The sequence below is a fragment of the Caloenas nicobarica genome, chromosome 1, assembly GCF_036013445.1.
Source record: "Caloenas nicobarica isolate bCalNic1 chromosome 1, bCalNic1.hap1, whole genome shotgun sequence".
NCBI classification, from domain to species: domain Eukaryota; kingdom Metazoa; phylum Chordata; class Aves; order Columbiformes; family Columbidae; genus Caloenas; species Caloenas nicobarica.
Genome location: NC_088245.1, coordinates 211,735,493 through 212,023,850, shown reverse-complemented (window position 1 = coordinate 212,023,850; position 288,358 = coordinate 211,735,493). Strand labels below are relative to the sequence as shown.

Sequence of the window (288,358 nt, the reverse complement as noted above, 5' to 3'; positions counted from 1 at the left end):
GGAGGCAGGAGTAAACGTGTCTCAGCTGATGGGTGACAAGCTCTGAAGCCATCTGCACACAACAAGAAATGTTTGCCTGAGTGAGGGCCCCTGGGCTCTCACACAGCAAGGAAATTAAGTGCATATTGTCGAAGGGCCACAAACTTTTTAAAGAAGTGTTTACTCTTATATTTTGGTTAATATTTTATCACGCTAAGCACGACTGTACAATAACAACTTGCCCAGAGGCACTTCGTAGGCTGCAGGTAGTTTCACAACAAGCTACCACCACCAAATTTAAAGAATTGCATTTTCATCACCAGAAATTACACGTAAAGCTCAAAAGACACCACCTGGTCACCTCCTCTGTCCAATGTCACAGCATAAGAAAGTCACAGGACTGGTCGTAAAATCCAGCTTTGCATTTCTCTGCAAATATTTCAAATTACTCTGGAAATCTTTCACACTTTTTAAACATTTCAATACCAAAGTTGGAAAGGAAGCAACGGCTTTGGCTCCCTTCACGTTCAGAACACTTTTTTAATTAAAATCCAGCTGGTCTCAGGGTACATTATGGTCTTTCTTTTTTTTTTCTTTTTTTTTTAAATTTTGTGTGTGTGTGTGTTAAATGCAACTTACAAGCTTTGAGCAGCTGTAGGGAATTTTTTTTTCGGTTCTCTCTTTCCCTTCCACCTGGTGTCACGTGCTGGAGGATAAGTCCTGAGAGATGCTATACTGCGAGACCAGGATTCACAAAGAAAACGCAGAAGTGAAGAGGAGGTGACACACACCATGGGCTGGACCTCCAGCTAACCAAAGTCTGCATTATCCAACGCAAAGTTGGTCTTGTGCCGGTCCCCAGGTTCATATCAGCTGAGTGCTGAGCCCTAAATTAAATTACCCTCTTTCCTAGAAGTGAAAATTCCTCTGTTTCACTGCTAATTATGGCTATGCCTACAAATAACGTGGAAGTATTAGGACAATAACAGGAGACTAAAACCGAGGACAAATCCTGTTTTCAGCTGCGAACCGAGCCGCTCTCCCAAGAGTGGCCCATCAAAACTCCCAAGGTGACGTGCAGCGACGGGGCAAACTATGGACCAGGGAGTTGTTTCCAGCCTTCCCAACCAGGTCCTGATTATTTACAGCTGTTCCCAGATGTTACACTTCCACGGGCTATTTGTTCCCGAGTCGACCTCCCCATTTCACACGCTCAGCGAGCTCAGGGGAAGAAAGAGAGAGGCTCCTTTCTCCCTTTTTACTATGGAAACAGCCCTTTATCCCAAGAATTGCAAATGTTTGGCCGCCGTTCCCCTCCCACCGCCACCCCGGCTCGAGCTCACATCTCATCCCACCTCCCGATTTTCCCCTCAACAGGTCCCGACCAACCCATCCTGCACAGACCCTGAGAGCGAAGCCGGACTGCTGAGCATCTTCTCCCTCCCCAAACAGCCATCAGAAACCCCTCCCCTGCTCACAAATTACCCCTTTCGCTCCCCTTTTTGTTATCGGTTCTCCCCATTTTCCAGCTCTTCAGGCTTTGTTTCTCACTGCAACCCAGGCGCGAGTCAGGTCGATCACCCGCTGTCGCATCCCAACCAACACATTGAAAAGTCCAAAGTAAAGAAAGGAAAAGTTAAAGAAAAAAGGAAAAGTCAAAGAAAAAAAGGGAAAATCAAATAAATTCCCCTCTCTCCCCCCAGTTCTAACTTTTAGGGCAGGCAGGAAAGAGCAGGCAGGGAAGTATTTGAGCAGGCAGGAGAATCTTTAAGAGTTAGGAGAGAGAAGAGGTAACTCACCTCGCTGGGATGCACATGGAGGGGTTATTTTTTGCTTTCTGCCGCACCTGGGTTGCTGTGTCCTTTGCTTGTGACACTCCGGGACCTGAATGGTGACACCGCTGTGTGACACCCAGCATTAGAGAGGCTGCTGGAGCCGTCCCTCCCACGGTAGGAGGGGCCACACAAGGGCTTAATAAATTCAGTCCCCAAGGCTGGAAAAATTAAAACCTCATCATGGGACGCGGGCAGCTGTTCACCGCATGGCTCTGGGAGACGTCGGGGACTTGCGGGAGAACCTGGGTTTGATTCATCCCTCACGCATCCCAAACAGGAGAGGCTGGAATTCACATCCCGCCTTGGCAGAATTAGGTGTCCGAAGGATGGGGTCTGAAGAAATATCCCAAAGGAGATTTGGGCAAAATGTGTCATCGCTGACCCTCAGAATTAAAATTTCTGAACCTCCTCCAGGGAAATGTTTCCCATGGCTGCAAGCCCTGGGCAGGAATCTGCTGCACCAGATTTCTGAGCAACCCTGGATTCAAAACCTGCTTATTTTACTTACTTTTTTTGCACAGTTTTGAGCTTTAATATCTAAATCCTATTAGAGCCATAACTTCCTTTGGAGGGGGAGAGGGGACAGGTCAGCAACACAAAAGCAGTTTGTGCGGTTGTATTTTGTAACCTCCCATGTGCCCTGGACTTTCAGACAGGCATCCGTAAAGTTCCTCAGGCAAGGAAGCTGCAAAACCTCCTGCAGCTTCTCCTGCTCCTAAAAATCTCTTTGCTGCATGAGAGGCAAAAGAAACATCCCCTCCAGCCCCGGAGGCCTCTCAGAAACACCACCGGTGCAGTTTTGTCATCCCCGTTATCTCTTACATTGGGATTTTTCTTGTTGGATGAAAAGATGGATCAGAGGATCCTTCAAAAGCAAAATCAGCAAACTGCCCCCACAAGCGGGGAGGGGAAGAACAAGGCAGCAATGGTGGCCCAGCAGCTTTTGGGCAGCTAACGTTACAAAGAGAAACTTTTAATTAGAAGATAAGCTACAGAGATGACAGCCTGGTTCACTCTGAAACCTAATGATGAGCAGAAGATATATAAGAGCTCCACTTTAAAAGCAGTTTTGCTAATCCTTACTGAGCACTAGGTCCTCAAATGCCATCATCTAGCTCCCTTTGGAACTGGAATATTAAATAAATGAGGGAACCACAAGGTATGAAAGTAGAAGCAGCTGTTTTTATTGCTGATCATGCTAATGCTCACCTGGAGTAAAGAGGCATGGGATCATGTGTGAACCTCTAGAAATATTACTTACTTTATGTTCTGATTCCTGAAAAACTGTTAAATAGGGCAGGAAAGGGTGAGATTAAAAAGGCTGATGGCACTGGAGCAGCAAAAGCAACTTTTCCAGGTGCCTTGTTTTAGTCTGAGTTGATCCACTGGATCTTTCTCCTTATGTATTTGTGGCTGTGTTGAGCCCAGCTTCACCATGGGGCCACGCCAAGGTCCTGAAGGTCCATGCCCAGGGGACATACGGCATAGGGGTGGCCCAGCAGCTTGGAGGAGTAGAGGAGAGCCCCAAGAGCCCAAGAGGTTTGTTCTGCCTTTGAAGCCAACAGCAAGGTCAGAGCTGCCCAAAATACCTTCTGAAAGGGTTTCACCATCATCCTTTGCCCGGGCTGCCTTTCTTCCAGTTCCTGCATCCTTATGGATGTTAAGTGGTATGTGGGGGATCAGGGGACAAGGTTGAGCAAAATCATCAACGCAAAAAAAGCTCCAACAGTGGAGGGAAGAGCTCTGAAAAAATGAAAATGTAATTTAGAACACAAATATAGCCTGATCTCCTAAGAAGTGAAGAAAACACCAGATATCTCTGTTCTCTGCCCTGAAACAATGCCATGTTTTTGCTTTCTTGTAGGTGCAGAGATTCAAAGCCTTTAGTTCTGTGCTTTGCCCTGCAAACACCTGGCAAAGGACTTACCAGCCGGGCAGAGGCTGCTCTGGCTTCAGTATCTTCAGCTCAGAGTTCACCAGCTTATCTCAGCTGCAAAACCCTCGCCCCGGTGTCCCAGCTGGTGTCTCAGCCCCACCGGCATCTGGCAATGACAACAAGCGAGGATCTGCTGGATCTCTGCCACCGGCAAGCCCAGCCTTGGAGTTTATGAGCCCATAAAGAAAATGCCTGCAAGGGGCTGGTGCCGCAGAAATGCACCCCGAGGATATCGGCAAAGCAGGGCAGCCTTGAACCCCGAGGAGTTTTGCCTCTGTTTGTGTCAGGAGAAGATAAAACCAGGGGGAAAATGGAACAAACAGGGAGTGGGGACAGTCTGCCTGCCCAGCTGCCAGCCACGACGTGGAGTATTTTGTTGGGAAATACATACGTTCAGGTCCTCCCACCCTGTGTCCTGCCCCGTTTGAGACATTTGTCCTCTCGCACTGCCTCGGCAGCATGAAGGGGCTGGTTTGTGTCCCCCTCCCCGGGCTGTGCTTGCGTGTCGTTCCCCCCACTGCACGGTTGCACAACAACCTGCTGCAGAGCCTTGAGAGCAGGTGACTCGCGCAGGTAACGACGTCCCCACAAGATTAATTACAGAAACGGCACCATTTATGTTTCCAGGAATGATAAGGGGAGTGAAGGGGGAAGGAGGAGTGACCCGAATTGATCCAAAGTTCAGCCCTGGCTCTACCAGGGGATGGTATCGTGTGGCCAAGGGCAAGTAGCGTCTGCCTCTTGCACCGAGCAAAATCCCACCAAAAAGCAGATGCGTCAGTCAGTGGAGGCCCAGAGAATGGACTAGGGGGAGAGAGGGACCTTGGGTGGCTCCAAGCCCCATCATAAGAGAGCAGAGATGCCTCTAGACCTGCAACGTGTGGCATGTCCAAGTATAAAGGCCAGACATGAGGAAGAAATTTTTTACAATGAGGGTGGTGAGAGCCTGTCCCAGATTGGCCAGAGACGTGGTGGATGAACCATCCCTGGAGACATCCCAGGCCAGGCTGGACGGGGCTCTGAGCAACCTGAGCTGGTGCAGATGTCCCTGCTCATGGCAGGGGGGGCACTGGGGGAGCTTTGAAGGTCCCTTCCAACCCAAACTATTCTGCGATTCTATTATTCTATGATTAAGATGCTGACAAGCAGCTTCATGCTGAGCCCCAGGGGATGAGGCTGCAGGGGGGTCTCTCTCCCCTTCTCCCAGCCTGAATCCTTTGACACACGGCTCTGAAACATCAAAAGTCAGGGAGAGCATCAGCCCTGTGAAGCATTGGTGCAGGAGAACTCAGGGTAAAGCAGAGGTACCATGCAAATGGGGAGCAGCAGCTTTTGCAGGATGCTGGCAAGACTCCAGGGAAGCCAGAACCTGACCCTGCTCCTGCATCCTGGGATATCTCCTTCACCACCATTTCTCAGGCTTCTTGGCTTGATCAGAGTTATTTTTAAGCCTGCTTGCTCCTGTTAAATGCGCTGTCCCTTCCCGAGTGACAGCAGCGGCTGTGAATTATGGTTCGAAGCCCATCAAGACGTGCCAAAGACCTGGCGGCTTCTTCCAGAGTGCGTGAACCATCAGGTGCAAAACTTGCCCGAAGTGTCGGAATTTAAACCCAAAAAAATCAACTTCAGGCAGCCAAAATTGCTGGGCAGCTACTGCTGAGTCCTGGGGCTCAGAGTGGGGCTCTGAGCATCATTTCTGAACGAGCCGCATCCCTCGGGCAGGCAGCGAGGAAGGACCAGACGGGTTCACCGTGCAGCCCGACCATGGGGGCCATTCCTCCTAACATAATTACAAGCCGCATTGTGTGGGTGGAGGGCGGCCGGGGGAGCTTTCACATCACCCTTCAAAGCGTCCGGCAGTGACAAACCTCTCGCAGCCGTTGCTGCAGCAACTCCGTGCCTGGTCTCCCACGGTGGGGCTGGCCGCTTGCTGGCACCACGGACCGGCTGATACAGCGTTGTGAAAAGATGAGGAGAGGCGGTCCTCACCCTTCTTCTTCCTTATTTTACAGCGGTTCTTTATGAAACGGCTCAGTTTTGTTATTTCTGGGCAGACATCAGGGGGTTACAATGCACCCAGGAGGTTGCAACTTGAGTTACCCCAAAGGGCCAGGGGGGTAAAGGAGAAAAGCATATGCAAGGACTGGTGAGGAAGAAGAGGGTCCAATAAACCATCCCGTGGCCAAATGTTTCTGCACTCAAGTAATATCCTGTGGCAAAGGGTGTGGGGGACTGTGATGGGTGTCAGGAGTGAAGCACATTGGCATTTTGTTCTGTGAGCACAGATGCTCTGTGCTGCCTCCTCTTGCCTCACCCTCCTCTTTGGTGGGTGAATCTGTAGGACCACATCAGCCCCTTCCCTGATGGTCGCCCCCAGTGGTGGGGACACTCTGCTGCTGCTCAGCGGGGATGTCACAGCAATGCGCCCTCCTACCCCAGGGTTATAAACCGCATGGGTGTCCTTCAGGAAACCATGCAACATAGAATCATAGAGTCATTTTGGTTGGAAGAGACACTCAAGATCATTGAGTCCAACCATAATCTAACTCTAGCACTAACCCATGTCCCTAAGAACCTTGTCTAAATGCCTTTTAAACCCCTCCAGGGATGGTGACTCCACCACTGCCCTGGGCAGCCTATTCCAATGTCTGACAACCCTTTCCAGGAATAATTTTTTCCCAATATCCAATCTAAACCTCCCCAAGTGCAACTTGAGGCCGTTTCCTCTCATCTTGTCACTTGTTCCTTGGGAACAGAGCCCAACCCCCCCTGGCTCCAAGCTCCTTTCAGGCAGTTCAGAGATCAGAAGGTCTCCCCTCAGCTCCTGTTCTCCAGGCTGAACCACCCAAGTGCTTCAGCTGCTCCTTATCAGACCTGTGCTCCAGACCCCTCTGCCACGTGTCACCCTCAGAGCATGTGATGCTCTTGAGCCACAGCAAGTTTTGTGGAGACTCAGAGCTGATGCTCCATTTTGGGTAAGCAAAAGTGTTTCCCACCACTAGGTCTCTGAAAGCTGTGATGAGTTCCATGTCACTCAGCCTTGGCTGCGATGCTTGTGCTGCAGCTTTAGAGCCTCTTGGGTGACACTTATCGTCAGAGACCTCACTGGGTGCTTCTCACGCTTTGCATGGGTGGGTGGCCCAGGCAAGTAGAGCCAAGTTGTCCAGAAAGAGCCATTGATGAGACGTCCCTTCCCCAGCACACCAATGCAGGTGGTGACATTGCCTAAAGCTCTCACACCCACCTGGGAGCACCCAGCCCACCTGGGCACACCCTGCCCACCCTCCCCAGTGCAAGGGAAAAGCAGAGATGGATGGTGGCCAGTGTGGGGACACCGTTGTCTCTCTCTGCTCCAGCATCACCGCTGACCTGATTTTGTGCTGGTCCTCCCTGGGCCGGGACCTGCCTGCTGGTTTCTTCATGGTGGCAAAGGAGATGGGACAACTTACAGCATCACAGGGTTGGGCTCTTCCCAAAGCCTGGCGTACTGGGAGGTGCCTACAAAACACAAAGGCCTTGGGTGAGAGGTGGAGTTAGAGCCTGACGTGTTTAGGAAATGCAAGGAATAGAAGAAAGTGGCGGATGCCTCCCACCCAGGGGACCATGACCCATGCAACTTGGGGAATGAAAAGGAGGAGTGGGGCTGGGGGAGCAGTTTGTTCCCAGCTCACAGCCCTCCTGCGCCAGTCCAGCCCTCAGGAGCATTATCTGAGCATTTTAACTCATCACTGGTGAGGAACCAGCCAGCTTTTACCTGCCCGCTGCTCTTCATCGTGTGATCCAGGAGCACCTGAGTCCTGGACATCATTAAACCACACACGCGACCAGCAGGACCTGACTGCCAGCAGAGCCACCAGCCTGGGATTTAAGCAGGTTATTGGGGTTTGGGGCAGAAGATGTGGGACGAAGGACAGGTCATGGTACACTGCACCCATGGCTGCATCCAAGGGGGATGAACCTCCACTCAGTAGTTCCTCACAGTCTTTTTCAACCCCACCAGCCATCATAGCACAGTGGTGACTTGTCCCTCACTAGGCTTAACCAGCACATCATAGAAGCATAGAATCAAGAATCACAGAATCATTTTGATTGAAAAGACCCTCAAGATCATCGAGTCCAACTGTTAACTCAACTCTGGCACTAAACCATGTCCCTAAGAACCTCATCTATGTGTCTTTTAAACCCCTCCAGGGATGGTGACTCCACCACTGCCCTGGGCAGCCTGTTCCAGTGCTTGGTAACACTTTCCAGGAAGAAATTTTTCCCCCTATCCAATCTAAACCTCCCCAGCATGGACCTGGCCAACCAGAACGTCCCAAAAGACCTGGGGGAAACATGGAGGTGTCTGCAAACACCCACCCTGGCGATGTACTCAGAGAACCCAGCGTCGGGGACCTATGCTGCAATGGGAGCAGTGGGCCTGTCCTCGATGGTTCAGACGTAACCATCGGCCTGGGAAGGACACGTTTCCTTTAGGAGGCTGCTGCAATGCATAAGGGTAAATAATAACTTAAAAATGAGAAGGGAGCAAAGCTGGAGATGGGGTGATCGCAGGGGAATGGACATCCCAGGACACCAAGCCCATGTTACGACCATCTCCTTAAATGTGCTGGTGCATGACGGCTGCCTTCAGCATGCAGCCTTCACAAGAAACATGGAAACCTTTTTATTTTTTTTTTTTTACGTTGCTTATGGAAACTGAGCAACATCGAAGGAAACGAATCCCCAGTGCAGCAGCCAGGAGAGGGCATTACAGCCCCAGGGATGGGGAAGGACCCACCAGGAAAGCCCAGCCAGCTCCCTGCTCACCGTGCTCAAACTGCAGATCCTCCAAACAGATGAGCGCAGGAACCAAAACTTGGAGGTCTTCTGGGTGCTGCTAAAAATCAGGGACCCAGAAAAGGCATCATCTACATGGGGTGCTGCAGTTTTCCCTGAGAGGTGTGATAAGGAACATTTCTCTGTTGTATCTACCCGCGCCTTGCTTCTCCCGATGCTAATTCCTCAATTTTGATCCCAAATAAACTAATATCCTGCAGTTACACGTAAAATAACTGTTTGCACTAGGATTTAGCTGCTGGTTTGCTGTGTCTGGCTCAGACCTGAAGCTGGGTGTTCCCCAAAGCTTCTCCTCACATTTCGTCCCCTGGTCCACCTCCATAGATCAGCTGGTCTAACACAAGGCATCACCCCTCCCTGAAAACCTTACCCCAGAGTCACTCAGGAGCTGACAGGACACAGCACTAAATTTAGGAATGAAGTAAAACTTTAAAGATCTTGGAGAGGTGCAATAATTGCACCTGTAGCCTCAGGACACCCCTCTGAGATCATCACATGGGGGTCTCCCTCCTGTGCAGATGGAAGAAAATGAGGCATTGGGAATGGAGAAGTGGGGCTGGGTTATATTTTGCAGCCAGGACATCTTAGAAGCTAGGAACAAGAAGGTTGGAAAAGACCCTCAAGATTGTCAAGTCCAACTGTTAACCCAACCCTGGCACTACCCCATGTCCCTGAGAACCTCATCTCTGCATCTGTTCAACCCCTCCAGGGACGGTGACTCCACCACTGCCCTGGGCAGCCTGTTCCAGCGCCCGAGAGCCCTTGCCGGGAAGATTTCCTAATATCTAATCTAATCGCCCACAATCCCAGCCAGTTGGGCTGCACTGCTCCTCTTGCTCAAATGACAGGGCCCTCATCTTCACCAAAAAAAAAAAAAAAAAAAAAAAAAATAGAGCAGAGAAACAGGTCTCTCCTCTGGCTTTTGCCAAAAAAGAGCTGTTGGAAAGCAGTTTTCAGCTAAAGCACCTGTTCTGGGCAGAAGGGATTTTAAAAAGTAACACGCAAACACCTTACACGAGCTGATTGTATTAAGTCCCCATTCAAGGTGTTCTTTTTTTTCCAGTGCCCTCTCTAAAATCTGGCTCAGCACCCAGCTGACTCAGGAGAGCTTCTCACTGCTCCTCACCCCACGTTCCCCAGAATCTGACCTCAGAAAAGTCCTCTCAGCACTGGGTTGGGTTTCTCAGACTTCAGAGTAAAACATCCAGCTCGGATGTTTTACGGAGAGGAGATGAACTGCAGAAGGAGGGTTGTGGTGGCACAAGTGCCCTCCACAAATCGCGATGTTCCTGCTCCCTGCTGCAATGAGGCACTCGTGCGAACAAGGATGTAGGATGATAAACTCCTGCTCTCACCATTGGCCTCATCTTCCCGACCCCGCAAGAAAAAGCGATGCTGGGGGAGGTGGTTGTAGGTACCTATCCCAAATCCTCCCCCGATTTTCTCCTCCGCACAAGGAGCTTCAGACACAAGCTCTACCTGGAGACAAAACAAGTAACCAGAAAGCAAATATTTCCCTCAATGGCCACCCGCTCCTCAAGCTGTGCTCTAGATCCTGCTTCCAGACCGATGTTTCTCGGAGCATTAACTACATCCAAACAAGTTAAAATAAGCAGTAAAACTCACACTTGCAACAGCTTTTAGCTTAATCTTATAAGATCTGATTAATCTAACAAAGGTCAGAGAAACCCAACTCCTCCTTTAAGCACTCTCAACTCTTTTCTGCTGTCACTGCAAGGGTCACGGAAACAGCAAGCGAAGGAGAATCAGGTAATTCGTTCAGGTTTTATTTGAGATTTGAGTTTTGTTTTTAAACTGGCTGGGCTGCCCTCGCACATTAAACAAACCCGGCACTACAGTAGAGTTATGCCAAGGCAGTATAAAGAGAAACACATTATCCAGCTGCTTTTAAAATGGCAACAGCCCCTGTATTTCCAGGTGGGACAGGACACAAAGACATTTGCTGGCAGGTGAAAGCCACAGTCAGAAGTGAGTAGGTGCAGAGCAAAAAGTCTTTATAAAGATGAGACCAAAGCCCGGTGGCTGCTGATACAATCCCAAAGCAGAGCTGATGGTGAAAAGATGCTGTACTGATGCTGCAAGGCAAGAGGGAACGAGCTGTGTGTCATCCACAGAAGCCTGTGTTAAATTTTCTCTTGCCGTTTCACACACCATGAAATCTGGCCCCTCTCTTCGGTTGCTTGGCACATCGAGGCCATCTCCTCCTCTCTAGCTCCCACCTTGCCTTCCCAGCTGAATTTTGTCAATTTTTCGCAAACCTCCTGGATTGGCTCCAGCTCTCTTAGCACAGGCTGTGACTCAAAGCCACGTTGCTGCTCCATGCTCCACTTCGAGCACCAATTCCTTTCCACTCTCTTCTGTCAGACACGTTGCTGCCTCAAGACGCAGCTGGCTGCTGCGGCACTCCCTGAATTTCCTCAGCAATTGTGTCATTCAAGTTCTAGCCTTTGCTTCTTCCTATCCCTCGGACCAGCTCCTTCTTCTCCTGTAGCTCTTCCCACTGCAGACATTTATTTTCGTAGCGAATTTCTGTCCAGCTCCTGTCTGTATTGCTGTTTCGTTATTGTTGGCAATTCTCAGTCAAAAATTGGGAGCTGCTTCTCCGAGATCTCATCTTTGACATTGTGAGCTGTCATTAGCAACAAACAACGAGATCCTAGAGCATTAATTATCCATACGCTTGATCCACTTGGGCTTATGACTCCAAAATACATCCACGAGCCCTCTATTACCATTGAAATAAGATGCCATTAAAAAGTCTCGTTATTTTATGGTGGGAAGATCAATGGAGAATCAGACTTCACCTTTAAGAGCTTCGACATTGAAGGTGGTGTCATCCGCTCTACAAATGGACTATGGATTCTTAATAAAGAGTGGGGTTCAAACAAATATTATTCTTGGACTTCGGTCTGGACCAATTTTGCTGTCAGCCAAGGAACCAAGTAGCTACTTACAGGCCACCACAGTCCACTCTTGCACGGTAATTTGCTGCAAACATGTCCTATTTACACCAATGTGCGGCATTTTGAGCGCCAGATGGATTAGGACACAAACAGAGATGCTGGCTAAGAAGCGACAGCCTTTTACACACCTCGCTTTTCTGACCAGGCAACATTTTTGGCACTTTCTCAAAACCAGGCCCCTGTAAAAAGGGGCATCAAGTTGGAAAAAAAACCCACGCTGCGGCAACCTCGGTTTCTTTGCAAAACAGTGGCTTTTGTGTCGATGTGGTGTTTACCCCTCGAGCCGCTTCTCAAGCCCTAACCAGACCGTTAAAGTCAAGTCGGTGTCTCCATGGAAACCTCATTTCTCAAGGAGCCTCCTTGCTGGAGAAAACCATGCACCCTCTTTGTTTAAATGGGGAACATGACTTGGTCGGAGCGTAAGGTCTGCGTAGAGAAGATCCCGTAATGACTCATCACCCAGATTTATGTCCTTCAAAACCAGATCCATTAAAAAAAAGACATTTTAAGGATAGCTAAAGGTGTGCTATTTCTGCTGCAATGAAACCAGCAAGTTCTGCTGTCCCCTCCGTCCTTGCCTTGGCTCTTCCCTCTCAGCATCACAATCCACCTTCTCCAAGGCACATGGGGTCTGTGTACCCATCTCACACAAACTCTTGGTCCCAGAGAACCCCAAATTAATTGTTTGCTGAAAGAAAAACTGGAGCTAAAGTAATACAAACCAACAGCAGTTCTTGAAATGTCTCGTGGAAGCTACTAGTAGCTTCTTAAATAAGACAGTTTTCCACCGTTTGGGAAAGATGAGTTTTAGCTTCTCCCTCCACCAAACCCTTCATAAGCCGTAGCATGTTCTATCATTTCTGGTATAGGATTGCTTGAGGTGCCTCAACAAGGAAGCTTATTTTCTGAAAGGATACTCAAACAGTTGAATATTTCATGTTCTAATATCGAAGAGGGATTTTAATATTAACAGGGAAATAAATAATTAAGCGCTGTGACTAAAAATGGTTTTGACTCAGGCGCATCAGTTCATACAGTATGTTAAAAAAAAAAAAGCCACCTAAGAAGTTCTCCAGTTGGAGTCGTTTTCAAATCACAGCAGAGTCAAGATGTTTGCAGAAAGATAAGCCCCAGAGGTGAATTTTTAAGTCGGAGTCACTATTTAAGAGATTTGTTTAGACAATAAGGTGCTGTAAATGGCTACATGAAAGCAAACACAGGTGCTGCTGCTGGGCGATGCCCAGATGAAGAGAGAATGGAGGAAAGAATGTATCTCAGAACACAAATGTTTAAGATTTTCTGAGAACTTAATGACATGACGTTCCCATTAACTTGATACTGGGTCCAGGCACACTGTTGCGGTGTAGAGGAGGGATAAAGTCATTAACGTAAATTCCTTTCCATTATGCAATAGAGAATCCAGGAGAGTGACTTAAACACATACAAATAACCTTTTCAACCTCCTTTGGAGAAATTTAGCAGAAACCTTGCCACAGGAAAATAAGCTCACATGTGCCCACAGGTAGGGCATTTCTGCATTAAAGTTCTCATCTCAATGGGATGCCGAGGATGGAGTGGGGAAGGGAATTAAAGAGAAATCGGAGCCCTTAAACACGTTTGTGCATTGGATTTAATCCTGTGCTATCAAAAGAAGTCAATTGACAAATCTGTAAGACCAGAGCCAAGTAAGATTTTAGATCAAGTGAGATCTAGTCTAGGACGGGAGGAAACGGCCTCAAGTTGCGCCAGGGGAGGTTCAGATTGGATATGAGGAACAATTTCTTTCCGGAAAGGGCTGTCGGGCATTGGAACAGGCTGCCCAGGGCAGTGGTGGAGTCACCATCCCTGGAGGGGTTGGACAGACACAGAGATGAGGTTCTCAGGGACACGGTTTAGTGCCAGGGGTGGGTTAACGGTTGGACTCGGTGATCTTAAGGGTCTCTTCCAATCAAAACGATTCTGTGATTCTAGTCCCTAATTCCTTTTTTCCCCACATACACCATCTTGAGTCTTCCAGAGGAAATATAAACAAACTCCTCATTAAAGAGAATTATTCCCTATGTCTACACAAGCTCTGAGCAGAGGAGCTCATCAATAGATCACACCCCCTTCCAGGCTGGCAGCTTTGCTGTTTTGCCCAAGGAATTAATCCTTGGATACAAGCTTTGCAAGGGGAAACTCAATATCAGAGGGAGATGAAATATATACACACAAACAGAGAAATGCTGCAAGTTTTGGCAATGGACCACAGCCTTGTGTCAAACAGTGACCACCCTGGAGCACGAAGGAGGGGAGAAGACACCACAGAAGCAGAAGCCCTCACAAACTCCATCTACACCCGGTAAAACTAGCCTAAGAGCTGTCATGTATTGTGGCGAGAATAGGAAAAATATATTTGAATTAAACCCCAGGCGGAGGAAGGAAAAGGCTGAGGCAGCAGCAGGAATGAGTTTCTGTGCAACACAAGTGCTTAGGAGAGGCAAGAGGTTCTTGCAGAATCGGTTTGAACCCACCCCATAAAAGACCAAAGCAGCACAGAGAAAGCAGCTCCCCCAGCTATAATACAGATTTCTATGGATTTTCTCTATGTGTAAAGTTACTCCCTTGAGAGCCACTTGTTTTCCCAAAGGACTACAGAAGGTGGAGTAAGAGCCAAGGTTATACTACTTCATCCAGAACATTCAAGCACCTGGTGATGATATAAAAAATAATCCCACCCAACAGATTTGTCTGGTGACACTGAATTCTCCAATCCTTCCTCAGCCTCAAGTTAAGAAACACAGCAGTCATTTTATTAAAAATCAGTATACAGTTGAACATAAGCCCAGTGTTTACAACCAATCCCTCTAGTAGTTCCAGGTTTCCCATTGTTTTACAGACTATTAGCAACCAAAGGAATCAGTAGCATAAAGAAACGACTATCATTTAAAAAAATTAACGTCCCCGCATCTCCAAGAAAGCAGCATCCATGATCAGTTTGTTTTCCATTGGACTTGCTCTAAGAAACAAGAGTTTTCAACATATTTTTGCAGGCAAATCTTATCTTTATAACAGTAATTGCTCTGTTTGCTTTATCATACAGGGCAAGGGTCTCTAAGAAGCCTCACAGCACTGATAAAATAACCCTAAAAGAGCGCTCTGTCAATTTTTCCTGCGATTCACCTTCTAGAACATCAGAAGTATTTGAGATTTCACTAGTTGAGTTGAAACTAAAGGGAGAGGGGTTCCCCCAATTCACACGATTTGGCAAAAAGATCATCCACGAATTAAGTTCCCCAGCGGCTGCAGGAATCACACAGGGGCCTTCTCCACGCTCCCTCGAAGCGTCCAGCAATGCTTTAGGATTCACGCTCTCGTTCTCCTCTCGGTTGTTCCAGCTGTTCACATTTCTGCTGCCTGCTTCTTTCCCTCCTCGAGTCATCCAAAGCACAGAGCAGCCTCGTGGTGTAGCAGCAGCGTGGCAGAAGCAGGAAAAGTCCAGCCAGCAAAGGATTTAATTTGTTAAGATAACCACGGTCTAAGGCTCCACATTATTTTTAAAAATAAACGCGGTAAGAAATACGAAAACAAACTGGCTTTGCTACGTGTAGGTCAGGTTCAGATGTTCTCAGAGAGATCTTCTCAGCCGTACAAAATACTCTTCCCCTCTCAATCCTGTCACGAGGATGGAAACACAGTTCACTGTGTAAGATCAGCAATGTTGCTGTTGCGTGCCCTTCCACGTTCAGTGATTGACACCTCTGCCACCCCTCAGGGCGGACCAAAGTTTTAAGAATACCCCTGTGAAGAAGGAGCAGAAGGGGAGTCCAGTCTCTGAAACGAACATCGAGAAGTCTTGACACGACAACTGTGTTGACTCCACCACTCTAATGGTTGTTCTTGGCTGCCTCTTTAGCTGCAATAATCAGAGGGGTAAGACTAGAGAGGGGCTTTGCGATTTTCAGGAACTGGTGCTAGGAAGAAGAAAAAAGAAAAAGGGTTACATTTTTCAGAGCATGCTGTAGAAGTCTGGTGGTTACTCAGAATATTGGAAGCTAGACCCATATGAAGCCTAACAACCTACTCTCATCTCTGAACAGGTGAAACCAAAAGGTCTGTTAACACCACAAACTTTTGGGGCTTGCCTGAAGTGATTAACAGATTTTGCACCCAACACATGCTAAATTCTCCGATGTTTGCACACGTATAAGACAAAGCAAAATTCGGCGAACTCCCCTGGGAATTATAAAGTCTTGTGAAATCTATAGTGAAATTCTGTGTGGAAGGAAGGTGGACGAAAAACAACCTGTGTGGTTCAAACGCAGGGCTTTCTGTGGGAATCACCTCTCATTTTTCTATTCCATGTTATCACAGGTATGATGAAAGCATTGCCTTGGCCTTCTACGGATATTAGACATTTGGAAAGCAGCTGGAATTTAGGAGATCAGCACAGAGCTGGCAACACAGAACCATCCAGTCAGACTCCTATACAAGGTGCTCTGTTAAGTAAAACAATATTCATTATCAAAACAGCTCTCGGATGAGAGAGAAGGGATGCAGGGCAAGTCCACAAGCTGTTCTGAAAACAAAAAGCAATTATATCCCACAGGACTTCTGAGCATCAGAAGGGATCAGTCACTCAAGGCAACATGCTTCAGAGAAAAAAAAAAAAAAAATCAGAGGCTAAAAGGTAGTTAAAACCAGGCAGAAATGTTACAGTCAAAATGTTCTCCTGCTCCAAGGAACAGAACATTACTGCTCTCTGATATTTTGGGGCTGGAAAGTCCAGGAGAAAAAGCGATCCTTCAACTACTGCCATTCTGCCAGTGATTAATGCTTCATTACAGTCTCAGAAGGCAGCAACACATCCAAAACAGAATCCTCTAGACAAACTAGTGGAAAGAAAGAAAGAAAAACATAAAAGAGAACTGTCTCACAGTTGAGGTCTTTGTGCCTCTGATCGCAGATTTATTTTATGAAGAGCTACATTTTCCAACTCCATGGCAAATTTGACAGAAGGAACAAACGAATCGCTCCTCTCATCCATGTTGGTACAAAGCCTGGCAGCTTGGCCCACCCCTTTCACCAGGAGTTCAGACTAAGACACCAGGTTTTGAGTGATGTAACTGATGACAGGGTGATGAGACACTGTCCCAGGTTGGCCAGGGAGGTCGTGGATGCCCCGTCCTTGGAGATATCCCAGGCCAGGCTGGACGGGGCTCTGAGCAACCTGAGCTGGGTGAAGATGTCTCTGCTCATGGCAGGGGGGGCACTGGATGAGCTGGGAAGGTCCCTTCCAACACAAACCATTCTATGATTAAGCTATCTCACAAGCTTTGTTCCATCACCTCTCCAAGGAGTAATAACTGGCAAAACGTGGTAACACCAAACTGCTCCAGTTAAAGCAGGCTGTGCATATTCCAAAGAGCTTTGTGACCCCTCCACCAGAAGGGAGACTATCAGAGCTCGAAACCCTCCTGCTGTCCAAATTGGAACAAGCACGGCCAGACCATGACAACCCATACAGATGTCAGGTCCAGCTGTGTGAACAAGTCATGAGAATTAAGGGGCTCAGCATTTGGCAGGCCTGAGGCACAGCTATTATTTGAGGTTGGTTACAGAACACGCTGCACAGCTGCTCCTAGTAGCAACTACAGCATAAAAAGTCTGTTAATACTTTATATAGATTTAGGTTTGGGGGTTGTTTCCTTTTTTTTTTTTTTTTTTCTGGCAGGTTACCTTAGCTGTGCTTGTGACTTCAGCTAATACAGTATTTAAGATCCCAAACAAGATGCCTCCATAAGGGATACAATAGGATGAGGGGCAATGGGCACAGACTGAAACATTAGAGGTTCTAGCTGAATATGAGGAGAAACTTCTTTCCTTTGAGGTGCCAGAGCCCTGGACCAGGCTGCCCAGAGAGGTTGTGGAGTCTCCTTCTCTGGAGACATTCAAACCCGCCTGGACACATTCCTGTGTGATCTGCTCTGGTGACCCTGCTTTAGCAGGTGGGTTGGACTGGATGATGTCCAGAGGTCACTTCCAATCCCAGCCATTCTGTGATAAGCCTGGCCTCACTCAGGCTTGCACAATTACATGGATTCAGCCCTGTTCCCCATCCCCTACCTGTAGCAGCTCTTTCGCAGAACCTCTCTTTTCCACGTCCATTTCAAGACAGCGATTTAAGAAGTCTCGGAATATGGGTGAAAGCTTTTCTGGATTCTGCAGTTCTGGAGTCCCGTTAGTAGCAATGAGATACAGGGCCTAGAGCGAAAACAAGCACCAAAGAAACAGGAGGTTATGCAGGTTAGATTCCATTTCTGGATTACAGAAACACCCATTTCTCTTCTCTCTCCCCCCAGTTCAATAGGGTGGAAAAAACCCACCTTATCAGGGTGACCAATCAGTGCTTAAGTTTCAGCAAACAGAATAGCTGCCAGCCCTATTTTTATGTGGATGGGATCCAATCCTTTATTGTTTAACCCTCGTAATCTGGGTTCGGATCCTGCAACCCTCTCAAGGGATTAGGAGGACAAAAACAACATTCCAGAGTGTATTTACATAGGGAAGTTAACTGGCATGACTCTGCCAGTGCTAGACTCCTGCAATAACTATATTCTCATGGGAAGGTACCCTTGAATAAATAGGAGATTTCGTTCTGTCGGTACTTTGCCTAAGTGCACAAGGCCGAAAAAGTCAATACAATAAAGACGCAGTTGGCTTCTGACGACAGATGTCCAGCAGATCCTCAAGCAGCTTTTAACATCTTGCAGAAACAAGTGGTTTTGCTACTGTTTGGCGATGAAGACTTCACACACACACATACACACCCCACCTCTGAGAATCAAGGAACTCAGAATTCATCCATTTCAGGATTTCCTGCAAGGAACCTCATGGATGGATTTTCAAAGGAAACGGAAATCTGTCAGAGGTTTGTTAACACACAGGCGCTTTGAGCACATCACTCGGCACATCCCATGGGAGCAGTCTGATAGCGTGGGAATTCGCACAACTTGAGTTAAACGAGGCCAAAGTACTGTTACTTAACCACCATCGGTTAACTCAATACTCCGTTTCTTTCCTTTCACTCTGCTGCTGATCTTCTCTCCCTAAAATCACTTCCAGTGCAAAAGATGGAGACAGAAGTTAAACAGAATTTTTCTAGATGCCCTCAGCCTGTGTAGCTGCGGGAGAAGCCATAAACCTGGCTTGTATTAAGAGCAGGTACGTCCCTACAAACTGACAGCCATCTCCTGTTTCATTAAAAACTAAACAAGGAAAGCACACTAGGAGGTTTAAACCCTGTCTAAAGGCTTACTAAACTTGTAGCTTTATTGGGAGCATGCAAGGAGGAATGATCTGCCAGTAAGAAAGATCTCCATTTACAGAACAGTAACATGCCATATTTTTGAACTTAAGGAGAACTCTTCTCTATTCACAGGGCACAAGGATTCAAAAACTCAGCTGTTTCGGTGCCACCAGCTACTCTTTCTGCTTTTATCAGCACCTCCAGAAAGTGGGGAAATTATGAGTGCGTATGATTTAACTCAGAGTCAACCAGGGTGTCTACACAGGAAGAATCCCCATCTCTGCAGCCCAACTATGGCTTTTAATTAAAACAATTTCAGTCTTCTCACTACGATATCTAAGGAGATACAGGGGCTGCGGGTGGTGAAACTGCAGTGCCTCCTTTAGAGCCTAGTTTCACAAGCAAGTGCGGCAAAAACCTGAGGGCAAAAGGAACTTGCTTACTCTCAGTGGGTTCTCGTTGAGGTAGGGGGGCTCTCCCTCGATCATCTCGATGGCCATTATGCCCAGCGACCAGATATCCACTTTGGGCCCATACGCTTTCCGCGTCACCACTTCAGGTGCCATCCAGTACGGGGTCCCCACCATGGTGCTGCGTTTGCTCTGCTCAGGAGTGATCTGGGCACAGAAGCCGAAGTCAGCTGGAAAATTGAAGAGAAAGGCGAAAAAAAACCAGACTTAGACATCAGCAAGTTTCTTCAAAAACAACACTTCTGGTGCCAGAGCCGTAGTACACGTTACTCTGCTGCGCTGCCTGGTGCATTGCTGCTGCAACTGTGAAAGGAGTGGTGGTTTTGTGGCTAATAGAGAAGACGGTGTTGAGAATTAAGTCTCTAAATCTGAGGATGGCAGAGCTGCCGACTCGTCTATGTGAACGATGGGAACCAGTAAATAACTGTATAAGGACATTGAGACACCTGACTATGCTTGAAGCCATCTCTCTCAAACAGGATTTGCTTCACAGAGTAAACAGTGTCCAGAATAAGGTTAAAGTATCTAAATTTATACTGATTATTTTCTTCAAATAGACAGAAGGATGGAGACCCTTCACACAAAGATTGCTGGGTTCTGTGTCTTATTTGTATTAGATTTGCCAAAAGAAAACTAATTTTGTTCTTGTGAGCCCAGCAGAATGAACACAGCAAGACGCACTGTCCATTCTGACCCCCTATGGCACCGCAGGTCTAATTTTAGAGCAGAATGATGAAAATTAAACTGATCCCTAGCTGAGTTTTCATCAAGGTTAACAACCAGGAAAGGTACATATGGTTCATAACAGAGCAAACCTCCAGCACAGCCAACAAGCAGCTCAGGTCCAGAAGGTTACCACATCATATCAACAGGGACTTCTCTAACTTTAAACTACAGCCTGGTACCTGCAAACTGTGCTCAAAGAGGTTATTCCACAAGAACCGAGCACTTTGACCCTGATCAGCTATTCATCATTAGCACTCCAGAGTTTTCACTGTACCACAGTACAGCTTTAGTCTAAAAAGCAATTATGTGGAAAAAACCCCACCTTCTTACTCAGCATATCTGCACTGTGTGAATTTTGAGTCATATCTGCTGTCGCTGCCGACCAAAATAGATTTATTTATGCCTATTGGGTGCTAGCCAACAGAACTGAGAGGGAGAGAAAGGAAGCATAATTCTGTTAAAGCTATAGGTGGAAGATAATCATTCACTAGTTTCCAGACTTATCTCTGCATGGACAATGACAAGCACAACAGCCACCTTAGCACCCGAGGGGCAGAACAGTCTCAAGATCTTCATTATCGGTGATAACACAAGGAGCAAACATCATTTAGAGTTCAATCTGGGTTGGTGTTGTAAGATTAAATGTTTCCTAGTTACACAGTTTTCAATTCTCCCTCCACTCCCCCTGCTCCCCAGGTACCTGTAGTATTTTCCAGACTGAAGAGATCGCTCACAAATAAAGACTTCTGGCCCTACACCTTCAAACCCAGCTTTCTAGACTGGCATTAAAATACTGTTATTTTAGTCCACAAAAACAAATGACCCAAAGCTAAATGAACCCCAAATCTCACTTTGAGTCTGGTACCAGTTGACAAGGATTCAAGCTTACCAATCTCCATCAAAATCTCAAAAATACCTACAGGAACATTTCTACAGTCTCTTCATCATCACGGCATCAAGCATCTCAAACACCCATCTCCCCAAGAGGCCCATAACAGATAACAGCCCTGGCTTGATAATTCAAATCGTCACCAGGACTGTTCCCCACATACTTAGTTTGACAGAGCCATCCATTCCCAGCAGGATGTTGTCACTCTTGATGTCTCTGTGAATAACTTGGTTTGAATGGAGGAATTCCAGAGCTTGGAGACACTGAAAAAAAAAAAAAAATAACTAAGGTATTCTTACTGTGCATGAAATTATTCGCCAGTCACAATTAGCCAACTAATAGACTCTAATAATGTGCATTTTGAGTAGCAAGGGCTTAGTGTCTTAGAGTCTTTCATATATTCAGTATGTGCAGGGCTACAGAGAGGTATCTCACTGGGATCAGCGGGTCCTGGGAGGACAGGTTAGTACCAAAAGACCTGGAGAACAGGCAAAACCAAGGGGATTCCAACCCCATTTTGCACTCCAGTCCTCCGTCTAGGACAGGGGTGCCAAACTCATTTTCGCCCGAGGCCATGTCAGCCTCACAGTTGCCTTCAAAGGGTCAAATGTAATTTTAGGATTGTATAAATTTGTCCCCAGTGAAAATGAGTTTGACACCCCTGCTCTCTGGTGAAACATATTAGGCTTGCATTAGGACTGTGTGCTGCAACCTCCCAGATGAAATCCATCCTCTGAAAGAATAACTACAGAATACAGAGACAACTATTCCTAAGGAAGCAGTGACAGGTCGTGGAAAGCCTGTGTCCCCTTCCCAATCACAGCTCCCTCCAAGAGCGAGCATTGCTTTACCTCTCGGCACACAGCTGCGATTTGTCCTTCGTCCATGCAGGTCTCTGTCACAACATCTGTCAGGGAGCCTCCGGCCAAGTATTCCATGACCACCCAGAGCTCTTCTCCTACAAGATAACTGAAGAGACAAAAATCAAGATTTTAAAACCAGCAAGGATGAGCAGGCCACTGTTTACCTAGCCAGAATGCTGTCTTAGAAGTACGGAAAAACCACAAGGCTTGAGCGTTGTACTTAACAGCACTGGAGCACCTGGTACTCGTGGTACTTTCTGAAGACGGGAGGATCTGATCACAACCTGAATGAGCAGAGGGAAGGGTGAGTGCAGATAATGGGGGAATGGGCTACGAGTTTCCTGGCCATAAAAGCAAGGCTGAATTTTTCTGCCATGGAAAAGGCCCAGACTAAGATGGAGACCCAACTTTGCAATTCCTGCTGCTGCTGGGAGAGAAAGGGAAGAGCTACAAGAATCACAGAGTCACAGAACATCAGGGATTGGAAGGGACCTCAAAAGATCATCTAGTCCAATCCCCGTGCCAGAGCAGGAACACCCAGATGAGGTTACACAGGAATGTGTCCAGGCGGGTTTTGAATGTCTCCAGAGAAGGAGACTCCACAACCTCACTGCGCAGCCTGTTCCAGGCTCTGGCACCCTCACTGAGAAGAAGTTTCTTCTCATATTTAAATGGAACCTCCTGTGTTCCAGTTTGTATCCATTGCCCCTTGTCCTATCATTGGTTGTCACTGAGAAGAGCCTGGCTCCATCTTTGTGACACTCACCCTTTACATATTTATAAACATGAATGAGGTCACCCCTCAGTCTCCTCCAAGGTAAAGAGCCCCAGCGCCCTCAGCCTTTCCTCACATGGGAGATGCTCCACTCCCTTCAGCATCTTCGTGGTTCTGCGCTGGACCCTCTCCAGCAGTTCCCTGTCCTTCTGGAACTGAGGGGCCCAAAACTGGACACAATATTACAGATGAGGTCTCACCAGGGCAGGGTAGAGGGGCAGGAGAACCTCTCTGACCTACTGACCACCCCCTTCTAATCCCCCCCAGGTCCCATTGGCCTTCCTGGCCACAATGGCCCAGTGCTGGCTCATGGTCATCCTGCTGTCCACCAGGACCCCCAGGTCCCTTTCCCCTACACTGCTCTCCAATAGGTCATTCCCCAACTTCTACTGGAACCTGGGGTCCAAGTGTGCAGCCCGGACATCTGGCACACAGCACGGCTTTGGAGGGCTCTTGCATCAGAAGAGGTGGCTTGTGGCTGCTCTGTCACCACTGCCATCCTGCTGTCCTAAGCAACAGGCCTGGGGGATGCAACAGATGGCTGACCACAAGTAACAGAGAAACAACATCTTCTTATTAGCATCACACATTTGAAAATCACCTGCATCATTTTTAGGCTTCCAAACCAGTTTGGGATTTTGTCTGAAAAATTCAGAACCGTTCATAAGGGCAACTGAGAACATCTTGCTGGATGCGATAGCAATTCTAAAGATTTAAAACAAAAAAGGAAAGTCTAAAAGGGCAGGTCTTGTCCAAAAAGGCCTGTATGAAGGTAGGGAGGAGAGAGTTGAGGTGAGGGTGAGTTTTCTCAGCCATCTGGGAGATTCTCTGCTGGGAGTGTGTGGGCTCATGTCTAAAAGCAGAAGACCTGGGATGAAGACTTCAGCATTAACTCATTTAAAAGAAAACAAACAACAAACCCAAACCACCAACCACTTCTGCCCTTTTGGGCCCATCTGGAAAAACATCAATACAATCTTCCATAAGAGATACATTGGGATGACACATTCCTGAAGGAAGGAATCACCAGCTTGAAAACTGGAAAACCCACCTTCTCAGTCAATCTTTCGTTTTTAAAGTGAGTAGACAAATGAGTCAAGAGAGAGGGCAGAGAATCTAATTAAAAGCTTCTGTTAGAGTTCATGAAGTAGACGTTTGCTTTGCTCTGAAACACTGATCCTACTGAAGAGCGAACAATGAATTCACTACAAACCAAAGGCAAAAAGCAGCAAAGGTTCTAGGGAACAATTACATAGAAAGCAACAGTAAAGAAAAAAGAAGATATTAAGCCCAACTTGGCAAGGAAAGTAGAAAGAGATAAGTGAGACATCACAGGAGTGGGCAGGAGGTATGATTTGACCCCCAAAAGGACATACTGATGAAAAACTCCCCCAAAATAAGAACTGTAGTCTGAGCTGTGTGACAGAAGTGATACAGCTATGGAGAACTTTTAATATTGGAGACAAAGATGGTGATGCTGAAGACTGCGCAGGGAGTCAGAGTCCGGAGTTTCTTTCAGGACACAGAGCCCAAGGACACAGGGCTGCACTCCCTGAGCAGACAGGTCTCCAGCTCCACTACGGAAGCAAAGCTGATGCACTGGTAGATTTTTCCCCGGCATCACAGACACCAGCAAAAACAGTATCACCTGCACAGCTTGGAGTGACAAAGAAGCAGCAGAATTGCTTTCAGAAGTGCTCCTGCCAACTCCACAGGTCATCTACCTTCTAACGGGCTCTGGAAGCCACTCCATCCACACCCGTCCTTCCTGCCCCTCTTCTGTTGTTGCTGCTTCTTCACTCCTGCCAAACCAGGCTCTCTCCAGTGCCCCCTCAACAAATCAGTGTCACCCTGAACAGAACAATCACAGAAACACAGGCTGATTGGGGTTGGAAGTGACCTCTGGAGATCATCCAGTCCAACCCACCTGCTAAAGCAGGGTCACCAGAGCAGATCACACAGGAATGTGTCCAGGCGGGTTTGAATGTCTCCAGAGAAGGAGACTCCACAACCTCTCTGGGCAGCCTGTTCCAGGGCTCTGGCACCTCAAAGAAAATAAGTTTCTCCTCGTATTCAGATGGAACCTCCTGTGTTTCAGTCTGTGCCTGTTGCCCCTCGTCCTGTCATTGGGCATCACTGAACAGAGTCTGGTCCATCCTCTTGACATCCACCCAGGAGATATTTATCAGCATTGATGAGATCCCCTCTCAGCTTCTCTTCTCCAGGCTGAACAGACCCAGCTTTCTCAGCCTTTCCTCATCAGAAAGATGCTCCAGACCGCTCAGCATCTTCATAGCCTGAACGCTTCCCTTCATTGCCATCAGCACCCTCTGAGCCCAGATCCACGTGACTGTAAGGACGGGGGCAGAATGGGCTCCGCTGCTCCTGCGTGACCATCTCAGGTTGCACACGCCGGGAACAAGCTGGTGTCTCTCTGCAGCCAGAAGGGATGGAGCGAGCCAAGAACCACGCTGTGAACCAAAGCCGGGCCATGAGCAGCCAAAGGCACATGCCAAGGCCCAGGGACCTCAATAATTGATAGATCTGACATAACACGCAGGGAGGGGGAATTAACGGTGGCTCCCCGCCAGCTGCTGCTGAGCCACTGTCATTTCAGAAGACTGGGTGGTACCATCTTGGGGATCTTTTCACTCTCTTACTGCAGTAGAGGCCAGTTTTAGTCACTGAGCCGCCTGCTGTAGGTGTGACTCAAAACCACTCTCTCAGCAGTTCCGGAGACACCACCAGCAAGTCCATACGCCTACATGCTGCTCTCCACGTGATGTCAGGCACAGCATGGTGTCACACCTTGTCACCTACAGTCACCTTCCAAAACAAGGCTGGCAGTAAAAACAAGCTGATTAAAGTCTTTGAGGAAGAAGGTCATCTACAGCTTTCTTTCGATCCATCTGCAAGAGCAGCTGATGTCTGCTCCTGTAAGGTGTTCCTCACCTTCCACTTAGATACTTCAGGAAGGTGTCCACCAAGCCCTTTCCATCACAAACACATACCAGTCAATCACAGGCCTTTTTTATTGATAAGCTTAATCTTTTGCCCAGAAGAACAAGATCATTCATTACAGATTTGTGCCCCAGTAACATGCCTCCAACATGCAAACACAAAATTAGCCTGGAAAGAAATAATTGTTTTCTTGTAGCATGACTGTCATACATCTTCAGCTTTATTCACTAACCTTCCACTCCGAGTTGAGTTTGGGGTGATGGTAACAGTGGCTACCACTTAAAGAGAGGATTTGTGGCATTTATTAGGTTAATGAGACTTGTTCAGAAAAAAAAGAAACCAAAGGGCAGGAGTTTATTTTGCCTAACACTGGGCATCTGATGCCTGAGTTTACCTCACTCATGCAGTAGAAAAACACTCCTACCTCCAGAAGGTAACTCAGCACAACTGGCTGCTTGTCTGCGCAGGAAAACCAGTGTCACTGTCTTCATGCTTCTAAATTCAGCTCCTGAGTACAGCTGAATTAGGCCACGTCACTACCTCGAATGTCACAGCACACCTTCGTGCAACTCTGGCCACTGACACTGCAGCAGAAAAGCCGTCTGAAGCATAAATGCACTATTTGCTCAGTGATGTCTGGGAGGATAGCAAACCAGCCAGACCCCTTAACCACACGCAAGCAGGTAAGAGAGATTAAAGCCCTTGCATAAAGGCAGGAGTTGAGGTCAAGAGAAGCGAGAGAGCTGGTTTATACTGATGAGAATCTTGCAGCTCCCATTAGGGACTCAGGAAGGGAGACAACATCAAAAACAGAACTGCAAAAAAGAACCCAGGTCCCACAGTGGCAAGTGCATCCTTCCTCATACTTCCTTCTGCAACAGCAGTAGGCAGAAGCCAGCATGTGGTATCAAAACATCAGCTTCATTTTGTGCTCAGGAAGCAAATGGGCATATTAGGTCAGGCAGGAGGGATGCAGGACCCTGCAGTTGCAACGCTGAAGAGGCACAATCACAGAATCACAGAACGGTTGGGGCTGGAAGGGACCTCTGGAGATCATCCAGTCCAACCCACCTGCTAAAGCAGGGTCACCAGAGCAGATCACGCAGGAATGTGTCCAGGTGGGTTTGAATGTCTCCAGAGAAGGAGACTCCACAACCTCTCTGGGCAGCCTGTTCCAGGGCTCTGGCACCTCAAAGAAAAGAAGTTTCTCCTCATGTTCAGACGGAACCTCCTGTGTTTCAGTCTGTGCCCGTTGCCCCTCGTCCTGTCATTGGGCACCACTGAAAAGAGGCTGGTCCATCCTCTTGATACCCACCCGGGAGATATTTATAAACATTGATGAGATCCCCTCTCAGCTTCTCTTCTCTGGGCTGAACAGCCCCAGCTCTCTCAGTTTCTCTTCATAAGAAAGATGCTCCAGACCCCTCAGCATCTTCGTAGCCGCTGGACTCCCTCCAGTAATTCCTTGTCCTTCTTAAACTGGGAAGCCCAGAACTGGACCCAGTACTCCAGATGCAGCCTCACCAGGGTAGAGGGGCAGGACAACCTCTCTCGACCTGCTGGTTACACTCTTCTTAGTGCACCCCAGAAACAGGCACAAGAACACCCATGTTCATCCTAGTTGACATCCTGTCCATTTGCAGCACCTAAACAAAAGCTAATCTCTCTGAAAAAGATTAGGAAGAGAGAGTGGAGGACAAAAGCAGTAGCTTTTGTTGCTGGAAGTTTGAACAAGACAGCAGGATGTGCAGCCACCCTCCAGCTGGGATGTACTGGCTAGACAAGTGCATGTACATAGCAATGTGCTCTCTAATGGAAAGAATGGTTTTGCTGAAACAAAGCCTCTGATCAGCCAGGAGAAATCAACAGTTTAAGCTCAGATGCAATTCTTAACTCTTTTTTACCACTTGTTTTGGTTTACACAGGTAATAATCCTTCTGCTCTTTATAAGATGGTGTCTGCCCAGCATCACTTCCCTGAGCACAAACCCCTTCCACAGAATTTGAGGACCAGGTTTTCTTCCCCTTCAACGCAGTAGCTCTTTATAGCCATGCACAGGACACAGCACTACATAAATTCAGCATCACAACTGATGCTGCCACATAAGTACTATTTTTTGGCGAAGACATTAAAAGTCTGTTAAAGAAACCTGTTAAAGAAACAGCTGATAAGATTTTGATATGCATGCAGAGCAAACAAGCGTGCAAATGGTCTCCTTGATTTCCAGAAGAGATTCTAGGTCACATCCCTCCATTGCATCTTCAAAAAAAAAAATGAGCTGCCAAGACTAAAGCCTGCAGCTTTGCCCTAAAATAAGCCAAACCTGTAGCTCATCAGGACCGCTGGATTCTGACGTGAGTCCCCCAGACTGAAAATCTTGCTGCAGCTCGACTAGAACTAGCTCTATCTTTAACATAAGGTGAATGATACAGGCTTGACAAAATGCACCAGTGTTATGTTGATGGTGAATTCAAGCCACCATACAATCATGGAATCATTTTAGTTGGAAGAGACCCTCAAGATCATCAAGTCCAACCATTAACCCAACATCATGCAATGCTTTTGCCTGTTGCGCTCTCAGTACACCCCAGATTTCAGTGCTGACAGTTTATGATTGTTTCTTGGAATTCAACCTGGGGAGATGCAAGAATTTGTTGTACTTTCAAAGGCAGCTCCCTGCCCCCAAAGATTTACCAGCTGCTCTTTCCCAAGAAGTCAACTTCCAAACAGCTGATGATGGCAGCACAACCATCACCCTTACATACAGCATTAGTATTGTGTGGGCAAGAGCTCTCACAGCCACATTTGTCTGCAGAGTTAAGCATTTTACTGCCTTGAGCTACAGCGACCAGAATTTTCACGGCTACACAGATTTCTTTTAAAAACCATTTACGCTCAGTACAGCAGCCACTGTGCTGCTTGCTTCTGCTCTGTTACTGTCCCACTCCAAGGGACATCAGCTCAAGAACAAGCTGAGCAGAGCTCAAGAACAAGAGATAAGCTACTAGGTGCAGCTCTGGCGGTGAGAAGTCAGGATTCAAGGAGGAGCTGTCCCATATGGATACAATACATCCAAAGCTAAGCAAGAGTGCCACAGTATGTGTATGAGCCCATAAAACCCGGCTTTGGGCAAGGAATAACCCTGTTCCTTCTGTCTTCCAAAGGGTTCTTCCATCTGTGCCAGGGCTCCTTTTCTCCCTTATTCACACCCGCAAGAAAGTAGCCTTGATTTGCTCTGTGTCACACATCACTCACCCTTGTCACCATCATGCTACTGTGCAGAAAACCTCAGTGGACAATCGCAGAGACAAGATTACCATCTAACCCTGGAAGGAGTCAGCACTGCTGGGAAGACGAGGGAAGACGAGGGAAGACGAGGGAAGACGAGGGAAGACGCGGGAAGACGCGGGAAGACGCGGGAAGACATACAAACACCACAGTTCGAACTATTTCTATTTCTTCTCTAGTAGCAGGAAGGAAACGGCTCGTTGTCTCAAATTCGGCAACGGAGAGAGCTGAAAAATTGAGTCCTAATAACATACTGCTAATGCCTTTGCTGTCAGCGTCTCTAAAGAGAGTCTGGATACCCCACTAATACTGATTCAGAGACCTGTTTCTCTTAGGATCTGGAGAGAGACCACCAAGCCACCTAAACCTCAACATTTCCACATGAATTAAACAATGCAAGGTTGTCCTTTACCTGCATTAAGCTGAGACAGCATCAATTAAAAAGGTGACACGGAAGCGTTTCCCAGAGTCCCTCTGAGAATTCTTCAAATCACGACGTACCTGTCCAAGTAGTTGACAATGTTGGGGTTTTTGTTTTCCCTCATCACAAGGATTTCATTAATAATCAGTTCTTTTTTGGGCTGCTGCTGCAAATTCATCTGTTTGATTGCAACCTGCAGTTAAAAAAATATGAAGTAACGCATTGTTACAGGAGTTCCCCAGAAACCTGCCAGTACCAATTATTTTAGTCCTACATTTACATGAAGCAGGGAAACACTTTTTCATCATGGGTCACTCAGCTATTTAGCAACTCCGTGAGGTCCTGCAGCTGGTCCGTTTCCACACATGCTGGAGGATACTTAATGCTAAAAAGGACACGGGGGATTACTATTTTCACACTGGACTTTTATGTATATCCATCTCCATCTACAGCTTCTTGGTAACAAGGAAGATCCCCTTACTCTAGTATGGACTGATATGTCAAAAATGCTTTATTTCTTAAAAGATTCTTGTTAATTTTGTTTTGGATTGGATGTTTCTTGAAGTTTTTTGGTGGGTTTTTTTTCTGCTCCCATGCAAATTTCTTCTAGAAATCTACAGCAGGGCACCTATGCATGGAGGGGGTAAATAACACAGTCTAAGCTTAGTATTTCAAGGTGGTAATTCTATTTCATTCTGTCACAGCAAGACCTGAGGGAAAGAAACACCAGTGTTTAGGTAAAAGGCTGAAAATAGGTGAACTTATTCAGCTTTATCCCCAGATATAACTGAAGGGCAATAAAGATGGTTCTGACAGTTTTAGCCCTTTGGCGTCATGGCTTTCTGCCTGCTTCAGGATACCTATTTCTGCACATATATATGCAGAAAGCAGGAGGGTACAATATGTTTTTAACTCTTATGTTCAACTCTTCACACTACCAGTACCTCGTGAGAGCACCTGGCCCTCACACAAACCTTCCAATCAATAAGACAACTCAGCACAGCAGGAGGCAGGAACATTTCCATAGATGCTACAACCCAACCGTTTTTGTTACGATATTTAGGCAAAGGGAATGAAATGTAATTATTCCTTTACAAAACTTGTGCTTGCAGAGAAAGAGGCGAACGGAGGGGAGTCAGCAATCCCAGCTCACAAAAGCAAGGATTAAAAGAAACAAGCCAGAGTGCCACTATAGCCGGATATAATTAGCGGTTTGATAGTATAGCAGGGGAGACTATGGAAAAATCCTAACGCAGGAGAAGGCAAAGCCAGACAGACACCATGCTGGTTTTCCACAGTATTCACAAGGGCTGCCAAACAGTACTTAAAGAAGACAAAACCAAAAACCCCATGCTGCTCTTGCGCAAGACCAGAGAGGAGAACAAAAGACAAAGAGAGGGAAAGCATTTGATGCAGATAAAAAAATGAGATAAAAAAACTGAAGGAGCTTCAGAGAGGTTCCTGTGCTTTCTCATGCCCTTTCAGAGGCAGATCCATGGTCCGAGTGCATAATGGGGGCATTTTCCTTATCTAAGACTGCCTCATGCATTAGGATACAAAATAAAACAGCTGTAGTTATACTAAATAGCCACAATCAGTGAAAATCTTCAGTATTCTCAATCCTGGGAGCTGCCCAAGGCTCCTGTATTGTGCTAAATAAAGGATTTTCCAAAATGTGTTGGCATTCACTGAGCTCCTGAGTTCGAAGGACTGGTGAGCTTCACAGAAAGGAACAGGTCAACAGCATGCCAAGGTCACAGCGATCCCAAATGCAAATTTAAAAATCCAGGGCCCGATCACACCGGTGTAATGGGAACGATTTAAAAGTCTGTTGCAAAATAAGGGTTCATATATTCACATGGGAGCCACCGAAGGGGTCCAGAGAGAAAGCAGAAAACCATCAAAGGAGTTCCTCCTCCTGTAAAATTGCTAATTGCTTCAAAATAAAGGCAGCACCCCTTCCTCAGAGGCTGCAGTTAAATTGTATCAATTCTTCAGGAACTGGAAAAGGGGGTGAAGGAGTTTCATCAGAAAGCACAGTTATGAAACCCACCCGTGGATAACCCTGACATTGTACGAATGCAAAGTAGACACGCATTGCTGCAGACTTCCATAAATATATTTGGAATAATGCATATGCTTTCCTCTTTAAAAATCCTCCATCTAGCAATAACGGTTTGCACAGATGCTGCGTAGCCGTCACCACTAGTTTATTATGCATGCACGCAATATGCAGGGCACTTTTCAATATTTGGAAGAGGAATAAAAAGACAGACTTTCCTTGTCTCCCAATTCAAGGGCAGAAAGCAAGCGGGCAAAGGGTGGGAGAGGAACTATTTCTACACGAGTCAACTTGTATAAGTGTAAGAAGTAAAGAAGCAGAGGGCATATAGAAGAGTTTAAGTGGGGACAGGCAGGAACCTTGGGGATGAAGAAATAATCTACTGAGGAACTATCCAGTCCAAACATCTGCTTCTAGTCTTTGTGGTCACAGAAAGATTCTTTACAAATATTAAATGATTCAGGAATCAAAACTTGGGAAATCATTTTTTCCAGTTCTCTGCTCAGGCCACTCGACCATGCCTCATTAGTAACGAATAAATGCCTCATTAAAAATAAGATGTCACAACCCCCTGAAAGACTGTCTTTATTTTCTAGCATCAACTTGAACTTTTAGGACACAATACAAAATCCACTGCTCTGGTATTCAGGTAGCGCTTACCTCCTGTCCCGTAGCTACATCCATTGCTGTGTAAACTGTACCTGAGGCTCTAAACAAAAGACATAAAGAAAAAAAAAACATGCTTATTCGTGCCTCAAAGCAAGACTGAGAGCTTAACACATGCCCCTTCCCACTTGTCTCTTTGAAGTGCTCTCAGTCCCATTCCTTTTCACGCCATAATTCCAGAGGTAAATATCATCTGAAATATTTCTAAGCCAAGCTTGCTGTTGCAGCAGAAGCCAGAAAATTTATGGGGAAAAAAGCTCCTAATAAGGGACCCTCTGGTCATCCAGACCCTTGCTGCTAAACCAGCAACTGAGCATAGCTTTAAGGACTGAGACGATCCCATGTAAACTGGCATGACTGCACTGCCCTGCCTTGCAGACTGCCCAACATGATCACAGAGCAGAGAGGATCAGCTAAAATAAACAAACGTGGCGTTTGTAGTGAGGGAAACACAAGTATGAGCCTCAGCAGATGGAGCTGACAGTAGATTTCTCAGTGATTTGCACTGATTTGCCTCACTTTAGCCTCTCTCCCAACCCCTATTTTCTCCCTACCCTGCTAAGAGGGGCACAATACCCACCTGGAGGAGAGTTAATTCAGAAAGCAAATCTGTAATTTGAAGACTGTCCGGCATGCTGAAAAAAAGCAGTTCCTTCCCTGCTTGCAGCTATTTTTAGCAACCTGATCATCTAATGACATATTTTCTTACATCAAAACACAATCGTACAAAATACCCAGTCCCTGTGACTCATGACTTTGCCAGGAAAGGCGGAAGAGCTGGACAGGGTGGTCTGTGGAATGCACCAAAACAACGACAACAACAACAAAAAAAACCAAACCGAAAACCAACCAAACAAAATAAACTCTCCAAAGCGCCACCAACAGCTTTTCCAGCAAATTAACTTAGCCTGGTTTCAGTGAGCCCTTCCTAGCATAAGCAAAGGTATAGGACAGAGACAGAGCATATACTAACCCTTGTCCAATCTTCTCAAAACACGTGTACTTCTTTTTTGGATCGCCCACGCTCACAATACTTCCTACAAAATAAAAAAAAAAAAAAGAAAAACAAACCAAGAGGATTTTGTAAGTACTTTTTTTTGTACAGCTATAAGAGCCAACTGTACTTCAAGAGCAGCCCCAGCGGGCTCTGCTGAGCCTCGTGAACCACTCGTCAGAAATCCAGAGGCTCACGAACACCAAGGAAGTCCTCAGTTATTTACACGCATGCCAGCTGTGCCATTCCCCTCTCACAGGTATTTCCCTTCAGAAATGGTGGAACACAGACGTTAAGCACATTTAATCCTCACTAGCAGCCAGCGACTGTACCCTGCTAGGCACAGGACTGGGATACGTGGCCCTCACACACATAAATACAATTATTTGCTGGAAACCTGCAATTTAAAAGTCACCCTCAGCTTCAACACGCTGGATGAGACAACCTGCACCGCGACATGCTCTGAATTTGGCGGTCAGGGTCTCGTTCATCTTAGAGCCAACAGTCTGTTGCAAATCTAGCCAAAAATTTCCCTACACGGTGACAATTTCTGGCAGAACAAAAGTATTTATCACATTTCCATACCGGCATGACCGTAGCCATTACTGACTGGGTTGCAAGACTCAGGAAGGACGCTGGAGAGACCCAAACCTCCCCTGGCCATCGCTCGCCTGCTCTACTAGGAACCCAACAGGTTTTAGCAGCAGTTACCACGCAAGCGCTCTGGTTTTGGAGAGCAACCCGAGGCAATCTCAGCTCCTTCTCTCCTAACGTGGCTGTTCACCCAGAATAAATTGGATTACTGCACCCCTTAGAGGGAAAAGCACTTAGCCTGGTGTTCTGCAACATGGGGCTGCTCAGTATCAAGGTGGATTTGGTGTCCACAAGGAACACAACGTTTTGTGTACGAGGGGAGGGAGGTCCCAACGCAAGGGCAGGCTGCACAGATGCGCTGGAGTCCTGCAAATTGCATGGCGGAGCTGCCAAAAGGAGCATCAGGGAAACTCGACGCTCCCTGCAAATATTAACGGATATTCATAACCGCCCTACAGCAGGCAGGAATCACGCACTTTTTTAGGCTGAAAAAATCGAAGCGAACAATTCCTAGAGCTCAGCTGGGAGCAAGTTTCCCTTCTAACAGCACCGGGGTGGTTTATATAATAGATGAAGGGACGCAGAGCTGCATCTGAGTTGCTGTTTGCAAGGCCCCCAAGCTGCCAACATACGGTGCTGCTTTCACAGGGGTCTGGGGCTGAGCCTAAACAGATGTATATTGGCAGAGAAACCACTCACGGTCATTAAGCCAAGAAATCCAGTAGCAAGCAGAGTAAGAGCAGTTATTTTCAGACACCACTGGAGAGCAGCCAAACCCACAGGGTCTGGGTAGACAGAGTTAAAGGAAGGGAATATGGCCCGTGTTTGGAGAGGAGGGTGGGAAGAGAAATCTGACTATATAAAACACCTCGTACAATTGCGGAAGCAACGCTGTCTGCCCTGAGGACAAGTATTTCTGGACAAATGTTCGTAAACTTTCTCTCAAAGCCTAACACAGGCTACAAGCTCAAACTGCGAGACAGGCAAATGTTTTCTCACAGCAGCAACAGGAGAGGATGCTGCAGCGACAGGAGGCAGCTGCCAGTCTTGCCCTCTTTAATGCTCTAATCTGTAAATTCATAGAATCATAGAATAGATTGGGTTGGAAGGGGCCTTCAAAGCTCATCCAGTGCCCCCCCTGCCATGAGCAGGGACATCTGCACCAGCTCAGGTTGCTCAGAGCCCCGTCCAGCCTGGCCTGAGATGTCTCCAGGGATGGTTCATCCACCACCTCTCTGGGCAACCTGGGACAGGCTCTCACCACACTCAGGGGCAACAATTTCTTCCTCATGTCTGGCCTGAATCTCCCCTCCTTTATTTTAAAACCATTTACCCCTTGTCCTATCACAACAGGCCCTGCTCAAAAGTCTGTCAGGTAATGTTTCCTACTTTCCAAAAAGTCAGGCAAGGATTCACTAATGTTTGCACCAATGTTGTGCTAATGCTAAGAGGCAAAGATTCATCAACTTCGTTTTAACCTTTGCACATGTTCAGTATGTGTATATATATGTATGTTTTAAGATTTTAGTCATTTTATTCACATGTCAAACCATGACATGAAGAGGTTGCATGTCTTTGCGCAATTACAATTCAATTTTCCTTCATCTAGCTACTAGTTTGTGCTTCATAAAATACTGACCTTTAGGGGTGTACCCTCAACTGAGGAGACCAGCCCGACCATGGATGCACTAACACAATTTACAGCAACTAACAAGCAAGGCATGTATGTAATTAATATAGGCTTAGTAGTTCGAAGAATTAGAAATGCTCTACCCTAATAAAAACTGGCCCACGCTGAGGATAGCAACCAACTGCACAGAAGAGCTGATTCAGCTGTTGGATATAACCCAAAAATACCAGGCAGCAGAAGAGCACTGGAACTGAAGGCAGGGACTTTTAAAGACACAAGGACACAGAGAAAAATGATGAACTATTCTCAGAAGCAACCACTAATTTGGGTAGCCACACAATGTTAAGGCACTTAAAAATAACCAAGTCACTATATACCATGGTATTGTAGAAGGCAAACTTGGCGATGCATAAATTTTCTCTCCATCTTTTAGATACCTTACATCTAATATTTCAACATAATCATTCATGCTCCAGAGCTACAGAATATCAAGATATGGAACAATCTCAGACTCCAGAGTTAAGTAGATGTTACTTATTCAGAGTTTGTTTTGCAGAGCCCGAGGATCCATAAGTCCCTGGGGACTTCAGTTGGCAACACAGGTACTCAGCTTATATATACACATATGTATGTATATATATATATATATTACATATGCCCCCAATTTTGGCACACAGTCACAATGCAATGTCTTCAGTAAGGGATCTCAAAACGGGAATGTCAAAACACTTCAGCTTATTAAAATTTTGAGAAAACAACAGCAGGACACAGAATTTATTATTTCTTTTTTTTTTTTTTTTTTTAAAAAAAAGGACGTACTTAATTTTTCCAAGATCTCTTCATCCGACATTTTTGGCTTTTTCTTTTGTTTGTCCACATTCCTGCCCAGCATGTCAGGTGCTGTTGTGCTGTTTTCCGAGGGAGAAGAAATAGGAGAGGTCGCTGCGTCTCTGGTTGGAGGAGGAAGGGGATCTATCACAGAGCGGGTGTATATCTAATTTTGTTGAGAAAACCAGACACATTAATAAATCAGACAGACTTAAACGCATCTATTAATCTTGTCGTTGTTCTGGTTGTTAGGGATGCATTTTTACAGCTGTTTTATTAACAGCTAATGTCACTAAGCAAGGACTCTCTTGTCCCCATTCCAAAGGATATTTGGAAGGTGCTTTTCCAGCGGGAACGGCTCCCACCTCCTCCCTCCCGCTCCCAAGAAGAGCTCAGCAGCGTGGATGAGGAACCACAGCCAAAACTCGACCATGACGGCAGCAGCAGGGGCTGAAGGAATTATTTCTGCTCACAGATTTGGTGTGTTCCGGTCGCGGAGCGATCACAGGGGGTGGAGCTGCGTCATCTTCATCATCTTCATCTTCAGAGACTGAGGGCACCGTGGGGGTCTCAGAGACAGCCTTCACATTCTGCACGTGGGGATGCAAAAAGCAAAAATAAAAACCTAATCGCTTGTTACAAACAAATCATAGATGTTGGATTAAGCTCCTAACAGAGACTGCATTGAAACAAGTGTAGGAAAATAATGAGAGCAGGCGAGAAAGTCACAATATCTGAAAAATACGAACCCCAAAGATCCTGAACCTTCATGGAGGGACAAGGACTTGAGACCCACCTGGGCGCTCTCTGCCTTCCCAACATGCACATCACAGACCCAGCACATCTGGGGACAACATCTGGGTTTGGAAATATCTGTCCCTATTAACATTGCATCTTTCTTTTTTTTTTTTTTTCTGCTTGCTTCAAACCCTGGAGATTTCAGACTTTAAATATTTCAATTTGCATCAAAATCTTAATGTTTCTTCTAGAAGCTGGGAGGCCAAGTTAACCTCAGCTTCGGTATTGTGACTGAGAACCAAGTAATGAGAGATTTGGGAAAAAGAAACTGGTAAAATATTTTCAAATAACTCTTAAAATGCTTTCTGAAAGAAAACTTTATGAAAAATAAGGACAATGATTTTCTTTTTATTAAAAGTTCTATAAGTGGTTAAAAAAAATTATCTGCAGTTTTTTGCAAAACAGTGATTAGAAATCAAAGCCACTTTTAACCTCTTAAATTTGAAACTGGATTTGAAGTTCACAGCACCCTTTACACTATAAATATTTCCAAATAAACTTGGCGAGATCCTCAACCCACTAGACCAGTTCTGCTTGTGCATCGTCAGTTCTCTAAGAATGGCAGGGAAAAAAGTATTAAAATAAACTCCTCTCTGAAAGAGGGGGAAAAAAAATGGAATATTTCACTGAACTTAATATACATGAAGTGACCAGCATCCTGACATATAATTGCTAAACTGCCTTTGACATAAGACAAAAGCTTAGTCTGTTAAAAGCAACAAAAACCACACCTATGTACCGGGTATTTCCTGAATATCCCCAAAATTAAAGGTTACCCAGTGTCTTCCAAAAACATCAGGCTATCTCAATACATCAGTAACTACTGCTTTTTTCAGGATTTACTTTAAAATCCAACAGCCTTGGGTATTCTAAGCTCCCTAGAATTGACGTACAGTGACATATACCAATGAACAACGGCAGAAACATTCTCCTTTTTGCAAAGAGTCCTAAACTGTCAGATCTGAATCTGCTGCCTCTGGAAGGGAGAAGAAAAAGTCAACTCTAGATAAGAGCACAGAAGTGAGAAAACAAGAGCTGAGGGAACTGTGGGGTTTTATGAGTCATCTTCAGTTGGAAGTTTTGTTTCTTCCATCTCACATACACATATGGAAACGTTACAGAGCTTTTCAGCTCCTGTCTCCTAACAAAGAAACAGGAGCGGTGCCTGCCCTGGTAGGGACAGAGTAAAGGTCAAGCAGAGAGGAGGAGAACCTTTTATTTCCTTTCCTGCTGGAGATTAGTTTGGTTAATCAACATGAATCTACATTGGTTTACATCAATCAGATCTTGCAGGTTAGTAATTAAACTGTTAGATCACAGATGTTTAGAGAGGCATATAAAACCTGAAAGCTGAGCAGTTATCAAATTATAGGTACAGGGACAGGTCAACTTCTATGAAAACAGAACTATTTCTATTCCTTAATTCCATAATTTCTATTCTCTACTTTACTTTTCACTAATAAAAGTTTCTTCTGTCTACTTGGTTGTCTCCCAGTTGAATGTCTTTTTAGGACAATTTGCCTGTTTTATAAACATACATTCAGTATATAAATAGATATAGTTGATATTTTAAAACACTAAGCAAACTAAAAGTTTACATGTAGCTAACACTACTTTATGCAGGTTTTTAAATCCCCAAACTTGAGACAGAATAAAAGTCTTACCAATGTATTTGATGAATTGTAATCCTCTGTTGATTTATCTGAAAGAGGCAGATAGTAATGTCGTTATAAACGAGTTGTAAATGCAGCAGCGATGAGGGAAAGGAGAAAGGGACAAGCTCCCTTTGGAAGGGGCAGGAAAAAAGGCCGCTCCCAAACCTGGGCATGACCTCCAGCTCCCCAGAACAAGGTGACACCTGGTAGATACAGGAATAGGGGGTAAAAAAATTCTGCAGACAAAAGCAGGGGCCCCAGATTGCTGCTGCAGGAGGGTGGAATTTCCCAGAGCAACACCTGAATGAATACTGTTCTCCATCCATATACACAAAATATTTCCAGTGGGCTAAAATCCAGCAGAGGTGTTGCAGTTTGGCCAAGACCTGCAAGATGTTCAGTCTCGTCCACCTAAACTTCCTGGAACAGCAGCAGAGGACACCACGAGTCAACTGGTGGGCTTCTTGTCTGACTACCCAGACACATATGGGGAAGATTACTGCTTTTATCCCTGCCTGGAGCCTTCATAATTAAGACCAATTCTGGTGACATGGCTCTATCCTCTTAAAAAGAACCAAAGCAGGGCGTAATATTTCGAAAGGGAAGGAGTTAGAGCTGAAAGAGAAAAGGAGCAGTAGTTGCAGGAGTCCTCCAAGAGGCAGGTAATCCATACAAAGAAAGCAAAAAACCTTTGCAGCTTTGGTTTTTAGAGGAATCCAGCCAGCAGTTGTCAAGCACTTACCAGCCTATTCCTCAATCACGGCGCAAAGGAACAGAGGGACCCTCACCCGAAGCACGCATGAAACAACATCCATACCCACCCTGGAAACTAAAATTGGCACCAAGTTTAGCTGCCTGTTTTCTCCAGGGGTTTTCATCACTGTGAACCCAACACCAACACTCTGGGAGCTGTCTGCCAGACGCTGGCTGTAAGCTTCAGAAAACCTATGTGTTTTGGGGATTTAGCTGGTTGACTTGACCTCCTCTTTTGCAGCAGGGGTGCTTGAGCAGCCAGAGAATCTCACTCACATTTTCCTTGAAAAGACACATCTACTTTTCGATTAAACAAAAGACACCCCACATGCAGTGACTAACGGCAAATTGGACAACGCAGGCGTATGTGAGGATCACCGTGTACCTGTGAAACTCATGTACTTCTGGCTGTTCGAGATCTTTTTCGAGTTGTAAAACTCCAACACATCCAGCACTGCCTGGGGATTCTTCTTCTGCTCTGATTTGGTGATGTTGGAAGTCTGCAGCAAACGTGCCCATTGCTCCGGCATTCCCTGCGGGGAGATGGACCTCGTTAGCTCATCATCAGCCTAATGTGTTTCACAGCCCACCAGTTGTCATAGTTCTACTGTGAGAGAAATACGGAGAAAAGAGGAGAGGAAAGGAAAAGAGGCGGTGGGTTGATACCTTCCCAGTCACTGTGGTACAAGTCACACGTTCCTTACAGGGATGTGCAAGTGCCACTCCGCTCATGGGGCTCTGGGTGAGCCCCACATCCTTCGAAAACCAAAACTCAAAAGACAGAAAGGAGCAGACACAAATGCTGCCGTCATGGAAGAGCCTCAAGCCAAAAAAACCAACCAACCAAACAAAAACCAAAAAACCCTTTATGCACAGGTATACACATATTTCATAGAATCATAGAACCATTTGGTTGGAAAAGACCCTCAAGATCATCGAGTCCAACCGTCAAGCTAACACTGCCAAGGCCACCTCTAACCCATGTCCCTAAAAACCTCATCTCTGCATCTTTTAAACCCCTCCAGGGATGGTGACTCTGTCACTGCCCTGGGCAGCCTGTTCCAATGCCCAACAACCCTTTCTGGGAAGAAATTTTTCCTAATATCCAATCTAAACTTCCCCTGGCGCAACTTGAGGCCATTTCCTCTTGTCCTATCGCTTGTTACTTGAGAGAAGAGACCAAGACCCTCCTATATTTACATTTATCCAAGAAAGACTATAGAAATAGCATACACTCATTAGCATCTAGCACAACAAACATGGAACACTCATTTGGGTCTTCTTGCAGCGTTACATTCCATAGATAAGAGTGGTTTGGTGCCTCCTGTAACCAGAGCTGGGAAAGCAGAGGTGTTAACCTCATATATGAAGCTCAGAATTTCATTGCAGGGACATCATTTCAGACTGAAAATAAATACATCTGGAGTACAAGAAGAGTATTCAAGAACAGACTGGACAACGCCCTCAGACACATGGTGTGAACTGTGGGGTTGTCATATGCGGGGATAGGAGTTGGACTCAATGATCCTTGGGGGTTCCTTCCAGCTCAGGACATTCTGTGATTCTATGATTCTACAACCTGACTTGAACCCTTCACCACCAGCAAGAGCAGCAGTTTGTACAGATGACGTGGCAAGTGACTGGGATCTTTTATCGATAGAGTTGCTCTCCCTGTTTGAAAGGATGGCTGGATACACCACTGGTATATCTAGGTTCACTTGGGTGAGATTTGCTGACAAGCAAAACACAACCATACACATAATTCAGGTTAGGAGGGCAAAGTCCACAAAAAACAGAAGCATATTAAAGACAAGTAAAAACAGCTTGCTCAGAAACAACTTCTGCTGCTATTAAATACTATCTCATAATTAAATTAAGAAGAATAATATGATGAAATACAACTCTGTCTTCATATTACTTTGCATGTCAATTAAAAAAACCCATAAAAGCATCTGACATTTAGCCTTAGGACAGCACATACACATTCTGTCAGAAATAGTAATGCACAGCTGTGCGTGTCCTAAAGGCAGAACTCTGAGCCCCACTTGGGGGACACAGACTATGCTGTAGACCTAACCCAGCTCTAGAAGAGGAGGGGAGGGGAACAGAGGAGAGATGTACCATGTTTTGTTCTCCACATCAGCCAAAAAAACAGGAAAGGGAAAGTTTGCTGGCAGCCCGGGCTCCTGCGATGTGCCATGTTTGACAAACAGTCTCTCAGCAGGAATTAGTGGGTAAACTCTGCGGACGTGTTTCAAAGGAGATCAAACTAGATGATGGTAATAGCCTTTCCAGCATTACTATATAAAAGATTAATGGGTCCTGGCTCCTCCCTGCAACACGCCAAACCACACATTTATCTTTTTCTCCAGATTCACTTACTGTGAATTCTCCCGTGACTGCATCAAACCCCACATGAATCGTGTGTTCAAAGTCTGAAGGGAGGGAGATCTCCGGCCGCTCCTTCTCTTTTTTTTTATTGGCTGGAAAAGACAATAACAATAATTTTAAAAATCCATAAATCCATAAATCTATCAAGAATTAAAATCTCCCCAGCAGCTTCCAATTTACTTACCAAACCACACCCCTTTTTGCTTTAGATCCGGGACAGACAAACAGCAAGTTAAAAAACTTTGTTACTTCACTTAAGAGCAGCCACAGCAAGTGACAAAAGTCAAAGTCCTGTAACACAGGACAAGCATTATACAAGGAAACTGATATTTTGGGTATATCAAGTACCAACTGGTAGAGCTAGACTCAAGAACACAAGAGCTACTTACCTGAAAAATTCACTCAAACTTATACAGGTCAGAGTGAAAAGCACTACAGTGGCAGTATGTTGGAGCCATGCAGTTTTGAACACATTTTTTTTTATTTGTTGTCTTAAGCAACTCTTAGAAAGAATTATTATGTGCTGTTAAATATACACTCACCTTTCATATTTAGACAGGGACAAAATTAACTACAAATACTGCTTATAAATCGCTTCCTTCATCCTACATCCTCAAAACAGAGCTTCTAAAGAAAACCAAATATAATATGTGTGCTTCTGCTACAAAAGCCTCTATGAGCAAATCCATTTATATTTTCCTGCTCACAAAATCAGCTAAACGTGGTTTTAATAACAAGCTTTGAAGACACAGAGCAAGAAGGCAGGATCTGGCAGGTGAGGAGCAGAAGTCGTGAAGAAACAGGAAAGGGAATATATCAAAGCAGATGCACCCTGCAGATTTTCAAGTCAGGTCTTCAAACAAGATTATCATTATGCCTTGGATTAAGTTCATCCATATTCACGACATTTTAAGGACTCCACCTTTCTTTTAATATTTACTGTATTCAAGAAATTGAGAAGAGTTTAAGGACAAACGATGTTCTATTCGGATTTGTTGCTGCTTGCACTTATAAAATAAGCAGAGCCAGGAGAAGGTGACTAAACCACTTACGTTTCCCAGCTGCCACCTTTTGTATCTAAAGGCAAATAGAATTTGTTTCGCGGCTGACATTCCCCAGTGCATTTTTGGCAACATGAATGACAAATCTCAGGTATTTCAGAAATTTGTTAGGCTGACGCTCAATACTGGAATTATTTAAGACGCTGCTGGTGGTCAGTTGCGTAGGGATGGTGAGTTTGTCCCAAAGGACCAAATCCTGTTTCTTTCAGTGCCAGCTCTGGCACCGTTCTCTGCGTCATTACAGAGTTACGCTCGCACAGAGTAATTTCTGGAGAAAGAAAAGGATCAGATGCTCTATTTGGGACACAAAGATGGAACAGATTGTTTTCGGTCCCCCTTTCAAACAAAGCGGGGAAGCTGAATCACAGAGTCACCAAGGGAAAGGAGGACAGAGCTGCAGTGCTGGAGGAGCCACCACAGAGTGGGGAGCAAGGATGAGACAGAGCAGCTGCCGCGTAGCAGATGGTGAGCATCTGCAGCACGGGCGCCTGCCAAAAAATAAAGGAACAAGCAGCTGCATCCAGCAGGTAGACAGAAAAAGCTGCATGCGTCAGCGGTGGATGGAGAGCAAGAGGAAAAGAGCTGCAGAAAGAGCCAAAGGCACCGTATTCTGTAGTCCTGGCTACAGGATTAATCCCTTTCTCCAAGCGAAAGAGTGAGGTGCCAGCTCTGCTCATCGCTCAGGTGAGGAAGAAAAGGTCACCTGAAGTAGCACCACCATGGCTGGGGATGCACACCCACACGTGGTCCAAGACAACTGCCAAAATACATTTGAGTTCACCCTTAAAAAAGCTAAAGTTGCTGTCCAAATGTCAATACTCTTAGTTTTGGGTTGGGGTTTTTTTAATTATTATTTTTTTATTTCTACATTCAGACAGCCACACACCCAAATCCCAACAAACTTCTCTGCAACCAACCGTTCTGGTATCCATTCAATCAACAAACTGAGATGACTGCTGACTGCTAACTTATCCAGAGCAAGAGATGTCGCTCTGAACGAGACTCAGCTACACAGAGCAGTAAAACCTTCAGCTAGAACTGCCCTTCCTGACCCAGCGATCTGTAAAAGATGCCCTTGAGATGTTCCCCCTTGATGGCCTCCCCTCTGATCTGGACCCACAAGCTCTCAACAGGTCTGTCACCTGCTCCACAGCAGGATTCCATGAGTTTGAGCTGCACTTTTGCATAAAGCACAATCCCTTCACCACCTTTCTCATGCATTCTTTGTAAAGTGCCTGTTCCCTGCAGAGAGTAAAGAGCTACTGCTTCTCTGAAGGGAGTGATGGCATCAACTTCAGCAGCTCTCATGATACAGAAAAAAAGCCAATGTCCCTATTTGCCAGCAAAATTAACTGCCGAGCATTTCAGATCTTCACAGGCTCTTCGCAACCCCAGCAGAGGTTAGACACAAATCGGTGGCTTCCCTGGGTAAAAACCCAAAGGTCATGAGCCAAGGGCAATTATCTGAGGTTCAACAGGAACAAGTGCCGGGTCCTGCACTTGGGTCACACCAACCCCAGGCAGCGCTCCAGGCTCGGGGAAGAGCGGCTGGAAAGTGCCCGGCGGAGAAGGAGCTGGGGGTGTTGGTCACAGAGGCTGAACATGAGCCAGCGCGTGCCCAGGTGGCCAACAGGCCACCAGCATCCTGGCTGGGACCAGCACTGGTGTGGCCAGCAGGACTAGAGAAGTGACTGTGCCACTGTACTGGGCACTGGGGAGGCCAAACCTCAAATCTTGGGTCAGTTTTGTGTCCCTCATGACAAGAAAGCCGGTGAGGTGCCGGAGCGAGTTGAGAGAAGGGAATGGAGCTGGGGAAGGGGCTGGAGCACAAGTGTGATGGGAGCGGCTGAGGGAGCTGGGGGTTCAGCTGGAGAACAGGAGCTGAGGGGAGACCTTCTGATCTCTGAACTGCCTGAAAGGAGCTTGGAGCCAGGGGGGGTCGGGCTCTGCTCCCCAGGAACAAGCGCCAGGACCAGAGGAAACGGCCTCAAGTTGCGCCAGGGGAGGTTGAGGTTGGATCTGGGGAACAATTTCTTCTTGGAAAGAAGCATTGGAACCGGCTGCCCAGGGCAGTGGTGGAGTCACCATCCTGGAGGGGTTTAAAAGACGCTGAGATGAGGTTCTTGGGCACATGGTTTACAGGTGGCCTTAGTAGCGTTAGGTTACTGGTTGGACTTGATCTTAGAGCCAAACTAACAAATAACACCCAAATTATTTCAGGCACAAAGCACACAGAGGTGTCTGAACACCTGGGAATTTCATTAATGTTTAAGCAGCAGGCGGCACTGGGAATTTAGTTGTCATCATGAGGTCAGAAAAAGTTTTCATAAAATGAAAAATCAACTAATCTGAAGTGAACGTGATGGTGTTAATGGTATTTTTTGCTTGACAAGAATTAGAGGATAGAAGGAACAACTTTCGTTCGGGCAGGTGTATTGCAACAGAAGGCTCTGCTGGGCTTGGCTAAACAAAAATCTCCCATGTCTTGAAGCATCTGCCACGTTGGCCAATCTTCAGTAAACACAAGTATCTTCAAATCAGCAGCAGCCTGTTTGCTGATTTTACCCAATTCGTTCACTTTTGCAGTTCTCCTTCAAAGTCCATTTCAAACCAGCATTTCGGGTTGTATTTCTTTTACTCTCTTATAAATTCCAGGTGATTTCTTTGTTCTCTGCAACTGCTGAGCCTAGAGATTTAAAAACCCCACTCCCTGCAGTAAGCCGACACAAAAATCCTGCAGCTCTTTAGGATTAGTACTCACAATGGCAAGTTCTAACCGAGATTCAGCAAACTTGTAACATGGAGTTCATGGGTTTCTAGACTGCAGAATCAAAAATCCAGGTTTGTAAAACAATTCAAAGTTGCTGAAGGTATCACATAATAATAATAATAATGATGATGATGATGATGATGAATGCTGCAATATTTTGTAGAAAATGAACCTAGATCTTGCTTATTTAAATAAGTGGAAATACCACTGCAATTAGACTTCTTGCTAAGAAAAATTAAGGAGGCAGCCTCCCTCCTGGAGCCTGAGAAGTCGAAGATACTTAAGCCTGACTTTAGTTATGCAGTGTCCAGACACCATTGCAATCTAGACTCTATAAAAAGCTAATGTATTAGAAAGAGAAAGTCCAAAAAATAGGTCAGATATAAAAAGAAACAGGCACATAGGAGAGGATGGAGTTTTTTTTCTTACATGACTTCAAAGGATTCATGAGAGAGTTTTTAAAATATCCTGATCTTAAAAATCAGAATTGCATGTACAGTTCACAGTTCCTATCTCCAGTTCCATCTGTTACAGTCTCTATAACAAGAGAAAACTCCTTCAGTTCACGGGAAATGTGCAAGAATTTGTATTAACGGATTATTCTTGACGGCAAGTAGACAATACCTAACCCAAACACAAGAACATAGTCATGACACAGTAACATAGGACAGGCCTGGCAGGAGATGGCTTGTTAGTCGTGCTTAACTCAAATTATTTGCTGTTTAAAACAACAAAAAAAGCAAAAGACCTTCCCCTGCTCCCCACCAAAGGAATTGCCAATTCCAGCTTTAAATGGCAAGCTTGTAACTGGTACAAAAAAAATGTATGTTTTTCAAGACCATTAAAGCCAAGTCAGGCTGGGAAGTGGCAGAGCTAATTCCAGTATTCAGGGACACTGTTCTCATAATTTAAGAGGCACACAAAAAAGAAAAAAGCACAAACCAGAGTAAGCAGGATGGATTAAATGTGGCGGGATTAATCATTAGAAGAAACAGATCTACAGCCAGCACTTTATGCATCCCCAAAATGACCAAGACAGTTGTGCAGAAAACAAATGCACAACATTTTCTAAAACCTGAACCGTTACTGAGCATCAGGTGCTTAACTAAGGTCATTCAGAGCAACATTCAGACAGGAATTTTATAAGAAACAAAACACTGTACTTTTATCTCCTGGTAAAATAGATCGGAAATATCGGTCCTTCTTTTTCTTTTCTTCTGGGTTGGGAGGCAAAGGTTTTGAGCCATGGTTTAAAGTTGCAGCATCTTTGCTTCCCGATCCAATCATAGTGCTGGTATTTCTCATCGGAGGAGCAGGCGGTTTGTCTTCTGTTTCAACTCCATTGTTAGACATCTTCAGCTGGAGAGGCCGCTACTAGGAATGGGAAAAAAAAAAAACAAACACCACCTATTTATTTGTTTATTATAAATTAGAATCGCACACAGTCAAATAAACCACACACAGGTATTTGCAGACTAACCTGTAATGTTGTATCAACACAGACCAAGTGTGAGAGTGACAAATCCTACTCAAGCTCCAAATTTTTTCTGTTAATAAGACTATGATCAAGCATGGAACAGGCTGCCCAGGGCAGTGGTGGAGTCACCATCCCTGGAGGGGTTTAAAAGACACGTGATGAGGTTCTTAGGGACACAGTTTAGTGCCAGGATTTAGGTTAGGGTTGGACTTGATGATCTTGAGGGTCTCTTCCAACCAAAATGATTCTATGATCTGTGTTATTGATCAACAAGAACAGCCTATTTCATGATACAGCCTTAAGCAAACTATGGAGCAGAATCATAGAATCATTTCAGTTGGAAGAGACCCTCAAGATCATTGAGTCCAACCATAACCTAACTCTAGCACTAACCCATGTCCCTAAGAACCTTGTCTAAACACCTTTTAAACCCCTCCAGGGATGGTGACTTCACTACTGCCCTGGGGAGCCTGTTCCAACACTTCACAACCCTCTCCATGAAGAATTTTTTCCTAACATCCAATCTGAACCTTCGCTGGCACAACTTGAAGTGTAGGGTGGGGAGGGAAAAAAAAAAAACCAGTAAACACCAGGCAGAAAATACACTTGCGAGGAGCCAACAAGTTGCCGATCTCACAAGACCTCTCAGATCCATGCAAGTTCCGCTAGAAACTACATCAAAAGGTTTGTATCAGCCTCCAGCAGATACAGAAAGACTGAAGTTTGCACTCGAAGAATTTTGGCGCGTGCACTCAGGCTTCTTGGCTAAAAAGCTGCTGAAGGGGTTCAGAGGCAGCGATGGCCGGGAAGCCGCAGAGCTGCACCCACATCATCTCAGCCGTGGTCCTCGCTGGTCCCAAGCCGGCCCCAGCCTTTCCACAACAGCAATTCAAACTCCCGGAAAGTTGCCTGCGTTTCGTTCTGTTGGAAGGGTCAAACAGAACTAGATCCCCCAATACACACGTAAACCCTTAAGCAAATAATCCCTGCTGTGTGGATTTAAAGACGGAAGCTTCGGAACAGGGTAATAGATTATTCTGCAACAACTAGCTTGTTCGACCCGAATGAGATCAGCGTTAGTCCAGACACAGCCTGGCTGCAGTGAGATCCTTCTGGAAACTGGAATTTGCCTGCATTACGTTCACAAAAGAAAGCTGGGAGTTAACTGCGGAACAAAGACCAAAGCAGGAATAGTTTCTGTTTGGGTGGAAAAGGCAGTTCAACAGCTTTATGAATTTCACAAGCAATAAGGGAAGACGTTTCACTCAGCAAGAATTATTGGGTGGCAGAAAGGCAAAAGCGGTTTGCACTCCACAAGTGAGAAGTCTGGTTCCAAAGCCAAGATCAGCGCTGGATTCCAGGGAGCTGCTTTTCCATAGGCTGGACTCAGAGGAACCACAATGGGTCACAATCTGAACAGATCCCACAACCACATGATGGTCCTGCAACCACACAACACCACTCTGCCAGTCTTCAAACACTTCTTTGGCTGCATTAAAAGATGTGTGGCCAACAGGCAGAGGGAGGGGATTCTGCCCCTCTGCTCCGCTCTGGGGAGACCCCCCTGCAGTGCTGGGCCAGCTCTGGGTCCTCAGCACAGGACACACATGGAGCTGCTGGAGAGGGGCCAGAGGAGCCCCAGAAATGATGCGAGGTTGGAACAGCTCTGCTGGGAGGACAGGCTGAGAGAGCTGGGGTGTTCAGCTGGAGAAGAGAAGCTCCAGGGAGACCTTAGTGCGGCCTTTCTATACCTAAAAAGGGCCAATAAGAAAGATAGGGACAGACTTTTGAGCAGGGGCTGTTGCAATAGGACAAGGAGCGATGGTTTTAAAATAAAAGAGGGGAGATTCAGGCCAGACATGAGGAAGAAATTTTTTACATTGAGGGTGGTGAGAGCCTGTCCCAGGTTGCCCAGAGAGGTGGTGGATGAACCATCCCTGGAGACATCCCAGGCCAGGCTGGACGGGGCTCTGAGCAACCTGAGCTGGTGAAGATGTCCCTGCTCATGGCAGGGGTGGGACTAGATGAGCTTTGAAGGTACCTTCCAACCCAAACTATTCTATGATTCTTTGGCCAAGCTACTGATGCTCAGCACCAAATGGGAAGATTTGCACCCCGGGGAATGCTGCTCTCACAGCTGCAGGGAGTTAAGAAAGGCAAATGCTGCCCACAGCTTTCTGAAGGCACCCAGCTGCAACGTGTTAGACTTTGCTGAAAGCAGAAGTTCCCCACGCCTGCCAAGTTATAGCTGGTCTGCAGCTCCGCCTTCTCCTCCACTTATTTGGCTCCTAGTTTCTTCACCCTTGCTTTTAAACGGAGGGCTGGCAGTATCACACAGCCCGTAAGGCTTTGGACAAGTCTTCGCACACAGGGAGCTTTGTAAGAGGTTTGACCCCAGCCCCGCTTCCTCCCAACACAACCGCGCAGTGGAATTTTAAATGACAGACTAGCATTTGGGGTATTGATTTTAACGGTGGGATAGTTTGGGGTTTGGCAGGCGTGTGGGGAAATGAGCTCTGCATTTGTCTGGGTGTGTTCTGGCACGTGCCCTGTGCATCTCCCATTGCTCGTGCTTCAGCTCATGCCATTCTCCAGTATAAAACAGAGCAGAATGAAGTGACAGCTGGAGTGCCAGCCCTAAAGTGGTGCAAGCGACTATTCTTCCTGTCTAAGCAGTGGAGAAAAAAAAAAAAAGTCTAAACTAAAACCCAACTGGTAAATTTGGCAGCCGCTGCTGCACACATATCCTGTGCAACATGAAGATATTGAGGCCTCACCAATGGGCTTTGCACGTCACAGTGTCAGTGGCTGGTATTGAACCGGCACAACTAAAGCGTTTGAAATGGCATAAGCAGAAGTGCCACATTTTGCGTTGCATTTGTGTTTATTTAACCGTGAGAAAGCAAATTGCTGGGAAGGTGTCAGGAATACGCTGCAAAAATGGAAGCAGAAGGAAAATGAGCATCAGCAGCTCTGTGCCTGCAGGAGCGGGCACCACATTTGCTGCTGTAACACCCCGGTTTACCCCACAGGGGTTTGAATAAAGGTGAATCCAAAGATTATCCCACCAACCAGACCTCTTGGAGCTGCTGGGATGGCAGAGGAGACTGTCTCGTTGCTGGGTCCCTCTTCAACCAAGGAAGGTGAGAATCGGTGCTTGTTACCTGCTGTCAGAGGCACAGGACTAAGCAGGGGACAGAGCAAAGTTTACTGTATTGGGGAATGGATGCAACATCAGACAGAAGTTGAGTACAAGAGAACAGAGCGGCACGTGAATTCAGGATGGAGAAAAAGAAGTGAGAAGAGGAGGAAAACCCCCCCAGATTACAGGCAGAGGTTGGCCGAGTGCTAGGGGAAGGAAAAAGAACATCAGCAAAAGAAAAAAGACTATGAAAACATAAGAAAAACCTCTGGATGTCAAGCATCCTCACTCTGTTTCACTAGTGCAAAACCCCAGGGCACAGTTTCTTCAAATAAAGAGGGTTTTTCAAAATCCCTCAGTCAGAAAGTATAGAACACAAGTGAATTACTGTTTTACTGCAGGGCTAGAAGCACTGGCAGTACAAGCTCTTGTTTATTTTACATTATTTCCTGAATGAGCAAGTAACTGCTGAGAAGTTAAAAGTTTAACAAACAATATTGTTTTATACTTATTTGATAACTGCAACTTCCACATGAGCAAAGCCTACAGCTCACCCTTTCCTTTCTTCTCCATCGCTCGAGTCCCCAGACCTTACTCCTCCTCAAAGTCATCTGTTTGGAGTTACAAGAGCTATTTAATCTGTTTGGAGATGGGGGACAAGATAAATTTTTCAACACACAAAACTGAGAGACTGGTTCTACAGAAGTTATACCCTCTAATAGCAACACTATCCTAGAGGGTGCCGAAAACTCCTTTTCCACTCCATATTTAAAGGGAAAACCAAAAACCTGCTTATATGAGTCCTCCCACTGTGACACAGAGATGCAGTCTATCCTCAAACTCAACATCGTTATACTTTAAACTTGTGTTGACTTCAAAGTATGTGGATGAAACCCTGTCCTGACAGAATTCCACCCACCTCTCCAGGGCTTTGCAGCAGAGCTGAGCCCCCAGAGCACAGAGCCCCAGCAAGCGGTAACAGAGGAGGCCGTCTCCCTCACTGTAGCCTTGTTGACTGTGCAAATTCTCTTCTTCCTAAAATAATCTCCTGCCGATTCACACGTAAGAAGGCTTTAAACAAATCCCCCTTGTGTAGGCCCTGCTCAGGTTCAGCAATCGCTTCACCAGCCGGCATAACATCAGCGCTACGACACTGGAGTGAGTCACTCTGCTCGGCGCGATCCATCCCAACAGGAATGCAAAGCGTCACCGGACCCGGTTACTCCCTTCTTCGCACCAGCACGACTCTGCTCTGCAGAGAAATTCATCTTATGTTTCCATGGGATGATTAAGTGAACAATGAAAGCAAGGAAACAGCACATGAACTTTTCAACTGCAGTTAGATGAGGGAATACGTTTTAGCTGCAGACACAATTATTCTCAACTACTATATATCTATTAAAATACCAGCACTCAAACCAAAGCCCACAGACACCACTAGGAGGGCATAGACATGATGTAGGACTATTATTTCTGTAGCCGTTTGGGAGTACTGAAAGTTCGGGTGGTTTCAGCACACAGTACTCATGAAAATAAAAGTTTTATTATATACTGCAACCTATGACTGCCATAAGGCAAGTTACAGAGACCTCCAAATGCTCCCTGTCCTTCCCCAGCAACTTTTGAAGCTCTTTAGCTAAATTAGATTACCCCAGCCTCAGCAGAGTCGAACAGCAGACCTGACAAACTCTCCTTTCATACCTAGAAAACACTTGTGCAGGCAGGAAGGTGTGACAGACAACCACGCACAAGGGGACAAGAGACTCAGGAAACCACCTGGCAGCTCAAGACAGAGCAAACTGAGATGCTGAACAGAGCGCGGCACCCACAGGTGCCAACAGCAGCATCCCAGAGTACACAGACATGCAAAGATCCACGCAGGTCTGCTCAGCTGTGTTAGGTATTAAAAGATAAGGCTCAACATCGTGAAGTTTATACCTGTAGCTTTCTTGTAATACAGGCACAAGCTCAGGAGCAGTTCATCAAGCAGAGCAGGACCCCAACATATGTGGAACCTTCTGGCACTACTGTGTGTACCACACACACACAAAAAGAAAAAATAATAATTAAAAAAAGAACAAATATCCTCTATTTATGTCATTTTTCCCTCTGGTAAACTGCATCATTTCAAACCTGATGCTCCACGTTGAACTACCAGGTTCTAACGAGCTGGTTGTGTTTTCTTTGCCTTCCGTCACAAGACAGGCAGATGACTGATTGCTAAAACAGAAAGCAATTAAAAACTCGGAGGAGCTGAAACCTACGCTACAGTAGATGCCATGAAGATAACTACGTCCAACGCATACTAATTGCTGGAGCCAATATGAAAACTCATAAAAGAGCCATCTATAATTCATGCAGTCTGGCAAGACAGTAGCTGTAAGTTATTCGCTACAACTTACAGATGAATAAACTATATTAAACAAGAGATGGGGGAGGGAGATGCTCAGCGACTGTTCCTCCCTCTCTGCCTCCTACCAAAAGAAAATCTCACATTTTTCCAAGATGCTATTTTTCTGTTTTTGCCAGGGTGAGGAAAGGGTGCCTTGCCCATAAAAGAGTCTTTGCCTATAACTGAGTTGATCCTGATCAGAACAAGCATTTTACCTCTGCGCCAGTATCCCAGCAGCCTCCCACCCCATGGCTGGAGTGAAAAATCTTTTTCCTCCTTGTATTGTGCTGGTGGGAAGGAGCAGAGCCGTCCCCTGCTCTGTTCAAACATTCTGTCCCTCTGTGTGACGCTTTCATCCAAATCCCAGCAGAAAATTAACAGCAATTTACCAACTGGGTTTCGACACAGGATGAAGAGTCATTCATTCTTTTTTTTCTTTATACCTTTGCGTTGGATTAGGTCTCAAACACAGCACCGCGTTGAAGGAAAGGCACCCCACACACGTCCCACCTGAAAAAGAGGCAAGATGTGTCCTTTTCCTTCACCTGACAGCAGATAGAACTTGGGACACTGGCTGTCACAGAAAAGGGCAGCAGCAATTCACGCACCCTGGGGGAGGACAGGCTGATCGTTACATCTAGAAATGATTATAAAAAGCAAACTGTAGCATCTAGCTGTCTCCCCAACCAGTTACTGCACATCTGAGTGCTGCACAAGCGTGCCAATTAAACAAAAAAAGAGTCAAGGTCCATCAATGCATCAGCCCAGATGCAACATTTACATGTGAATTTTAAAAAGCCCCAAAGTTTCATAAAGTTCTAACAAATAATTACAAAACCAGAGTGTTTGCTCATCTGTCTTTAAAATTTACCTGTGAGACCCCTGCAAGTGCTGCCAACGCCTAGAGATGCAGACGAAATCGCTAAATTAAATGAAACCATGATTAAATCACTAAAAGTAAGTACACATTTAGAAGAGGACGCACCCGCTGCTACAGCCAGAGCGAGTAGGTGTGCGGAGGGGGGACGTGCTCGTGGCAGATGGCCAGACGCTGGTTCCAGTCCCGCTCCACCGCGTCATTTCCATAGTGCCAGACATAAAGGATGACTGACCAGCTACAACCCGAGGAATGCCGGAAGACTCCATGGCTTGGAATTTTAAAAGCTGAAAGATCGGAGGGTCCTTTTAGAAAAAACAGGCTTTAATTCAACCCCAGCTGTTTGGGCTAAATGCAAGAACTGCTGAGTGGGATTCCCTAGCCCGTATTTTGCAAGAGGTGACGGACACCGCTGCAGTGGGCACTAATTCTGAGCAGGAGAGCTGCGAAATCTCTTCCTGGGCAGATATACATGCTGAGCCATCGTAGTGCACAGATACGCTCCTAAAGAAGAACAGACTAATTATAACCGCTCAATTCCTAGCAACTGAGCAGAGTTCTCCATTTGCTCATAACCGCTCAATTCCTAGCAACTGAGCAGAGTTCTCCGTTTGCTCAAGTTCAGGAAGCTTCTTTCTGCTTTAAACAATCAAGGCCCAGCTTTTGCCAGGCTCCATGCCGTGGGCCCACGCATGACCCCGGTGACACTAACCCAGACACGCAGAGGGTTTCAGTAGCACTTGGGCAGGTCAAGCCCTTTCCACCACATTAGGCTTGAATCCAAAACTGCAGAGGCAACGCCGGCTTAATTTGCCAGGCTTCAACTTCGCTTTGGTTGTTTTCACGAATACCTGGCGGTGTCAAACAATAATTATTTTGCAGTCAATGTCAGTTATGCCCAAGCACCTGGAGTACGGGATGAATTCACTTTAGCAGTTGGGTCGCTCACGGTTTTGGAGCTGCAGAGACTGGCTCCAGCTGTTCGCATCCCCCGGCAGCTGCCTGCTGGTTTTGACCGAGCGCTTACCCCATTCTAACAGCGCTTTTAAACGGCCCAAGAGAAATAAATTGCATCCATATTTAAAAAAAAAAAAAAAAATCCAAGCTGAGACAGAAGGAACCAAGAGTATCATTTTCAAAACTTCTCAGCCCACAAATCATCCTCCTTATTTCCTCATTTCCAGAAGTGCCGTCTCCCCTCCCCCAGCTACGTGCCCGAACAAGCAAGTTCGCCGTTGCAGATGTCAGTCCGGGCTGCGTTTTCCAGCGCCGTACAGAGCAGCCTTGGCTCAGGTTCCACTTTCGCTCGCAGGAAGGCAAAGCTTCAACCGCACAAGTCGAAGTAGTGGCTGGAGTCGGAGCTTGCTAAGCAGGGTGGGAAAAATAAAGGTCTCTTGTGTTAAAGCAAACCCAAAGCCCATATAAGCAGGTTTCCGGGAGGAAATCTGTGTTCCGGAGGAAATGACTAGATGCAGCATAAAGAAAATATGTTAACACACAGTTAAACACACCCTCGCTACTCTCCACCTAAGTTACTTGGCTCTAAGTCCAAACTGCACATTAGCAGCCACAGCAACTGAAAGCAGCCGAATCATTAATCATCTTTCCATTCAAAAGTTTCCAATCCAGAAGATGAACACAGAGCACAGGGCTCAGAATTAAGCCCCGCTACCCCCAATACGGAATAATTCCTTGTACAATCTATTCATGTTTTAAATACACATAGGTTATCTGCAAAAAGATAGCATTTATGCACGCATCTTGTCAAACGCAAAGATTTGACATTTGCCATTTAGTAATGGGGGTGGGAGGAAGATGTCAGAAAACTAGAACATCGTCAGGTCAAGTCAACAACATCCCACACACACAGAGGACACCGTAATGCAGCGGTTGGCAAAAATCCACAGTATGTAAACAGCAGAAAGTTTGCATTAACCTGTAAAAGGTGAGTTTTTCTGAGGGGAAAATATCAAGACAGAGACCTCAAAGAAGAAACCGATGTTCTTAAGAGCAAAACGCTGGGAAACTAAAGAGAAAGAAGACAACGCGCAAGAGCATCATTAGCAGACGAAGCTATCCAAGATCCTCAATTAGGCTGAGGGGGAAATGCCGCAACAGTTCAGTGCTAATTGGAAATGCAAAAATTTATCATCAGAGTAGCGCTCGCTCCTGTGTATAGCTCCATTGTGCTCAGCACAGCTAATGACAGTAGGAAGCCCTGTAGTATTTATGTAATGACCGGCAAAGCCGTCGCGTTCCCTTAATTGTGAGCCAGGATTTTCATACTGGCAGTAGTTTTCAATTAAAGGAAATCGCAGAGATTGCTTTGGTTTCACGTTGCTTCGTTAAACGATTTGGTTCTTCCTCAAGCTGGGGAAAGAGGAAGAAGGAATAATTTTCCCAAGACAGAATGAGCTTTGCATCAAACATGAGTTTTTTGTGGACAAACTGAATTAAAAGACAAGGAAAGCACGGTCAGATACCCAGAACTGAAAGAGAGAATTTAGGATCAGTAAAGACAAACAGTTTGAGAACTGCACGCAAATCTGCTTCAAGTTTGCAACGCTTACTCCTTCCACTATGATATATTTAATGCTCTAAAAGCAGTTCACTTAAAAGGCAGATGAAAAAGCCTAAGGTAGCTTAGGGTTTCCACCAAACTGAGCTTTCACAGTAGAGCATCAGCTCTGTGTTTATAATAACATGCCACTGAAAAATGCCCTATTGTACCTAGTTTACAATCCCAGTACGTAAAGAAGGAAGCGGAGCGAATATACCGTGGCAAGGTCTTGCGTTCCTAGACTTCCTTACTTGTACAAATGGATGGCAGAGCATTCAGTAGTGCATTAAGAATCATCATAGTTTAAGTTAATGAGCAGCAGTTTGTTTTCAGGAGGTACCATCAGGCCTTTTATCACATCATTTACTCGGATCCCAATTGTACTTACTGTATGTCAGGAGAGAATAGAAAGCTCTATAGGACTGGTACAAAGGATCTGCTGTTTCTGCAATATGTTATGACACAATTCTGCATTAGCGCTCAGTTAAATAAAGCCCATGAGCCAAGTGAACTATTTTTATTCTACTGAACAAAAGCAAATATAAGAACATCACTTATTACAGTAGCAGGACCATTTTAAGGCACTAGGTAATTAGGAGTAAGAGTTAATAACAGGACCAGAAATAATAGGCAAGGTTTTCCTCAACATCTTTGTGCAAGTCTTTCTGGGACATGGATCTTCTTATCCCGTGTTCTTGCTACAATTACCTAAGCAGCTTTAAGTAGGACGCATGGATCTTCACTGCTACCTATTTAAACCTCGTTCTCTCTCATGAACCAGCAGCATCGGCTGCAGCCACAAAACCCAACCCAGCGGAGACCGATCGAGCTCCCATGCGCAGCCCTGTCAGCATTGGCAGCAAGCGACTCACTTCTTTCAATCCAATTCCTGGTGGGCGAGCATCTCCATCATAAAATTAGCAACAATATGAACTGCAAATTCAGCAGGATTTGGATTTCACTGATGGATGGCCTGCCAGTACGCATGTTTTATTCATCTCGAGACTGCTTTGTCAGGTTGGTTGCATCTCCCCTCTGTACTTAAAATGTTAAAAATCATTTTATGGTCACTACTGAGCAGCCAAGAAGCTCCATAGACAGTGTTGTACCTTTTCCAGGTGCAGCCAAAGCTCACCAGATTTCCAAAATGAAGACAATAACCGAAGACTGATGTTCCAGGAAGCCATACGAGCCCAGGCCTTTGGTATAATATTCCCTCCCATCACTGTAAGTCACCTTGCTGAAGTCCCACAGCTCCTTCCCATGAAGGTCATCAGCATGTGAATCAGCCTCCCTATGAGAGCACAGCACACAGCAGATCAAGACACAGAGTTTTCTGATCATCCTTCCTTAATTCTAGTAATTAATATTCAAGGACATTCCCTACCAACACACTCGGGTAGAGGTTCCTGCTACTTGCCCGTAACGCTATAGCTTCCCAAGTGTTCAGGCACTCAAACCAATTCTCATCTCGGTATCCACCCCACTCTCTTCCCTATTGTAAATCCAAGGCAAGAGAGTGTAAAACGAGATCTTTTAAATTCCGTAGCTAGCGCGCTACAATTTCACCCCTCACCTTCACAGTAACAGCTCTGTTTGCTCTAAAACTCAAGATACAAACAGGGCAGTCAGTTTTGGAAACAGCTATTTCACAGCACACAAGAAATCTCAGCGTTGGTCACTGAGCACGCCCAGGAGGAACACATGGGGCTGCACTTCCCAAACCAATTTTGACTTTATGTCATTTACACACTGCCTCACTCAAGTGCTGCCTCCCTTTTTACTGAAGTTCACGTTTGTACACCCACTGCGGCACAACCTGCACGAACTCCCCCTTTCCTGTTCTTACACTCCTCACAGAGGGATGTGGGGAAGTGAAATATGCTGGTTGTGGGAAAAGAGATCCTGGAAATCAATCCAGAACATAGAATCATGGAATGGTTTGGGTTGCAAGGGACCTTCACAGCTCATCCAGTGCCACCCTTGCCATGAGCAGGGACATCTGCACCAGCTCAGGTTGCTCAGAGCCCCGTCCAGCCTGGCCTGGGATGTCTCCAGGGATGGGGCATCCACCACCTATCTGGGCAACCTGGGCCAGGGTCTCACCACCCTCAGGGCCAATAATTTCTTCCTCTTATCCAGCCCGAACCTCCCCTCTTTTAGGCTTACGTGAGCTCTCTCCTTTGCAAGCATAAGGTTGCTGCTTCTACTCTTTCTTTCCAGTCGTTTCCTTTGAGCTGAATTCCCCTCCATTCCTGGTTATTCTCATACTCCTGGTATTCGCAGGTGCTGATTCACAGCCTCCCAAGATACACACATTTGGCTGCTTTTATTTTTTAAAAAAGTCACTTCAGGCTGGAAATAACTCTTATTTTTCTGTGAACACTCTTCAACGTATACCTAGTTTTATCTGAGGAGCTTCAATATTCTATTTTAACTAAAGCCTCAAAGTTGTATCAGTCTCTGTTGCTTGGTTAAAATATTATAAAACAGACTCCCAAATTTATGGCCTGCCATTGTCCAAGGTCCCTTCTAGCTTTAAAAGTAGAAGTTGGATTTCAGATTAATATACGTTCTTTAAACTTCTAACACAGTTTGAATTTACCTCCCCATAGGTGAAGCCTCCCCTGAGGATTTCAATCCTCAATAAAATTAAAAACCTGCAAAAACTTAATGCTTTTGTTCTGATAAAGCTGAACGAAGCTATCTCAAATAGAAGCAGTGAAATCCCAAGCCACGACTTTTTGAAATGGGCTCTCAGAAAGCAGACCGGAGCAAATCAGCCCACAAGTCTGTCTTTTTAATATTTAATCAGCAGATGGTTTCTGTCTTAGATTGCAGATGATGTGCTGTCTCCAGCCCCTGCTCCGCTGGCTCCCAACCTTCTCTCTACCACAGAGCATCTCTATTCTGGCTATTTCCTTGGAGATTCATTAACTGCTCCTTCCTCAAAGCCTGAGGTTACTGGCATTTTTCTCAGACTACATTTCTAAGTGTTTGAAAGACCTGTCAGGACAGAGAAATAAATAAATACAGAAAAATATCAATTCATCATTCTCTCGGTTATGACATCACAGGTAAAGAGAAGACCTAAGTTTTGGCTAGTGTCTTTAAAGGCTGTTTTCTATCTTGCATGCCTGTATATCATTTACATACAGTGATTTCACACTCTCTCGATGTCGGTGTCCTCAGAGGGAGGCCGTGAATTAGAATATTAATATCTCTAATTTAGGAGGCAATCAGACCAATAACAACAAACCAGAGCTGAATGTATGCTTAAAACAACCTAGTTAGAATTCTATTATAATTAAAAATCAGTCACATAATCCTATTATGCCAAGGATTGCTTTAGGTGTGGTTCCAATCCAGCACATCTTCTTTTAATCTTTTAGTTCTGTACCTAGAAAGTGATTGAAGAAAACCACAGTGTAAACTACTAGAATGGTCCTTTTTGTACAGCAAGTTCCTCTCCCAATTGGAGGGCTCAGGAAGATAGAGAAATAAATGTTCTGATGTCAGTCAGCCACTTCCTAAGATGCTTAAAAAAAAAAAAACAACAACAAAAAAACCCAAAAACAAATGAACAAACAAACCAGAATTGAAAAATAATAAAATAAAAGCAGCATGTATCTTAGGCCAAGAAATATAGTTTTCCCATTCTTTAACCCGCTACCTGCAAACATCATCCCAAAGGGCGCCTCTTATTTCCTCCTATTTCTGCCCTTTGCTTCCTTTGTCAAAAAAGTAACATGCGCCTTTTCTACAGCTGCACAGTTTACATGATTTTATTTAAAAAAAAGAAAAAAATATTTTAAACATCACTTTTCCTTTCTGGATTTGCTCTCACACGCTCTGTGGGGCCCTGCTGCATAACAAGCATTTTATCCAGAGGAGATGGCGGCAGCACAAGTCAGCACAGCTGCCCCAGCCAGCTCCCTGCATTGCATCTCTCACCGAACTGGAGTCCAAGGAAGAGCATGTAGTGATATAAAGTACTAAAAAAGTTGTAAATCTATAAAGCACAATAGCTCTGAATTCATATAGTTTGGTATTACACACTGCCTAGTTACTTCTGTAAGTGTGCATACACCAGATCTTGTTTCTACTAATTGGAATCCATATTAATTTAAAAAATAAATAAACCACCCCCCCAGAGGCATATAATTAAGGTTGTTGCCCAAATCCACGTTGACCTCATGCATACAGGTCATTTAGCCACTACCACTTGCTGTATGGAAATACACTCGGGAATTAAACGAGAAAAGAAAATGAAGATACTTCTTGAGCCCATTTCCTCTTCCAAGACACTTGTGGGAGAGAGAGCTGGTCAGCTCAGAAAAGTTTAACCTTAAAATTTCCCTGCGGGCTTGTGCCGAAGAAATAGGAGATTCGAGGTCTTTCGCTTCCAGAAATAGAAATCCCCCTCTTTAGACGTTTTATTCTACACGGAAGACCGCAGTGGGTCCCCAGCCATGTCCTTCACCATCCTTATTCTGCTGAGCCCTTGGTTCTGCCAAACTCAAACTCCAAATGCCTCTGGCTTATTGGGAAGCAGAGAAGACGCCAACAGACAAAACTAATAAAGTTCCTGAACCACGTGAGCTATCTTCAGGTTCTTTCTTTTCAGCATTTGAGTGTAGAAGTCCAAGGAAGTCGTGGATAGAAGCAGGTTTCACGCACCCTGATATTTAGCAGTAAAAGCCCACTTGTCTCTTGCATATCCTGCAACCCTCAAACACGAGAGGGAAATCAGGTGGGATGGTGCATGTGATTATGATGAAGTGGAAAGATTTTCCTTATTACAGGCTTTGCACAACCTTAAACTTTGAGAAAATCTGTCTGAAGAGACAAAAGCTCGCTCCTTGCTGCAAGGACAGAATGTAGACCCAGAGCAGTCTCCATGAATATGTATAAGTGGTACCTAAATGTTCCTTTCCCCTTCCCGCTCCCAGAACAGTTAGAACAATTTTAGACCTTTACACTCAAGAAGAAAATCATTACAAAGAAGGAAGGTCTTAGTTTAACCTGGCAAATTTTCACAGTACATTCAGAAAGCCAGAGCAAAAAGAAGCAGCAGCAGGAAGGGATCAAGGACGTCCACCCAACACTGAACCGTCCCACAGACCTGCAGGTTCAGGATCACGGTTGGGGTGCAGTCTGATGGTCACTGGGGCCAAACCCCATCTCACTTACACACACAAACCCAGTGCAGAATACTGCGGTGTGAGGCCACAGGCAAGAGCACCTCTGAAAACTGACTGATGCAGCCATGCGAGTATGGAGCTGACAGAAGAGGTAATATTTAGAACCACAGAATTATAGAATCATTTTGGCTGGAAGAGACTCTCATCGAGTCAAACTGTTCACCTAACACTGTCACTAACCCATGTCCCCAAGAACCTCATCTCAGTGTCTTTTAAACCCCTCCAGGGATGGTGACTCCACCACTGCCCTGGGCAGCCTGTTCCAATGCCCAACAACCCTTTCCAGGAAGAATTTTTTCCCAATATCCAATCTAAACCTCCCCTGGCGCAACTCGAGGCCATTTCCTCTCATCCTGTCACTTGTTACTCAGGAGAAGAGGCCAAGCCTCTCCGCGCTCCAACCTCCTTTCAGGTAGTTGTAACAGCAATAAGATCTCCCCTCGGCCTCCTGTTCTCCAGGCTTGGTTTGAACCGTTTCTACACCATTACTGCTTGCGCTAATTAGGACGGCTGACAGCAGCAGTCACTCTGATGGGAGGGCTGAACAGAAGTGATACAGCTGTTGACCGCATTCAAAGAACCAAATTCTTAAGAGTTCATCGTTTTGGGGCCAGAACGCAATCCATCCAGCATGATACGCGGGTTTGCAGCTTTTCTAGGGCAGAATGCACCGGAGAGTAAGGACAGCTGACGAAAATGTTACAAAACTAAGGCCGTTTGCCTGTTTCTCAGGGGGATTTAAACAGCAGGTGAGTGGGGCTGGTCTCTGGGACATGACCCTTTTTTATTTCAGCTATTTAGATGCAAATTGTTCCCCTTCCCTCCCCCTCTCAACACCATCTGTTAGCACAGAGGTTTAGACTGCGCCTAGGGTGTAGGTTTTGGGGGAGGGGGATAAAGATAAAGCATTGAGACTTCAGTTGATGCCCCGATTTCCTCTGGGGCACAGTTTAGGGGAGAAAAGAAAAAAAAAAAAATCACTTTGCAATACTATTAAATTACTATAGGATTTTTCTGCTGCACTTTTCCTACTGACCCCATGCATTTCCTACCCAAGAAAACATTCCTTGTCCAGCTTTTGGCCAACAAGCAATATACAGTGACACTTCAAGCAGGTTGCTATGGTGTTAGCATAGGGAGTGGGCTGGTATTGCAGGAAATATCAGAGATTCAAGGAATCAAAGTCTTAAATAATCCTGATGAAGTCCTTCACTACAAGGCACAGTATTTAATGTTCTTTTAGTGCTAGAGGAGCTACCTCATTTCTGTCTGATTTTCCCCAGTGAACAGCAATGTACTTTCAAGAGCTTCTGAGAGATTTGATTCATTAAAATGCTTCACCCCAGACTCTGGATGCTTCATAAGGGAAAGATTAAAGGTGACAGCATAGAGTACACTTTTAGGGCGCTTGAAGATGATACAGTTTTGGGAGGGGTGGTTGACAGACCAGAGGGATGTGCTGCCACTCAGAGGGATATGGACAGGCTGGAGAAATGGGCCAACACCAACCTCGTGAAGTTCAAACGAAAACGCAAAGCCCTGGGGAGGAATAACCCCTGGCACTAGCACAGACTGGGAGCCGACCAGCAGAAAAGCAGCCGTGCAGAGGAATGACCTGGGAGTCCTGCTGGACATCAAGTTGACCATGAGCCTCCAAAGAGCCTTTGAAGCAAGGAAGGTCAACAGCATCTGGGCTGCAGGTCAAGAGATCCTCTCCCTCTGCTCAGGGCTGGTGAGACATATCTGGAGTGCTGGGTCAAGTGCTCACCGCCCCGAGACATGGACATACTGGAAAGAGTCCAGCAAAGGACGATGATAAAGGGACTGGAGCATCTGACATATGTGGAGAGGCTGAAAGAGCTGGGACTGTTCAGCCTGTACAAGGAAAAACTCGGGGAGATCTTATCAATGTGCATAAATACCTGATGGAGTGCAAAGAAGATGGAACCAGGCTCCTCTTGCAGGTAATCCAGCAACAGGACAAGAGGCAACGGACACAAACTGAAATACAGGAAATACCATTAAAATGTAAGAAGGAGGGGAATTAAAAACACACCCACCAAACCCACAACTTTTTTCCCTGGGTGGGGGGGTGGGGGGTAGAACCAAACCACAGAGCACATTGCCCAGAAGAAAAAAAATCAGAGAGTTTCCAACAGGTTGCCCAGAAAAATCACAAAGTTTCCACCTTTGGACATGCTCAAAACCCCACTGGACGTGTGGACGTGCCCCTGAGCAAACTGTTCCAGCTGCCACTACTTTAAGTGGGTGCTGAACCAGACCATCCACGGAGGCTCCTGCCAACCTCATCAATTCTGCAATGGCAAGCGGGAAAAAGTGGCGGGGAGGCTGTAAAGGAGAGAGACATGCAACATCTTTCAAACTACTAATCTGAAGCACGTGTTTATAGTCAACAACGTCGGAAGCCCCAGTTTAGCGATGAAGACAAATTAAAAGAGGCGATAAGTAACAACCTTGAGCATAAAAATCAGTGAAAGAGTTGAGATCAGCACTACAACACCCTCATTTTGAGTTTGAATGTGTGGAGTACAGTCCTGGTACTTGGGAGGCACAAACTCTTGTCCCAGTTCTCACACAGATCTTATTTGTGATCTTGGAGGCACAAAAATGAGGGGAAAAGTGTGAGTGCTTCATGTTTGCTCTGCCCTCCTCCCATCAGTCAATCACCTCTTCAAAGAAAAGGCAATTTAGGTAGTTACAGAGCACACAGCATGGAAAAAAAATAAATAAATCCCTTCCAGGTGCTTTTGGGCCTTATTTTTTTTTTACTGTTGGGATATTGTTTTGGTTTTCTGATTGTTGCCAACGCAAACACATTTTCCTCTTTCTTGCACAGCCAGAAGAGACCAGAACAACATATGATCTCAACTATTTGGTGACAGTCAGGAATTTCAGGTGCCTACTTCCAAACTATTAACTTCTAAACTGGATGCAATTCAGCATCTCTTACTAGAAAGCAATATTCTGACAGAAGTTGCAGGCATTCCATAGAAACATTTCCTAAAAGTGAAAAAAAAAAAAAAATCGATTATCTGAACAATGTCTCAATAAATTTGTGCTGATATTTTGAAAGAATTCAAAGTTGTCATTTTAAAACAAAAGTGCTTGTATTTTCTCTGCTTATGAAAAGTAGAGTTTTCAGAACATCGGTGTTCACCCTGCAGAATAGATCTTCTTTATGCACTGCTCTAAATCACCATCTAATTTCTGTTTCAAGATTTCTGGCATTTCACCAGCATTACCAAGAACCTAAACAACAGTTACTGCAAATCTTTTTATTTAACCAACTTCTTGTTCACGAAACCGAGCGCGTGTATAAGTGTTAAGGGCTGCAATCCTGCGGTTTGATCTGTAATACAAGATACAAGGACCAATTCTCAGTCCCCTTGACTTTAAAATGACAGAAAGGTCAGCTGTGACAGCTAAGGGGTACTTGGCTTTAATGCCAGCAAGCCACCTACTGAAAACAGCGGGAGTTTGGCCCAAATTTCAGGATTTATCCCATGATGCCCAGTAACACTTCCCACACCGTACTACCTGACAGCTTCTGAAAACTGCCAAAATGTGAAGGACGCGCCAACAACATCCGAGATGAGGTTTCCAAGGGCATATTTTGCAACAACTGAATTCAACGCATACCTGTCTACGTATGCGCATATTCTCGCAATTCCACATTCAACAGGGTTTTTAAAGGTGCTGATTTTAAAAGCACGGTGGCTGAAAACACATCTCCAGAAGCTTCTCAATGCCAAATGAACCAAACCCACGAAGCAGTTGCAGCCAGGACATCACTGAACTCGTGTGATAATCACCCATGTTCGGTTCCCTGATGTTATTAGCGATTAAATAACGCCAACAACAGACAGATGCTTTTCTAGAACCTCATTCCAGCACCACCTCCCAAATCATCACCTTCTCCCATGGACACCTCCAGAACAGCCCTAGAATAACTACTACCACCCCCAGTGCAACCTGGGGTCAGGTGGATGGATCTGGAGTCAGGAAACATCGAGGTCCAAGAGCCAAACGCTGCCCACACGGTGCCTTTGTGCCCAGGTCTAACAGCAGGGATGCTCAAGAAACCAGTCTGCTACTGCCTGATGGTCTTTCCCATCCCTGTTCCACATCCTTATCTGCTGAATATTTCAATAACTATATGCCCGAGTTGAACGTTCCCCCTGAGAGAAATGTGGCTGCCAGCCTTGTTCAACCCCAAAGGGACAGCGGGTCTTCCAGTGGTTTTAAAATGACTCATTTTGGAGCAAGTCAAACTAAGCACACGTGCTGCTGAAGAGACAAGTTCCAACTTAAAAGCAGCACTTAGTTATCACATGACAAGAAGACTTCCACAGTTTAGTTGGTATGCTTGCATTTTACCCTGAAACCAGTCATTTTGTAAGATGATTCAAATGCAGGAGAAGGAAAGAAGCCTGAGTCAAAAAAAATAAAAGGGCGGAAAAAAAATCCCATAGTTGTCATGTTTTTGACTTACATTCTCTAGACAGGAAATCTTTAGAGCAAGCAAAAGCCTGTCTGCCCGCCAGTTCACAAACCCTTGGTATCACAACCACATTTTTAAAATATTGCCTTCTTGAACGATGCAAATAAAAAGGCATAAGTAATTCTCTGACATGCTACTGAAAACCACACAGCAACACAAAATAGCAATGTATTGCATGCGAGGCCATTAAACTATTACTTACAGCGTAATAAACAGCAGCCACACAGATACCACGGTCACCGCTGAGCGGAAAACCCAGGAAATTCCTCATCCCTGGCCCCTGGAGTTTGAAGGACAGAAGGTGAACTGCTCCTGCTTGGAGCAAGGTTTGTCCCCTAGAAAGAAGCTTTTTATTTTCCCTTCCTCTTCCAGAGTTAAAATTTGAGATGGTATCGGGTTTTCTTTCCCAAATGGGAAGCCCTGTGAGAGCAAACCAGATTTCAAAGCTTTCTAACCACCACGCAGACCACGCCGTCGGAGCTCGCTGCTTAACACGCACGTGTGAGCGTCCAGGGCACCCGCAGGGCAGCACTGGGATCAGAGCAGAGCTACAGTTGGATGTTCTCCAGGGGTATTTTAAGAGAACAGAATCAAATTGCCACACAAACATAATTGCCAAGTTTCAGTCTAATGTTACAGCAATTTGCTTGACGCGGTTTATTTCAGAGGAAAGACTGGTGGAGTAGTATTTTGTTGTCCAAGTTATTATTAATATTAATGTGCTCAAGCCCCCTAATGCAGCATTCATATCTTTGGCAAATGACAGGATTCCTTCTCCTTCGAGTTCTGCTTTTGATAACAGAAAGCATCAGAAATTCTCTGTGCAGCCTGGAAAAAAGATTTGGACAGACTCAGTTTACGGTAGTCAGTGAGAAAGATGCAAAGCAGCCTTCTTAAATGACCTGCCACCTCTCCAAATCCACAAATTCAGAGCAGAGGATGTTTGGTCCTCTGCTTTCTCTTCCAGGAGTCCGTTCAGAAAGCCGCCCTGCAAGGCATTTGCTGAGTATCTGGCCATTGCATTACCTGATGTTTCAATTCTTGCAGCCACCTCAGAGTCAAATCATCTTGGAAACAAGATCTCCCTGCGTCCAACCCCACAGTATTTAAGAGGGATCAGATTCTGACCCCTTATTGAAAAGGCTGCCCAGAAAAGGCGTGCAAGATTAGTGTGTTTCTACGCTCCCCTCACCAAAACCCCATCTGCCCACCTCTTACTCAAGCAACTCTCCGTTTCCAAGCCTTGTAGGCATCTCGCAGCATCACAGAAAATACACTCAGACCACCTGAGGGTCATCAATATACATTCAGACCATCTGTTAAACCACTGTCAGAAGATCTGTAGACCAGGGACTCAAGTGTTAAGCAGCGACTGCAATTTCCCCTTCACCATTTCTTTTAAAAGATATTTTGTTCCCAGTTCGCACAGAATTGGAACGTCACTTAAAGAGGGCTTTTTGCTCACAGTGCCACATGCGATTTCAGGTTTCAGAGTAAAGCCGAGCTATAGAAAAAACATCTTTTTTACATTATAGAGCAGGGAAATCAATCGGGCTCTTCAAGCTGGAACACAGCACCTTCCGCATCAGACAAGGCTTCCTGAACGTAGGGTTAGAACCTGCCGTTACCCGACAGACGTCACTGGGGACAAACCCCACTCTTGATTTGTTCAAGGTGTTTGTTTGAATCAAAGCAGCCACCTCTAGGAACAAAGACTGAAAGAATATTTTTGCTTACAGTGGAAGAATCTGTTCTAGTAGAATTCATAATCGGTTTGTTAGACTTCGACTAGTATCTGAACTGTGCCTCTTCAAGAACTCAGAGCAAACGAATCAGTAAAGTTTTAATCTAGAAAGCAAGAAGATAGAAGAGATTACAGCCTCCTAAACCAATTACAAGAGCCATGTCACTCTGTAACATTGTTCATAAGAACTGAGCTCAACCTTCAGAATCCGGTCATCTGGATTATTATATTTTTCAACACAAAAGGGCTGTATCTCAACACTGAGCTTCAAGCCTAAGAGCATTTCTTTCTGAAGATGACTGACCATAGCAAAAAACAAGCTAAAGAGCACAAAAAGCAGCTTGAGTTTTATTTAGCGGGTGTGTAATTCCAAGTACCAGCTTGAAAACTAGGTTGAGGATCCAGACACAGGAGGCACCAACCATAAATCAGAAGAAAAAAATGAGTCTCAGACTCTGTCCCATGAAGGCACTAAAAATCTTTTTCATTTTTTCCTCCCGTTCCCTGAAGTTCTCTCCTTTCTTGAATCCCTGGAAGAAGGGCATTATTTTTGCTCTGTTCCACTTTGCATGGGGTTTCTTTTAAATACAAGCTCCCACTTCCCCCTTACTTTTTGGCACGATCTCCATGCAGGAAGACATATTTTAAAAAGAGCTTGAGTTTGTAAGAACTGCTTTCCTACTCTACAAATGATATGAAGTGCTCCAAAGCCACACTGTGTAGTGACAAAAAGAAAGATTTTAGCAGTTTCCTCAGAGCCCTGCAGAGTCTACGAAAATCATTTAGTTATCGAGTCACAACCACCACTGAGCCCGTAAGCCTCGTGGGTTTGGGGCGGTTTCTGAAGAGCAGGCCACACTTCTGCAGGTGACCTGGCCTGGAGCAAGGACACTGTTGGCTGGAGCTGTGACAGTGCAAACGTGACAGGCTAACGACAGCATCACTTGAACAGATTCTGTCCCACAGGACAACAGTTACTGCTTGCAGATCCCAAGGGAACTCCACTAGATGTATTAAAGGAAAGATTTTTGCATACAAAGGTAGAGAAGGAAAGGGCACAAAGCTCTCAAACACTATTTTAGAATCACAGAATCATCTCAGTTGGAAGAGACCCTCAGCATCATCGAGCCCAACCATAACCTCACTCTAGCACTAAACCATGTCCCTAAGAGCTTTGTCTAAACGCCTTTTAAACCCCTCCAGGGTTGGTGACTCCACCACTGCCCTGGGCAGCCTAACAACCCTTTCCGGGAAAAAATTGTTCCCAAGATCCAATCTAAACCTCCCCTGGAACAACTTGGGCCATTTCCTCTCATCCTATCACTTGCTACTTGGGAAAAAGAGACCAACCTCCTCCATGGTCCAGCCTCCTTTCAGGCAGTTCAGAGATCAGAAGGTCTCCCCTCAGAGCTCCTGTTCTCCAGGCTGAACCCCCCAGGTCCCTCAGCCGCTCCCATCACACTTGTGCTCCAGACCCCTCGCCAGCCTCATCGCCTCCTCTGCACTCCCTCTGGCACCTCAAGGGCTTTCTTACGATTATTTCGCTTGCTCTTCTGCTAGTTACACAAGTCCACAGCAGCACAAACTGTGGCATAAACATAAGCCGCTTGTGTACATACCCTGGGCTCCAGGCAGCATGACACACCTGCCCACACTCCAAATCTGCCTCGGGTGGCAGCACAGGCTGAGCTAAGGGGACAAGCACAGAGCCAGGTGAGAGAGATTTCAACATGATAGCGTTATTTCACCTCGAGCCCAGCTCCAGTTTTCTCTAAAAATGAAAGGCTTCAGTGAGACTATTCGTGTGATTAAAGCTACACAAAGCCTTGAGTCACTTGCTGGGTCACGATCCAGCTGATTCTAAGAATCTGTACGCAGGCTGCTTACCCAGAAATTAATCTACTGCCTTGGAAAGTGTTGCTTAATTTAGAAGAGTGATTACTTACAGCACCTGCTGCTAGCCTCACAGCCTTTGATACGCCAGCTTCTCCGAAATTAATGCTAAGTCTTCCAAAATTATTTACATAAGGAATTAAGGAAAGAACTAAAAAAAGAGCGCTAAGTGTATAACAAAACAATCAGCTGCGTTATCAGCAGCAATTGAAACTATAATTGCCAACGCAAATAACCTGATTTAAAGCAGTCTGAGCTGAAGCTGCACAGTCGGTCCTCGAGGCAGACTCACATCCTCAGCCAGGCATAACAGCAAACACATTGAAGAGGCTACACACACCAAATTGTGGACGTGCGTGACACCACCACCTCGGGAGAAGCTCCACACAGCAGAACCTTTGCAAAAGGCTTTAAAGCCGCATTACCCGTAGGCTTGAAGTCTAAAGCTAAACCCACAGTAGCCTTGTCCACAGCAGGCAAAGGAGGAAGGAAGAGAAAGGATGAAAGGACTGAGGAACAGGCTCAGTTCTCAAAGCTTTAGTCCTTCACCATAAGTTTCTGTTTCCACCTACTGATGGGGACTCAAAATAAGTCCATGAGCCCTGATGGGATCTCAGAATCACAGAGTGGTTGGGGTTGGAAAGGACCTCTGGAGATCATCCAGTCCAACCCACCTGCTAAAGCAGGGTCACCAGAGCAGATCACACAGGAATGTGTCCAGGTGGGTTTGAATGTCTCCAGAGAAGGAGACTCCACCACCTCTCTGGGCAGCCTGGTCCAGGGCTCTGGCACCTCAACAGGAAGAAGTTTCTCCTCATGTTCAAATGGAAGCTTCTATGCACACGAGTGCCAAGGGATCTGGCAGATGTCACTGCGAGACCAGTCTCAACAATTTTTGACTGGGAGAAATGCCTGTAGACTGGAAGAAAGCAAGTGGCACTCCTAATCTCCAAGGAGGAGGACCCCGGGAACCACAGGCTGGTCAGCCTCAACTTGATCACTGGGAAAGTGATGGAGCAGCTAATTCTGAAAGCCATTTCCAGGCACATTAAGGACAAGAAAATCATCAGTAGCAGGCAAAATGGCTTCACCAAGGGGAAGCCACACCTGACCAACCTGAGAAACTTCAGCAGTGGCCTGGTAGACTTGGGGAGGACAGTGGATATCGTCTACCTGGACTTCAGAAAGGCCTTTGATGCTGTCTCCCGTAAGATCCTTACAGAGAAGCTATTGATGTAGAGGCTGGATAAACAGGGAGCTGGACCGAAAACTGGCTGAACGTCCAGGCCCAGAGGGTGGTGACCAGTGGCACAAAGTCTAGTCAGAGGCCAGTCACCAGCAGTGTAACCCTGGAGGGCCCAGCAGTTTGCAGATGACACCAGGCTGGGAGAAGTGGCTGAGGCCAGAGGATCATGCCGATATACCAGAGGGACCTCAACAGGCTGGAGGAATGGACCAGCAGAAACCTCATGAAGTTCAACAAAGAGAAGTGCAAGGTCCAGCACATGGGGAGGAACAACCCCCAGCACCAGCGTATGCTGGTGGCCACCCAGCTGGAAAGCAGCTTTACAGAAAAGGACCTGGGGGTCCTGGTGGACACCGAGTTGAACATGAACCAGCACTGGCTTCTTCCTAAAAAGAACGCAAATCCTCGGCTGCATTAGGCCAAGTAATGCCCGCAGGTCAGGGGAGGTGATCCTTCCCCTCTGCTCAGCACTGGTGAGGCCACACCTGGAGTGCTGGGTCCAGTATGTGCTCCCCAGTACAAGAGAGACATGGACATACTGGAGAGAGTCCAGCAAAGAACCATGAAGATGCTGAAGGAATTGGAGCATCTTTCCTATGGTGAAAGGTTGGCAGAGCTGGGACTGTTCGGCCTGGAAAAAGAAAAAAAAAAAAAGCTCAGGGGGGATCTCATCAATGTATATAAATACCTACAGGGAGGGTGCAAAGCAGATGGAGTCAGGCTGTTGTCAGTGGTACCCAGTGCCAGGCCCAGAGGCAATGGGCACAGACACAGGAGGGTCCTTCTGAACATCAGGAAACACTTTTCACTGTGAGAGCACTGGTACAGGTTGCCCAGGGAGGCCGTGGAGTTTCCATCCTTGGAGATATTCAAAAGCCGTCCAGACACGTTCCTGGGCAACTGGCTCTCAGTGGTCTCGCTTGAGCACAGGGGCTTGGATCAGATGATCTACAGAGGTCCCTTCCAACCTCAAATAGTGCGATTCTGTGAAACACATATCTTAAATAATGCATCTTTTTCTTCTGTTTGCAAAACCATGACATTTCAGAGATATTGGACACTTCCTTCCAGGGGAAGAATTCAGAATCAAACATGGAACCCTTCACCACGCAGGTCTGTCTCAGAGACCTGGCCCACTCGTTCATGTGCACAGAAGTTTGAAGCACTTCAAATTTGGGGGCTTATTTCTGTTCCTAATCAATGCAGAGGTTATTTGCAAAAAATCAGCGGGGATCTTAAAACGTCCTTCATGCATTCAGAAAGACTTTTAGAGCAGCTTGAGAACACCTAACAGACTGTGCCTGCTTCTTCCCCTGACCCATATATATCAAGCTATAAAAGCTGCAAGCAGCCTGTACAAAAAGATTTGCCTTTTAGGAGGTGGAACAAAGAACATAACATTCCTGTCTGAGTGTAACAAAAACAGTTTGAACAAGGTTTCCAAAGGTCACAGTCATTACAGCCTTCCAGAACTAGAGGCACCCAGTTGCAATTCAAGCTACACAGCTCATCTCTTTCAAGCCCAAAAGCTTGGCTAAGTTTGCAGGTCTTTCAAGGACAGTAAGCAAAGTACCGGAGTGCCTCAGCTCCAGACACTGGCTGTCTCCAAAGCCAAAGAAAACAAATGAAAACTCAAAATACTGAGGTTTATGAGATCTGTGCGGGCAAAATCTCACTTTACGCGTCACTTTACTGCTATGCAGCAGTTCAGAAAACATCACACTTCATATTATTCCTTAGGATGTTCTTATTTCTTTGCTTATGGCTTACGTATTCAAGTATCTTCTAATCTGTGCAGCTTTCAAAAACAACCGACTATCTGCTGTTTCACTGCACAATGAACTAACAAATGCTTGGAATAAAGAAATACCCTGAAATAGTTTTGGAAGAGAAAATGAGCAAGAGTTTCTGCAAAAAAGGATAATACTCCTTCCTTACCCCATCACCATCCCCTTGGCCAACTCTTTCTGCCCCCACTAGAGGCTCGTAACATTTCAGGATCCTTTTCTAAATTTTAAAGAAAGTACAGAAAACCATCCCTCTATAAAACACTTCTCAGTAACAAAATGTTACTAATGTTGGCAAAAGAACATCTGCTTCTGGGTATGTAACACAGAATACCCAAAAGTGTACAATAGCCCCACTACCCACGTATAAAATGAGGACGTAATTTAAGCGGGTTGGAGAAGGTCACACAAGTTTACAGTAGAGGAAAAACACCACGCGGGTTTCCAGATTCCTGTCCTGCTCTGGTTATGGGGTTTCGGTTTCTACCTTCCAATCACCCGCTAATTTTGCAGGTGACCTCCTGAATAAGTCTCACAGGTTTGCTCCTGGTTCAAACTATCAAGTGATTACAACACTTCACCCTACTCTGTAAAGGGCACAAGTGGCATGAAGCAGAGATTTGGATTGCTGCTCCTGGCACAACTCCTGGTGTTCTTGTTCTGAGCCCCGACACCAGGGATGGGATTTTCATCTCACTGTCAGGAATTTCTCTACAGTTTCTGCACTCTGAGCCGTTTAAATCCCTCAGCACATCCTCTTAGATTTACACGACTGACACTGACCTTGTTCCCCATGTCCCTCATCTGACACCAGGCTGAATCTCTATTGATCTCCTCTAGAAGCGAAGCAGATACTCCAACCTACAAAATCACCCAACAGCAAAGCCCATCCAAGCTGTGACCTGACCATCAGATTCCTTTGTCTGAAGTGCGCTCATTTACCTTGCTGGGCTGAACAGCTGAAGATCTTCTGTTCCAAACAGTTTATCTTTGTCTCACCTCCTTGCTGATCTGCTCCTCTAAAGTGTGTCTTCCTTTCACAGGAGACTGACGGCAGAGGCACATCAGGCACGTACAACTGCAAAGCCGGAGCATCACTAGTTATTACCCATCAGTTTTAAATCCTAAACAGTTTTCAGGTCGATGGCTTGAACTGCCACTTCAGTAAAATGAGAAGAGTTGAGCATCAAAACCCTCCTTTGATTCATGAACTTTTTTTGACAAAAGAACCCAGATGTCCAAAGCAGAGCAACAAAGCTGGTGAAGGATCCGGAGCTCAAGACTTAGGAGGAGACTGATGGACCTGGGGGGTTCAGCCTGGAGAACAGGAGCTGAGGGGAGACCTTGTGATCTCTGAACTGCCTGAAATGAGGTTGGAGCCGGGCGGGGTAAGGCTCCGCTCCCAAGGAACAAGCGCCAGGACCAGAGGAAACGGCCCCAAGTTGTTCCAGGGGAGGTTTAGATTGGATATTAGGAAAAAATTCTTCCCAGAAAGGGTTGTCGGGCATTGGAACAGGCTGCCCAGGGCAGTGGTGGAGTCACCATCCCTGGAGGGGTTGAACAGACACGGAGATGAGGTTCTCAGGGATATGGTTTAGTGACAGTGTTGGGTTAATGGTTGGACTTGATCATCTTAAAGGTCTTTTCCAATCAAAAGGATTCTATGATTTCTAGGCACTCTCTAGGGACAGGTCTCGGGGAAGAGAACAGAAGTATAACAAAAGCAACATGGACCTCACTGAGTGGCATCGGTGTTTGCACCTGGCTTAACACATTCAAGATGAATAGTATCTGCCCTTCATATCACTGGATGCAATAAACAGATATGCCCAACCTCTCCAGGGTTCTGACTTTAGAAAAAAAATCATTGCCAACCACCACCAGGTCCAGCAGGACACCAGGAGGTCACAACTGTGCAGTATATCAACGGGTCAGGTTCAACACCACACTGAGATTTTGATAACAGGGTAGTAAAACTACCTCCAGTGTGGGGGACTTTCTGCAAGGGATGCTCACTTCAGGCCCTGTGAACAAGCAGCAGATGCTAACGACACGCCAGGTTTGACTCATCCAATTCATTAACATCTTTACAGAGTTTGTGGTTTGTTTTTCATATTTCTCTTTGTGCACAGTGAAAAAGATCCTCATTTATTTACATGCCCTGCTTCCAGCACTGCAACAATTGAGTTTTAAACACCTTTATCACTTCTTTCTTCTGAAGAGAAAACAAAAACCAACCAACCAACCATGCACACACCCTGGATTTTCCCTCCTTAATGGTACAGAAACATTTTACTCACCTGCCTCCTGTCTCTTTCAGGCTTTACAACTGAAATAAAATTTTAGTTGACAGGGTTTAAAAAAAACAATATGAAAAAAACCCATGAAATACACAACCACCTCTGAAAGGTTCATTTGTGATTTCCCATGCAATTTGTATTCATTCTAAAACACTCAGAGGACCACTCTGACCCAATCCCGCTAGCATCGCTATTAAATCCGAAGCAACTTAACCGACTGCTGGTGACAACACTTTGATCACAACGGGCACTCCTGTTCTGGGGAGCTGGGTGAACCAAGTGTTGTAATTAGGACATTAGGAAACATTTATTCATGGAAAGGGTTGTTGGGCATTGGAACAGGCTGACCAGGGCAGTGGTGGAGTCACCATCCCTGGAGGGGTTTAAAAGACGTGTAGATGAGGCTCTTAGGGACATGGTTTAGTGCTAGATTTAGGTTATGGTTGGACTCAATCTTAAGGGTCTCTTCCAGCCAAAATTATTCTAATATAACACCCTGGCACCAGGCAATGTGGCAGAAGTTGCCTGAGACACCATCAAGCCATGGCTGAAAGGCCTTGGAGGCAGATTCATATCCCATTTGGCTATTCCCACTACAAGGACAACCACCTCAGGCACCCCTGTGTCTTCCCAGAACCACAAATCAGTGGCCCAAAATAAAGCTATGAGAAGGGAATCTGCTCAATCCCTTTGGCTGTCAGCCAGCCCCGAGCAAGTCCCACAGGTAGAGAGAACCTCCAAGAGATCAGAATCAGGTCTCCCATCGGTGAGGCAACAGATTGTGCTGGCCCCTTCATCAGTCCCTCAGGGCTGTTTGCAATCTCTCGTGAGAATCTGGGATATGGTTATGTAAAACAGATTCCTCACCCTTAATTAAAATAAAGTTCACATGCACACCCTGCTGAAGGCAGCATTAAAAAAAAAATAAAGACTTCTGTGAGGGATAAGTCACTTATAATTAAAAAAAAAAAACCTCTGTGTGCACACAAGGGAGTGTCGCATGCTTGCCAGGCACCTGGATAATCAGTTCCTATGCAAAGCTGCAGAGGAGAGCCCTGGGGAAAGGAAGGGTCAAGCACACTCTCTTGCAAAGGCAACGCAGGTGGGATTTGCCCAGCAAGGGTGACAGCTGCAAAGCCTGTCCCCAAATTCTACCTATTCTGAGGCCACAAGCACTAATTCTTCTCCACTGCACTAGTACGCTCTTTCATCCACGTTAAAATGAAAGCCCATCTTGTTTTATCGTAAGTTCCCTAGCTGTAATAGAATAGGAGCTGATAGATGTTTCACATTCAGCTTTACCTGCTGCCTTAATCATTTAAACTTCACCCATGTTCCTGCCCTCCTTCCCAAAAGAAAGGTCATTTTAACTTCTTGGAAGTCAGCCCACCTCTTTGATGGTTTCAGCTGCCTTTCCACAATGCCACCATGTCCTCCTGGAGACATGGAGACCAAAACAGGATGTGGGTCCATCAAGCATTTGTATCGAAGCAAAATTATATCCTTCATCCCTCTCCTGAAGAGGATGGTGGCTTTTTTGGTTGCTACTGAAGTGATGCTTCCCTCTCCATCTTGAAAAGTGAGATCATCTCCAATTTTTTGCCTTTTATTCATGCAGCTTTCAAACCATAAAATAACCTTTTCTCCAAACTTGTAGAAGCTTAAGATCTTGACAGAAGTTTTCTGAAAATCCAAATACATTGCAGCCACTTTAACTCTTTCTTACCAACACCGCACAGAACTCCATGGGGTAGGGCAGCATGATTTTCATTTTCAGAAGCCACACGGACTCTTTCCCAACAGTTAACATTGATCTATATATTCAGAGATCCCTATTACAGACTTTCCATTCCTGGTAGTGTTGACTCTCTGGTGTGCTCTTCCCAGGACCCCCTCTAGAGCTCTTTTTATAGGTGGGAATTACACTGGCAGCTCCCCAGTCCTCTGGCACAGTGACATCTGTAGCGATAAATGATGCGGCTTGGCCAGCAGTTCCTCAGGATTCTTGGTTGAACACCATCCAGCCCTGCTAACTTATTACTGTCTGACTTATCTATTTGGTCTAATTTTTCCTTTTGTATTTTTGTTAAATTATTTTTGTTGATGTATGGGTTACTAAAAGTGCATTTGGTGTTGGAGTGTCCCAATACCTTCAGCAGTTAAGACTTGATATTCTTTGCTATGGCTTTCACAGAATCACAGACTGGTTGGGGTTGGAAGGGACCTCTGGAGATCATCCAGTCCAACCCACCTGCTAAAGCAGGGTCACCAGAGCAGATCACACAGGAAATGTGTCCAGGCGGGTTTGAATGTCTGCAGAGAATAAGACTCCACAACCTCTCTGGGCAGCCGGGTCCAGGGCTCTGGCACCTCAAAGGAAATAGGTTTTTCCTTATATTCAGATGGAACCTCCTTTTCACAACTTTATCATCAAGTACTCTTTTAGATACGCTAATCCTAATGGATTATTTCCTAAGGTATACAATATTTATGTCCTAATGGATATAAAAAGCAAAATCCTAACGTCTCAGAAGGACAGTACCAAGACAGACTGTTTTGCCCACCCACTGTCCCTGCCCTCCCCCTCACACCAACCTGTGCCCCGGCACGGCTGTCACCCTGCCTGTCCTTCCTGGGGGACGTTTCGGATACCACAGACAGATCGGTGAAATTAAACTGTGTCACCATGACAGCCAGCTCTGCTTGAACACACCGTGGAGGCCGGAGCACTGTCAGTTTGGGACAGGAGCTAATCGGGGCCTGAAGTGGGGTTTCTGTCTGGGCTCCTCCCGATGGGGAAGGCTGGTACAAATGGAAGGTAATTTTCGTGCAACGTGGCAATATTGATAGATGCCAGGCAATCTGCAAACAACCACAGATTTAAATGTCTTACCCTGAATGAAGCACTAAAGCAGGTACTTTCCTTGCTGCCACACACAGTGTTTCTGCTCCTCACCCTGTGACACTCACAAGTTCAATGAAAATGCTCCTTTCGGATGAGGTTGTGTGTGAAGCTACCTGCCTGCACAGGCACTTGTGGAGCAGAGACCAAAACAGTTCCCTTCTTCCACACCCTCTGTCTCTTGGCATTTACACCTTTCAGAAGCCCATAAACCGTCCTGCCCTCCTCCTCAATTTTAAAAAACTACACAAGTATATAGCTCTTTTATCTTCCTTTTGCGTCAACCCCTCCAGCCCCAAAGTTGCTTTCCCTCAGTTTCCTCCTGTTTATCTGTTAGAAAGCAACAACGATCAAAGGCGGCAATTACTTCACAAAAAAAAACCCAAATCCCCCCACCCCTCACAGTGATTAGCAACGTCAGACCCGATTTTCAGAAAGTTATTTAAGAGTTTTTAAAAATACTTTACCAGCTTAGGTGCCAAATCCCAACAGTTTCAGAGGGAATCAAGCGCCCACGCGCTTTCTGGATTCCCACTAGATGCCTACCCACATCTTTTAGTACGTAACCACATGAAACACTACTGTTGTTCTCAAGGTTAGGCTCTCTAAGTGCTGCTAAGACAGTCCCTGAACGTTCCCACTGAAACTCAGAGGCTGCTGAATTATGTCTCCAGGTTACAAAACACACACATACAAAAAAGAAGAAAACCCACAACTTTTTTTGTTCCTTCATGCCCAGCACATTTTACCGAATACCTGCTGCACTGTTCCTGACAACATGAAAGTTTCTCATCTTGTTTTCATCTTGGCTATGAATTCTGAGGCACAAATGTTGCCAAAGTCTTTCTGTGCATATTCCAGGCTATTCAGAGATAAAGAGACATTATGCTATACCAGAAATGTTTTTCCTGTTCCTCCCTGTGCCTGCTTGTTCTGCGTTTGCCCTTTACACCTGCATGACAGAGGGAAGAACATTATTTCTCCAGCACAGTTGTGTTTTATGCTCACTATGAGCCTTTATGGGCAGTGTTTAGGTGACAAGAGGGTGACAGAGACTCAGCAGCTCCCTAAATAAGCCACGAGCATTTGTACAAGAGATGACTCCTGCACTATTGCCCTTTGACTATGAACTGAAGGACTGCAAGGTGGAAGAAGCACAGCAGCATTATTTAACAATATCAAGTAGTGACTGGCAGCAGCATGAGCAACTTAATTCTGTCTTGGATTAAAACTATAGATCCAGCTGGATATCAGCAAGATGTCTGAGCCCAGAGGACAGCTTATAACCTGCTGGGGAAAACATGCTTCCAAGTCTGAATTATCTTTTCAAGGTTACAGGAAGACATATAACACAAAGACGCACAATATTATGCAGGTAGGTGACAGGAAAAATCCCCAAAGTGCTCTGCTACACCAACAAATGAACCTGCTGGGTGAAGTATCGAAGTCCCTACAGTGCGGCAGGGATTGCAAGTGCTGTGCTCGCATCGAATCAAAGGAGGATCCAGAACAGCAAAACAACAGGAGGTGGGAGAAATACATGATCCCTTTGTGATTTTCTGTCAGGCTCTTTCTCCCAAATATGTTTATTAAAGGCAGAGAATCAGTTAAGGAGGAGCCAAAAGCCATTCTGTACCAAGGACTTTCAGATACGGAGCACAATCAGGTCCAGCAGGAGTTGACCCAGCGTGTACTAGAGGTTCAAAGAGCTCAGGGGCAGAGGAAGGCAAGAAAAAAAATAACAAGCTGTACACAGTAGGTACCACAATGACACACGATTTTCAAGAGTAAAAAGGAACTTACTTGTGAGCTAATCCTGAGAAGCCAGCAGATCTAGTTGTTATCTTACAGTCCTCATATCCAGATTTGAAAGCTACTGAGAGCTCTGGGATCTTTAATACTACACCACAGCTACGCTCACTCATGTTTCTCCATTAAGTTTTCTGCCAGGTCAGCTCACAGCCAGGCGCTGAAAAGGAAAAGCACCCTTGCCTTTGGATGGCTGCGTGCCACGATGAGCTCAGCTGTGTCAAAGCTTTCCCCCCCCGGCCCCGATCGCAGCCTCCCAGAAAAAATTCAAGTGAAGAGCACGCTCCCAGCAGGTGGAGAGAGAATCCTCCCGTCCTTTCATCACACATTCGATCTCCAAGAAAACGCAAGTTCAGATTATACTTTTAATATTAATTCCGAGTTGGCCACATCAAAAGGAGAACAGCTGCCAACAGCCAAATTCTTGCTTTATAGTTTTGTGATGGGGGGGGTGAGGGCTGGTTTTCGGGAAAAAAAAAAAAAAGCAAACTTGAGCTTTTCATCTGTTAGTCAAGAAGAATGCAAAGTCAACCACAGGCTTTTTTCTTCCAAATTTGTAGTTAGTTCATTAGCAGCTTAGGATCAGAGCCCTCACAAAGAGGTCAAACAGTCTTTATGCTGAAACTAGCACGGGTTATGATTTATACAGAAGCCTTTCACTGCTCACTCCATACACACCCCAGTGAAAATAAAAAAATAATGCTATCAAGAGCCCCACAATAGAAGGGAAGCATGTGAATGGATGAGAAAGGAGGAAGGCAGACCACAGAGATCACACGTGCTCATCCTGTTGGATTTCAGATGATTTACCTATAGCTACAGGAAGCGCAGATAGAACAGGATCTCAGGTCTTTGAAAACAAACACAACTACATCACGCATGGGATGAGATCACCTTGGTGAAGTCACTGGTCCTCGCTACCGAGCCAAAGTAACAGGGTGGGACTCAAAGAGCAACCGAACATCATCAGATACAACAGACATCCACTGTAATACTCAACTTAAAGCTTGACAACAGAAACAGGTATGCTGTTAAGAACAGAAAGCAATCTGCTATTAAAGTGAGATTATTTTAATCTCCATGACCATTTACCTCCAGAACGGCACATCGACGCATTTAATGCTGTCGCAGTCAGTATGTGATGAAACTTTGTTGCAACAAACAAAAAAACCCCACACAAGCAATGTTGGTGGCATTTGGATTAGCTCCCAGGATGAGTAAGTATTGGATCAGAAGGCAGGAAGGGCTCCTGGAGGATGTACTTAGTCTTAGAAAGGACTGGCTCTTAAAAAAAAAAAAAAAAAAAAACCACCACACACCACAAAGCAAAGGGCACCTAAAATAAAATTGATTATGCAAATTAAAGAAAAAAACAAAAATAAAAACAAACAAACCCCCCACACACACCAAACAAACACCCAAAACCATTATTCTGATGATCCCCTAATCAGCTGCAGGAGATGAAGGAAATCAAGCTGTGATTATTCAACATCGGTATTTTTTTAAAGTAGCCAATAACTTTAAAAGACGACACTGCACACAAAAGACATTTTTGGCTGGACCAAGTAAATGACTAAATTCTTACAAATGGGGCCAGCTCATCACTTCTGAATGTTTTTTCTTTTGCAACTCATGGCATGTTTCAGAGAGATGCAGGACAAATGAAAAAGCTGGTGCCCAGAAGTCTACAAAGACGACATAATGAGATTTCTGATCATTTAACCCACCCCTGCCGCCTTCCTCTGCCCTGTCTCCCCAAATCCCCTTTTCACCGTGAGTAAACTGGAGATGAGTTTGGGAGGGGGGACTGTTAACACGAGCTGGCAGGACGGTGTTTCCGCAAGTATAACTTTCATGTGAAAGCCAGAATTCCTACTATGACAGTGCAGTGAGTCACTTGACAACAAGTCATTGAGGCCTTTAATTACTGGTTTTGAATTCTAAGAAATGACACTTTTTTGCCCTAACTGAAGGATGTGCCTTTATTGAACCTGGAATTCAAACACAGCCTGTGACCGTCTGCCTCCATTTAAAGACAGCCCACACAGAAATATCTACTGGTTGTGCTCTATTTTCTGGCTTTCAGGAGAGCCCTGAAGGAATCTTGTGGTTTTTTGCTTTTTTTTTTCTTGAAGAAAGTCCTGCTTTTGCCATTCCCAGCCCTGCCCTCACCTCCTCAGCCTTTCTAAATGAAACCTATACATTTTATCTATTTCCAGATATCCCATCAGCAAAACTGCTTGATAAAGAACGTCAATCAGTTTAAGGTTTCCTCCACTATCCAGTCTTCATCCTCCTCCCAAGCCCTGAAAAAGCTGCTTCTTGCTGGGACAGAGGACAAAATATTTTACCTCCCTGCTGCTCATCTGTGTTTGCCCAGTATCTTCAGGATCACAGATATATGAGGACTCTGCTTTTCATCAATCTTAAGGATGGCCAGGGAAAGTAAAGACAGGTAGGAGATTAACAGTGTTTCTGTGGAAAGGCAAAAGGAAAACAAACAAACAAACAAAAGGCTTAAATAGATATAAGTAAGGAACGGAGACAGAGAAAACAACCAAACAAGAATACGAAAGTCAGTTCTTAACTGCAAGTGAAGTTTAGTATGATTGTTGGGGCTCCCAGCTACGGACAGAGAGACATCAGCCTGACATCAGAGGCTTCAGCTGCATCTAAGTGTCATTTTAATTTTGTTCACACTCTCCAAAATCTGGTTTAGGAACACAAGCCAGGCCTGGAAAAGTCATTCTAGTCTCAGTCTTTCAGACCCTTTTGGCACTGGCCTGGTAGCAAACCAGACTCCTGCTGCTTTTTGTGAATTTTGGTACAGCCTTTTTAATCATTCTCTCTGCTACCAAGGGAGTCAAAATTGCGTAGGAGAAGAATTTCTAAGACACACAAATGTAAGTGACTGCAATTTTTACCAGACACCTTATTACCAAGACATACAGGCTGATGAAACAACAAGAAATTTGATAAGCCAGAAGTTAAGAGAGAGGTTTTTCATTAGATCGACATAACTGTGATACAAGTCTTGTCGCTGGTGTGGCAGTTCCCTCTCCTTCCTCCCCTCACAACTTCTCTGGCTTTCTGTAAGGCCACCCAGTGAAGATTTCAGTGATTTTGGAGAATTAAGTTACTACGGTAATAATTTACTGTTAAGATACAGTAGACACCGCCACTTCCCCCACAAAATTAGGAACTGGAGGGTCAAATCAAAGCCTCTGTGTGCTTAAATCTCATTATTTAAGATGTCAAGGCTCACTTGGATCAAATTCTGCCATTTCTCTCTACAGACAGGAGTAGGAGAAGTCTCTTTTATATGACATAGATTTTTGCATAGCTTTCACACGTCCAGAATCTTGGAACTTAAACAGAAAGCATCAAAAACCTTAACACATAACCACAGCATGCATACGTTTTACCAAAGAACCTCACCAACTCCTTTGATTATCAGAAAGCAGATGGGTTAGATGAAGGGCTATGGGGCATTATCACCATTCATTTCTAGGCTACCCCTTTGAATTCAGCTCCCAAAGCTTTTCCGTTACCATCTGCAATCTCCTGCAAGCACGATGCCAGAGCAGCGACACTGAAATCGTAGTCGCATCTTATTCTGAAGTGGGACTGAAGACAAGCACAACGTCAGGGCAAAACAGGGATGTGAACGACAAGCTTGTGGTTAACATCTTGTGGTTAAACAGGACAGTGTGGCAAGAAAATTCAATCAAATTTCCGTGGAAAACAGAATTAGCAGCGACCACATCCATGAGAAGCACCATCCACTTAACGATCATTCCACGATCTGTGTTTTACATCTTTATCTTCCTCCTGCCTCCCTCTTGCAAGGAAACAGAGTTTTCCCAGAGCAATTTCTCATTTCAGCAAGAAGTGCCTTGAATCAAGTGGTCCAAACCCTCTCAAAGCAAATCCTTTTAATAAAGATATTATTTAACAAAGTACAACACTTAGTAAAGCATAGAGATTCACGTAGGAAATCCAGCTTTAAACCATTTAAGATTCCACAAGGCAATTAGATCCGTAGCCTGAAAATTGCATTTCTGTATTATGGAGGCCATATGCATATTTCTGAAGAATGAGGGAAAATGTGACACTTTTCCTTTTTGTGAACCAACGTTCCCTTTCACAAACTTGTTTCTTGAGTTCCTGAGCTTGAATCAAAGGGTTTCTCCTCTATGTGCTTTGTTTTGAAACAGATTCATCTGATTTGCTAAAAATCTGCCAGTATGTGAATATCTGCCTTGTAATTTTTGACCCTAACTACAGTGACTGAAGTCCAATTACACACTGATTCAGAGCACTCTCAATTAAAGCAACTTTTAATACATGATACTGTGACTAAGTCTTCCAGTCTATTATCAGCATTTTACTAAATAAAGCGCAAACTTGGGCTCCACTAAGAATTAACACATTCTGTGGTTTGCAAAGGAAATTGCATTAAAATTTGTCTTGAATGAGGTATTCCTGAAAGGATAGGGCCATACAAATTGTTCTATTTCCAGAAAAACTGCAAAATGTAATCAGAGTTTTAATAGAGTGTCTTATTAATTTTAATGAACTAATCAATATTGCATTTCGAATTCTGATCTGTTCATTTGCAGCTAATTTCTTTTCATTCTGTGCACTGCCTGGTCTTTGCAGCTGTTACCTGTCTGTTAAATACCTTCTATTATGAAGGGACCCCAGAGTTCAGACTCAGGTAAGCAATTTAATGAACTAGAAAAGCAGAGAATACACTATGAGCCTGGCCTTAATTTTTTTCCCCCCCTATACCTCAACACAGGCTGGGGTTACAAAGCTCAGTATTGGCCTCAAACACACGCTGCACCATACACAGAGGTTAAAACAGGGCCTTGAGCTGAAATCATAGAAATGAATCATAGAAATGAAATCACAGAAATGACTCCAACAGCTTCAGCATTACAGACAGGATTGGGAAAGGGGGGTTGGAATATTCCTCCCTGTTGCTGGTGGGAAATCAGCTTTTCCTTCATCCCAAACAAGTCTGAACTATAGCAGCACATGAATTCTACGTTCAGCTGTGACTTCTAGCCGCTCCAAAGCATGACTGAAATAAGACATTCTTGAAATACCTGCTAAGGACAAATGATAGATTCATCTTGGCACAAAGCCTTTAAGTTGAACTTGTTGGTGAGACTGCATAATGTTCACTTACAGATAGCTGGAGTAATTAAATCCAAGTTTTACAAATGGAATCACTTCTCTGCTCTTTCTACAGAGGAGTTTGGGTTAAGTGGCCAAGCCACTCATTTTAAGATCAGCAGAGAATGTGCATTTGGGAATATGTAGGTACAGAAAATAATCTATATTGGAAATTCTTTATGCTAAAAAAGTGATAAGGTACTTCACATTACACTAACCTTTCTACATGTAAATGAGGAGAAAAACCACATGAAGCAAACCACTAGTTCAGATAAAAATATTTCTCACTTCAGCCTGTTACATACATAGAACATAAGCCCTGAGAAATGGGCTTCGTCTTGTACAAAAGGCATCATCTAAAATATGTGTGTGCCACTCAGAGTCATTAAGGAAAGCGATAGTTCAAAGCCCTACTGATGCTTAAACTAACAGTCCCAAAGTGGTGCTGTGACACCTTAGCAAGCCAGTCTGCCAAACTGTGTCCCAACATTTCTCTGCTGCCATCTGTAAAGTCATAAAAATGCCATCAGCTGCAAACCACGGTCAAGCAGACCGTAACTACATGCATCAAGCTCATAAGAGCGGGAGACGATGTCGTAGGGTAAACTTGGTGACTCCCTCACACGTAAAACACACACAATACAAATAGTAATTATTTTCATGCTCCATGTAGATTACAGGCATGGACTGACGTCGTGGAAAAAGAAGAGAACAAAAGTCAGAAAGCAAGGCTTTACGTCCCACTTGCCACTTGATTTGCTTGCAGTCCCACAGCTCCAGGCCCACCTGGATCAAGAGGTTTGCAGCCAGATGTCACATACTTCAAGGGAGTCACAATATATTACCCGCATTGCCTATCGCGTGGTATTTGGGATAACAAAGGGCTACTGTAGGAGAAATTATTTCTTTTCATAAAGTACATTTGGTTACTACTTCTGCAGTCTTCTGATTTGGCCTGGTTTTCCCAGATTAGGATGTTTCTTTTATCCTGTTAACATTTTTTTCTCTCCTCCTTTTTCTAAACCTAGAATGATAAAAAGATTTCCCACCACTTTACTTCACCAATTCCAGACAGGAAGTAGGAAATAGACTTTAAGGCAGTTACATCAGCTTAAGAGTGAAATAAACTAGTTACAGATCAGGTCCAAAGAGCATAGAGCGCAAAAAGGAAAGAAACCAAGGAAGAAAAGTTATTGTTTAACCTGCATCTCAGACTAGATGCAAGAGATAGAAAAAGGCCATCCACTGGAAGCTGGAACACTTGGATTGCCAATCTGAACAGCTATTCCAGAGCCTGAACAATTTACCAAAGCATATTAGTACATAAACCCAGAACTGAACACTTCTACTTTCTCTTCAAATTCCCCTGGAAATGTGCTTAATCAGATGGCTTTTTTGTTTCCCCCAAATGCTAAAACGAAGGGAACTTGTGAAAGCTGTGCTGCTACAGTGCTTTTGCCAGGGGATTTGTTAGCAATGCTGCCTGCATCCTCACAGTGAGAGTGGCAACTGAAACTCCTCCGGGCTACCTGCTGCCATGTACAACAAAACAGATGGGAGATAAAGGGGACCAGGGTGACTACAAAGAGGAATCGGCATTTTCAGAGTGCAACTCTCGGACTTATTTTAAAATCTCTACTGCAGGACGATACATACCACATGCCAAAAGGGCCTTTTCCTCTCTACTGATCATACTGGGAGCCTGGGGAGACTTGTTCAGCTCTGAGCATCTGTTTTCAGCTCTGAGCATCTATGTTTTCACCAAGTGAATCCCACGAAGGGCCCCAAAACTGTGATGTGCGCCTCACTGCCAGGTGCTGAAAAGGAGACGGTGCGGGAAGACCCAAAGACCCTTCTCCAGAGCTGAGGATGTGTCCGAGGAGGAAGAGGACACAAGTTTCCTCCCCTGCCCAAAGCCAGGAGCAGTCATCACCAGTGGCAGCACACAGTGTCACCCCTCACAGCCATAATGTCCACACCTACACGTGCCACCACACACAGCTGCACCCAAGATCAGGAATTCCAAGCCTGGACTTAAGTTTGAGTAAAAGCCTGGTCAGCATAAGCAGTGTCAGCTGTTTTTAAGCTATTCATTCCTCAAGAGCATCACACGCCTTATGCTCAGAAGGGAAGAACTGATCGCAGTGACTTATGTGCCTCATGAGTGAGCATCTGCTGACGGTCCCAGTTCTGCTGCCACCAAAGGGAATGGACCAGCCATTCCCATCTCTGGGAACAGGGGTGCAAAGCAGTTCCTCCCAGCTGAGAGCTGTGCAAGCGCATAAGAAGAGTCACATACTAGACAAATTATTTTCTCCATGAAAGCAAGCCCTCAGCATGAAGCAGAACATGTCTACATTCTCCCCAGTTCCTATACAAGCCAAGATATCAGGCTGAGAAAATGAGTTCAGCTCCTTGTCAGGCATAGAAAAAGGCTTTCACACAATACAATTCTGGCACACAATATTCTTTTGCCTTCCCATAGGGGTAAAAAGCCAATAGGAGATATTCTTGTATCTGTCAAAGGGCTAGCAATCGACTAGAATATAAAGAAATATGACTTTTGGTTTTAGTTGCCTGGTTTCAGTCTGTTTCTTATACCTCCTCACAAAGAGTGATTGTTTTTCAGATCCTTTACAAAGTCTATTTGCTTCTGTTATCCGCTGTTGACATGATGAACTGTAAACTAAGATCCCTTTAAGGGTGGGTCTCTGGATCATTTCTGTATTTTGGTACCGAGAAAAAGTCTATTGCAGCTCTAGGTGGTTCCGTACATTGTTAAGAATATAAGGGAAGTGAACCGTAACAACTAGATTTTGAAATGACAAAGCTTCCCCCATCGAGGAAGTGAGACAGGCGCACAAAAGGGAGAAAGAAGGAAAGAAGCAAAACAAAAAAATAAACAAACAAACAAACCCATTAGTTAGCAAACCAGGTGAAATTCATGCACTTGTAGTCAAAGCTGAGAGAAAAGGTCTGCACAGACCTGGAAGAGGATATACAAGAATCATCAGTAATCAAACAGTTTTTTGACCTCTCAGGCAAGAAAAGCAAGCATCAGTTTTTAATCCAGTACAAGTAAGGCAGTCAAAAACACAATAAACAAACAATATATTTTCACTTCTGGGAGTTATGCTGGACTTGTCACATCTTTCTTCCCATATTCCCCTGATGCACAGAAGAGCATGAACCAAAAGCCTTACATCTCCCTACTCTTTTTTTCTGAGCAACATCCAGAGCACACATTGTGTGCTGCCTAAAACCTGCCACAGCATTCCCGTTCTTGTGCTACAAAAACATTTTCCTCTTCGATTTTATTTTTGGCTTTCATTTCCAAGTCAAAGAATTGTAGTTTTCTCATCCCATTTAAATAAGCTGGTCCCTCCCCACAGGACTCAGACTAAATACCCACTCGGCTTACCGGACTCCAGTCTTAAACTCCAGCTTTGTCATACAGTACAGCTAAGAACAGATTGTCCCGTGGCACAGGACAGGGGCAATCCGTAGTTAAACAGATTCATTTCCATTTCCACCATACCTTCTGCTCTCAGTGCGGAGATGAGCTTTACTTCTTGGACTTATCCACAGAAAATGCAAACGGAAAAACAATTCCTAAGCATCCAGCGGACACGCACACACAAACTGTTCCACAAGGAGGAGTTTTTCCAGCTTTATCCTAAAAAGCTGTGAGCAAGATTAACACGTCCACACTAAGCAATGTTAGAACAGCAGATGGGAAGATGCTCCCAGTTTTGCCAGGTGGTGTGTGCAACACCAGGAAACTCCAGGTATGGAGAAGGGGGAGGTAATTCAGTGAAAGGCATCCATGAGTCACTGTACAAAGAGTAATTGCAAGCAAAGAGAACAAACACTCTTCCGTCTGTGCCCGGCACAGCCATTTCACCCAACTTCAGCACCTGCTTTCACTTTGAAAAGCTTGGCTAACTAAAGAGCTTTTACAGTTGTTCTAACGTATATATATATGTATATACACACTCACCATACTTAATCACCACACAAAGTAGATGCCTTACAGCCAGTAACATGCACCCAGCAAAGAGCCAGGTTTTGACATCTATTTATAAATCTTGTTCCTGAAGAAAAACTCCTGGAGGTGATGCTGGAATGAGGATCAAGTAATGCTCAGCAGGAGCAGATGCACCATGACACGCACACGGATGAAGCCAGCTCTTCCCAGCAATCATTAATTTTAAGTCTGCTGGATAACAAAAGCAGCAAGAACAGGGATTGCTGGCATGGGAGAGCTGTGGATTGGGGCATTTCCATGCACAGTGGAAGAGAGAAGCGCCACTGCCCCCCAGGGCTCGTCCTGCTGGTGCTGCCTCTCCTCGGGCTCCCAGGATCATTCAAGAGCAGCCAGAGGTGCCACCCATCTCACAACGTCCCTTCACTGCCACCCGCTCCCCAGGCAGAATCCCCTGCTTTAAGCAGGAGGCTGGACTAGAAACCTCCTTGCCAATACGAATTATCCCACGATCTTAAATCCAGCTTTGCTTTTAAGTACTTTAATAGCAAAAAGCCACGGTTTCATACACACACATGGGCGGTGGGGGTTAAAAGACGCGCTCCCACCTCTCCATCCCAGCGCAACAGCCACACAAAGCCCGGGGCTGTATCACCCCATCGCCCAGCGAGGGTCCAGCTCCTCAATTCTTTGTGTTTGCCCAAAGCACCCGCCCCTCCAGCCGAAGCCAAGACAAGGTGCTCAGCAGAAACTCTGGGCTGAGAGCGGCGATTCCGACCCCAAAATCTGCCCCGGAGCCCCAAGCATGCGGACCCAAATGGGCTTGCAGAGCCGGGGGGGAGGGGGGGCAAAGACAACTCCCTTTGTTAAATGAATGAGCCGGGGAGGCAGGAGGTAGGCTCGGTACCCCACTCCTAAATATACATATATATATATATATACATATATATATATATAAAAGAAAAAAACGTCCGCTCAACCCCTTTGCAAACTTCCCGGCTACAAAACAAGAAGCGAAGAAATCCCCTTCCCCGACTCGGCGGGACTCACCTTCCTTCCGCCCGCCGCAAGGTGCTGCCCGGCTCTCCACCCGGCTGGCCGCCCTCCAGCCGCCCCTATTGTGGGCCCGGCACCGCCTCCCTTCGCCCTCCCCGCCTTGCCGCTGCCATTGGCTCCGGGGGGGCCCGCCCCGCCGCCCCCCCCCTGCCGCCAAGGTGGGCAACCGGGCACGGCGGGGTAGGGATCCTCCCGCTTCGGTCGGGAATGGGGCGGCGGGGGGAGGCTGCGCTGGGGCGCAGCGAAAAGTTTTCAGGGAGGGGGTGGAGATGGGGATGGTACCTTCGCGGTGCAGCAGATCCGGAGTTCGCTTCGCTTGGGTTGTGCTACAGTTGTATCCGGCACCCTTGGAGGGCAGAGGGAGGGAGCGGCGTTGGCCCGGGGGTGGAAAGTCTTTGGCGATCACGCCATCAAGGGAGCAACAACGCGGGGAGTGGATCGCCGGCAATTATACCCTTGGCATGAAGCACTTTAACGACTTGACTTGTGTTGTTCGTATCGCACGGTGCTATCGCAGAGCCGGCTCCATTGTGCTGGGGACTGTGTGGCTGCAGATCCAAAAAAGGCAAGAATAACACGGGCTCTGCCCCTGCTGCTGTGTTGCACAAGCCGAGACGTCTATACCTTATATTGCAGAGATCCGGGTGTTTGCTCTCCCTGTGATCCAAAGCTCGCTGGAAACTTATCACCCCAGTTAACAGGAGTTTTCGGCTCAGGGCTTGTGCTCTGAGAGAGGAAAAGGGGGATTTGATCGCACAGACATACAGCTGCACCGCTCTCCAGAACAGAGCACGGGCGTGGTGAGGTTGTGTACTTGGAACACGCTGTCTGGACATCCAGAAGTAAAATGTTAAGGGAAGCAGGTACATAAAGGCAAAAGGGAGACAAATAACACAGGTCACCACCCAGATCTAACATTTATAATGAGGCAGCATGGCTATATATGACAGATTAAGACAACACCGCCACAGTCTTGCCCCTGCGCCTTGTACTAACATTTATCTGTTCCTGTGAGGAGTCTGTTCGGGAGCTAAACCAGCAGAAAATTAACCCCACAAAAATAAACGAATGGAGGAAGTGAGAATGCAAGCCTGGGGCTTGTAGGGAAAGTGGGACTGCAAGAGAGCTGATATCTGTCAGTTTAACCTGTTGTGGAATGGTATACTTTGAATTACTTCCCTCTGTTGGATACCTGAAGAGTAACCCCTTTTGTAGCACACTCAAAATCACAAAGGCTTTTTAGAAATGTGCGTGCACCCTGCTAATCTAAAAAATAAATCTTGAATCCAGGCAGGAGATTGGTCCGAAATACTCATAAACATGCCTTGTTTGGCAAGATATTTTACTAAATACATTCATTCCACCACCTACCAAAAAAAGGAGAAAGGTAATTGCAGTGGTTGACCTGAGGCCTGGCCCATACACAGCTGGTAGATTGTTCTAACAGACCCTGCTAGAGCTGTATTTATATCTGTGTAAAGGTACTTAAAGCAGCATGAAATAACCAGGGCTTTAATTATAGGTGCTCTTAAAGCCACCTGAAGCTGAGAAAAGACACAGGTTAACTCAGTTCACAAATGGTTTCAATTAAATCTTTGTATATTGACTGCCAAGGGATCTCATCAAAACATTCAGAACTGTATTCTTACGTTTCATTATTAGCTTGCTCTATAATAATGCAGAATCCTAAAAAGATATCCTGAAAGGATATGCTGGGATTACAATACTTAGAGTTTTCTGAGTTTACCCACATTTCAAGACTCCTTTGTCTGGATATTTCAGAGGGAGTTCCCCAAGCAGAAGGAGGGAGAGGCATTTGGGATGCCCGTGAACAACATCAGAATGGGATCTTGAGCTACTGCTGCCAACCAGAATTTGGTACTTGAGAAAGGAATGAGTGAAATGTATTTGCCTTCTAAGCACTCAGAGCAGAGAAAGTGCTCGGGGAGTTTTCGGGGAAAGGATCCATCTTGCCTTGTACTCAGGATAAAGTCAATGGCCCCTTTCCAGTATGGGGGGAAAAGGGGATTTCTTACACCTCAAAAAGGTCTCTTGAGTTCTGTGGGAAGAAGCCTGGCACCAGGCCCCAGCCTCAAAGACCAACTCTGTTGAACAATCGATTTCACAGTGATCATGTAAGAACCACATTTTCCTCCCATTCAGACATGCAGCAGAATGAGCAGTCCAGCTGCTGCAGGGCATAGCGTGAACATTTCTTTTTTGTCAGCAGTACCAGTATTGATAGTTCTTACCCTGCTGTGCATCTCTGCTCCTGAGCTACTCCCTGCACTGCGCCAGCACAGCTATTTGTGCAGGTATTTAATGGAAGGAATCAAGGAACTGGTCCTCCAGAGATTTTTTCCTGTGTGTTTTTCAGCCAGATCAAATCCCCAAATATTTTGGCTGACACAATGCAGGGGGAACACATAACATGTGGAATAGCAGAAGCTAAATCTCAGCTGAGGGACAGTAACTTGTTATGACGTACCAAATTAGTCACCTGCAATCATATGTCTGCTCCTTTAATCTGCTCTGGCAATTAGAGACAAATTGGCCTCAGCCTACAAGGAAGAAACTAGAGTTCATGAGTGACTTGAAAACTAATTACAAGTATCCAAGTCTTGATCATCAGGAAAGGACTGGAAAAAGGAAAAAAGAGAAGAGTCATATAGTCATACAATAGACAATTACAAAGTTCCTCAGCCAAATATCTTGCTGCACAGATGTACAAACAGCAAGCAGCACCAAGCAAAATTGAAGGTGATGGTGGGTCAGCATACAACTGCCTGGAGGTTTCTCACCCAGTCAATCAGAAGTCAATCCAGCAAAATAATGTCGTTGTAGTGGTGTGAAGTGATGAATAAGACAGACTATGATTCATCACTGCCGTACTTATCATATAAGCTTGTACAGCTCTGCAAAATGCATGTAAAACACTTCCAAATCAGAAATATCCTAGTTTGTCCAGATAACACAATAGACTAAAGTACTGGGGAGTGTGTTTCTGGACACAAATCTATGATTCACAAGAGTAAATGTTTTCTCTGAACAAACACACAAAAGCACATCAGCAACAACCTTCCATTTCCTCAGTAAATTTCAGGGTGTTCTAATGCCAGAAAGGCAAAATAGCGAAATAATGAAAGGGCCAGAACACCTGACTGGTAGACAACAGCACCTTGTTCCAATCTTAATTATCCTGATGTTAGATAATGTGTAATGCCCATCACAAATGAATCAGTTCCAAAATGTATGCAAGTAGGACATTACATCTGGTACATATTTAGCGTGGACATGCATTTCCTACCATCCTGGAAAAAGGTTTGCTAAGATTCCTCTGCCTAGAATGAGTTCAAATACAGGGGTAAGAACCAGGGCCACCCTTTTAGCAAACCTGGCTCTGGATTACACTTGTTTGACCTCAGCACTGTCTGCAGTTTTATCAACTGAAATCGAAAACCCAGCTTATGCACTACCATTTCTCTGTATTTGGCTATATCGAGTTGTTTCTGGATGAATGGTTAGAGCATCTTTCTGGACATGTTCCCTCTTGCCACTTGGTCCTTCGTTTCTTTATCAAGAGGCTCACAGTAAAAAGTCAGGAACTGTCTGGTACAGGTATAACAGTAATTGCAACCTGGTACTTTTTTGGATGTTTACATCCCAAATCATTCAAGTTCTTCTTAAGGGTTACTTTCTTATTAATTAAATTACCCTATAGTAGATTGAAAACTGAGAGGAATCTTCATGCCATTCCAATTTTAAATCATTTCTTACTGCTTCACTGAAGTCCTGGAATCTGGTAAAACCTCTGGTGATGAATACACTTTTACATTCCGGATCTCCTTTAGCCAGGAAATCGCAGAGAGACAGCTAAGAGCCCTCGGTGCTTTGGTGAGCAGGCAGCAAATCAGGGTGAAATCCAGGGAAGCCACAAGTGACTATTTGATTCTGGAAGCTCTGTATATCTCTGGAAGTCAAAAAATACAGATGGGTAATGGCTTAACAATGAGGTCAGTCTTTGATTCATTAGCTAACAGCTGAATCTAAGCACAAATATCCCAGTTTTGAGGCATGCTGCTAATTCAAGGTTAAGGAGATGGGGGCAGTTTTACCCTACGCTGTAAGTTTCTGTGGGGCTGTACTGGATCCTGGTTTTGACTTAGATTTCATGTGTTTTCTCAATGATTTGAGGAGTTCTGTTTCTTGCAAAAATATGACTATCCACTGGTAATCTTAGGTAAAAAACATATTCAAATGCCATAAGCTTTTTTGGAGGGGAGGGAGCAGGGCATAAGCATCAAACAGATTGGGTCAGCCACTAGACCTACGCAAGTTCGTACCAGGATCTGACCATTTACGTTTTAATCCTACGTTGTGCAAGAACCTGTGGAGACAAGTGCCATAATAGAAAAGCCTGCTTTCAGATATTTAAACCAGTACCAATGAGCTCCAAAAGAAGGCATAAAACTAGAGTCAGAATTTCCTCTTTTAGTCTCCCAACTACAGGCATAGCTGTACTTCCCTGCATCAGAACTTCCCTCTGCCTGCAGTCCAAAAAGCCCCTATATCCATCCCTGCCCCTTCCTCAGCTGTTTCCTGAAACATCTAGTCCTACTTCTCCCATTCCCCCATCCCTCCATCCCCCCAGGTTCACTTAATTCATCATTTTCAAAAGTCCTGTCCCTTCTTGATCTCACCCAGCCAACCTAAGGCGAGGATACGCGTAAAGTCTCGACACTCCTCTAGTGATGAGTGCTCTGTCTTAACTGGAAATCACGACAGCAACTCTGCTGTGTAAAATACAGGCTGCAGATGAAGAATGAGGCACCCAGGGAGAGCTGGAGGGGCACCGCAGAGAGGAGGAGGGAGGAAAAGGGGAGGTTGTAAATACTGGTTATTCACTTGGGCCTTTGGAGCATGAAGGAACTTGCTGACGGTGCAGCAAGTGCGGAAAGTAGCACGGTAAAGGCAGACAAACATCTCAAGCACATGAGAGCGTGTCTCCGGGCTGGCAAAATACCTGCAGAAAGCACAGAATGAGCTGTGGTTGCTGCCTCTTGCCCAGCTGCCCCTACAAGTGGCCCTGGCCGGCGATATTGTGTGGTAGGATCTTCTCAACACAAAGAATTCAGAAAAAACCAACACAACATTGCCCAAAATGTGAATTTGCTGCCCAGAACAGTGTTTCCAGCAGACAAGTTTGTGACAGGCTTTCTTTGGGATTCAACTCAGAGTTGCAGTGGTTTTATAATACACACTTAGAATCACTTTTTTGTCCTATAATTTTCTAATAATTTTATTGTCTATTTTAGTATAGACCTGTGAGGAGATAGATGCTTGTCTGTGAGCATGTGGAAGAACACAGTAGAAATGGATTTACATATAACTTGAGCTCAACAACTGCTGAACCAGTAATAAATAACCCTTCTGAAAGTGAAATTAATCCAAATTACCCTGAACTATGTTATTTAAAGGTCTTTTCCAACCAAAACAATTCTATGATTTTCTTAAATGTCTTTCTACCTGTGAGGAGAAAAAAAAAAGCAAGCTATAACTTCAAGGCAATAAGGGAGATGACTGAAAGTGTCGTAAACCAGACTGCACTAAACTTACCTTTCATTAGGGGCTGCCCAAGTTTAATGGGCTATCTTATAAAGAAAATAATAATAAAAATAATTTTAAAATCAATTAGCTTTTCCTCTCTTCATTGATTTTTTTAAAGTACGCCTCTGGAGAGCTTCCACTTCCGGTATCAGGGTTTAAAAAAAAAAAAGGTAATCAAGAGACAGTCTGAATGAGACATCAGACAGGGACAACTAATCTAGGGCTACTTTATTAATCAAAACCTAACAAAAGCAGCTCATTTTTCCACACAGAAAATCTTGGCTGCATTGGATGACACTAAACGGAGGAGGGTGAGCCTGAAAGAGATTGTAACAGTGTAGTGATATAACAAAATTAGATTCCTTTGCTGGTTTTGCTGAGCTTATTCAAACTGAATGACTCTGAGGAGCTGATCCTGTTTTGACTGAAGCCAGGGAGAGATTTGCCACACATTTCAGATAGAACAAAACCAGCCCTTCAGCCACAGCGCCTCTGCCAGATTGCGTTTCACACCCTGCCAAAATGTCAGAGCTTGAATCACTTCAGTAGCTCGAGCCTTTTAAAACTGGACCGAACAAAACCCTGGAGAATAAACTGCAGAGAGAAATCTTCCCCTGTTCTTTCCCTTATCTCTGCTATTCCGCCTCCCTGGGTTTCATGGATAGCAACCAAAAACTGCAGAGCGCTGGCAGACATGCGTTCTCTGGGTGTTTCAGATGCTTCACTAGCAAGCTGTGCAAATATGAAACCACCAGCCTTCATTTCTACCTATTTGCATTGTGTCCAAGGTGGACTAAGTGGATCATCACACAAAGATTATAGAATAGCTGACTTCAAATGTTTTGGAAAAACTACACAGAATTTAAGATATTTCTTGGCAACTTTGAACATCAGTCCAGTCACATTTTATTAAAGAGTAACGTAAAAGTCTTCAGCAACTGTAGAGACCCGGAGCATGCAAAGTATCATAAAAACACCAAGATAATTCTAATTATTAACTCATCAAAAAGCTGGAGAGATGGAACATCCATGTTGCCAGGTAAAGAGTGGCTTTGATAGTTAATCCAATAGAGGGAGCTATAAAAATCTCAAGGGCAGTTTGGCTGAGGACAGTGACACTGGTAATTTAATTATACTGGTTGGTCACACTAAAACCAAAGTTACACTGGAGATATAGATCATTTCAGGCCTGCCAAGAGAGCTGGCCCTGCAGAATTCCTTTGATATGATGTACATCTCAGTGCTCTCCAAATCGCTGATGAGTCACGGATTGTTCTGCAGGACACAGGAAATCTTAAAAAATTATTTTTATTGCACAATCCTTTCCAATTGCTTCCTCATATATACATGCAGGAACTGCAAAATAACAACATACAAGCCCCTGTGCCTTTCCACTGGCTGCCTTAGGATAACATGTAGATATTCCAAAACTGCCAAGATACAACTGAGGTTTCAGGAACATGCCATCCCCTGACTTTACATTCCTGTCAAAGCTGGCTCCGGAATCAGAAGAAAAGTTGCACTAGTCATGGAAAAATAACCTCATCTAGGATCTTCAGTTTAGAGAAAACGCGCCATTGTACCTGGCAATAATTTCCCTGTCGAGGTTTCTGTCCTGAATCTCACCATCTTGTGTGGGTTTGTTAATTAATAGTTTTAGGGTTGGCTATTTTGTTTTTCTTTTTGCCACATTTTCTGGGATATGTAGAGATTCTTACCGAATTATTCAATTCTTACCAAATAATTAACTTCAGCAGCATAAATTCATCACCAAACCATCCTATGATCAGTACTGCAGATGGGGAAAATGAGGTAAGAGCTCAACCAGTAGCCTCAGGCCGTGCACCAAAACTACTGCAATTACGCTTCTTGAATTCAGGCATTCCAGTCTCCCAGTTCTGTTCTCAGACTAGATAAATCCTTTAAAATGCCTCTGAATGCTTCCAGTTACAGCAGATATAAATGCAGTGGAACAGCCCTGACTCAATGCAGTCACACAGAGAAATAATCTTCGGCAGGCAGGTGAACCATAGGGAAGAAACATTTAATATTACAGTTTGCATCAGATTGGCAACCTCTGTCCAAAGGCTTTATGTTAGCAGAGAGCAGCCTGGAAGAAAAACATGATATTGAAACTTATTATCTCGTTGATAGTGGCCTTTATCCCACTCAGACAGGAAGACGTAAGTGTCTGTGTAGAGAAAAAGGGCCTACAGGCGCAAGGTAAATAATTTTCAAAGAACAGTGCAGAAAGCAAGCCAATTGCTGATGTATGCTGACTGTGTTTGAAACAGTGTGGGAAAGCTACTCGCTCGCAGGAACTGAGGTTGGGAACATTTAAGTAACGTGATGGACAATGCTCTGCTGTGAAATCTGTGTATGGGAGATTTCTAATTTTTTGCACATATGCCTAGATTTCTGAAGAGCACATTTAATAAAACCATATTCAAGAGGACCGTGCTGAAGTAGTTGTTTTTCCCCTTTAATAAGTGGCTAGAAAACAATGAAGCTCAGTTCTTTACACTTCACAGGGGAGAAAGTATAAAGAGCTGCTTAATCTCTTTCAGTTCAGCTCTTTTATTCTCATGGGTATCCAGTTGCAAGGTATCCGTATCAGTTGCTGAATTCTCAGCCGATCCCCGAAGCAAAGTGCATCCAACTGTAAGCTCTTGTTTTAACATGCTGTTTCAGAACCGACCAGGTTTCAGCATGAGCCTGTGAGGGTTGTTATGCCTAAATCCGCTCGACATTGGCAGAGGAGCAGTATCACCAAACCCAGCAGTCCTCGTTCTGATGATGAAATGCCGAGTAAGCGCTTTCACAATGCTGGGCTGATCTTAACGCTGATGTTTGCGATCTAGAAGGAAGCAAGCTATAAAACTAAAGTAGGCATGTCACCAAGGAAGATTTGAGTGCTTCCTGATTGATTTTCCAAGCAATTATTTCATTTGCTTCTAACAGAAACTAGCTTGCAATTCAAGTATTATATGTTTTTCTTCATTGCAAACTGCAATTAAGGAATCAGATGGCAAGATATAAACCATATCACAGCATCAGCTAGGAAACAATGGTGAAACCAGACAATATTAGGGATTCAAATTAATTTTTTCCCATTATTGCGAGGCAGTCTCAAATGCAAAGAGGAAAAAAAGAGACATAAATATATTTATAGTTAAGGTAATAAATTAACACCTGTATGCAAAATTAATTTGCTAAATTAAAATGCTAAATTTGGCTCAGTCACTTAGCAACAGCTGCATCAGTTTAAGATGTTTCCATTCTGCAGCTGTTAGCTGTCACCTCAGGCTGGAGCTCCCACCCCTCTGACAAAGTCAGCAAAAGGAAATGTGTACCTACATTTTGGCTGCCCCTCTCCGAAATCCAGTGCCTTAACTCACCTGCATCTTCATCATCTATCTCCAAGCCTGGCTTTGTCATCAGGTAGAAGCCCCAGCACACGTTCATTCTGACAGCTCTGATGTGAAGCAGTAACCCACACCAGAGGGGCAGAATAAGCAGTCAGACCTTAAACTGCCATAGTGATACTCACCAGAGCGTATCCATCGATGTCCAAAGGTAAGACGAAAGTGGAATTGCGAATAAGCATGAGAGTGCCCAAGGAAATAAGGACAAGAAAACTTCTACTGGATTTTTGTCACAGTGTGACAAACAATTCAGGAATTAGTTGGCCAAAAAGGAGGAGCCCAAGGGTTAAAGCACACCCCAAAGGAAAAGGAGCTCTAGTCTTGGTCCGAGCTCCCTTGCTTGCTTCACTGCAGTGCTGCTGCACCCTTGGTGATTCACTTGTTTCCTGACATAAGTGACCGTGTGTGCTGGGATGTGCGTTCAGCTCAGCATTGGTAGGTGTACTCAGAGGAAAATTCAGAGTGCAAGAAACTTTCCCAGCCAGAAAGAAATCACTTGGCTGGTGATTTTGGAGGATTGTGCCTGTGAACCTACGCAGCCAAACTCCAATAGGACAAATTTTTAAATTTAATATTTTGATCCTTAGATATTTCTGTCAGAGAACATCACTGGAAAAAAACACGTCACATAAATTACAGTCACAGAAAGAGACTCTCTGTGGGCTGGTTCTCACATTTTCTTGTTCAAGTAGATTAAAGCAATGGCCTGCCAGGTATCACCATCTACTCTTGAACTCCCTCAAACACCATGATGCCTTGTCCCATGCTGTCCTTCGACGGGAGGAACTTAACAACATCCATAAAAATAACACTGCAGCCTCCTTCCCACCACAATAAAACTTAGGCTAAGGATGACGCCATCGTACCACTCAGCCACAAGGAAGCAGTTGGTATGCTGGAAATGATGCTTATTTTACTAATCGTCGTAATTTTTCATTGTGTTTTCTCTCTTCATGAACAAAAAAAAAAAGAAAGGAATTGACCTTTTCCATTTTTAGGTGGTTTTTTCTGCAATTTCACTGTGTACGCACTGTGTAGTCACAAAGGTTGCCACAATCTCTGCCTGCTGCACTTCAGATTTAAAAATTAAGCAGATAAAATATGCACCTAGCCTAGGCCATACAGTCATTCAAATTCTCTTAAATACATATATCTGAAAATAATACATGAACCACATGTGTTATACAGACCAAGAGCAAGGTTTGCATCCAATGTTTTTATCACTACCCCCAATGGCAAGGCCATGGCTTGTAGGCACCACCATAACACTAATTATGAGCAGTAATAATTTGTGAAGGCCAAACTCACAGCTCCAGCACGATACAAACACTTCCCAATTGCCTGCTGGTACAAAAGAGAGCAGGAGTTATTTTGGTTTTAGGAGCAGCACATCCTTGGGTACAAAAGGAGGAAAACCATCCAACATTGCAAGTATATGACTAATCTCTGTAACAAACAGGCACCATAAATATACCCAGGAAAAAGACCTAATAAGCTCAGTGGGCCTGATTCTCCTCTGTCCAGTATCTTTCATAGTCATTTATGACAGGGAGTAGGATACCGAGAGTTCATAATCTCTTTTTTAACCTCCAATTTGTTCTGCGCCATGTGTATATATACATATTAGAGCTATTAAAAAAAACCACCTTCAGAGTATACACTACTATATTCACATCAGTAATAAGTCCATTTAAGCTTTTGTTAGCTTATGTAGGAACTGCACATGGTTCCTTCCTACTACAGGAGCTACGTTTCTTTGGGCAGACGGTCCTCATGCATAAGTAAATGCAGAACAGAATATTTGTGGGGAAACATGAAAAAGAAGTAAACAGGATGCTATTATTAAATAAATTCAGATCAGAGATTGCCAGTGGCTATATCTTTTCCTTGTTTTCTTCCCCAAACCCTGTAAGACAATGTGATGACTAAGAAGATCACAAAAACAGCAGCAGGTTATAAGGCCCACTTAGTAAAGGAAAATAAATTTAAACACATAAGTTACTTAACAAAAATAAATCAGCTCAGCAAGCAACCTCAATCCTCAGAAACTGTATAGGTAGTTCTGCATTTCCAAAGTGTTCCCCCCTCTTTTGTCTTCCAAGATTTTTCTTAAACAGCAGTTATTTTCAGGTGTTCAAAGTGAGCAGAAATGCAGCTGAAATTACTGCTCTCTTTGCATGGCGTGAGGAATGCTTCTAGCAGATTCCAGCTACAGAACAAGTCTCCCGTCTGGCCAGTCACTGTCAAATGAAAGACTCTGCTTTTTTTGTCCGACAAACTGTGTTGCCAAAACTTACTTCTCCTTCCAGATGGACCCTTTCCCTTCTGACTGTCCCAGCCTACCTGTCCTGTTCTTCACCCACTCCAAAGGCTGGGAGAGAGCCCACCCAGTCCAACAAGGAACTTGGATTTTCTACCTACTTAGCAGAGCATTTTTTCAAGCACATCTAGATACTGGTGCACAAATCAGATAGACAAAACCAAGACTGACAGAGAGATTTCCCTTTTAGGTCCACTCTGCAAACCACTTCCCAAAACAGCTAATTAAGTCTTGGCCTACTTCATATAATACTAGAAAACTGACCTTTTGTAGACTTAGAGACACTATATAGAGAGTGGACTTTGTACTTGCCCAGGACTTAACAGCAAAGCATGTCAAGCACTCAGTCACTTTATCCAGTCATAGACAATTCAGCATATCCAAATCACACAGGCCTCAAAAAATGCACACACAGTGACCCCAACATCTCCTAGCTGCCAACCCAGACGGAGCTTGGTAAACCCAGGATATGGTTCATCCCCTTTGCTGTTTACTTGCATGTTTTCCATGAGTCTTTCCTTCACCACCTGTTAGTTTGACACAGATAACGTGTCACAAAACAACCAGTTCAATGGTCTCACGGGACACAATAATGAAAAATCCCAAATAAGTAGGGGACTTTGATCTCGCCTGTTTATGTCATCATTCTTGCCATAATCCTCACTTCTGCCTGTTTGACTCAGTTTTCTTTGTGGCAACACATCAACTACTTCACCGAAGACCTGAAAGATCATATTTTTCTTGTCAAAACTCAATTATTTTACAAAATAAATGTATAGCCCTGTTGTGACACTGTGTATTTTGGTTAACTCCTTTTACTTTTTACCTGATCTCCACTTGCCTCTAAATCCTCCAGCTTTGTTGTAAAGCCTCCACTTCCATCAAGGCCAGATTAGTGAGTTTGAGAGGTTTACTGGCTCAGCTGCAGTTTGCTCGTTGCTCTGCAGGTTGGCCAGTGAAGAATTAGCACATGCTTGAGACCTCTACAGAGATTTGAGTTTTCTTTAAAGTAATTTGCCATTTTGCTGGCAATGCAATCCCAAAGAAAGCATTATACAGCAGTGAAATCACAATGTCAGAGTGTTATTTACACTTTGATTGCAAGAGAACAGCTTTGCTAGCTATGCCCACTATTTTTGTTTGCTGTGGTGTCACCTTCTGGGGGGGGGGACATTATTAGGAACATCTACACTAGCACTTCTCCCTTATATAACAAAGTCATCATTTAAGGTGTGATCACTGGTTCTTACTGCAGATCAAAAGAAGGCAGCTGATGAAACTGAAGTTTGTCTGAGCGTGTGAGATGACTGTTCTTGTTATTTCAATTGGAACAGAAAGTTTTAATCCTGCAGTTCATCCACATGCCTGCAAACTGAGCCAGGTTCTCCTGTCAGTCACAAGTTTGCCATGTGGATTACATCAGAGTCATTCCAGGTGTAACTCCACAGACTTCCATGCAATCAGACCATGACAAATTTAGCCTACTGTTAGCTTTTTTTTTTTCCTTTTAATTAAATCTCTTATCCAGGCTTCTAGGATACAGTAGACAAGTGGACGTCACAACCTCCTTGTATTAAACATAGCAAATAAGTTTAAAAAAGAAGGGGGAGACAGAGCTGCCAAAAATTGTACTGATTTTGAAAAGTTCTACCCGGAGACCTGCAGACTGCTGGAGCAGAACGATGGCTGGAATCCATGGGGAGAGAGCTCCTCAGACAAGCTCCCTGACCTGAGGAAGCCCCATTCCCCCAGCTCAGTCAGAGGGGACTGCAGGATGAAGCACAAGACAGCCAGAGTGTCCTTGACCGCCTGCCTGCCTGAGGAGATGAGCGATAGTCACTCAGGCGTTCTCAGGGAAGACGATTCGAGCTGTTTCATGTGTTACAAAACCAAGCAGCTTATCTAATACTGTAAGAAATGCGTAGAAGCCAGAAATTTTCATGGTCACTACCGCATGGCCAAATCACTCTGAGCTCTGTGGGAAGGAGAAGAATGGATGTGTTCGAAACCACAAGCATTTACAGTGAAACAAAATGACAATCTCTGTTGTCTGTTAACAGCACTCAGCCTGCAACATCCAGCTGGGGAGTTCTGACATGCACCAGCGGGGCTTAAGGATTTTAAAAGGTTTTATATTACAAATGATTACTAACCGTCTCTGTCACCACAGAATTTAGAGCCCTAAGGTGGTAACACAAGATAGTACAAATTCTACAAAGATAACACGTCTCTTGTTCTGAAGGGCACAGTCTAAATAGACAAGTCAGTGGCTATGCACCGCTATTTGTGTTCCCAAAACAAAGTTCATACGCCTCAGTTTTTTTCAAATTTAGCCCAAGTCAGTAGTAACTGAAAAATCTGGCCTTTTGACAGCTATTCCGTGTTGTGACTGTAAAGCCTTACAATGCTTGTCTAGGGCTTCCAGGATCTACCTCTATACAAACTATGCATTAATTAAACACACAAAGGATGCTAGAAGAACGCTAATGAAATTAGCAAATCTAAGTATTTGAATGCCAAAGTGAATGTCAGCTGCACCACCTTAATTAATTCCCTTTGCATATATACCTTCTAATGGATTTTAATTGTCAGAGTTGGTGCTGGTTTTCCACAGATCTGTTTCCTCATTTGTTTCACAAAAAGAACAACACTCGCTCAAGGGGGGATTAGTGTCATTTGTCTTTATGCAGCAAATGTAGGTAGTCTGAGTCTTAAGTAAACTGAATCTCCTTTTGAAATAGAGATCTTACCATGATTAAGGTAGAAAACCATAATTTAGGTATCTCAGGGATGTGGCAGTAATCTACCCTTTAAAGAAACAGCAGCTCAATTCTTTTTTTTCCTCCTTATTTCATGCATGTTTCAATGCCTTAGTCACTGCAAGCTGGACAAACCTGAAGACAGAAAATATAGAAAAAGATAGAATAAATTAATAATTTTTTATCGTTATAGAACCTCAACATTTTTTCCTTATTTTTATAATACCCTAGAAGGGGAAGAAGTAATCTCTCCAATCCTATAGGGAACAGCTCTTGCTCAGTCTCAGTTTCTCACTTCCCCTACATCCTGTCATTTCTGGTTTGTTTGTCTGATATATTTGTCCCCACGCACACCAGACTGTTTAGGTGAATCTGTCTCTACTCCCCCACAGCTAATCCAACACCTTCCTAAGGCCAGTCCTAGTTTCCTGTTCATGTCCCCTCTCTCCCACCACCTCCTCATCCAGTCTCTGTCATTCTCCCACCCACTGTTTCATTTCACTGTTGAAGTTCAGCCCATCTCCCCAGAACATGAGAAGTGAGATTCTTTTTCAAAGGTTTCTGACTTGGTCACATTTAGGTCAATTTTCGCAGGCACAAGAGGCATAGTACTGACACATAGTCCATCCCCTTGCCAAACTGGAAAAAACCACAAAAGCATCCAAGCTTCTAAGATGTTTTAAAACTGAAAAACAACCTATTCGTTTCTTTTCATACAGGGAAACAACCAAACAGCTCTGGCTGAAATTTCAGGGGAAAGTAGGGATGAGTCAGCCCCACACAGACTCTTGGATGAAAAACATAAAGGTTAATTAAAACTAAATAGGTAGCCTCAGACAGTGGCCCCATTACAACTGGTTAAAGGAAAATAATAATTTTTATTGCAAATTATGCTTTCTCATGGTCTCCATATGAGCTGTGATTACTCTGGTAAGGTATCAGTCACATTTCTGAAGAAATTTGCAAAGTTATGGCCTTCAGATTCTTGACATCAGATTCATCTCAGATTGTAAACACCAGGAGAGGGAATTAGGTTTTCACATTTTCACATGCACTTTCTGAATACCTCACCCAAGGGGATCCATGCAGCTAATTGTTATGTTTTGAATACATTTTAAATATGTTTTGAATGCATTGCATCCTTCAGCATACAAAAGTTGCATTTAAAAATGTTTGTTTCTCCACATTCTCTTTTCATCAGAACCAGCAGGATTCATTTTCCATGTAGTATTACCAAGTCTAATTCCTTGGTTCATTATAAGTCTGTGTCTTGGAATCTTAAGTATTTATTATCCTTGTGATTGGTGGTTTACCAGTTTGAGATTGTGGAGTTGGACTGAAGCAAGCACTTCTGCAAACACTGACACAGAATCCTACAGAACCAAGGTTTAAGTCCTAGCTCATTTTAAAAAAAGCTCAAGCTCTGCCTCTTTAAAGTATATTTACTTATGATGGAGAACATACATCTGTATCTCTTTATTGACCTCCAGTTTCAGTTTTGCTCTAACATGCAAGTCAGTTTTGCCTTATCCTAGCTGGGTCTGATTTGACTTTTGAGGGGTTGGGCTAAAGATTCTGCCGAGAACAGACTAAGAGAGATCCTCTGTTTGATCCTCAGCTTAATTAAAATCCACGCTTCCCATTTATATTTATTGCTTAGACAAATTAGGCAGAGTCACTTTTGCTCTAGTGAACCCTGATAAAAACTGGTAACTTGGCTTTGGCTTTTCTTTAAGATTGCTTCCCAGGTTTCTTGGAGGTGGTTACATTTTAGCAGGGAAAAGGATTACTGACAGTAAATGAGCCCGCACATGTTTTAGCCATGACTCTAGGAACGTAAGTGATAACATGACTGGAAAGCAAACCTTGAATCATGAATTTGTGTTCTCTGCTACTAAAAGCATGGGAAGCAAAGCTTAAAATAAATGCATTTGTTTTTTTGCTTAGAAATCTTCTCCTACTTTACATTTTTTGCTTATGTCTTTCCTTTGTTCTTTTGTCAACATTGTATTTTACATTAAACAGGTTGTCTTTCTGCAGAGCATTAGCTTGCTCCATGTATTCCGAGACAGCAACCAGAGACATTTTAAGATTTCATTTGCCTTCGGCTGGGCACATCTTAGTGCTGGTTTGCAGTATATTAGCAGCTGGCAACTGCATCCAAATGTTTTACCTCTACTCTTTCTGCAAATCTCCTCTCTTCTATCAAAATATTTTTTCCTTATGACTTTGTGATTAATACTGTCAAACTTCACTGGATTCCTACAACTCCATTCCTCAAGGTTATGCAGTGCTTTCTATATGATGCTCCAGCCCTCTTTTGTTTTGATATTGCCTTCCAATTTTATGTCATCAGTAAATATAATTAGCAGATTCTGTCTTGCCTGAAAATTAGCCCTGAAAATATTGTTCGTTTATTGTTTTCATATGTTTTGTTTGTATTGTATTACTGCTCTCTGGCTTCATTATAAACACTTGACAAGTCGATAACCACATAGATCTAATTTTAAAAAATGTGTTTATCTAAGCAGCACAGTTGTTATTGCTCCTGTCACTTTTTCCATCGAAGATTTTCTATCAGCTTTAAAGTTGTCATTGTTCAGAGTTACTTGGCCACTGGCAGACTGGGAAATTGTGATGGCACTTTAGTCCAATCCCTCAATGATACTCCAACTATAATGAAACAATTTCATTTGTTAAGTTCAGAAATATTACCCACTGAGAAGAAAGGCAAGCACTCATGTTTCTCAGAACTATTTTCCCCAAGATTTCTGAAAATTCATTTCAGTCACATACTGAATTGTTTTCTGAAATCCTGAGGGCTAGAAATCGGAGGAGGTGGGAGAAAATGGGTGTTTATAAGAAAAGCTTCAATTCCGGGAAACTAGTGGCATCACAGAAAATTAGCAATTGTCTGTAGTTATGTGCTGGCTGAATCTGACCTGAAACCAATTTTTGTTTAAAGGTGACAAGCTCAGGCTTCAGAGCCTTTAACATGGCAGCTCTCAACAGACTAAAACTCATACAAAGGTAGAAACAGAATAATTGAGAAGTGGCAGGCTTCACACAGAAGTTGTTTCAAAGATCCGGTGTCTCAATGTGGTCCTTCAGTTACCTCTGATTATCTGGCTTGAAGGATGGTGTGGGATAGACTTTATAGAAGGGCATGTTACAACAGGACAAGGGGTAATGGTTTTAAACTAAAACAATGGAGATTCAGGCTGCACCTGAGGAAGAAGTTTTTAACAATGAGGGTGGTAAAATACTGGAACACATTGCCCAGAGAGGCGGTAGATGCCCCATCCCTGGAAACACTCAAGGCCAGGCTGGACAGGGCTCTGAGCAACCGATCTGGTTGAACTAGACACACTTCGAAGGTCCCTTCCAACCCAAACTATTTTATGATGCCTAACAACTCACTGAGGAAAGAAAATCTCTTTATACCTAGTGCCCACATCTCACCCTCATGAAAACTCTTAAAGCTTCAGTTGATTCAACTTGGGTCCAGCATGTCCACAGCAAATATCTATTTGCTGAACTATTGTTCACTTTTAAGGCATGCCTAAGCAGCAGCAGCAGCTGAAGGTAAAAAACCAACAACAACAAAAAACAAAAAAAGCCCCACAAACAAACAAAACAAAAAAACCACAAACAAACAAAAAAAACCCCGCAACAAAATCATACCCAGTCACCTGAGCACAGACTGTGCGTTCTCTATGCCTAAGATGGGTTTCACTTTCTGATATCACAGTTCCCATGTTTACCAATAACTTGAAGTGGCTGGAGGGAGCATCTGGGGGACAGGGGTCCATACTTCATTTTGATCTTATGATTACGGTACAGACTTGGGAGTCCAGAGGCCTAGATGCTGCTTGGTTCCTTCACATAATCCAGAGCCTTCCTGTCATACCAGGCAAGGCATTTAACTATCTGTTGATTTACTATGCAGTAAAATTAATAGTTTTCTACTGCATCTTGTAACAGTGCTATGAAACATACTTTTAACGTTCATGTAATATGAAGATCATTACAAGATCATGGCTATTACTAATTCTTTGTATTACATTAGTGTCAGAGTTCCCATCTGAGATCTGATTGCCTGCTACAGTGCAATGACAATCCATATACCCAAGTGTTTACGCTGTAAATTGACAAATAGAAGGATGTAGACAAGCAGAACAGGAATCAGATCAAGACCACAACACAAATAATTGCATAAAAAGGATTAGACTGCACCTCTCAACTAACATACCAATGCTTTGCTACCAGATTACCTCATCTCTCTCAACTAAGTTATTACTACTACTTAGAAGTAGTTCACTCAACACCACTTCTTATGCTGGAAAAAAATATATGTATTCAAGTATAAAATATAAGTAAACAAAAGATGTCGTAATCCCCCATAGAAAAAGTACTGTATCTGCTTGAGTGAAATGAAGGAAACACAGTTGTGTTTAATAAGATTTAATCTTATTAAACTTTCAAAGCAATTACATGAATGCAATGATGAACAGGCATGAGACATCTCCTAGCACTAGAAGCAACAACATCACTAACATAAACTTCTGCCACAGGGAGCCACTCACTCAAATTGATCTCTCTGTCTAACGCTGAAGTTTTCCTTCACTTCAGCTTCATGGCATCAGAAGCAGACAAAGAACAAATGCACCTTATCAACAAAGCTGAGCTTACAAAACACTCTCTCTGAAGGAAATCTCAAAGGACAGAGGCATGGTACAGCTCAAAGGGAACATGGTAATATAAAACCAGGCATAAATCATGTTCCTTTTCCACAGTTTCACAATTTTTCCTTTGGCATCAGAAGCAGACAACGTCAGAGCCAACCAAAAGTTGTGATCATTCCCTTTATATCTGTTTCTTCACTCACCTTTGGTCAAGCTTGCTGCTGCAGCTGATTCAAATCCTGAGATGGGTTACCTCCTTTTTTCTCTTAAAATCTTTCATCACCTGTTCATAAAGAAAAGCAGAGCTCCCATTTGCTTTCTGAACTACTCCTATTGTATTTTTGAGGCAATAAGCAACACATGAGTCATTATCACTAACAATTAAGAGAGGGAGAACAAAAGAACTCACTTCTTTCCCACAAAGAAGTTTCTGGCACACTTGCTACCCCACATCTTTTGATAAATGCTTTCATATGTGTCAAGCAAATGTGATGTCTGATAGCAGGTTCAGAAGGGCGCTTGGCAGGTGTATGCCAACACTGGTGAGATGATTTATACTCGAGTACACAGTCTACCTACAATTAAACGTTACTTCAAGAATTGCTTTGGCAGCACTACTAGTGCAAGCCCTCCTGCTCACACAGTCCAGCAAATGCCACTCACAGCCCAGAGCCATGAAGGACAAAGTCAAAAATGAGTATGAACCAGGCTGAAAGGTTTTCACAGAGTTTGTTTTGCTAAAAGCAAGAGAGCGTTCTAAAAGACTGCTGGAGTCCAATTCTCTAACTCAGCCCAGCAAAACACAAATGCATATATAAATATATTATAGTGCTACATGAGACCATACAGTCCCTTTCAATCTTTTTTCTAGCCTTGAAACCAGATTTGTACAAAAATACTAATTAGAGCCACTGTAAATAGCAGTGGCACTTTGCTGGTTTTGTTCCATGGCACATTACAGAGGCAGAGAAAGCTAATTATCAGTGACAGCAACTGGAACTCAGTAATGTATCTCTCTTTCCAAGTTCAGCAGAATATTTTGTTTTGCTCTTATGTAACTATTTTTCTCAGAAACACCCACAGGTAAAAAGATAACACAGCAACGATAATTTTTGTTGATCTATGGCACCATGCATAATAAACAGAAGCAGATAATTCAGTTTGTTGTTTTGGAGACTGTTGTTCTAAATACTCTTGAAAATTAGTCATTTCACCTCAGGGCCTTCTACTGGGTTTTCAGCATTTACAATTCTTAGAAATGTGGTTCTATGGAAAAATACTTTGAAAGTTGGGTGCAATGCAAAAATTGAGACAATAAACATTCACTTGATGGACTCCTTGTTCAATACAGGACCAGGTTTTAAGGCAAGCAGTTTGATTCTGGAAAAAGCTTCAAACAGATGGAAAGCAACGCGATGTGAACAAAAGATGAAGGACTGCGCACTGTGCAATTTTTGTTCGCAAGTGTCACTTTACTATCATGAATGGGGCTGTGGCAGCTAACAGCAACACTTAAGAAAGGCAAAGCTAAGTGTGATTTTGTATTACATAACCCAGAGGGGAGAAAAAAACACAGCACCCAGAAGTGGCCTTAAAAAACAAGAGCCTTTAAACAATTGGAAGCTTTTTTCTCTGCCTTTAGCTTTTTGTTTGTTTTAATTTTTAGCCTTCTGGATTACGTGAGCTTGTCTTCAAAACCAGGAAAATTAGATCCTTCTGTTTTTAAATCAAAACTGACAAATATCATCACTTGAATTCAGGATCTTGGTCTTAGGAGGAAAAGAGAAATACTGTAGTGCTCACAAGAAAATCAAGAACTCTGGCAGCATCAGTCAATGCAAGAGTCTTTGCCAAGAGGGCCTGCTTTGAAATCATCATTTACTTGAAACTAATCTATTTTTCTTTCAGTTATATTGAAAATTTTCTTTAAAATCCTAAGTCTACATGCACTACTGCAGTAATAACAGGTAAGTTCATAGAGCAAAACATCTGGTTTTGTATAATGTTGAAAGATGCGTCTATTATTATGGAAGAGTGATTTTATTTATATTAATTTGTATATGTCTTGTTGCATTAAAGATTACGAACAACAGGTGGTTTAGAGACTTCATTTCTCCATGATTCACCACACCAAATAACATTGCTTGTTAGATTTTTTAGGAAAAAAGTGCTTCCCATCAAAGCTAATAGCATTATCAGAAAACAAAAACCAGTGGTAGAACTCATTTACTGTGCAGGGTGGCCAATCATGACTGAAGAGCAAATGAACCTTTTGGTCCTTTGGTAGGAGGTAGTAACCTTTGATAGCAGAGTCAGTGAACAGATGGGGTAACCCTGCTTAGTTAGAGTCATAGTTAGAATCATAGAATCATTTTGGTTGGAAGAGACCCTCAGGATCATCAAGTCCAACCATAACCTAACTCAAGCACAAACCATGGACCTAAGAACCTCATCTAAATGCCTTTTAAACCCCTCCAGGGATGGTGATTCCACCACTGCCCTGGGCAGCCTGTTCCAATGCCTGACAACCCTTTCCAGGAGGAATTTTTTCCTAATATCCAATCTAAACCTCCCCTGGCGCAACTTGAGGCCATTTCCTCTTGTCCTATCACTTACTACTTGGGAGAAGAGACCAACGGTTGCAGGTGCCTGAACTCAACAGGGTTTACAAATCTAAATTTTCAGTCTAGTGGCTGGGCCTAGTCACTGTTATTACACCCACACTAGTAAATTAAACAAATCTGGGACCAGTCTCTGCCCCTGAGGCCAACTGGCACAGGACAGCCAACGTTCATTCTAGAACAGCCTCAAAAAAGCAGTGAAATCACATATCTGCCTACTGGGGATGGTAGGATACATCCTCTAAACTGTGTCCTGGAGAATTTTGGGAAACTGCTCATTGGCCCAAGCTAAAACCATAGGAGGATTAATGAGAATCAGTCGAAAGAACTGAGCTCCAGTGCTCAGAAACATCCTGATGCTGTTTACTTTGCTGGTATCGGCAGAGCTTTGAAGAGCCTGTACCTTTTTCATACTTTGATCTGTGCTAATACCCTCCCCTGGTCCTTCCAGCAATATCCCACACAAGCAGCAGCATGTCGTGCCCTAATATCAAGCACTCTTGGATATATTGGCCAAAAGCTTACAGTTGTGCACTGAGCAATTTCCCAGGCTCTTTCCTAGTGCTTGTGCACCAGGATTCCTGTCTGCATGGCAGTGTAGGTACAGCAGAGCTTCTGAGTGCCCTCTGGTGCAAAGTCTAGCACTGCCTTTCAACCGCTGTGAAAATCACCCGGAAAGCAGTGATGTCCTAAACCTCCACAGCCGCTTGCTAGGAAAAGCTGTGCTAAAGCTGTGCTTGAGCTTGCCAGGGCCTGTGCTCAAAGATTTTCTGTTTGGAGGCACTATGACTACTTTTAGTTTCTGTGTCTAATTCATTTCCAGTTTTAAATGTCAGTGGAAAGCTACAGGGAAAACCAACTAACCCACAACAGAGAAAATACAGGCACAGGAATTCCGTGCTATACAGTTAGCTGAACTATGGATTCGACTCATTTGCACTTGTTCATTAACATTAAAGTTGTTGGAAGTGTTTGCCAGCATCTTCCAGCATGATAATGCCCAATTTCACCCCTGCAAAACCCATCCAAGAATTCTTGGCATGTTGATAACCTCCAAATGACTTAGCCTCCCGTAGGAAAAAGGAGTAGATCAGGGAATTTTAGGAAGGAAGGGTGCTGAAATCATACACAGAGCTAAAAACAGTTAACTGAGTAACTGCTACAGAAAGAGCAGGAAATATGAGGGCTTGGGCAGAGAAGGAAAGGAGGAATATACACAAATGGGAAAGAAAATCCAAGCATTTATATGCATGGAAAGAAAAAAATGGAGAAAAGGATGTGGAGGGTCTCTGAAATGAGGAGAAAAGAAAGTGGGGAGTATCAGAGAACAGGGAAACGATTTATTTCTGGTATAGAGCAGGCAGCAGCATGAGCGAATTTGGTACATGGAGGAGAGAGGAGATGCAAGGACAACCTGGAATGAGACACGGAGCCAGCAGTCCCGCAAGGAAGAAGAAACTGATGAGCCTAACTCATTCCGTTTCAAGAAACTATATGTTATAAAATGAATTTTAGAAAACATTCCAGGCTTTAACATTCGTTTTTACAAATCACAAAATTAAGGGCTTGCACTTTTATGTAGAAGATCCATATTCTCACCGATCAGTGGCAAAACACAAAACAAAGCTGCTACAGAATGGCACCAAAAGCAATTGTTTGGAATTACACTACCCTCTGGTGGTAGAAAAATACAGTTCTATGTACACCAGGAAGGTAATATATTTGGAGCTGGTTGTACAGGTAACTATGGCCTGTTTGACCCCTTATTCATGTCATTGGCACTCTCTATTCTTTAAAAAAATACAGTAAATTCTAAACCCACAATTCAGTAATTCACCTTGACATCATGCTGTCAAATGACACATGCACTTTATTAGTCTGTGTTCTGAAATGACACATTGATGACCAGTCCTAAGCACCAGTAACTGTCTGAGGCTCCGAAACAGACTGGCAATAATTTTTATGTTCTCTGGCAGCCTGCAAGAACAGGAACAACACACATGGCTGTGCTTAGCTAGGTAAGTAAAGGAAGTAACACAATAATAAATTCCCAAATTGTGTACATTGTCGCCAGTGAATTCAAAAGAGTGCATAAAGCTGTGGTTGGAGGGGAAAAAAAATGGGGGAGGCTATATAGATGTGTTAAAAGCCAGTTTTCTTATTCTGATCCTTACTTCTAGCAGCACAATCCTTAATTCCATCCAAAAAATCTTAAAGGATATAACTTTTTTTCTTCCATATTAGAGTTACAGAACATCATTACTGAAAAAAGCAATTGCTTCAATTCAGGGTTTTCATGAAGGTGCTTCGGGACTTATGTAATGCCTTAACACAGTCATTATGTCTCCTGCCTTCCCTCGTTCACATTTCTTGACATCTAATCTTGTACAAACAATAAAAGCCAAATATTAACCACCCTGACATTTCCCTGTTTCCTCCCTTTACATTATCACTGCTTAACTGTTTTTTCCCCCTCCTGTTAAAAACACCCATATTCCTCATAGCTGAATGATCCTCTTGGAACCTGAGCCTTCCAAATACTCTTTTATCCCCAAACTTCTTATGACCAGGTGTCTCAATGGTCTTAAATTTCTGGAAATGAGGAAGAGTTTGTTGTGTCACTCCCTCCTAGAGAAATTATTCTATGTTTTGCAACTTTCATCTTGATGGTCAGCCGACCTTCAACTAAAAGTAAGGGTTTGCCTTTGTTACGTGGAAGCAATATATCGGTGTATTGCCCCCTTGTTAAGAAATAGACCTTGATCGGGCAAAAGTCATTCCCATGGTCTGATAAATTGTCATATTTGATGCCACCTTGTGGCAAAAACGCTGGATCCTAGAAATACTCAGCATTTGTTCCTCCTTGCAGGTGCATTTAACCACAGCAGAGCGGTAACCACAGCCAGCATTGCTGCAGTTTTACAGTTCATAAACCCAGGATTTTGGTACTCCTAAAACTACGGGACCAGCCAGCGATGGAAAGGACAAAAAGGAGGAAAAAGCACTGTGAAATGCATTTATTCTTTCCACAGGCTGAAGACTAAAGTGGTATATCAAAGCACACACAGCACAACCATTCATGTGCTCAGAGCCCATGTACACATTTCTCTCTCCTTGCCAGAAAAACACATGTGGGGAGTGGTATAATCTGTTCTGTACACATAACTGCAAAATAGCACTGCAGGTAGAGACTAAAGAAAAAACTCAGCCCGAGCCTCATAGGCCAGGAACCGTTTACACCAATTGCCTCACACTGGACTCACCCTTCTCAGTTACTAGGCACAAAATATTATCCTAAAGGAGCCCATGCCTATTTCTTCAGGGCTGTCCCAAGGCTGTTTGGGGCCTGCTACGACAGCCAATGTTGCCACATTCTGCAGTATGAGGACGGTACCTATTTTTAGCGTTACTTCCATGGTAGAAGCCCGAGAATCATCAGCTGCCTCCTCCCGGTGCTGTGTCAAACGCCTTTCAACCTGCAAGCGAGTGGGAGGAGAAGGCTGAATTCATAGAATCATAGAATGTTCCGAGTTGGAAGGGACCCACAAGGATCATCGAGTCCAACTCCTGTCCCTGCACAGGACAACCCCGCAGGTCACACCGTGTGTCTGAGGACGTTGTCCAGTCTCTTCTTGAACACTGTCAGGCCTGGGGCCGTGACACCTCCCTGGGGAGCCTGTTCCAGTGTCCAGCACCCTCTGGGTGAAGAACCTTTTCCTCATGTCCAACCTGAAGCTCCCCGGCACATCTTCCTGCCATTCCCTCGGGTTCTGTCGTTGGTCACTAAAGAGCTCGGCGCCTGCCCCTCCTGCTGCCCTTGTGAGGAAGCTGTAGACCCACACCCCTGCCCCTTGCACAGCGAAGGAAACCGCTCTAGGAGCTTCAGCCAGGCTCGGGCTGCCAGCACCACCGCGGTTCCTGCCTCCCGGCCCTTCGGCTGGCGGGCAGGGGCCGCTCCGCTCCTCATCGCTCCTCATCGCTCCTCAACCTCCTCAACCTCCTCAGCACCAACGGCCGCCAGACCCAAGCGCGGGAACGCGCTCGCGGCGCCTCGCGCTCCCCGCCCTCCCGCTCCTTTCGCCCCCTCAGCGGCGGCCCCGCGCATGCGCGCTCCCGCAGCCCCGCGGCCGGCTGAGGAGGAGGAGGAGGAGGAGGCGGTAACGGGGACGCTTCGCCTCACCCCGCCGCGGGGACGGAGCTTATTCTTTAAAGGCTTTCTCTTGTCAACGCAGGGGCCGCGCTATCGACTCGGCTGAGGAATTGGCTCCCGTTCCCCCGCGGGCAGGAATGGGAGCGGGGGCTCTCCCTCTCCTCGCAGGCTGAGGGGAGCGGGGAGCTCCGTCCGCCCTGCCGCGGAGGGGCTGAGGGAAGGCAGAGTCCACTTCATCCCCCTGCCGTGCCTCTTGTCCACCTTCCTTCTCCTCAGCCGTTCCCTGGCGGGGAGAGGAGTCCCGCAGCCTTCCCCCCCTGCCAGGCCGGGCTCCCCTGCCCTTTGCTCCGCGCCGAGCGGAGGGTGAGTCACGTCGAGCAGGTGGGGACACAAGCTGGTTCCTACCCCCAAGTGAAAGGCTGGTCGTTTTCCCTCTTTCTTTTCTTTCTCCTCACAGGTGGTGGGGCCAGACTGACGTGAACTCTTCAGCCTGCGCAACCCTCGCCATGGCCGTCGGTGGGCTTGGGGCTTCGCTCCTGCTCATGGCCGGCATCGTGGCGGCAGTGGGGCTGTGCCGGAGATTGACCCGCCGACGGCTGCGATCCCACCAGCGCCTCTACACTTTCTTTCTGGAGATGTTCAGCACCTTCCAGATTTGCGCCTGCACCAACGAGCTGTGCCTGCTGGGCACCGTGGAGCCCAGGCCGCACACGGCGCTCACGCTCACCTACGGTTTCACCGTCCTGCACGGCCTGACCCTGACCGGCAGCACCTGCAACCCCTGCGGCACCTTGCAGCCCATGTGGGGCGGCGGGATGTCCGTCGAGATGGGGGGACTCAAGATCGTCGCTCAGTTCGTGGCTGCGGCGCTCGCCAGGATGTTCATGCGCTTTATCTGGAGCCTGGAGATGACGGAGCCGCGTTTTGGAGCGCTCTCACAGGGCTGCGGCAACCCCATGCAGACCACGGAGGTGCAGGCGTTCTGCATAGAACTGCTCTTTTCTGTCGTTTTCCAGCTGACCGTCCTGCGAGTGGAAAGTGTTAATCCTAAATACAGAGTCCATTTGATTGCTCTTCTCATCACCATGCTGGTGTATGCAGGTTAGTCTTTTTTTTTTTCCTCTGTTCCTGCAATGAACTTGTAATACAAGATTATTTTTTAAACTTTTCTTAGAAGTGTTGAGATGCAAAATTCTTTTTCTTACATTACAAAAAAAAAGCAAGCATCAGGGAAAGTCTTTGGTCCTACATACGCAGAGTTCATTTGGAGTTCATATAAAGTTTGCCTGGTTAGATTCCAGGCAGGTGTAAGGTGAAGAGTTAAATGAGTTGTGAATTTAAAATGATGTCAAATCTACAAGTAAGTAGCATTAAGAGTTTCACAGAACACTGTTAAAACACCTCAGTGAGGGATTGTTTCATAATCAAACTCTGTATTGCGTGAGAGGTTTCCTACAATGTGCTCTGATTTTTAAGTGACGTTGGGAGGAAGCACCGCTGTCTGCATCAGGAAAAAATGCTGATTGTGCAGTGGCAGGGTACAGACCGGTAATATGGAAGTTCTGCGTTGAAATAATGCATAATTCATATCACTGCAGTTTATTTAACTATGTTAAATCCTTACATCAGAAGCAGGAATGGTTATTTGTAGAATGCATGCCAAAATGATAAAATAATACCTCGTGAAACCAAATCTAAAAAAAGGAAAAGGAAAAAAAATCAGTGTATTATGACATTTACAAGAGTCTCTTGTCTCTGTAATGCCCTGTGTGTCCATGTCCCTTCTCCTGTGTGTCACCTCATGCTTCCCACAGCTGGGCCACTGTCACCTGCGCAGCATCTCTGGACCAGTGAGGGGAGTCAGTCTGAGCTGCTTTCTGCTGATTGTATCAACAATCTCCCCAGGGAAGTGCCAGAGTTATGTCACTTGAGGACCCCACTGCAGAGACTGGGTTGTACTGGGAAGGAGATTCTATAGTACAGGGAGATGGGAAAGATGGTTACCGAGCTTCCTGCTTGTGCTGCAGACCCCATGACAGAGAAAGTCATCTAGGAAATGACCCAAGCCATTTTTGAGAGAGGGAGATCGCTCTCTTATCTGCAAATGTCTGGGATGTTACTGACATCTTGCCCAAAAGGTTTAGTGTATTATGCTATCTAACATAAAAGCATATAGTTGAAAATCCAACTGTACTTTATTCTGATGTATTAATGAAGAAACCTTCACTCATGAAGTTTAGCTGAAATTAGCTAAGACTTGAGAGGACAAAATAAGTCCATGGAGAATTTTGAGAATTAACTTAGCAATTTGAACTACTTTCTAAAATTATTTTTTGAAGGCAAAGGCAAGGTGGTAGTGGATTTTAGCACATTAAATATATTTCTGAATTGCTCAGGAAAAGTGTAGCCATAGATTATCTTCCCTCTTTTACAAGCATAGAAAGCTGGATTCCTGATTCTTAACATTCATTTCCTGCTTAGCAAATAGTCATATAAATTAAAATGTGTCACATTGTCTTTCTCTCTGCTAGTTCATACAAAGAACTCCTGCCCAGTGTCCTTGGCCAAGCTGGCCTCATATCTTTTTCTAGCAGGAGAAGGCTGTGTACCAAGTCCCCTTCCTTGTCATGAACTTGGACGTGTTATGACTTATCCAGTGTAATTGTTCTGCTTGTACTTCTAGGAAACATCTGACTCACTGCGCCCAGGCCTCTTTTCACATGCACAGTTTGTACTCTATTGTGTGCACAACACCCTGTGCTACCTGGACATTTTCCTTTCCATTTCTTTTAATCTAGAGTGAGGTCTACAGTAAAAATATATGTGCATTCCAGAGAGCAGATCCTGAACCTGTTTTTTTCCTCTCCTTAGTGGAAAATCTGATTCTTTCTTATTTAGTTTGCTATAAGCTTCTTGAGGTTTGCACTCTTTGCTGTACTCTTAGTTTCAGAAGGAGAGGTGGAAAGCCCGGTCCTCCCGCAGCAGCAGTCGTGAGTCCAGTGTTTACTGTGCACTCCGAAGGAGTGGATTGAAGCCTTCTGAAGTAGAAGAGGGCATAAAACCCAAGATTCCTATTGCTGAGCTGTTACACAAGCGTGGAGCAGGCTGCTGCTATTCATTTCTTTCTGTGATGAAGTCACAGGCTAGCACCGTAACAGATTTCTTTTTCAATAGAAGGTTAGAGGTTCAATAGAACCATAGAGGTTCTCAAACCTTTCTTGCTGCCTCTTTCCCTCTGCCCGCATCTACACACAAACTTTCCACAGGATATCCTCCATTCTCCCATCCCTCTATTTTGAGGGGTGCAGATTGGGACCCCTTTCCCATAGCCACTCGGCACCGCCTCCTGACAGCATGCCAAGCAGCTGAGCAAAGGGCCTGGTACGTCACCACAGCCTGTGTCTGGCGCCTATATACCAATGACAGAACCCCAGGGAATGGCAGGAAGATGTGCCAGGGGAGGTTTAGGTTGGACATTAGGAAAAGGTTCTTCACCCAGAGGGTGCTGGAGCACTGGAACAGGTTCCCCAGGGAGGTGTCACAGCCCCAACCCTGAGAGTGCTCAAGAAGAGACTGGACAATGTCCTCAGACACGCGGTGTGAACTGTGGGGTTGTCATATGCAGGGACAGGAATTGGACTCATTGGTCCCTTCCAACTCAGGACATTCTATGATTCTATATACGACCCGTGGCATATCCTGTGGGTCTCATGGTGTAACCGTAGCCACATGTGTCCAAGTCTGTTTTGAGAAAGGGTGGTTCGTACACGTAGAAGGAAGAGTGGCTTCCAAATGGGGGGTTATGGCTAGTGGCCTCTGGGCAACCAAGTTCTCTTACAGGCTTTGAAGATAGGCAGATGCTTAACTTAGCTGGGCTGGATCGTTCTCAGAAAATCTGCACCTCTTGGTTAACTGTTCCATGAGGAACTTGAGCAGCTCTTAAAGAGGAATGGATCTTTCTTGGTCACCCAGCACCAAAGGGCAGGGTACTCAGTGCAAATTTAGGCAAAGCAATGCTAATTTAGGCAAACTAGTAACATTCTTCCTTTTTCTTACAAAAATATCAAATAGTTCAGAATATTGTATGAATAATGTTTTTCAAACTTTCAGTTGACAGATACAGTGTTCTAGCTAGAAACTCAGGTGCATTTAATTTACAAAATAAAATTCATTATTGCTTTTTATGCTCTGCTTTTAGAAACCGAATCAATTGTGCCTTCAGGACCCATGCTTTTTAGAGTTACAAATGAATCAAAAATGTTAGAAAATACATCTCATACATAGTATATCATATTTCATTCCATGAATTATGTTCTACTATATGTTTGAAATCTGTATCCTGTAAGGAGGAGTATCTCTTACTCCGTATCAAACTTGATTTGGGTAAAATTTTGAAGGATAGCCATCTCCCTATGGTTTACACTCGTCTAAATGTATTGATACACATACAGGGCTCAAAAACATTAAGTTGTATTTATATTGTTTACTAACTTAAGTTAAAATAATTGTTGACAAGTCTCTGTTCTGCATACCCCATAAAAAGTACTTAGGTATACCATGCAATTTAGAGCAACAAATAACATTAGATTTTACAGTAGTTATTTTAAAAGCTACAAGCTGTTCCTTTAGTTTTTCTTCTACTTTTTCATAGTAAAAAAAAATATAAATTTACACAGACCAAGTTTTTATACTAGTGCATACTGTACACAAAAGCTCCAATACTGCATTCACTCAGTTTCTTCTGCTGAATAAAAGGAAAAAGAGAACGTTATGTCTTTGCATGTTAAGGGAATGATTCAGAAGCTAGAGATACAAACCATATACATGTTGGTAAACAGTATTTTTTTATATTTCCTTTGGGGAAATATTTAATTAGCAGAAGAAAAAAATATACCTTTTGAGGGCTTTTTAATTTACAGGCAATATTACAATTAAGTCAGAATTGTATGAAATTGGTTAGATGTTTCTGAGCCTAACATATCAATGTAAAATGAGATACATACTTTTAATCCTGATTTTCTTCCTAATTTTGGTTTTGCCTTTAGTAATTTCAAAAGTTAAAATCACTTTCTCACACATTGTGTGGAGCGCACATTACTTCACCTTTTTAAATTTTCATGTGTACAACATCAAAGATGTTCCACTTCTTCTGCCATAAGATTATTTATCTTTTCTAGTACACAAACTGAGATGTTTAATAAATATTTTTAAAGATTATAGTAGTGGCCCTGGCCTATGGTTGATGTTCCAGTAGTTATTAGTAATGAATATTGAAGAAATGCAGCAGTTAAAACTCTGTCTAATGCTTAATGTTCAGAAACAGCAACTGAGAGTGAAATTATACTCTTGAATGTGTGTTTGTGGATATAAAAGCAGAAGCGGTGAATTTATAAATAGATTAAAGCAAAGTAAATTATTGTAGATGGCTTTCCTGGCAACAGTGGAAGTTGTTAATGTGTCAGTGTGCAGAATAACAGACTGCACAGTAAATCTGAGTTGCTATTGAGAACAAGTGTAAAAACAGAGTCAACCGAGTAGGTGAACAAAGATTAAAACCTTCCCAAACTGTAATAACGGTAAAAGAAAAAATGAGTGTATAGAAAGAGAAATACAGCAGAAGAGAATGACAAAGACCTCACTAAAACTTTCTGTAAATGATTGAATGCTTGTAACAAATGAGTATTACAGCAGCATGGTTTTTGTATTAATACAAAGGGTAAGTTCAAAGCTTATGCTAGCTTATTTAGGAAAAATCAAGAATAAGCTTTAAGAAACCAAATAGACACAATTCTATAATATTTCATGCGAACAGATTAATAGATAGAACAGATATGGGTGGATAGTAACTGACAGTACAGAAATACAGAAAATTCTGCTGTAAGTAATGTTTATTCTGTAGGATTGCAAAGAGAGGAACAATATATGTCAGAATTAAATCACTTACCTTCAGGTTTGTCTGCAGTGTAATTACAGGTTTGTCTCCACAACGTAATATGTTCAGATCTAATTATTTAGAGAATGTTTAGGCAACCTCATTTACATCTGAAGTCAGAAGCAAGGAAAGATGCTTGGTTTTTTTAAGCTTCCTTTTTCAACAGAGTGGAGCGAGGGTTGCTTTTATTTTCTTTGAATAACATATAGCATGATTGTGAGTGCTTTTCCCCAAGTTTTTACGATATTATAATCTTAGTGTTCTAGAAATTGATATGATAATATTAGTGTTTTATTAAGAAAGTATAGAGGTCAGTTTAGCAAGAACAGCGCTTGACTATTTTTTCCATTATTCCTGCAGATGTGTTACATGCAGCGTGGGGATGTAAGAAAAGCTCAGTATTTCTTTAGTATTATTTGTGTAATTTCTGTCTCTTCTGAAAGCACAATACAGACTATTAGCAAAGCAGCTCATAGTTTTATCAGCAGAAACATTCAACATTAGCCAAACCCATCTCTACAAACAGTATTTGCTAGAAAGAGATAAAGGAAGTTATAGCCTATGCTTTGGATAATTTAAAACATTTTAGAACACAGATGAACAGTTAAACATATATTGTCTGGTAAATAACTAAAGAAGAGTTCATCTGTTCAAATGGTTTCTGCTAATGCATTTTATTGCAGAGTGTGCATTTCAATATTCATTTAAAATAAACATTAAGATAGTTTGATTTCATACTGTTTACATTTTATTGCAGGTGGAAATCTCACAGGAGCAATATTTAACCCAGCATTGGCTTTTTCATTGCATCCAAATTGTTTCTATGAGAAGTTTTTGAGTTATTCACTAGTATACTGGATAGCACCATCCTTAGGTAAGTTCTTAATACTTGATGTATTTGAGAAAGTTTTATTTAGTACATGGTTCAAAAAATGGCTATTCATTATTTGATAGCCTGCTCATTTTCCATTTTAAATAAAATCCAGAAAATAGTCAATTATGTGTAAAAGCCATTCAGAATCATGGTTTTGTGTTAAAAATGTAAGCTGTGTGTTTTAAATTTGTTTAATGCTCTGTAGAGCACCTGTAGCATTTTGTTTTGTGAATCAAGCATCTAATACTGAGTTTTAAACACCAGTTTTATTCACAAAATATCACCTACTGTGTTAGATAATATAACTGTTTAGTTTAGACATCACGTTCAAAGTCTAAGTACTTTTGGGACACGGTAAGCAAGATAATTTACCTACTAAAAAAAACCACAACAGCACAAATCTAAATGGAGGAAGGTTAGTGTTTAGCTTAGGGTTAACTAGTTAGTTATAAACCAACAGCTTTTACTCTGGAGTATGATCCTTTTGAAGCTGCCTGTTGTTTGAGACTTAAAATCCAGCCCATTCGAGGTGTGCTGCATATTCTCACACTGACCAAAGGCCCACTTACAGATTCTAGCAGAAAATTAAAAAGGAGAAAAGGTTACCTGAAAGTAATTATTAGCCTGATAAAGTTCAAAAAGAGAAACATATTGACCAGCATGCAGTTTCTGTCTTGCTTTGTGGCAGTGTGCAAGAGCATGGGGATGATTAATTAAAAAAAAAAAAAAAAAAACAACCCAGATGTTAGGGTAGGTGCTTAAAATATGCTTTCTCAATTATGACTATTGAATCTTTTATTTCTGTAGTGTCTAAACTTTGCAGTTCCCATTCTATGTTTTTCCCCCAATTACTGTTGGAAACAATCTGTTCTTAGTTTAAGAATAAGGAATACTTCTATTAGTAACTGGAATTTTTCTAACTTAAATTATGGTTTTAATTTGGAAGCTACTGATTTTTAACTTCTAGTTGTGTACAGATGAAAATGCTCCATGTAATACTGTCAGTTGTTTACAGGTAGTCCCTACAAATCTTGAGCTTTCTGCTTAGAGGGTAAATAAAGCAGCAGTCTGCTAATCCCGGGTTCTTTCATGACTGTTAATCTTATTAGAAGGTACAACAGTGATCAAGGTACAATAGTATGTGAAACGTACACAGGAAACATCTCAAAGGGCTCCAGTTACAACAAATAACTTATTTTTCTTGTTCAGGTTCATGTCTGTGCATGTTCTTTTTGCATTGACTCCGTTAAACATGGAGACAGAATTTTTAGTCTAAAATTCAATTTAATATAATTTCGTTAAATTATATATCCAAGCAGGATGACTGAACAATAGAGTAAGCTTGATAAAAGCCTGTGCACTGCTCCAGTTGGTAGCTAATAAAATGTTTTAAGCAAATCTGATGAGCATCATCAGTTCATCAGCATGATCAAATATCATTGATATTTCTCAGAATTCAGGTTTTGCTTTCTGGTATAGGGACTAATATCAACCTGATAACCGTTTTGACATTTTCTAGGTTGTAAGTACTTGGGATTTAATATTTTGGCAAGTGATGTAAAGAAACAGGAGGCATTCTGAAACACCATGTTCTACTTATTTAGCAAGATGCATCCTGCAGAACTGCTTTGCAGAAAGGCTTCAGGTGATTTTTGGCTTAAGAAAAGCAGCAGATATTAACTCAAATGGAACTGTGATTTGAGGAATTTAGAATGCGATTAGGGAGCGATGTTACATTTCTGTGCAAATTCATAAACAGCAGTTTATCATTAGTTAACATATAGAAAATACATACAGAATATATTGAATGCTGTCTCTTAATTTATGAGGGAAAAGGGACTCAACACGAAGCAATTGTAAAGATGTGAATACTTGAGACACATCACTTTTTGTGCTGTGTAACTACTGTAGCCAGTTTTGTTACATTCATTACAGGTCTCAGGTCTGTGGATCACCTGAAGGGCCAAGTAGTTAATTGGTGATATAAAGACCTCATTACAAAACAAGGGAAGCTTCATGGATACATATAGACCTTATCTTATAAATCAAGAGTTGTAAACAAATGTAAGGTGTCTGAGGTGGCGGTATCGAGGAGATAATTATATTTGAAAACTGAATTGATGAATGCAGGAGCACAGATCTACAAATCTAACATGAAATGAAATTTTTCTGCCACTTTCTGAAAATTATAGGATCTTTTTCTTCCAAAATTGGGCCAAATTACGAGGCATTTAGTAAAATGACCTGTTATGATAATAAGATCCTTGTGAAAAAACCCCTCTAAGCAGAGTCATAGAAGTAGATGATGAGGGAAGGGATATTTTAAATTTAGTTGTAAAAATCACTTTCAGAAGCCATATGTCACCAGAAGTACCATTTCAGACTTCCTAGGAACTGGCAGAGCTGTAGTGATAGGCTAATTTGACATCTCACTTTTCCCAGCATCAGCATCTTAGATGGTTAAATTACTTTGTTCTTGTTTTGGGGGATTCTTTTTGAAGTCTATTAATAGGGTGGGGGTTTTTTTGTGATTTGCTGTAATAACTACCATGTGTAGAACTATGGACTAGCATACCATGAAACTTGAAATTGCCTGTGCAAAGTGCAATATGATCTCATTTATGGGCACAGCAAATACCCATGAGGACAAGGAGGCTGAGACTGTTCTGTGTATAACAGATACCCTGATCTAGCCGAAAGCCACTTCTTAACTGTCAACTTTAGAACAATTTTCTTAGAAAGGACACATAGAAAAAAGAAGTAGATTGATTCTCACCTTCACAAGAAAGAGAGAAAGCAGAAGTTTTCTTTTAGGATAAGCAAATCTACTGGTGTTTTATGGTCTTGTATGAATATAATCTTGGAACTGTAGTTAAGAATTCATTTTTCAAAATGGCTTCACTGCTATTTTGGTGAAGGTGATTCTCCAGTAGCACTAAACCATCTAATTCCTGCAGTAAATATAGATGCCAGCAAGTGTTTGTGCCTTAGCATAGGCAGGTCTAAATTCTGCACTGTGAACACAAAAGCACTAAGTACCAGTGAAACAAAGACAGTTTCTGTTTTACTGCCAAAGGAATTCATGTTAATTGTCGAGGCAGGATTATAACACTAGTAATGATGGGGACTGAGCTAATGCTTCTCTTTCAGTACCAGCTTAGCATCCTGCTAGGTTTCTAACACTATAAAAGCAGAATCAATCGCCATTTCTTAGATCAGTTTTACCTAGAAAAGACTAATATTATAATAATTTCTGAGATTAGACTAATACTGTTCCTTAGAAGAAAATGTTTTTTACCATCAGGATGGAAAATAAATGCTGCAAAAGTCACTTAGCAGTAGATGTAAATGGAGGAGGTAAGCAAGGAAGAAGGCTACAGGTGAAGCTTTCACCTTTCTGCTCAGAGAAGGCATTCAGAGGTTTCCATCAAGTTCAGTACACTTAAACGTGGAGCTTCGCAAAGAAACAAGAATTGCAAGTCCACGTGCAGTGACTTGATCAGCATCACAGGGACTCAATAGCAAAGGGTTTCAACAAACAGAAATCTCCTCCTCCCAGACCCCGGTTCTCTGAGGGGTTTCCAGCCATGCAGGCATCATCTGCCAGAGCAACTCTCATGCAGTAAGTGGGTGCAATCCAGGAATTTGCTAGACAACTGTCACTAATCCAGTCTAATTCAAATACTAAAGGGCCAGTGAGCGGTAATCCTGTACTTGACCTGCTCACAAACAGGAAGGAACTCGTGGTGAATGTGGCCACTTGGGCTGTAGTCCTCATGAGAGTTCAGGGTCCAGAGGAGGACTGGGAAAGTGAAAAGCAGAGATGTTTGGACTTTAGACTTCAGGAGAACAACATTCTGCTTACATAGGGAATTGCTAGGTAAGTAGTAATTCCCTTGGAAGCTGCCTCAAATGGGAGAACTATCTCATGGAAAGGTGATTTTTCATAAAGGCTTACTGAGCTCAGTAACACATTTTGGTGTGCAGGAACTGGTGTGTAGTTAGACTGGGAATTTTGACACAAAGCTGGCTAGACAAAAAAGCTTCCCTCTGTACAAAGGAGCACACGTGAGAGGTAGAAACAGGGACAGGCAGCCAAGGAGGAGGATAAAAGCTTTGCACGTGTACTTAGGACCAAATCAGGAAAGTCAAAGCTGAGCTGGAACTAAGACTAGGGACATCCAGGGTTACAAATATACTAATAAGAAAAAAAGTCCAGAGAAAATGTGGGTCCGTTGGTGGATGGGAGAAAGAACCTAGTGATGGGTGACATGGAAAAGGCTGAGGAACTCTTCCCCACACCACCTCAGTGTTCCCAAGCAAAACTCTGTAAAACACTAAGTCTTTGGAAACGGGACAATAAACAGTGAGGGAACAACAGGGTAGGAAGGACAGAGAAGCTGGCTGAATGCAAATCCATTTGCTCTACTGGGATTCACCTAAAAATGCTGATAGAGCTGGGTGATGTTATTGTTGTCCATTATTTATGGGACCTTACAGCAGCGGGAGGAGCTTCCTGACAATTGGAAACATGCCAATACTGTGCCTGCTTTTAAGGAAGAGGAGGAGGAGGAGAAAGGGAAGCCAAGAAACTAGTTGGGTTCACCTCAATCACAGGGAAGATGGTGGAGTATCTCATCTTGGAATCCATTTCCAATCATTTAAAAACCAGAAAGGTAATCGGGAACGGTCAGCACAGATTCAGTGAGGGCAATCCATGCTCAGCCAGCTTGTGTTCTGTGATTAAATGAATGTCTATAGGATGTCATATACCTTCACTTTAATAAGGCTTTTGACACCATCTCCCACAGCATTCTTGGTTCAAAGTCAAAAAAGCAGGGGTCACACAAAAAGGCTGTTAGATGGCGTAAAAATTGGCCGAACCACTGCCCTCAAAATGTAATAATCAATGGGTTGACGTCTGGTTGATTGATGGCCAGTAACATGCAGAGTTATCCTGGTGTCAGTGCTGGAGTTGATATTCCTCAGGACGTTCAACAGTGGCCTGAATGCAAGTTTGTTACAAGGGTTTGCTCTCTCTGCAAGTACATGATTCAGAGAATTGAGGGCAGCAGAACTGGGGACATTGTCTCCCTCTACTCAACACTTGTGAGGTGGCATCTGGAACACATCTGGTCTAGAGTCCCCCAGTTCAAGAGGAACATAGAGAAAAGAGAGGGTCCAGCAGAGGACTGCCAAGGTGGTGAAGACCCTCGAGTACCCATCTGTGAGGAGAGGACGAGGGGACTGGACTTAAGCTGACAAAGATGAGGTGAAAAGGTGATTCAAGAGCAGTCAATGGTTATTTGAAGAGTTTTTACAAAGTTGGTGGAGGTGAACTCTGCTGGGTATTGGTAGACAATGTAACAACAGCAAGGCCATAGTTGTGGCCTGTGAGGTCCAGATTAGACTCCAGGAATAATTCCAGAAGGGAAAAGCAACACTAGAAGAAGTTACGTGGAGAAATGCTACAGTCTCCATCTGTGGAGGTTTCTTGGGACACTGACCTATACAGCACGGGCAATAGTCCTGCACTGAGTGGGAGGCTGGACTAGAGACCCCTTCCAGTAAGCATTTTTGTGATCTAGGAAACTTCATAAAATACAAGCTATGGGTGAGGAACGCTCTCAGCCAGAATCACCTTCTGAAATGGAATATACTGATTTTTTTTCCCAGGAGGAATTAAAAAAAAAAGAAAAAAGTGGTCTTAATACACTGTATTTAGGCGCCATTCTCATGCAGAACATAAAATCTCTATCTAACTTTACCATTTTTCAGCTTCAGAATAAACCCTAATCTAGAATGATATTCAAACAAACAAAACAACCCCACTCCTATATGCGTTTGCAGTGCCTACAACCGATGCGGTTATCAAAACAGGCACTGGTAGCAAACTCTGCCTTATCTGATCAGCTGAGGAATGGAAGTTTAGTTCCTGGTTCTGTCATTTGTACATCCAGTTCCATAGAATTCTGTGATTCTAAAGAAAAGAGGCCTGATGCAGCCACAGGAAGGTGCACATGTTGGATTCACCTGGTCAAACTGCTCTGGCTTTGGCTTGGCTTATACAGACCAGAATTAAAACATTAAATATCCAAAGAAAAGCTACGTTATCGACTCATAAGTATCACTTGCATGGTCTCTTGGAGGTTTCTTTGTGAAAATGATTGTGTTTGCAAAAAATCCTAACTGCCTTTAGCCCTTTCAACAGAAAATTCCATTTTTATGCAATCCCTGCTCTATTGTATGTTAGATGTTCCAATACTTGAATATAACATTTCTTTTCAATACTGGTACTGTGTCCTTGTCCAGTTCATTTAAACAAAGGTCTTTTCTGTAATTTCTGTTTTCAGGTACAATACTTGTGGCTTTTATATGGGATGAAATCCTTCCTCGGATATCCTGAGACATCAAATTCTGAAATCAGTAGTACACTGAAAAATACTTTCAGCACCTGCAGACATGAAGCTTTCAGAAAATGGTTGACATCAACTCCTATGCCACCTTTCAGTTGTATTTTCAGATTTCATGTTTGAAATACTTGACTTACAGCTTTATATTCAGAAACTTTCTTTGTAATAGCGTATTGGGATTTTGAGAGCACCTGCCAACACTTTCAATTAAGCCAGATGAATGTGAAGGATTGTTAAAACATTGAAACTTTGTCACTTTAGCCATAAGTGCCATTTGCTGACCTTTATTACAACAGCATGCAAAACTAATTTTAGAGAAATACCCAGTCCTTTCAAGGTTTGATTTTTTTTTCTGGGATTTCTTCCTATAGAAGGCACCTGCAAAAAGGGAGCTGAAGATTTCATTCCTATAGTGACCTCATCATATTCCTACTTGCAATATACATTCCTCTGAGAGGAAGAAAGGCTACACTGCTCCCTAGAAGAGTCTCCACAGCTCGATTCTAGAGGTACCCTACACCTAAAATAAAAATCTGTAGGACCAGCGTTGTTTTAATAATACCCAAGCGCAGGTAAGTAACCCCTCGCTGCCTTTTGGGAAGGCTCTGCCCCATCCTGTCCCAGCATAGTCTGTTGAATGTATATCTCGGTTGGGAAGAGCGGTAATAAAGTGCCAGAAAAATTCTGCAGACGCACACATTAAGGTGTATTTTAGACAAAAAAAAAAAAAACAACTCCTACTTTATCTGAGATTACTGCTGCCTCGTCACATAGTAGAACAGACATTATATATAGGGATGAATCATGTAGAACATGATTTTTTTTTTCTTGATTTCATGTAAATCTTATGAGATATTTTTCTTGAAATAAATGAACAGAAGAGAAAAAATAAAAAAGCTAAAAACATGGGAAAGCTACATACCCAAACTGGCACAAAGACACCCTTTATGGTCTCAGCTGAGAACACCACCGACAGGTACCATCCTCCGAAGTTCTGTTTCTAGGATGAGGTTTCCTCTTAATTTTTATATATGCCCAAAACTATTTTTCAAATTTAAGACTAAATTCAGTTTTTCACTCTATAGTTACTAGGTGTGAAAGGAGAGATGGTTACAAATTCTACAAAAAGCTCAGTTAGCAGGACCCTCGTTACCCAAGTCACCTTGCAGACCATTTTCTAAGAGGAAGGGAGGGAATCAAACAGGGTTTTTTGCACAGTAAAATTATGAACAGAGTCTCAAACAGCTATTGTTGTCAGCTATCTTTTTTGCAAGAGTTTGGGAAGTAAATATTTTCATGTAATTTCTTACCAGTTGCAATAAAACCTTTCTTATTTTAGTTTTCCAAGGTACACTTAAGATTATAATGCAAAACAAAATCAACTGTTTGGACATACTTTTCATAAAAGAGAGTCTTAATCCATGACCCTGTATTCACTCATTAAAATAAAAAGGAAAAGAAAAAATAGCTTGCTAATACATTGAAGAGGACTAGAACTGCTGGGTTATCGTTCAGCAGTATTTTGAGCCCGTGAGGCCCACAGGTTAAAGGTCTCAAAAATAAACCTCAAAGAGCATAAAAACAGGCGGCTGGAGAAAAGAGAAAGCAGAGATAGAAACCTACGGGAAGCCAAGATTTGTTAGATGAGCGGGCCTACTTCCATGTCATTTTCGACAGCCTGCAGAAGCAAAGTCCATAAAGCAAAGAGGTCAGATCTGACTTCTGGATGTCTACATTGTTTATTTTGGCATCATATCAGTTTAAAAAAACCTGATACAAATCTGGGTGATTAAGTAGTTGCTCTATTTATAGCCACTAGAAGCAGAATTTTAAAAAAATCACTAAGAAATGGACAAACCTTAAATTGGCTGAATTAAGGCAAAACAAAAGCAAAAAAAAAAAAGGCACAAAGAATGAAAACTAAGTTAGGAGGTGAAGAATTTAACTGGGTTTAGTAGTACAAAAAAAAAAAAATATTTTTACCTTAAAAGTAATGAATGCTTATGAAGCATAAGCGTTCCCAGAACACTTACAGCTTAAATACAGAGTTTTATTAAAAAGAACTTTTCTCAATGCAACCACAGGGCTCATCCACATTTGTTTCCACTTGAAATTAATCTTGCTCCATTGATTTCACTGGAGGCATCATAAAATGTCTTACTCTTGCAGTTCTGCATCGATACAAACTCTTATTTCTGGAGCTTCCTACTGCTCGGACATAGTGTCTGAGAACTGGGAAGAGCTGCCCTGTAGGTTAACTGTGCCCAGCCTAAGATACACCAGAAAAAAAATGAAAATAAAAAGAATCCAAAGGCAGTTTTAACCATGAATGCTGATTTAGAATTGTATGAGCTTTCTTGCCTCAACTACAGTGCTCATAGAGTTTTAGTGCTCCTTACATGTCCCATGTGAAGATTCTGGGTTGGAGTAGATGATCTCCAGAGGTCCCTTCCAACCCCAACCATCCTGTGATTCTGTGATTCTCCAAATCCTAGTGCAAAAATTGAAGCATCACTTTGTACCCTTTGTTACGCTGCACCCCTAACAAAACCATGCATACATTTACATAAATACATATACACAAAGGGGCTAGGGAAGACATTCTTGTGGAATGTCTTGTTGCATAACATGCTAAATAATTAATTTATTCAGCAACATTGACAGTTCACAGGAAGATTAAATCATCGCTAATTTGACTGGCGTTCCTAAGGAATATTCACCAAGGAGTGGTTATAGTTTTCACGTACCTTGAAGCCAAACTATATCCAAACGGACTAAGCAGGGCAGGGCCATGCAATACGATTCCAAGACTGTAGGACTGGTAAACAAAACTTCATATACCAACATAATTATATCGGGGGAAAAAAAAAAAAAAAAAAAAACGAGTCAACATCAAATCAAATGAAAATAGTTAATTTTCATTTGAATATTGGGGGAAGGAGGAAGAAAAAAAATTGAAACTTGCTGCCATTGCCCCATGGCAAAACCACTACCATGCAGGCAGATGGGACAGTAAAAGCTCCAGCAGGATGCAGCTCTTGGCAATCTAAAGCTGGGCTCCTAAATTAGGGATGCGTCACAGACTTAATTCTGTCTTACAGGTGCACTCTGCCCTTTTATCCTCCTGTCCAGGTAAATGATGAAAATGGCTTCACTGGACTCTTTTTTTTTTTAGAACAGAGCGCTAAAACTCAAACGGTGTCAGCTCAGAGTTGCCAGCTGCTTGCTGAAGTAAAGGACTGAGAACTGCAACACCCCAGTTGGTTGTGAGATACAAAAATCTTAGTTTATTTAACAATGTTGTTAACACTTAATACAAAGACACAAGACAGTTCTCTTTTTCAGGACTTTCCAGACTGTATTTCATCTCCTCTACCACCAAAACTCCATTCTCGGAGAAATGAACGGGACAGCACTGAACAGAGAAATCAGTTACTTGAGGGGCATTAAATTCAGTTTTGCTTTTAATTCTTGGCTGACCCGATTTCCTTTTAGTTGAGCTTTGTAACATTTTTATTTCCATTCTACTCCACTGATGCAATTTACAGGTACAAAAATAAGGAAAATTCTAGGACAATCTAAAATTCTGTTCTACTTACAGTTTTATTCTGAAGTCCTAGAATTCCTACAAAGGCTTCTTTGAAATGACCCCTGATCAGCCCCATTCAAGTGTTAGATGCAAGAGGTTTTTATTGTTTGTTTTGTTTTCTTTTTTTAAATAACCCCATAGTGGTCACAAATGTCAAACCCTGTTTTAAACATCTATAAAAGCATTTATTGACCTAAATGTCTAAGCTTAGGTCATTAAAAGAAAGGTTAACTCCCGATAGTCACTGCAATGCCTTCGGTTTTACAGCTTATTCTGGAAGTGCCACGAGTAGAATCTGAAAGATAAAAGACACCAAGTTTATGTCATTGGCATTAAAGTATAAGCTTATTAATCTTTACTAATCATAGAATAGTTTAGGTGGGAAGGGACCTTCAAAGGTCACCTAGTCCAACCCCTGCCATGAACAGGGACATCTAGCTGAAGAGGTAGTAACAACAAAGTATAAATCATAGAATCATAGAATCATTTTGGTTGGAAGAGACCCTCAGGATCATCAAGTCCAACCATAACCTCACTCCAGCACTAAACCATGTCCCTAAGAACCTCATCTAAACGCCTTTTAAACCCCTCCAGGGACGGTGACTCCACCACCGCCCTGGGCAGCCCATTCCAATGCCCGACAACCCTTTCTGGGAAGAATTTTTTCCAAATATCCAATCTAAACCTCCCCTGGAGCAACTTGAGGCCGTTTCCTCTGGTCCTGGCGCTTGTTCCTTGGGAGCAGAGCCCGAACCCCGCTGGCTCCAACCTCCTTTCAGTTAGCCCCTCACTAACTATCTGTTGTTTGCAGTCGCAGACGGCAGCGCTTTACTGCAAAGCCACACATTTTCAGAAGGGCTGAGCATCCTTTCCCTTTGGCAGCAAAACTCCGGTCAGCCAAGGACAGCACGCAGTTGTACGTCCGTGCCCTGGAAGACCCTGCCGCACACAGACACACCAGTTGCTTCGGAACAATCACTGCAACCTCGTGATGCGACAGACAAAAACACCGCTTATTACAGTGAGAATGTCCCACGTCAACTGTCGGCAAGTCTTCCAGGCGCTTAGGCAGGCAACTGTCACATCTCGTTAGGGTAACGAGCAGCAACGCGCAACACGAGCGTCCCACAAGGGCATCGCTTTAGAGGCAGGGCAGCGCATTGCTCTCTAAAGGATCACCAACGAGATGTTCCTGGAGATTGTTTTTGCAGTTCAGAAGGTTAAAAAGGGCCGAGCTGCTCCACACAGCACCGAGAAGATCACAGTGTGCTGTTTTCAGAGCGTAAAACAAATCCACGCACGTGCTCAAACTTGTTAGCAGGGTGATCAGCACAGACCTCCAAGAACTGTTCCTGTAGCTTCGTGCCTGCAATTTATTGCTGCTGTATATCCTGGATATACATGTATTTCATGTTTTGCTAGAAGATCACTCAACACCACCTCCACCAGCACTTTCACAGCCCTTAGAGATCTGTTGCCAGCCACTAACTCTCCTTAATGTTTAAATCAGGACAATAAGCATTTCAATTTCAATTTTCAACAGCACTATTTATTTTTTTTTACTAAACCATGGACCAAAATAATCTTGGAGATGGGAGTCCTCAGAGCCAAGTTTTCCATTCACTAAGAGGCACTCGATCTACAGCTGAAGAGTTTTCCTTAATTTTAAATGTGTCCATTATCGAAGAAAAGAACTGTCCAGTGGCAGCGCAACCAGTATCTTGACTTTTTTTTTTTTTTCCTAAGAGCTCCTCTCTGTGCTGCAAAGTCCGTCTCAGGGTAGGAAGAGCAACTTAAGAAAGGTTTGAGCTCTTACACCAAACAAAAAATACTAATTCAGGCCCAGTGGCAGGGGTTGAGATCAGAAAGTGAACACAGGGCTGCTCAGAGACTTTCAGAGCTGCAGGACTATTAACAAAATAAAAATAAGGAATGCAGGAGGAAAGCGGATGCACATCAACCATCTGCAACAGCCTTTCTAGGGGACCGCAGCCTCTTTCTCAGTGACACTGTAATCTCTAACCAACTACTTCTGACCCATTTCCATTGATTTTTTTAATGTGTCACCTTCCTATCTGTGGCCCTTTCCTCCTCTGCCTCTGTTCCTTTCTCTTTCCCCCAAGCTTTTGGGGTGGAATCACAACCCCGCTGTGCTTGTGCATCTCCACAAAGTCCCAGGATAATCCGTTTTTCCTCTCCCACTCAGCATCATTGAGGAAACGCTGCCACATCTTGTAATGCCACCGGCAGGAGAAAAGCAGTACAGGTTGTGGAAGGCAAGAGGGCACAACCACCTAAAGCAGAGTGTTTGTCTCTACGTTGTGCGTCTCTGACAATGATCCCATCCAGATCGCTTGGTAACTTTACTGGGAACTGTTCCTGCTCCGCTTACAGCGAAGGAAGAGCTGGACTTGCAGCGCTGTGAAGTGTTCTGCCCCCTTGAAAGGCCTGGGAAATCTTGCAATAATAAAATAATGGATACTGAGGACAGTAACTTCCCAGCAATGGCTCCAGTGTTCATGTATCAGCATCTAAGAGCCTCTGCAATCAGACCTTTTTTAAATCTACTAAAGAGCTGACCTGTCTTCCAGAAAGGCACAACTATAGAGATTACCCATGTAGCAATTTTGGACAGATCATTAAACATCTTTCCATACTTGTGATAACCACAGCTGCCTTCTCCTTCTCTAAACCACCATCATCCTGCAATCACAAGATACATCCCGTAGGAGATCTGGGATCGTTTGCCTTACACAAATTACAAAGGCGGAAGGCTCTGCACGACTGAAAAGCTTTGGTGTTGGAAGACAGAAGAACTTACAGAATTACACGTCTGCCTCAGTGATCGACTTCTGCGTCTTCAAACTGCCCCGCGACTACTGGTGCTGTGTCCACCTCCATCCCATCTGAAAAACAACAGCGACGTGACGGCGCAGGCTCGTGAGCGGATGATGGAATCACAGGAAAGAGAGCGAGTGCCCTCTGTTGATAAGAGATGGCCAGAGCAGAAAACTCCTTTGCTAAACTTCTGAAGGGAACCGCTGTGCTCACAAGCGTGTGGGTTTGTTCCAGCTCTACCAGTCCATCGCTTAAAGACGTCACTGCTTCCTACAACCTCGTCTCACCCTCTCTTAATAAGCCTTAAATACTCAATTTAAACCGTTTCATTTTTTAAATGAAGTTTCGGTGTAACAAATGGCATGATTCCATTTAATAGCTTTAATTACCCTCCAACAGAAAGAGGTTGGATCCTGTTCTGAAACCGCTCTCAGCCATCATCAGGTTGGAAAAAAAAAAAAAAAAAAGGAACAATTGCTCTATGCTACAATGTCAAAAAATAACAGAATTCTGAAACTGAGCAGCCCTGGGGATATTAATAATAGTAGCAAACCAAGAAGCAATACCTAACAAATAAGATTAGGAAGGCAAATAAAATGGATAAAGATGGCTTTGAGAAACATGACATACTTGCTGTCCAGTTTATTATTTTAATTTTCAAAATTTTAGGGTACAGAAACCTGACAAAATTTTCAAATGAAGGGCATTGCTAAAACATGAGTATATCACCTAAGCTTTTCTTTACATTATATAAATTTATTCAAAGTTGTGGAACACAGAACCTGTAAGCAACTGACAAAGCAAATAAAGATTAAAAAAATCATCCCTGTGGATGAAAACAGATTAATTATTATTCTGGTGACTAGTCCAGGCAAGCTGATAGCTAAAATTCACAACAGCTGCACTATTTTTCATCCTTCAAAACTATCAGGTTGTACTAAACCACTGTGATTTGTATCAAAAAAAGATGCAATGCTACTAAACTACTCCCCTGTTCTTCTCCCAGATAATATATTTCTCCAGTGAAAACAGCATGTAGAAAAGGCAAAATCTGAGAGACTGGGGGTTTTTTTCCCAACAAAAAGAAACCTTAAATCCATGTTTGAACAATCAATTAAGAGACAGCATCCCTCAGAAAAGCAGATTTATTTGATGTTTTAGGTCTATTCCAGTGTATTTCAATGATTCTGAATTCACACTGAACTCTGTAGCAAGAATTATTAGCTTACAATTTAGGGTATTTAAAAAATAATACTATTACCTGTTTATAATGGAAATTGCTTCCAGTGTAGACTGACGAGTTGAATTTTTTTTAATCCGTAATCAACTTCACCCTATCATTATTCCAGGAAATCCTGGCCGGACTGGAAAACCACTGCTTTCGTACATTTTAGCATAAGAAACACATTTCTTACCTTCGTACTCCCTGATCGAGTCTTCTGTTCTCACTCCGGCCATGTTGTACTGACTGCTGACAGACTGGGCCAACATCCCTTCCAACCTCTCCAGCGTGGCCTGACCTTCTGCCGTTAAATGCAACAATCCTTCCTCGTAAGTGTAAAACGTCGGGATGTCGCCTTGTTCTAGCTCTGCAAAAATAATAGTTTATGTTCATCAGGAGCCTGGATCAAGCAAGGGCGAAGGAAGAGTGCAGTTAAATTATTCTTAAATGAGATTAAAAGGCTTCTTATATCAGTTACAGAATATACACTGGGAACGGGAAAGTCTGATTTTTGTGTCGTCGGGCTTTTTGCTGAATTCCAGTGATTTCACAGAATCACAGAATGGTTGGGGTTGGAAGGGACCTCTGGAGATCATCTAGTCCAACCCACCTGCTAAATTTGCGACAGATTTTTCTGCAGATTTCTCAGTTTTTATACTGTACCTGTGGCAATAAACAAGGAACTTAACAGACCAAACCATTCTCGTAACAGATACTGCAGGAGAAGTTCCAGGTATCCAAGTGCTGGTAGGTATTTCAAAAGAAACATCAGTTACAAACCGTGGGCCTCGACATCGTACTCATCCCCTTCGTAGTCGTTGTCTGAATCTTCGTCGTCGGGGTCTGGGTGCAGGGCTTGGCATTCGCACATCGCCGAAAACATGGCTTCCACTGCCGGAACACAAACCAACACAAACCTTCCTCATTTCTCCAACAACACCCCAAGAGACAAGAAATCCCAGACTGAGTGATCGGAGAGACTGAGAACATTCCTTTGCCAGAGCCACCACTGAATTTGTATTTGAAAATATCACCCCAGCAGCCATGCTAGGAATAAATCATAGAATCATTTTGGTTGAAAAAGACCCTCAAGATCACAGAGTCCAACTGTTAATGCGACACTGTCACTAACCCATGTCCCTGAGAACCTCGTCTAAACGCCTTTTAAACCCCTCCAGGGATGGTGACTCCACCACTACCCTGGGCAGCCTGTTCCAATACCCGACAACCCTTTCCATGAAGAAATTTTTCCTAATATTCAATCTAAACCTCCCCTGGCGCAACCTGAGGCCATTTCGTCTCATCTTAAAATCAAGTTTCCTAGATCCAGCCTGGTGCTTTACCCTCTTAACAGCACTTTTCCATTATTTGACGATAAAGGTTTATCTCTGGACGATTCAGTCTGTGGTTAACCCACTGCAGGATTCCTTGCAGCTTCTAATACATAAGATCCTTAAAACTTGGATCCAACTTTAAGTTCTGTGCAGGACGGGATCCAACTGCTTTCCAGTGGTAGTGTCTGGACATTAGCATGTTCCTTATTAAATTATCGCTGACTCAAATATCACTGAATTTGTAATGAAAAAGATGTTTCCCATATAAGTTCTCTGCAAGCATATATAGATAAAATTATCTATGTCATGTATTTATACTTAGAAGTCTCTATATTAAAGCACTGGAATTTTCCTTAAGAAGCGGCTGCTTGAAATATTAAAGTTTCAAGCAAGATAAAACAATTTGCTTCATTCTTCTCAGCTGACAGAAATCAATTAGAGAAGGACACTGCGGGATCGTGTCACTATATCCCAGTGTTTTCCACATATAGGCAGGACTTTAAGCTAAAATGTGATTTCCCTCTTCACTTACAGGCTGATTTGTCGCTAGGTACAAATCTGAATTCCGCAATCGGTTCAGCATCGTCATCACTGTCTTCCTCCTCCTCTCCTTCTGCCAAGGGAGCCTCTTTTGTCTCTGCTTCTTTAGGAAATTGAAAGATTTAAGAGAAACATGTTCACTTTGTCAAAAAAAAGACACGTTTGTTTATTCTTTCAGGAACAGACACGTAATCAAGTCAGAAACCTGGACAGGAGAGACACAAACCAACCCACTCCCATCCACATTATGGATGTATAAGGTTCTCTCACAGCACCTTGACAACACTTGCAACCACATGAAAATGTCTCTATTTATAATTATAAGACTTTGGTTTTCTGTAATGCTCACATGATGTATCCACATAGATCAGGAAAACTGCCTGAGTGTTATTAAAAACAACCGTGCTCCATAAAAAACCCCACAATTAACAATCATTATAATTTACTTGCACAATGCTATATATGTATTTAAAAAAAAAAAAATTAATTTTACATATCCTTTAACAGTCATTAAATCAATGAGCATTCAGCGTGGCCTCTCAGAGGACTGTGACCTTTCCAGAAGATCTCTACTCGATTTCTCCCCCGTTCCCAACCGGCCCACATGATGGCAGAGGTAGAAACTGCACCCAGAGCCAACAAAACCTGCAGGCAAACCTGTGCTTCTCAACTCCTGTGCACTACATATGGGAATAAGTAAGCAATAACGTGATATTTTACTTTCCATAAATACAAAAAAAAACCCACAAAGAAGGTGGCTCCAGCTCATCTCTTTGTGGCTGGGAATGAAATTATTTTCTCCAGGGGATAAAAAGAAATACAGTTAAGGCTGTTCCACCAAGAGTGGCTTTTATCACATACAAAACTGGCACCACTCAGAATATGAAGGAGCCAAGAAGCTGCCAGGCAGCTGCCCCAAAAAATGAAGTGTCCAAAAAAGCCACACGGTCCTTTTCCAACTGCCACCCGCAGGCGCAGCGTTACTGCCCAGTCCAGCACTTTGTTTTCATGAAGTCAACCGCCGAGTGCCTTTTTCTAAAAAAGGGGCGAGGAAAAGGCACACACACAGTGCAACTAAAACTTCCAGAGGAAGAACAGAATGTACCCTGCCTGACTGAGAAATGAAGAAAGTGGAGAGGTTTGGATTTAACACTATTTGGTGGTTAAAACTGCAGGCTAGGGATAGACCTGAAAACTAAACAAACCTTCTACTTGCGGTAGAAAATTCACGGTAACTAGAGCTCATCTATTTAAAAAAACAACCAAAAAAACACAAAAAAACCCCCACAAAATATCACCACCAAAAAAGAAAATGAAAAAAACCAAAAACCATCTATTAAGGATTTATAGATAAGAACTATCACGGAGCATCTGTATTTTCAAACATCATTATCAGAATGAATTAAAAGCTGGAAACGTCTTCAGACAAGGCTCAGTTTACTTCAAAATTAACACAGTTAAAGGAAAATGAGGAAGAAGAACCAAGAGGTTTACATACATGTTCTCTTACTATTTGTAGTGATAAACTGTCAGAGAATATTAGTAACATAAGAGAAGGAAATAAAGAAGAGTACTAATAGCATAAAAACACCTCTCCCTCCTCAGAGTCTTGTCAGTACTTTCAGTATACAGACTAATTAAAGAAAAATTACATGTCAGATTTTAACTTCCAACTACAATGACTAGTAGGCACAAAGGAAACCTGCTCAAGACTTAACCCTCGTTACTCTTCAATTGAGATGGCAGTTTATCACACACTAAAAATATTAAAAGCTCTGCTAGAAAAATACAACTGATATACCAAAAACATGGCAAATTTGCATACGCTGAAACAGAAAGCTTGTTTTCTCGAGGTCAAAGCAAGAATGGCCAAATGTTGGTTTTGTGGAAGACCTACAAAGATCCATTAAGCCTGGTAACATGAGCTATTGTATTTTTTTTTTTTTTTTAACAATCTCATGGAGAAAATGAATGAAAGCTTGCAGCGTAATGTGAAACAGCAAGAATTCATAAAGCCTGGAGAGGGTAGCAGCATTAACATAAATTCAATAAAGCAACAACGATAGCCAAGCTGGAATCACAGGGAGACTGCAGAGGAACAAAACTATTTAAAATGAGTATGAGAGAAAAGAACCGATTTTCAGCAGCTCCAGCTGTAAATAGTCACATGCTGAGAGTAGAATTGTACAGAGGTGACTGTAAACAAGGGCAAAGCTATAGTTCTAAAATAACTGTCCTTCAGGAAAACTGAAATGAAAATATAAGATATTACTTGAACAATGCATATCATTTTTTAAAATAAAATTTAGTCTTTTTGAAGAAGTCACAGTGCTCGGGACTGCGTGGGAACACGAAGCAACACTCTGGGCCTACCTTCGAATTTGGCGTTCACCATGATGTACAAGTGCTCCCATGGGTAGGCAGTCAGGTCCCTGGAGACGGCGTGTAAACTTATAGTGGGATAATCCAAGGAGAAGCCAACTCCGGAGTTTTCCAGCCAAGATAGACGACTAATGAGGGGAAAAAAAAAAGACACCAGTTAGAAGCAGAGGGATCCAAGGTATCCGGCTCATGCCCGCAGAAAGAGAAACCAACCCAAAAAGTGAGTAATTCTGGACAAAGCACTTACCCACTCTCAGGTAATATGCAGTCCTGGACATAACCTAACTAGTTGTTGCAATGGCATTAACTGAGGGTTGAGGTAAAAGAAACCTTTTCTTAAAGAACATGAAGCTGAGCAACCTAAACACATCTCAGCTTTACCTACATTTGCACTAAAACCTGAGTTTCTCTCCATGTCTGTTCATTCTCTCCTTCCTGTGGATATCTGTCATCCCAAAGATAACTACAGCGGTTCCAGAGAGTGATTTGTACCTCAAACTACTAAATGGTCTGGGATTTTTCAAGATAAAGAGAACACTATGAAATGAAAAATCACTACTGTCATTTCAGGGGGGTTATACATCTGATGTGGGTACAGTATAACCTGTATGTAGAAAAACCACCAGTTCTGTGATCAGCAGGGCTAACAAAGCCAGGTTATCACAGAATCATTTCCGTTGGAAAAGACCCTCAAGATAATCAAGTCCAACCGTTAACCCAACTCTGGCACTAAACCATGTCCCTAAGAACCTCATCTATGTGTCTGTTCAACCCCTCCAGGGATGGTGACTCCACCACTGCCCTGGGCAGCCTGTTCCAATGTCTGACAACCCCTTCAATGAAGAAATTGTTCCCAAGATCCAACCTCAACCTCCCCTGGCGCAACTTGAGGCCGTTTCCTCTGGTCCTGGCGCTTGTTCCTTGGGAGGAGAGCCCGACCCCCCCTGGCTCCAAGCTCCTTTCAGGCAGGTCAGAGATCAGAAGGTCTCCCCTCAGCTCCTGTTCTCCAGGCTGAACCCCCAGCTCCCTCAGCCGCTCCCATCACACTTGTGCTCCAGCCCCTTCCCCAGCTCCGTTCCCTTCTCTCAACTCGCTCCGGCACCTCAAGGGCTTTCTTGGTGCGAGGGGCCCAAAACTGCTCCCAGGATTTGAGGTTTGGCCTCCCCAGTGTCCACTGCAGGGGACAGTCACTGCCCTGGGCCTGCTGGCCATGCTATTTCTGATACAAGCCAGGATGCTGGTGGCCTTCTCGGCCACCTGGGCACACGCTGGCTCATGTTCAGCTGCTGGCACCAACACCCCCAATATGGTTTCCTCCCTCTCACAACTTACGTGCTATAACATCTGCTTCCCCCCATTTTCACTCTCATCCCTAACCACAGGAAGACAAAGCACAGGTTGTCACCACTGAGCTGCTTCCTCCTTCCTATCAGAAAGATCAACGTCTTTCTAGCAGACAAGAAGTCAAACCCAAGCTCATCTTGGGTGTCTGCAATCGCGAAGTCGCACAGTGAACAAAAATACTGAGGGGCAGAGAGATCTCACCCCCACACAAAACCCAGTGTTCACAAGTTTTTGTGGAGGGACAAAGCCATGGAAAAGGTCACAGAAGATCCTCACTGTGGGAAATCAGACTGAGACCAAGAGCTGGTGAAGTGGGAGCAAGGAATTTCCTTCCCAGCCTCGACTGGCCAGCTCTCAGTGTTTACGGCTCTTGATGTAGAGTCAGGACACGGATCCAAAGCTGCATTGTCTGCCCGGCTCTCCCACAGCACGACGCTCGGGCAAACGCTGGTGTTTTCTATTCATCACCAGCAAGTGACCTTGGTAAAAGCTCTGCGACGCACTCAGAATGCGTTGGGAGGAAGCTGGCAGACACAAAAATGTACCAAAAGCAAGTTAAAAGGAGACTCAACGTTATGTTTCGAAAGCAGATGCTGCATGAATAAAAGCCTTTCTATCTGCAGCCAAACAACTAAACAAAACAGTAACTGAAATTCCAGAGAGATTCCTCTCCAAGAGGAACACAACACTAACAAGCTCAGGTGGAGCAAAAGCCCCTCAAATAAGATCACCCATTTTATAAACACTTCAGAATTTAAAGGTTTAAAAGACATTTCACTCCTCAGTGCGTGTTTTAGATGACATTTTTGCTCTAACAACACTCTTCTGCTGCAGAAGTAAATTATATTTGGAGTGCTTTTCCACAGTTAAAAAAAAAAATTACATTGTCTTAATCAATGAGCTGTCTTCTTGAACTAAACAACACAGGAAGGATTTAAAGGAAACTATAAGGAGCTCAGATAACACATTCCCAAATAGCTCAACTGCTGCCTTGTGAGAATATACAGTGTCCCCTTGATTAACATAACATCAAAGATTGGTCATGACTTGGCAACGTGCACTTGCAGCCTAGAAATCCACCCATGCCCTGGGCTGCATCCCCAGCAGTGTGAGCAGCAGGTGGAGGGAGGGGATTCTGCCCCTCTGCTCCGCTCTGGGGAGACCCCCCTGCAGTGCTGGGCCAGCTCTGGGTCCTCAGCACAGGACACACATGGACCTGCTGGAGAGGGGCCAGAGGAGCCCCAGAAATGATGCGAGGCTGGAACAGCTCTGCTGGGAGGACAGGCTGAGAGAGCTGGGGTGTTCAGCTGGAGAAGAGAAGCTCCGGAGAGACCTTAGTGCAGCCTTTCTGGACTTACAAGGGGATGATAAGAAAGACGGGGACAGACTTTTGAGCAAGGCCTGTTGTGATAGGACAATGGGTAACAGTTTTAGACCAAAAGAAGGAATATTTAGATTAGATATAAGGAAGAAATGTTTTACAATGGTGAGACACTGTCCCAGGTTGGCCAGAGAGGTGGTGGATGCCCCATCCCTGGAGACAACCCAGGCCAGGCTGGACGGGGCTCTGAGCAACCTGAGCTGGTGAAGATGTCCCTGCTCATGGCAAGGGTGGCACTGGAGGAGCTTGAAAGGTGCCTTCCAACCCAAACTACTCTATGATTCTATGACTTCACAGAACCACAGAAGTACCATGTTTTTAATATGCCAGCTGAGTTGCACTCCCTTACTCAGCTCTTGCCTTGTTTAAAACTCCATTTACAGTGGGAACAGCGGGGCTGACCCCTCACTGCCCTTCTTGGGGGCTTCCCACACACAACAGGCCCCCTTATCTGAGTCCCCCACAACCCTCTTTGGGCAGGTCCCCTCAGAGAAGACCCTTACAGCCACCTCAAAGCACAGAGCCACTCAGGGTGGACCCCACACTCCCTGCAGGGAGAGAAGCTGTTGAGAGAGAGGCCCCACACAGGCCACCCTCCCGGCTGGGTCCCCACCTGCCCCCAGGGAATCCCCTCCAATAAGTTACACTTGGGGGTGTTGATCAACAGCCAGCATATGCCCAGGTGGCCAAGAGGCCACCAGCATCCTGGTTAGTACCACCACTGGTGTGGCCAGCAGGACCAGGGCAGTGACCGTCCCCTGCACTGGGGAGGCCAAACCTCGAATCCTGGGGTCAGTTTTGGGCCCCTCACACCAAGAAAGCCCTTGAGGTGCCGGAGCGAGTTGAGAGAAGGGAACGGAGCTGGGGAAGGGGCTGGAGCACAAGTGTGATGGGAGCGGCTGAGGGAGCTGGGGGTTCAGCCTGGAGAACAGGAGCTGAGGGGAGACCTTCTGATCTCTGAACTGCCTGAAAGGAGCTTGGAGCCAGGGGGGGTCGGGCTCTGCTCCCCAGGAACAAGCGCCAGGACCAGAGGAAACGGCCTCAAGTTGCGCCAGGGGAGGTTGAGGTTGGATCTTGGGAACAATTTCTTCATTGAAGGGGTTGTCAGACATTGGAACAGGCTGCCCAGGGCAGTGGTGGAGTCACCATCCCTGGAAGGGTTTAAAAGACACGCAGATGAGGTTCTCAGGGACACGTACTATTGACAATGTCGGGTTAACGGGTGGACTCAATGATCTTGAGGGTCTTTTCCAATCAAAATGATCCTGTGAATCTATGATTCTGTAAGGTCGGCCCCCTCAGGAGAAGCCACACACTGCTCTCACAACAGTATCCCCGGTCTCGCCGGGTCAGGCTCCGGCAGCCCCTCAGAGCAGCCCCCACACCCCGAGGCCTACGGGGGTCCCGAGAGCCGCCAACCCCCGCACTCCGCGTCCGCTCCCCCCTCACCTCTCGGCGATGTAAAGCGTGCCGGCGCCCAGACTGCGCCCCGACAGCACCGCCTCCGTGTCAGGCTGCTGGTGCCGAACGCCCTCGGCCGGCGGCGGGAACCGCTTGAGGAAACTCATGGCGCCGCCGCCGCCTCCCTCCTCCGCCATCGCCTCCTCCTCCGCGGCCGCCGGAAGCGGAACCGCCCCGGCCGCCAACGGAAGCGGAGCTCCCCGCGGTGCCGAGCCACTCTAGGCACGTCTCGATGGTGCGGGGCGGGTGGCGCCGCCATGTTGGAGCCGTTCGCGCCCTCAGGGCCGCTGTCGTTCCGCAGGGGAGGGGACGGTGTTTGACCCCTAAAATGCCCGTGTTCCTGACGGGGAGGCCAGGTGTATCTCCAGAGCGATGCCGTCTGTGCTCCAGGAGCACCCACCTCCGGCAGTTTTTTAAGTAAAATTTTCATGATTTGGAAAAGAGGAGGAGCGCTGAGGTGATCCCTGACAGTACGAACGTAATTTGGCCTGTAAATCTCCGTTGGACAGGTGAGAAAGGAAAAAAACACAGCAGCTTTTCGGTGGCCATTGCCAGATCACAAAATCACAGAATCCCAGGCTGGTTGGGGTTGGGAGGGACCTCTGGACATCATCCAGTCCAACCCACCTGCTAAAGCAGGGTCACCAGAGCAGATCACACAGGAATGTGTCCAGGCGGGTTTGAATGTCTGCAGAGAAGGAGACTCCACAACCTCTCTGGGCAGCCTGGTCCAGGGCTCTGGCACCTCACAGGAAAGAAGTTTCTCCTCATGTTTAGATGGAACCTCCTGTGTTTCAGTCTGTGCCTGTTGCCCCTTATCTTGTCACCACTTTTACATGGATGGGCAGCAGCCAGTTCCTGATGGATTCACCTGGAGAGGAAAAAGAGTCACAAGTACCTGAATTGCTTAAAGGGGATCCAGCTGATGTCCCTCAACAGTGAGTGATTAAGTTGAATTAAGCCACTGCAACAGGGCAACATGGATGTTGTTTCTCCTCCTACACATAAATGCAAGTCTCTTGTGTCACATACCAAAAGACACCAGGAAAACAGATGCTTTATGTCCAGGCTGGGAAGTTGGTTTTGAGGCCGAGGCTTTAGGAAGGAGAAATCCACATTTTCCTCGTTTACAAGATCCTGATATATTTTCCAGTACAGCGTTGTATCTATCAGAAGCTGGGTAGGTAAGCAGACATTTCTTACAAATTTACGAATAAAATAGTATGGCACGATGTAAAAGCTCTTTTCCTCAGCTTTAAAAAGTGAATCAGGATTCACCCCCACAACAACACCTGAACACTGGATGCCCAAGAGTGATTTAGTCAACCCGGGCCATGTTTGGAGGCAACGGGGAGCGGCAGGTACCTTTGCAGGGTAAGGAATCATTTTAGGACAGAAGGGGGGACTTGCCACTCAAAGGGGACTGTTTCTCTGCTGCCTGCTGTGAGGTGGCCGGTTTAGACTTAAAACACCCAGAGCCCATCAAAAATGCAAATGTAAAATTTCAGTGTTGCATTTGGAGCAAGGGGATGGATTTTACAGCAATTTCTCACCGCTACAAGAACACGCTCGACTATAAACACAGACGCATTCAAATTAAAAAGATTGACAGGCTTTCAGAGATTCCCACAGAAATTGCCCTTCTATTCACTTGTCTCCCCCCTGACTTTTTCCTGTTAAAGTCCAAAAGCATCATCGATGTCCATTGCCACAGACACACATCAGAACATCTTCAGTGCTTCTCTTCTGGCTCCCATCTGGTGGTTTTTCAGCCTAAATAAATCAACCGAGCTCCTCTCTTGTTACTATCACATAGAAAACAGCTGGAACAGCCTGTCCAGATAGGGTGCTGGCTGCAAGTGTGACCCTCACAGACAAATCCTGGTAACAACCAGGCAGATATTCTGCCTTGCTGTAAGAATTCACCACTAATTGAGCGATTATACAACTCCAACAGCAAACAAAATGGATATTGTAGCGAAAGGTAAACACTGAACCCTGTTCCAGCTTCTGGTTTTTGTCAAGTGGCTGCAACATCGCTGTGAAATTTGATATAAAAATTATGTAGATGATGGAACATAATGCAGAAGATCCTCGTGATTGCAAAAATAAATCCATCAGGTCTTCCCCACTGTCAGCCAGAGCTGGTCAAAGTTAAAAAAAAACCAAACACCTCTGTCAATTGAGCTGCTGTAACAAAATCAACATAAACCATGAGTTCTCCATTCCCATGGCAGGCGGTGGCACCATCATGGGCTGGAACTGTAAACAGCAGCCGTTAATCTGCTTATTTTAAAATTTAAAAAAAATAAATCCCTCCTGTATGTGCATGTGTGGTGACTGTTAAAAAGCCGCTGTTTCTTCAATACACACTCTACTTTGTACATCGAGTTATTTCATTTTTTATTATGACAATTTACATGTCATATTTATATGAAAGAAATGACAGTAGATATTATAACAAAAAACATTATGAAAGAAAAGTTACACAATTGGGCCTCCAAGCTATAAAATGGCTTCAGGCCCAGCTTATACACAAAGAGTTCTGACCAGACTGTAGTGAGAGACAACGCTGAACAATTCATTAACAAAAATATTGGCACCAGCCTTAACATTTTTTTTTTTTACTTCATTTACAAGGAATACAGTATTTAAACAGTTGTGTACTGCAAATCTAAAAACATCAGGTGTTAATAAACTGCAGTTAACCCTTTAAGCACCGAGGCCACCATGACTTCCATTTAAAAAAAAGTTGTAACGCATCGTGTTTTACATGCACGTGATATTAGTGGCGGGGCAGGGGGAGACGACAGTGAAAGCACCACCCGATTTATGTGCAACAAGAATTAACACTTCCAGTTCTTTTCAACGTTATCTCCCCCCCACACACAGTGTGTGTCCTCTCAGTCCTTTGATACTGTAACAAGTCATGATTGAAGGTTGAAAAACCAAGGTTCAAGACTCCAGAAACGCAAGGGTTAAACTCTACATAAAGAGCTTCAGCTCGTGGAACTTCACTCTTTAGAGCAAGAAAACAAAAATGAGGCCAGCTGTGAATGAGACTGTTTTTTAAGGAACTCAAGGTTTCTTTGCAAACATAGAAACAGCACACAGGAGTAGGACAAAACTGTATTTCGTGTAAGTATATCTTCAATTTTAAGGGACGTATCTGGCAGGTTGGATCTAATTCTCACGGAATATTGGAGGAGAACCGTTCAGCGAGTGAGTAACCCGGGACACTGAGCATCCCCGGTGTTTGTCTGACGTACGGGATCTGCACCTATGTGAGAACCGTTGCGCACACTGAGAACGGAGATGTTCTGCTTCTGCACCGGTCACACACCAACTCCTGGCTGCCGTGGGACGGCTGTGACACAGGTAGGAACCGGCAACCGCCTTGACGTTAACGACAAATAATTTTAATTGCATTAGGGGGAGGAGTACCGTTGTCATGAAATAGGAGTAAGATACTGTACAAGATTTTAGAGTCCATGTAGCGAATATGAGATGGAAAACTAAACAAGACGCATAGCTTTATGATTTGAATTCCTTTTCTACCACTAGCTTGAGTAGCAGATTAGTATCTATTATGGACTTTTAATGCTCTAATTAACAAATGGTGCGCTGGTAACTAGGCCTATCATATGTTTTAGTAGAAGGAGGACTTTATGTCCATAGAATCATTTAAGTCACGTTCTGACAGACAAATCTAAGTATCGCTAATCAGTTGAGACGTAGGAACAAACAACAAAGCAAACTGTACGGACTCTGACCAACATCCCCAGAGGCAAACGTTATCCTAATACTCTATGGACTGATCCTAATTTTCTCCACGTTGCGCTTATGGAATGTGACCGACTCCCTCAAGGAAGGAAACCTCGGAGAGATGTTCCTGTTGCTTTGTAGGTCAGGACGAGACCTAAATGGAGACCTTCTGTTGGAAATACAGTCTGTAAAGGGTGTTTGAAGTAGTTTTGAGGCCTGTCCAAGACCCGCATTTTTCCATTCCGCTTCCCTCTGTCTATTCCCCATCTCCTGCCGTTAGCTGAATGAGCGTTCCAACCGCAGGACGCGACCGTTTGCACCTGGGGAACCAGTGAGACCGACTATACACAAAGTGCTGCAAAGTGCACAAAGTAAACCAGCCGAGCGGACAGAGCCGCTCTACCCTTCAGCTCTCCTTAGAAACCTTTGGGGTTCTACGTAGCAATAGATTTGCGGACACGTGTGCCTTCATGAAGCACCGTGTCCCCTCTAACTGCTCTATTGTCCCCTCTCCTGCTCCTCAGCTCAGGTGTGGGATGCCAGCATTTATGAAATTATAGTCAAAAACCCACGCTGTAGGATTTCCTTTTAATTGCAGTTAAATCTGGAGCCTTTATACTACATATTCAATTATAAAAGCTTCTCTACTTTAGAGTGTTTTATCCTTTCCCCCAGAAGCTGTACACGTTCTTTTTTTTTTAAGTGTCATACTAAGCAATATACATCTTTCGCAATATACAAAATAAGTTAAATTACTCTGAAGCGTTGGGACAATCAATTCCCAAGCACACGTTTTTGCCGTTTGAAACTATCTCAGTTACACCTAATCTAAAATAAGAGCTTGGTAAGTGATGCATGTTTTCAGAAGTAACTATTATAATCTTTGATACCCCAAATGCTGGGTGTCCAGCTTCAGAAATAATTTTCAGTTGATAAATATTTCCGAAGCGAGAGCTCTCCACTAGGTCTCAGATTTGGGTACCCAACGCTAACGCACCAAAAATTAGTCATATAGAATTTTTCATACACCAGTTTATACTGGAAAAAAATAAGGATAATTTCTGTTGGATTTTTTATTTTCTGCCTTCCAACGCTTTAAGTGAGATATAATCCCTACCCCAACTGGTAAGGAAGGGGAAGAAAGAAAAATAAGATGACCAGGAAATGTGGGCTTGATCCCGCAAATCCTTATTTCAGTCAATATCCTAAATGCTTCTGCAGAAGTTTTAACCACATAAGGAATTGCAGAATTGTGCTCCTTCACATGAATTGCTGCAGCTTCCCCCACCATATTCAACGCTTTTTTTTTCAGAAAGTTACTGTTTTTCTTTGAAGATATTTGATCTTTCATATATATTTATACATTTAAGGATTTTACATACCCAGTGAATCGGAAGCATACGTCAAATGTAAATAAATATCTAGGGTGCGCGCTACACATTATATCCATATTACAAGCCTGTGAATAGTAGTCACTGCACATGTACCAAAACCAATTTTCGAGGCCTATGTATTGCCATTTTGAACTAGATGATACAAATCTCTTCATCAGACCAGTTCTGGGGTCTAGCACTACTGCCACGATTTATTTCCGTTACTGTGTACAAAGTGAGTTAAAAAAGCAGGTGCCATAAAAATTGGTCATTTACTTTTCATAAAAGAAGTTGGTGAAAATATGGAATTCAAAACGATTATTTGAAAGTTTAGACCAGGCCTTCCTATTGAAGAGCGTTGAAAACGAAGTTATAAGCACCTGAAAACAGAGGTATAAAATGGACACCCTGACAACGAACTATTAAAATTCTAAACCAGTTGCAGCATCTGGATACCAATGCAGTTCAAATGATAGATATGAAGACATGACAAGTGTACCACTACCATACGATTTTTCTTTTGTGAACATACATTTTTTCCCCCCGATGTTCTTTGAATAAGGTCTCTCGCCAAGAATTCGGACGCAGCAATTAGAAAACAGAAGTGAACAGAAAACAAGTGCAACTAAGTCATTAGCTCCCGCTATTCGAACAGTAACTGAGACACTTCAATCCAAAGAAATCTTGACGATAACATATTTCATAAATGAGCAATTTAGAAAAAAAAAAAAATCTCTGTTTCTCTTTAGTGCTGTTAGGACAGAACAATCCTTTCATTTAAAAAAAAATCAGGAAGATGCAGTAATTCTATCATGAAATTCAAGATGTATGAAGTCAAACTATCGAAGAGTTGATTGTTCAGCACTGATGTTCCTACAAGATTTCAACACCAAGGGGTTTTTTTTGATAGTTGGGTGATGTCGCTTTCCATTTTAAAATCAAGAATATGCTCAGGTTTAGACGACTCGATAACTAGAGGACAGCACCTGCACTGAAACTTTTGATTTCTTACTTCTACCACCCTTCTGGCTAGATTAACACACCAAATTCATTAATTACAGAGTTGACATACTGTGCACTTTGTTGCTGATTGTCACAGGAGCTGCACGCGAGAACGCAATCGGACATCGTTTATTCGGTGACACAAAATAGGTCCATGCCTCCCCTCAATTTATAGGTTCATCCCCTCACCGAAGCTACTTAAAGCGCACACAGAAATCAGTTCACTTTCTTCCCATTTACACTCTGAAGAGTTTGCAATTAAAAAAGACAAAGCCTTTAGCGACAACCTGTGTGGAATAAACAAAAACTTGTTCAATAAATGCTTTGTATGTTCAGCCAACAGCTGCTTCATCTTTTACTGTTAAATCCATTATATTAAAAAAAAAAAAAATCCACAGCCAGCTTTCTTTCGCTGTTTCTTATACAGTTTGAGCTTTCTGTTAGCCCCAAACCACACCTGGAGACCAGTACTCAAAGATATGTGACTGTTGATCTCACAAGGAGTAAAAAAGGGCACAAGACTAAGGTCACCAAAGCACCTGGAGGACATTTCCACTCTGGAATCGACACCCTATGCGGCACAGTCAGCTGGCCTCATGTCAGAAAATGGCATCTCTCCAAATAGGAGAGATTTTCCACCAAGTAGGAAGCTTTAGAAATGAGAGAAATACAAGTTTTAAAATGTTAGACTTTCTAGGATGGGGGTTTTTTTTTTTGCAGTTTTTACTTGCACAACATTCCCACAGGTCTAAGGGGAAACTGGATCCTGGGGGATGAAACTGTCTCAGGTACCAGAGGTGACTTCTTAGAAGAGACAAAAGCTGTTTTTGCAAAATGACCTATAGAAAGTAAAACTTGGTAACAACTTGTAACGACTTGACCTTCCCATTCTGTTTCCTGGTCTTTTCCTGCTTTTATATCACTCCCTAACTCAGTTCTCATTTTTTTTCCTGGTGGGTATATTCAGTGTTGTAACTCTTTTCCTACATTCACAATTACTTGCTCGTGAAGTATTTAATATTTGGGGCTGACTCTACAAGCAAGAATGTTTACTGCAGACACTAAAACGCTCCATCAGGCAGCAAAAAACATGATGGCACCACCAAAACAAATGAGAAACCATCGGTTGCACAGTGTTGCTGCACGTGAATCAGTTTGCGCTGCAAATATTAAAAATGCTCAGCAATTATTAACATCGGAAAGTGGAAGCCATATGTTCTTGCTTCTTTTAAAACACAATTAGAAACGTAGAAGCACAACATTTATGCCCCTCCTAGGCAAAGAAAAACACTACAGTAGCGTAAAATGCTACATCTGCTTTTTAAGAACTCATTCTAAGCTTCTGTGGCTTTTCACTCCCCTGTTTTAATATCTGCTTACGAAAACTGTTAATAGTTAACATGAGTAAGGTGGGAAAATATGTAATCTTTAATGGAATTAAACTCTCATTTAGAAATTGAGTGATTCCTCATTGTTTTCAGTCACAAGCTTGCTTAGCACAGCAGATAGCGAAGGAGTTCCATCTTTTTGCGGCTCTGACAATTCTAGTTCTATAGCAAGATACATGCACTGCTACAACCCAAATGAGTAAGAGTCACGGAGTGGTTCTGATAAAACTCACGGAGAAAGAGGTGGGGAAACAAAACCAAGACTTTTAAGGCCAGAAGACAGGTAATTTTTAGACCTAGGTTTTCTAGAGAGGTATTCAGTAAAGGCCTAATGCCAGTTTTATTACAAGAAAACAGAAGTGCTTAATGACTGACTAGTAAATACAATATAATGGAAGGGGATGGGGTGGGGCAGGAAAAGGAGAACTCACTCCTCGGTGGCAGCAGCAGTTTTGGTGCATCCATTGCCGGCAATGGACATAAACACCAGTCAAAAATCCAAATCTCAGAGCAAAAGGATTAATAAATGCGACCTTCTCGGATTTCAACGCTGGGCAGATCTGTTTGAGCCGTGTGTGTGCTCCGACACGTACAAATGCTACAGCCTGCATCTTAATTCGGAGTAAAGAGAAAACTGAATGCTACCCAAAACAAACTTCAGCTCTGCTCTTCCTTATGTGCCTCATATTCTTTTGGTTTTTTCTTTTATCGTCTTTATTTTCTTGAATAAAAGCACATATCACTTCATGCCCACTCAAAAGTTGATGAGATGTCTTGGAGTCAAGCGTTTTCTCTCAGCAATGCTGCGTTCTTGAAATCAGTTGGTCACACGGCAATTGTTAAAATGTATTTTAAGAAAATTCTAATGGCCAAAGGCCAACACTACATTCAAAACCTGCTAATACATCCAGGCAGATAAGTAAAATCAAAACAAAAAACACACACAAACCCCAAAGAGAAAACCTCCAAAAGGAAAACTGTTCCATTTGTTTACTTCAATTTGAAGTAGATATTAAGAACATGAATGGACCAGTCGCGGTTTATTTGAAAGAAAAAAAAATCCCTCGATCCTCTGATGCACTGTCATTCTGTGGTCAACGCTGTTCGTACAAACGCATTTCACTCAGGAAACTCCAACAGATGGTGAAAAACCTCGAGTGGCCGGGTAGCTACTGCCGGGTTCTTTTTTTGTCTGTCAAAAGTTTACAGCATGTCAAGACGCCGTCCGACTTACAGACTGACTTCACAGCGACACGTCCTCCCTCCAGGCGCCGTGCATCGAAGAGCAGCAGATGAACTAAGCGCGAGGTCACTTTACAAACTCCTGACTAGCGTGTTTCGACTGTCAAAAACGTCATTACAGTACACTTTACTGTACAAACACTTTAAAGGATGTTTATTAGGAAAGTCTGCAAGTCATAATGGATAGTAGAGTTCTTGTTTATGGTACCTTCTTGGCCTCTAATAATTGTTTGCCTCCAGTATTAAAATCAAACTGCTTTTCCATGAAGGTGATTACTAAAATGAGCTATGGTATGTTAACCTACAACTCACAAAATGCAACAGTACAGACATTAATTTGTTTTTGTTTTTTTAACTGTCTGTTAAGTTGTAATCTAAGTTGTGAACATTTAAATATAATATATATCTCATATGAAAAAGCTAAAGCACAAGTGCTTCTGCATCCCCCCCTCCCCCCCTTGAGCCAAACCCACCCCAGTTCCGGTTTGGGCCCTGACCGATTTGGAATGCTTTCTTAGGCCACCCATTTCCACAAATTTGTACGCACTCAGGAAATATAAAGTCAAAAATATACAAATCTCTTGTTGTTATAAGGTTTTTGTGAGTGAAATTACCCAGGACCATGGACTTGGAAGGAGAATGGGAGGGGGGTTAAGAGAGGGAATTTACAGCAATCATCTTCAAAGTTCAAAACTGGTCACTTCACAGAAAGACTGCAGGACTGGTGAAATTCTTGCTTCTAAAAAGTGATACTGTAGTGGAGAATTTTCTAGGAAAAATAAAACAGCTTTTAATAACTGGCCCGCTGGTATGAGCTACCGTGGAATAAATTAGCACAAAAATGGAAGTCTTATAACTGTTCACTGTTACAGACGTAATCAACAAGGTCAGTCACTCTCAAAAGTTCGTCTTCGTCTTCCTCCGGCCCTACCGCCTCCTGCCCGCTCCCCGTCCCGTTGGGTGCCAGGCTGGCGCTGGCCGTGCTGTCCTTGGGTGCCTGGGTCTTCTCACTGGGTTTTCCAATCAAGTTCTCAATGGTTTTACCTGGGCTCTGTCCGTTGGTGGAAGGCAAGTCCACCAGGCTGTAGTCCAAAGGGCTCTCTACTTTCCCTACGTTATCAAAGTCATCTTCGTCATCGCTTTCTATCCGGTAGCAGTGCTTCTTGGCGTTGTCTTGAGGAGCTTGCATCGCTGGCAGCTTATTTGCAGGAGCAGGGTTCCCCGCGTCGTCGTTGGCATTTTCGCAGTTGTCTTCGTCGTCTGTTTCGATTCGGTTCAGCCGTTTGCGGACAGGCCTCCCTTCATCTTCCTCATCCTCTCCTTCTTCCTCAGAGTAGTCGTCTGTACTTCGCCGGCGTTTTCGAATCAATCGTTTCGACCCCTTTGTGGATTCGTCGTCCTCAGAGTTCTTAGATGTGTAGCTCTCTGGAATAAGCAGCAGACTTAAAGCCGTTAGCAAATCTGAGCGCAACCAAAACAATTACACTTTATTTTTCACCTTTCACACTCATTAAAAAGCCATTTCTCTCTCTCACCGCACACACTTCCATCTCCTTCCTCAGTTTCCCCAAGCATGTCAAAATACTTGCATTATTTCTGCTTTTAAAATCAATTGGTCAAGAAGCAAAGACCAACAATTTGTTGATATTCTAGTTTCCCATATGAGGAATACCAGAGGCTTTGGAGGCTGATGTGTTCCCCCCTAAAAAACAAAAACTGCATTCCAGGAACCGTATCCCTCATTTCACAGCACCTGCTTTACACCCTTCCAAAAACTAAGATCCCAAACAAGAGCTGCACTATCATAAAAAGATCTAGATCTATATCTATATATATATATATACACACGCACACGCGCAACTATTCCCCTGCTACTCCCAAATTATATACAACTTCTTCCAAAGCACATGAACACTGCCTAAATGTCACCTGAAGTTTGCTGCCCTTTAACAGAAGCCTTTTGGTTTTTTTGGCAAACTGGAATATCACCTACACGCTGACAGCCTTTCCACTGACCCTTCATGGCTTTGGTGAGAAAAGATGGAGACTGAAAAATTAAACGGCAAACACCACTTGATGTCTCCATTAGAAATGCATGTGAATTGTCATTTTAAAGGGTATTATTTAATGTAGGTTCAAGTTTCATGAGACTCCGTCAGAGTTGCTGTATTTTCAACATAATTACACTTCCAGTAACGCTGTTACATGTTTTATAAGACATCATGGGAGCTGCGGGAGAGTACTGCAATGGTACTCACTGGTGCTAATTTTAATATGCAAAAAATCAGTACGAAAAACACCTGAGGAAACGGAATTTCATGGAGAAAATACATTGTTAGTCAGGCAGCAAAAAACTCTGCAATTCTTAGCAGAGAGCCTATAGATCCTCTTCCAAGAGCAGACTATATTGAAGTGTACGATTAAGTTTGAGATATTATATGGTTATATTACATACTTGTTTCCCTTCATCTAAGAGGATCCGCTAACACTCTGTAAATTCAGGCCAGCACTTCCAAAACTTACCTACAAATCAGGTGTGCTCGGCACTTTCTGAGGAAGCCGGACACCCATTGCAGCCCTAACGCTCAGCGGCTCTGAATGCCAGACCTGAGGTCTCGTAAGCTCACCCAGAATGCGAAGCATCCAAAAGTTGCTTTTGTAAAAGTTAATTTTACATCTGAACGCACACCAGTCGCTCATGGTGTGACTGATGTTACAAGAGCAGGTTAACTCTGTGCTTATCACAGCTACTTCAAAGGGGAGATGGAATCAATCTTAACCACCAGCACAAATACAATCAGGGCACCAAAACTAGTACTTTTAAAAAAAGAGAGAATCTTTAAAGGCTCGTGGAATGAAGCTTTGTGACCTTTTAACAGAAGAGTGGCCAAATCGTTACATGAATGCCAATTCTGGGATCCCAGCACAGAAATTTGGACCTGGATGTCAGGATTAGGGACGATGATGACTTTGAGAAGTGACCGTAACAGTGCACCATGAAGTACCAGTGGCCTGTTTCAGAAGGAAACAGTTTCTGAGAAACACCACGGAATTCTAGAAAGAAGATTCTCCAAAATCTCTGAATTATATACAGTTTTCATGCTAATGCTGACATATATTAGCTCCTGCAAAGAGTAGACTGTTCATTTTACCTTCACTATCTGAAGTGGAGAGCCTCCGTTTATGAACTCTTCTTAACTCCTTCCCGTATCGGACACTTTTCTGTGAGCCATCGCTTTCTGAATCTTCCTTATAATTAACTTGTCTCTTCTGATTCCGTCTTGATCTTCTCCTCCTGGTTTCCAGATAATCGTCATCACTGTAATCTGTGTACTCACCACTCTCTGTAAAGAAGAAAACAGTGATGTGAGTTACTTCATTACAGCAAAACTGCATAGTTTCAATAATAAAAATAATGTGCTCTTCCAACACCGGAGCATCCCAGCCATCATGCCTGATTACCCTGACCCATTCCAGGCTCATGGTATTGGTTCCAACCATTCATCACCAGTGTAGAATTGCCCGATTTTAAGATCTTCTCACAAACCTTTTCCCTGTCTCCCTCAAACTCCTCCAGAACAGGTTTCCTTCCAGTGTTTTTCTTCCCTCAGCTCTACTGGTGCCACAGATGCTGCCTCTACAATTCCTGACAGTTGAAACAACCTTACTGAATCAGAGTTGATGATGCATGTTACCACTGACACTGGAAAGTCCTTCCTGCTTTTAAAGTTTAAATAAATTGTATTCTACTCGAACACTTTTAAGAATAGGTAGATGAAAAACCACTGACAAGATGAAACTCCAGGTAAGACCCGAGTTATAGAATTTAAAAACAAAACAGTCTCACTTGATCACGTTTGCGTAAAACAGAAACGGTACAGAAGAAACTTACCATCATTCACAGTTCCTCCTGCACCCGTCTACTGCAGCTCGTGTCTTTAAGAATTAAAGTTATTTACATCACCTGAAAATAGCCTTGAATCAACTTTAGCTGCTTTTTCACCGAGCTGCGCCAAAACAATTATCCCAAGATACATTTCGATACGTGTCACATACTGTTCCTAAGTTAGTGATTGACATGACCACAGCTCAAAGCAACACCCTTTTTCCTTCCTAAAATGTTAGAGAAAGAATCAGAGCAGGACAACAACCACCACCACCTTCTGAAAGAAACTCCGTCTCTGGAGACCAAACACAAAGCCACTCACAGCGCACCTTATGTCTTTAGCTCAAAATAGGGTTAAGGCAGGATCCTGAGGGACAACAACAGGGTAAAAGACCAAAACATTGGGACTATACTCTTAGATACATAAGGAATCAGTTGATTTTATCACAGGTGTGTGTCCACCAGGAAACAAATAGTTGCTTCTGTGCATTAGAGAATAAACGAACAATCAATGCTCAATGGTTTCAATCCTCTAGGTCCTGCCAGTAGCTCCATCGCTAAGAGTTTACGATGGGTACAGTGACGCATTCTGGACAAGGAGACAACTATTGTCAGCACATAAAACTATCGTCATCTATCCGTGCGTGAACCCTCCTGTTGGAAATCAGCACTTCAAAGCAACTTAGGCCGACATGATCGTCTACATTCTAGAGACACACGTAAAACACCAGAAAGGTAACACACTGCAAAAAGTTAAAGCTCCAGTGTAATTAGTACCCTAAATTCATAATAAAAATAAGTAAAAATAAGTGGCGCTTTCTAGGACTGAGTCTCCAGTGAAGCAGAAACATGGAGGACAATCTTCAGAGAAAGATGTTTATCATGAAAGGTGTAAATATTGCATAGGGATTACACTCAAACTTCAAACTGGGCAGACAGCGAATGAACTGGTTGAAGGACAAGTAGAACAAAGTGAATTATTCACTTCTCCTGTGATGCAAGAATTTTTAGTTAATAAAGATCAAAAAGGATAATTGTGGAAGAGACAGATTCAAGGTGTTATTACTTGCTTTCAAGTCTACCAGAGAACACAGAGTGCCAGAAAACTGAAGGAATTATTCTTCCATACAAAATAAGGGAAAACGTTTCTTTCAGAAGTTTCTTCGAAGGTATTCGGATGGTCTTCAAGTAGCTAAAAAGTGCATTTTTGCCTCCATCCTTTCTCTTCCCTACAATCATGTTCCAAACAGGAAGGTACAGGGTAGATGAAACCATCCGCAAAGGCCTTTTGAATCATAACACATACATTCATTTAAATATATAATTACTTAAAATGCTGAGAACCTCATATTCAGTAGCAGTTTCCTGCACAATATTCACAGCAGAATGAGAGGCAAAGTGCTTTAAAGCAATGGTGACACCTTAGTTAGTGTCAGTCATTATGGGAAATCGAGACTTCCACTCTTCCTCTCTCCAGTATAGAGTAAGACTTCTTATGCTCACCAGATTCTCTGCTTGAATTCTCCTCAGAATCCTCGTCTTCGTCATCTTCAGAATATTTTTTCTTGACTGTTTTCCTTCGTAACCGCCTGCTTTGCCTCATGGGCCTGGAGAGGTGTCGCCTGGAAATGCGGGCACAGAACTCCGAATCGCTGTCTTCGTTGGATGGTGGGTCATCTTCGCTTTCATCCAGATTCTCCTCCGATATAACAAACTCATCCTGAGATCTGTTCAAAGAGATACCACAGACAATAGAGACAGGTATCAGAAATAACAGATTGAATCAGTATTTCTATTTTACGAGTAATGCATGAGCACACTTGAACGGATCAATGCGCTATTAATTCTGAGATTTCCGCAAGCTATACTCATTGATGGAAATTTCCAGCACATTTAACTCAACTATTCAGGGTGCCACTGAAATGCCCTCAGCACCGTCACAGGTGAAAAACAAAGCTCAAAATTTGCATCTTTGTTGTATAGATTATCCATACACTTGGTAAATTGACTCAGTGACTGGTGTAAAGCTTTAAATGTTGATCGTAAAGAGCCTAGAGCTCATGCTCCATTATGTTTCTTCACTGAGGCATAAAGGATGTCTAAAATTATTATTAAATTTCTTCACGGTGGGAGTTCTCCAAACTGAATGATGAGAAATTCCACAGAGAGTTTCAGTGAGCCAGAGCAATACTCATTTAGCATTTAAAGCTTCACACGACAGTGTTTTCTACAGTATAAACCACCTCTTTGGCTGTTTTCAAACTATCTCCTAGAGAGCAAAAATCAAGAACTGATTTCAGAACCTGCATGTCAAGTTCTATGTGCTGCAAATGGGGAAATTTTACACTTCCAATTTTGAAATGCCAATCAGGCCCAATAAAAATCCCACAAAATAGGACATATTTTTCAAAAGGAAACAGCCAGCCTCATTTTAGCTGCATCTTTGTTAAGGATTTCTGACAGACAGTCGCATCAGGAGGTTGTAGCATGGAGGGTGTCGGTCTCTTCACCCAAGTAACAAGTTATAGAACGAGAGGAAATGGCCTCAAGTTGCACCAGGGGAGGTTTAGATTGGATATTGGGAAAAAATTCTTCCTGGAAAGGGTTGTTGGGCATTGGAACAGGCTGCCCAGGGCAGTGGTGGAGTCACCATCCCTGGAGGGGTTTAGAAGACATGTAGATGAGGTTCTCAGGGACATGGGTTAGTGACAGTGTTGGGTTAACGCTTGGACTCAATGATGTTGAGGGTCTTTTCCAACCAAAATGATTCTATGATCAGTGAGAGGACTCAGCTGCTTCACTAACATAACCAGGTACAGAACCCCCCAGTGCAGCCTCATACCAATAACATTCCCAGAACACCTTTTGCTTAAAGTACAGATTGGATTATTTCAGCACATGTATCCAGAGTGCAGTTTTTCCAGTACAATGATGTTCCTCTAAGCAAGGAGGACTTTTGCTGACACTGTGCAGAGCTGGTCCAGCACTGGGCACATGCTCCTAACGATCATTTCAGAGTCACAGAAGCCTGTAGCGGTCTGTGACTTGTGGTGGAAGTTCAACTGCAAACTTACCCATCGCTGATCTTGAATTCATCCTCACTCTCTTCTTCATCCAGATTACTGTCACTATCCAAGTCATTTAGTCGCCGTCGTTTCTTGCGCCGTGCTGCAGCAGCTCTTTGCGGTCGCTTGTTTTCTTTCCTTTCTTCCTCCAGGATTGTGGAAATGTCTTTTCCACGGTGACCTGTGATATTAGACATGTCTTTGCCTCTCCCAATGCCTGAATTCAGTGATAGAAAAGGGGGAAAAAAAGAGCAAGTTGATTTTTTGTTTATACACTTCTTCCATGCCTATAGCTTCAGTTTGTTCTCTGTAAAGCAGAATATTTTTTGTCATGCAAGACTGTGTCTGGAGTCTTGTTCCTGACACACACAGCCCCAGCTGTGCTCCCCTGGAAATACTGAGGTCCATGTGGAATGAGGTCCACGTCCATTCTGATACTCAACCCCACCCCACATTATTACCTAATGCCTTGTGAATGGGCAGTTATCAGAAAATACATCATCTTCATAATGCTTAAAACCCTTCTTGGGAGATGAAGTGTTGCAGTTGCTGTTTGGCCAGGGAGTGGAGTTCCTGAAAAGCTGGTTTTGCTGTTGAGACTTTGTTATGTTTATTATTTTAGTATCTTTCTAATGAGGAAAGGCTGAGAGAGCTTGGGCTGTTCAGCCTGGAGAAGAGAAGCTGAGAGGGGACCTGATCAATGCTGATCAATAACTCCAGGGTGGGCGTCAAGAGGATGGACCAGACTCTGTTCAGTGGTGCCCAACAACAGGATGAGGGGCAACGGGCACAGACTAAACACAGGAGGTTCCATCTGAACATGAGGAGAAACTTCTTTACTGTGAGGTGCCAGAGCCCTGGACCAGGCTGCCCAGAGAGGTTGTGGAGTCTCCTTCTCTGGAGACATTCAAACCCGCCTGGACACCTTCCTGTGTGATCTGCTCTGGTGACCCTGCTTTAGCAGGTGGGTTGGACTGGATGATCTCCAGAGGTCCCTTCCAATCCCAACCAGCCTGTGATTATACAGGCGTGTTACAGACATGCAATTTTCAGATTGTCTGTGTACATCCACCAAGCTCCTGAAAGCCAGTGTTTTTATGGAGATGCCACAAGCCAAACAACTGAGGGATGATGGTTCATGGCAGTTTTCTCCATGCAGAAGCACAAATCCATCTATACCTCTCAGATACCATTGAAGATCTCGCTTTTGGATCCCCTATGTTGCCTTAATAAGCAACAAAACATAATTTCACTTTATTCACGTACAGCTGAGAAGTGCTTATAGATCTGAGTTAATATTTTTAAAACCACTTTGTAGACCCCGTCTTTAAAGCAGACCAGTTTGTGAACCCAGTTTTTACAGGTGACAGATGTCAATAGCACCAGCTGCCATTCCAACCTCCAATCCAAAACTTTGCAAATTAATTCTAAGAGTCTTCTTGTCATGCTTAGCCATTGCATTCATATATCAAAACATGTACAAGCTGAGTTTAACTATCAAGACCAAATCCTTTTTGGCATCTTTTGGCAGCCTGACATGGCCATTTCCAGGAGAAATATATTGAGTTTGATTCTAAAAAACACAGCAGTAAAAATTGTAAACTACAAAGTTTAAGAGGGACGACTATATTTGTTGCTTCTCGTATCAAAATAAATTTGGTCTTAATCTTCTTATCACCACTGCAATGAAAATAAATATCAGAAACATACCTCCTCCATCAGCCTCCTTGATATCATCTTCAATTGCCTCATCAATTGCCTCATCAAATTCATCAAACCTAAAAGTAACAGCTTTCATTTACCACTTGGAAGCACACCCTAATTAAATTATCTTATGAAAACATACCTCAAAAGCTAAAACTGTTCTAAGAAATCACACTGCACAGACAACGGGCTGGATATATAATAACAGAAATAATGGGCTGGATTGATGATAAAAGAGCAATTTTTATTTAAGGTGTGTTTCTTATTTCTACTTGCTAGCAGATTATTCATCATTGCCTGGCTGTCTTATTATTGATCTATGTGAACAGAACACCACTTTCATTTTATGTAACACACCACTGAATTTAACAATATATAATTTGAAAACTGTTCAAGATCAGTGTCATTTTTCACACAAAGCATTAATAATTTTTTCCACACCTTTTATTAGATGACATACGCACTACCAATTTGCAAAACACATTTTCTGAAAAGCATCTAAAGTGAAATTATTCATCCTCAATTTTCCTTGAAAACCTATTTCAGATCGCTTCTTTCTCCTCTTAAAGCTCGCGATAATTATACTTTATGGATCTGCAGCATCCTAAACTGAACAGATAAAATATACTGTACACAGTAGAGACAAATATACATATATACAAATCAGCTAAAATGTCATGTTGCGTAACTAAACCGGCCAAACAAAAGCAAAATATTTGAGTACATTTGTCCTGCAGCAGCTTTTATAAAAGTGCGTAAGTCTCTGCATGCCGAGTAACTCATTTAAAGGGAAGAGTAAATGGAGGAAAAAGGATCCCGTCCTTTTACACAGACGACTTCAGTTTGTTTCTTCAGTTATGAATTCACATCCCATAAAAAAGGATTGTTACCTGTATCACCAAACAGATGCCTTGAGATATAACATGCTGAAGTCTGAATTTCATTAACGACATAGGGAAGACATTTTATTTAGATGCAAGTTTTTCTTCTCATTTAAAGAAATATTTTTAGGTTATTATTAAATAATTAATTTTATTAAATTATTAGATTTTTTCTTTTAGATACAAACAACTAACTATTGGACGATACTTTGATTAAAGATTCAGTTTCTTGGTCACAAAAGAAACATTACAGTTATATTTATCTTGCTCCTCCATAGTAACCTCCAGCAGAACAAGAAAATAATAGATCTAATATTACTCTGTATTCCAACAGTAAGCAGAAAACACTTTTTTCCTTTAAAAATCAGGTGATGGATTTCAGGTCGCTTTATATTCCCTAAGAACAACCACAAGGTATGTTCAAGGCAGCTTTACTCAGCAAGGAAGTAACTCTGAAATTATTCCATCAATAAGATTAGTCCCACATGACTCAAACGCTATCTTCCCTCTACACCGCTAAAAAAAAACCAAAACCACAAACATCTCTTTAAAGTGTGAGAAATCACTTCAACGCTTTCAAATCACCCCTAACAAATAACCTGAGCTCAAACATGAGCCGCCAGCTCCTTGTCCCTTAATGGGACATGATTTCTTCTGCTGCTGCTTTATTTCTAATTCAGATTTCTGACAGATGACTCGGGTGACAAAAGGTTTGCATCTCTTTAGAGAACCAGAGCGCTGCACAACACAGATTTGTCTGTCAGCAGAATAAGATGTTCAGCATCCATTAATATTTTCCCCCGCTGAAGGAAAACATCCACAATTCCCACTGACACCAGCAGGACTTCACTGCGGACACAAAAATCTGAAGTGACGTGCTGACAAGTGCAATATTTTCACAAATTGTCTGTATGACTGAGTCATTTTGTATCAGAAGATTGATTTTTTTTTTTTTCCCCAGAGCAACATTACACAGAACATTCTTTCCCATAAAAATTACTGTCTTTGCACAACATGCGTCCTGCTGAAGTCACACCAGAAGCCTGACAGGCAAGATTTTTATTCTCTTGCTCAGATGCTGCCTGGCCAGTCACGAGCATATCTGCAAATCTATATAATCTTACAGAAATACTTAATTTCCCAAAGCAGCAATGGCATTTTTGTTACTGTGCCTTTTGCTGTGAATTTTCAAAGCTACCGAAAATCAACAGCTAAGCAAGGTCGGGCTGAGCTTTCTGACTGACCACGACTTTAACCATGGAGCACCTCAGGGTATTATTCAGAAAATAGTTTATAAACCACTTGGGTAACACACTGAGAACAAAAGATAATATAAAGATCATGCTGAATTTTGTAAACTTTAGTGACCTGTTCTACTTTTAGAATGCAGAGTGTCTAAATATCTTGGAATTCTAATTTACTAATAGCATTTTTATCACAATTTCTCTAAAGAGTTACAGACCATTTTTAGACACACTCTCTCAATCACATTTTGAATTTCATGCCCCTTTCATGTAAAGAAGCCATAAGGAGGGGAGAAGAGAAACATGAATTTAAGGCCTTTAGACACAAGTCTGCCTTCCAACAGAAAGGAGAGGTACAATTCACCTGCTTTAACTTACTCCAGAAATTTCAGTAACGCCAAAGCCTTCTCCAATATTCCTGAACAAACTACCATCTACACTGTTTCGATTTAGTGCATTATCCCTTCACTAGAGCATCTCTTACGCACCTCTGCATTACCACTGCAAGCACAACCAGTATTCAGAGGAAAGAACGAAAACACTCGAGTTGGGGCTCGCTTTTAAATGTAAAAGCGCATACAAGAACCAATGGGTTGCTTAAGAAAGTGACAGTATGAGTTTTCTTGGTTTTACAAGCGATTTAAAAGAGCTGCCGACCTGTAGCTTATGCACTTGCGGGTCCTGGTAGACCTCCTTTCAAGCAGCTTTGATTTGGGCTTTTTGGAATCTTTCTTCTTTTCTTCCTGGCCTTCAGGTATTTCTGGCTCCTGTTCACATAAGACAGAAGCGTCAAAAAAGTTCTCTCCCTCCACACTCGTGACTCAACTCGTACAATACCGGTATTTGTATGATCTAGAAAACTCATCCACCCAACACAACACATTTTCCTTTAATATATTAATAATGACTTGTTACAGCAGAGTTTACATGAACAAGTGCACATATTGCCCTTATTGGTGACGTAATTTTGCAAATACAGCGTTTAAGGGTTCAGGCTTGTGATTGTGCTACAACACCAACGGTGCCTCAGGTGCTGCTCCCAGGACTAATACATGCAGCAGCTGAACAAATTGTTGGTGGCATCTCTGCATACAGGGACACCTTGACATGGTGCAGTCTCAAGAAAATTCCACACAGATTAATTTTATGACATTGTTTCCAAGTTATTAATTAAAAAAAAAAAATCTGCCCCCAGGCTGAATTTTTCAAATAATTGCTCCCAGCCAGAGACTCTTCAGCAAGTTTGTAAAAGGTGTTATCATTTTTCTGCTATCCAGAGACAAGGAGAAAGTTGGCTTTATTACCATCAGTTCAAGTGTAAAGTCCATGTTTAAAACAACCAATAGTTTCATTTTAAACTATTACGCACAGAACAGATTATAATTTCCAAAGACATTTGGCTAAGACTTCAAAGGAATCGCTTTAAAATATATTTAAGAAGTGAGAAGAGGCCATTATCCCCAAGTAAAAACATTTTTCCTCTTCTGTAAAAGCATCTGTTAATAAAATACTAAATGTTTATACTTTTTAACCATATGCAACTTCAATATACAGTTCTTGGAGACAAATTTAATACTTCTCATAGATAATACATATGCCCCCCGAATCATAAGCCAGAAATGTTTGTTGCCATCAGTTCCAATGTAAAGCTGTGACAATTAGCTCAGACCTAGATAATTATACAGCAGACAGTGTTAAATAAACTGAATCCCACCTTTATAAACTACAGATGAGTGGAGTGCTCTACGCAAAACCCAACTGTAATGGGTGGGGAGGTGATTCTGCGATCCTGTGTGACACCAGTTGGCTCTAATAAACATGATAAACATCCCTTGTTTCCTCTGCTAAACCCAATCTCAGTCTAAAAGAACCCAGAATTCTTTCTGACCTGCATATAGATTGGTTTTCCCTTCCAAGATGCTACTGGCACTTCTGACAAACGACTGAGAAACTTCTTCCCTGAGAAGTTTGGAAAATAAACTGATAATACAACAGGCACACAGTAACTTACCTGAGGGGGAATGATGTTCTCAATACTGATACCCACGTACACCAAGCGTTCTTTTCTTTAGGAGAGAAAAGAGAAAATAAGCTGACAGAAAAACTGCAGATATCTAAAATAACGCTGTAATTAGCACCGTTTGAAGCTCCTACTATCGCCAGGCAGAAGCATCCCAAGAGGATGCTCCAACAGAAAACAGTTACTTTAGTTGGAATTATGTGCTAAATCTCACACGATTCCATTTTCCTACCTGCATAATGTAAGAGATTTCCAAAGAGTCATGACAAACAACAGTACTTGAAGATCGCGAGCACAATGGAAATGATTGAATTGGGGTGTAAAAAGCAATTAAAACAAGTGAAAAATAATAATGTTGTGATAGAGATTATAATGTCAGATCCGTAACTACGAACGACCCTGGAGGTGCTGAAAGATGAAATGGGAATTCAAAAAAAAATCACACTGAACTGGAAAAATTCCCAAAGACAGGATGCAATCCAAAAACGACAAGTTCCAGACTTCAGACTCGGGCAGGAATAATCAACTCTAGAAACACTTGGGAGCAAATAACGGCTTGTGTAGCAATTCTTTGTCAGAGGAGAACAGCCGAACAAAGCTCAGCGGAGTCAAAATGCTGCAGAAACAGCTGTCACCAAACTGGGTGGGGAAGCGGACACTTGGGAAGACCTGGAGAGGTCGGAGGAGCGAGCTAAGACGAACCTTATGAAGTTCACCAAGGACAAGTGTAAGGTCTTGCACCTGGGCAAACAATCCAGGCTGGGATCTACCCCGCAGGGGAGCGACTCGGTGGGGAAGGACCTGGGGGACAAGCAGCTCGATGTGGGTGACCAGTGGCTGCTGCAGCAAAGGACAACGGGACGCTGGGCTGCACCACAGGGGCATCACCAGCAGAGACAAAGAAATCATTGTCCCGCTCTGCTCCATGCCTATCAGGCTAAACCTGATATATGGTGCTCAGTTTTGGTCCCTGCTATGCAAAAAGGATGTGGACAGGCTGGAGAGGGTCCAGAGAAGCATCACAAAGATGATCCAAGGAGTGGGAAGCCTCTGAGAGAACTGGGCTTGTTCAGCCTTGAGGAAAGAAGGTGTAGCAGAGACCTCATCACCTTGTTCTGGTATTTAAAGGGTGGCTACAAAGAAGAGACTCCCTTTCTGCAAGGAGTCACATGGAAAAGACGAAGGGTAATGGGTACAAGTTACTCCTGGGAGACTGATTGACACAAGGGGGAAATTTTTCATTATGAGAACGATGAGCCATTGGAATAATCTCCCCAGGAAAGTCATGGATTCCCAAACCTTGGACACTTTTAAGATTCAGGTGGACACAGTGCTGGGTCATCTTGTCTAGATGGTGCTTTTGCCAAGAAAGGTTGGACCAGATGATCCTTGAGGTCCCTTCCAACCTGGGATTCTGTGAATGTTACAGATGGATGCGTGAAGAAGACAACAGCCTACAGGAGAAGCAAAGGACACCTGCCATGGCCACCAGCCCTGCTCACATGTAGCTGGAGTACTTGGTGCCATCCGGGCACCACACATACTTCAAGAAAGACGTGATCCAGCCGAAGAGTTTAGAGCAAGTCAGTAGGAGTTACAATGGTGTAGCAGACATACAGTGCTGAGAAAAGCTGAAAAAATAGCGTAGATTGGTCGTGTGTTCTCTAGACCAAAGACAGGAGAGAGAACAGCACTCAAATACAGGAAAGACTGTTTAAGGAAAAGTGGGATGCCCTTCCTGTCCACAGTAGGTAACAGGATTAAACCAAAGTAGGTAAGACTCAGCTTAGACAATCCCAGTAAGCTTAGCTTGCCTCACCACAAGCATCCAGCATCATCTGAATTGCCCTGGGCATAACCCTGGCTCCTGGTCTCTACTTGCAGCTCTCAAAGGACACAAGTCTCCTGTAGGTCTCATCGTATCTGTCAGTCCCACCTAGAGATGCCTTGGAGATCCCAGAACCTCGCAAACAGCACCGGGTGCCAATCTTCAGGGTGCTGAGCTGAGCTTGCAAAAAAAGCAGCCTGTCGGGAAGAACAGCAGGGTACTGCAACAGGCCGGGGTTGGCAACCAAATTGCCATCACCTACCAGCCTTTTTCTAGAAAAACAAGTGGTAATTTAAACAAATTAAGACATCAAAGAAAGCTGGTGGCATTTACTGGGCTCCGCAAGGACTCTAAAAGCAAGACACGTCTCTACAGATTTTTAAATTATTTACACGCATGCTGAAGAACAAACCTGCGCGGGCACAAGGTATCTCCAACTTTCAGGGTCCAGTGAAACATCATAACAGTTGAAATGAAATCACACAAGAACCTCTTAGAATCACAAAAATCTCAGATTTTGGGCTCAACCTCTCCTGGGCTTCTGAGCTCAAGAGTCTCGCTCAACCAGACCCAGACTCGTCAAGTTACAGTGAGCAGTTGCGTGGGCACAAATCACATCACACTCGAGTCGCAACAGGATGCGTCATGTACACAAGTAATCTAGACCTGGACACCAACACCTGGGATGCATATTAATTTTAGATCCATTTGCTTCATATGTGCATTTTTTTTTGCAAATAGAGGCATCTATGTGTAAAAACTGTTTCCAATAGTTTCATTAATTTATAAAGAATCTAAGTAAATTTCAAAAGTCTTCTGACCAGCACTATACATTTTTATCAAAATAACCTCCTAGAGAACTCTTTAGTGAAAGATTTTCGCATATTATTTTCTTAAATAACATGAACAAGCACAGTTCTAAAAAGCTTGTTTTTCAGCCAGAAAGATGATGAACTTGGACAAGTCTGTATCATTAGATCTAAATTAAAATATCTGGCTGCGTATAAAAGTAATTGGCTTTGTCTCCTAATGTCGGTTCTCCAAACTGATAGATCAAAAGAAATCTTCATCCCTCTGAGCACCACGAGACTGGTTGCATGAGGAAGAATTTTGTCATACGCTGCAAAAATCACTATGCTCTTGAAAATGAATTAAAATAGCATCTTAAGGCAAGGAATACAACTGCTAAAATGAGAAAGGAACTGGAAATGTGCACATTTTAGTATTCAGCAACTGTCTTTGATAGTTTCCTCTACCTCTCATTTTTTGTGATGCAAAACATCAGGAGACAGGCGAGATGAGGAAAAGTCAGCTGGTTTTTAAGTGTGATCAGTGAGGCTTTCAAGAGCTGCTTTTCTTCTCCCTGAATACCAACTGCTTAAGAAATTATCAAATAAAACAAGCCAACCCTGCTGAGAGAAAGGTCTTAAAACGAAATGCAAAATGAAGTAAAAAAATGCATTCCTTATTAGCATGTAGCACATGAAGCTCAACACTTTAAACGTTTGATCCAAGAGGTCTCCAACATCAGGATGCAGGTAAGAGCTGAGTAGTTGTAAACTCTTACTAAACGAATCCAGAAAACATCTTCTCTCATGTAAGCAGCTGCGAAAGGTGCTACAGGGAAACCACGGAAGTGTGTGTGAAATTTTATTTGGTCTGGCAGAAGCAGAGAAGTGATTTTTGATCAAGGAGTCAGTCTGTGACATGAACTAAAAGGGATCCATAAAAGCTTTAACAACTACTCCTTCAAGCTGGCGGTACGACGTGATTATAGAAGTCAGCGCGTACGTGAGAAACCTGAAATTCAGGCAGGTTCTTGCAGTAGCATCCTGAATTCATAAACAGAAGAAAAATAAAGGTATCACTTTGATCTATGTATTTGTAAGTCAACGTGAAACCTTAAGTTTTCATTAAAAAAAAAAATTCATGACGAAACGCTTTGGGAATGCAGAAGAATAAAGCTGAGGAGCTGAATGAATTTCAGTCAGATTCCTGAAAGCTGGAGAATAATCAAAAGAGCACAACAGTATCACTACTTCAAAAAGCACAATAATAACACTGGCTCAAAGAATCTACTAAGTGTGTGTGCCCGTGAGGAGACAGTCGGTTTTCTTCTCTTTGCCAAAACGACAGACAATACATCCTGCAAGTTTACACAAACGTCACATTAAAATATTTCTGTGCCTCAAACAACCAACCTGCTTGAACTTTTACACCGAGCTGTAATAAGGACTATAACTTCTCCTTCAGTCTTTTTACCTTACAGTTTGCTAAAATAAACCACTATTAAGTTGCAAGACTTCAATGTTCAACTATTGTATTGTGAAATCTCTTATAACCCAAGCTCTTTTCTCTCAAGAGACTCAAAAAGTAATTAGAAAAAAACCAGTCTTATGATATACAATATAAAACATTCGGTTCATTTGAGTATGAAGATCAGATTCTGAAACATGTTTAACCACCGTTCTGCAGACTGAAAACTGCTATAGTATCGTTTGCTCTCCTCTAACTGTTAAATGATCATATTTTTATGCAACACTAGTGACTTCAAAAAAGCAAGACAGACTGGGAAAAACTTGGATTCCGTGTAATGTTTGCCAGCAGAATATTTACCAGAATAGGCCCAAAAATATTGCTCAGTAGCAATAAATCTTCCCACCACAAAGTAAAGCAGAAGACACAGCTCCTTTGTGTCCCGCACTCCTGCACAGATGGAGGCTCGCTCCTAAAAATAGCTCATCGCTCTGTTCCCAAAGCTGCAAATTCACTAGAATTGGCAAGCCAAGAGTAATTTTACTACAGGGTGATCTAGATCCACTCTGAACAGAAGCAGCGATGTCAAGAGCAGGGGGTACTTGATCTGTCACTGTCATCGTTGCTGCTGCAACGATAATAACAAACGGGAGATGTGAAGGAAGCTGGAAGCAGCCAGGGATTGTTCTCTGCTCTTCCCAGAACCAAATGTATCTGCCACAAATATAAACCCGCTCAATCACTTTCTTTAAAAGGGTCTCACTTTCTGGTGAAATTTGCCTTTCAACATACAATTCATGTGAAGTCTTGTTTAATAATGCATACAGATGTTATTAAATTTTGCAAAGTACTCAATATATGTCCTAAAAGGTATAAATTATGCAGACCATGTTTCATGTCCCTCATTTTCAGGTCTGAAAACTGCAGATAGCATGTTCCAAATATTAAGGATGTTGTTCATCAATGCAGCAGCCTGGTTTGCATTTACCCTTCAGTAATGGCAGGGGACACAAAACTTCATTCCAAGTTGCAACTCTGCTGACCCACTGCGCTACAGCAATTCCATCGTCTTGTAAATTTAGCAAAATTTAACAGAGTCTGAAGCAACAAGTCTCTAAAATCCCATTAATTCAGACCATCTTTGTTACAAAGTCGGGACTTAACCTCGTGTACAGCAGGAATTCTGCACACAGCTGCCAGTATTATTAACACTTGCAGCTGAACCAGCAGTGAAAACCATTTAACTACTGGTATGGGAAAGCCAAATTTGTGTTCAGGCACCTTGACCAAAGTTTAATACAAATATATTTGCTTCTCTTCCCCAATTTTGGAGCTTTTTTCCCCTTCTTGCAACCTCACCCAGCACTGCACCACCACCAACCTCTCGAATCAGTGGGAAGTCAAAACTGGTCTTTCCAATTCCCAGTCTTGTCGCTATTTTCCCCCCAAGCTCCCGTTAATTTAATGCTTGTTGAATTACTACCCCTCTGTACAGCAGCTTGCGGTGAACACAACCAACCAGTAGTACCTGCGTTCCGCACGCTCCTTCTTTTTTAAGACAACGTCCAGGTCTTGTAATTGTTCTTCTAATTTCTCGCAGAGTAATTTCTAAGGGAAGGAAACACAATATCAGTTTCTTTCATAACCAACTGTTTTCATGTTGAACTAATGTTCAGACACTTCAACTCAGCATTGGAGAAACCTGAGGATTTCATATATATATAATATACACATACAAAGCTGAGTGAGTACATGCACAATGATATCTGTCCCTTAATTCTTGGAAAACACGAGTCTGTGGAGACCACAGTAAAAAGCAGAGATACACTCCAGGATAATTTTCTCACCAAATGTTCCGTATTTTAGAACACAACTTAATATTTAAGGAGCCATATGTAAAAAATTGGTTTTTGTGGACAAATTGTGCCTTATTCCAAGTTAACACCCACATCATGCTATTTCCAAGGATGATCTTCACACTTTCATAAATCTGTCATTTTTCATATTAATTAAAAATAATCAAACAGCAACAGCACAAGGAGATGCTCCAACTGCAAGCTGAAGTCTCGAGTTGCATAAGGAAAACTTTCTCACATATTAAGGATCATCACTACTAAAAATACTCCTCAGATGACAACTAAAAATCAGCACTCAATACAGCCATGTCCCATGGGGGTAGTTTTCTGCAGGACAACAGCCCTTTTGGTAAAGAATTTTTCTAAAAGTAAGGAAGGTTTGAGATCAGGCAGATTATTCTGTAAATGTGCATAAATGGTTCAACATTAATTTAATAAGAGCAGCATCACACGCTTTTTGGCTTAGTCTCCCAAGCGCCATCCCTTGCTATTCTAGATGGACTTTGAAATGGAACTGGACACATGCACTGATTTCTTTTTGGGAGAAGCAGCTTCTAACCTTCAAAAAAGTGTTTATATTTGTTTATTTCTTGACAAGGACAACGTTGACTTTCCCAGCAGGGGCAAGTTATACCCTGGGACTTGTTAGAAATAGCAGCTCTCTCTTTTGGGAAAAAAATTAGACATTTTTAACACTAGTTTGGTCTTGAGGTAATTTAAGCAAATATGGGAGAGGACCAGTGTGGTTGGAGATTCATCCATCACTAGCAGAAAAAAGAAGGGGAAAGGAAAACCACCCGACAAAACTGTGTTACTAACAGGCAAGAGGGAAGATCAGCATCCCTACAATTCACCAGAGTCTATTTTTTAACAGAAAAAAAAAAATTACGAAATAACTCGTGAAACTCTCAAAAGATCTCCACAACTCAAAGCAAAGCTGAAAAGGAGAGCAAAAGTCGAACGAGAACCGTACGTGCTGGCACGGAGGGCAGAACCACTCTCCGTCGGGGATTATCATCAGCGGAGGGCGAAGGCAAGCAGTGTGGTACCCGCTGTCACAGGAGTCGCACAACAAGATCTGCAGAAACAAAACTAATCCTGAGTATCTTTTGGCATTCACAACACATAATGAGCTCCAGAACTATTTCCCCAGCCAACACAGAAGCTCTTTATAAATTCTTTGGGCTGTGCCAAAACCAAAAATAAAATCCTGTATCACTTATCACTAGATGTTTCTGGGGCCAGCCGTGTTTTTATGGGGAAGTTTACATATCACAGTTTTCTATTTTAACACCAGATTTCCTCTTATTACGTGTTCTCAGGCACTTAGTGCTACTAGATTATGTAGATTGCGCGCCCACAGTGTGGAATCTGGTAATGCTGTCCAGATCCAGGACTAAGTGGAAAACTACACTTGGACAAGATGTGGTGTGAACTGTTTTCCCTGTGCACCCACATCCACACAAAGGAAACGCGGCCGTTTCCACAATCAGGATGATTTTGTGTCTGGGAGGGTAGAGACAAAGCCTTGCAGGCTCTCAGGGGTACATAGAACTATTAGAGTTCATACTTCGCTGGGTAAAACTTGAGCTATCCCTTCCCATTAAACCTGAGGAACAAAGTTGGCATAAGCTGTGCGAGTATCCACCAGAATATTTCTCTCTAACATCCTAAAGGTCGAACTTTGTCTCAGCTCTGCTGGGGTATCTGTCCCACACCTGAGAGCATGCTTATTTCTGTGGATTCATAGCAGGACTGCACAGTGTGATTTCCCAGATAAACAGAGAAATTCATGATGGTATCTACCACTGATGAATGAGAACCAAAACTATCAGGAATAGGGAAAGCTTTACTGTGTTCTTTCTGTGCAGGATTTTGCTGTACCCAGTCCTCAGGATGATGCGCAGCCGTATCCAATGAGGATGACTATGGAGCTGTGACCATGGCACAAGATACTGGAAAGCATATATCACACTGCTGGCTTGCTTTCTTTTAAATGTCTCCTCTGTATTCCTTGAGATTGCAGACACAACCCCAAAGCCTTGGCCAGATCAATCCTCAATGGGCTAAACTGTGTTATACCTCTTAAAAGAATCACAGAATAGTTTGGGTTGGAAGGGGCCTTCAAAGCTCATCCAGTGCCACCCCTGCCATGAGCAGGGACATCTGCACCAGCTCAGGTTGCTCAGAGCCCCGTCCAGCCTGGCCTGGGATGTCTCCAGGGATGGAGCATCCGCCACCTCTCTGGCCAACCTGGAACAGGCTCCCATCACCTTCATTTAAAAAAAAAATCATTCCTCATGTCTGACCTGAATCTCCTCTCTTTTAGTTTTTAACCATTGCCCCTTGTCCTGTCGCTACAGCCCCTGCTAAAAAGTCTGTCCCCATCTTTCTTATTGGTCCCTTTTAATTATGGAAAGGCCACAATAAGGTCTCCCCAGAGCCTTCTCTTCTCCAGGCTGAACACCCCAACTCTCTCAGCCTGAAGACATTTCAGAGGTGGTAAACAGAAGAAATAACTTCCCTCCTTATTAAAGGCAAACTCATCTACTGTCATGGATTTAGAACCCAGAAAGTATTCTCCTACGATCAGCCACCCCAGAGGACGATGCACCTTCAGATACCACCACGGCAAATCCACCAAACCTGACACAACAGCTAACAGCAGCTTTCCCCAAAACCCACCAGCTCGGGGTGGTTGGGAAGGCCACACTTCTTGCACGGTTCATCGTCATCAGCAGGTGCAGCTTCTTCTTCCTCCTCTTCTTCCTCTTCCTCCTCCTCATCGGAGTTTTTTTCACTCTCTGAGTCCTCACTTTCTTCATTACTGGAGTATTTCCACCTGCCACGTGTTCGCGTCCCTGTCCACCGAACTTTGCTTCTCTAGGAGACACACCGTTGCCAAGAGAAAACACAAAGGGAGCTCACAGAGTTTCTTCCCAGACCTTGAAAAATACTTATCTCTACAGTGATTCATTTCAATCAGAACAGCCAAAGTAAATTTACAACATTTCAATGGACAGACTGTCTGTCAAAGAGCCTTAAAATGCAACAGGATAACACAGGGAGAAAAAAAATCCTATCTACCTGCAGAAAGAAAATCTCAAATTTCAAAAAAAAAATCTCAAATGTCCTATTTTGACAAGGTAAACTTGCTTGTGAACATGGTAAATTCCACATTTAAACTTTCTGATGACAGCTTTCCTCAATCCAAAGAGAATATTTTCTTTTTCCCCTCCATGTACAGTTTTTGTCCTTTATTGTGCTTTAGGAGACATGTTTGCACTCTAACAAATATATTAACTTCAGCGTTTCTGGTGTTTTCTTCTAAAATGGGCACACTTTTCTGAAATATATCACTGCACCCTTTAAGTGCATTACTTATATCTAGGACTGCTTTCAAATTTATACTTTGCCGTGAAAACTGATTCAGTTGATGCTTCTTTTTTGCTAATCAAAGGGGCATCCACCCCTTTTTACCACATCTACCTTAGTAAAGCAAGCATGCGTCTTCCCATGCATTTACTTGGACTTCCCACATTTTTATTTTACAGAGTGGAAAATGACACCTCTTATTCTCTAGATGTGTTAAGTTTTACTAGTGACTTGTTTAAAACACATTTTGAATTAAACACAGACACTAAAATTCAGATTACGGTAGTTAAAACTACCTTCTGCAACTAGGATATTTTATGTTTAAATGAACAGATCAAACAGAAAAAACCTTTTCTTATCATCAACTTATTTCTCCAACACGTCATTCTCTTATAACTCTTTCCCTCCACCAGATATTGAAAAAGGAAAATAACTTTTCTCATCTGTTTCAACCCAAACATTTCTCATTTTTGACTGAACTCCTCATAGACCTGAACCAGCCAAATAAACTAAAAATGCACAAAATAGTCTATTTCTCCTTGTACCAAAGCAGTACTTGGCATATTAGTAAAATTTTGTTTCAGGTTCTTAACATTAATTTCCAGCTCTTTACTGATTTTGCTGTTCACTAAACTTTAGTAGCAAACATGCTTTCAATCTATGATAGTATTAGTTTGAGTCCAGGCTTCATCATATATTATAATTTCAAATCTATTTTTTAAAAACCTTTCTATAGAAGAAAACAAATATAAAATAACGTATTAAATATTGGGCTAATTTTCATTTTGATAAAATGACAGAAACTCACTAATTTCAAACTTCTTCCTCTACCATATTTTAAAATCTCTCTAGGAAAGTATTTTTAGACCTCTGTATCTTTCAAAAAAAGAAATTCAAGGTAAAACTCCAATAGCAACAGTAGAGCAAAATTAAAATTACTTGTAGGACTTACAATCACTACTATTTTCATTTTTTTAAAGATTAAGATTAAAGCTTCAGTTAAAGTGATTTTTTTCATTATGTACATAAAAGATTCTTTCAGTAAAACATTATCATTCATTGTAAAACCAACTGCTTATTTTATGAAGGTTACTCAACATGTGAAAGAAAACTTGACAAATAAGTGAATGTCTTAATAGAAATACCAAAGAATCAGTCAGGAAATGTGTAGCAGTGGAAAAATTAATAGGATTTCAACTTAATATGAAGAGGACACTTACAAATACAGACTCTTTATCCCTTGCTTCTCTTTTTACTCCATATCCAGAAAAAAATGAAGATAAATTAATCCAAGGTGTTTATAATAACACTGACTTTTAAGAACTGTGCTGCACAGCAAAAGTTTATCATGAAAAAAAGACACCCCCACCCAAATCAAAGTGTATATATCCCACTTATGAGAAACACTGAATTATATCATGAACTCACGAAAACAAAAACTTTAGCTTTACCTAGAAACAGAAGTCATCATATTTTTATTCATAGTCTTTTTTTTTTTTTTTGTTCCTTTGTGGTTTGCGATCATCCTCGAACTGACCCACCAGCCACCACCAAGTCTCTAGCTAGTAAATCCAGATGATTTAGGGGGTGTTTTTTCAGATTTGCCAAGTCCACTAACTGGATTACAAAGCCTGTTCCTTGCCAAAGCTGACCGAAGGAACACAACCCTCAATATTCCTACATACGTATTTATTCTCCTTATAAATAAGACTGTGGGTACCCTTTATTCCGGGGTAATTAATCTGTATTACCTTGTTAACCTTTGCATTTGGCTCCTTCTCTTGTTTCTTTGCATCTTCTTTTCGTTCGGGTTTTTGCGCCGCTGCGGGTTTCTCCTCTTCCTCTTCAGGCCGTTTTTTGTCGGGTTTCTGATCCCGCGTCTCCACAATTTTTGGAGTAGGTTTGGATATTCTCGGTGATCGCCTCAACGTGCGGCCAACATCGACCTCTTCCGGCGGCGTTTCCGTCTTTCTCTTCCGACTGGAGATCCTGATCGTTAATTTAATTCCTTCTTTCTGTCTTTCGGAAGTTATTTCTTTATTATCTGTCACACAGCTTCCTTCTTCAGAAACTAGCTTATATTTAAATTTGCTTTTAGGTGGCGGAGATTCCTTTTTAGTCTCTGAGGAGCCCTCTAGATTAGAAGCATGGGCATCATCTAATCTATCCGGCTCCGTCTCGGCAGCTTCCGTCTCTTCCTCTTGTTTTTCAGGGCTGGATTTTTCTTCTACTTTGCTCTCCTCGGGTAGAGCTGGTTTACCATCAGAACTCTCCTCTTCCAAAACAGGCTTCTCTAAAGAAAGGGGAGAAGTAGACGCAGGAGGCATCTCAGCAGCTTTTGGAGAATCAGGTTTCCCCTCAGACTCCCCTTGACTTTGCAAAGTTTCTTCATCGGATAGCGCAGGTGCGGGCATTTCTGCAGGACTAGAAGCATTTGGGGGCTTCTCTAAACATTCTTTGGGTGGCGACAGTCCATCCTGTGTGATCTTCACGGCTAATTTCTCTTCGGTTATTTTGGCACAGTCTTCCGAGTTCGCAGATTCTTCCACGACCGTTTCGGTAGTCGTGCTATCAAGGGACTCTTTTTCCACAGGACTAGATTCCTCCTTTAAAGGCACTTTCTGATTAGAAACCTCGGAGACCGCAGCCCCGATCTCTTTCAGCACAGTCACCGCATTTTTCTCCACCTCGCACGCTTTTGTAATTTTACTCACAGAATTGAGGGGGTCCAATACTTTTTCCTCACTTTTGCCATTTTTCAACGAGCCGCTCTCTTCCTTTGCACTCGCGGAGCGTTCGGCCGTATTTTGTATGACGCTTGGGGTTATTTTTTCGCAGCTCACCTCTCCGTTTACCAGCATTTTCCCATCGGGACATAAAGCTGTAATTGTAGGGACTCTCTTAAAAGCTTCTTCTTCTGGTTTCCCCTCTTCCTTCAAAACATCTTTTGTTGGAGTAACACATTTACACAGAGGCCCCTTGATGGGACTGTCATAATCATCTGTCAGCTTGATCTCTCGCTTTTTAAGCGGTATTTTTGCCTGCTGGTCACTTTTAAGTTTCTCGCTTTCTTCTACAGATTTCTCCACAATTTCTTGGGGAGTTTTGACATTAACACAAAATTCTAACCTCTCCGGCTCATGAGCTGCTATTTTGTCTGTACAACTTTTTACTTCTTTCAAGTCTTTTGGTTCTGTTTTGTTTTCCTTCACCTCTACCTTAACAGGCTTGACATTTTCTTTAAAGGAGTCGCTTTCTTCTCTGACAGTTTGCTTTTCTTCATTGCATTCTGAAGGTTTATCTAATTTTACTATTACGGGCAATTTTATAATTTCTTTTTCTTCCACCTTCTCAATTTTCAGCGCATTTTCATCTTCTTTGACCACAGGGAGAGGAAGGCTTTCCAATTCCATTGGCTGTTCCTCCACCTCCTCTTTTTCTTCTTTGATTTTTAATTGATTTTCTGTTGACAGAGGAAAAAGTATGAAATGACACTAGGAGACCCAAAGGGTTACAAATAGCATCCATCTAAAGAAAGGCAGATCTGAAAAACCCAACAAACCCAAACTCCCCCCTAAATGAATTATGAGGAGCCTGGTTGTCTAATGCTGTCAGTAAATGAGTGGGTTGCCAGTTTTTAGGTATAGAATCACAGCTCAGTTTAATTTTATACCAAGATAAACTTAAATTTCAGACGCTATCAGCAGAATTCTAGATTTAATCCTTCTTCTTAGACGTCTCAGCCCCTTCTTCAGTAGTACCACGATTCTTTCAGAGGATACATAAAACCTAAGTAATGGGCGCGTGAAGCATCGACTTGAAGTCTCACTTGAGCTTCTGAATTATTTCACAAAGCAGAACACGGGGTTCAATTCCATGGTTTCCAAGTGAAATTCCACATAGAAATCAGTCCCGTTTGTGCGTGTTCTTATTTCGAGAAACACTCAACTATTATATATCAACAGTTCAAAGAAAAGAGAAGACGCTCAACATTACAGCTTATGGCAAAATTCATCTCAGTTCTCTGGGCAATGCCTACATCTCCTATGGACCATCAAAACACAAATAACAGACAATATTCTACATTCGCTTCATCTGCTGCTTCTAAAACAAGCTCAGTGAGTAGTAGCACATGCCAGAAAAACCTGCAGACTTTAAAGAATAAGGTTATACCTACTTTGCTAAGTCAGTTCTAGGTCATTAGGATTTAAAGCACATTTCCAGTGTACAGAAGAAACCACACATCCATTTTGTTACTATGTACTTAAGCCTGTTAATTTATCTTTACCACAGCCTCTTAATTCCTCAGTTTTGTTCTTTTACCATACTTTTTGAGCCAGCCAGGTACAGAACTAATTAGAAAAGCAAATATAATAGCACTACATATACCATAACAGCATCTTCTACCATCTGGAAGACATTATTGCAAGCGTGCCATAACTTCAAACAAAAAGATGACTTTTTTTTCCCCCCTTCTATCTCACACCTCGTCTTCCACAATAGTGTAATTTTTTTTCCAAGATGAGGGTTTCCCAAAGTGGTTAGAAATATATAGGGGAAAGTACGTGACAGCTAACTTAGTTACATTAAAGAAAATAAGCATTTTAGAAGAAAGCAGTGAGGAAGAATTAATAGCTTTTATCATATTTATAATATTTTTCAAATACAAAGAATGTATGCAAATAAGGCTCAGCAATTAGTACAGCAGTGACAGATGCATCTCCACCGATAACATTTTGAAGGCTCAAGGCTGGTTGTTTTCCCCTGTCACAGAAGTGAGCCCTTGTAACATAAAAGCTGCCTCCTTAAAGACATTTGTCTATAAGAGCGAGATATTTTTTGTGTCTGAATTCTTCCACCCTTCCTTCACTTCTTTGTTCGACCATTTCTTCCCATCACCTGCTGCTTTCCCCCAAACTAGCATCAAGGATCACCAGAATCCCCAAACTTCTCCGTACTGAAAATCACAGTTGTTCTATGGTTTAACTCCTTGACCTGCTCATAAAGCATTTTGCATCTATATATGTGAAATATATATTTATGTGAAATATATATACATATATTTGGAACAGGCTGCCCAGGGCAGCGGTGGAGTCACCATTAAATCCCTGGAGGGGTTTAAAAGATACATAGATGAGGTTCTTAGGGACATGGGGTAGAGGCGGACTCAGTAGTGTTGGGTTAACGGTTGGACTTGATGATCTTAAAGGTCTTTTCCAACCAAAATGATTCTGTGATATACAAAATGAGGCAGTTGATGCACAAGTTGTCTTAACGCTATTCGAGTCAATCGGGCTAGGAAAAAACATTGGTTCAGTTTACCTGATTTTTGTATAAACTAATTTAATGCTATTTGGGAAGTGGCCAAAGCAAACAGGCATCAGGTCTTCGAATATAGTTTCACTGTGCCTTATGGCTCCTCCTGAATTCACAGAATCATATTACAGAATAGAATGACAGAATCATTTTGGTTGGAAATTGAATCCATTGAATCCATCCAATGAATCCATTGAATCCAACCATTAACCCAGCACTGCCAAGTCCACCTCTCAACAATGTCCCTCAGAACCTCATCTATGCAATGTAAATACAATCCTGTCTGAAGCAGAGATCTCAATTAGGTGATTTCCGCTGGCTTGACCAATTTTTAGTGAGAGAAAGGCAAGATCAGCACTTGGAATTAATTCTGCAGTGTCAGTAACCATGCAGGTCATGTTATCACTCACATGCACAGTTAGATATTGGAAATATCTTAGACCAAAAGACGATTCTGCTGGTGTTCCTCACAATTTACTGCAATTTCTACAGTAGCTTTTTAATGCTTCCACAACAACTCCAATTTTATCTGTTTTATTTATTTTTTTCTGTTCTACACTCTTTGTTGCAAAGAATAAGAGCAAAATAGCAAGTCTTTCTCTCTGCTACTGAGAACCGAGACAGGTCTTGGCTAATTCCATGTATCCAGTTAAATAGATTTGAAGAAACACATACTACCCTGTTTCCCTGAAAATAAGGCCTACTCCAAAAATAAGCCCTAGCATGAGTTTTGGGGATTTTTGAGGATGCTTGAAATATAAGCCCCACTCCAAAAATAAGCCCTAGTTACAGTTCATTTAAAAAGTTGATTTAAATAGTGTCCAGGCAGCTATACATGTAAAAAAGTAAAAAGTTTGAGAAAAAAAAAATAAAAGACCCTGTCTTATTTTTCAGGGAAATGCACTGGAATCCTTAAATCTTGTTTCTGATTGCAAAAGTCTTTTCCCGTATTTTAACAAAATTAAAATACTCCAAGTAATTTTACCCCGCATACTACTTGGTAACAAGCTTTTACCTTTTCCTAACCTAAAAAATATCAGATTCTTATAACACAAAATATTTCAGGCTAATCAATATTTAGTAAAAGCAATACACAAACAAACGAGTCAGGTAAGTTGTTAAATATGTGCAGTGACATGATAATAAGGAAGGAAAAAAGGTTGTTTGCTAATAAGAACAATCCAGTGGAACCAGCTAAGGACTCCTTCAAAATATTTTAGTATTTAAATTGTTTTAACTTAAGCTCATGCCTACTTGAAAAACCATGTCAATTGTGAAATATTTGAGGAAAAAAAAATCTATATTTTTTTGATTCAAATTCAAAAGCAAAAACAACATACCAAACACTGTATGAATTTCAATCATGGCACTGCACAGATTTTTTTTTCTTTTTAAAATTTTAATGTTGCTAGAACAGGACAAGTCTGGCAACAGTTCAATGCCCCACAAAACCATACAATGTCGGGTATTTACAATATTATACAAGATGCAGAACAAAATCAAAGTGACTTAGAAACCAACTTGTACACAGCTCTTTTCTTATAAATAAACTCTTGAGCCTAAACATGCACTAAAAAACCTCCAATAATATTTATAATTTCAGAGTATTTTTCAGAGTATTTCTTATTTACTTGATTTACTTTGAACAGAAACATTCTTTCTTTGTTGTTTGGTTTTGTTGGGGTTTTTTTAAGTCCTAACCTAACACAGCAACTTTCCATGAAGTTAAAATTTCTAACGTTGCCCCAGCCCGATATTTAAAATTTGAGAGAAAGAGGCAGAAAAAACCTTGTGTAGATGCTTCTTCGCCCTTTTTGGTGTCTTCATCTTCTATGCTTGGGCTTTCACGTGATGAATTCTCCTGCTGAGAGCTGTTGGTTTTCAACAGGGCAGGATCAATTTGCGCTTTCAAGAGCTCAAGGGTCTCGGCGAGCTCGTTGCGGTTTCTGAATGACAGAAGAAAAAAAAAAAACCCATGTTGTCTGATAAGCCACTTACTCACCCCAAAGGGATTCATAAAACGCAAACAAACACCATCTGTTTAAGTGAACGCTGCCCTGAAAACCTTCTCTACAGTGAAACGTCTGTCCCGCCAGAGCAGCTGCAACTTCACATCGAGAAAAACTCCAATTTATCCAGACCACGATAAAAATCACTTCTATGGAAGGACCTTATTTATCCCAAGCCTGTTGGGTCTTGATCCAAGCTGCTACCATTATTCTTTTATTTATTATCCTCCTACCAATCCTCACTGTTTTTTCTCGGCAATTTCTTTTTTCTCTCAGCAGATGAAATCGTAGTTTTCTGCTCCTGCACCAAAGGAGCAACCACATCATTCAAGCCAAATTTTCCAAAGCGATTAAGTAGTTTAGATTTTTTTTTGCAAGTATCCATCCCAAACACATGTAGAAAACAGTACAGAGATGTCTACAAAACTCCAGCTACTTAAGACAGTGAGAAAATGATCGTGAATCTCTATGCGTGTGAACCTCAGTGCAGTGAAACTCCTTATTTACTCTGGACATCCCGCTATAAAATCAAAACCTTCATGTATAATGAATTTGAGCGATGATTAAACAGAGTCATTGTTTTCCTAACAGACTACAATAATAAAGCTCTCGATTTCTTTTTTCAAAGTAAACATTCAGCAATTTGTTTTGCCCAGGTTTACAGGAAAAAAAAAAAAAAAAAGAAGCTTGGAAGTGCAACGACTCCGAGATGTAGAATCTCACGAATTTAAAGCTATTCCACATTTTTGTGTTTTTCTGCTGAGTGTGGAGTGTCAGAACTTTCCCAGCAGAACTCCGATTTTTCTCCACTTTTGGCATTGGTCTCTGGAGTCTGTAATGCATTAAAAGAGATAAACGCCACTCAGCTTTTGGTTGGTTTGTTTAGATACATTTACTTTATTCACCCACAACAGCTGTCAAAATGTCACTGGAGGCAACACTGATCATTTTGTGGCCCGTTATAGTGTTTTAAACTGTTCCGTATGACTCTGGTTGCTAAAGTTATGGATATATAAATAAGCTGCAGGTATAAAAATTTGCAAACAGAAAATTTAAAATATCTACTATCAGACTTTTTCTGGATCTATGTTTACATCTCTATGGAATTTTTAACTCAGAGTTGATTCTGCTGAGTCCAGTTTAAAATCCACTTGGAACTAATCAACTCAAAAAAAAAAGCTTATGTGATTAAACTACAAATGGATAAGTAATAGAAATGAAACAAACTTCAAACTAACTCTTTCTCCAGTAAGAAAGATGCCACGTACTTTGCATAGAGCGGGAAAGTGAAAAATAAGATATCTGACAAGAATCACACGAAAAAATAAATCTGAAGCTAAAATATCATTAAAACACTATCAGAACAATTAATATATTATCTTCAGCAACTGAGACCTGGGGGCACCAAGTCATATGTGCCTCAACATCTCACGCCTCATCTTCAGTCATCTAGGAGCTGAATTCTACCCAGATTTTTCATGAATATTTGGATTGTCAACAGTTTTGGAGTTCCATGAAGTTTAAACTGCAGTGTAATCACCCCAAGAACAAAACTGTCCACTTGTAATTGTCTTAATAAGGCAGAAATTAAAGAAGCCAAACTTCTCCTCCATTTCCTATGGCATTTAGCTGGGCAGTGAGAATACGGAGCCATCGCCATCAAGAGTCTTCTCTTGGTGCCCCCTCCATATATCCACAGTGGCTCAATTAAGCAGAAACAAATTACAGGTTGGTTATTAGCCACAAATCAGCGAGTCGTTTCTGGACGTGGTTTTTTTTCCCCACTAAAATGTGTGCGAAGGCAGAAAATCCCACTGTCAGGAAGACTACTCTGTGAGAAATTGAATTTTTTGAAATAATTCTTGAATCCCAGCCACAAATAGCTAAAAACCTCTACAAAAGAAGAAAAAAAAAAAGAAGAAAAAAAATAAGAGGGAGGAGAGAGGAAAAAAAGGAAAATAGGAACAACCAACCAAGGAACAACCAACCAAGGAACAAATGAGGGTGGGAACCCAGGAAAAGATAAAGATAAAAAACAGGGGGAAAAAAACCCAAGTGGGGGAAAAAAAACCCAACACCCAAGGGAGAAAAAACCAAGGAAAGACCAAGGAAAAGCAAGAAAGGAATACCTAACAATGCACTTCCAGGTGGATCCATCCTGGTCATCCTGCTCCTCTATGTACATCCTGACGTTGTGCTCCTGGTCCAGCTGGTACCAGTACATCAGCCCGTCCTTGTCACGGCCGATGGGCTGCAGGCGCATGGCATCGGCGTCCTCCTCGTTAATGATGTTCTTAAACTTGAGATTGTCATCAAACTGACACTCACAGAGATACTGAAAAAAAGAGAAAGTAGAAAAACTGTTAAAACATCAAAATATAAGCAGAAATACGAAAATCAGCTCAGTTCCTTCCAGTCGAATTTGCAACTTCTTTTTAGAACTCTATTGGGTCTGTGAGTTCGCTATAGCTACTGGTTTATTTTCCAGACCATGTTGTTTTTAAATGATATCTTTTTGTGTATTTTTTTTTTATTTCATGGCCAACTCAGAAGGTTTTTTTTTTAATTTTTTTTACATCGTACCAATGATCTCATTCTACAAGAACACACACACAACTTGGAACTAACCCTGACGGTTTTCTCAAGACATGAAAAGATGAAATCCCATCTTTGCCTTTGGAATTCAGATAAGCTTATCTAACTGCAAGTTAGTAAACATTTTTTCAAGTGTACCACACAGGTTAATAGCTATTGACAAAACAGTAAGCGCAAAACAAATTTCATACAAAGTGTGAAAAATATGCAAAGTGTTACATACGGTTTGGGCCCAACCCACTGCCATGAGCATCACATCAGCTACGAGATCAGCTCCACATTTAAAATATCTACTTATGGCTCAGTCAAGCTAAATTTGCAAGATATTTAAGTGAGTGAAGAAGCCACATCGCCAAGATATTTACGTGAATACAGAAAAAGTCATTGAGAAGCTTCGTTGATGAATTTGTACCTTCAGAATCCCCAGTTTGCATTCAACACTCATTTCTAGGTAGCCTTTTTTTTCCATCTCCCAAGCCCAAGTGCTGTTGAATTCTTGGCATATCTGTCACAGACAAAATAAAAAGATTGCTCGGGTTAGCGGATAAAGGCAACTTTTAACTTTAATATTAAGTACAGCTCTGAACTGAGGAGTTATTCTTGTCTTTGCTGTGCAAAATCTCCCATTTTTCTATTTCTGACTTGTCTGTTTAGAATATAAATTCACTCGAGTAGATGCGATTTCTTATCACATGTCATTACATCAGCTGCCAAGTTCTCTTGGGGCCCCCAAATCTTACAGCTGATGTGCAGATAACAAATGCAACTAATATTCACTCCATGCTGTGGAAGTATTACTCTTTAGAAAACACTAAAGATCTTGGGCTCGAGCTGTTTGATAAATATTTTAAAATATTTTAAGTATTGGCAGTTTCAATTTACTTAAAGCAAATAAATTCAAGGACACCAATGTGGGAAAAAAAAGAAAAACCACATGATGAAAAAAGTGGCAGTAGAGGATAAAGCTCTGCTGAATGGATCCATTGAAACAGTACAGTCTCCCAATCACCAAATTATTGTTAAACACAAGGTACAGTCACTAAGCTACTTAGAAACTTGGAAATCACACCTGAAAGCAGCTTTCTCTGGAAACAGCAGAAAAAAATAACCCTAAATCTCAGCTACAGATCAGCTAATTTGTGTTGTAAAACTCCACCTGGGCTACAACCAAAACCGGTGCAGCTGCCTCTCCTCTGCGCTACTTACTCTCTGCTACCCCTAGTACGGACACCAGTTTGTAAGAGAGCCAAGGGTAAGGCTCCAATTAGGTCAGCTCATCCACATTGTAATCATACTCTGACTTTACAACCTGGAGAGAGCAGCGAGAGTGTTCCCTGCTCACAAGGAATCCTGCCCCACAGAATCACGGAATGTCCTGAGCTGGAAGGGACCCACAAGGATCATCGAGTCCAACTCTGTCCCCGCACAGGACACCCCCAAAATTCACACCATGCATCCGAGGGTGCTGTATATCAAACCCCTTGCTAAGGACATGTACCAGTCGCTGTTCATTACTTACTCATTAAGTACGAAAGCAATAATGAGAAGTTTCATGCGCTGCGGAAGCGTGTGGTTGCCAAAGCAAAAGCTCAGAGACATCAGACATCTGCTCCAACTGAAATGACTACGTTTCGACAATTAAAAACCCGACGATCATGCTTTCTCCTGACAAGTACTGTCACAACCCTGAGCTACAGATCCCGTTGATTCACTCTCTGCGGAAATGTTCCACCTTGGCCTTCACAGAGGGATGTTTCACACCGATCAAAAACCTCTTGCACCCTTGAGAGTGATCAGCACCTTCCCACTCTGCAAGAGATGCTGAAATATCCCCCTCTCCAATATTTCCAAAGCAGTTACGATGGCACCCAACACTTAGTATTACCATGCTCCAAACGTTGCCTTTAAAAAATGAAAACAAGCAGGTGAAAGGCACAATCTGCTTGGGTGGGACCATGGACACCTGAATTCTAACAATCGGGGCAGAAAAAAAAAAAACAACTCTGTGTGCAGAACGTGCCGATTTCAAGGCTGAAGATTCCAGATGGACCAATCCAGAGAAATCTTATCTGTATAAAAAACACAGAATATATTTGACAATAGTCAAGTAAAGCATTTTGGAGACGGCGCAGCCTGAATTAACTCAACTACACATTTCTCGAAAAAAAAAACACCAACCAGCTGAGCTGTGCAGTTCCTCTTAGTTGCTAAAATGTTTAGGACAAGCCGTTTCTTTACCTCGGTCGTTCGTGACCACGTACATTCCTCGCACAGAGGAGGAAAGTCAGATTTCTGGAGCCCTACAGCTATTTTCTTTCATATAGGACTAGTGTGTCTGCTGGTGAGCCAATTTGTACAGTTCACCATCAGAAGAGGGAAGGGACGGAACTCTCAACCACCACTTTTCACTTCCTAACCCAAAATATATTCATCTGTCAAAACAGCAGCCACAGCCTGGAGACAATTTTTATGATGCTCTTTATAAGCGTGACAGTCAAATAAAGCATTATCTTATAAACAGTTGATATATAAACTAAACATAGTAGTAATATATATATATATATAAATATAAAGAGCATGTAAGTTGGAGTGTCCTCCACTTAAAAGTTTCCTCCTAAATAAGAAAATGGCCACGTCTGGAATGATCAAAGCATCACATTAGTAGTTTCTAACAAAGGCAAAATGGGTCAACGTTGCCTCTTCAGTTATGTCAATAATATATCAACAATATAACAAGAACGCTCTCGATGGTTCCACATCTTTTCAGGTTTTTTTCCTGGCTGTTGGGGCATTTCCCAATACTCTCTGTTGTTTTCCTAAATTAATTATACCCCTTCGAAATGAGGACAATATTAGCATACCTCTCTAATTACTCATAGTCAAATTCCTTTGTTCTTCAAAGTTCCTTTGAACCACTGGCTAGAATAAGCTCCAAGTTAGCTCTGGAGACGGTTAAATGAAGCAGAATTTATCACTGTTTACTTGGTCCTCACAAGAGCGCGTGGGAGGGTTTCCTTCCCACCTTCCCATCTTTTCCGCACCTCCTGAAGGAAGATTTTTTCCAAACTACCCCCTCGTAAACTTGTTTTCTCCCTCTGCTCACCACACAAGTGGTAAGTGGCATTGGTGGGGTACAGAAGTTCGCTGCTCGGAGTTGGGTTTTCTCACCTTGCTGCAATGGCTTTTTGGTATATTAAAGATTTTTTTAAACACAATTCAGTAAGCACAGTACTTGGTGATGCACGGAAGTTACATTAATTATTACATTATTGTTTTAAAACATCATCCTAAATACTTTACAACTGGTTAAGAGCTTGGATTTAACCTAAAGCCCTTCAGCTTATCTCCTGACATACTCCCAGTCCTAAAACCATCATTTTAAGACTACACAAACCTCAAGACAAATCCCCGTCTCTGTAAAGCTTCTGCATAACACCTAAGGGGACAAACTGCAACGGGATTTGCCAAGTGCCATTATTTGTATCGCTGCTATTACCATCAGGTTGTATTTGTAAGTAAGAAGCGATCGTGACAGTGCAGACAGTACCCAGACTACATTCTTGTGGATTAAAAGGCACATGGAATATATCCAGAGGGGAAATGGTAACCCATTTATTTTGAATATCTGTATATTCTTATTTTCTGAAGCAGGGTAAATTCTTTAAACTGAAAACTACTCGCATGGGAGGTGCCAAAGGCACAGCTGCAATTAAAATACCAATACAGAATTATGTAAACAATGGGATGCTACGTTTTCACTGAGGCATAACAGCATTTTCATCTGAGCTGTGCCTTTCCGAGCATGCAGATATCAATCACATTCATTTATTATTAACACGTGCTACGAGAACTCTGTGTGGTTAGACCCTGCATGAACACCAAGCAAGTCACAGTAATTAAATCAGATCCAGACAATTGGTATAAAAATGAATTGTTACTGCACAAATCTCTCTGCTCAATTGAGCCTGTTTGCAGGCTACTAAATCTCCTTTATTTAGGGTCTTAAGGCTCAAAAAAGTATTGTACGAGAAGGATGACAGCATACACTCTTCGACATGCAGAAATATTGTCTGTTTTCAGAGATTTTTTTTTTTTTTTTACCCAAGCCTAGACAGACTGAAAGTTAAGCTGGGATGTTACGCAAAGTCTAGGCACGTACGTGGGTGCTGGCCCAGGGCTCACCGTAATTCATCCCAACAGCTCCTCACAACCACGTTCCAACACTGCAGAATAAAACAATATCGTACCTTGATCAAATATTTTTCCCATCTGTCTGCCGTGACGGACTTGCCAATCTTTCGCATCAGTTTCAAGTGAAGCTCCACCAATTCTTTTGGAACTGCAGTAGAGAGAGAAAAACAAGAAAAAAAAAAAGTTATCAAGTCTGGTGCAAATATACTTCAATGTTAAACACTCATAACACTGAAACAAACTGAGAAGTTTTAACCAAACATATTAACTTCTGCTGAAGAGCAGCCCCGTAACTGAGAGATGGAGGAAGGTTAATTTAATCACATGGGGCTTTTTGTTCAGATTTATATTCAGGATGATCATTGCCCTTCCTTAAACACAAGAAAACTGTGATAAATATGCAATTAACACAACAACTGGGCAGTAACGATGCCAGTCAAACACCTACAAAAACACCCCCGAGAGCAGTGCAACCTGCAGCTGCCTCCAGAAACTCCAAAGCCAACCTGGAATATTGTAGAATCCAAACAATTTTTGGCTGGGTGTGTGGTATGGGAGAAACGTTCCAGAAACTGTCCTCGCAGGTGTAGCTTTGCTATACACTTACTCGCTCTTCTACCGGAGGAGTAGAGAGGGATGAGAGGGCTGAGGCACACCAGGAATATCAGAAAATCAAAGTTTTCCAACCAAATTGTATTTATCTGTTAGCGTCCACTCCTCGGATACATCAACATCTCATCTTAACCCACATCTGTGATTTAGAAATCAATCTGGCACCACCAAGTGGCAAACTTGCAGAACATCACTGTTTATAAGCTAGAGAGTAGTATAACTTCAAAAAAACCACATAATTATTAATGCAACTCTACATGCCCAGTGAAGTGAGATTTCTCATTTGCAATTTATTGAGAAAAACTTAAAGAAGTGAAGTTTAAGTATTTTTATTTCTCTACTCCTTCCATACAATCGTATTTCTGAAAGCATTTTCATTACTCTATGCACACACAGTTTAAAAGTGTAATACCCAAGAGCTTTTATAATCCTAATTTATTATTACCATTTTTCTGCTGGTCCAGTGGCATTTACTTGCGACAGGATAAACCGCTGGGACACCAAACGTGTTTGTTCTAAACTAGACATTACTGAGATTCTATTTCTTTATACAACACTTTAATATGTGTGAATCTTTTCAGTATTTAATTGGATTTCACCTGATATTTCTCTCTCAAAAAATGCCTCTGCTTTCAGGTGAACATAGTGAGCTGGTAAAATATCTGTTTGATGGAAATACTTGTGTCATTTCAAATCATTGCTTCTGGTTTGCAGCCAGAAATTTAATACACAAATTCCTTTTATATATCTTTATATATCTTTATATATCTATATATATATATCTATATATATATATCTATATATATATCTATATATATCTATATATATAAAGCAGCAGTCTGGTACCCCAAAAGAAACGTCTTTTAAATATAAATAAATTGTAAACAACTCGAAACTAGCCACGACTTTTTCTCTTTTATTCCATTTATATTGTTTCCATTACCACTACCTATGAAAGAAACCTAACACATCTCCTCCTCGGCTTTCCTGAAAATTGATGCATTTTGTAATTTTAAAACTACCACATATTTTAAGAGGAACAAGATCAGGTCTTAACCCCAATAGGTGCCGAGCTTTTGGCACCGACAAAATTAAGCACAAAGCACTTGATACACAGGAGCAATTCTATCAAAGTCAACTCATAGAATTAAACCTCGGCTTGTGTTTGTGTGACATGGAGCTGAGCCAAAGTATTCAAAATCTTGCCGGATCAAAGCTTTTGTTCTGCATCTTTTTTTTTTTTTTTGGTTCGGTTGGCTTTAATCAGATTTCTTTTTGATGGGTACACACTGATTGGAATCCTAGTCTAAAGAAGCTCAGGTGATTTATTTCAAATAATCAAATCCCCAGTCACCACAACAATCTTTGCTAGACTGTTAGTCTTAGAAGAAAAGGAGAAAAATTCAAAAATTACTTTGTAATTTTGCACACGCTTGGTCAGCACTTACTGTGATTTCTGTCAGTACCTATAAAAACTTCAACTTGATTTTTGAGATTCCAGCTCTTGCATTTCTAGGCTATTGACAATGTATCACTGTGGTTATTTTCACAAATAAACCTCACCAAAACATTCAAATTCCTTCTCCATTTATTTATTACCCTTCTGAGATGTTTTGCATGTATTGTAGCAATATTAACGACCATATCCCTAGGTTGGCTTTTCGACAGTTCCCTAGTAAGTGCTTAGATGAGTCGCACATCGTCCTCCTTGTTCTTAGGAATGAGGTGGGAGTTTCGGAGAAGAAAATTGATGTTAGGTTTGCAGGTAGAAATCAGGGAGCATGTGAAGTGCAGCCTGACCAGGAGAAGAAGCCGACGCGACTGAGAAATAAACTCAGTATTGAAACCAAAGTACCTGGAAATAATATCTGGATCACGTGGAGCAGCGTACACCTGACTTGCACAGAAATAGCAGCTAAAAAGCAGTGGAAATCCCATCTTTTCCCAGAACACGTATTTGGCAAGGAGTACAAGTGGACTAGAAAATGAGACCGACATTTCAGTCATCTCAGAAATGCATCGAGCCGCCGTAACTTTAAATTAACTTACTGTTGTTCAGAATATAGAATTATTGACAAAAGTGGGGCATCTATACGGATCATCGTTACAACACTCTTCTAATCCTACTTGTAACATACCAAAGATAATGAACATGAGATGTAATTACTTTTGGGTTGTGGTGTTTGGTTCTTTGTAAATGACAACAGTAGGCTATCATCTCCTTTTAAAAATATCATCGCCATTCAAGTGGGACCTGCATCATTCATTCCGGCAACTCATAGATAACCCAGTAACATTTTGCATTTAAGTTTCACATAAGGGAAGGCACAATCCATACCATCTTTCTTGCATAACAGCCATTCTGCAGAAGATTTTGGCCAAAAAAGGGTGATGCAACATACACAAAAGCCCCAAATCTGAATTATATTCTCAAACTTTTATAAAACTTTGATTTCTCTGGAAAGCGCTCTCTAAAACCTTGATAGAATCCACTTAACTGGCAGAGAAATATAAATGGAAATGGTGCCATTTTCATAGAAAAACTGTTTCCAATAATCAAGTATAATTAAACTGCGGTGCCATCTGCTAGATATTCAAAAATATAGACTGTTCATAGGAAAAAGCCATGAATCAGAAAGAGTGAGTCACTGTATGTACAATTATAATGCTTCTGGTGGAGTTTGGCCAATTTGTTAAGTCCTGCACTTTCCTGGAGGGCAGGTTCTTCTCATAAATATCTTTTTAACATTATTCTACCAACTCCAGCATTTCAGGGAACGTCCCATTCATCAGTCACACATTTCTAATAAATTTGGGAAAGACAGAAAACTGAAATGGAAGAGGAAAAAGTACAAACACGTGGAAACCCCATCATCTGGTCAGAAAAGCCGTAGCTTTCCAACACCTGCACAACCGCAAATTAAAGACCTGGTTGTGGGTTCTCATTAACACCTTCCCACATAACCACAACCCCATTCACCTCCACTTATTTTCCCTGCCAAAATTAATACGCTCACAGCTGAACACTCACCTAAGCAAAACTGAAATAAAGGCGGAAAACAGCAAAATATAGATGACAGGCAAAGCCCTGGGTCTGCAGGGAGGATTGGGGGAACTTGTTATTTGAAAAATTATTAAAAATTTAAAAATTATTTGTATCAGATCTGGAGCACTGGACATGCAGGGGAAGATCAGAACCACGATGTGGGTGCTTAGGGGGAACGGAATGAGAAGTAACTTCTTGGGATGCCAAGACCGCCGGGTGTTTTCACCCTTCGCAAACCCAAACAGGCCTTCCCAGTTATACCAGCAAAACCTTTTTTTCCATGCTAACTGGTTTTGGCAAGCGGAAGAAAAAGAGTGACTTAGAAGATATAGGGGGGAAATATTTCCTTTAAGAGTTTGCTCTTTTTCATCTTTCTGCCTTGACCAAAATTACCTCTGCGTGCCAGCAAATAAAAACCACGTTAAGCAGGCGGAAGCCGAGACCGACGGGATCATTAATTCTTTTCCTGCCAAAGGACACGAGCTCACAGTAACCTGTACAAAATCGATGTGTATTAGCTTGAGGCACGTGCAAAAGCAAGAGCATCTTCTTAGGCATCGGTGAAGAGTTACTACGTGGTCAATGCACCTCTGAGCCCACCACACACCAACCATGCACTTAATTCCCTTTCCAGACAAGCCTTTACACATAAATTTTCATGCCAACAGAAATATTCTTCTCTAGGAACCAACTTGTTTCTTATCTCAACTCTTAGTATAAAGAAAATGGGAGACCCTATAGTTGGGGTGTGTTAAGAAGTTTGCAGGCCACAGAGAAAAATTATGAACTCAGTATGATAAATAAATGGAAGGACAAAACCTCTAAAATGAACCAGGCAAGAAGTTCCAGTGAATCTCTGAGAAATGACTGTGATATTAAGGAGCCTCATATTCATGCAGCAAACTTGGTGTTAAAATATTTGAAGCATTTGACCTCTATAATGTTTCCCAACAAGAAAAAGCAGTAGTGCCTGTTCCAAAGGACAATCTGAAGATGTTAATTTCTAGCTGAGACACTCCATGACTATTATCATCCTATCTCCAAGTTGTGCCTGTAAAAGAAACGCAGGGAAGGGGGAAAAATGTAACCACGGCCTCTCGAGTGAAGGGAAAGAACAATCAAACATGTTGTAATTAAACCGAAGATCGAAACGGAAAGAACAAGTCACCAAACAGTAGTTTTATATCCTGTTCCTAGAAAGATTTTGGCAGGCATTATAAACAAACAAACCAGGCTCATATTTTAATGACATCGTTATTCTAGTGCAGCACTTTGAAGACGGGATGCTCAGCAGCTATAATAGATCCATTTTCATACAGATACCCCAGTACCTTTATATCTCTTATCTGTACCTATTTCAAGACTTTCCTCTTGCCTGGACTACTCAGAGCACACGCCACTCTAATATTATTCAGCAAAGTCAAGATTATCTTGCTGATAAACTCCCTCCCTGTCCCCATGCAAGGATCCCAGCCCAAAACCTATTTCACTGCCGCCTGCAGATGAATTGTGACCAACATGGCCAGTGCTTTCAACTGGGACCAAAAAGCCTTTTCCACTGCCAGTTCTTTTAGAATCATAAAGTACTAGAATCGCTTTGGTTGGAAGAGACGCTCAAGATCATCAAGTCCAACCATTAACCCAACCCTGGCACTGCCCCACGTCCCTGAGAACCTCATGTCTGCATCTGTTCAACCCCTCGAGGAATGGTGACTCCACCACTGCCCTGGGCAGCCTGTTCCAATGCCCGACAGCCCTTTGGGGAAGAAATTGTTCCCCAGATCCAACCTCAACCTCCCCTGGCGCAACTTGAGGCCGTTTCCTCTGGTCCTCGCGCTTGTTCCTGGGCAGCAGAGCCCGATCCCCCCTGGCTCCAAGCTCCTTTCAGGCAGTTCAGAGATCAGAAGGTCTCCTCTCAGCTCCTGTTCTCCAGGCTGAACCCCCCAGGTCCATCAGCTGCTCCTCGTAAGACTTTTGCTCCAACCTAACAGACCTTTCTTTTCTTTAAGGTGCCAGAGTCCTGGAACAGGCTGCCCAGAGAGGTTGTGGAGTCTCCTTCTCTGGAGACATTCAAACCCACCTGGACACATTCCTGTGTGACCTGCTCTGGTGACCCTGCTTTAGCAGGTGGGTTGGACTGGATGATCTCCAGAGGTCCCTTCCAACCCCAACCAGCCTGGGATTCTCTGACCTCACCATCAGAGCTGCACAATGACCCCACTGCATTGTAGTCCTTGCTGCAACCAGGATGTGACCTTAAAATTCAGCTCTAATTTTAGCTATGAGGTTATTTTCTAAATATTTAGAGTTTGACATATCTGTCCCATTATTTTTAATTCTACCCTCTTCCATTGCCCACAATTCAATCTGATTATTCTTGTACTCTCTACTGCTCACCATACCTTCAGTCACCTTCTCATTGCAACTGAAACTTTATTAAAATCATATGTATTGTCACCAGCATAACTCTTGAATCTGGAACTAAAGACCATACCAATCTAAAATTCCCTACACACAGGTTCAGGTGGTTTTCAGCAGCCCTCTAGTAGTTAGAAGATGCTTTAATCTTTCACAAGTCCCCTCTATTTCATTCTCTGGCTATTAAGCTCCTAGTAATGTTGGGTTTGATTTTTTTAACCTAATATACTAAGCAACAGCAGAAAGGTTAACAAAAGCAAAACTGACATTAGAATAAAACATAAAATTTAGGAGGAAAAGCATGCTGTACTGTGCAACAAAAGAGAAATGGAGGTAAAAAAAGAAAAAGGAAAATTGCTTTGAAAACAATGCAGGAAAAAATAGCACATGATCTATTTTAGAAACTGGAGATAGCCCAGGTAAGGAAAGACAGCGAATAAAAGCCTCATTTACTGCCTCAAAAAATGTACTGAATAAAACATGGGCTCCAAGTCCACAAAGTCCAGACTCGTGAACAGCGAGTGAGAAAAATCAGGCTGCGGTAGCAACATTCAAACAAGCAGAGTGTGCTGAAAAACAGGTACCAAAACCATCAGAAATTGTAAGAGATTGCCATTGTTCACAGTAAAATCGCTCACACTGACCACATGTGTATTTCAGCTATCGAAAATCAAGAGCACTTGCCTTGCTGATCCCTAATTCATGCACGGACAAGCACTTGACTCTCTCAAACTGCTGAGATCACAGCCTGTAAATGTGAGGACACGGCAGCACAAGTATCTTTCATTCTGGCTAGTAAGAATTGGGAAATAAGATTTTCTAAGATGACTCTGGGGTCCTCTTGCCTGCTGAGGCATCTCAGTCTCCAATATAAGCAAGACTTTTAGACTATGAGGAGAAAATACTCCTCGTTTCCCTCCTTAGCACTGAACTGTGTCATTGTAATTCTCAAATAAGGAGTAGGTGTGACAAAGGTGAAAGGCAACCAGAGAGATGACACTTCAGTAGTGGATTCTGATTTTTTTTTTTTTTCTTTTTAGTATTCACTGGACAAAGATGCAGGACAAGAGCTGCAGTGGATGCCAGTGCACCCAGTTTTAGCACTGGGAACCCTTCGGAGCATGTTGCGGAATACATTTCCCACACCGCAGAGATGTAAGAAGATGTACAGTGGGTGCCCTGTTTTGCCACTGGTTTTGCTCTAGTAAAAAAAAAAAAGCAGCGGGTTGATCAGATGGGATTCTTCATTAGGAAGAGTGTGACCAGCAGGTCGAGGGAGGTTGTCCTTTTGCTGCCCTGGTGAGGCTGCACCTGGAGCACCAGGTCCAGTTCTGGGCTCCCCAGTTTAGAAAGGATGAAGAGCTACTGGAGAAACTGCAGCTACAAAGGTGATGAGGGGTCTGGAGCATCTTATGAGGAGAGACTGAGAGAACTGGGGCTGTTCAGCCTGGAGAAGATGAAAGGGGAACTTATTTATTATTATAAATATCTCCAGGGTGGGTGTCAAGAGGATGGACCAGACTCTGTTCAGTGGTGCCCAATGACAGGATGAGGGGCAACAGGCACAGACTCAAACACAGGAGGTTCCCTCCAAACATGAGGAGAAACTTCTTTACTGCGAGGTGCCAGAGCCCTGGACCAGGCTGCCCAGAGAGGTTGTGGAGTCTCCTTCTCTGGAGACATTCCAACCCGCCTGGACACATTCCTGTGTGATCTGCTCTGGTGACCCTGCTTTAGCAGGTGGGTTGGACTGGATGATCTCCAGAGGTCCCTTCCAACCCCAACCAGCCTGTGACATCTCCAACAGGAAATGCTGAAGGGGCACATAACCAGAAACACAACCTCTCTCCAGAAAGATCAGTAGCAAAATTAAGATTTACACCCACATCTCAGCCTGGACCGAGGCATCTGCTGACCACTGCAGTAATGGAAGTTCACACTTAGAAGAAAGAACATAAGCAAAAAAAATTTGAGATGGCAACATTTACCTTTTGATTTAACACTTAGTACTTATGTAGCCATTCAAGAAATGGTAAAATTGAATTTGATGCCTTCGTTCACTCACAGAAGGTTAAAAATTACCACTCCTACTCCTAAGAGGGTGGGACAGTCACAAGGCAAGAAGCTAGAAAAGAAATGCAAGATTCAGGGGCCCAAAGAAAGGAAAAGAAAAGCAAGAATGGGTCTAATTCCTGTGAAAAAGGAGCCTGAGCTTTAATCCGTACTTCCAGCTCCCAGAATTTAGGTATTTTACTATTAATATCTTGGAAAGGGCAGCAGCAGAGCAGTAGGATTCATCTAAGCAAATGTAGATATTTACACCTGAGCCAGTTCCATACAATACACTCATAGCTCATGGAAAGAAAGACACTTTTAGGAAGAGTCAGCTCATCCTCAAGTAAACATCTGAGCTCTGCTAAATACATTCGGTGAGATTAATTCTGTTGTAGAGTGTCTGGCAAGTTTTTCCAGTGAAAAAAAAAAATCCATGTGTGTAAGGTCTTGGGGATACAGATTACCAGTAACTGAGGGTACATGTCACTCCTAAACTGTTACCTAAGCTCTTATGCTCCACTTTAAACACCGAGTTACCATCGCAGATCTGACCTGAGCTCATAAGGTTCATCTTGCACACACATTTCTGGCAGACAAAAATCAATCCTCTAAGCGTGGCAGCATTCAACTTCAAGAGAAAGAACATACATCCTGCTATATTAAACTAAATGAAAGTATCCTTGGTGCAGAGAAATGAAAATCAAGATTAAACATATGAACGTAGAGTTGCACACATCACCAGTTAAGGTGGCTTCTGCTTCATTTACTCACATCAAAACTGTATCAAGCTTCTTTCAATGTGTCCTGTTGGAGGGTAGGTTGAATATAAAGGTTTTTTTAGTTCATTATACGAAAACGAGGACAAATCTAAATGCTTTTTAGTTCCTTACTTTGTTTATTTACTAGAAACACCACTCTGGTGTCAGTTTTGCTAAATTTCCCAGGTACTGTCTGAGAGTTTTATTCAGCGTTAACAGAAGGAGGATGTTGACTATACTATAAAATCACTTTCTCCTCCATCTCTCTCTTGAATAAAGAGTCAGTATGAAAAAATTCAGAACAAGTTGAATAAAAAATCACTTTTCTAAAACAGGTTTCATTACCAAGGTTATGGATTATCATTTCTCAGTCTTCAGAGGAAAAATAAAAGCCAAACCAGAGAGAGTTACCTTTTTTCACATATCAAATGACAACTATTATGAAGATATTTCTGCCCTTTTTCAGGTTCGGCTTCAAAACCAGCATGTTTTGTCACCGGTGATCCAACCTGCACTTCAAATATGTCTCATTTTATTCTGGGATTCACCATTTCATCATTAATTTACATAACTTTAATGAACAATATCAACAGGTGAATGTTTCTTAGCAGTTTCTCTATAACTGTCAAATATCACAGACACCTTTTCTTGAAAACCTAGTCTTACGAACTTAAGTCTCCTGATTAAATATATCCATATATATATAGATAGCTTATTGGACCCTAAAGAAGTACAAGAACATAACCATGCTACAAAGATGTACATTTTATATTTTGCAAATCATTCAGCAGTGACTAACTTTTGCAGAAAAACTGAGTACCACTCAGTAAGTATTTGGCATTTTACATTATTTGAGCAGGAGTTTTCTTCGAGCATCAGCAAACTTTGCAGGTGAAGCCGACGCGAGTCACCCTGAAATACAGAACACTCCTCTCAGCTGGAAATAAGCAACTGAGTCTGCTCTGCTTTAAGGTAAAATCAGTTCATTAATTTATCAGCAGTAAAAGTGAAAATTTAATTTTTATTTTTTTAAAATACCAGATAACGAGGAGACAGAGCGCAATTCAGAGACTTGAGCAAAACAGTCATTAAGAAAGTAACATTTCCAGCAGCTGACAAAGATTCCTGGGAAAGGTGGCAGTCACACAGCTGGATGAAAGTTGCTCTACAGATGAATTCACAATCACAAGCCTAAAATTTTACAAGTTTAATGCAATTAGCAGAGAGTTTGAGGCTTCTTTTAAATGGTTTCACAGCTAGGAACAACTTTTTCTCCATTATTTCTTAAGAAAACCAAGAAGTAAGTGAGAACAGAAATTTAAGCAGCAAAACTGCCCAAGACAATTGCCTGACAAAGTGCTAGTAGCACATAAAACCACTGTGCGGCTTTTGGGCAACTTTCTTAAGCTTAGGTCTAAAATAGAGACTTAAATAAAAAGCAAACCACTTATGTCCTCATGAAAGTTGATATTTGAATCTCCTGCAAAGTGAGGATTCACACAAGTTTCATTCCTTGAAACACCCAACTCTGAAGTATAAAAATCTACGAACAAACTCATGTTTTGACCTGTTAGCTCTATTAAAATATCTACCCCCATTAACACCAATTCTTTTAATTGCAAGAAACGGTTATAACCTTGGGGTTGTTGCAGCTTCAGAGGAGTAGCCAAGACTGTTGGCTTTGGGGTCGACGTTATCTATGGTCTGTCTCGGCAGCTTCAAAGTCACAGCCCAGTTTGCCAGACTGGAAGAGCTCTCAGGTCCCAGCAACTTGGGCTTGGTGCCACCAGCCACCTTTTATACCACTTTTAATCTGAGCTACAAAGAAAGATGAGTGTAACAGCCTGGAGGGATTATGAGTTTCTAGCTACCATTTGCATATTGCCATCACTCAAAGCTCACGTCTGAGATAAAAACCCTCCAATCTAAACAACCATGTGTAGGTGCTATCAGGGTCAGGGAAGAGCCTCATGTTGCCAGCAGAAGGAAAGTGCCATCATATAGAAAAATAGAACAATTTTGGCTGGAAAAGACCCTCAAGATCATTGAATCCAACCATTAACTCAGCATTTCCAAGGCAACCTCTAAACCATGTGCCTAAGAACTTCATCTCTGCATCTGTTAAACCCCTCCAGGGATGGTGACTCCACCACTGCCCTGGGCAGCCTGTTCCAATGCCCCACAGCCCTTTCCAGGAAGAAATTGTTCCCAAGATCCAATTTAAACCTCCCCTGGCGCAACTTGAGGCCGTTTCCTCTGGTCCTCGCGCTTGTTCCTGGGGAGCAGAGCCCGACCCCCCCTGGCTCCAAGCTCCTTTCAGGCAGGTCAGAGATCAGAAGGTCTCCCCTCAGCTCCTGTTCTCCAGCTGAACCCCCAGCTCCCTCAGCCGCTCCCATCACACTTGTGCTCCAGCCCCTTCCCCAGCTCCGTTCCCTTCTCTCAATGCGCTCCAGCACCTCAAGGTTTTTCTTGTCACAAGAGGCCCAAAACTGCCCCCAGGATTCACAGTTTGGCCTCCCCAGTGCCCAGCACAGGACGGTCACTGCCCTGGGCCTGCTGGCCACACCAGTGCTGGTCCCAGCCAGGATGCTGGTGGCCTTTTTGGCCACCTGGGCACACGCTGGCTCATGTTCAGCCGCTGTCACCAACACCCCCAGCTTCTTTTCCTCCAGGCAGCTTTCCAGCTGCTCTTCCCTGAGCCTGGAACGCTGCCTGGGGTTGTTGTGACCCAAGTGCAGGACCCAGCACTTGGCCTTGTTGAACCTCATACAATTGGCCTCAGCTTAACGATCCAGCTGGTCCAGATCCCTCTGTATGGCCATCCTGCCCTCCAGCACATCAACACTCCCACCCAACTTGATGCCGTCTGCAAACTCACTGAGGATGCACTCCATCCCCTCATCCAAATCATTGATAAAGAGATTAACAGATCTGGCCCCAGTACTGAGCCCTGGGGAGCACAACTTGTGACTGGCCGCCAACTGGATTTGACTCCATCCCCACTGCTCTTTGAGCTCAGACATCCAGCTGTTTGTTTTAACCCAGCAAAGAGTCGGCCCATCCAAACACACCTGAATGCTCCCACTGAACCGACATCCCTAAAACACAATAGTATCTGAAAAACATAAAACTTGCACCATCAGATCTTTGCCTTCCTGTACAGCACATAACAGGTAGAGGGAAAGGAGAGCAGATCTTGACAGTAGAACCTATACTTATACATAGAATTTGGAAAAGGAAATGATGAGCCACGGCACATGTAACCCAGCACTTGCTTTGACAGCGACCACCATCTGCTGGGAATGAAACCCCACAGCACACCTATGAAATTACCTGCCCCCGCGTTATTATCTTTGAAACCTCTCTTTAGTTACAGCCTGGTTTAAAACAGAAGTAAGAAAATCCATGTTCTTAGCTTTATTTTTAAATATTCTCACTACAACTCAATATTCATTAGTATCTAAATCTTTTTGAGCTCTGGCCTCAGTAATAATTTGCGGCAATCAATTGTAATTACGGAACATGTGAAAGGCATCTAAATTTGAATTACTTTTAAACTTCATTCAATACACTATTTTTCTGGCTTTACAAGATAAAAGGAACACAAATCTCTAGGAGCCTTGCTTCATATGCATTTAAAAATCTCCTCTGAATTTAACAGTACTCTTTTTTAAAACACTTTTTTTTTTGGGTGGAAACTTTCAAACAGTCCTCCTTAGTCTACTGATCTGTCTGCGTTATCTTTCAAGATGGAGCAGCCACAACTGAGCACTAAAATCAAGACTAAGGGAAACAGTTGACAAAATGGGGTGTACACACACAACCAAAATAAAATATCCTTCAAGTTTTATATAGGATGTTAGAATGGGCTGAGAATCATATCTGCTATTTCCTTAGTTTTTAAACTCCAGCCCATTCTATGCCTTATCTGGTATTTTGCTAATTTTTAAACTCCAGCTCCATGTTAGTACAGGTGCTTTCCTCTGACTTATCACAATACCACCTAGAATGTTTTGTTGATTAAATATTCTGGGATATATTCAAACAGTTTCTTTTCTAATGCATATCTATAACTGTTTCATCTGCAGTTTCGCTGCCCATTCACAGGACTATTTTCTCCACAGCAGCATTTCCCCTTAGTCCAGGTTAGCCAGCTTGCACCTTGAGCTTTTTTCCTAAACAACTCCTCTTCTTCCTGATTTCTTGGCAAATAAGATTAATTGTCCATACCATAGAAAAAAAAATTGAGTAATTCTACTTATACCACAGTGACCAAAAAACCCCTGTTTATCTAACCAGCTTCCTGTGGGTTAATCAGTTTAAGGTTTGTGATGCTGCTGGATGCTGATTCTGGTTCAGTGATGCATTCCTTGATGTTCCTCTAACCTTCTGCCAGGCAGGGTTATCAGGGACAAACATAAAGCAAATCCACCCTCCCAATTTAAAAATCGAGAGCAGGAACGCAGACCAGTTCGCATTAACATGTTGGGCTGTAGATGGCAAAGGCTAAAAACATACCACGTGGCTCGTCTGATTCCTCCTGCTGCAAAGAATAATGTCAAAGAAAGGGCTGGAAATGAGAGCTCCTGTTTTGGTCATATCAGGTAAGGCTGCTGTGGAACACAAGTCAAGCACTTTAATCAGTGACCTCCTTGAAACACTTTACATCCATATGTATCTGTCAAGCATGATCCATCTATCCATGCTTCAAAAGAACTAGCCCTGCTTTCAAAAGAAAATAGCAGAATATTTTATTTGGAGAATAAATAATATAGCTATCAGAACTATGAAATTACAATTTCATGAAGTTTATCAAAACCAGCTGTAAAAGCTCCTTGCTTGTGATACCCTAAATCTTCATTAAACTCTTTATAATGCACTACTCACTCTGTTTTCCCCTTCTGTACTCTACTAAGAGTTCATGTATTTTTACCAGCTCTATTTCTAACTTTTTCAGGTAGCCAAATGAGTATCTAAGCCTGGCAACTCCGCGTGCTTTCACATTATCATTGTGTTCCAGCACACCATTTCCTAACACAGCATTTTTATCATATTTCATCTTTATTGCCAGAAAAGGCTGAGTAACTAGAATAAAGAGATCACAAATTAGCCTAATAATGACACCTTGTGCAAAAAGGTTATTTCAGTTCTCGGCAAGGTACTTATTTTAATCCTTGTATTGTAGCTGATTATTTTAGACACCCATGTTTCCCTAGAGGTTTTTTTGTTTGTTTTTACATAAGACGCTTCTGTCCATACACTCTCCAAATCCACCTTGGACTTTTTAGTTTCCCTCTACCACCTGCTATAGGTACGTTCTCCTCCTCACCAAGGTTAGACTTCTACCTTTCAAACAACTTCTACTTGGCTAAAAAACCTGAACATTGAGCCCTTGTGCTTATCTTCACCATCCTATTCCCATTTATCAGACAAACACGCATTCAGAGACCTCTCGCAGCTTTGCAGGCATTTAGAACACAGTTTTTCTATTCCTTGACTTATCACTAGTCCTGGTCTCCCTTCTTATAAAAGCTGGGTCTTCCAAAAGCTCCCTTGTTATCTTATTCATTTTTTCTTACCTGCTGCTAACCTTTTTTTAACCTTCATACAGATTGCCAACATGTTATTTAGGAGGTCAGCTAATACTGCCTGCTACAGAATCTATCAAAGTTTAAATAAGCATTTCAAGGGACAGTTTTGCCAATAATAGAAGTATCTTTTTGCAATAGCCACTTTAGGCCCGACTTAAGCTATTCCCCTTTCAACTACCACCTCCAGGCAAAAATGGGTTTTTTTCAGGTGAGTTTTTTTGTCGTTGCATCCTGCCACGCATCTCTCCCTCTTGGATTCTTTCTTGCATCGTATTGTTGATTACTGCAAGGACACCACACCGCAAGCTCCAGGATCAAACTAAAATCTCCCCACTTCTATCATCCGCTAATTAATATGGCTTTTGTGAACCGCTGCAGTTTGTTCTCCGGAGGAAACCGTTATAATCCTGGTAGTCATTAATACTAAAAGGCAATGAACGTGCCCTGGCGCTTGTGCTACTACATGGCTGTAGATGAGCTGGAAAACAGCCAGGGCGGTACCAGAGGGACACGGACCAGAGTAGGAAAATCAAGTGATTACTCGCTCACAAACTTTAACCGACTTCATTCAGCATCAGCACTTTGCCAACCAGACCTAACTGTTAGTCTAGAAAACCAGTTATAGCCTAAGACAATGAAAAAAGCCACAGAGCTTCATGCCGATAACGACCGTTTTCTTGGAAAAAAAGGTATTTGCAAGGCTGGGACTGGTGAAGTACAACTTGCTCATTATCCATTCTTCAAATATCAATCAAGCCTGCGAGTTCAAGGGTAAACAGCACTTTTCCCCAAGGTACTACACGATCTAAATGATCATGATGGAAAGAAATCTAATACTAAAGCACAGCTGCTGAAACACAGAATCTTTAGAAATAGGCCTTCCTTCAATTTGAAAAATTGTTTGTTTTCCCCAGACCATTACAGACATCGACAGGGTCACAATTTCTACTGTACTTCTGAGAAATTCTCTGCTGCTCGAGCTTTAAGAGCTTTGTTTGGCTCTTGGGGAAGAGAAATAACTGCATCAGGTTGACAGCAAACTGCGTATATGAGAGACTGACAAATGCTAAAGGCTGCTAAGAAATGCTTGTTAATGCTAAAATGTTTGTCGAGCTTTGTAGAACAACTGAAGTAAAGGAGAGTTCATTGATTTGGGGATAAGGGCAGAGAAGTGAAAGGGTAATACAATAGGGTGGGAAGATCATCTTAGTGTTAGGAACGGCCACAGACCTGGTTATTCCACAGCTGGAACCAACTATGCTCTTACTGTAAGGCCAGAGGAAACAAAAAAACCCAAATATACACACTTTTCTATGAGTTTTATTATTTCTCAATGATTTTAACATTTGGAAACAACTAGACAATTTTACTGAATGCCACAGCCAAAGCCACCGATGCATTATTTTCATAGAATCACAGAATGTCCTGAGTTGGAGGGGATCCACAAGGATCAAGTCAAGCTCCTGTCCCTGCACAGGACAACCCCAGAAGTCACACCATGTGTCTGAGAGTGTTGTCCAAATGCTTTTTGCCTAAGTAGGGAACAATGAAGAGAACCAGGAGATTCCTTCCAGAGGAGCACAAGTTGTCCTGAGAATCTATCAGAGGACACTTGTCCCAACTACGACAGATATACATCAAGTCCTGAATATCTCCATCAGCTCCAACCGCTGTAAAACCTGGAAGAACACAGTCGTACCACTAAGATGTGTTGTATGGCCCAGAGATCTCGATGTTAAAATGGAAACTTTCCAACAACTGGCTTTGAGGCAGCAGTGAGCCACAATATTCTTCAGCAGGATATTTATTTATCATCTGCCTCTTCTTGCCAAGTTCAGGCCTTTGGTAGCTCCCATCCTCTCCTTCATGCCACACAAAGGAAATCTTTCTGCTGTCATCTGCCTCCAGCAGGATAATTTTTCCAAGTCACTAAGGAGGTTCTCTTCCCCCCTCCTAAATCTACCAGGTTTCTGCCTGACAGTTTATCAGCTACCAAAGAGCACAGAAAGACCACAAATATTGTTTGAATCTTCATATCAACAACAGTATGAGATTTCCAGAAGTTCCCACGAGCTTCCCTGCATGTCAGCTTTGGGATGGGCTCAGAAGTGCGTGTACCAGGCAGTGGGCACTAATAATTGCCCACATGTATCTGCCAGCTGTTCGTACACCACACATTATTAGCTTGAAAGGAATTCCACACAGGAAAAAAAGTTGCATTCACGATAGGTGTAGTAAACCAGGAGGCTCCTGAGTTACAAACCACTTAACGGAAGGAGAAACTTGTACAGCTTCTACAAAACTCTGAGGTTGGCCAGGGCCAAGGACAAAGTACAGTGGTGATGGATTGCTGGACAAAACAGAACTTCCAGCCTACATGTGATGATGGTGTCACACACAACTCTGATGTTTATGAAGTTCTCCGAATACAAATATATAGCAATACAGCCCATGGGACTTGTTTCAGTAATTTCTACTGGCATTCCTGGGTCTTCCACACTTGTCCTTAAATAAGCCTTAAGACTGTGACTTGGAAGTACTAGCTGAAGTTTTTCCTCCAGTTCTGAACCATCCGAAACATGCTGGAATTCAACAAAGCCACCTCCCAAAAGCATATCACACCCTTCCTCGATGGAGGCACGTGGTCCAACAGTGTCTGCATGATCCCTAGGAGGGCCAAGCCTTGGCAGGGGCTTCGGATTTCCTGCCACAGCTCATCCATGACCGGTATCCCAAGGTTTTTTTTCATTCCACATGGCATCTGTCATGTCTTTCAGATGGGCAGGGTTACTGGAAAGAGACCTGGCTCCCCAGAAGTAGAGTGTGTTCCTGTCTTCTACGTCAGGATCATCAGATGATGTGGAGTTTAGTTGCAACTGGCGTCACCAGCTAAAATACAAGAGCCAACATGCCAGCTCAATGGACATAAAGATATGAAGTCTCACCACGGAAAAACTAATGAAATAGGAATAGGTAAAACAAAGATACGCGTCCATACTCTTTATGAGATAACGAATTCCAAGGTAAACTTAATTCACTTCCTAAATGAATAATCCACATATGCATAAGGCACAGAATCATTTTGGTTGGAAGAGACCCTCAGGATCATTGAGTCCAACCATAACCTCACTCTAGCACTAAACCATGCACCTAAGAACCTCATCTAAACACCTTTTAAACCCCTTCAGGGATGGTGACTCCACCACCGCCCTGGGCAGCCTGTTCCAATGCCCAACCACCATGCTGACCTTAAAGCCATATTAATCTAAAGTGACTGAAGCGTAGACAAGAGTTTATTCTGCATTTGAGGCTTACTTGCCATCAAGTCAGTACAAGAATGATGAGCCCTGCTACTTTTGCAGAATTTAACTCTTTTATTCTGTTTCAAAATTTCAGCTCCAAGAGACTGGAGTCTACATTCAACAAATCAGTTAATTTGATAGTCAGAAACATTAGAGGTGTAGAACTTCCATGGTATTCAAAACTGAAACAAGCATAGACATAATACACCATGTTCTAAAGTTTACTAGATGAGTAACTCTCCAATAGTTTGTTGCAAAATTAAAAACATTGCATTTTACTAACAGGTGGTGGATTAATGGCTTTGGCATAAACGTTTTGGTTCAGTCCCTAAGTGCAGCAGGAAAGCAACGATCTACTTATATTCCACATTTAGACAAGCAAGTTCAGCCTGTGTTCAGGTGATAACGACTGATTTGGAACCGCAGTTAAATTTCTTACCCATAATGGGAAGGGTGTGATAAGACATGAACATGCAGACCTGCAGAGCAGATGAAAAGTGACTGGCTGATGCAGCTTTATGGCAGAAGTAAGCCCATAATATTCATATATCCACACACGTAATATGTTTAATGAAGAAGATTCAGCAATATATAGTGTGCGAACAAACTCCACCCATCCAGCATCACAGGTACTACCAACATGGGATGTCGGAACTTGTTCATTTATGACAGGACACCACATGAATCAAACTTTCTGCATTGAAACCAGTTAATAAATCTTAATGACAGTATCAATTATTAAACTTTAAGTGAAACAGTGTTTAATAGTACTTCCATATCACATTTATCTCCCACTTTCAGTACTAAACAATGTACTGTAGATATTACAGGTTACTGCAATATATTGTGACTTTACCTAAAAGTCACATCAAACCCCATAGCTTCTGATCAATAGTACACAAACATGCTTGACATCAAACATTAAATATGAGAAAAAGCAATCACATTAGCAGAATACTACTTCAGTACCTTTTTTATACACCTAATCTTGAACTTGAAGCCTGTCAAACTCCTTGTCATTAGGTCGAGTTGGCCTTTGCTGTCTATAATTAACAGTTACAAAGCTTCAGGTGTGTTTCTTCCATACAAATATTCAACAGCAGTTTAAGTCAATGTTAATTATTAATTTCTTCAGAGAATGTAAGAACCCTTAAACTTAATGCTATAAAGCTTTCCAGAGGCATTGGAATAAAAAAAAAAACACCCACACCCTGACATAACCCACTGAAACAAATGAGTTCGGCATCCAAATTGCTCTGACAAGAGAAAAGATGTTAGGTGTCTAGAAGATTTAGAAAAATAAAGCTGCTTATCAAACATAACTTACTGGCAGCTCCAAAGACTATATATTTTTTCAGTTCCGCAATGTAGTATCAGGTATTTTCTACTGAAAAAAAAAAACCCAAGAAACTATAAATGGTTTGTGCAGATCTTCTACAATCTACCTGCCATTAACCTCACTTCTCACTACAAAGACAGAAAAGGGGAAAGTGAGAAAAGATTTACAAAAATGCACCTGCTACCAGGCATCTGCATCTCAGCATCTTTCTTTATACCTCTTAAACCCGAGCCAACATGGGAAGAGCATTTTTGTCATCAAACTCCAAACAAACGCAACACATTCATGCTGTAATTAAGCAACAAACTTCTAGGCTGGGTCAATCAAGAGTCAAACGAGATAAAGAAGTTTGAGAAAAGTGTCTCAGACTGGAAATCCACTCCTTGAAACACAGTTGCTGTTTCCAAGACCACATTTAGCATGACCATCACCAGCGAGATTCTGATGCAAGTTCACTATTTCGCTGAAAGAATATGCAAAGCGTGTGGACGTGTTACCATTTCAATCAAGAGCAAATCAAAACCTCATACTGCTAAAATAATAACCTGCAAAAATGAATGAGCTACCACAGCCCAACACCCTTCGGAAGACATCGAGAGAGGTTCTCCCATTCAAACCAGCAAGAGTTTTGTGTATTCATGTGTAAAATTAGATCTCTGTTGTGCAAGCTAACATTCTCCTAATATTTTCATTCACAAGAGACCAAGTGCTTAATTAACATTTATACCCATTCTCAAGCTATTTACCAGTGCCAAGGAGGTGGCGATTTGATATTGTGGTTCCTTAAACACAGCCCTAAATACAGATACAGCTCTTGCTCCTATCGCACGTATTTACAATCTAAATTTGCAACCGCTCTTCCGTCGCAAGTAAAAGTGTTAGTAAAAAAAGACTGTTTATGTTTGTTGGAACAAGGGAACAACATTGGTGTCCTGTGAAGATTTGTTCCAGCTTGCACAGTTTTGCCATGGGAAGGCAATAGAAATCCAGCTCCATAACGCGCCGTAGGATGATCTGTGCTGTTACCTTAGTTTTGCATCTATAAATATAGTAATACGAGGGCGATGGCACCTCCCAGCTCTCAGAAGTTCCAAATAAAATCATGTATTTCGGGGATTTTTAACAAATCTTACAAGAAAATTTACTTTTTGAGACATATCAGCTAGTAAATTTTGTGAGTTAACACTGTCACCATCTTGACAGACACTCGACTTGATTCTTTCCAAAGAAGTTTGGCATAATTGCAACCCAAGTCACAACATTGCACATAAAGCAAGGATAACTGTTATCAAAGGGAAGGTAATTATTCTTCATAAAATAAAATCTTCGCCAGACAACCACAGGTCTCATTACTTTGTTTGAATAGTTGCAACTTTCAAATTAACCACCAGCCGGAAAAGTTATTTTATCGTACAGCCTTCCTAAGAAGCAGACTGTTTCCACAGTTTTTAATATATATAGGTATATGTATATATACATATATACACCATAAACTGTACCAGTTTACCCCACCATTCCATAGCAATGGGCAGAAATTGACACCACACATTCTTGTTTTCCTATTCAAGCATAATAGCCACTACCCACCAAAACTCAAAGAACATTTTAAATCAGTTTGCGCATTTCAAGACAAGACCCTGTGTATACACAGAACACCTAACTCACTACTAACACATGTTAATTGGATATCTAACCTGGTTTCCTTAATAATGAACAAGTTATTTGTTCTAATTATTAATAAGAAAGAAAATATAACTGGCATACAACTAAGGCACAACACTCGGACTTGAGCTCCTAGTTCTTCTTGAGGCTCCTGATACAAAGAAAAGAATTTCTACTAACATCTTCTAAGGGTAACTCTCCAGAATAGAAAATATAGGCCACATTTGGGGAAAAAACAACAACATGACACACAAAAAACCCAAACCAAACATCACTTTTGAAGCTGCTGAGCATCAAACCAGTGTTTGATAATAATCAACAAAACCCTAAATTATGGATTCCCTTCCTTGATTGCAAAATGAGTACGGAGAGGAGTCCCAAACAGCCATCAACAGGCAGCTGAGATGTAAAACTTGGTCCAGATTCTAAGAGGTTCAGGAAAAAAAAAGCACCTTGAGGTTTTGTAGCTATTTGCTTAGACTTCGTTATGTGTTACTGTCAATGCAAATCCACTGTCGAGCAATGGAAAAGTGAAAAAGTGAAAACACTGTATATAAGTGAAATCAAAATCCCTTCTGCACTCCAGGGAAAACTACGTACAGTTGGTAAATAACATGTTCAGGAAAAAAAAAAGGCCACTTCAGTTTTCAATCAATGTTTAGCAACTTTATGACTTGTACCCTTAAAAACAACAAGTAAAAACCACATAGATAAATCTATTCACTGCAACTGTTTTTTCCAAAAGCATAAAATACACCAGGTAACAGCTCCCGGTGCCACAAACCAAGGCCAACGAGTTGGTTGTACCAAAAGAAAAGAAAATCCATGTCACACAAGTTGTCACACAAAGCAACAAGAATCACCCAAATTTGTTTTTCACACCTCCAGATTTTTTTTCTTAGAGAAGAATAAATGTATATACATCAAGCAAATACATCATCTACACCAGACACCAGCAAAAAAAACCAAACACCCAAGTAATTTAGAGATGACATTTTCAGAAGCTCAAACTGCTCCCGTTTGAGAATAACCCATCACCTGCCAAACAGGAGGGGCAATACAGAGAAAACTTTAAAAATTTAGCAAGTACGAAATCAACCCATAATGCAAACTCCATAAAGCAAGTCATTTGAAAGCTTTTTTAGAAAAGAATCGTGTTGTTGATAAACCCCTCCCTGATCATGCAATTAAAGTTATCGGGAATTTTTGGTTTTTAACCAGATGCATATTCTTCAAGCACAGGTCACTATCTCATAATTTCATTTTAATTTATTCTGCAGTTCACACAAGCAAATTACTCTTACACACCCACATGTGTTGTGTCACATAGTAAAAGCATTAGTTTTCTTTACAGACATCACTTTAAAAGGAATATTTTCATTAAAAATTTCAACTTTTAAGTGTGTTGGTGTTTTTATGAGTAAGTTTTGCAACAGTTTAACAAAGCAACGCTTTTTCTAATGAGTCCTTTATATAACATAAGTAGTACAGGAGCACTGGGGAACTGAATATAAATGCCTATTTTCCAGAAAGTTAACCCTGGTTTTTAGAAGTTAGCGGACCTCATCTGTCTTTTTCATATTGATCAGGCACCGGACAACGCGAGGAGACAGTACATTAATCTTATTTCATTATATTTCCGCAGCGGCTGTTGCGAACTCACATACAGGACATTCGCACTTTGCAAAAAAAGCGATTTCCTTCACACGAGGAAGAACCGACACGCTGATTTAATCCCACCTTACAGGGTGGGTTTGGTGGGGAAGGAGGCGAGAGCGAGGGTGTTTTGGGGGAAAAGAAACCGGGGTGTTGGACCAAAAGCAGCCCCGAGCTGAGCTTTTCCAGCAGCAGGAAGTTTCTGTGGGGCCTCGCCGAGCATGCGCCGTGAGCTCCACGCTCTCCCTATGTGGCAAGAGTGCAGAGGCAACAACCAAACCAATAATAGAGACGAGCAACAAGCACCTTCCCCTCTTCTCTATTCCTATCGCCACCCCCACACACAGCTCTCCCGCGCCCCCCCTCCAGGGCCTGGGCCTGGACCTTCCCCACATCCATAGCAGGGAGAAGGAATTAAGAGTCTGGCAACCCAAATGTGCTGCTGGAGATAGAGGAGAGGGGAGGAGGAGCAGCTTGAAAGAAAACAGTGGAGGGCACAACCCTCCCCTCCACCTCGCACAGCTCAGGTGGTGCTGGGGAAGGAGCAAGGAGAGCTGCTCCCTCCCTCCCCCCCAAAAAAAACTGCAAGAGAGGTTGAGGGGAAGAGAGGAGAGGGATGGAGAAAATACACAATGGCTGGCTGGGTCTCGGGGGGGAGATGGCCTAAAACAGCAGCTGTGGGGAGAGCTCAGGGCTTCTCTGTGCCCCCCACCCCACAGAGAGGAAAGGAGGCGGGGGTGTGAGATCAGGACGCTGCCTTCTGTGTGTGTCCTTGTTTCGAGGGAGATGTAAAAAATGGAGATATACATGGAAGGATCGGGGGAGAGGAGCAACCCCCCAAGCTGTGGGGACGGGAGGAGATATAAGAACCCTGCTGCCAGTGTCAGGCTGAACAAAAAATAGTTTTTTTAAAAAAACAGTTATTTTAGCTTGTCCTTTCTGCAGGAGGCCCCCCCGCACAGAGCTGGGGAGCAAACCCAGAGAAACAGGGTGTGTGTGGGGGGGGTCTCCTCCAAGGAGGAGAATGGGAGGGGGAAGATCCCCCAGCTCTGCTGTGGGGGGAGGCAGCTCCCCTCCAAACACAAACACAGCTGCTTCCCCCTAAAAAAAGAAGAGCTGTGCTGGGACACACACACAGGTCTACCCCCCAACCCCCAGGAGATGGGCTGTGCTGGGGGGACAGGTCTACCCCTCCTCCATAAGAAGGGCTGTACTGGGGGAGACAGGTCTACCCCTCCTCCCAAAAGGGCTGTACTGGGGGGGGACAGGTCTACCCTTCCTCCCCAAAGGGCTGTACTGAGGGGGGGCGGGACAGGTCTACCCCTCCTCCCCAAAGGGCTGTACTGGGGGGGGGACACAGGTCACAGGTCTACCCCTCCTCCCCAAAGGGCTGTACTGGGGGGGTGGGGGGGACAGGTCTACCCCTCCTCCCCAAGAAGGACTGTACTGGGGGGGTGGGGGGGACAGGTCTACCCCTCCTCCCCAAGAAGGACTGGGCTGGGGGACACACACAGGTCTACCCCTCCTCCTAAAAAAGCTGTGCTGGGGGGGGACAAGTCTACCACTCCTCCTAAAGAAGGGCTGTGCTGGGGTGGTGGGGGGGGACAGGTCTACCCCTCCTCCCCAAGACGGGCTGTGCTAGGGGGGGACAGGTCTACCCGCCCCCCCCGGGGCGCCGCTCCGGGAATCCCAGGCCCCTCCCCTCCCTCATCGCGCTCCACCCCCGGGGCCGGGAGGAGGCGGGGGGGGGAAAAGCCCCGGCCCCCCCCTCCGCCCCCCGGCACCCCTGAGCCGGCCGGGAGGGGGTATGTGGGGGGGGAGTTGGTATCCGGGCCGCTCACCCTGGTCTCCGGGCTCCTGCGGCGGCTGCAGGACGCGCTCCAGCTCGGGGAAAGGCAGCTCGGGTAGGTCCAGCAAGGCCCCGTAGCGTTCGAGGAAGGAGCAGACGACGGCGAAGTTGGGCCAGGAGCCCGGGCAGCACGGGCCTGCCGGGGGAGGGGGAGGCGGAGATGGAGCCGGAGGAGCCGCCGCCGCCGCCATCTTGGACCTGAGGATGGAGAAGGAGCCGGGAGGGGAGGAGGGGGCGGGGGAGGGAGGGGGCGCTCTCGAGCCGCGCCGCCACGATCCCACAATGCAACCGCGGGACAGGGAGGGGACGCGGGGCGGCAGCTAGAGCGGCGCAAGGCGACACCCCCCGCCTCGTGCGGCAGGGGGAATGAAAACAAGGCGGGGCGGCCGTTGGGCGGAGCCAATTATGACGGGGAAGCGGGGGGAGACAGCCCGCCGGTCTAGCCAATCGGAGCGGGCGACCGGGCGGGGCTTGCGGGTAGCGCTGACCAATGAGGAGGCAGCGGGCGGTCCCGCCCGCCCCCGCCGGGGAGGCGGTGGTTGCGCGCGGCGGCGCAGAGGTCGCGCGCGGGGCGGTGAGTGCGGGCGCGTAACGGTCGTGACGGGGCCTCGGGCTGAGGGGACCGGACCGGACGGGTCGGGACAGGGGGGGCGGCCTTGGCGGGGTCTCCTCGGCGCCGGCTCCCGGCCCCGCGGGCGGGGACACGTTCCGTGAACCGGGGGAGAGCCGTGTGAGGCGGCGGGGCCTTGTTTTGAGGCGGGGGCGGTGTGGGGGGGATTGTTCAAGAGCTGTCCGCCCCGCCCTGTGTGACAGCTGCCCCCCCCCGTGTGACAGCTGCCCCCCCCCGTGTGACAGCTGCCCCCCCCCGTGTGACAGCTGCCCCCGCCCCGTGTGACAGCTGCCTCCCCATCGCTGCTTCCCTGGGCTCTCTGTCCTTTCCTCTCTTCCTCCTTCCTACCAGCGTACGGACTCCTTTAAAAACCCGATCAACGTGCTGTTAAAGCGTTTGTTTTGTTTTGTTTTGTTTTTTCTCCTTTGGGGAGTGAGAAACTTATCTCGGTCCTCTAAAAGAAATTAAGAATCCTACCAAAAAAAAAAAAAAGAGGAGGGAAATAGTATTTATGGTTTAAAAAATGAACCCCAAAGAGGGGCCAAATTCTAGTCACAGGCTGTACAGTATCTTACTCCTGTCCATATAGATACATAGAACCTGAATCCATGAGGAGAATTAGTGTGACATAATGTCTTATATTAACCATACAGGTCTATTTATGAATTCATATGTTGAAAGTGTACTGCTAGTAAATGGGTGTCCTTTAAAAACTCAATCAACATGCTGTTAAAGCTCTTTTTTTCTTTGAGGAGTTCATTTGGTTTCAAATATTCCTTTCTTAAGATGCAGAATAGTGCAGAAATGGAAGCTGTTCACTGAAATGGAGCTGACCAATACGGCTCAGTCCTCTTTGGTAAATGAGATTTGCAGAGTAAACAAGAGAAGAACATAAGCGTTTTAATTATTTGAGGAGCTCTTCATAATTAAAGTGAATAGACTTCGGCTTGCCGCAGTCTTTATTACAAGAAGGTTTTGTTCATTTGAAAGCAAATAGCAAAATGTTGCAATTTATTGATTTCCCTTTAATATTTATGAAACGCTAGTTGTTCAAGATAAATGCTTTAGAAACGTGTAATGCGTCTTTTTATTTTTAACTGTTTTATAAAGAGTGCTAATATTGCCATCAGTTGATTCACTACCATCCTCCATCTGCATATAAAATACCTATTTTAATTACCGGTGTTATCTACTGTGTGTATGCAGAAAATAGGGTTGTGTTACTTTTTTTTATTGCTAATTTACCCCGCTACTCTGTGAAGAGTTTCAGAACATATAGATGATATACATCAAAATGCTGTTCTCCCCCTTCTCTTACTTACACCCCATGTTCCGTGATCTGCTTAATAACGCGCCTTCATCAGGCTCCTCAGCAAAATTAGGTGAAGCACAGGAGGTTCCATCTGAATATGAGGAGAAACTTCTTTACTGTGAGGTGCCAGAGCCCTGGACCAGGCTGCCCAGAGAGGTTGTGGAGTCTCCTTCTTTGGAGACATTCAAACCCGCCTGGACACATTCCTGTGTGATCTGCTCCGGTGACCCTGCTTTAGCAGGTGGGTTGGACTGGATGATCTCCAGAGGTCCCTTCCAACCCCAACCAGCCTGGGATTCTGTGACGAAGTTCCCGAAAAAATATTGTCCTTGTTCTTAAACTTTGCATCTTGCTCCCCATTACCCAGTTCATTTAAGCGTAGCCTGTCGTTTTCACTTGCCTTTCTGCTGTCAGTTTTTAAATCCTGAAGTGCTTTTCTAGCTGCTCTGTCACTTCTGAAATTGCACCAGCTGCAGGGAACTCACCCACCTCCACCCCATGACCTTGTTCCCAGTTGGCGCTGGAGAACAACTACATCATCTTTTGATACCTTACAGGAGTTTTTCTGCCTGAAGCTTGACATACGTCAATTTATTCTTTGATCTCAGGTTGCACATTGGATTTTATGAAACATTCTTTCCTACTGTAGTCAATAAAATTTTCTCTGCACTTCTCTGGTTCACCTTTTTTATTCTATTTGTTGCTAGTGGGTGCTTCTCTGAAACAATGTTTGCTTTCATAGAAGACAATTTTAAAATCCACCTGCTTGCCTGACTGCAATTCAGTCTCAAGTTTCTTCTGTTTTATTCTCAGCTATTTTTTTCTTCTGCCATTCTTAGCCGCTGTTTCATTTCTTTCGGTATATTCTCCTTGTATAAACTTGTATTTTGGCTCCTTTTTAAGCTTTTCTGCTTCCTTTATTTCCTAGGTTTTTTAACCCTCATAACTTTCTTTATAGATTTCTCCACATCTCTTTGTGTTTAGGCTACTGTGATTGAAATAAGTTGCTATTTTAGATTATGCTTATGAGTTGTATAGTTCATGTGTCTTTTGATCCTTAGTGGTACTATACGTTTTGCTACTGTACATTTGTTGTAGTGAATAATTTAAAAAACAATTTCTTGGGGAAATATTTTCCTGCTCCTTGCTGACTGGTAGTTGGACCATGCCCTTTGTCAACAATGTCCAAAGTTCCTGTTAAAAGGTTCATTCTTATGCAAATATAAGATACTCTTATTAATTCAAATAGCCTGACCTTACCGATATTCTCTTGTATTATGGAAAATATTTTTAGATTACAAATTATTATGGCTTTTATTTTTGTCTCTTTGTTTCTGCTGTTTGGAGAAGACACTTTGGAACCCTTAGCTTGCATTTGCTCTCCCATTTGCAGTTTGCGCCTGTTCGATTGCACAGTCCCAGCCTTGTACTGCTGTTTGGATTGGGAAATCTGATATTCCTAATTATTTTATTGTTCATTCACCTCTGTCTAACCTCTGGGTCTAATTCTGCAGTTTCGTCTCTAAACTAGCATAGGCAGAAATTATTTTTATTTTTCAGAGGTAGGCTCCGAGTGGTTTACTCAGTGTTTCCTCTTTGACTGATGGGTGATTTTGCTCTGTGCTGGTCATTTCTTCTGCTATAATCTCCCTTCAAGCAGACTTTTGGAAAAATAGTCTTAGAAACTTTTGTTTCAGTCCACTGCATTGCAGATATGTAATGAGAGAATGTAGAATAAATGAATCCGAGCAAGTTTGATTCCATCATAGCTGGCATCCTGTTTGGCAGGACACACGTGCCGCTAATTCACAAAGGAGCAAGAAAGAAAGAATCGCTCCGTTATTGCATGGAAGAAGCAGCTCTGGCAGCCTCAGTCCTGTGCCAGATCCAAACTAACGCGGTTTTTACTTCATGCGACATTTGAAACGGGATTCTGGGATCTGCTCCTGGCGATGCGAGAGGAGCGTGTCCTGTCTGGCCGGGCTGTGGTTTGCTGTGGCACATGCTGGCTGGTAGTCGGGTAATCCAAAGATTTGTCTTTTGTGAGTGCTTTTTCTTTAATCAGTGCCACCAGAGTTCCTATGATCTTTTTTTTTTTTTTCCTGCTGAATTTAACAATTAAAAAGTAAAGCATGAGAAACTGCCTATTTGGAAGGATCTGCCACTGAGGTTTTCTGCATCAGCCAGGAGCAGACATCTTTTTACTGCAAAAACAACCTTATTTTTTTTTTTTCATTTTTTCAGATTTCAGACTATCGTCCTTCTGAACTGGAAGGGCAGAAGGATGTCCCTGCCCTCCTGATGCCCAGCTGGGATTGCGATAGCAGATCTAAAAATTACCGCTGCTAATACCAAAAAGCAGTTGGTCTATAGCTGATAAGGCCTCAGCTGGAGGACTCTGTGTAGTTCTAGGCAACGGACGTCAAAGAAAGGTGCATACAGAAAGGTGAAAATAAGCAGAGATTTAGAAAACAGGACTGAAGGGAAGTGAAGTTTGTTTAACCTCAAAGAAAGGAAAAAAAGAGTTAAGTCCTCAGGAAAACACAAGATAGTGGAAAAGACAAAGATTAAGCTGTACTCCTTGTACGCAACAGAAAGGATTAGAAATAATGGTTTTAAGTTGAAACAGTGAAGACTGAGGTCTTAGAAAATATATTATTTGGGTGTTTAAGTGTCCTGAGATGTTACAGATGTTACTTGGCCTCTAAGAGTGACAAGGGAAAGAAGGTTTGATCCCTCTAGGTCTCTGAAAGTCTTGATTGCTGTAGAAACATGGCAATGCCATTGTTTTGTTCACGGTTTTCTGTTGGGTTGGTTCATTTTGGATTTTTAAAATCTAATTTACTCCTTTAAATTAATGAAGCAATCAAAGAAACAGTCTTATCTCTTGGATATTTGAGGAAATTATTATCGTCTTCATTGTACATTTTAGGGAGGAGATGAAAGCCCAGATGCAAGAGAGACCTGATCCCTGTGGATAGTTTTAAAAGTTGAGCACCCAACACTTGCACAGATTTAGCATGTATAATGATTTGCCCAAAATCCTGCACAAAATCCCCAGAACTGGTAATTCACCCAATCTGCTGATCCTCAGTTCAATTCTCTCGTCACAAAATCATGTGAATAAAGTCTGTAAGAATGTTTCCTTTCCAGCTCCTGGGGGCAAGGACAGAATTTTCTTATTTTATTAATGTGCTGCATATGTGAGCCTGATGTTATGTATTAAATATCCGTTTTTTCCAGACTTTGGTTGAACTTTGCGATGTCTTCCCCTGAAATTGCTTCCCTTTCTTGGGGTCAGATGAAGGTGAAAGGCTGTTCTACCACATACAAGGACTGCAAAGTGTGGCCGGGAGGAAGCCGAACCTGGGATTGGCGAGAAACTGGCACTAATGTAAGTTTGCTTTTTATTATCCACCCTGCATTTTATACAGGACTCTCAGGATAGTCCAGAAAACAGTTGTTAAAGTTCCAGCCAGAAATTCCATAGGTTGAATTTTCCCGGGGAGAACAGAGGGAGTTCTGTGACTGTGCGGGGAGGTGACAGCGCTGCAGACACACCATGTCTGGAAGTTAAAAGAAGTCGACACTACCTGACCTTACGTGTTTGGAAGACAACAATGCAGGTGGTTTAGTTTATATTCTTTTCCTTGGTGTCCCTTGTGCTTATTTCGGAGGAAAAACACGCAGATATAGTGTCACATGCGCTAGTTTCTCCATGGAAAGCTCGTGGTTTGGCGAACCACACAATGGCTTCTCTTGGTAGCCATGTACAAAGTGCTTGCCCTCACAATTTTTAAACTGCAGCTGTAAATGCTGTCAAAATTTTGTAAAAGTACATGGAATAGTATTGACATTCCAGATTTCAAAGTAGCATAATGTTGGTTGCATTGGGAACCTGGTGTTGATAATTCTTCCCAGATTAGGGCTTGCACTAGGATAGCTGGATTGGCTAGAAAAAAATCTGTGTTTTCTAAACAGAGCACAAATGAACAATGTACTGATGGGGTCTTACACCCGACACCTGCAGCTGTCCCCACGCTGCGGACCCAGTGCTGTTCAATTCATTTGGATACAACTGAAGGGCAGAACCTTTGGTTTTGGAACTTCATCTAGAATCTTAGAGGAACGGAACTTTATTAACCTGTCAGAGTTCAGTTTATACAGGGTATATAATGCCAAGAGAAAGGTAGTGCTGTCATGCAAAGATATCTGTACCTTGCAGAGAGAAAGACAGCTGTGTATGTAACCTTTTAAAAATATTTTTATTTATTGCCTCATTATGAAAAATGAAGTTTTGGCTGTTTGGCTGTTTGGAGAGGTGGATTCTGTGGTGTGGGATGTTGCTTTTTGTTTGTTTGACAACATTGTTTTCCTGGTACATATGACTGGAGAAGCGGAACAGATAGAGTAGCTGAAAAGTTCCCAGTTCCCAGCTCAGTCGCATTTTTATATTCATTCCGACCACCTGAGAACTTTGGTTTCAAACTATAACCACCTATTAGCATTTAGGAGGCTGTGTTTTCGTTTTGAAGTTTCAAACAAGGGATGTCTTCAGGTGACAAGTAAAAGCTTTAAGTCCATAAAGGTCTTTAGAGGAGTCCTCCAACTGAAATGAGAAAAATGAGTCTGTGTTAGATTAAAATCAGAGGAGGAAAAAAAATAGTTGAGTTATTTGGAGAGGTAGGTTTTCTGGCATGTTTTTATATCACCAGGAAGTAAAAGCAAAAATAAATGTTAAGGGTTCACCTTACATAGGTCACTTGTAAAGCTCCTGCTTTAGGTCAGTTCTATCCTTGCAGCTGTGAGGAGTTTGGTGATTTGGTTTAAAAATGAATAGCAAGCAACAAATATGAGAACAGAACTAAGCTTTTCTAGACTGTGTCTCCAACTTTGGAAGAAATGTAAAAAATAATCTCATCAACACTGAAAATTTTAGGATTCACCAGATGCATTTTCTTTATGTTTGACTCCAGTGTCCCTGCTTTCTCTGAACATGTTTTTCGTGAGGGTAGGTAGAGCTGAAGTTTGGGAAACAAGTGTTGCTAGTCATATCCCACACTACAGTTGGAAATAAATTGCTTATTTTTCTTCTCTGCTATCAGCCTGTTGTCTAGTATGTAATTCTGTCATCGGGAACATTGTACAGCTGGCTCTGCAAGGTTCTGTAAGCACTGATAGTTCTTACGGCCTTAACCCTTGGGGATGAAAGGCTACCTCCCTGCTGGCTCCATTTCAGTGCCATCTGCTAATGGGAGAAAAAAGTAGGAATCCTAAAAGGGAAACAAAAGAACAAAACAGGTGAGAAAATTCTGCTGCCCTTCCTCTGTCCCTCCAGCTGTCAAATCAGCAATGATACAGTTATTCCATCGTGTTACATGTCTCCTTTAAAGACACTAGTTTCCTACAAAACATATGCTTAGTAAATTTGCTGATGACACAAAATTGGGGAAAGCTGTTGACACTCTGGAGGGCAGAGAGGCCCTGCAGAGGGATCTGGATAAATTGGAGACCCGGGCAATCACCAACCACATGAAGTTCAACAAGAGCAAGTGCCGGATTTTGCACCTGGGACATGACAACCCTGGCTGTACAGACAGACTGGGGGATGAGACGCTGGAGAGCAGCTCTGCAGACAGGGATCTAGGGGTTCTGGTCGATGGCAAGTTGAACATGAGCCAACAGTGTCCCTGGCAGCCAAGAGGGACCCGTGTCCTGGTGCATCCAGCCCAGCACGGCCAGCGGGGCAGGGAGGGGATTGTCCCGCTCTGCTCTGCACTGGAGCGGCCTCACCTGGAGCACTGTGTGCAGGGCTGGGGACACAGGATAAAAAACATATAAAGCTACTGGAGAGTGTCCAGAAGAGGCTACAAAGTTGGTGAAGGGTTTGGAGGGGAAGCCATATGAGGAGCAGCTAAAGTCACTGGTTTTGTTCAGCCTGGAGAAGAGGAAACTGAGGGGAGAGCTCATGGCAGCTACAGCTTTCTCACAAGGGGAGCAGGAGGGGCAGGCGCCGAACTCTTCTCTTTAGTGACCAGTGACAGAACCCCAGGGAATGGCAGGAAGATGTGTTGGGGAGGTTTAGGTTGGACATTAGGAAAAAGTTCTTCACCCAGAGGGTGCTGGACACTGGAACAGGCTCCTCAGGGAGGTGTCACGGCCCCAACCTGACAGTGTTCAAGAAGAGACTGGACAACGTCCTCAGACACATGGTGTGAACTGTGGGGTTGTCCTGTGCAGGGACAGGAGTTGGACTCGATCATCCTTGTGGGCCCCTTCCAACTCAGGACATTCAATGATTCTATGTGGAAACCTCTGGAAAGAAGTGTCTTGTGCAACCAAAGAAAATCCCTTTGTTCCATGGCTTTAATGTGTGTGGAGTACTTACGACTGCAAACCTTCCTCATCAATCTAATTATTGTAATTGCAGTAAACCATTCCAGTTCTTTTTGTCTACATCCTGAGTCTACTTTAAAACCCAAAAAGGAAAAGCATCACCTGTTCTGTCCCAAACGTGTACTTGCCGTGATTTGGTCTAAGAAAGCTCTGCATGTCAAAGCGACCCCTGCATTCTAGTTGCAGATATCAAATGTAAAGCTGGGGCTTTGACTTTAATTAATTGGAAGAATGTAGAATTTTCTGGAAGTATAGGCGATAAAAATGTATGGGCATCTCCATAAAAATAACATTCTCCAGAAGTCCACCACAGCGTTACCTACTTCAAGTGAGAAACTTATCTCAGTCCTCTAAAAGAAATTGAGAATCTTACCAAAAAAAAAGAGGAGGGAAATAGTATTTATGGTTTAAAAAATGCACCCCAAAGAGGGGCCAAATTCTAGTCACAGGCTGTACAGTATCTTACTCCTGTCCATATAGATACATAGAAACTGAATCCATGAGGAGAATTAGTGTGACATGTCTTATATTAACCATACAGGTCTATTTATGAATTCATATGTTGAAAGTGTACTGCTAGTAAATGGGTGTCCTTTAAAAACTCAATCAACGTGCTGTTAAAGCTCTTTTTTCCTTTGAGGAGTTCGTTTGGTTTCAAATATTCCTTTCTTAAGATGCAGAATAGTGCAGAAATGGAAGCTGTTCACTGAAATGGAGCTGACCAATACAGCTCAGTCCTCTTTGGTAAATGAGATTTGCAAAGTAAACGAGAAGAACATAAGCGTTTTAATTATTTGAGGAGCTCTTCATAATTGAAGTGAATAGACTTCGGCTTGCCGCAGTCTTTATTACAAGAAGGTTTTGTTCATTTGAAAGCAAATAGCAAAATGTTGCAATTTATTGATTTCCCTTTAATATTTATAAAATGCTAGTTGTTAGAGATAAATGCTTTAGAAACATCTAATGCATCTTTTTATTTTTAACTGTTTTAGAGTGCTAATATTGCCATCAGTTGATTCACTACCATCCTCCATCTGCATATAAAATACTTATTTTAATTATCGGTGTTATCTACTGTGTGTATGCAGAAAGGACGGTTGTGTTACATTTTTTTACTGCTAATTTACCCCACCACTCTGTGAACAGTTTCAGAACATATAGATGATATATATATAGTTATTTGTTCCTGGTTGCTGCTGTTTTTCCTCCTGACCCTCAGCATTCCCCCGGAGTGCAACCGGCTGACCTTGAAGAAGTCGTCAAGAAGGGCGTTAAAACTCTGGTGATCGGTCGTGGCATGAGCGAGGCTTTGCAGGTAGGATTTTTGTTCCGTGAGAAACATAAATTAGAACTGTTTATTTTCTTCTCCTTCTGATCAGGGGGGAAAAAAAAAATCCAGGATGCTTTACTAGGAGGGGGGAAAATTCAGGATGCTGGATTAGCGTTACTGAGCTCCTGCCTGGAGTCCCTCTCTTCCCAAAAGAAACATCATTTGAGCTCCACTGTGTTAGTGTCAATGCCAAGCAGTAAACAGGTTTACGTTCTGCTACAGGAACAATTGAAACAAGGAGAATTTTTTACAATGTCATTAGTCTCCTCTCTTAAAATAGGTTATGAACTGGCTCTCTAGCCTGCTGGAAATACTTTGATAACTACCTACAGAAAGCTCACAAGTGCTGAGCTTCCCTTCATAAGAAGCAATTCTTTATTTTTCCGGTGAAGTAACACCTTATTTACATTAATTACCTTTAGCTCCATTCTATTTATTGTTGTAAGAAAGGGCTGCATTTTAAACTGTGTTAAAGAAAGATGGGAGCTGTGTAGCTTCATTGAAAAGAAAGAAATTATATCAGTCTTAGAAATATCTGAGCATATTATCAGTTTGGTTACTGTCATTTACTTACGTGAATCTACTAACAAATGCTATCAGCATCTGTTTTTCTTCAAGCCTTACAGTGTAGGGGGAGTGGGGGGAGGAAATCTAATACTTGCTCTTCCCATTTCCTTTTCTTTTCTGAGGTTCCACAATCTACCGTGGACTATCTGAAAAAAAACGGGATCGATGTGTTGGTCTTGCAAACGGAGAAGGCTGTGGCCGAGTACAACGCCCTGGCTGCTCGGGGGGTCCAGGTGGGGGGAGTTTTCCATTCAACCTGCTGAAGCTTTTGCAGCTCGTTCCGCCTTTCGCCGCCGCGGCCAAATCACGGACACGTGTCGAGTCAAATTGCGGTCAACGGAGCGTGGATTTACCTGCCTTAAAATGCAAGGACAGTTTGTCAGCTCAGGGCTTAAACAGAGTGCTCACAAAAAGGGGCTGTTAATGAAATAATTTAATTACAGATCCATTTCCATACGTTCTTGAGATTTGACCTAAGCTTCCTCTGAAGATTGTCCATCTTCTGGTTACTTAACTCTTCACCTGTTGGCTAAATTAAGATACTACGCTCTTAGGAAATGGCCCAAAATGACATTGTTAGCTATTGAAACGCAGCCATAAAAATATCTGATGAGTACAATCAAGTGGTAGATATGAAGCGGTGGTAAAGAAGCACTTTACTACCACTGTATAAATAAGTTAAAAATAAAATGTATTAAAAAGCGAGAAAAAATACCAGAACAGACAACTTTGCCTCCTGCTGGTGACTTCAGTTGAGATATTTGCCATGCAGATCTGTTTGTGATGTTTCACGTAATTTAGCACTTTTAAATCTTACATTGAGCCTGGAAAAGGGGAAAAAAAAAAAAAGTGTCTACAGGGAATAAACATAAAATCTGCACCTTGAACAATTTTCCTGTTAATTGTGGGGATTGAGCTGTGCAATACATTGAGCTGTGCAATACATATCTATGCAAAAGTCCCTACGTGCTTAAAAAAAATCACCAGGAAGATGTGTCACAAAACTAGTTTGCAACATAAAATGTTGATTTTTTTTTTAGGAAATCAGTCTAAATTGCTGCTGGCAAGCTGGGAATGGATGTGAGACTTCTTACTGGTCATCATTATCTGATGATTTAAACATTGTGCCAACAATGTTTAATGTTAAATGTTAAAATATTATTTACAGTGAACATTTAATAAATTCTCGTAGTTGCTGTTCTTGCTGGGCTTCTATTGATATTATGAGTTACAAGTTACCTACTGTAGATTTTTTTTCCCCACCAGGCTCAGTAATTCTTGGTCTGTGCCTATGAATTCTGTGCGTATGAATGAAATTACGAAGCTGTTGCTCCTCAAAGCCCTGAGGTGTCCGAGCAGCAGCAGAGAGGCTTAGATCGGTATGTGAACGCTCTTTCTCAGGAATAACCCTTCACAAAATACTATGTTATTTTTTTATTTGCTCTAGTAATCGTTTAAAATCCTCTTTATTTTTTGCATTGTGTCGTTATCTTATAGCAGAGGTGGTTTGATGCTCTTGATCAAAATCATATATTTGCAATATTTCATGAGTTTTTGGGCCTTAAGGCAGCCTTAAATAGGAAGAGGTTTTATAAGGTTTTTACTGGGAGGACGATTCCAGTTTTTTTAAGCACTGCTACACCTGGTCTTTCACCTCCGGGTTTTGGGTTTTTTTAAAAATATTTTCATACTAACATGGCATAATAATGATCAAGTCACATTCAACAAAACCGCTCAGCCCAGGTCCTGCATTTGAGAAAAATACGGTGAGCTCCTCGCACTGGTGCTCCGTGTTTGTCCTCCCAAAAGTTTGAGACTATTTTAGATGTGCTGCAGCTTCTTAATTTTTCCTTCCATTTGGCAACTGGTAGGATACAGAAGATTCCACTTCCAAAATAGGGAGATACAGCACGCAAAGGAATGGATTTCTCTTTTTAAACTGGTAAGTTTTGCTACCATCAGTACAAAATTTGGGTGTTAACAAGAAGATAATCTGCTGCAAGTTGTGTCCATCTCTATTTTCTATTTCTGCTCTTGAGGCAGCTTCATCGTTTCCACAACCGTGGCTGCTCCAGTCCCTGAAAGCCCAAATTTCCTCCTCAGTGCTTGAAATTGCTTTGCTGCGTGGTGGCAACAGCTGGGACTGATTCATCGAAAAAAATACAACCAGAGGTCAAAACGGTATCGTTATTGAATCACTGCTTTCAGCTAGAGCTGTAAATAATGTAAAAACTAACAGGCTCGTCGCCCAAATCGTGGGAATGCTCTTTTTTAGGGCGGGATTCCTCACATACGCCACTTCTCTGCCTCCCAGCAGGAAAACGCTCTCCCAGTATAGGCAGCGAGCTCCCAGTACAGCAGAGCCTGGGCCAGGCGCCAGGAAGATTCCGCTGGGAGCGGGTCAGTCCCCAGCCCTTATCTTTGTGAAGCAGCACGTACGAGCTGGCAGCTTGGAGATACCAGCCTTAAAAAGACTCAGACACACCAAACCAGCATTTTTAAGGGACATCAGGCAGCATTTGGCAAAAATTTCCATCTCTGAGCCTTCAAACTTTAAAATAAAGTCGCATTAATATTGCATCAGCAAATTGTAAAGCAAGAAGTCAGCCCATTCCTGCATTCCTTGTGCCCCCTCCGAAGAATAAACTGGAAGATGAGAGTGAAATAAGAAGAAAATAATAATTTTATCACCTCTGACATGGTCAAAAGATTTGAGAACTCGGACAAGCAAGACAGGAATCCAGAGGAAACTCATCTCCCTGAGCTGGAACCCCAGCTGATGGCACATGGTCCCGATTTAAATTCATGCCCAGGTTTTTCATCCTCCCAAGAACTTGCTTTGTGCTTTTTGCAGTGACTGTACCCACCCACTTAGTTTTTCTGTACTTTAAAAATAAGATACATGAAAGCCACGCCAGGTTTGAGTTAATATCTCATAAGCTTCAGCTTTGTTCCGAATAAATTTATGCATTATTTTAAGCATTATTGATTTGATAATTGCATTATTTACTTGCAAAGTTCAAAGAACTGGCCCGCCCAATGAATGTCAATAGACTTGAGCAATCTGATGATGGATTTCCCATTAGAATAGATGAAACCTAAGAATAAAAGGAAAAAACGATGATTTCTTCCACGACTCTTACTAGGAATCAAGATAAATATCTACAGGACAATATTGAGAAGCCAACTATGGAATACTCTCATTAGACTGGAAATGTTTGTCGCAGTCTTAAATTCTCAAGTGGTTTTAGGCATCTTAAAATTACAGATGAACTTTTACACAGCTCTTCAATACTTGCTTGTTGGTGGGAACACAGAAGGCAAGTGATCCTTGCCCACTATGTCATACGAAAGGAGCCCAAGCGCAGCACGAAGGTTTCCTACACATTGCAGGATGTTCCTCAATCCGCTGAAGCTTTGACCAGACACCCTTTCCACCAGGAATGCCAGAAAAATCACATTTTTTTTTTAAATTCTGTCCCTCCACCACTTAGGATGCTGACAAGCTGCCTGACCGCTGCGTAATCGAGAGTGTTTGGATATTTCAGCTGATCAGAAACACTTCGACTGGCAAAACTACTGCAGGATTGAAGAACTAAACAGGTTTTCTCATCTGAGTAAGATGGTTCAGGCCAAGATCACACAGATTCTGTAAAGCTTAGTGGGGTGAGGTTAATAATTTCCCAACACATGGTATTTAATCACATTGTTCCTAAAGACATCCATAAAACAGAGTCAAACATTCATCTCTTGCAGGTTTGTAAACAAAAACATTAACATATTGTAACACAAACTCCATGTCCTGTAACTGAAGCTTTGGTTGCACCAACAGGTTCCTCCCCCCTCACCACAATGTGAACAACCTGTGCTCCCCAAAACTGTACCAGCTTCAATATGGGATGGAACATCGCTCAGAATTTAGCCTACGGCAACTGGGAATTCCACTTTGAGGTGCAGTTCCTACACAAAAACAAGAACACTTTTGATTATATATATTTACTAAGGATTTAGGTACCAATGCACAAGTTCTAAATGTTAAAAAAAAAAACAACCGAACAAAAAACCAAAACCAAACCTCCACGAAAAATCTGAACTCCTTAGCTTCATTTCAAAATTCTGTAAAAATAACATTGATTTACATGACTAAGCATTTACATAGTAAATACCTTGCTAAATACACAGGAGAAAACCCAGAGGCCTCGAAGAGAAACTTTTAATAAGTAAAAACTGAAGACAGGGCCCAATGAAGTCACTGCTGGAATGCTGATTGGGAACTGTCTTGATTTTGTTGAATCAATACGGAAACACCTGCATTTTCTTGAAACTGCTCCCCATTAGCTGAATAACTCCTGTATTGGCCTATCTGCTTCATCACAGAGGAGACCGATTGTTCTTCAACAGCTTTATTTCTCCTTTTTTTTTTTTTTTTCTTTTCACACAAGTATAAAACTATTTTGGTTTGATTCACTGTCTTGCAACACTGCTTTGTGTTTTCTATTGAAAACTATTGTTTTCACGTAACCCCACAAGCCCATAAATATATTTCTTTCAGCCACAGACTTCACCGTCTGGCGGGTTTGGGCATGATATAAACTTTGACGGGTTTGCTGAAGGGGATGGTCCCCTCGATGCCGTTTTCAGATTGCGGAAGAGCCTCCAAACTCTCGCTCCAGGTAGATTTGGGAATTTTAGCCGACGCTTTGCTCTTGTTGGAGTTGTAAGCCAGCAGCAACCGCACTTCAATCTGACATGGCTCTGCGGAGTAAAAACACAACACAACAACCCAAACTTGACGATCAACACAGGGAACAATCAGTATCAATTGAAATTTTATCACACGTGTGCTGGGTGAAGCACAGAGCAGGTCTGGGCTGACCAGAATCCCATCTGGCGTTTGAAAATACAACTTCGTCGTTAGGCTCAGCACAGTAGAACTAAGCACTGGTTTAAATCCCTCCACTCTTTGTCATAGCTTAAAAAAAATCTCACAACTAATAATAAATAGTAACTTTCAAAAGTAACTGTGAGAAGCTATTCCAACCAAATAATAAAATACCAAATAATAAAAATAAATTTAAAAAATAACAAGAGATCATAGAACTAGTAGGTCTTGCGAGCTGTATTTTTATGGCAGGATCAAGTGAATCCAGCCGATGGCTCATAAGCCTCAGAGCACATTAATTGAAGATTCTCTTCTCTTGGAGGTTTTTACACTGACAGTCTCTTCCCCTCTTTTTTTTTTGTCCCCATCTCAGCAGCTGGACAGATATTCCTAATTCTGTCCAGAAGATGATTTCACTTTGTTCTTCTCCCAGCAGACATCATGAAAACAGGTTTCCAGCCTACACAGTAGGACCCTGAGCAGCATGCGGGACTATATCCCCATCAAAATTTTCCTTTCTAGACTGAAAACCACGATTCCTTTAGGTTTTCCGTATGGAATTGTACTGGTTTTGGTTGGGATAACGTTAATTTTCCTTCACAGTAGCTCGCATGGGTCTATGTTTTGGATTTGTGACCAAAATGGTGTTGATAACCAAGGGATGTTTCAGCTGTTGCGGAACAGTGTAATGCACATTTTCCCATTTTTACCCCTGATTCTCTTCCCCATCTCACCGGGGGGCAACGAGTGAGCACCGGCTGGTGCGTGGGGCTTCACTGGACTAACCAAAACCAGGACTAAATTACTGAAAACCAAATTAAACCCACTGAAACCCATGGAACATGAAGGCGGGACGCCCAGAACTGCAGCGGCACTCCAGCGGAGACGTCATCCACGCCTGACAGAACACAAGAAATAACCTTTTTCCCCAGTTTTCTCACAGACTCACCTTTTTGCCACGCTAGCACCCTTTTTAATTTTTAGCTTGCAGTCGCCTCTATCGCTTCTGCTATTGATCAAAAGTTAATCCGTGCTTTGTATTTGGGCATCCTCTTTCCTAAGCACACACTTTTTACCAGCCTTCGATAAGTTTCAATGTCTCAAATTAAGGCAGTTTCTCGATTTTGAATTCTGAGCCCATTCCCTGAACCCTCCCAGCTTCATGTCCTCCCCACGTTTTATAGGCCCAAGTGCCAATGTCAAAATTTAAAGTTAAAATAAAGACTGGGGGAGACACCAGAACAGAATCCTTTGGGGCCAGAGCTAAAATGCCCTTTCAGTGAACGCTGCAGAAGCAACAATAAGGACTTGATTCAGCTCCCGTTGGTACAGGACGAACCTTTAAATCCAGATACTTCCAATTATAGAAACAATACCATTTTTCTCCTCCAAAACAAAAATCACAGGATGAAGGACTACGCCATGGAAGCTCTATATAAAGAGTATGCGAAAGAATATTGTGCTAAACAGAACTGTTGTTTAAAAGATCACCAAATCCTATTAATAACTGCTCAGAAAAAAAACCCCTGACGTTTGAATAAACATGAAGGATCAAAAATACAACCTAAAAGAAAACAAAACCAAGGGAGTTGTTAACAAATACTCTCTGCTTTTGTTGTTTGAAGCCAAGCGAATAGCTGAAACTCCTTCCTGGGGAAGTGCGAATGCCAAGCGAGACTGAACAAGAATGTTGGAGTCACGTATTTCAGAGCTAAAAGGTGGTTTTTAGGGCGTTAAAAAGGTCAAAGTTTAATCAGCAGCGAAATTACACTGTTGAGTACACACAGTTCCAAAGGTTCTCTGCCCTCCTCAAACACCCATCAGATCTAAACTGATGAATTACAGTGAGTCAGTTGATCGTGACTCCTCAATTTAAAATAAGGACACGGACCTGACTCCTGCAACTGCTCTTCCTCTACACCAGGGGTGTCAAACTCTATTTTCACCAGGGCCACATCAGCCTTGTAGTTGCCTTCAAAGGGCCACATGTAATTTTAGGACTGTATATGTGTAACTACTCCTACGTTTATTTACATATGACCACACACACAGCCACCAGCATCTTCTCCCCAACAAACTCAGCCCCTCGAGTCACCTACGGAGCCGCGGGGCCGTGTCACCCAGGGAGACGTCACTGCCCAAAGGCTGCAAGAAATCTGAGCAACACCGAGGGCAGCGCCAATAAGTATAATCATAGAATCAGAATCATAGAATGGTTTGGGTTGAAGGGACCTTCAAAGCTCATCCAGTGCCACCCCTGCCATGAGCAGGGACATCTGCACCCAGATCAGGGTACTAAAGTGCTGTGTACTTGGAGTGCTGGGTCCAGTTCTGGGCTCCCCAGTTTAAGAAGGACAAAGAGCTACTGGAGAAACTCCAGCAGAGAGCTACAGGGATGATGAGGGGTCTGGAACATTTTTCTTATGAGGAAAGGCTGAGAGAGCTGGGGCTCTTCAGCCTGGAGAAGAGAAGCTGAGAGGGATCTGATCAATGCTGATCAATATCTCCAGGGTGGGTGTCAAGAGGATGGACCAGACTCTGTTCAGTGGTGCCCAACAACAGGATGAGGGGCAACGGGCACAGACTGAAACACAGGAGGTTCCATCTGAACATGAGGAGAAACTTCTTTGCTGTGAGGTGCCAGAGCCCTGGAACAGGCTGCCCAGAGAGGTTGTGGAGTCTCCTTCTCTGGAGACATTCAAACCCGCCTGGACACATTCCTGTGTGATCTGCTCTGGTGACCCTGCTTTAGCAGGTGGGTTGGACTGGATGATCTCCAGAGGTCCCTTCCAACCCCAACCAGCCTGGGATTCTGTGAACAACAGCTGTAGACTCCAGGACACTCAAAACCCCCAAGACTGCAGGGGTACATCTTACGCGCAGGAGTCTGGGATCAAGCAAGACACACTCCTCTCTTAGGAAAGTGCAACGACAAAATGACATGAACTTGTATCGTGAACGTTACCTGTCCAGGCTGTGTGTGAGAGGTAAACCTGAGTTATCAGCCTGTGCCTTCCAGGACCAGGATTTCGAAAGTCAGCTGGTTTTGGATGGATGATTTGTGCTTGTCCATCTGGATACAATACCTATGGGGGAAAAAAAAGGAAATGAATGACAACTGGACTGGGGATTTGCAACAGGACAAGAGGTGATAGTTTTAAACTAAAAGAGGGCAGATTCAGGTTAGACACGAGGAATACATTTTTTCCAGTGGGGGTGGTGAGAGCCTGTCCCAGGTTGGCCAGAGAGGTGGTGGATGCCCCATCCCTGGAGACATCCCAGGCCAGGCTGGACGGGGCTCTGAGCAACCTGAGCTGGTGCAGATGTCCCTGCTCATGGCAGGGGGGGCACTGGATGAGCTTTGAAGGTCTCTTCCAACCCAAACTGTTCTATGATTTGCACACTGTGTGCTATTTTGGTGTTTTCAGTTTGAGTTTGGAAGTCAGGAGGGTTTGCTTTATCTTGGAGACAGGAGTCCAGTTGCCCCTGATTTAACGGCCACACACCTGCCACTCAGACCCACAGCAGAGGGGAAAAATGTACATTGACATCACCTTCCTCCTCTGCACTGTAAACAGAGGTTTTCAGTTCTTCATTATGCAGCGAATTTGCATATTTTACTTGGCATTACACCACATCCACCTCCTCAGCTGCATTTGAAACTAATGATTCAGCAGCAAGAAGACAGTTAAGTCAGAAATACGAAGAGCCAAGAGCCTGCGCATTTCTGTCCCGCGCAGAACAGCTCCTTTTGCTCCTCTTTCTCCCAACTACACAAGCTACAAGTTCACCAGCATTTATTTGTGCTCATGTCCGTAACATGCCCAGTGCAGGTGAAAGCACCGTGTGGAGCACAGAACGGCATCCAAGTGCTCAAAGCAAAGTCTCAAGAATTGCATGAGCCAACTCGGCACACTACACACAAGCTGGTTTCAGAATGTGTGCTTAAAATACAAAAATCCAGCATTGTTGCTAATAAAATGTCCAATTATTTGCCATTTAGAAGTGTTGACATCCTTAAGCAAATGCAATCTCGTTTCCATTTATGTCAAGCGATGGCTTACCTGGACTTTAACGGTTCCTTGGGGATCCTGCACGTGTTCCAGAGTTGCATCAACATCCAGTGCCACCACCAACCCCGACGTAAACCTCAGAGGATTATCCGATTCACCGGTAGGTTCAATGATATTTGCAGTAGCTCTGTGGAGCTATTAAGGGCAAAGCAGTTGGCAAAAATAAGGCAAGGGGAGGAGGAGGAAAGAAAAAAATATCATAGCTGTTCTTAATGGAGAAGTTGTGCATGACCTTTGGGTTCGTTTAGATACCGCCAGGAGTTATTAAGTGTTCTGTATTTTTAGCAGTACTCCCGGGGATGCTCTGCAAGGAGAAAAAAGCCTTTGAAGAAATAACACTTGTGAGTGAGCACAAATCTGAATTCTAAAAGCTTCATGGTATATTAGGAACTAGCCAGATGCTAAGACAGCCTGCGAGGATATCGTGTTTGAATTCTCTGTGTTACACTGACCTGCTCTGGAAGAGGAAGGTGGAGGAAGGTACTTTGTCGCAGTGTTGTCTGAAGAATCTTGACCACTTCCGAAGGCTTGGATGTCACAAGTCTGGGCATTAAGTCCAGCAGTTTATCTACAAAACTGCCTTGCATGTGTGGGAGCTCAGAGATGAAACATCTGTGTTAAGAAGAAATTAAAAATCAAATACTTTTTTCAACAGTATTGTTATTTTCAGCCAAGCTACTTAATCCTTATATTTACTTATAATGTCAGAATTAGGTATGTGGATTCCCCTTCGATGCAACAAAGAAACACCGCTGGATGAAAGTGCCGTTCCTGGTATAGTTGCCTCAAAAATTTTTGAAATTGGTGCTTCTCAGAGATGACATGCATATGCCTAATTCTTTATGCTGTGCGCTTTCATCTGGCTAATTAAATAGCTGACTCATTACCAGATCTAACGTACCCACACTCGCAATGTGTGAGTTGGCTGATCTGCTGCAGCAAAGTTTCCAGAATGGTTTTCATCTACCAATATTTATGAGAGTATTAGTTATTACATCTGAGGAGTGAAATTTTAATAGTAAACTACAATCGGTAAGAAAAAAAGCGCTAGTTCTAGAGGTCAAGAACAGTGAATAGAATCTATTCTATAGTTTGGGACAACATCACAAATGTCATCTCTCTCACAAGAGAATATTTGATACTTATTCTTTATATAGCAGTAAAATTGGGCTATTACTGTACATCCCTGGATGCAGAAGATGCTTCTTCAGACTGAGTGACTGGTCATTTATCTGTTATTTTATATATATAAAAATATATTAAAATTATTATATATATATTTTATTATTATTATACTCGTGCAATCTGGTGAAAAAAATGCACCATTTCTTGACCAATGGGGTCTCCTCACCCTTGTCAAGTACGGGGTTGTGTTGTGTCTTCACCTACAGTTGAGTCTATAAAGAACAGCAACACCAGCCGTGCCCAAAACAGCTTCAGGTCCTAAAGCCCTAGAAGTGGGAGGGGTTTCAGGATCCTGGGTGTTCTACAGGAGTGTAATCCATAAACAGAAGCCTCTACCACCAGCTTGGCAAGGGTAGAGAAAAAAATAATCGCACTCTTCTGCATACACGGTAAGAGGGCGACGCAGGAATGCACATCCCCGTGTTCCTATGACTGACACTATGTACATAACACATTCCAACTACTCTGTCATGGGATGCAGCTCAAATCCGGCACACCGAGGCTGCACCACCTGGACACAGATTTTACATGTCCGAGCATTTACAGGTGACCTTACAGCTAAGCGACAGGATCTACCACCACCCACAGAATCAGAGAATCATTTGGGTTGGAAAAGACCTTTAAGATCATCAAGTCCGACCATTAACCCAACACTGCCAAGGCCACCACTACCCCATGTCCCTGAGAACCTCATCTCCGCGTCTGTTCAACCCCTCCAGGGATGGTGACTCCACCACCGCCCTGGGCAGCCTGTTCCAATGCCCGACAGCCCTTTGGGGAAGAAATTGTTCCCCAGATCCAACCTCAACCTCCCCTGGCGCAACTTGAGGCCGTTTCCTCTGGTCCTGGCGCTTGTTCCTGGGGAGCAGAGCCCGACCCGCCCTGGCTCCAAGCTCCTTTCAGGCAGGTCAGAGATCAGAAGGTCTCCCCTCAGCTCCTGTTCTCCAGCTGAATCCCCAGCTCCCTCAGCCGCTCCCATCACACTTGTGCTCCAGCCCCTTCCCCAGCTCCGTTCCCTTCTCTCAACTCGCTCCCCTTTTGTGGAATTCGTGTAGGAGTTACATTCCTGCGAAACAGTGATGAGTTTTGCAGATGCCAAGACTCAGTGCAAGGATACAAAGCAACTGAACGGCTCTAGTCAGTATCTACCAAACAAGCCGAGCACTCAGGGGTGGGTAGATTTGGTTCCCTTTCCTCATCACTTAACCAGCCACAACTGCCAAGCATATGGACCACAAATAAATGAGAATTTAATCAGAATTAGAGCTGGAATTCTGCTCAGCCAACTCTGGATACTCATGTCTCTGGGCGAGCTATCCAGTTCCCTTCTGAACAGATGGAAAAACAACTGGACATCCCTAATCTGACCCATTTTAGCCATCGAGATTAGGATAAAATCAAAGAGGAGAGCTGGGTGAGCCCTTCACAAGCAGCAGATTTACAAAGCACAAGTCAACACCTGGTCGAGGTGACTCCCACCCTGAGTACGTAGATGGTTCGCTCACTCTCTCATTTACAACTTCAAATTTTGTGATAAAGGGAAATTCCTTTTTTTTTTTGGTCTTACTCCCAGGAAAGCTCCTCCATTAATCCCACATTTCAAAGGCAGTTTATTTCTTGCTTTATCATTATCTAATGGTAATAGTCCCCAATGTAAAACAGCAACAGCAGAAGGAAAATGCGAAGAGATGAAGAATAAATGGGATATTCCCTGATGACAACAGCGGGGAGACTTTTTAACAACGAAGCAACAGAATATCTCACCTCTGAAAGGAATCCACTTCTTGCAGGAATTTTTCACACATCCCAAAAAGGGGTTCCGCTCTGTAACAAAGATAACATTCCTTGGTTAATTCTAAATAAGGAAAACTGGCTCTACGGCTAGAAGCATTTAGGTGTTTTGGAACTCAGTTCAAGCTCTTAAAAATACAAGATCTTACAGTTTTGAGGCTAGAAAGGTGTTCCCCACAAGAGAAAAAATACAAATTAATTGGTATTCCCTTCCCACATCCATATACCACTCCCATAAAAATCATTTGCGTAAGGCACTAATTAAGTTCCCAAAGCCACCACTGTTAGAAAATATTAAGTTTCCACTTATAAAATAAGAGGTTAACAGGCAAATATATTATGGACGTCTGTGGCAACACAGTAAATTGACGGCAACAAATTTGAAACAAAAGTAAACGAATTAGGATACTAATCACTTTGCTCTAATTCTACAACCATCCAAACTCATACGTAACTTTATTCACCTCAGCAGCCAAAATGAACCACGAGGAGCCTCTCATGTTACCTGAGCCACGAGCATTTTTAAATCTGATTTGCACCAATATCAGTTGCAGATCAGTCAAAATGACAATTATTTTCTGACGCTAAAACCTCAGCAACTAATTCTTAATGAAGCAAACACAATCAGTGCATTCTTTGATACTTTTCTCTGTTTAAGTAGGTCCCAAATACCAACTCTACAACATTTTCACCTATTTCTATCTTCATAGTGAGAGAACTCAACCACCAAAACACATCTTCCCAATAATTTTGTCATTTAATTTAGTATTGTGCCACTATACAGCTACACCAAAGGCTCTTCATTCGGAATTATTTTAGCACTGGTTATTAGCATGCTGTGATTTGTGTGTCCAATTTATCCTTGCTCTTTTTTTTAAGCAAAGCTTAAGGAAACTAAGCTTACAGTTAAGCCTAAGAAGTCCTTTTCGCAGGTCGTCCTTACCCTCTAGTGGTACGTGCTGTCACGATAAGCTGTAACGCCTTCGCCTGCAGCCTCATGTGATGAATAATGACCACTTGTCTGCTTTCCACTCCGCTGTACATAAACTCCATCTTATAAGTTTCTTCCAAGATCTGTCGGTCAGACACCACAGGGGTAAAAAAACATGAGGTTCCGTTAAACTCTTACACAAGCACGATTGCAAGATTCTGGTATTTTTCCTCACGTCGAGGAACACGTTAATCCACGAGTCTCATTCTTTTGGTGAAATTCTTCACGGCGTAAAGTGACACCTAATACTGAAAAGTTTTCTTGGCTATATGAAAGAAATAATTCATGAAATCAAGCACTCTCTCCATGCACAGTCAATCTTCTGACATTGCATTTTAAATTTCCAGGGGTAGAGCACTCAGAAACTCCCGCTGGCTGCTCTGGAACACAAAACGTGGGCAACCTCAGTGGTCCTGCTCAGGTTTACATGTTTGGAGCCAGATTTGCCAAGTTCCGTTGAAAACAACTTTACATTCAACAACGCTTCACGTGCTGCAGCTGCAGGTGGGAACCATCCCAAGATAATTGTAGTTTTGGGTTAATTCAGATACACGGTTAAAAGCTCAGAGAGGACATTGCACAGTTTTACTCATCGTACTTTATCTGGCAAATACATGGGCTTAAGTAGACAAGGGAAGTGCTCAAATTAATACAGTTGAGTTCAGTGTGACTGTATAGAAGCCGAGAACTTGCAAGTTATTTAATAGGAAATATTCCCTCACCCTGCATTGATGAGAAGTGATCTACATGCACAGTCACAACAGATAAAATTTCCCAGACGGTTCACATGCTACTGAGAGGGGCACCCAAGACAGACAGTTCAATTAGAGACGATTTTAAAAGCTCACAGGCTTTTGTTTCCACTCATCCCTGGGGACAGCTGTCAACAGCACTGGAAGGTTCTGATGTGCAGCAGAATCTGCCCCTTATTACATCTTAATTAACCGAAGACTCAAAATGTCAGCAGAGTTTCCCAGCAGATCCATGAACTCGCTTTTACTCTACATTTGCTTCTGCATTATTTAATAGTTTGCTTTCTCCTTTACCTTTTCTTAGGGCTTGGCTTCAGTTCTTTAGCTTCAGTTTTCGAGGATCAGATCATTTATACATTGCAGAATCAGAATAACTCAGCTTGGGTGGGACCTCTGGAGGTCATCTACCCTGATCCCCTGCTCAGAGTAGGTCTGATTAGATCCAGTTACTCGCAGCCACGCCAAATTGTGGACACTTCCAGGGACACAGATTCCCCCACTTCTCTGGGAAACCTGTTACGGTATTTAACCACCCTTACGGTAAATTACCGCACTTATATCTAATCAGAATTTCTCATATTCCAACCTGGGTATCTTGTCCAGGGCAGTCTAGATGTCTCTTATCTACATCCTATGGATGAGGCCGTGGTGGACAGCAGTAAATCCACCCTGAAGCCTTCCCTTCTCCAGGCTGGACAAGCCCAGTTCCCTCAGCCTCTCCTCGCAGGGAATGTGTTCCAGCCCCTGACCACCTTGGCCCTCTGCTGAACCTGCTCTAGTTTATCAGCATCTTGGAATCATAGAATCATTTGGGTTGGAAAAGACCCTCACGACCGAGTCCAACCATAACCTAACTCTAGCACTAACCCATGTCCCTAAGAACCTCATCTAAACGCCTTTTAAACCCCGCCAGGGATGGTGACTCCACCACTGCCCTGGGCAGCCTGTTCCAATGCCCGACAACCCTTTCCAGGAAGAATTTTTTCCTAATATCCAATCTGAACTTCCCCTGGCACAACTTGAGGCCATTTCTTCTTGTCCTGTCACTTGCTACTTGGGAGAAGAGACCAAAACCCTCCATCCTCCTCTACCAGGGAGCCCAAAACACAACACAGCCCTCCAGATGTGATCTCCCAGGAACTGAACAGAGGGGAAGGATCATTTCCCCAGACCTGATGGCTACGCTCTTGCTAAGCCAGCTCAGGATGCAGTTGACCTTTGTTACTGCCCCACGTTCAACGTGTTGTCCACTGGGATCCCCACGCTGAACATCATGAGGTTCCCATCATCCCAATTCCCCAGACACACCCTCCAGTGTATCAACTGGCTCCTCAATTCGGAGGAGCCTTATCAGCCACTTATTCAGCCAGAATCTGGCCAGTTTGGTGAAAAGGAAACGACAGGAGACTGCAAAGGCTTTGCTAAAGTCAAAGATACGACGTCCACTGCCCTCCCATTGTTCACAGCACCAGTCCCCTCGTCACAGAGGGCAACACTGCTGGTCATGCTAGGCTGTCCAGGGCAGTGGTGGAGTCACCATCCCTGGAGGGGTGTAAAAGACACGGAGATGAGGTTCTCAGGGACATGGGTTAGCGTCAGGGATGGGTTAACGGTTGGACTCCATCTTAAGGGTCTCTGCCAACCAAAATTATTCTATGGTTAGGCATTATTTGCCCTTGGGAAATGTTTTTTGGCTGTTCCAAATCACCATGTTGACCTTCGCTTGTTTAGAAACAGCTTTTAAGAGGATATGGTCCACAGCCTTCCCTGGGAATGAGGTGAGGGCAAACAGCCCACGGTTTTCTTGATCTTTCTTGCTCTTCTGGAAGACGAGTACAATGTTTTGCTTTTTACGGTTGTCATGAACCTCCCCCACTCACTACTTATCTTTTGAAGATGAGCAAAACTTCCCTTTGTGGAACCAACATTTACTTGGACAGACTATGGCAGTGGAGGATCAGAAGCGTATTTTTGTTGCGTGGCCAAGGAAGGGCTCATATCCAAGGTCTTGCAGACCCCGCTGCTTCTGCCTCACCTGTTTTGCCGCGGCAGACGCCAACGCGTTCTGTTTCAGGTACAGAGGAGCTGCCACGTTCCACAGCTTCTCCTGCAAGGCCTACAAAAGAAAACCATGAAATGATGATAAATACCTAGTTCAGTCTAAAAAATCACAATGCTGGGCTTGATGGGTTTGGGAGCAGGAAAGATGTCCTGTCTCTTGGCTCTACACCAACAGGCTGGGTGAAAAAGTGTCTTTTGTGCTTTTAAATATAACACAGGGAACCACAGCTTGCAAAATATGTATTGTTCTATAAATACACAGAGATACCTGTACAGCTATAATATAGAAGCTGAGAATAATATTAACTATGAATTAGAGACTGGCTGTGTCAAGCTATTAGTGCTTTTTAAGGTGAATTTTATGCAGAGTGCAGTTACTTATTTAAAAAAAACAATAGGGCACCACGTTATCACCTCCCTGAGACAAAGATCAGGACAATCTCAGACTGCGAGGAAAAAGTGGAAACAATAGCAACCGTCCCCAGGAACACACCTACACAGTCATATTTCAGAACTTTCCTGTTGACAGACTCCACCCCACCAAAGATCTTGGAGTTACTAAGAATACTGAGTGTAAATCAGCCACTGATATTCGTATTAAAAAAACCTCAACACTCACAGCCTATTTGCTTTTTATCATAGAATCATTTGGTTGGAAGAGACCCTCAAGGTCGAGTCCAACCATACGCGTATGTTAAAATGTAGGTTAAAAAAAAAAATCAGGAAAGCTTGACTAGATGATTTATATCACTTTTTGAAAGCTGCCTGTCCTTAGATACAGCTACACACAAAGCTGGCCGTAGCCGAAGCTCAAGAACATACAGACTGTATCCTGCACCTAAGCTGGCCCCAGAATCCCAGTTTACCCCTAAAATCACTGGGCATGTGGAGCCTTTAAAGGCCTAGAACATTTGTAGCCTTGAGAGGCTGGGAAATGAAGATATTTTTTACCCCAGCAGCTTCTGTTCTGTTGGGGAAAGAAGCAACTGGAAAGAAATCTGCTGAAAAGGGCTGCTCTGACTTTTGGGTTCTCTCTGCCGTATCACAATTTCTAACTATATATTATGAGTTATTTTTCATTTCGGCCACATTGTTGATGTATTAACTGTTCTACACCTTGAGCCAAGAACGGCTGATGCAGCTTTTACCTCCCTTCTCCAAAACAAACCATCTGGTTCACTCCACTCAAACCCTGGAGAAGGGCAACAAAGCCACCTCCAAATGTTGGTCCCGTGCCCGGACAGCACATTTCGCTTCGGCAAAAGGTTTGGGTTTAGCTGAACTGTAACACCACTCGACTAAAATACCTCCTGTGGGTGATAAACGCGTCCCAAGGATTCGAGGGCTGGCATGAGCTACACCGACTGGCAGCTACGCATTTAGCAAAGAAACTCAAATCCCTTCTCAGTTTTACATAACAAAGCTTTTATTGAGTCCTTTCTGGAAACCTGTTTGTTGCTTGCTTTAGTTCTCGCTTTACAAGCGTATAAGTTACATTCAAACACCTAAAGAATGCCAGGACACTGATTTCAATACTAGTGCCAGCTTATAGTTTAGAGAAGTGAAGCAAAAAATTAGTTCCTGTTTACAGCAAGAAGGCGACAGAGAAAAGGGTTTTGCTTTGCCGTGGTGTCAAAGTAACCACTTCATCTGCTAATACCGAACGGATAGATAATTTCGGCACTTTCAAAGAAAGCACAACTATTTTGCTCAATCAAGTCTAAGGAATTCCAGCTTTTTAGCTGCTTACGAAACATTGTCTATAAAAACTCCACTTATAGCAGCAGTTTAGCAAAAAGCACTCAGAGAAAAGCTACTCTTGTAACATAAAAGGCGACAGAGTAGTTGCCTCCGTTGCGATTTCTGCCAGAAAATAAATCCTCTGCTGGCAAAATGCACATGAACCAACATAAGCCCTATGAACGACAGCAGAGATCTGCACCGGCGTGTTCACTGGCAAAGCTACCGCGTCAATTATTTGCCACAGAAGGGAAGCGGGAATATCGCAAATCCAGGGAACGTGCGTTTTCATCATACGGCAGTTTTCAGCATGAATGTGAAAAGATGGAAGTGCAGCGCTGTGATGGACCGGGGGAATTTTTGAAGAATAGCCAAAAAAACGAAATGAAGTCAAACCTTGATGAGGAGCAGCTGACACTGAAGGTAAGTTGCGGTGAAATCCGCCATCCCTGCCAGTTCCGACTGCAGCTCTCCGAGCCTCTGAAGATCACTGAAGCAGGTGGAAAAAAAGCAAAAAAAAAAATTGAGAGAGCAAATTAATCTAAATGCACTCAGGATGCGGCAAGAGCAACAACGATGCCAACAATTCCTGCGTCTCGCTTTTGGTTAAATTCAGAAGCAGCGCCAGAAACAGTAGCAAACGCGCACTACGAACCGGTTTGCATCTTGGGACTTGGCGTCTCCTTGTTGCTGGAGGCTGACACGAGCACAACGGCGGCAGAAAATCCATCAACCTGCGTTACTCTGCAGCCCTGTGGGGACCACACAGGCCAGCACCTCCAGATTTAACTTAAAACACTCCAGATTTAACTTAAAACACTACAGACTTCTCCAGCAGCTAATGAGCCATTTGCGTTACGCTGCTGGGAAATCTAAAACCGTCGGCGAGGAAAGGTTGTTTGGAACACATCAGGCTCCTGCAACTGAGCGTATTTGAAATATTGCTGCCTTTTTATAATAAACCAAGCTGAAATCTGATGTATTGATATTTGCCCAACGAGTTGTGCGTTGTCTGGTATTTCTTGTAAATCATACAGCAGTAGAAGTAGCTTGTGACTCCATGGAAAAATAAATGACAGTGAATGGAACCCAAAAAAGCTTTATTTCTCTGCTCTTGGACATGTTTTAAAATCAAAAGTGCGTATTAAGAAAACAAAATTCATTTTTGTTACAGAACTGAAAAGAGGCTGGATGACATGGATTCAACACGTCTGTTCTCTGCATTTTGCTTTGACATCAAGTGTACTAAAATTGCCATTCTACTTCCACGTTGCCTACTGCATTATTGAAAATAACATTTTTTCTTCAGATGACCCTTTCCTCTTGATTATTTTAGATTTACCTTTGCATTTATGACACAATTCTGCAACTTTGGCTCTGCCAAACCAGCAGGTTGCTGAGCACTGACACATTAAAAAAAAAAAAAAAAAATCCAGGAGATTATCTGTATAATTTGCAGCCAAAGAAACTCTATCCTAAGCAGAGGGGCTGTGCCTTCCTTTGATGCTATGACAGCAGAACCAGCCTGAGCTTTACACAGAGACTCTATTTGACTCCTGGGTGCTTAATTCCTACGTCGCACTTGATGCATCACATCACACCAACGGGGACCAGGATGTCACGTCTCAGCTAACAACTGGGCAAATATTCCATCCCCCCATCTTCTACAGTTCCCAATTCCACTAATTCCATCTCCTTACAAATCTTAAACACATCTCAACATCCCTGCGAGACAAAAAATTTAAAATTCCTGGTGTACAGATGGAGAAATCAAACCACGAAGACCAATGTGCTTTTTAAAAAGCCCATCCTGCGGTTTCGGCAGAAGAGCGTCAGGCCCAAGAGTGGTTAGAAATGTAAATCCCAAGGAGATACCAGCCCCAGGAGGTTTGTGTTACTTCCCTCGGTGACGAAAATGGTAGAGGAGGAGGGAACTATGTCCCTGTGAGCTTCCCCTCTCAGCAACCAAACTGTTGGTGCAGGAACCTCTTCCCTTCTGCAAAACAACCTTTAACACACTGGTTTTGTCTTAAAAACTACCTGAAAGGAGGTTGTAGCATGGAGGGGGTTGGTCTCTTCTCCCAAGTAACAAGTGACAGGACAAGAGGAAACGGCCTCAATTTGCACCAGGGGAGGTTGAGGTTGGATATTAGGAAAAAATCCTTCCCAGAAAGGGCTGTCGGGCAGGGGAACAGGCTGCCCAGGGCAGTGGTGGAGTCACCATCTCTGGAAGGGTTTAAAAGACACGTAGACGAGGTTCTTAGGGACGTGGGTTAGTGCTAGAGTTAGGTTATGGTTGGACTAATCCTGAGGGCCTCTTCCAACCAAAATGATTCTATGATTCCAAAACCTCTCTTCTCTTAAGGGTGAAAAACATTAGTTGGTTTAATACGGTTCCTGAGTGGTGATCCCAGCAGGAAAAAAGCCAAGCCAATAATTTCCATTAGCTCCAAAGCATCGCTGTCCTTTACTGCACATAAGTCACACATGCAGCCACCTCTGACACGATTCCTACACTCAAAATCGAAAACATCCACAGCCTGTGAGGTTTCCAGACCTTGTGTCTATAAGATTCTGGATGCTCTGCCAAGAGATCACCTGTTTCAAGCATTTGGTGCATTAAATGCTTTGAGACAAAGGTTTAAGCTGCGCGGAGTAGCTTCAAAACAGCAGAAGACAAACCACGTCGTTTCCCCAGTTGGGTTTTCAGTGAGGAACACGCTGTTTATTCGCCTCTGGATGGGGGTGCGGAAGCGATTCACAGCTACACACACAGAAAAGGCAGCTATTTTGGGGGAAGAAAAAGAATAAAGCTTTTTGGAATTCCATATTCCAAGCAAAGTATTTTGGATTGTTTTTCCAGCTCCCAAAATAAGGCTCTTTTCCTCTTTCCAAGCAGAGCGATCATATTGAAACATTTTTCAAGTGTTTCGTTTGTGTCAACCAGCCTAGAGACGAAATGGAAGGCGCAGCATAAAACCCACATTCACACCCATCTCTCTACGACAGCAGACAGTGACACGCAATAATGTCCTCTCATCCAGGAAAATCTCATATTTTCAAACCAATGAAGGATGCCAATGTCCTCTATAAGCAGGACTGGTGATAAGAACCCAACCAAGCACCAGAAGCAGCTCCTCTCCTGCTGAATGAAAGGCCACAGGACCTGAGAATTAGAAGAGCAAAGGGGACGAACCTCTCTCTTCCTACCAAAATGAAACAAAAAACCCCTGTAAAAACAGTAAAAATAATACGATCAAAATGACCGACTTACGCAGGGACTGAGAACTAAAAATGACACACAAGGCTGCTATCCATAAAAACTGAAAATGTGTTTTACCATAAGTGAACAGTCCGAGATCACCGTGACCTGCCCCTTACCTGCGTGTTTCCCTGTAACACACACCGATTGCTCAGTGGGGCAGAGCAGTTTTGTTTCAAACGGGCTGCAAATACTGTTTTATCACAGCGCTCCCTATAAGAAACCTCAGGCTAAGCGCCCAACAGCAAAGTACAACGCGGATATTCAGAAGCAAAACCGGGAATCCTAACGCATCTTCCGCGAACGGGTCGGCCCGCGGCCTTACCGGATGGTGAATTCCAGCAGCTCCTGCACGCCCTGCGGGTCGAGGTGCTGAAGGTTGTAAACCCTCTCCAGGCTCTGGTGTAAGAACTGCTGGGAAGGATCTTCGTGTGGCGCAATACTGGGAGAGACCGGGGAGGACACCAGCTTTCTACCTGGCAACTGAGCAAGAAGAAACAAATGCGTACAGGAAAGTTCAACACAAGTAATAACGTTGCAAAGCGCTGCCCACATTTGACGGCTCAGATTCCTTTCTTAAATTCAAAAATTGTATCGACGATTTCAAGTCTGAATCTTTTATCTTTGTTTGTTAACACTCTCCTTTTTATAATTCTCTCGCAGCTTGAGATCTCCAGGTTAAACTTCAACATCCCTTCGAGGAAAACATCTTCCACATCTACTATGATGTGAAGTCGAGGGAATTCCAAGACCACGCAAACCACGATCCTTTTTATGAGCTGTAATATGACTTAGGACCAACTTCAGTCCCACCTGTACTTCCACGCAGGAAAAAACACGCTTCAAAGCAGCAGGGAACACATCTCACCCGCAAATAAAACGTTTAGTAGGACACAAGTCAAATGTCGGAAGATCTACAAAGGCCAAGCTCCCCTTCCCCACGCACTCAGGGTTACAGAGGGAATTCTGCCCTCAACATATTCTTTCCTAACCAGCAAACCATGTGCTGTTCTCCCCAAAATATTACAAAATCCATATTGTAACAATTTAATATTTGGCTCTCTTATGCACATTTCAATACTCATTCGCTTGGAGCTCAGGAGAAAAAAAAAAAAGTTAGAATTGAAGCATTACACACCGACAGGCACGGAAGAAACCAGAATATTCATAACAGAGTCGTGAAGCACAAACCAAAGCGGTTCAACTTACTCTTAGCGGAGGGACCAGATGAGAGAGACTGTCCCGAAGATACGCGTAGTGTCTGAACGTGTGATCAGAGAACAGGGCGGGCATGGTCGGGCAGCTCTTAGCAGCGTTAAAAATCAGAACCAGCACAGCAATGTCTATTGAAATGGATTGTTAAAGAAAAATAAACAAGAAGAAGAATAGCTCCTCAGGGATGGGAGGTTAAAACAACAACTCGACAACCCTTTCTTGGCCGGGGATTGTTTAGGAAGTTCTTCACAGTTGGAGGACGCTGAGCAAAACCCAAAGAGGCAGCTGGCTGAGCAGATGAAAACAAACTACAAAGCACAAATATTACAGGATGGGCCATATTGGAGGAAGGATGTTGCTGCCAAAGCGGGACTGCTCAGAGGATCGGAGCCAGGGATTAGAAATGCAGAACGTGCTCGTTAGGTGGAGTGTCACTCTTCCTCAAAGCTTACATTCTGCTTAGCGGTTTGGGACCCAAACGCCATGTAAAATTAAACATTTACCTCCTCAAAAAATCTTCTGTGTCCTCAGGCTCCCAAGCAGAAAAGCTTCCACTTGACAAACCAATTTCTCCTCTTTGCCCAAAGTCCTTTCCAAATTTTCAGCTGCAGCTATTCAACTAACCTGATTCAAATTTGCCAAGTGCTTCGAATCAGACAAAAACATGGTTTTAATTAGCAGTTTACACTGGAAACATACTATTCAGGTCTACCTTGTAGTTTCTGGATCCCAGGCCTGTCTTTACATAATATATTTTTGTAAAATTTGGTGGCAAGTTACCTCCAGAATATTCTTTACAATAATATTCTTTGTCTGAGCGCAGAGAGGTGCATTGAGCTCAATACCAGCTTTCTCTCCCGCAGTGTTCCTTCAATCCTCAGCTCATAGGATGAGTTTACTCAGATCATTACTCAGCTACCTGCTTAGGGATTAATCTTTTTCTCCACCTGATTCTAGCCCTTTTCAATTCTCACAAGGTATTTATTTATTCTCCACAGAAGTTCTAGCAGATGGCCTGTGAGAGAAATAAGCAGCAGCTTCGCAGAGGAAGGGAGTTGTTCCAGTCAAATATCTCTCAGCATCAGAAATAACATTACGTTCTGCAATCGCACGGAGGGGAGGAGAATGAACAATGGCAAAATGGTATTTCACATTTCCAAGGCATCTCCTATTGTTAAGGATAATGGTATAACAATAACAGTTTGTATTCTAAAGCACTAGACGAGCTAACGTTCATAAAAGAATTTCTGATTTTGAATTATTTCAAAAAGATGAGAATTTATAGTGTTACGGGGATTCAGCCACTGCTGCAGAGACAATACTGTTCTACACACCACATGACAGTGAGGGTAGAAGTTTTACCTAAAAAGAAAACAATGAAGATCACGCTTCTTATTTAAAAGCCAAAGCATCTTCAAAATTAGTGCAAACCAGACAAATGTTTTCACATCAAAAGACTCATCTACAAAGCCTAAACCTTGACATATGGTTCATAAACAGATTATTCATCACAGCGTAAAAAAAGGCCAATTATACCACGTTGGTATTTATGAAGATGGTTCCAGATAACAGTTATTCCACCACTTGCTGAGTAATAAAACCAAGTGCCAAAGGGATTCAGAGGTAGCTACAGGATTGTCTGCTACAGTTTGAAATGGTTTAACAAACGTGAGCATCAGGAAAATACGAATAAAATCTATTACAGTCAAAACAATCAGCTGGTTCCATTAAAAAGATACAGGCTGGGTCATCCATGTCTGGTTCAGGAGTGTCAAAGAACGGGTGCGTGCTCAGCAGCTCTGGGACTAAGGGAAGCACCAAAGTGGGGTGTCTGCTGCCCAGGAACTTCAAGCATCTGAAAACACACAGATATATTTCTTAGCAAACACGTAAAATACATTTTAAAGCACTACTACTTTATGGTCAGCATCAAAATCCTACTGTCCAAGCCTGCTGTCTCTCTTCATGGCTGAGTATTTGCATTAATATTCGACAGGATCCAAGAAAACGGAGAGGACAGCTTGAAAAAGCAAGCAGTAATAAAAAAATGGTTATTTAAACTGTCCAAGAAATACTTAATGCCTGTAGATATACAACCCAAGTAAAGCTTTCATACTAAATGCTAACAAATGAGTGTATTTTTTTTCTTCAGAAATAAAGGAGTGAGGAGGTAAAAACCCAACCAAATAACAAAACTCAAAAACCCAAACTCCAAAACCAATGTTAGAGTACACTGGAAGACAAAGCAGACTGAAATAAGTGTTTCCAATAATACCCAAGAATTCCATCTCAAACCACGTGTGCTGGACCATTCCTTCCTTTGTTGCTTCCATTAAGCAACCAAAAAAAAACCCCATAAAAATGTTCATTATTTTTGCTCAGACAGAAAAAGTCCCTTCAACTGCACAATGCCACGTAGCCACTCCATGTGTCACAACTGACATAATCAAGCACTAGCAAATATTACTATTTAATGCAGTGTCAAGTAAGCACAAAGCAGCAGCAGCTGCATAGAAAAGATGAGGTTTTGAACTGACGACTGAATTGATTTTTTTCTGGGAATGCTTTGAGTGCTTGTAAGAGAGGGATATTTCCAGGAGCGGTCATCAGTTCTGGATTCCCAGTACAACTATCGACAAGCAAGAAGAAGACAGAATTTCTACGTCAGCCGTGAATGTGTACAATGCTTAGTGTAGCCACTACTCCAAATATTTACAGAACAACAGGATTGTGCACTTGTGATACCTGTTCCCTCCTTACCTAGCTTAATATTTCCCTAATGCCTCTATTACTAAAACAAATAGGAAAATATGCAGACACACAAGGACTCTGAACGCACTCACTTCCAGATGGATTCTCTGTCTGTGGGATACTTCGTGAGGTTTTTCAGCAGCTCCACCAGTGCCAGATGGATGCCTTCTTTAGTGGAGACGTTGGTGCAGCACAGCAGTTCATGAAGCGCTTCCCGAATGTCCCTTGAAGAATCCTAGAAAAAAAAAACCAAACCAAAACAAAACCAGACACCTTTGAGCACCGAGAGAGATGCGCCAGAATCCCAGGCTGGTTGGTGTTGGAAGGGACCTCTGGAGATCATCCAGTCCAACCAACCTGCTAAAGCAGGGTCACCAGAGCAGGTCACACAGGAATGTGTCCAGGCGGGTTTGAATGTCTCCAGAGAAGGAGACTCCACAACCTCTCTGGGCAGCCTGGTCCAGGGCTCTGGCACCTCACAGCAAAGAAGTTTCTCCTCATGTTCAGATGGAACCTCTTGTGTTTCAGTCTGTGCCCGTTGCCCCTCATCCTGTCGTTGGGCACCGCTGAACAGAGTCTGGTCTATCCTCTTGACACCCACCCTGGAGATATTGATCAGCATTGATCAGATCCCCTTTCAGCTTCTCTTCTCCAGCTGAACAGCCCCAGCTCTCTCAGTCTCTCCTCATAAGAAAGATGCTCCAGACCCCTCAGCACATTTACTTTAAAGGGAGCAGTTCCTGTTCCTTGGCTGAATTAGCACTAGAGGTATCTGAAAAACAGCATGTTTCCAGTTATCGTAGCTGAGCACAGATGAAGTGACACACCAGCCAACTGCTGTAGGGTCTTCTGCTGGTCTCATCCACCCGTGTGCTTCATTTACTGGGACGAACAGGAACAGCCTCAACGCTGAGCTGCTCAAGCAGGGCACAAGTCACTGTTTGGTTTGGGTGATGTTGTACCCTTAGGTGCAGGCAGTAAGGAAGGCACTGGGTAACCTCAGCAAAACGATCGCCGAAGATTGTTTCACCCTCTTTTGGAGGAGCTGGGGAAGGGGCTGGAGCACAAGTGTGATGGGAGCGGCTGAGGGAGCTGGGGGTTCAGCTGGAGAACAGGAGCTGAGGGGAGACCTTCTGATCTCCGAACTGCCTGAAAGGAGCTTGGAGCCAGGGGGGGTCGGGCTCTGCTCCCCAGGAACAAGCGCCAGGACCAGAGGAAACGGCCTCAAGTTGCGCCTGGGGAGGTTGAGGTTGGATCTTGGGAACAATTTCTTCCCCAAAGGGCTGTCGGGCATTGGAACAGGCTGCCCAGGGCAGTGTCACCATCCCTGGAGGGGTTGAACAGACGCAGAGATGAGGTTCTTAGGGACATGGGGCAGTACCAGTGTTAACGGTTGGACTTGATGATCTTAAAGGTCTTTTCCAACCTAAATGATTCTGTGATTCAACACCTGAAGCTCAGTTCCACAGGCCTTGACCCAATCACCAGCCTCTAGAGGGTTTGTTTAAGTGCTGAGGACACATCAATAGCCAGACAGACCAGATCAACAGTGACCATCTACAGTACAAAAGAACTTGATCTAACGATGGATTTATGGATGGACAATAAAAAAACCAACCAAACAAAACACGCTCTTACAAGTTCAGTGAGGAGCTTTGTAATGATCATATGGGACCACTAATATACTGTTTCTAAAGCCACATTGCACCCATTTTCTTTTTTAGGCCAGGGTGACGTACAGAGGAGTTCATGCAGTCTCCAAGCAGTATTTTTAGAAGTGCTGTGGCTGAACTCCAGCTTAATTAATTACATCCCTTCCGCCAAAAACCACCTTGCCGTTCCACATCAATATGTTACACTGTCAGCATTTGTGTGGCATTGCTGGATAGAATGTGAAAATTTGACAGGATACAAGAACTGGATGCATTTCAATGGTGGATTTTTTTTTTCCTTAAATTATAATTTGCTAAGTATCAACAGCTCATTCATCACTGTCTTACACAAAGGAAGAAAGGGCAGCCCAATTGTAAAGGCTCTTAAATGACGGCCAACACACACAAATGATTAAAGGATGAAAGCAGAGTGGGGCTTCTCAGCCATTCCTTATTTTGGTGGTGGAAAGCAGACTATGACCAAAAGAGAAGATGTTCTCTAAGAACAGGAATGAAATGACCATGGAGATCGTCCAGGTGAGCTCCACGACCACTGCAGTACGGAGATAAGCGAGGCAGAGGACTAGGACGGGACAGAGAGGAAAACCAGAGCACAATGCCCAGTGAGAAAGGCAAGGACAAGCTGGTAGAGTTATTCAGATCGAGTCAAAACAGTTGGATGAAAACACAAGTTACTCCATCACCAAATGTTTCATATTTACACTCTTGGAACAAATTTAGGCACTAAAGTTAATGCTTTTTCTCCATATCCTGTATTTTGGTACTGGAAGATGGATTTTACAGAAAGCGAGTAAGTGCATTTCAGAATCAGACAAATGCATTTAGATGTTAATAATTCTCACACTTCAGCTATCCTGATACCTGATAATAATTATGACAATACAAACCATAATACATGTATGATTTATCACACATGATAAGTCACCACAGAAGTTGAAGGCAGAACCCCAGTCCAACAACGACGTTTTTATACCTTGATGTACAAGTCCCCAACTCCAACTAATGTAAATCAACTCCATAAAAATGTGAGGCATCTAAAACTCACTGCTGTGTTTGCAAATTCACGTCATACTCCACAGCGTTTGTTACAGACCGATAAAATAGGTTGGTTAGTTAGTTTGCTTCTTCCTGGGGCATAAGTGAAAGAAGCCGCCATCGCCCTGGATCAAGCAAACCACAGGCGAAAAGACAAACTGGATTTTCAGCACTGCCCGAGGCTGGGAGACTATGCAAAAGGAGTAGAGACTTGCCTACCACATGCAGCAGAAACTAAAAAACAAATAGCATTTGGCCATGGGGATACCAGCAGTGCTTGGTAGCCATCTAAGAGCCGCTGTGTTTTTCTTTTTCTTCTGGCTTGCTGAAATGAGCTTCCTTTCGCAATAAGTCACCAAGTCCAACTTCTTTTGAATACTACTTCATTCACAGAGAAGAAGGTGCGTGAGCTCTATTTCTAACCTGTGTCCAGCATGCAATTTAATTTGTGTTGTGGAATGTGAACACCAAGGAGAAGGACTCATTTTTCAGTTTGTAAAGGTAGCGATAGGATGAAACTGAGTAAGCTTTAGGTGAAATAAAGAAATCTCCCCTCGAGGCAATTCAGGAGGCTAGGGAATAGCTTCCCAACAGATATGGCGACTGTGAAGTTGCCTGAAATATCTGAAAGTAGGTGGATGTGTTTGAATAACACCAGGTTAAATTGACCCGTTTCTGTATCTTTATGTTTTTGCTTGCAAAGGGTGGGGTAGGTGAAGGATTCAACAAACGGCAAACTTCTTACAACTTTCATTAGTAACAGTTGATTTTTCTCAGTATCAACTTAAATGCTACCAAATAAAGCAGATACTGCTATCCTAATGGGGGGAGGAGTATTTTCTTTGCTAAGTTTTATTCAGATAATACTTGATACATCTTGTACCTTTCTCAAGTGCATGTATTTTTGTATGTATATACGTAATATAGATGTCACATTGCTCTTTCAATATTTAGGGCTTCAGAAAAAATTGGCCACGGTTCAGCAGATAAAAGAGGTTTGAGGGGAAGCAGTTTTGCACACACAGTTGAAATCTCCCCTTCCGGATCAAACCCATCACCCAGGAAGAGCCGGTGACTCACGGTGTGCCCTGGATCCTGGCTCAGCACCGACGGGGAGGATGCTGGTTGGAAAAAGCCAAAATTACACCGCAGAGCACGCTAATAAAGTCTGGACAGTCAAATGAGAGGTCTCAGGCTCGGGCCCTGTCTCTATTAGGTGAGCAAAGGTGTAGCCAAAGCAGCGGAGCAAAGGAAACAGAAAGAAAATGAAGATGTACTCAACATGACGTGGTGCCGGGTGCTGCACCACAGAACAAGACACAAGGAAACACAAATGAGTCTAGAGCACAGTGATCAAGGGAAGAGTTTTTAGCTGAAATTCATTTATTTTAGAAGTATTCTGTTGGCCTGGAGATTACAAGCTGCTAGACCTTAGGAGCCTTTGGGGGTGTTCAAAGAATAGGGGAAAAAAAAAAAAACACCACAACAAAAAAAAGGTGGAGAGTTTCAGCTCAGAAGGGGCTGATCAGTATTATGTAATTATAACACCTCAAAGAAAACAGGAATCAGATTTTTTCCTCCCTCAGGAATTTCTTACCTCCAAGACAGCTAACACAGTATCCAGCTGGTCTTCCCGCAGCGTGATGTTGTTGGAAATTTTTCTCATCGTGTGGATCGACTGCAATCTCACCTCCTCGATCTCATCATTAAACATGTCGACCAAAAAATCCAGGCATTTCTCCGCAAAAGAAGGCGAGGACTGAGCCAACATGCAGAGCGCTTCAACCGCGGCGATTCGAACCTCTGTTAAAAGAGAGGGGAGGAATTAATTAGTGAATTAGGAATTGATTTAAAAGGACATCCCACCCAACAGCCAGAACTGATGTTATTTAAGGATTGGGCTAAGTGCAAGAGATGCTATAGAAACCCTCAGGACGATGGAAACTAAGCAGGGACATGTGCCATCAGGGACCTTTTCACAGGCCAGTCTTCAAATTAAAATCCTCACCTCTAATCCAGCGTACGCTGCCATCATAAGCATATGCAGAGGGACTTGTAGGTGAAAAATAGATCTCCCATTCAGCAATAAATATTACACATTTCATCGTGCATTTTGCAAGCGCAGCTATAACCCTGGTATCATAAGCAAACTAATTTAGGTAATTAAACCCTGCTTGTTTTATTCTTCCTGACATTTCAATTGCTTGGAGTGCTCGCTGCATTTTTAACCTGCTACGTAGCACTTTATGAATTGCTGAAAAGCCCCGGAGTATCAGCACGTCGGCAGTAAACAGAATGAAATTCCTCTGCTTCATGACTTCAGATTCCACAAAAGACAGCTAAAAGGTGCCACCTAATTATTAAAATTACCCAGAATTTAAGCAAAAAAAGCACCAAAAGGTGTCCAGAGTGTATCGATGCTGCAAAACACAGCAGGAATTTGAAGAACATCCAAACATAACAAGCTTAAGTGGAGATAAGATTTTTCTTCCCTGCAGCCATCCTCACCAGCTTCTGTAACATTTGTGTGCCGGGATCATAAAAATAAGAATTAATCTGATGTCTTGCAAACATTATTGTTTTAAACATACTTTTATTTTTCATTCAAATTAGCTCATCTTGAATATATTTACTTAAACTTGTGTGTAGCTTTTAGGCCTATTGTTCTTAAAGCATGTATTTGAGTCCTGATGATTCCCATTAAGCAGAAAAATGCGAACACAGCAAGACCCCTGCTCATTCAGTAACGAAGCTTTTGTCACAACTACGAGTCTCCGCGGTCATTAAGACCAAGGTATTACAGGAGAAAAACATTTTGCCAATATTATTTTCATGAGCTGACACACTAATCTAGATTTAAGTTACAACGTGGAATTCAAGAAATGAAACAGCGCTGCAATCAAGGAAAAAAAGAGCTCAGCAGTATTTAAAAATGCCACAACGGAGGCAGAATTCTACATTATTTAAAGATCTGCGTATATTCCACACCTGTCTATTTTATCAACTGTCTCCAATAGCACCGTATTGCCACAAGACCTACGGCACAAGAAACTTGAGAACACGCTTCACGGGTCAATGGACTGAGCCAGTGAAAAATTTTGTACTGTTAAGTCAGAAAAAAAGTTGCATTTTCAAGCTTCAGGGAGAGTTTGACTTTTGGGAAAATGTGCTTTTATTTGCAGGAGTCGTGGAACAATAAACCAACTTTTACAACACAGTCTACAATGATATTTTTGTCATGGTGGTTTTGTATTTTTTAATTTAGCCTCGTCCTTCCAGTAAAATTAAAAGCAAACTCAGGAATAATGTTCAGAGCTTGGCAATTTCATGGTTCTATTCAAATACCAGCTGCTCTCAATAGCCTTAAGAAATAAAAATCTTCACTCTACCCACAGGAAAGTTGGGCTGAGAAGGGTAATACACTGATTTTCATGAGGCCATCAGCACAGTCAGTGCTACAGCCAAACCCAGGAGAGCTCAGAACTTCTGTGTTCTAGTTTGACACTCATAAATCATCGTTTTTAAAAGAACAAATCAAATATAATCTGCTGGAAAGAGACCACGGTCCATTATATCACAAGAGACTAACACAATAGCACTACGGAACAGGTAAATGTGACCTCAGAACGCAGGGATTTCTGTTAAAGAAAAATAATTATTAATAACATTGCTAGAGGTGTAAGGAAGACCTCACCTGAAATTTAAATACCTGAAAAGATACAGATCCTGTCACTTATTTTCAAGAACAACCCCTAAAAGAAGCCTAACCTCTTTAGCCTCTCACAAAATCAAAGCTGTCGATTAATTAATTAGGGAAGCCAGTCCTAAGAGAAGCAACAACTATTTAAACCTACCACTGGATAAGAATCAAACAGGCATAAATTGGCTATGGATAAAATTGAGTTGGAAATTAGAAGAAGTTCTATTTGTTGTAGCTGTTGGATGTTGAAATATTTTGAGAAGTACAGGGGTTTGTCTCCACTAGTTCTAACCTTTGTTAGGATGGAAGCTGTTTGTAATGTTTATAAAATGTACGATCACTGGACTCCATGGGCACAGGTTCCTTGTAGTGCCATGTTTTAAACAACAAATTCTATAAATTTCACTTCTCCTTCCTGCAGAGAAAACACTAATTTCAAACACCAGCAACTAATGTTGCCAATTTAGAGCCACATGCAATTTTTAAATTTAAGTCAATAAGAAATAATAAACCAAATGAGTTTCTGCATAACATAAGCTACCACTTCTTCCCAGGTATTTTATTAAAAATTTACTGCTTATAGGAAGCCAGTTGGTTTTGGCTACTCAATGGAACATGCGCATCCCAAACTCTGTGCAACGCTGTAGGATTTTACACAGTTACACTGGAAGTGTGGTCTGGACGATCGGGTAGTGAGGTGGACTGTGAACTGGCTGAAGGAAAGAAGCCAGAGAGTCGTGGTCAATGGGACAGAGTCCAGCTGGAGGCCTGTATCTAGTGGAGTCCCTCAGGGGTCAGTACTGGGACCAGTACTGTTCAATATATTCAGCAACAACTTGGATGAGGGACTAGAGTGCACTGTCAGCAGGTTTGCTGGTGGCACCAAACTGGGAGGGGTGGCTGACACTGGAAGGCTGTGCTGCCATCCAGAGACCTGGACAGGCTGGAGAGTTGGGCAGGGAAAAATTTAATGAAATATAACAAGGACAAGTGTAGAGTCTTGCATCTGGGCAGGAACAACCCCAGGTTCCAGTATAGGTTGGGGAACGACCCACTAGAGAGCAGTGTAGGGGAAAGGGACCTGGGGGTCCTGGGGACAGCGGGGTGACCATGAGCCAGTACCGGGCCCTTGTGGCCAGGAAGGGCAATGGGACCTGGGGTGGATTAGAAGGCAGATGGTCAGTAGGTCAAGAGAGGTTCTCCTGTCCCTCTACTCTGCCCTGGTGAGACCTCATCTGGAATATTGTGTCCAGTTCTGGGCCCCTCAGCTTCAGAAGGACAGGGAACTGCTGGAGAGAGCCCAGCGCAGAACAACGAAGATGCTGAAGGGAGTGGAGCATCTCCCGTGTGAGGAAAGGCTGAGGAGCTGGGGCTCTTGAGCTTGGAGAAGAGGAGACTGAGGGGTGACCTCATTAATGTTTATAAATATATAAAGGGTGAGTGTCAGGAGGATGGAGCCAGGCTCTTCTCAGTGACAACCAATGATAGGACAAGGGGCAATGGGTACAAACTGGAACACAGGAGGTTCCACTTAAATATGAGAAGAAACTTCTTCCCAGTGAGGGTGCCAGAGCCTGGCCCAGGCTGCCCAGGGAGGTTGTGGAGTCTCCTCTGCAGACATTCAAACTCGCCTGGACACCTTCCTGTGTAACCTCATCTGGGTGTTCCTGCTCCAGCGAGGAGATTGGACTGGATGAGCTCTTGAGGTCCCTTCCAATCCCTGACATTCTGTGATTCTGTGATTTTTGAAATAAATGCCATATCAGAGATCACAATGGAATGAAAACCCACACCATGAAGTCCATGATTCATTTAAAAAACAAAATCAAAAACTAACATTTTTAAAAATACATATATATATATATATATATATATATATATAAAAACCCCAAACATCACACACAACAGGCAAGCAATCTATTTTGACCAAAAAAACCTCCCAAAAAACAAAGCTTATCAGCCAGCACACATCCCCTCCTTTAGTCACTCCACAATAAATTAACACCTACCATACATCTCATCTTCCAGGCCATGAACGAAAGCCCCGCAAGCTCCCGATTCAATCAGGTTCACAGCACCCGTATCAATTTCTTCTTTGGGAGCATCATCTCCCCACTTTCTGCCACTTGAAAACTCCCCAGAGCTGTAGAGCTCCTTGGCTCGTTCATGTGCCGTGCGCTTCCTCTGTCCAAACAAGTTTATCAGTTACAACCATGGTAAACCTTAAAGATTATTGAATAAACGATTAAATAGCTTTATCGGATTTTAGAATAGATGTACCTAGAGGTTTAGACACTGGTGGAGACAGGCAAATGCTACAAAAAGCAAATATTGCCTTCTGTTTTATGAATACTTCCAATTGCCAGTAACTCTTCATACTCCTGATGTTGGGAAAGGATAATACCTGATATATTTTAATTAACATATTCTCAGACAATAAAACTGAACATAATACCTGAAGCAAGTTGCTTAAGGAAGGAATTTTACTGCAACATTTTGCTCGTAGGGCTGAGGAGTCCCAGCCTTTAGCTACTCGTGCCTCTTGAAACGTCTGCGTCTCCTGGTTGGATCTTGCAGAAATTTTCCATAAATTTGCTCCTAAAACTAGGATGCGATCTTCCCATACACAATAAATAAAGCTTTTAGCCAAAAGACTGTCAGAAGAACACAAACATTTACTTCTCATCTGCGAAACCTCAATAGCCTCGAGCTGTTTATGACATGCTTGGCTAATGAAATCTAAAACTAGCAATTGCTTCATTGACTTTAATCTAAAAGAAAACCTGTCATCGCCAATTAACTCTTGGCAGCTCTGAAGCAAGGACACAGTAAACAGACAGACTTGACATTAACATACCTGTTGTGCAGTTTTAGTACACTACACACAGTAAAAACAACCCCAAATATTTACATACCCTCAGGTCTGACATGAGCTTCTTGTCAAGGGTCTGCTCTAAGAAATGGGAACTCACTTGTTGCATGGAACCCTAAAGGAAAAAAAAAAAAAAAAAAAAAATCAAAAGGAAGAAACAGGATTATTCTAAATTATACCATATAATTTCCTGATTTATCCCAAGATGGTGTCCAATGTTATACACTCAAATAGCTTTACACAATGCTTGACACTACTGTATATCAGAGCCAAAAGTTTAACTTAAGACAGTCAGAACATCTTATTTTCACACTGAGGTTAATATGGTCATTCCTGAGTTCAGCTGGTGTAAATGGGGCACAATTACGAGTACTTGTTTTTTTCTTGGATACCCAACCGTTGACTCTCAAGGAAAGAATCTCTGCATAGATCGGCTAAGAAACTTTTGGGTTTCCTCAACCTCCCTCATCTATTTCTTCTCAGAATTTTGCTAGAATTTTACCTCTACTGTTTTTAAACATCCTCTCATTTCTCTTCAAATATATGTGAAAAATAAAGTAATACAACATGAACTATTTTCAGATAGAAAAGAATGCAACTTACCAATAACTTGGCAGCTTGTACTCTAACAACCCAGGAACCATCGCTGACCATATGACAAATTTTTCCAAACGCATCATCAACCAAGCGAATTTCCTCATTAGAAGAAGGAATCGGGACAATGCTAACAGAGAGAAACAAAAATCAGTACGTAGATCTGACGTCGGGCTGGATGGCATCAAGCAAGAACAAGCCGTGCTGAATTCCTATGGATGTGCGACACGTATCAAGAACTGAAACTTCATTCGGATCAGTGAATTCTTATCAGGTATCAGCAATTTGTACACGTCGTTTTTTTAACAGCTACTCCTGCGACTTACCAGCACAAAACCCCTCAGAATTAGGATGTACAGTACATACCTCTCAGGGTACAGCTGACTGAGGACCCAAATCAGCTGAACGGCAGCGCTGCGCACTTGCTCGTAATCATCTGCCAACAGCTTGCAGGCCTGAAAGAAGATTCACAGCCCAATATACCCAAAATATCTCCATTTGAGCTGTCATTCACCTCCCACAGCAGATTTAGGATCCTCACCATAAATCAGTCAGGACAGATTAAAAAATTCAGTCTTCTACTCCCTATTTCCAGGTTTGATCAGGTAGACTAGTCCTAATAAAGTCAATTAGGCACATGCCATAAAATTCCAGAACTGCCCGTACTATGTAGGAAGATGGAAATAGAAATTTGGAGTAGAATTCATTTGATACCGGCTTCAGCTGCGCAACCCTGTCGTAACAAATACACGCTTCACGTGCACTCTCCAACGAACAAGGGTTTAAACTCCGAGATTGCCAGATTACAGTAATAATTACTGGCTTGCCCTTCCCGTGACCATCTCCCCCAGTAAACAATATATTCCAATTAAAGCACATGCTTTAGTGCATCTAAGCACAAGGAGATGCAAAATAGATTTTTATTTCCACTGCCACAGTGCAACAAGGAATATGAGCAACCTAAGTGCAAAATATTCCACCTCTGCTCAGTGCCCTCCTTCCGTTGTCACGGAATCTAAAAAGCAAGATATGCAAACACGTACGAAATAAATACAAATTAATACAGGGCTTTACCTGATTGTAAATAGCCTGCTGTAATTTTAATCCTCTTTCATGAAGCTGCAGCTACAAAAAAAGGCACAAAAAAGTGTAACTATAGGTTTAAGTGACACAGACTAAGTTTTCACCGTTGTTTTTTCTGCTTTGTGTAAACATAGTTGCTTGCATTTCTTGACTGCTGCTATAATTAAAATATTTTGTTATCCTGGCCATAAGTATTTTAAATAATCTTGACTTCAGTATAATTTTTTTAAACTCCGCAGTCATCCATACTTTGGATTAGAAAACACAATTTCTATAAATCCACTGTATTCTCTCAGCCTTCACACAGTTGTTGAGTGTTGGCCATATTCCATTCCAATTAAAACAGAATTAGGAATCTTCAAAATAGTTAGTTTACCACCATTCCTGAAACATGGACTAAGAAGCGGCATTGCCAAAGGATTTTCAGGCCCTGTAAATCTTTCGGTTACCAAACCAGAGGAGTTGCAAAAAAAATTACTAAACATTGTTTCTGTGTGGAATAAGGTGGTATCATGACTCTGATAAAGGGATAATTTAATACTATCAACAAGAAGCAGTTGCTTTTCTACATGCACTTCTTCAAACTACAACAAGTTAGTGACAATATTGAAGAAAAAACACAAGTATAGCACCAATGAAAAGTACAATCAATCAACAACTGTAAAAGTGGTTAGTGACCCTGAATTCATTCAGGATGTTTCTGTGCTTCAAACTGACAGACAGTTGTTTTTGTGCTGTAATTATAAATTGGAGGCCATAAATCTTGCCATGGATTTGGTTGAATGCCATTGTAAAAGTCACTCAAACGACTTGAGAAACAAGTTGTACCAACAAAAATCAGAAAGGAATGAAAATGAAGGATGAGCGCAGCCTCCAGCAGAGGGAGATGCCAGACAGATTCCAGCACCATCTGATCTCAAACGCATCCTGCTTCTTTCTCTGGAGTTTAATACCATTAATTCAAATACCCTTAATTCAAATACTCTTGTTGACCATGGGACACTGTTTATAATCTTTAAAGGTAAGAGAGAAACTTCTGTATACCCATATACTCCCAGGCAACTCACATTAAGCAAAATTCTCAAGTGCACGATCCTTGCTTGCATTTCTGCAAAGCTAAAAACATCTGAAGGGTCCTCACATGAAACCCCGTAAATCTCATAAACAGAGAATGCTAATGGACACGACCATGGGGTAAAACATAAATGTTGATTAAAAAAGAAACAAAATTCTTTCTGGACTTACCGCACAGGTTTCCTGTCGCAAGCAGCTTTTTATTGCCTGTTGGAGTACTAGTGACTAGTACCACCACCACTTACCATGGCTTTTATAGCTGCAGTCCTAACACGAGGGTCCTGGTCATTAAAATGATCTCCTATGATCTTCTGGACATCTTTGGCAGCTTGGCTTTCAGCTTCTTTTGCAACACTTTTTTCCACTGGTCCAAGACAGCCAATTAACTGAAGACACTTATTTCTTACACCATGGGAAGAATCTGTGAGATGCTACGGAACGGAAGAGGAGACGTAACTGGATTCTTATCGTTCTTTCACGCCTTTGAAACAACTAATCATGCTAAGTTTCCTAGCAGTTAAAAAATGTTAATACTGTAACAGTCTGTTAAGTAAAATTAAAATAATTTAAGCACTGACTGCATATTTTTTCTTACAGCAGTGACAAAAGTTTCCTGCCTTACCTTGCAGGCAACCTCGACTAGCCTCATCCTGACTGATGGATTCTCTGTGAGTTTTGTGCCGATCACCAACAGGGTGTCCAGCAGCTGAGCAAGGACCTGGTGAGACTCTGCAAAACAAAACAGTGAAAAGCTACATCCCTCTTTACTGAGCTCCTCAGCAGCTACTGAATTACAGACTGAACCAGGTTGGAAGGTCCTCCTGAAACTTTCTCCTTTCAAGGGCAGAACAAGCCCAGCTCCCTCAGCTTCTCCTGGCACATCATGTCCTCCAGCCCCTGATCACCTCAGTGCTCCTCTGCTGAACTCACCTCAACCCTGCCAGCCCAAAATTGGACGCAGTATTCCAGATGTGGTCAAACCACTGTTGAGTAAAGAGGAATAATGTTTTCCCTTGACCCCTGGCTACACTCCTGTCGATACGGCCCAGTATGCAGTGAGTCGTCACTGCTCGCTTGTGTTTAATCCACTGTTCACCTGGACCACAGTAAGACTCTCATTTCTAAGTTGGAGAGAGATGGGTTTGGTGGATGGACTGTTCGGTGGGGAAGGAACTGGCTGGATGGTCACACCCAAAGAGTTACGGTCAATGGCTCAGTGTCCAAGGGGAAACCAGTAATGAGTGGTGTCCCTCAGGGGTCCATACTGGGACCAATACTATTTAATATCTTCATCAATGACACAGACAGTGGGATCGAGTGCACTCTCAGCACATCTGCAGATGACCCCAAGCTGAGTGATGCAGGTGACACACCTGAGGGACGGGATCTCATCCAGAGGGACCTGGACAAGCTCCAGAAGTGGGTCCAAGTGAACTTCATGAGGTTCAACAAGGCCAATTCCAAGGTCCGGCACCTGGGTTGGGGCAACCTCTGGTATCAGTCCAGGCTGAGGATGGAAGGATGGAGAGCAGCCCTGTGGAGAAGGACCTGGGGGTGCTGGTAGACGAAAGATTGGCCACAAACCAGCAACATGCGCTTGCAGCCCAGAAATCCACCCGTGCCCTGGGTTGCATCCCCAGCAGCGTGAGCAGCAGGTGGAGGGAGGGGATTCTGCCCCTCTGCTCTGGTCTGGTGAGACTCCCCTGCAGTGCTGGGCCAGCTCTGGGGTCCTCAGCACAGGACACACATGGACCTGCTGGAGAGGGGCCAGAGGACACAAAGATGATCAGAAGGCTGGGATAGTTCCTCTATGAGGAAAGGCTGAGAGATTCAGGACTGTTCAGCCTGGAGAAGAGAAGGCTCCTGGGAGACCTTCTAGCAGCTTTTCAATATATAAAGAAGACTTATAAGAAAGACGAAGAGGAACTTCTAACCAAGGCCTCTAAGTACAGAACAACAGGCAACAGTTCCAAACTAAAAGAGGGTGGATTTAGATTAGATAGAAGGAAGAAATTCTTCCCCATGAGGATGGCGAGGCACTGTCCCAGGTTGGCCAGAGAGGTGGTGGATGCCCCAACCCTGGAGACATCCCAGGCCAGGCTGGACGGGGCTCTGAGCAACCTGAGCTGGTGCAGATGTCCCTGCCCATTGCAGGGGTGGCACTGGGTGAGCTTGGAAGGTCTCTTCCAACCCAAACCATTCTTTGACTATAAATGACATTAAAACAGAATCAAACTGCACGACGTCAAACAAATACAATCTGTGAACTTAAAATACAAAATAAAAATGGACTTCATTGAATCCACAAACAGGACAGCCTACTCTTTTCTGTCTATTACAAATCCAATGCTAATAAACCATCACCTTCTTGCATTAGTTCTGATGAGCTGGCCCACGGCACAATAAGAAAAATACTCCAAAGGTTCTGCTTTAAGCAGGACTGTCCAAAACAGAGCACTTCAGAAGCAACAGTTCTCAGACGAAGATGCAAAAGCAAACTTAAAACAGAGGTATACAGTAGGCAGGTCTGAGGAACATTTTTCTCCTTGTCAGAACGTGGTATTTGTCACCATTCACAAAACCAGAAATTAAATACTCCGAACAACAGAGTTGCAGTTATATAATTCTGATGTACGGGCCTTGCCACTGTCCTAAATGCTTAAAAACTACACGATTCTGCCTTGATCTCAAGCACCCGAGAAGAGAGACTTACTCTCATTTTGAAGCGTGTTAATGGCATCATCCATGATGCAGTCTGGGGAAAATCCTGCAGTCTTCGATAACAGGCCCAGCAAGGAAGCAATCTTCAGTCTCACAGAGGCATCGTTCTCCTGGAAGGAAACACAGACATCCTCGTTTATTTTCCAGTTTGAAAGGTAAAAAACGCTACACACAAGCAGGACCCACATGTAATTCAGCATAAGGGTCTGAATTTTACTGTCAGGCTATTTCCTCCTCCATGGCACAACCTACAGAAAATTAACCATAAGAGAATGTTTATGTGGCAGGTTCCAGTACATTTCAGAATTATTCTTTTACTCATAATTCCTCAAAACTACCTTCGTATCATTTAAAAAATTAAAGTTGAAATAACCAAGATGCTGGAAAATTCACTGTTGATTATGCTAATATCTTTGCAAGTTTTTAATGAACAAATGGGAGAATTTTAGAAGATGAACTGAAGCTGATGGTCTCTTGACCTCTGCTAAGCAGTGAGGTCTGGAGGCTACAGAAAACAACCGTTTTTCTTAATGGTGGGGAGCAATCCTGCCTATTTGATAGCAAAAAAGAAAGAAACCAAACACAGCAAGGTAAAACAAACAAAATCCAAACCAAACATACAAGACCCCCATATCTGCTCATTTAAGCAACAGCTGTCACAGATGATGACTACATAAACAAACTTCACAAATTACCATGCAGTTAATTTTAGAAGTTTATGAGTTTCTAAGAGTTATTATTGTGAGTCTTCTACAGACTCTTGCACAAAAGACTTCTGGTCATAACTGGAAGCTCTGTCTTTCATCATATTGCCAGGGGTATCCAATACAGGGCAGAAAAGCAAAAAGAACTCTGGATTTCATACTTATACCAAGCAACGGTGCAACGTTTAACACAGAGGTGCAGTAATATCACAATTACAAATGTTACATCTTTCAACAGGTGCAGTAATATTACAGTTACAACTTTTACGTCTTTCAACAGTGTTTAGGAGAGACTTCAGTGTCACACACACTCCTCCAAGTGACAAATGTGATACCTGCAGGAGTAATCTCTTTCTCAGCTGAGCTGAGAAGCATTTTCTCTTTTCAGGGCCAAAAATTATGCACTTTAAAAATTGCTACAGTCACAGGATTGCTTACATTGGTGGCAGGATGCACAGATTCCCACAGTATAATACATTTGGTGTTTACTACTACTCACTTTCTTTGAATAAAAGGACAACCCCCTCCACGAGTACAGATGAAATCGGTGATTTCAAAACAGACACTTATAAAGGCACTTTTAAAACCCTTATGAATAATGCCTGCAGCATTATCATTAATGAGTTAAGAGCAGCCACCCACCCCAAAGGGCATTTTCTCTCTCTCCTCCTAACGGTTTGCAAGCAGGTAATTAGAGAAATGTATCCTCTTAATCTGCAGGTACCCCCCGCCATCTCTCCTTGGTCAGCTGTATTGATTCAACTGTCAGCATGAGAACTATGGGTGAAAAATGGAGAAAAAATAAAAAGCTATAAATTTTTTTCTGATCTATCTCAAAGGCCATCAGGAATGTTCAGGGACTGTCCTATTGTAATACAATGGAATGAAGGAGCAGGAGGCTGCAGCATCACCTTAAACAAAAGAATGACACCATAAACAAACACATCACTGCACAACTTCCACCACGGTTACAGCTTTCAGGAGTGGGTTTCTAAAAGATCAGTCCAAGCACAAGTTTTCTACACATACTAAGAAACCAGTTCTGCAGAAAATTTTGTCCTTAAGCAAAACAACATCAGCTGTAGGACTCCAATGATTTTAAAAGCTGGCTTTGTAACAGGCTGTGCGCTTGAAAAATGTGACCTCATTTGTAGATTTAAGAGTCTCTCTTTTAAAACAGGCTACAAAACAAACCTCAAACACAAATAACCTTCATTATTTGATCAGAAACCACAGTTTTCCTTATAGATGAAGAAATAAGTTAGGTTCAAGTGGTAGACTCCTTTGAGTGGGGACTAGTCCAACAATGAAAAGAAGTTCCCATAAAAGTAAAAGTCAAACGGTCTCAACACAGAAGCCAAAAAAAACCAGAAATAGATAAAACAAAGCTTAGAGTTTTAGTGTAAGTTCAAAGCAAGACAGACTCAATTGTAAGAAGACAGACAGAAAAGCACAAGGACATTTATGAGAAATGTTTCAGTCTACAGTGCAGCTTCGTCAGCTGCAATAAGATTTGCTTTATCAAGTGAAGGATCAATATCTGGATACTACAAAGCACATATTACTTCTGTGGACCAGGCCCAGGAAGAGCCTGTGACTCTCTATTCCACATCCAACCCCAAGAAAACAAAACCCAAAGGAGGATTTTGGAAGCACGGCTGGCTCGCAGCTTTGCCACCTTGTAATAATGCTCCAGCAGGATCCTGACGACCCCTTCAACGCTCTCCACCTCCACGGGCTTCCTGGTGAACTGGAGCAGGTACTGCAAGGCATCTGCGGGTGAGGTGGCTTTGCACAGGTCGACGTGGAGCGCCGCTGACTTGCTGGGCTTGGTCAGCCGCAGCTTCTTCGCAGACAGGTCTTCATGCTGCTGCTGCGGACAGGGAGACGCGGTTCAGAAACACAGGGCAAACCCTGGCCTGCTCCTTTCCAGAGTGAATGCTGTCTCAGCACCAAACCTGAGGAAGCTCCATTGCCCCTCTCAGTCAGCTGTCTTGGGAAGGAACACATCCACAGCCCCTGGGGTTGCTCCCACCCTGCCCGGGCAGCCCTTATCCCTGGGAAATATTGTTTCTCCTCAGCCCAGCCTGAGGGAAACTTTGCCCCTCCCAAATTTGGAGAACTGTCCTAGGGCAAACACAGTTTCTCCCACACCCCCCACCCTGCAGCAGCTCCCCCAAGCCCAGAAACTCACAGCCGTGACCACATCCCAGGCTGGGGGAGCCACGTTCACCCCCCTCTCCCCCAGGCAGGTAACAAAGAACAAAATCACAGAATAGTTTGGGTTGGAAGGGACCTTTAAAGCTCATCCAGTGCCACCCCTGCCATGAGCAGGGACATCTGCACCAGCTCAGGTTGCTCAGAGCCCCGTCCAGCCTGGCCTGGGATGTCTCCAGGGATGGTTCATCCACCACCTCTCTGGACAACCTGGGACAGGCTCTCACCACCCTCAGTGTAAAAATTTCTTCCTCATATCTGGCCTGAATCTCCCCTCTTTTATTTTAAAACCATCACCCCTTGTCCTATCACAACAGACCCTGCTCAAAAGTCTGTCCCCATCTTATCGGTCCCTTTTAAGTCCAGAAAGGCCGCACTAAGGTCTCCCCGCAGCTTCTCTTCTCCAGGGTGAACACCCCAACTCTCTCAGCCTGTCCTCCCAGCAGAGCTGTCCCTTACCACCTCCCCCACACACCCCGGAGCAGCCCCCATCCCTCCAGGCACCTCCAGCCTCCCTAAACCCGGGGCCAACCCCTCCCGCTCCTGCTCAGCCCCTCACGGGCCGCCCGCCATGGCCGCGGGCCGCGCTCCCCGGGCAGGCCTCGCGTTAGGCCGGCGGCTTCTCCCACAGCTCCGCCTCACCCGCCGCACGGCAGAGCTCGGGGATGTTCCCCCCCGCCCCGCCCTGCGGGGCCCGGCCCGCTCGCGGTGCGTTACCTGGACCACCTTGGTGAACTCCTCGTACACCCGCTTCTTCAGGTGCGCCGCCATGACGCCGCCTGGCCCTCCGAGGCCGCCGTATACGCAACCCGGAAGAGGAACCACAGAGTCGCCTGCAGAGAGGCGGCGAAAGGAGCGGCCTCTCTTCCCAGTTGGAGGCCGCGCTCTGTGGTCAGGCGCTCCCGTTGCCATGGGAACGCGGGCCTGACGTGGCGGCTGTGGCCTGGCCCGCCCTGCAGCTACAGCTCAGCCAAATCAGCGCCACAGTTTTCCCCCAAAATACCCACCAGTTTCGTTAATGTTTGATGTTAGACCATGTAAAGACCAAAATATAAATAACATAGATTGACGTTTCCAGGCAAGCTTGTGTTAGGCACACATTAAAGCCTATCATGGCCTTCAAAGATTTCTCCTTCGAGGAGAGGGGAAAATGGTCCCAGCACTGAGAAGCCCCCTGACAGACTCATGTCTAGATAGATGGCAGGACACTCAGGCAGCAATTACATCTGTTATGGCATTGTCCCCAAAGCTGGGATCATTACCGGGGTTCAGATACCAATTCACACATATGGTTGAGGTCTTTATTTACAATTCCACGCAGAAAAGGCCGCTGGGTGATCTTTTGCAAAAGTGGCACACCAGGAGCAGCCTGAGTTACATATTTGTACATTTCAACTTTTCACCACTCCTAACATGCATATTTCATAGAACCATAGAATAGAAACATAGAATCGTTTCAGTTGGAAGAGACCCTCAGGATCATTGAGTCCAACCATAACCTAAGTCTGGCACTAAACTAGAAAAGCTGGACATAAAAAAATCAGTCATTATTCACCCAGAAATTCCAGGACAGAGAGAATGAACTCTTCTTCTCTCAAGAGTGGCAAAACTGCCAGCACCAACAGCCAAGAAGTGCTAAGGACCCTCCACCCCCTAAACTGGAACCAACTGAAAAGGGGCCAAGTGCACTAATTACTATCTACAAAAAAAATAAGGATATTTTCTGTTTTGCCTTTTGGCCCTGAAGGGTGGCCTTAAGGGGGCTGTCATTTATACCAGGTTTTGGTATAAACTGCACTGTCATTGTTTTGGAAGCCAAAAAATTATTTTATTCCATGTTCCCCTGACATCCAGGATCTAGATTAAATGACGCACTGAAACAAGGGTTAGTCTGGTTTTATTACTGCTTTGTGTATATGTGTATATGTATGCACACACCAGAGCAAATCAAAGTAAAATTGCCTAAGGCATTTTGGGTTTTGAGGTCTTAAAATAACCAGCTTCTGAGCTTGATAACCAACTTCTGAGTTTAATAGCCGACTTCTGAGTTTTAATTTATGCCTGCTCAAAGTCCATTGGTCTAAACTTTTCTCGCCTCGGTTTAAAGGTGCAATAAACGTAAAATCTTCTACACATGCTCAGTGAGTAGGAGTCTTCTGGAGGCAGGTGGTCTTCGACAAAATGGTGTATTTTTGTATAAAAATAGGTGTATAATGACTATAGTTCACCTAAGTTCACAATATACCACTAATCCTTGCCAAATTTCATGGTTTATTAATATATGCATATTCTTCAAGCATTATCTCTGGCTTTATCCTTCACATTCCTCTCATAAGTAGCTCCTGTTCTGTGTGAATTATATTCTTTGTTTTATGGTCTGCTTCAACCTTCTGTAAAACTCTATGAAACTTAACAGAGACATCAATGTTGTGTGGCTAGAGGTGGCCAGGGCGGCCACATTTTGGTCACATCTTGAGGACCAAGTGGTTTGGGAAGGGGCTGAAGGGTCCAAAGGAGGCCCAGGGAGGTGATCAAAGGTCTGGAGAACCTGTCCTATGAGAGAAAACTGAAGGACCTGGGTCTCTTCTCCCTGAGGGGACCTCAGCACAGTGTTCCCTGTGCTTTAAGGGCATCCACAAAGGGGATGGTGTCTCTCTCTTCACAAGGAGCCATGTGGAGAAGGCAAGGGGCAATGGGTATGAGTTGCACCAAGAATGCTTTCATCTCAACATAAGAAGGAATTTTTTTACGATGACAACCATCATTCACTGGAACAACCTCCCCAGGGACATGGTAGAGTTCACATTGCTGGGGCTTCTCAAGACATGACTTGACAGGGTGCTCAATAATTTCAACCAGGCTCCCTTTCCCACCAGAGGCTGGACCAGGTCCTTTGTGGTCCCTTTCAGTCTTGGCTGTTCTATGAGACCATCCTTGATAAAACTGTTAAACTTTCTCATGACAGCAGTCCTGTAGTCTTAGGAGGTTGGTTGAGGTTTTACCTATCCCATAATTAGATTTTTTTTTCTTCTATTATCTAATTTTAATCTCCTTTGTTGAAATTTAAGCCAATTCTTCCACCCTTAGCATGTACAAAGAATAACAGATCTCTTTAGAGCAGCTTTTTGTCTATTTGGTGTCTTGTTCAATCTCTCTTCTTCTAGGCTAAGCACCACCAACCACTTAGTTATAATCAAACTTATGATCACAGAGCCTATTTTCTAAACATTTTAGTCTTATCAGACACTGCCTGTGTCTGTTCTTTTGAAGGTTATAAATGCAAGAGGTATCAAAGAGTCCCCTTATATTGACAGCAGAACTACCCTAAGGTCAGTGACGTGACTCCCGAATTTCACTGGGGGAAAATCTGTGCTAGGATGAGCACATCTGCAACTAAGATTAATTAGGAATTATCCAAACCATTACCATAAAGATAAAACTTCAGGTCTTTTGAATTAGAGGATTTGGAGGGGAGGATGTCAGGAAATAAAGCACTTCCATATCATTCAAAGAGGTTTAAAAAGTTATTTATTTAATATTCCAGAGATTATTGTCCTTAACTGTAAGAAATCCATGTTCTGAGAAATAAAGGAAATATGACCATAATCAAATTAGCCATTATGATTTTCAGAGTGATTAAAACCAAGCTAACAGCCATTTCCAGTATAAAAATAAACCTCCGAATACTAAGATTTTAAAAACATGATGTAGGACCCAGCTCATGTTCTGCAGAGGAGAATTTGCACTGAGGTCCTAGGCTATTGCTTCAGCAGTGCTTCCTTCCCATCAAATCAATCATAGTGAGTTTTCCCTATTTTTCCAGAAGTTACAGATTTAGAAATAATATAATAAGAATGGGTGTCACAAGAAAAAGATGGAAATAGTGTGGCATGTGAGAGGAGCGAGTGTCCTTAGGTTATAAACTCCTCAGATCAGTGATGGCATTTTTGCCGTTTGTTGACCCTGGACCATAGCTGGGGTTTTCTGTTTTTCCTTCAGAATAAATAATAAATAATGGTAATAAATACATTGGCTAGAGAGTAGGCTGTCTACTGGAGCAACAAGAAAAGAGCATGGGACACTGAAATCGTTCTTTTTAACCTAGGTTCTGGTGTGGGAAGCAGTGAGAAGAGCTTTTCCTTTTGCATTAAGGATCCAAATTAAAGTTGAGCATGTGCTAATGCAGCTGTCAGCGATGCCATCGGGAATTGTGCATATGTGATCTGTTCCCATTTGCACTGAGAGACCAACTCCATGTGTCCATGAGACATATTTGGGATTATAAACTTCTCTTAGGTTGAGCGAGGCTTCCTGGACCTTCAGATCTGGGTCTCTGAACTTACCTAATAGAAACACTGAGAGAGTAAAATTCCTCCTTTTCCTGATACCTTTTAAATTGTATAGTTATCCCCTAAAGCCCAACAAAACGGTGGCTCTTAAGTGCTCTTTAATTTAGCAAACAACCAAAGGAAATCCTTTTGTTGGGCCATTCATTTCTTCTTCTGGTCATCCATGACTTAGTCTCTGCAGCCCAAGTTAATTTGTTTTAAATAATTGCTTTCTTCCATTCCCCATCTAGGGCAGGACTTTGCTACCACCAGGTGAACAGGAACTTGTAGAAGAAGTCGTGTGATTTGACGCGAAAACCTTTTTCAGCGACGTGGGGCTGAAAGGATATTTTGTACCCTTTGGCTTCGACATCCATTTTAATGCAGTCAAGCAGGTCAGAAATACTTGGCGCTGCCTTCCAGGGGCCAAACTTCACCACGGATTTTTTATCCATATCCAAGCTGTTCAGGGCATCCTGACACCTGGCCACGTCCTCCTCGGTTCTGACCACGCACACGATGACGCCAGACCGGCGGGATGCGACCGCTTCTGCCCTGGCGATGCGGATCATCAGTTCGATGTTCTCGCTGTAGTTGGGGACGCGGGCCAGGAACTGCTTCCTCGCCACGAGCTCTCCGAAGATCTGTGGGGAGTCCTCTAGCTGCTTAATTAGAGGTTCGATGTCGTAGAACAATGCTTCCTTGTAGACGTCCTGGATGCACTGGGTGGGCACTTGGTTACTCCGCAGGTACTCCAAGATGTATTTGAAATAGGTGCCCGGTCTGTCGATGAAGAACCTCCCTTCAGAGTCAGTCCGGAGTTTGGGTTGGCCGGTGAACATCTCTGCCAGCTTGGAGCCAGGGTGTTTCTTTAAGGTGCTCAGTGTCGTCGTGTACATCTCCCCGCCGACATTTAACTCCACGATCGGTGACAACTGCAAGGGGACAAAAAACCACATGCGTTACCTTTCTGGGTCTGTCAACACAGAAGTGTCAAGGAAAAGAAACAAAAGAAAAATTATTGCAGCTGGAAATCAGAAGGATGGTGTGGAGAGTGGGATGAGCCTCCATTCCACGGAAGACAGATGGGAACGTCCACCCCATTTATTGCTAAAAGCAGATGCAGGAAGAGGTTTGCGCCAGGGGAGGTTTGCATTGGATATTAGGAAAGAATTCTTCCGGAAAATGGTCGTCAGGTGTTGGAAGAGGCTGCCCAGGGCAGTGGTGGAGTCACCATCCCTTGAGGGGTTTAAAAGGCGTTTAGATGAGATTCTTGGGGACATGGTTTAGTGCCAGAGTAGGGTTAACAATTGTCCTCTATGATCTTGAGGGTTTCTTCCAACTGAAATTATTCTATTCCATTCCATTCCATTCCATTCCATTCTATCCTATCCTATCCTATCGTATCCTATTCTGCCCTGATAACCAGAGCAGAAGAGACTGGGACATCTCTAAATGGCTGAGTGCTCATCATGTCTTTGGTGATAAGGAAAGTGTCGTTTTGCCAGTGAGGAAGAGGAACAAGAAGCCCTTGCCCAGGGAAGCTGTCGGTGACTACAGGATTTGACAGGTCCTACACAAACATTGTCCCTCTTGGCCCCCGTCCTTCCAGCGAGAGCGATCTGTGAGGTCTCACCCTCCCCATGTGCAGAGGGACAAGGACAGAGCTCAAAGCTGTGCAGCTCCGTTCTTCTCACCCAAGCTGGTGTTTTCTCTTAAAAGGAAGAACTAAGAGGTCTTTGAAACTTGAGAAAACGGGTGGAATTGGCTTCCACCCATCTGGGGTTTTAATTGCAAGTACTGAACCAAGATGCAAAAATACAACATGTCAGAGGTAGAAGACAGAAGCTGTTTATCAAAGCATTTTTAAAATGTATGATTGCCTCAGGTAGGAAGGAAAGAAAATACTTCATGCAGCTGACATGGATTTAAGAAGGAAGAGTGGAAAGTTTGGACTTTTGTTTTGATTTATTTCATTTCACCATGCATTAACACAACTACCTGGAAAGCTGGACCTGGTTTGACTTCTGGTGACCTTCCTGATGGTTCAGTGCTAAAGAGTTTTAACAGCTTCCCTTTGCCCTCAGTGATTTTTATAGTACCCAGTAGAGAACAAGGAGAGGGAAGAAAGGGGGCAGTTATTTTCCCTCCCGCCGTCACTGCTGTAATCCAAGTCACATGCCTGGCCAGGACCACACCTGCCATTGGGAAGGTGTGAGTCAATAAATAACCCTTGTTTCCAGGAGCTCACCTGCTCTTTCTTGGCTCCGGCCACACAAGGATCTGCTTCAGTGCCACGAGTCACATGCCTCAAGTGAAGCGTGTACGTAAGTGCTTTGCTGGATCCCACAGGTACCAGCCCACGGGATGACGTGAGCTGATCTCACACCTCGCACCAAAGGAGGGGGAGCTCCTGCTGCTTTCTCCCCTCTCCAACCTTGTACCTACTGACATGTTTCTGTTGCTCCCCTAGTGCCACCTCTGCTTCTGCTTCATCTTGTTGAGCAGAATTGGCTGACAGAGGATTTCACAAGCACCAGAGCTGGCTAAAGGAAGGGATTAGGAGCAAAAAACCTGGAGCGGGAAGAAACCTTCCCTTTAAACAGCAGCAAGTTATCAGATTTAGCAGAAATTTGCTCAAAGCCTGGGCAAACCAGGGAAACAACAGAAGATTCAGGCCAAAGACCCAGCTGGGATATTGCTTTGCCCTGGTGTGAGTGGCTTCATCTTGGGGACAATCATTTGCACTAAGGCCAAGGAGACAAAAATTACTCTGTCTGAGACTATCTGGTGTTTTCCACCCACTGAAGAACATAGTCCGAAGCTGTTTCTTTAGTAAAGCTTCTCAGTTAGGAAATTTGCTGTTAGTGCAAGTGATAACAACAGATTTCCCCAGCAGGAATCATTTGACAGGAGGGTCTCATGCTTTTGATCCTTTGCTCCTCTTTCAGATGGCAGGTCAGATGTTTCATGCCATTTGTCACTAATACCAATGGATAACGTGGTATTCATTAATACAGTAGCTCAGCAAACCTCATGTTCTCAGACCTTGATTAATGCTTTTGGCCTGGGATTGAACTCATTTCCAGCAGACTGGGAGTACCAGCACCAGCTAATTCGCAGCTCTGTAATTAGCCAGTGAGGTGACACTTGGGAAGTCGCTTCACCTCTCTGTGCCCCAGTTTATTAATCTACCAAACAGTTACTTCCTTCAGAAAGCATTTTGCAACCTGCACCTGGAAAGTGCAACACAAGGGATTGGATCTTTTAAAGACAGGGAGGTCTGGGGGAGAGGCCATACGGCTACAACAGAAAATGAGGACAGGAAAAGGAAAAATCATCTGATCTCGTCACTGATTTCTGCCTAGTAATACGCTGCTTTTCTTGAGATTGCCATTAATTTTCCTTAGAGCTAGAAAAACTACTGCTCCTAGCTGATGATCGTGCATGTCTACAACATAGGGCAGCTTTTGCATCTTTAAAGACTCTAAGAACTATTGAAAATCCCCAAAACTCACAAAAGCCTTTCAGTTAGGGATCTGACAAATCAAAGTTCACAGCAAATTAATTCCACCTCTTGTGAAAGGAGAAGAAGAACCGCTCTGGTTATTTGTTGTTGCCAGATCCTGTACGCCTGCGAGGGACATGGCTCTTCTGCAAACAAACGGGTGCAAACAGGTTGGAGTCAGGCACAGCTTTTCGCTGAGTGTCCTCTTCTTGGTCACATACCTGGCAAGTCCTGGTGTCTTCAAAATAGCAGATGGGAGGAAAAAAAACCCCTAAAGTAGCCCAAAGGCGATGCCGTGATCCCACAGGAGGACACGGTGGCCCCGAGCGCGTCCCTTACTCACCGTGTGCAGGACACCGGTGACCTGCTTCCTGAGGGGCTTGTGCTCTGACGAAATGCTCATCTCTCACTGGAGGTGTGGAAAAACCTGCTGCTCTGTGCTCTGGTCCTGCCCCACACGTAGGATGGCTCCCCGCCGTGCTCCAGTCCTCTTTCACTTGTTTTATTTTTCAGTGGGTCAGGTTTTTTCCAGCCTCCCAGCCCAGGCGCTGCCCCAGTGGCTCCAGTTTGTTCCCAGCGCAGCTCCGGTACAGGTCACAGGTGTTGGGAGAGGGGAGGGAACAGCCTTGAAACGGAAGCATTTGCTCATTAGTTTTCTGGCGACTCGCGAAATGCAGGGTGGACTCGGGCTGACTGCCAGCACACACCTCCTGTAATATTATCTGTACGGTGACTAAGAGCCAAATAATCCTTTCAAAGGAGGCACCATGCCCAGAGCACCTCCAAGGAGCCCCGCAATTTCTGCCTGCGTGACCATCTCCACCTCGTGAACTGGTTGTATCGAAACCAGTAAACATTTTTACAGCTTTTTGGCCTCTGTGTGCTGCTGTTTTAAAGACTTTATCCCAAACTATCTCATTGATCCCATTTGTCATACCCATCAATGTCAGATCAGGATATCTACAATCTGTCCAAGGTGGTGGCATTTTCTTCCTTGCCAGAACAATTTCTGGGCATTGAGTAATTTCTGCAAGGTAAATAAAACCAAACCTGAATCTCTGCTGGAGCCTGAACTGTTCTTTTCAGTTGGTCATAAATATTTGATTAGTATCTTTGCATGACGTTGTTTTCTGATATCCTGTATCCACCAAATACCAAGATTGGAAAGCACCAGAAATTTAGTGGGAGTGGGACTATTTCTTGCAGAATTTAAATGCTCACAAGGACATCTGTGTTCAGAACATTTTTAAATGCAGAGGCTCAAATCACAGCAAGCCTAAATAACTTTTCCAGATCCATACCAAGGGCCTGCAGAGTCTCCTTGGTTTTATTCTCAGGGTTGTGAGTACACTGTTTTTTTCAAATTTATCTTCAGGCCACTCATCACTTCTGTCTCTTTGTTCCATTACGGTGGAAAAACTGCTGTGGAGGTGTAAGTCAATGTTTAAGACGAGAAACAATACTTTTTATTAAATCAGCTGATATAGATGAGTAAAACCATCTATGCTTCTGGGCACACAGGACTTTCTCAGATATGTTATGTTTCAGCTTCCTTGTTGGTTTTTTGTTTGGTTGTTTTTCTTTTTTTCCAGTTTTCCAGTTTCTGCTGGTCTAATGATAGTTTTCATCTCCTCTACCAACCTTGCCTTATTCACTTTCATTTCAAGCTGCTTCCTGATACCAGCAACCAAAGGGAAAATCTCAGACAAACATAATGCTTCCTAAAAATCTTCCTGGGGGAGATTTTAATGATGAAAAAATAACAGCATAGTATATAAGGAACCCATTTGCACAAGTTCTGCATTGTGCTCATGGAAACCAGCTTTGCTGGTTTTGCATCCTGCAGGGAATTTGCTGGATCTGTGTCTTCCCAGAATAGAGCATTGATCTGACCAGAGGCTCAAGGCACGGGGAAGAAAAATGTTATAATTTGCACCAATTAACTCACCTTGAGAATAAATCCAGTCCTTAAGCAAGGCTTAATCAAAGCTGGACTCAGATTCTTTGGAGTGTTCTGTGCATTTGGGTAAACCTGTCATCGAACCCAACTTACATTTTGCCTCTGCTGCCCTGAACCGTCCTGAGGGAACCTCAGTAATAACCTGGTCTGAGTTATCTCTGCTGCTTTGAATTTTCCTTTTGCCAGACCAGAAGAAGTAATAGGGATGGATGCACTAGTGAGGACTGCATGGGAGCCCAGGTTTTGTAACTTGTAATAATTTTTTTAAAAAATCAATGCTTATTGGAAAACAGGGAGAGCTGGAAGTTCTGCGTGTTCTGGGCCTTTGATTCCTGCACATCCCAATCTTTGGGCTGGCTTATGCAGATGCTTCAGAAAATACCCTGGATATAACTGACAGAAGTGGAGTTCAGACTTGTTCTATATAGCACGTCTTCGATGCTATATGATGATAACAGATCTGGATAGGCAAGCAGGTCATCACCTCTCTGCTCCCACAAACTTTTCACTGGGGAAGGGTGAAGAGCAGTAGAAGGGGTGACTTTGTTCAAAAGCTCATCTGGAAGGTTTCCCCAAACCAGAATCAAGGGTGGCTGATGGGACCTGAGGCCCAACTTTCAAGGCCAGAATGTAGAACTTTACCACTTTGGCAAAAGGAACAGTTGTTAGCTGACGTCCGCAGTTCTTTTCTACCGCTGGGCCACCTGGTCCTTCAGTCTCATGAACATACTGCTCTGGTTCCCTCACTCTTTTACTCCTTTTTTATATCTTAGCCACTTTTGCTGGCACATTATGGGACAAAGAATCTGCCTGAATGCCTGTGAAGTATTTTGGCTGGATGTCACCATGTATGTGAAAAGTCTGATTGTTATTTCTGCTTCTTCAGGGACTTTTAAATCCCACCAACTGCACGACTTGCTTTAAGATGACATTTTTCAGTCCTGCTGTACAAATTACTCCGAGTTGGATTTTTTTTTTCCCCTTTTCAATGAAGACTTGATTTTTACTGACAAATTCATCTGATCTCAACAAAGACCTTAGGAAGAACTTCTCACAGCCCAAGCCATTGGCATATCGCTGCCAGCCCATGGGGATTTGGTGGGTCTTTTTAGGTGGTCACACCAGAGGTGGCATCCTGGATTATGAGGACCACACATCTGACCTGTTTGGTGTCACAGCTTTGCTGGGCAGACATCCAACTCTGCATCAGAGCCCTCTGTGCCTGCACTAAGTGGAAACAGCCGCTCTTGCAGTTTGTCACTCCTCCTTTTACCCCACGGTCAAAGCCATGCTGAGAAAACCAACGGGTCGGGGAGAAGCCCATGAAAGGCAAAAATGGGACAAGGGTTTTGGAGAAGGATGGAGGAGACAGCTCCAACAAGGCTCTCAGCTGTCCATGCTGCTGGTAACAGCTAGCTGGGGCTGGTTTGAATTTCATTCTTCCCTTGAAAAGGAAGTAAAAAATCAAGACCATGAAAGTCTCCATAGCCTTGGGCAACCAGGGTCTTAGGATTCCTACAACCAGCAGCTCCATTGTAGCTGCTGCTCCACACCCCCTGGTGAGGAGCCACCACTGTGCTGTTCCTAACACATTGGATTGGCAGCTTCTGTTTAAAATAATTAAGCCAACAACATTCAGATTTGGGTTTTGTGCCCTACTACAAGTAAATACACTAAATCCAAGGGGAAAAAATGAATTACATTTTTAAAACAGGAAGGGAAGTGAGAAGTTCAGATGCGGAGAAGCAGCTTGGGGCAGTTTGTCTTTCTCGTCTTGTTCCCTCTTCTCCAGTGTATTAAGTTTCTTGAGGGAGGAGATTAAGCCCTTTTGCTCTGGACCATTTGCCTGGAGCGTGGAGGTGACAATCCACAGCTGATCTGGGACTGATGATAAACTGATGGAAGGGACACCTAAAGAAGCTGATTCCCAGGACCCATCTGCATCTCAGTGGAGGAGATTCCTGTGGAAAGCAAAGAGGAGGCAACAAAGCTGGCGTAGCTCTTCAGAACTCCAGGACAGGAGTTGGATTCAATGATCTTTGTGGGTCCCTTCCAACTCAGGACATTCTATGATTCTATTCTATGATTCTAAGCCAAGTCTCTTCCAAAGGTCACAGGAAAAACAGATTTTTTTTTTTGTCTTTTGAAACACATATGCTAACTCCTAAAAATTGCCAGATTGTTCTGGTGACCTGTGGCCAGCCTGCATAATTTGTGTAAATTTTGCTGAAAAGCAAAACCACCAGCAGTTTGCTTGAGTTCTGCTCAGGAATTGCACCGGTGCAGCTGGGCTGGTGGCTTTGCAGTCCAGGAGCCACTCCTAAACCAAACAGCCACGCGCTGTGCAAACACCATCAGCATTTCTACCCGCTGCCTTCCAGCCGTTTGTCAGCTCCACCCACCTTTGTGGACCTCAGGAATGCACCACTGGTGGCTTGCATCGAGATCTGAGCTGGCTTTGGACAGGCCCTGGGACACCATCAAAAGCCAAGGGAGCAAAATGCCTCCTGGCCAAGCAAGTACCTGTGCCGTCCTCAGGAAACAGACTCAACCACTCATGCTGCCATCGGTTAAAACAACCCGGCAGGCCCATTAGTGTCCACATTCCTGAGAAACCACATTATTCTCCTGATCTTCATGCCCATTGACTTCTTTCCCATGTTTGTATCATGTTTAGCTTAGGTTGTAGGCTTTCCTGGAGCACGAAGCCAAGCTAGATACAACAGTGCTCTCTTCTTGCCCGTCTTTATCTCCTCATGTGGTTTCCCTTCCTAAGCTCTCACCCAGCTCTTGACAAGCCACATGGAGAATGTGGGGAAGAACTGAGTGTATGGGTGTCACTATTCCCAGATCCTTGTCACACAACAGTCCTACTGAAGGTATTACCACAGGTCCATTCATCTGGTTGCTCCCTCTTGAGGGACATTGGCTTGTCTACAGTCCAAGTTCAGGGTGATGCTGTCTATTTGGCCAGAAAAAAAGGACAATCTGCAGAAAACAGGATAATTTCAATGTAATCTATGAAGGCTGGAAGCCCAGCCATTGGGTTTATGCCTGGTCTTCCTTCTGAGGCTACAACCTGCTTCTCCCAAGCTGATGGTGGGAGAGGAAAGGGTGGGCTTCTCATGGAAAACCAAGGCTGAAAGACACACAGAAATCAGAAGAGGAAGAGAAGACAGACCTCTGGGAATATGGGAGACCAAGGCTTCAATCAAGAAGAAATCTTTGGCCATCTACTGTGGAAATAAGCTGCTGGGGAGCTAGAGGAAGGATCTACACTTCTGAGGCTCCTGTTGGGTATCAGTGGCAGATATCCCTGTCCCTTGGTGAGATGCTCCTGCCAAAGGGTGTGTGATTTCAGGGGTATTTTTTCCAGCACTTCCTCCCTCCACTTGGGCCATTGATGCAGCTAGATGGTTCTTACGGTCCCTGTTTCACACATTATTCATGTTTTGCTCACACTTTCAACATTACAGCAGCTCAGACTGGGTGGAATAGGGGCATTTCCCAACATTCGCAGCATTTCAGAAATGTCTTCTTCCCTTTGGGGAGCTTCAATGCAATGAGAAGCTCTGGTTTCTATCCACTCCGACCCTGTTTCCCTGATGGGTGCTTGGACACAATATTAGCAACAGTTTATGGGTACGTTCATTTGCCTTTGGGCAATGCGGGGCTTTTCAGGGAGTGTCTCTCTCTCAGAAACCCTGGGAGAAGAGGATGACGCAAACAAGAAACTGCCCTTGCTGTGCACATCGTGCCTTCCCCTTAAGTCACAGCTCTGAATGAGCATTAACTCTTAAACAAAGAGAAAGGGAACCTGAGGACCAAACTGGCAAAAGGTTGACCAGGATCATACAAGGAGCAAAACTCTACCTGGGCATGGGATGATCCTGCTTGTCAAAGAAAATGTATTACCCTGAGGAATACCCTGAGGTCTTAGGTGTCCTCAGACCACTGCTGGGTTCCTTCTGTGCGTGGACTCTAGGGCAGCTGGTGCTTCTGCAGAGATTTAAACATGATTTATTTTGAGGCAGCGTCTGCCATATCTGAGGTTTTCAGGTCAGGGGGTATGGTAGGAGGATGCTTTGAAGCCCCAGTGCATTTCATTGTTAAATTGTGAAATAAGTTTTCTCTTTTGGTTTCTGTGCCATTAAAGTTTCACTAAAATAAAAACAAGGGATGAAGTTCCTGGTTTTTTGCCTTTTTACAGTGCTATGGAGCTTCAAAGTGCTGCTGAGCAATCAGGGCATTAACAGGAACAGGACATGGAGCTGCTCCAGGTAATGGGAAGAAACAGGGGAACCATCTGTAGAACATGTGCTTGTTTTAGCCTGAGACTTTTAGAGCTGATGAGTCTCTGATTTCAGCCTGAAGGATGTTACCTCACTCCTGTGACGTGGCAGATTCAGAGAACACGTGCAGCAACACGTGCAACACAACTGGAGCCTGCAGCCCAGGACATGGTTGCAATCCTCTCACAACAAATGCTCAGAGATCTCCAGTTTATTTAATCAAAACTGCAAAGCTGATGGAAGACGGGTGTTTGTTCAGCCAAAGTAGTGCTGTTTCAGCAGTTGAATTTATTCTAAAACAACCTGAAGAGACAAGGAGACACCTCCCTCCAGTGCCCAGCTCAGTAGGACTTCCCAAGTGGTGTGTCTGGGAAGGATGGAGCGGCCTGGAGGTGGGACCCAGACTGTGCTGAGGGTTCCAACCCCCCTGCCCAACCACCCAGAGAGGACTTTGCCCCTTCTCTCCCCACAGTTCACAGGGAATGAAGGCGAGGACTAGATGAGTGTGGGTCAAGAGGAGGGATGGGCAGGTACTGATGGGGTAGGGGAGCTGAGAAGTTGAGGGTTCAGGAGAGGATGGGGTGCTAGGGAAGGGAAGGAAGGGTCGTAGAATCATAGAATAGTTTGGGTTGGAAGGGACCTTCGCAGCTTATCTAGTCCAACATCTTCACCCAGCTCAGGTTGCTCAGAGCCCCATCCAACCTGGCCTGGGATGTCTCCAGGGATGGGGCATCCACCACCTCTCTGGCCAACCTGGGACAGGCTCTCACCACCTTCATTGTAAAAAAATCTCTTCCTCATGTCTGGCCTGAATCTCCCTCCTTTAGTTTAAAACCATCACCCCTTGTCCTATCCCAACAGGCCCTGCTAAAAAGTCTGTCCCCATCTTTCTTATTGTCCCTTTTTAAGTCCAGAAAGGCCACACTAAGGTCTCCCCGGAGCTTCTCTTGTCTGGCTGAACACCCCAACTCTCTCAGCCTGTCCTCCCAGCAGAGCTGTTCCAGCCTCGGATCATTTCTGTGGCTCTTCTGGCCTGTCTCTGACAGGTCCATGTCTGTCCTGTGCTGAGGGCTCCAGAGGAACGCTGGGGAACAAGTTGGGATCCCAGCACCCAGCACAATGGCAGGATCACACCAAACTTCTGCAAGGTGTGAGAGCCAGAGGGCTGTGGGAACATCCATCCTGACACAAACCCAATTCCCACTCCCCACTGGAGAAATCCAGCTCACCTCTGTGCACTGGAGCCTCAGTGGCCAAGGTCGCCCCATCATCATGGGCTGGGGGACAGTAGCTATACAGAAGTGACAGCTGGTCACAAACACAGGACACATTTGCACAAGGCTTTGTGTTTCATTTATTATAGACTATCAAAGAGACCGGTTAGGTGGGGGGTTTAGGCACACACAGACAAAAGCTTCACTTCAAAGTTACAGGTGCCTACTACAAAGCAATAGCACAAAACACTCATTTCTGCCCCACAGAAATCCCCCTGGGACAGGGGTACACGAAGCAGGGAGGTTACTGGCAGGATCGGCCGCAGGGCAGGTCGATGGTACAGGTGGTGCCCAGCGAGCGGACGGCCAAGCTCTGCGCTGCTCACGAAGGACATTCCTTGGTGGGACTTGGCGCAGGAGAAAAAGTGCTGCTGGGCTGCAGATGATGGATCACCCTGTGGGGATAATCAACGTCTTCATTCCTGGCCACGTTCCCCCGCAAACAAAGGTTTGACCTTGCAAAGTCCCCATTAATGCTCCCTGTTGCTGTCACCTTTCTACACTCCCCATTTCACTACAAGGAGCTTGGCCATGAGCCTCATCTTGGGTGGGACACAGGGATGTGTTCACAACAGTACTCAGGGGTGAAAGTCCCACCAGCATGGAGAATTCATTTCCACACCCCAGGCTAGGGGATAATTGAAGTATCTGAGATGTTTGCAGGTGGTGTATCAAATTTAGACATTAGGAGACCTGAAAGTGCCAAATTGCTCCCTAAATATGACCCTGTTGCAACTTCCATCACAAAGAGAAGCAGCTGGAGCACCAGTGTCTGGCAGCTCCTGGATTCCAGAGCTCAGGGTCCTCCAACCACACGACCCTTTTATCCCTGGCATCTTTTGTATCTGCACAGCAGCAGCCAGACTGCCTACGCTGCAAGCAGGAAAGTCCTGGGGACAATGTGGAGCTCACAAAGTGACCTTTGTCCAGTGGCACAGATTACACAAGTGGGCAATTGAGAAAGGCAAATCCAGTAGGATCTATCTGTTGAGCAATGAACTGCAGGCTCAGAACTCCTGGGATTTGGGAGTGTGATGCAAACATTGGAAAACCACCCAGCTGATGGGGCAAGAGCACAAAGTATGTTATCCCTCAACCACCTCCTTCTTGGCACCGCATTTCCCCAAGCTCTTACCTCAGAGGCTGGGGGTGCAGGCTCAAGAGCTGGACTGATCTTCGCTGAGGTTGATCTGCTCCAGGATCTGGCTGTACCTCCGGGTGAGGGCTTTGGTGTTTTTGGTGAGGTCCGTCAGAACCTGCTGCAAGCCGTTGACGTGATGGGAGAGGCGCTCCTCCAGATTGCTGTCTGCACCCTCATCTAAGGCTGTATCGGTGTTGGTGCTGTCCGAGGACGTGTCCACAAGGATGTCGGCGCTGTTTCGTCTCTGGTCGGTGACACAGGCCAGGCCTTTCTCCACCACGGGCTTGATGGCCTTGAGGAGCTGGTAGCGCTCGTACAGGTCCGTGTGGCCGCCCGCGGCCGGGGCCTCCCCCTCCTGCTGCGGGAAGACCCCTCGGAGCAGGCTGGGGAACATCACCTCCTGCTCCATCTTCTGGGTGGCCGAGAAGTACTGCTCCATGGCTCCCACGGCTCCGGCAGCACTGGGATGGGCTCTTCTCGGGGTTCCGCCTGCTGCCCGTCCCCACCGAGGGCTTTTTATTGTGGTTGGGGCACGTCCCTCCCCTGCTGTCCCCTGCTGTCCCCTCCTGCCAGCCCTGGGCCGGGCTGGACGGCCATGGGGCCGGGCTTGGCTGCAGCCCAGCTGGGGCTCGGCCCCGCTGCGTCCCTGGCTCTGTGTGGTCTGTCCTGGACCGGCCCCCATGGCCTTTGCCTGAGCTGGCCGGGGGTCCTGCTGTGTCCCCATGCTGGGAGCGGAGTGACAAGGAGGGGATGTGCTGAGGACCTCTCCTGACCCATCCCATTCTATTCCATCCCATTCTATTCCATCCCATTCTATTCCATCCCATCCCATCCCATCCCCACTGCTCTTGGGGCCCAGGAGAGTGGGTCCATCACCTGCCCCCCAGGGCAGACAGCCTTCAGGCAGCACCATGGGACATCTGCCATGATTTGGGCAGTTTTGAGGAGGGAGGAAGCAGAACCAGGGTTTTCCTGTAGAGTCAGAGTCCCCCATGAGCCCTGCCCGGCCACCCTCCTTCGTCAGCGATGGTCTGGGGGTCTCACATGGCCCAGCCTTGGCACATGGCCTTGATACCAACCCCTGCTAGAAGAAGAAGGTGATAACGAACAGATGGTACTTGTCTGAAGGTGTTCGCCCAAAACTGGTATTGTTATGGGGGACGATGACCATGAGCTGGATTAAATAGTGACCAGGGAATTATAAAATAGTGAACAGGGAATTATAAAAGTGATTTTTAAAATCAAGAAAGTGCTGGCAACCCACCCACTCTGTGGTCTGTGCTGGGTGGTCAGGACTTCTTCTGTCTGCGAGGAGAAGGGGATTTGGAATTTCTTGTTTATGTAACACTTTGGGGCAGAACTCTGCTTTATCCCTGGTCTTCCTGAGCCTGCGTGCCCAGGTCACACCTCTCTGCTTAATTGGATGTCGTTAAACAGCTATAAATAAACCTGCCATCCTGACTGGCCTCAACCGCGAGAAGGGAAAAACTTCTTTTGGGGCCAGTGTCCCCCTGCCACACCAGAGAGGGGCTGATCTGCCCCGTCTGCCCTCATCCTGCCAGGGACCCACGCTGGGTTTTCCAAGGACAAAGACCTTTCCAGTGACCACCTCGTGTCTCTTATCAGCCACGTCCAGCAGCGGTGGCCAGCAGCAGGGCAGCGTCGGGCACTGACACGTCCCCGGGGACAGCGTGATGCAACATCTGCAATCGGGGCAGCGCAAATTTCCTGTAACATGGGGGGTGGGTCGGGGCTGGCTGGCCAGACAGGAGCTGGCAGAGAGAGGCCTGGGGGTCCTGGGGGTCTGCAAGTGGCCCATAAGTCGTCAGTGTGTCCTTCCAGCCATCCCAGGTCAGAAACCCTTGTGGGAATATCTCACGTCTCTTACCAGCCGTGTTCAACAGCGGTGGTGAGGGCTCCCATGGGTGTCCAGCTACTATACTTCCCTGGGGCACCACCAACCTCCGCAGTGGCCAGCACATAGCCCAAGCCAAAAATCATTGACAGAGGTGACTACAGGCCTTCCTCACTGTGACCATTCTTCTCCAGTGAACACAGGTCCCGTCCTTCAGCTCAAGCCATGTAAACCACCAGAGGAGCATCACCTTCTTCATGGTCGTCACCTCACTGGGAATCAACGTCCATCCGTTCCTCACGGTTCAACAGAGGCAGAGGAGCTCCAAAGGTGGTTTGGAGACCCCATGTCCATCTTCCAGCTTTGGTGTCTCCCAGTGTCCCCCTCGTGTTTCGATCTTTCTGGATAAGACAGAAGGCTGCAACCTTGGCAGGGCCGAGGAGCAACATGGTGGGCAGATCTACTCCGATGTCTTCACACTGGCTTTGGCTAGTTGGGTTTGCCTGTATTTTGGGGAACATGGTGCTCAGCTGCCACTTTCCTGGCTGCTGTGTTTTCCCTTTGCAGAAATTGAGATATTTGGAGGGTTAGGTCCCATCTGGCCAAAATTGAGCTGAACACCATGGGACCTTTTATGGGAATATAGCAGAAGAATGTCGAGGAGGTTGGTTAAATATAAATATACTCAAGTGACTTGCAGCTGTGATGCAGAAAAAGCACATACATCACACTGATTGTTTTACTGACCTTGTACGCTCGACAAGTAGAACCTCTCTGTTAGATAACATAGGCCTGTGAGGAACTCTAAGGCACCTTATCATTGTGCCTGAGATTCCTGGTTTGTTGTGAGCAAGAGCGCCAGGCTGCACCTGCTTGAAGCCTTGTAATACAGGCGAATGCAACAGGCCCAGCGATCTTCTGCCAGGGCTGAGTTGCTGCAGCGCCTGCATCCCCGCTTGTGTTACCTCTGCATGGGAGCTTAGGTGCTACAATGGAGCTCCCCAGGTAGAGAGGTAACTAAAACAAAACTTGCTCTTTTCAAATGCAGTTGTGGCCTCTGGTCCTTCTTGCAATGTGCCTGTGTTGGTTCTCACAGAACCCTCCACCTCCACTGGGCAGGAGCTGGCCATCATCCCTATGAGGACACACAGGTGACGTTGCCTGGAGCCGTGTGGACGCAGTGCAGAGCTGAGTTGGTGCTGAACCCTCCAGGAGGTGCAATGAGCTCCTCAGGTCTCGGTGGCTGCAGATCTGGCGTTTGGGAAAGATTCCACACAACCCCCATCCTCGTGGACAGGACATCTCCAGCCATGGCTGAGGAAGGTGAAAAATGCCACCACGTACGTGTCCCCAGGTGTCCCCGTGTCATCCCTGGCATGTCCTGCCGCCAGACCGCCACATGTCTCTGCCTACCCTGACACCACCAGCACTGTCCTTGTTCTTGCTCAGACCCACCCAGAACCCTTCCAGGTGTGGGGCAGTGCTGGATCCAGCCCCAGCTGCCCCTTCCAGAGCCCCCGTTCCCCCATCACCCTCCAGCTACATGGCCACAGGTGGCAGGGGACCACGTTCCCAGTGCCCAAGAATGGGAAGGAGAAGCTGAAGCCAAGGTGGACTTGACAGCCAGGAGAAACGTCCTGAACAGGCAAGAGGAGATGGGAACCTCCAACGGAACCCAAACCTGGACATGGGGCTGGGGTCCTGGAGGCTGCTGCTTCCCGGAGGAGTTGAGACCTGCAGCTCTTCTGCCACTTGAAGGCTGTCTCCAGCCTCAGCCCCACTTGCAGCAGCTCTGGGTCAGAAACCCCAACAGGCTGGGAAAATGTGTGTGGAGCTGTGGGGCATGAGGCATGACCAGTGGAGAGAGACCCCTGGGGAGAACTTTGAAGAGGACCCTGAATCTGATGGCACTCTTAGAGTGGTCTGAATGTCTCCCACCTTCCCTTCTGGGTGCACACCGGGGGGTTCAGGAAGAAATTTTGTAGGATGAAGGTGGTGAGACACTGGAAGAGGCTCCCTAGAGAACTTCTGGCTGCCCCATCCCTGGAACTGTTCAAGATCAGGCTGGACGGGGCTTTCAGCAACCTCGTCTAATAAAAGATGTCCCTGCAACCACAAGGGGTATGGACTAGATGGTCTCTGAAGCTCCTTTCCAACCCAAACCATGCTGTGACTCTGTGATTCTTTTTCCCTTCAAACTCCCCTGCATGAGAAAGTCCCCTCCCAGCAGAGCCCGTGTCCCCTGCCCCACATCAGGTCACTCCCTGAGGGCTCCAGCCAGAGGAAAGCACCACACCACCAGCAGCTTCACAGGGCTCGTTTTATTGGGAAAGGTTGGGGAAAATGTCCCTTGGAGTCCAGGTACCAGCTGGAAAAGGGCTCGGCAGTCACAGGGACCATCGGAGGTGGGGGTCACCATGCGATGCCGCCGCTTTTGTGCTGCTCTTTGAAAATAAAGAGGAGGGCACGAGGCGTGCGGCTCTTCCGATGGACCCCCCAGCACCACCAGATGCTTCTTCCTATGAGGATAAGGCACCATCTGGGTCTCAGGTGGTCACAACCGTCACCAGTGTGTGGTCCCAGTGCTGGGAGATCAGCTGCCGTGGTGCAGGGCGGGTGGTCGGGGCTGGGGAAGAGCCCGTGACGGTCAGCGGTGGGGACGTCCTCTCCTTCGTGCCACCAGCACCCAACCTGCAATGACAGCTGTCCTTAACCCCAAAGGCCATCCCAGGATGAGACCCGGTCCATCAGCCCCGGGTCCCTGCACCCTGGACTCCCAGAGTCTCTGCACGGAGGGATGGGATGAGTGCCCTCCTTCAGCATGGAGATCTGCTGGCATTTGAGGGACAGCCCCCATTTCAAGGCACTTCCCAGGAGCTCCCACCCCCCTGCAGTGTGCGGGGCCTCCCCAGAGACATCAACCACCCCTTGCCCTTGTCCCCCTGGGCTCCACGTCCCCCCAGCTCCTACCTGGTGTCCGGGGCAGGGTCACCAGCTGGGCTGTCCCTCGCTGGGGCTGATCTGCTCCAGGATCTGGCTGTACCTGCGCGTGAGGGCGTTGGTGTCCCTGGTGAGGTGGGTGAGGACCTGCTGCAAGCCGGCCAGGTGGTGGGACAGGCGCTCCTCCAGCTGGGCGTCCATGGTGTCATCGCTGTCGTCCGAGGACGTGTCCACAACGATGTCGGCGCTGTTTCGTCTCTGGTCGGTGACACAGGCCAGGCCTTTCTCCACCACGGGCTTGATGGCCTTGAGGAGCTGGTAGCGCTCGTACAGGTCCGTGTGGCCGCCCGCGGCCGGGGCCTCCCCCTCCTGCTGCGGGAAGACCCCTCGGAGCAGGCTGGGGAACATCACCTCCTGCTCCATCTTCTGGGTGGCCGAGAAGTACTGCTCCATGGCTCCCATGGCTCCGGCAGCGCTGGGATGGGCTCTTCTCGGGGTTCCGCCTGCTGCCCATCCCCACCGAGGGCTTTTTATTGTGGTTGGGGCACGTCCCTCCCCTGCTGTCCCCTGCTGTCCCCTCCTGCCAGCCCTGGGCCGGGCTGGACGGCCATGGGGCCGGGCTTGGCTGCAGCCCAGCTGGGGCTCGGCCCCGCCGCGTCCCTGGCTCTGTGTGGTCTGTCCTGGACCAGCCCCCATGGCCTTTGCCTGAGCTGGCCGGGGGTCCCGCTGTGTCCCCATGCTGGGAGCGGGGTGGCAAGGAGAGGAGTTGCCC

General features: G+C 43.6%; 8 protein-coding genes across 22 annotated transcripts; 2 read left to right on the top strand and 6 right to left on the bottom strand.

Moving 5' to 3' along the window:
* Nucleotides 1-11,524: 11,524 nt before the first annotated feature.
* On the bottom strand, nucleotides 11,525-90,239 carry PAK1 (p21 (RAC1) activated kinase 1). Of its 6 annotated transcripts, none has more exons than XM_065636893.1 (16): nucleotides 90,161-90,239; nucleotides 89,819-90,084; nucleotides 46,620-46,830; nucleotides 41,617-41,717; nucleotides 39,620-39,767; nucleotides 38,491-38,528; nucleotides 36,502-36,618; nucleotides 36,020-36,194; nucleotides 32,956-33,019; nucleotides 31,977-32,025; nucleotides 29,335-29,447; nucleotides 21,798-21,915; nucleotides 21,110-21,209; nucleotides 19,305-19,501; nucleotides 17,679-17,816; nucleotides 11,525-15,526 (listed from the first exon to the last, which is right to left on the bottom strand). In XM_065636893.1, exons 3-16 carry the CDS (start codon nucleotides 46,807-46,809, stop codon nucleotides 15,440-15,442), a joined length of 1,635 nt encoding a protein of 544 aa, XP_065492965.1. In that variant the 5' UTR covers nucleotides 46,810-46,830; nucleotides 89,819-90,084; nucleotides 90,161-90,239; the 3' UTR covers nucleotides 11,525-15,439. The 6 variants fall into 6 exon arrangements, with proteins under 6 accessions (XP_065492965.1, XP_065492945.1, XP_065492957.1 ...); XM_065636873.1 differs by lacking the exons at nucleotides 89,819-90,084; nucleotides 90,161-90,239 and adding exons at nucleotides 63,031-63,109; nucleotides 89,531-89,567; XM_065636885.1 differs by lacking the exons at nucleotides 89,819-90,084; nucleotides 90,161-90,239 and adding exons at nucleotides 63,031-63,109; nucleotides 79,306-79,455.
* Nucleotides 90,240-115,259: 25,020 nt separating this feature from the next.
* Nucleotides 115,260-128,408, top strand: AQP11 (aquaporin 11). The gene is made up of 4 exons (XM_065658261.1): nucleotides 115,260-115,466; nucleotides 115,561-116,204; nucleotides 121,793-121,909; nucleotides 128,263-128,408. Exons 2-4 carry the CDS (start codon nucleotides 115,610-115,612, stop codon nucleotides 128,313-128,315), a joined length of 765 nt encoding a protein of 254 aa, XP_065514333.1. The 5' UTR covers nucleotides 115,260-115,466; nucleotides 115,561-115,609; the 3' UTR covers nucleotides 128,316-128,408.
* Nucleotides 128,409-131,596: 3,188 nt separating this feature from the next.
* On the bottom strand, nucleotides 131,597-144,583 carry CLNS1A (chloride nucleotide-sensitive channel 1A). 2 transcript variants are annotated; one of them, XM_065640863.1, is made up of 7 exons: nucleotides 144,402-144,583; nucleotides 140,219-140,355; nucleotides 137,838-137,945; nucleotides 136,752-136,862; nucleotides 136,165-136,338; nucleotides 134,733-134,817; nucleotides 131,597-132,206 (listed from the first exon to the last, which is right to left on the bottom strand). In XM_065640863.1, exons 1-6 carry the CDS (start codon nucleotides 144,548-144,550, stop codon nucleotides 134,750-134,752), a joined length of 747 nt encoding a protein of 248 aa, XP_065496935.1. In that variant the 5' UTR covers nucleotides 144,551-144,583; the 3' UTR covers nucleotides 131,597-132,206; nucleotides 134,733-134,749. The 2 variants fall into 2 exon arrangements, with proteins under 2 accessions (XP_065496935.1, XP_065496927.1); XM_065640855.1 differs by having other exon boundaries at nucleotides 131,598-132,206; nucleotides 137,838-137,948.
* Nucleotides 144,584-153,652: 9,069 nt separating this feature from the next.
* Nucleotides 153,653-213,911, bottom strand: RSF1 (remodeling and spacing factor 1). The gene is made up of 16 exons (XM_065646589.1): nucleotides 213,690-213,911; nucleotides 189,466-189,557; nucleotides 185,631-185,723; nucleotides 184,753-184,958; nucleotides 182,403-182,560; nucleotides 177,050-178,761; nucleotides 174,609-174,806; nucleotides 172,897-173,001; nucleotides 171,596-171,675; nucleotides 165,975-166,029; nucleotides 164,621-164,730; nucleotides 161,845-161,912; nucleotides 160,144-160,351; nucleotides 158,573-158,796; nucleotides 156,336-156,527; nucleotides 153,653-154,608 (listed from the first exon to the last, which is right to left on the bottom strand). Exons 1-16 carry the CDS (start codon nucleotides 213,886-213,888, stop codon nucleotides 154,034-154,036), a joined length of 4,275 nt encoding a protein of 1,424 aa, XP_065502661.1. The 5' UTR covers nucleotides 213,889-213,911; the 3' UTR covers nucleotides 153,653-154,033.
* Nucleotides 213,603-231,014, top strand: AAMDC (adipogenesis associated Mth938 domain containing). Of its 8 annotated transcripts, none has more exons than XR_010607094.1 (6): nucleotides 214,192-214,271; nucleotides 218,863-219,013; nucleotides 223,235-223,330; nucleotides 224,035-224,145; nucleotides 225,179-225,291; nucleotides 225,784-231,014. XR_010607094.1 is itself a non-coding variant. In XM_065646658.1 (5 exons), exons 2-5 carry the CDS (start codon nucleotides 218,882-218,884, stop codon nucleotides 225,064-225,066), a joined length of 453 nt encoding a protein of 150 aa, XP_065502730.1. In that variant the 5' UTR covers nucleotides 213,603-213,752; nucleotides 218,863-218,881; the 3' UTR covers nucleotides 225,067-225,112. The 8 variants fall into 8 exon arrangements, 5 of the variants coding, with proteins under 5 accessions (XP_065502730.1, XP_065502713.1, XP_065502687.1 ...); XR_010607095.1 differs by having other exon boundaries at nucleotides 225,179-225,854; nucleotides 225,956-231,014; XR_010607096.1 differs by having other exon boundaries at nucleotides 225,179-225,854; nucleotides 225,952-231,014.
* Nucleotides 226,479-267,085, bottom strand: INTS4 (integrator complex subunit 4). Its single transcript, XM_065646602.1, has 23 exons — nucleotides 267,006-267,085; nucleotides 265,750-265,944; nucleotides 263,360-263,477; nucleotides 261,269-261,375; nucleotides 260,892-261,077; nucleotides 259,564-259,614; nucleotides 258,856-258,944; nucleotides 258,499-258,619; nucleotides 257,939-258,010; nucleotides 257,033-257,207; nucleotides 252,921-253,126; nucleotides 248,708-248,850; nucleotides 247,604-247,719; nucleotides 245,859-245,992; nucleotides 244,975-245,132; nucleotides 241,784-241,877; nucleotides 239,622-239,702; nucleotides 236,787-236,917; nucleotides 235,817-235,876; nucleotides 233,320-233,479; nucleotides 232,859-233,002; nucleotides 231,760-231,880; nucleotides 226,479-228,667 (listed from the first exon to the last, which is right to left on the bottom strand). The coding sequence occupies exons 1-23, from the start codon at nucleotides 267,057-267,059 to the stop codon at nucleotides 228,474-228,476; spliced, it is 2,910 nt and encodes a 969-aa protein (XP_065502674.1). The 5' UTR covers nucleotides 267,060-267,085; the 3' UTR covers nucleotides 226,479-228,473.
* A 3,794-nt stretch (nucleotides 267,086-270,879) lies between these two features.
* KCTD14 (potassium channel tetramerization domain containing 14) lies at nucleotides 270,880-274,527 on the bottom strand. Of its 2 annotated transcripts, none has more exons than XM_065658700.1 (2): nucleotides 274,438-274,527; nucleotides 270,880-271,551 (listed from the first exon to the last, which is right to left on the bottom strand). In XM_065658700.1, the coding sequence occupies exons 1-2, from the start codon at nucleotides 274,525-274,527 to the stop codon at nucleotides 270,880-270,882; spliced, it is 762 nt and encodes a 253-aa protein (XP_065514772.1). The 2 variants fall into 2 exon arrangements, with proteins under 2 accessions (XP_065514772.1, XP_065514773.1); XM_065658701.1 differs by having other exon boundaries at nucleotides 274,468-274,527.
* Nucleotides 274,528-287,032: 12,505 nt separating this feature from the next.
* LOC136001577 (thyroid hormone-inducible hepatic protein-like) lies at nucleotides 287,033-288,039 on the bottom strand. The gene is made up of 2 exons (XM_065656062.1): nucleotides 287,617-288,039; nucleotides 287,033-287,337 (listed from the first exon to the last, which is right to left on the bottom strand). Exon 1 carries the CDS (start codon nucleotides 288,037-288,039, stop codon nucleotides 287,635-287,637), a length of 405 nt encoding a protein of 134 aa, XP_065512134.1. The 3' UTR covers nucleotides 287,033-287,337; nucleotides 287,617-287,634.
* Between the last annotated feature and the right edge of the window lie 319 nt (nucleotides 288,040-288,358).

What these genes read in the sequence shown, in the direction of transcription:
- AQP11 (XM_065658261.1), top strand. Translation starts at nt 115,610, where the DNA reads ATGGCCGTCGGTGGGCTTGGGGCTTCGCTCCTGCTCATGGCCGGCATC. An exon ending in CACCATGCTGGTGTATGCAG is followed by an intron (nt 116,205 to 121,792) that starts GTTAGTCTTTTT and finishes ATTTTATTGCAG; the next exon opens with GTGGAAATCTCACAGGAGCA. An exon ending in CTGGATAGCACCATCCTTAG is followed by an intron (nt 121,910 to 128,262) that starts GTAAGTTCTTAA and finishes TTCTGTTTTCAG; the next exon opens with GTACAATACTTGTGGCTTTT.
- CLNS1A (XM_065640855.1), bottom strand. Translation starts at nt 144,550, where the DNA reads ATGGCGGAGGAGGGAGGCGGCGGCGGCGCCATGAGTTTCCTCAAGCGG. An exon ending in GTACGATGTCGAGGCCCACG is followed by an intron (nt 136,339 to 136,751) that starts GTTTGTAACTGA and finishes TTATTTTTGCAG; the next exon opens with AGCTAGAACAAGGCGACATC. An exon ending in CTCGATCAGGGAGTACGAAG is followed by an intron (nt 134,818 to 136,164) that starts GTAAGAAATGTG and finishes GTTGTTTTTCAG; the next exon opens with ATGGGATGGAGGTGGACACA.
- PAK1 (XM_065636893.1), bottom strand. Translation starts at nt 46,809, where the DNA reads ATGTCTAACAATGGAGTTGAAACAGAAGACAAACCGCCTGCTCCTCCG. An exon ending in GACCGGAACACACCAAATCT is followed by an intron (nt 36,195 to 36,501) that starts GTGAGCAGAAAT and finishes CAACAAAATTAG; the next exon opens with ATATACACCCGCTCTGTGAT. An exon ending in TCAACGAGAACCCACTGAGA is followed by an intron (nt 17,817 to 19,304) that starts GTAAGCAAGTTC and finishes TTTTCGCTCTAG; the next exon opens with GCCCTGTATCTCATTGCTAC.
- INTS4 (XM_065646602.1), bottom strand. Translation starts at nt 267,059, where the DNA reads ATGGCGGCGCACCTGAAGAAGCGGGTGTACGAGGAGTTCACCAAGGTG. An exon ending in TGCTGGAGCATTATTACAAG is followed by an intron (nt 263,478 to 265,749) that starts GTGGCAAAGCTG and finishes GTTTCCTTCCAG; the next exon opens with GAGAACGATGCCTCTGTGAG. An exon ending in AGCTCATGTCAGACCTGAGG is followed by an intron (nt 257,208 to 257,938) that starts GTATGTAAATAT and finishes TTGTTTGGACAG; the next exon opens with AGGAAGCGCACGGCACATGA.
- RSF1 (XM_065646589.1), bottom strand. Translation starts at nt 213,888, where the DNA reads ATGGCGGCGGCGGCGGCTCCTCCGGCTCCATCTCCGCCTCCCCCTCCC. An exon ending in CAAATGCAAAGGTTAACAAG is followed by an intron (nt 174,807 to 177,049) that starts GTAATACAGATT and finishes TGTGTCTCCTAG; the next exon opens with AGAAGCAAAGTTCGGTGGAC. An exon ending in AAGGAGCGTGCGGAACGCAG is followed by an intron (nt 166,030 to 171,595) that starts GTACTACTGGTT and finishes TCTCTCCTAAAG; the next exon opens with AAAAGAACGCTTGGTGTACG.
- AAMDC (XM_065646658.1), top strand. Translation starts at nt 218,882, where the DNA reads ATGTCTTCCCCTGAAATTGCTTCCCTTTCTTGGGGTCAGATGAAGGTG. An exon ending in GGCGAGAAACTGGCACTAAT is followed by an intron (nt 219,014 to 223,234) that starts GTAAGTTTGCTT and finishes CCTGACCCTCAG; the next exon opens with CATTCCCCCGGAGTGCAACC. An exon ending in TGGCTGCTCGGGGGGTCCAG is followed by an intron (nt 224,146 to 224,952) that starts GTGGGGGGAGTT and finishes TTTTTTTTTTAG; the next exon opens with GAAATCAGTCTAAATTGCTG.
- KCTD14 (XM_065658700.1), bottom strand. Translation starts at nt 274,527, where the DNA reads ATGAGCATTTCGTCAGAGCACAAGCCCCTCAGGAAGCAGGTCACCGGT. An exon ending in GACGCGCTCGGGGCCACCGT is followed by an intron (nt 271,552 to 274,437) that starts GTCCTCCTGTGG and finishes GTCCCCTTGCAG; the next exon opens with TTGTCACCGATCGTGGAGTT.
- LOC136001577 (XM_065656062.1), bottom strand. Translation starts at nt 288,039, where the DNA reads ATGGAGCAGTACTTCTCGGCCACCCAGAAGATGGAGCAGGAGGTGATG.